This window comes from Ammospiza nelsoni, chromosome 22, assembly GCF_027579445.1.
Source record: "Ammospiza nelsoni isolate bAmmNel1 chromosome 22, bAmmNel1.pri, whole genome shotgun sequence".
Classification (NCBI taxonomy): domain Eukaryota; kingdom Metazoa; phylum Chordata; class Aves; order Passeriformes; family Passerellidae; genus Ammospiza; species Ammospiza nelsoni.
This window is the reverse complement of record NC_080654.1, coordinates 7,255,570-7,495,784: the sequence shown is the minus strand read 5'-3', so window position 1 is coordinate 7,495,784 and position 240,215 is coordinate 7,255,570. Positions and strand designations below refer to the sequence as shown.

Genomic DNA, 240,215 nt, shown 5'->3' with positions numbered 1-240,215 from the left:
GACTGGAGACAACCCCTTCACCCAGTGGGATGGACCTTCTCCTGCAGGTGCAGGAGCATCAGCCACATCAGCAATAAGCAGGAGCGGTGGGCTGGGCTTGCCGTGGCACACAGCTCCTGTGGATCAGGCAGCTCCTGGGATCTCTGAACTGAGCAGGATCTGCACCCTGCACACAGCAGGGCCTGCCCTGCTCCCTGCACCTCCCAGCACGCTCCAGCCTGGGCCTCCCCAACTGCACCTGCCTGAAGGTGACTCCATGGCCCACCTCCACCGAGAGCAGGAGGCCAGGGCACAGAAAACAAGGTGGCAGTGCCAGGAGCACCTGGCTCTGCCCTCAGACCATCCTGCCCAGCTGGGAGGAGAGTTGTCCAGGGCCTTCTGCCTGGAGACTCAAGAAGCCCTGGAGTGCTGCAGGACACTCTCCACCTTTTCAAGCCACCAGCACTACTCCATGGATCCAGCACAGCCCTCCAGGCAGCCCAGGCATATTTTCTAGGGCCACAAGCTCAGGTTTCTTTGCCAGCAGAATCGTCCTGGCCTCCCCCAGAAGAGAGAGGAAAGGCAGAGTGTGCTCCCATGTCACATGATAGAGGGACAGAGAAACAGCTCTGCTTTGTTCTTACACTGTCCTAGAGAGGCCCAGGAGCTGTGCCATCACCTGGCTGCCAGTGCCCAGGGCTGCTCATCACCTGCAGAGGAGGGGTCCTGGCCGTGTTTCCAGCTGCAATCACAGCATCCTGTGCTGGGGACAGAGGCTCTGGGCACAGGATCTCCTTGCTGGTGACCCTGGGAGAGTGGTCTGTCCTCCACAGGAGCATCTCTCTGGCTGAGCTTGCCTGGTGCTGAGCAGTGGCCTCCAGAGATGTGTGGAGCTGGTCCAGGAGGCTGAGCTGGGTGCAGAGCTGCACATGAACGGGGGAGTGGGGCAGGCTGTGGGCTGGGAGTTTCCTTTTGGTGTAAATACAATTTTCTATGGGTTTGGGAGTTGTTTTACTGAAGTAGGATGTTAGGTACACAAAATGGTCTCAAAGCACAGAAGCCTCAGTTGTGGGGCTGATCTCACTGCAAAAAACACCTGCTGGGAGCATGGCTGGGGGTGACAGGAGGGGAGGGACACTGGGGAGGAGCCTCAGTCCCTGCAGGGTCCAGCCTGACCACAGCAGCCTGTCCTTGCCACGGCACAGCAAACCCAGCAGCACTCCAGTGCAGGTGCTGTGGGATGTGGCCTGGGGGCTGCTCCTGCCAGGCCACAGGGGCACAGGGGGTGGGGGGTGGGTTAAAGCCATTTCTCAGCTGCAATAATCCTGGCTAAACCAGCCTGTCCGGGGCTGGCTTGGCTGTCCATGCAGAGCACTTGTGTGCTGATGGATTCTCTGACTATGGTGGGTATTTTACTTCTTCCTATGGAAGCTTTTTGTGAGGGGGACAGATGCAATGTGTTGTTTCATTTGTATTGCACCCTGCATCCTGCACTCAGCCCTGGCACACTCCCTCCCCACAGCCAGCATGTAATGAAGCTCAGCCAAGCCCTGCAGCACAGGGGGCTGGTGCTGGCCCTGTCCTCTCTTCCCAACATTTGGGACTCTGTCATGGACACCTGTGAGAGCAGAGGCCAAAGCAGTGCCACACCTGTGTCCTTGGGGTTTGCTGGGCAGCCCCAGCCAGGTGGGCTGCAGGATCTGAGGCTGGGAGCTGCCAGATGGCCCCTTTGCAGGTGGTTCATGAGTCAGATCCTGCAGTGTGGGGTCCCTGTGCTGCACCTGGCTGTGGGGATGGTGGGGCAGGGTTTCCCTTTTATGTTCAGAGTGTGTGCTTCCCCCTGGACAATAAAAATCCCTCTTTCCGTGATCCATCTCCTTGCCTGTTACTGTCACTGGGCTGCGCAGAGCTGTCACTATTGCAGTGAGGACAGGGGACACCCCAGCTGCTTCAGGGGGACCAGCACCGAGATCTCAGCCAGTCACCACCCCCCTGCTCCAGAAAGCCTCCCACAAGTGAAGGATGCCTCCCTGCTAAGCAGGAGCATCCATGGGATGGGCCTGCAGGGAACAGCCTGGAGGATGTTTGCAGGCTCCCAGAGGGGGTGCTGTGGGCTGGAAGAGGACACCCCAAAACCAGAGTCATCCTATGTAGGAGCATCTCATGCAGGACATGATGCAAGAACAAGGTACCTCATGTGCAAAGGCTGCTCTCAACCTCAGGGGTGTCTTACAGGTTTCCCTAGACTCAGCCTTACCTTCTTCTGGAGATGCAGTTTTTTATTTTTTTAGAAAGAACAAAAATTAACACCAAAAAACCAAACCAGTAAAACCTCAGCTCTCATCTCCTGAAGTCTGAGCTGAAGTATATTGTAGGTCTGCTTGCAAAACTCTTCCTGAAGGTGTTTAGCTGTGCTCCAGCTGCCCTTCAGAGAAGGATTTACCAGCAGATGAGCTGCAGGACAAAGAAAGCCCCATTTTCAGGAAATGCCCTCTAAAAGCAAAAGGGCCCCACAGCGCAGGGTGGGGTTGGCTCTAAAGCTGTCCCTGCCTCCTCTTGTGCTCCCAGCCTTTGCCACACTTCAAGGACAGACAGCGTGACTGTTCACTGCCCCCAGCTCTGCTCCCCAGCCCAGCCATGGGGAAAGGCCAGCCCAGGGCTCTGTCCTGGCCCTGCACACTGCCAGGTTATCCTGCCAGCCCATCCAGAGCTTCCTTCCCCACAGGCCCCCTCCCACTGCTCTCTCTGGTGCCCTTCACAGCAGCACAGGCCCCAGCTGGACAAGCTGCTCCTGCTCAGTGCCCCTGTGCTGAGGCTGAGCTTACAAGTCCTGTGCTCTGCATTCCCCTTCACCTATCCCATTTCTGCATTTACATCTCCCATCACTATTACCCTGACTCTCTCCAGACCCTTCTCCTGTGGCTGCCCCATCCCTGGAAGTGTCCAAGGCCAGGCTGGACAGGGCTTGGAGCAGCCTGGAATTACGGAAGGTGTCCCTCCCTGCCCATGGCACGTGGTGGGGAACAGAGGCTTTCAAGTCCCTTCCAACCCAAACCATTCTCTGATAAATATGGTTAGATGGAATCTCTGAAGGTCACCTCATCCCACCCCTCCAGGTGCCTGTGCAGTGCACACACCTGTGCAGGCTCTGCTCAGAGCCCCATCACATCATGCAGACAGGGGCAGCAGCTGCATCACCCCTTGCTCATGGTCCAGGGCTGCCACTGTGCACAGTGGGACAGCCTGGGCATGCTGGAACTGTTACTGTTCACTGAGGACACACACACATTTCACTGCTGTATCTCAGTTATTAATAAAGCCACTGCCCACATTGTGCAAAACGTGCAAGACTTTCTTACATTCCTTAGAGCAAACCTTTGGAAGGGTGGATGATGCTGGTGCCTGGCTCCTTCCCTGGGCAGGGACACTCAGCCAGGCTGCTGTGCATGGCTTTGTGTGGGGAGGGGCCTGGCCACTACAGCATCACTGCCAAAGCCTGTGAGCATCACCCAGGGCATCACCCTGCTCACAGCCTCAGGAAGGTGAGGCACAGTTGTGTCATTTTTAAAGAAATTGCCAGGGAATTGCCATCCTGGCAAAGGCCCATCACTGGAGACACTTCTCCAGGACACAGAGCCAGGTTTTCAGACCTCCTGCACTCCCATCTGGCCAGGCTGGGGCCAGGATCCTGATGGCTGAGAGAAACTGGCTCAGCAGGAAACCCCGTGGGAAGAGGATCCTGGGGCTGGTCCAGAGGCAAAGTCTTCCATCCAAGGAGAGGTGATGGGCATCCTCTCATATACACCAGCAAATAAACCCCTTCCTGTACCAAAAGGGACCTCAGGATTTTCACACCTACTTAAACGTCCCCCAAGAGGATTTCATCCCATCTTGCACACTGGGAGCTGGTCTCTCCCTGGTCAAACAGCTTTTCTTTCCCACTCACACCAGCACTACCCCAGGCTTTCAGTAACTCCTGTGGGCAGCATTTCCCGGCTGGTTTGTGTGCCATCAGCAGGGAGCTCTGTGAGCCCCGAGTGCCTGGAGGTGGCAGTCTGGCCCTGCTGAGCCCTGCTGAGCCCTGCCCGGCTCTCCCCTCGCTGCCAGCCCCTGTGCAGGGTCAGACGGCTCCGGGGCTGCAGGAACAGATGGTGAACTCGGCTTCGGATTTCCTGGTACGATTCCTGTCTGATCACACACCAGCCTCCTCTGCCAAGAAGGCTGTATTCCCAAACCACCTCCTCTCCTTGCTTTTAGCACAGTCATTTAGCATCACGTCCAAATAAATTACTCAGGATAATTTGATGTAAGATAGAAATATCAGCCCCAGCTGCTGCTTTAACTCTTGGAAGGATTATGGGTCAAGTTCTGCATGGGTTTTGAAGTGTTCTATAGGTCATATCTTGAAAACCACCATAAAGGAACTGAGATTCCATCATAGCTCATCCCAGGATGACAGAAGTGCCTGCTCTGCCACCAGCCCAATGTCTCCCCACCTCAAGCCAGCCAGGCTTGGGGAGAGATGAGCAGGGACTGCAGCCACCCTGACTTCTGCTGCAGGCCTGGAATAGAGCAGAGAGGCAGGTCTCACATCAGGAGAGCGGGTCTCACATCTCAGAGCAGTCCCTGCTGTGACAGGAAGAAGGAAGAAGGCAATGGCCCTTCATCCCCTCTCTCCTGTGGGTGTAACCCGGGACTAAGGAGCCTGGCTGAGCCTGCAGGCACGGGATGCACATCCCAGGCAGCCCCACTGCTCCTGCAGCATCCACTCCTCGGGAGTGCTGGGGCAGCCCCACAGCCCAGCTCCTCAGGCAGCAATGTCCCAGCCCCACGGCCTGGCATGGCAGGGTCTGCTGTGCCTGTGAGCAGGATCCTCATCTCTGCACCCTCAGCACTTTGTTGGGCCCTCTTCTGAACAGGCTGTCTGTTATAAATGATCAAATCGATAGCCAAATTTATGAAAAATTGAACAATTATTTATTTGGTCAATTACAAAAAAAAATAGAATTTCGAGCAACCACCACAATCCAGACAGCGTCGTCCAACAGAGTGATGGCTTCCCCTCAAAGGTTCACACTGAGTGTTTGCAGCTCCAGTTTATATACAGTTTATTCTGCCTGAGGCAAAGATGACCACATTTTTCTATTCACTTCTTTGATTGTAAATCCACTTCCATACAAATGTTGAAATAGACAAAGACGGATCCTGGTCTCCAGACAGAAGTCTAGGTACACAGGGGAAGTTTGCTTTCACATGAAATAAGTTGGTATCAGTCCCTGAGTACTCAGGTGCAATCAGGACGTGTCTGAATCTAGTGAAATTCTTGGGACAATGCAATTTATCACGGGCCAGGAAGGCCCTGATGTTATCTCCCAGGTACAGGAGACAACAATGGTCCAGGAAGGTCCCATTCAGACAGGCCTGATGCTATCCTGAGCTGCCAGGAATTAGTTGCAATCTGAATAGAACTCCGTTCCTGGCTGGGGAGGTTAAAACATAATTTCTACAATATTTTATACCCACACATATCTGTTTATACAGCATGAATTAACATTACATATCACACTGTCAAAATCTCCAGTATCCAGTCAAACAACAAAGCCTCTTCACTTTCCTGGGTGAAAACTCCTGGCAGTTGTGTTTTGGGAAACCCCAGTGCACATCTCCTGCTTGTGATGGTCTGTCTAGAATAGAAGTGCAGATAATCTGCAAGTGCCAGAAAAGCTTCTGGATGCAGAGCAGGAAGTATTTCCCTACATACCATCCTACTCATTTCAGGAAGAAAAAAACAAAAAGCAAGAATTTGTTTACTGAGTTAAAAGGGCAAAGGGGTTGCACACCACATGGGAAATTTGTGGAAAGGGTAAAGGCTTTGGAACTTGTTGATCTTCAATCTCAGCCATGACAAGTTTTCTATTTTGCTAATGCTGAAAAAAGGTGAAATTGTCCCAGCACTCACTGTTGTCTGCCTGACCCCAGAGCCTTTTATTCTTAAAGATTTCTTATTACTCATCATGTCTCTCATTTCCTCCTTGCCTTCCAAACCTCCTCTCACAAGGTTGTCCTGAAAAGTGGTCCTTGCAGGGAGTGGGCAGGGGTGGCACTGAGCAGGTAACAACAGGCAATGTTCAGGTATATTCCTTCCCAAGCACAGAATGGTGCAGAGGATGGGTGAACCAAGGACCCAAAGGAATGGCAGAAGATGTGCTTGGGGAGGTTTAGGCTGGAGATCAGGGCAAGGTTCTTCCCCCAGAGGGTGCAGGCACTGCCCAGGCTCCCCAGGGATGGGCACAGCCCTGCCAGAGCTCCAGGAGCCTTTGGGACAGCACTGTCAGGTACAGGGTGGGATTGCTGGGGTGTCCTGGGCAGGGCCAGGAGCTGAGCTGGATGATCCCCGAGGGTCCCTCCCAACTGAGAATGTTCCATGATTCTGTCATTCCATGATTCTAAGGAGAGGTGAGGGATGTGGTGCAGGCCATGGGGAGCAGTGGCCTTTGTGCCTGGGCAGGAGCTGAGGGAACACAGCAGGACCAAGGCAGTTGGGGTGGATGGGCTTTGGTGGCCAACGGGACGTGAGCCTGGGGACCAGCAGGTGAGACAACACAGGCAGGGATGTCCCAAAGCCACCAGGTGAGCTCACACCTCAGAGCAGAGGTGATGAGAGGGAGAGGCAGGAGATGGCAGAGAGGCAGGAGCAGCAGGATCACAGTCCCTGCCCAGCAGGACTGATGGCATCTCACAGCAGGAACAAGTGAAACCCCATTTAATGCCTGGGTCCTCTAAACCTGTTATCAAAAACGAGGTTCCTCATCACAATTCCTTTATTTCTCTCACATTCAGAGTTGCCAGTGAAGGGTCAGCAGCACTTATGAAATTTTCAATTCTTGCAGGTTTTGAATTTACATGTTTTTTCTGTATCTGAGCTGGAAGAAGATTATGAATAAAAGATTAAAATTGGAGGTCTCCAATCATTTAAGAGCAATGCAATGAGCATTTATTCCAGGAACAAGCAGGAGCCAACCACCACTCCGTGCATACCAAAAATTAGCAGCAAACTTCAAACAGGGCCTAAAGGAAAAGGCTGTGCTCTTTGATGTAACACTGCTGTGGTGTGGGGAGAGGTCCCCACTGCCGGGGAGCTGCAAATCTCTGGGCTCTGCAGGGTCTCAGGAGCAGAGCAGCAGCCTCCTTAACTCCAGACACTTCAGAGGAGACACAAGTCCACCAGCAGCTCCATTGCTGCAGTCCTGTCATTGAGAGGTGGAAACATTGCATGGAAGCGCCTTGCCCAGGGAGTGGAGCTCTTCAGGAGACATGGAGGGATGGGTGGTGGGAACAGGAAGGTGGATAGGACAGATTCAGGTGAAGTAGGATGTGGCTGAGGCAGGAGGAGGAGGAAGGGGAGACAAGGAGCACAGGGAAGTCAAGGTAGGCCTGAGTGGGGCAGTAGATGAAATAAGAGCCCAGGGCAAGCTGTGCCTGGTGTGGAAAAGGGCTTTTCATGAGTAGAGGCAAAAGTTTACTGAGCACAGGCTTTGCAAAGGAAACAAAAGCTCTAGTGAAATCTTTGGTGTCTCTGCTCAGAGAGATGAAAACAGGATGGGACTTGCTGGTGTGTGGCCCCTTCTCTGCCCATGGACACATTTCTGTGCATGTCTCACCAAGAAAACAAACCCCAGCCCTTGCTCCTATCAATACCTGACCTTCCTCCCTGAATCCTTGCTTTTCCAGGTCCTTTCATTTATCAGTGCTCTGGTACTTCAGGGAAGGGGCACAGACACGGTTTGTCATTGCCAGCACAGCCCCTCTCAGGCTCTGACAGGGTAAGGGACATCCAGCCTGAGGGGAGGTGTCAATCTCCTCAGTGCTGTTCCTGCCTCTGTTTCCTGGTGCTTTCTGAGCCAGAAACTGAGCTCTTGCCCCTGCATGCCTCAGCTCCTTTGCCTGCACTGTGTCTGACAGTGATCAACACACACCTGTGCTTGCAGTGGGCTGGGACTGCCTGCTCAGAGAGCCCCAGGGCTGGGCTGCCAGGGTAGAGGAAGCAGAGGAGCTGTAATCAGGAGAGGCTGGCAGGACCCCTGCATGGGACACACAGTGCTGCAGGACAGCCTGACCTGTGACAAGGGACAGCGACCCCATAAACATGATGCAGGCCAGGAGAACCTCGAGGCCCCCGTCACCAGCCCTGCCCCATCCTATGAAATTTCCAGGCAGTGAAACCTCTCTAAGCAGCAGAACCCATCGATAAATGCTGCCCATAAAGCACCTAAATGTCATCACACAGCTTTCTGAGACATTTCCCCACCTTCATCTTTTTCAGCAGCAAGGGCTTGGCCCTTCAGCAGCAGCAGCATCCTGTCCCCCAGCCTGTCCCATGTCCCCTGGGTGCAGCAGGAGGGGTGGCTGTGGGTTTGCCCGAGCTGCAGGAGAGCTGACAGCCTTGGGGCAGCAGTGCCCCCGCAGAGAAACGGTGGCAGGCTCAGCCTGTGTGTGCACATGGCAGAGAAGGAATGGAGCAGGGACTGCAGGCAGAGCCTTGCTGTGCTCTGAGCCTGGAGACACTGTCCTGGAAGAAAGTGACCACGAGACTTCTTGTAGCTCACCTGCTCTGGTTTCCATACCCTTCCCTTGCCCTGTGTTCAGCTGCTCCTGAAAGCCTTCCACCTCCTCTCCTTCAGCTTCCTCACAGCCCACTGAGGGCAGTGGGCAGGGTGGGAAAACATCTGGGGTGCTCAGAGATTCCATGGTACTCACTGGGGATAGGAGAAGGGGGAATGGTTTGAAAATTAAAGAAGGCAGGGTTAGGCAACGTGCCCACTCCTGATATTAGGAATTAGGATGTTAGACATTCTGATAGATACTAGGATGTTAGGACTAGATATTGGGAATAAATTCTCCCCTCTGAGGGTGGGCAGGCCCTGGCACAGGTGCCCAGATCAGCTGTGGCTGTTCCATCCCTGGCAGTGCCCAAGGCCAGGCTGCATGGGGCTGGGAGCAGCCTGGGACAGTGGAAGGTGTCCCTGCCATGGCAGGATCTCTCCCAGTCTCAGACTCTGTTTCACCTCCCTGAGAGTGTCCTGTGAGCAGGGCCGTGCCCAAGGAGGACAGCTGTGACAGGGACAATACCCTGCCTGCAAGAGGATGGCAGCACAGAGCTCCTTCCTGGCAGAAGCACAGTTGCAGCACATTTGAAATTCCCTGCACATGTATTCAGGAGGGGCCTGGGCTGGGGGGAGCTGGGTTTTGTTTTCTCTCTGCAGAGAGCCTGTCAGAGACGCCCCCCTCTGGGAGGACAGGATGGACAGACAGACGTGGCTGGGCTGAGCAATGCTCGGGGTGTGCTTTGGGAGCTCAGGGAGCTTTGATGAGCCCTCCAGAGCTGACAGCTGCCAGCTCCCTGCCCCTGCAAAGCCGTGCCTTCAGTCTGATCCTCTCCCCACCACTGACAAAACCTCATCCTCAGCCTTTACACACCCTCGTTTCCCCTGACATGACAGCTTTGGAACAGGGACTGAGCCCTCCCGCCCACCCTGCCCTTGCTGAGAATCCACAGCTGGATCCTGTTCCATTCCAGAGCTCTGGTGCAGTCTGAAAAAACCTTTATTCTCACAGCCTGTAACTGGGACATCTCATTGTGGCCTTCCAGTACTTAAAGATGGCTTTAAAAAAAGAGGGATTTTAACTTTTTTCATGGGCGGAGAGTGACAGGACAAAGGGGGAAAACTTCAAACTGAAAGAGACTGGGTTTAAATGGCATATTGGGAAAAACTCTTCCCTGTGAGGGTGGGGAGGCCCTGGCACAGGGTGCCCAGAGAAGCTGTGGCTGCCCTGTCCTTGGAAGTGTCCAAGGCCAGGCTGGACAGGGCTGGGAGCACCCTGGGACAGTCCAGGTGTCCCTGTGCACAGCAGGGAGTGGGATGGAATAAGCTTTAAGGTATTTTCCAACCCAAACTTCTCTTTGGTTCTGTGATGCAATGGGGAGGGCCTGTGTTAGGGATCAAGCTGTCGGGGTGAAAAGAAGCAACTCAAGGATGAGCAGCACCAGGCCCAGTTCTCCAGCAGCCTGATGAAACAGCTTTGGAAGACAAGAGCTCTGTACCAGCTGATGCTCTCTAGTCCTGCATCATTTGTTTCAATTTTCCAGGTCCACCACCATGTCTTGTATTCACATCCACCACCATGTCTGTATCCACATTTACTCTTCAAGCCTCTCTACATCCCAGAGCTTTGCAAGGGCTGTTGGGGGGCTTGGGGGACACTGTGGAATTTGGAGCAGTGGAAAGGGTACACTGGTACACAGGGTTGGCACCTAGGGCAGGTTTTCAAGGGCCAGCATCACAGCTGGGGTGACATTCACAGTTTTCAAAGAATGTTCGGTGTCCATGGGAGGCACCTGTGCTGACTGCCCACAGATCCTGCTGTGGCTCTCTCTGCCTGTGTGTTTGTGTGGGTTTGGAAGCTCAAGTGTAGGACATGAGAGCAGACACGTCATGAGTTTACACTCAGTGGGAAGAGGAGGTAGGGAAGGCTCCATCTGGAGAGGCCATGCAGGAAATTGCTGGTATTTTTGTTTGCTTGCACTGAACCCTTCTTCTCCCTGTTGTGGTTTCAGTATCTTCCCTTGGGGCAGAGCTGGGGATGCAAGCCTGTGACAGTGGTCACAAGGGTTGCAGGTGAAGAGAGAGGCAAGAATCTTGACCTCATGTTCAGAAGGCTTGATTTATTATTTTATTATATATATACTACATTATAACTATACTAAAAAGAATAGAAGGAAAAGTTCTCAGAAGGCTGGCTAAGCTAAGAATAGAAAAGAATGATAACAAAGATCTGTGTCCCAGCAGAGAGTGAGAGCAGCTCTGCCGTGAGTGGTCAGTAAATCCAAACATCCACAGGAGACCAATCACGGATCCACCTGTTGCATTCCACAGCAGCAGATAACCATTGTTTACACTTTGTTGCTGAAACTTCTCAGCTTCAACAGGAAAAAATCCTAAGAAAGGATTTTAATGAAAAGATGTCTGTGACACAAGCCTGCAGCTTATGGGGCCAGGACAGGTACACCCTGCCCTGGTCACCCACAGGAGGTTGGGTTTGCCCTCAGGTGAGCCCCTTGCTACATGTGGGGTTGCTGGTTCCCAGTTCCAGCCCCCTCCCTGTGCACAGGTCACAGTGTGGGATGCTGCCTAACACCCCAGACCAGCGGGAGCCTGGAGCCTGGAGGGTTCAATCACCTTTTCAGCCACTACCCCTGAACATTTTAGCATCCTCTGGGGCCCTGGGAGGAGGGTGAGGGATGCCACAGCCTCGTGGCAATCCCTGATGAGCCCCAGCCTCGGTGGCTGCCCCTGCCAGTCCTTCCTTTGCTCTTCCCTCGATGATATCTCCCTGCTCCTGCACAGCTCTGGTACCCCTGACTGGCAAAGTTCCTGCCTCAGTGTCTTCCTGATGTAGGACTGGTCTGATCTGTCTCCCCTGCCTCTGACCCACTGGCACCACAGAGTTGGGGGGAGCTGCCTGGCAGTGCCCTTGGTGCCAAAAGGAGACGTCAGTTTTGGCTGGAAAGCTTTGGGAGCCCAGGAGGTGCCGTCTGGCTGGAAGCAGCTGCAGTCCCAGGGAGACAGCAGTCTTGTGCAGAGGTGCCCAGGTTTTTCCCTGGCACATGTCTGCACTCTACTCTTGGAGCTCACACCCCATATCTGGCCACAGCAAGGAGCCTGGTCGCCCCTGGTGCACAGCTGGAGGGCTCAGGACATACCTTGGGGAGGGCAGGACCCACCAGCTGCCACTGAACTGCAGGAGGATCTCTGCTGCGTTTTGTGCTCCTGACAGAGGCATGGAGTAGGGGTGGAAGTAAGTCAGGGCTGGAAGGGGCTGTGATGGGTTTCTCCTCAAGCCAGCTTTTATGAGCTCTCAGAGAACCCATAACACCTGAAACAGCCCATCTACCCCAAATGGCACAAAGTCAGCAGGATGGCTTCTGAGGTAGTGTTGGAAACAGAAAAAGGTTTAATAAAAGACAAAATAACAAAGCTCTTACAGAGGAAAACTGAGCCAGAGGCAAGGGGCTCTTACTCCTGCTAAAACACCCCACAAAAGCAATTATTTCCTTTGTTCTCTTCCTTTTCTAGTGAATTACCTAAGTGGGACCTTTTGGCCTCTGTCTAATTGGCAGCCCCAGGTCTGAAGTCCCAAAGGTCCTATGAGGTGTCTTTGTACCAAACTGGGAGAGAAACTTCTGGGCTTTTTGCCTTTTTAAGCAGACAAAGAATAATTTAGTCACTCTGTCAACAGGGGGCACGTTCCTACAGTGGTGGGATGGTTGGAATGTCCTGCAGACAACCACGGGCTGTTCTAGGCCAGCACCAGTGATATTTCCACCAGAATCAGCTGCTTCTCCACACAATCTCCATGGCATCCCTGAGCCACTGGAAGGACAGGATATGACAAGAGGAAACAACCTCAGGTTGGGCCATATCCACTTAGGTTGGATATTAGGAATAATTTCTTCCCTGAAAGGGTGGTGAGGCATTGGCACAGGTTTCCCAGGGCAGTGGTGGAGTCAGCATCCTTGGTGGGATTTAAAAGATGTGTGAATGAGGGACCTGGGGACATGATTTAGTGATGGAGTTGCTAGTGCTGGGTTAATGGTTGGACTTGATGGTCTTAGAGGGCTTTTCCAGCCTTAATGATTCTGTAATTCTATGAAAGGCCAAAGCAGAAATACTGCTGGGAGTTGGGAACCTGGCACAGGAAAGGGAAAGGCAGCAGGCTCTCCCAGTGACAGGCTCACCAGCTGCCACCAGCTGCTGTACTGGTCTGGGCACGCTGGGGAGAGGCACCAGGAATGGGCCAAGTGGAGCTAAAATGGGACTTTCCTGTCTTGTTCCTCTGTGCCTTCTGTCAGAGCTCCAAGAGGAGTGGGGATGGCTCCCTGCCCGTTTGTCTGACTTCCAGCTTGTGTTCTTTAATCCTGCTTTATCTCTTCCTGCTCATCAGCCTTCCCTGCATGCCTCCCTCCACCATTCCTGCTGGCAGTTTGCAACCAAGTCCCCCCACAGCTACTCCCTCACAGAAACTGCTCTGCTGCTGCACAGCAGAAACTTTGCAATCAAAGAAACACTAAGGCTGGAAAATCCCTCTAACATCATCGAGTCCAGCCACTAAACCCAGCACTTCCAGGGCCACCACTAAACCCTGTAGCCAAGTGCCACCTTGCCATCTGCAAGGTTTTTGAAAACTTTCAGGGTGGTGACTCCACCACTGTCCTGGGCAGCCTGTGCCAATGCCTGACAGCCCTTTCAGTGAAGGAATTTTCAGTAATATCCAGCCAGAACTTCCCCTGGGAGCACAGGTACCTGGGAGCAGAGCCTGACCCCCACCTGGCTCCAAGCTCCTTTCAAGTACATGCAGAGAGTGCTGAGACCCCCTGAGCCGCCTTTTCTCTGAACTGAGTGCCCGAGCTCCCTCAGCTGTTTCTGTTCAAACCTGTGCTCCAGCCCTTCCCCAGATCCACTGCCCTGCTCTGGATATGCTCCAGCACCTCAGGGCAGCTCCTGCCATGGGCTGAGGCTCCTGCCTGCAGTCTGCCTCTCCAGCCCCCGCAGGGTCCCTGTGCCTGCTGAGGGGATCTGTGCCTCACACCCCACCTCACATCAGCAGGGTGCCCCCCAGTCCCTTCCAGACAAGGGTAAAGCCCCTAAAGAGATGCCTTGGAGGCAAACAGACTTCAGTTATCGCCTGTCATACAGGCTGCCTTCTCCTCACCTCGCTAGCCATGATCTGCTCGGACTTCTTTGGGCTCTCACCCACCTCTAGCAGCACTGAGGAGCAGCTGCCCAAATCCAGGGGCCAGGAGAAACCTGCAGCAGCCACAGACTCCCATTCCATTCACTTGCTTTGCTGACCTGCAGGGCCCAGGACCTGAAATGAGCGAGCACTGTCTCGATCTTACCCAGGACATCAGGGACTGGCTGGCAAGGCCCTCCCACAGCCCCGGCCCACATGAGGCTCAGCCCTGGGCTCCCCTCTCCCCTGGCCACTCCTCATGCTCCTGGGCTCTCCCATGCCAGGCAGGGCTCCCCCGCCTTTTGCACCGTGCTTTCTGCTGCCAAAGCAGAGCAAGGCATGAAATATGAATGAGGCAGCGTGGTCTGTCGCGTGCTGCTGGGCTGGACCCGGATTCAATTAGCCCTGATGTTTCTTTCATGAGGGAGAAGCCTTTTCCTCTCTGGAGCTCTTTTCTGTGAGCTCGGAGCTCAGTCACGGAAGCAGCCGGCTGATTTACCCCCCGCTGCTGCTGCAGGCAGGCCTGTGCTGCCCTGCCCTGCCCTGCCATGCTGTCCCCTGCCATGCTGTCCCCTGCCAGCCCTGCCTGAGCTGGCACCTGCGGGCAGGCCTGCGCTGCCCTGCCCCACCCTGCCATGCTGTCCCCTGCCAGCCCTGCCTGAGCTGGCACCTGTGGGCAGGCCTGTGCTGCCCAGCCATGCCATGCTGTCCCCTGCCATGCTGTCCCCTGCCAGCCCTGTCTGAGCTGGCACTTGCAGGCAGGCCTCTCCTGCCCTGCCCTGCCCTGCCCTGCCATGCTGTCCCTTGCCAGCCCTGCACTGAGCTGGCACCTGCCAGCTCCCTGTCCCTCAGCTGGCATTCCCAGCGCTCCTCCCAGCCAAATGTGGAGGGGTTTTCCGGTGGCTATGCTCGGGAGGAGCTGTGGGCCCCTGCCTGGCGGAGGCTGCAGTTCAAGGTGTGCAATCAGAGACCTCCTGCACCAAGGACAGCTCTTGTTTCTGCTCCAGGGACACGGGGGCAGCTCCCAAACAGGCTGATAAATGCTCTCTCTTCAGTAAGATCCTGATGATTTTCCTAATGACCAGGCCTGGCTCTGGAGAATTCCGCTGGGCTATTTCAGGCAGCTAATTGTACCTAGCAAGGACATTCCTACTGTTCAAATTTTCACTTATCTGGGACAACGTGAGTGCTAGCAGCTTCCCAGAGCTGCTCTGAGGAGCTGAGAGAAGGGGACACAGCAGAGATTGCAGTGCTCCTGTGCCTCTCTCTATCCCTGTGCTTTCCCAGGGTAACCTTGGAGGTGATGTGTACCTTCAGTTCTGAAACTCTGTGCATCCAGCTTGCCTCAGCTTTTCTTGTGCAGGAGCAGCCATTCCTTCCTAGCTCCATCCACACACCTGAGAACATGCCTCATGCATGGCAGGATCTTGGTAGTTCTTCTTCCCAGGCAACCAGCTGCAGGACACATCCAAGGTGCCAGAATACTGCACAAATGTAAATGTTCAAGTCTCCGAAAAAGGATGGGTAATTCTGCAGGTGAGGTGAAAACTCTCCTCTGCCTTTGACCCCCTGAAAGGCACCGGTGCTGTTAATTGTGTGCATGTGTAAAATTTCCAAGGCGGTGCTGGTGAGGGCCAAAAAAACTGCACTGGTGAAGACTTTCAGCTCAAGGGCAGTCTTGATCTAGTTTTGAAGTAGCTGTGCTTTGAGCTGGGGGCTGGACTGTGGATCTCCAGGGAGCCCTTCCAACAAAAATCTTTGGCTGAGTCCTGTTTCACAGACCAAGCACCACAAAGCCCCTGGAGTGTGTGATTTTGCTCTTTCCCTGCTGGAACAATCCAGTCCATCCTCTCTAGGGTTTCTTTGCTCTGGGAAAAGCCCTGGCCTTTCTTACAGGTTGACTCATTGGCCTTCAACAAGTGTCATTCAGAGACTGTCCCTTGGCTCCAGGGATGGTTTTCCAGTCTGCCTGCACATGCTGTGACAAAAGGTGCAGCTCAAGATGTGGCAGTGGCACCTTTAGCAGGGGGCATCATGTCCCCCAGCTCTCCATGCCCTCAGCCAAGGGCACAGGGGTTTCCACGACCTCTTGCCCAGGGGAGGCCATGTGCTGGAGCAGGAACGAGCTCCAGCACGCTACAGGTGCAAGCCAGCGAGCAGGAATAAAGGGAGTTCTGACAGGCTGAGAGCAGAGATGAGCAGCCTGAATGCACTGACCCACTTCTTCCCCCAGTTCCCGCTGCCCCCCTGGCTGGGCTGGGCGGGTTTTAGGAGCATGTCCGCGGTTTGGGGAGCCTGGCGGTGCCCGGGCTGTGCCCTCCGTGCCCGGCAGGTGGGCTGCCTGCGGAGATGCCGCTCGCAGCCCCTTTCCGCTGCTCTGCCACGCCGCGGCCCCGGGGAGCGCCTGACACGCGATTGCTCTCGCACGGGCAGCGCTTTACACGCTATTGCTGCCACAACACAGCGAGCGGCCGGCGGCTGCTCCCACACAGCCCCGCTCGCCCTGCATCCCCCAGGGCTGCTCCTGCTCCGGGCACCTCTGCAGGCAGCGGGGCTGTGCCGGGCAGCGAGCGGCGGCAGAGCAGGGGACGGCGTCTCTGGTGTCGAGATGACCCCGAGGTGATGGAAAATCTCTTCTTCCCAGCCCCAAGACTGAAGAAGAAGACGGGATTCCTTGGCTCTTGTTCTCAAGGTTGTTTATTTTTCCTTATCTATAACATTCCTTCTCTGACCTGCTGACATCAGTCCGGCAGGTCAGTTTGTGGCACGCTGACCGCCCTCAGACCGGTGTTATCTTTTTATACTAAAAACTACGTGTACTTTATTTACAACAACTTCCCAATACCTGTCACCTATGTTAGACAGTTTGTCTCTACTCTAAACCAATCCAGAAGTGCCACCATCACAGCAGAAGATGGGGGACAAGGAAGAGCAGGAGGAAGGACAGGACAGGCCCAAATCCCTCCATCTTGCCTCCTGAACCCCCATTCTAAAGACCCCAAAATTCTACATTTTCACCCTGTGATAAACTTACTATCATTCTATTCAAACCCTTGTGGCTTGTACATCTTCACACAAAGTTGGTCATTTTTTCCATGTGCTAAAATCAAAGGCACAGGTGTTTTTGACTCCATGCCAAGGTCTCTGAGCCCCCTGTCAGGGTCTGGAGTCCTGCAGGGCAGTCAGAGGAATGTCCTGGGTTCTGACAAGCAGGTTCTTCACTCTGCCTCTCATCCCTCACTGCCCACCTGCCCCAGGCCACCGTGAGCTTTCATGTCTTTGCTTCTGCAGCATCTCCTGGACTGGCATCACTGGTGGGAGAAGACTGTCCCAGCCATAGCAATCCCACCTCACCAATATGGTTTAGAGAATCTTTTTCAATTTGAATCTTAGGTCTTGTGGCCAGGCTTTAGGGTCTGTCTGTCTTCTTCCAGTTCCAGCTGACAGTGGCTGGCATTGCTCTGGGCCAAGAACCAGAGCAACTGGGTGCACTGCTCCTGCCCCGGAAGCTGCAGCTCCTCATGGTCCCTAACCCATTCTCTCAGATCCAGCCTCAGGGGTGGCAAAACTCTGTCACACGGTGTTCCTAAATCCAAGGCTATTTTTCCATCTCCTGCACTTCAGTTTGGTGCCATTTACATGCACAGAGGGCTCAGTGTGTGGTTTTTTCTCTATGCATTTGTGGTGCAGTTCATCTGCATGTGCTGGCCATGCACCACACTCAGCCAGGGCTCCCCAGCAAGCTCAATTTGGGGCTTAGAATTCCAGGGAAGAGAGACAGACACCCCTGCAGACGGAGTGAGTGACTCTGCCAGGAAGCCACCTCTCCATGCTACAAGTGCTGGAAGTGAAGGACAGCAGACACATTGGTGAGGCAATACCAGCAGCAGCCACCCAAGCACAGGAGATGCCCCAGCGGTTCCATCTAGGCAGGAAATTCAGGGGTTTGGAATGGGGAGTGTTCTAACCAGAGGGGAAGCACTATCCCATGTGGCTGAGGTTTGTGTACCAAAGGGGAAGGCTGGTGTGTGCAAGGGGGTGACAGGGGGGCACCTTTGGTTACCCGTGTCCAAGCTATCAGAGCAGAGATGTTCACCCTGGGGACATGGAGGACCCCCCCTCTGTGCCCTGCTGTGGTCAGAGGGATGCCTGGCAAGCCCCATACAGGCTGTGGCTGCAGAGCATCCCCCCTCTCCCTCTCCCTCTCCTCTCCTCGGACTCCATCTGCTGTAACAAAAGTGGAATTTCTGCAGCTCGCACCGAGCTCCCGGCGCTGGGGGAACATGCAGCACTGAGCAGGCAGAAACAGGAACAGACAGGGATGAACCGGACTGTGGATGCGTGTGCACCCGGGCACTCTGCAGCACCTGCAGCACCCCCGTGACAGATGAGCATTTTCTGTGCAGGTGCCTGGAGGGTGGGGCAGAGCAGCTGCCTCCCCAGCCCAGGTGCTGACTGGGAGTGTCCCAGCAGGGCCGCAGGGCTGTGGGTGCTGCAGGGCTGTGGGTGCTGCAGGGCTGTGGGTGCTGCATGCACGGTGGAGGCTGCGCTGGAACATGCACAGGGCCGAGCTGCAGGGCTCTAGTTGCAAAAAGCTGCTGTCCCTTTTCCCAGCACCCTTCCTGGGGAAATTAGAGGCCACGAGTCCAGACAGGACACACCTGCTCTTCTGCCCACAGCCCAGGGCTCTGTCCCTCCCTGCCCATGCCCCACATACCCTGCATGTCAGGAGTCTGTCCCCAGTTGTGTTTGCTGCAGAGAGAGGGGGACAGAGCTGGATGTGGCTCTGACACCCCGTCTGTCTCCCTTCTCCCTGCTTCCTGTGGCTGCCTGCTCCTGGCTGCACTAGCAGGGACATGTGGGCAGCTCCTGCCCATTTATGTGTGAGGAAAGAGAAAATCCAGACTGGTGATTTTCTCTGGGGGACTGAGCACAGATCAATCTCACTCTGTGCTCTGAAGCCTAAAGGACACCTTGAAAACTTCTTTTGTCAGGAAAGAAGCTGATTCCTCACTCCCTGAGGCTCCTTGGGGACTTCCCAATAGATTTCCAGCCTCTGAAAGAGCATCTTCCTTATGCCCCCTTCCCCAGGCACTCACTGGCAGTGTAAGCCCATGGCTGCTCCCGAGTCTGAGCAGGGGGTCCCAGGGCTGGGCTGGCAGGCAGGGAGCACCATTGGCATGGATCTGTTTCTTCACTGGGTGATTGCAGTCTCTGCTTTCTGTGGCCCCTGCCCAGGTGAGCTCATAACCCCAGAAGGGGGAGAGTTTCACTCAGGGCCTCCAGGTCCTGGCAGAGGCAGTTGGGTCCTGGGTGCTCATCCCCTCTTTGGCTCCACACCCAGGATGGAGCCCACAGGTGGGTGCAGGAGGGGGGAGAACTTTGCAGATCAGGGCATTGCAGCATCCTGTTAGCTGGGGCAGACCTCCACAAAGATGGATGCAGGAGACTTCCAAGAAACAGGAGTGTCCCTCTCCTCCCTTTCCACTGCAGCAGCTCCCTCCATCCCTTGGCTCCTCCAGCTCCGAAGCCTGGCTGTGTACAGCAGAGTGGGCAGAAATCCCCATGCAGAGGGGCAGCAGAGTGTGGGAGTGGGGGAAGGAGTCAGCAGGCACCTCCCAGCCCCCACAGCCCCTTGGCCTCCCCCTCAGCTGCTTCTGGCAGCCCCAAATTAGGGATGAAAGGTTAACAGGACAAATCTTCATGGAGGTGACAAGCAGCACTTGGACTTCTCCAAAACATCCGTGACAGCTCCTTGCCCCCTACCCTATGGCAAACATAGGTCACCCCAGCCCTTGCTTTGCACCAGGTGGGAGAGCTCACCACAGGCATGGGAATGTCCCCATGTCCCATCAGCTCCAGGCAGGGCCCCTCGCTTTGATACTGTAATTTAGCAACACGAAAACAGTTGCATTCTGAAATTAAACATACAAGGAGCTCTCCTTAAGCTGGGGAAATTATTTCCACATCATTTCAAATTTTCTGCTCTATTAACTTCCCTCTAGTCTGTCATTTTCTTCATTTGTCCCACAGCTCCTGGGGTCCAGCAGAGCCAGCACTAGGCGTGATGCTTACTCCCTTCTCCTCAGGCTAAGTCATGGTGGCTGGCTGGGCTCTCTGGTTCCCTGGAAGCTCAGCTAAGTCCTGGATTTGCAGGCCAGTGCTGCCTTGGGATAAATGGTGCTCCTCTAGCTCAGCATCAGCTCCAGTCCTTCCGAAGGCACAGGGACTTGGCAGTGCCTTGGTGCCTGCCTGCACCTCCAGCAGTGTGTCCCCTCACAGCAGTGTGTCCCCTCACAGCAGTGTGTCCCCTCACAGCAGTGTGCCCCCTCACACTGTGTCCCCTCTGCTTCAGGCTGGAGGGTGCTGAGAGAGCCTGGCCTGGGGTGCCCAGCACTGGCTGTCCCACAGGGATGCTGGCAGTGCTGAGAGCTGCTGCCACCTCCTGTCCTCCCCTAATACTCGGTCTGGTGACACAGAGAGCTGCTGGTGGCAGGGGGATGCAGCCTGCAGGAAGCAATTTTGTTCATAAGATCATGGAGCTGTAAATGTTGGAAAAGCCCTCTAAGATCATCAACTCCAAGCATTCCCCCAGCACTGCTATGTTCTCCATTAAACCATGTCCCCAAGTGCCACATCCACGTGGTCTTTGAACACTTCCAGAGACTGTGGCTCCACCACTGCCCTGGGCAGCCTGTGGCAATACCTGACCAACATTTCAATGAAGAAATTTTCCCAATGTCCTGCCTAAACCTCCCCCGGTGCAACTTCAGTCCATTTCCCCTTGTCCTGTCCCTTGTGATCTTGGAATCCTGCATATTCAACTGGGCACAGGGCAGAGCACCCTGAAAACAAACTCATTTGCCTCAGCCCATCCCAGCTCTGCTCCCAGGGCAGTTGAGGAGCACAGCTCCACACTTTGCCTCTCCCTCAGCCCCGGGGTTCACACACAGCCATTGAACATCCCATGTTTGCTTGACAGTGTGAGCCCTTAAAAATGGCAATCAGTCTGAAAGAGTTTGACTTCAGCTCTTGCATTGCATCCAAGCTCCAGCCCCCAGTGTGGTTTGCAAGATTTTCTTGGCTATCAACCCTGGCTTCTCACCTGTGCCTGCACTCTGGCCCGGGATGGCAGCCTGCAGCAGCCCAGGGCTGGCCCTGTCACCACCACTGGCTGCTCTGGCCATGTCCCAGCTACTTCCAAGGGCTTCTCTGGGGAGTGAGGAGGTCCCAGCTGCTCTGCAAAGCACTGAGGTTTGGGGACTGGAAAAATTCTGGAGGCATTGCAATCAGAGGGTGGTGCTGCAGAGATGTGTATGTGTGGTATCCTGCTAGCATACAGCCAAAATCCTCCTTTTGGGGCACCACATCACCCCAACACCCAGCAAGCACAAGGTAGGAAAGGTGATGTGCTGCTGCAGGAGGGGTTTGCTGTCCTGTGTCACTGACCTGAGTGTGGCAGGGAGATTGTTATTTGTAGCCCATCTTCTTCCTACATATGTTTATATATCCAGCCACTGATGAGCCTGCAGGGGGTGAGCACTGAGGGGATTTCTGGCTATGTTTGGGTGCAGCACTCTGCTCACACCCTACAGAGACCCTTCCAGAGCGGCCCCACAGTCAGAGACAATGGAAGTGCCCCACACATTGACATTTTCATCCCTCTGCCCCACTTCCAAGCTGCTCTGCCCAGGTGATGAAATGATAACTTCTGCTCTTCTACAGCAACGTGCCTTGACCAGCCACTGCAGCACTGACACTGCATCGCCTTTCCATTCACAGCCAGCACTCAGGGATGGGTGTTGACAGGGCTGGGCTTGGCTTCCTCAGCCTGCTGAAGCTGTTGTGTAGAAAGTAAAGGAATGTATTTGTGCTCCTGTCATTATGGGATCAGAGAGTGACCAGTTTCAGCTTTTTTAATTTCAACGAGAGGCTGAATAATACCACACCTGCCCTGCAGCCTCTGTGCTATTAGTGAATGGTACCTGGACAGCAGTGGCCGGGAGAGCCCTCTGCCTTTCCATGGGGTGACACCTGTGTTGGGGCTGAGGGTGGTCATGGGGGATGTTCAGCACATGTAAATCTTCTTCAAAGTTGTTTCCAGGTGCTGTCCTGGAGCTGGTCTCTTCCAAGTGTTGCTCAGAAGAATGTTTTTGGAGACTCCTCCTGAGTGGGAGGAGGGAGGGCAGCCAGAGGAGAGCAGTGAGGCAGAGGTAGCTCAGATGCCTATCCTCAAGTGGCTCTTGCCTCCTGTCAAAGGAACACAACCCCAGAAGGTTGTTCCTGTAACCTGTCCTCAGACTGGTCCGAGGGCTGGACCAGGGCTCCCACCCAGCACCCCCATGACTCACACTCTTAGCAGGACACATGCAGAATTTCATATGCTGGGATGTGGGATAACCATTTCCCACTCCCCAGGGTGTTCTCTGGGCACCTGGCAGCAGGGCTGTCCCTACTCTTTGCCCCTCCACCCCATCTGTCAATGCAGATGTTACACCTGGAGCTGGAGCTGGTGCCAGCCAGGCAGAGTGGCTGGAGCAGAGCTGCTGAGCAGAGGACCTGTGCTCCTCACTGCTCCAGCTCAGCTCAGCTCAGCTCAGTTGCCTATCTTTGATCCCAGTGCCTGGTGTTGCAAGTCCCACCTGCTCCTGGGGCCTGGGGCTGGCTCTCCTGTCCTGTCCCCTCCATGTCCTTGCTCATTCCTGCCAGCTCAGAGCTGCCACTCCTGTCTCTGTGCTCAGATCCTTCCCGCCCTCACTGCTCAAAGTGACTCTTGCAGACCCCTTGTTTCAGCATTGGGGCAGGGGCAGCCTGGGCTCTGCCCTGTCACAGACATCTTTTCATTAAAATCCTTTCTTAGGATTTTTCCTGCTGAACCTGGGAAGTCTCAGCAACAAAATGTAAACAATGGTTATCTGCTGCTGTGGAATGCAACAGGTGGATCCGTGATTGGTCTCCTGTGGATGCTTGGATTTACTGACCACTCACGGCAGAGCTGGGTTTCACTCTCTGCTGAGACACAGAACCTTTGTTATCATTCTTTTCTATTCTTAGCTTAGTTAGCCTTCTGAGAACTTTTCCTTCTATTTCTTTTTAGTATAGTCACAATGTAATATATATGTATCATAAAATAATAAATCAAGCCTTCTGAACATGAGGTCAACATTCTTGTCTCTCTCTCACCCTCAAAACCCTTGTGACCACCGTCACACTGCCCCGTGCTGCAGATGAGCCCGGGATGTTCTTCAGCATCAGGGGCTGCTTTAATCCCCCTCCTCCCCAGTGTTTTTGCATTTCCTTCCCCATGGTGGTCCCTCATTAGCATCCCACTGCTGTCCTCCAGCTGCTCTCCCTGTTTACACCATTTTCAAGACTATGGTAGGACTTTATGAATCATTTATCTTAAGCAGCAATTATTGTACAAACAAGTCATAAATACTATGTCGATCAGCCAGCTCTGAACACCCGAGACAAAGAGAGAGGCATAAACATCACAGAAAATGGACTGAGAGAAGAATTGTCCCAATTACAGGAACCCCCTCATCTTCTCCCCACTCACACAGGCAATTTCAGGGATGCCTAGGGTACCTGGGCTGAGATAGATTCCAAGGATTTTAACCAAGGGCAGAGGGCAGGAACAGTCTGGCTGGAACAGGGCAGCAATAAATAGGCAAAGTGTCCATCCCAGATATTAAGAACTAGGATGTTAGGATAGATATTAGGATATTAGGACTAGATATTGGGAAGAAATTCTCCCCTCTGAGGGTGGGGAGGCCCTGGCACAGGGTGCCCAGAGAAGCTGTGGCTGCCCCAGCCCTGGCAGTGCCCAAGGCCAGGTTGAATGGGGCTTGGGGCAACCTGGGCTAGTGGACAGTGTCCCTGCCATGGCAGGGGGTGGAAAGAGATCAGCTTTAAGGTCCTTTCTAATCCAAACCATTCTGGGATTCTATGATTGGTCCTGTAGCCCAGGGCATGATGTCATGCCATTTAGGAATATTTTATATATTTATATTTAATGCAAATATAATATATTAATATATAGAGCATCTATATTTATACAGATAAGTCCTGGAGGTTTTGCAGGGCACCCCAGGAGAAGGGCCAGCAGATGCTTGAGAGGGTGTCAGGCAGCCTTGTCCTAAACGTCCCCACCTGCCTTCTGCAGTGGTGACTGAGCCTCAGGAGGCTGCCAGACACCTTTGGCTGCCCAGGCTGAGCAGCTCCTGCAGCACCTCCAGGGAGAGGGTTCCTGTGCCTGGATGGGTCCCTGCAGGGGCAAGGGGCATTGGAGACTTGGTAAGTTTCTGGGCAGGATCTGAGGAGGGCAGTGCTCCAGCATGGTGCATTCCAGGGAATCTTGCAAGGAGCAGAAATGCCAAGCTGTGTGTGAAGGAAGGCTTTTATGCAGGAGAGTAAACATCACAACCCTCAACATCTTGTCAGTGGGGAAAACTTCAAAGCTGGAAACAATTCCATCATAGCTGCAAGTCCTGCCAGAATAAATGGTGTTTGCACAATCTCAATTACTGCAGGTACTTTGTGGTATAATATACAAGCTTTCCTGGTGATTTCCACTCCCAGAACCAGTCTGGAAGGCACAGAATACAATATCCAGCATTAACAGACCAGGTTAACCAGATCATAACATCATCCTAGGACATCTGGTGACAACTGTGATGGCATCATAGCTCTGCCCCACCCAGCACCTGCCAGGCACAACCCGATCCAAGCCCTGGGAGAGCACGCTGAGTGCCCTAAAGCATCTCTGGGAGCAGTAAGAGCCGTGTGGGGAAGGTACCCTAAGTCAGGCTAGCTTGGGCTTTGCTGGGAGTTGGACCAGTTGGCATGAGATGGGGTCAGCCCTTAGGACTGATCAGCCTTGCTCTGACCATGCTGAATGAACTAAGGAGTGCATGAAAATCGTAGAATCATAACGTTGTTAAGGTTGGAAGAAGCATTTAAGAACAATTCCTGCCATCAACCCACAACCACCAGCATGCTCACCACTGAACCTCAAGTCTCACATCCACACATTTTTTGAACTCTTGCAGGGATAGTGAAACCACCAGTGCCCTGGGCAGCCTGTTCCAATGCTTCACAACCTTTTCTGTGAAAAAAAAAATCCCTTATATCCAATCTAAACCTCCCTTGGCACAGCTTGAGGCCATTTCCTTTCATCCCGTCCCTTGTTCTCTGGGAGCAGAGCCCAGCCCTCTCTCTCCTGGCTCCAGCCTCCCGGCAGGGAGCTGTAGAGGAGGGGAAGGTCCCTCCCGTGCCTCCTCTCCTCCTGGCTGCGGTGCTGCGGGCGGCTTCGAGCAGGGGGAGCGTCTCCGAGCCAGGCAGGGAGGGAGTGCGGGGCTCTGCCTCCCCTCCGAGGGACAGACGTGGGGCTGGGAGCGGTGAACCCCGGAGAAAGGCTGGCCGGGGCCAGGGGGAAAGGAAGGCCAGCAGGCTGCCGGAGGAGGCTGTCTGTCTCCCTGTCTGTCTGTCTGTCTCTAGTCTGTCTCGGCAGCCCCGGTGCCGTGCGAGCAGCCCCTGCGTGCGAGGGGCGGCTGCGGGGCTTGGGCCGGGCGCGGCCTCAGCGGAGCTGAACGAGGCCTTGTCCCCAGCCCGGCCCCGGCACAGCCTGGCCTCTCTCTCCCTCAGCGGAGCTGAACGCCGCCTTGTCCCCAGCGCGGCCCCGGCACAGCCTGGCCTCTCTCTCCCTCAGCGGAGCTGAACGAGGCCTTGTCCCCAGCGCGGCCCCGGCACAGCCTGGCCTCTCCCTCAGCGGAGCTGAACGAGGCCTTGTCCCCAGCCCGGCCCCGGCACAGCCTGGCCTCTCCCTGCAGCCCCCTCGGGGAGCGGCCCCTCGCAGGGACCTCGCTGAGGCTGAGGATGGGGTTTGCAGCGCTGAGAGTCGCTCAAAAGCTTTTTTAGTGACTCCTTCAAAGCCGGCGTGTGCGAGGCTGGGGTCACCGCGAGGCCGTTCCCCAGCGCTTCTCCGAAAGCTCTTCCCCCAAACACACAGAACTGTTTTCAAACGCATTGAAATGAATCACCTCTACTCCGCAGACAAACTTTTCTCCTCCTCATTCTCCTTTGAAGAGTCTCACAACATGTTGGACTTATCGAGACTAATTTTAGAGAAAAACAGGAAAAAAATATGCAAACTACAAACTCAGGCCCCTGAAGACTAAAGCACTAAGAGCGCTTCTGAGGAGTGCAGATGCAACGAGGCTGCCTTATCTTGGAGTCAGCGCTGAAGTGGAGAGCCACGTAACGAGGGACTATTTCCCATCTGCTGCATAAATCTAAAGTTACTTCAGGCAGAATGAGGAATCAGAAGATACTTCAAAGGCATTTGAGCTATGTATCTGTGTCAAACCGCAGCTCTAAGCACCCTGCGTTGCCCTCCTATTAAAGATGAACTTTTGTACTCTGTTAGACATCTTAAAAAGCATAAAACATAAGTTCATTTGCTTTTCAAGTACTCCCATCCCCACTCCCCGCTCAGCTCCCTTGCAAAACAGAATATTTGCGAACAAACAGCCCCAGTTTTACTGCAGAGGTTTCATCTTTCCTGGCAGCATGGGAGGGGTTGGCTGGTGAGCTGCAGCTTTCCAGCACCAAGGGGAAATGTCAACGTGCTGTCAGTTCACAATGGGACCGGGCACTGCTTCCCACAGACATATCCTCAGCATCCTCTGTGCTGGAGTTGTTGTGCCAGGGGAGATGCAGCTCTGCCCTGTCAGAGATGGGGGAGTTGCACGGGAGGAGAGCAAACAAGACTGACTGTCAAGATAACCCTTTTCCTTGTGGAATTTGTGGCTTTATCAGCATTTTTTTCAGAGTGAGATGAAATGTGAAGGGTTTTCAGCTGTGAAAATTAATTACTTCATTCTAAGCTGGCACTAAGCCCCATGGCCTCGGGTCCTCAGGGGATACCATGGCATCCCCACACAGGTCAGTGACCGTGCTGCTCCACAGGACTCCTCTGCAGGAGATGCTGGCTGGGTGATGGGAAAGGGAGAAGAGCACTAAAGGCCCCTAAGTGGAATCAATTTATGACACTGAAACAAAAAAAAAAAAAGGGCTTTGCTGTTTCCACAATCCCCTGTGTACTTGCCAGCAGCTCAGCTGCCAGGTTTTGGCCTGTTCTTTACAGGGTTTTTCCTGACAGGGCTGTGGGTCTGTTGCTTTAATGAGCCCCAGCCTTGGTACTGATGGGGCAGCAGGGAGCAAGGGTGGTCCCAAAGAGGTGGAGAGGGTGGGTGAGGCAAGGCCAAGCAAAGCCTTCAGAACCTCCAGGGTCTGAAGGGAATATTTATCAGGAGCAGTGGGGAGGAAGAGTATGAGAAGAGAAGGAGAAATTGTTGGGAAGAAAGAGAAGAAGGCATGGGCAGGGCATTGTGCAGCGAGATCAGAGGAGGGCAGCACAGTGGGAGTAATTAGGGATTTGTGATTCAGGTGTGAGACAAAAGGAGGGGAACGTCCACAGGGGTTGGGGGAACAGAGAACAAGGAGAATTCAGAGCCTGGCAGCAGATGGACAGGAGGAGGTGAGTGCAAAGGCAGGAAGGGAACAGCCAGAGGAGCAGCAAAGGAAGACACAGGTACAGCAGACTTGAAAATGGCTGTGACAGTGAATTTCTGCCTTAGAGAAGGTGAAGTGCCTGGCAAAGCCTGCAGAGATGAGATGGGACATTGGAGAAGGCAAACCAGGTGTCTGGGGCACAGCCAGACACAAATATCTCTGTTTAGGAGAGCAGAGAGGCTGAGTGGGGATGGGGTACAGCTGATAGAAAGGATGGGAGCCAGGAGCACAAAAGATACAGGATTTCAAATTAGGAATTAAAGTAACATTCACAACCATGACTTAAAGGACATGGAGCTGCTGCTCATGTGAGTGCACAAAGTCAGAGATGGGGCAGGACTAGGGTGGGTTTTACAGGCCATTGGGGATGCCCAAATTTTGGAGCAGCTCCTGTGCTGCTCTGGCACCTTGTCCTGGCCAGCTCAGGATCTGTGGGCCCAGCAGGGACAGGAAGATTATTGCTGGCCTGTGTCCCAGTGGGTGTGCCCTGGCTCCAGGGAAGATCAGGGTCCAGGAAGAAGGTTCTTGAAGGATCCCTTTCAGCCTGTGAGAAGTTGTCCTGTGCCAGCAGCAGCTCAGCTCAGATCAGACCCGACCCCTCTCATACGGAGCCCTACAAACATCTTTGCCAGTCTGGGATGGTGCCAGTGCACCCCAGTGTCACCTGGAGGGGACCAGAGGCTCCGTGGGTTTGGCAAGTTCCAGCAAACCCAAGGCAGAACAAACCAGCGCTTCTCTCCTGTTAGCAGTTTACAATCCCTTCTCTAATTTTCATTATCTGCAGCAAAGGAGCAATTCAGGGAATCAATTTTCTAGCAAACTCAGTGGCTGGATTTGACTGGACTGCTGCCTGCTCATGGTGTGTGTTTTCCCAGCCCCTTTCCAGCTCATGGTGGGGCCCTGAGCAGGCTATGGCTGCCTGCCCAAGCTGTCCCTCATGCAGCAGTTGAATCCAGGGCCAGCATGGAGCCAACAGGCTCTGCCTGGGCTGGGCTGCTCCTGCACACTGCAGTGGCCACAGCAGCAGAGCTTCTGGCAGGACAGGGACCCCCAGAGCCAGCACCCCACCTCTGGCAAATGCTCCAGAAACACATCCCAATTGCAGCTGACAGCCCTTCAGCATCCCACACCCAGCAGGACTGCACACATCTCCAAAGCATCCCTCTCCCTCAACCTACCTTCCGAGCCCTTCCATCTCTCTTTGTGTACCTGGTCTGCCTCTCCCACCATCCCATCTCTCTCCTTTGGCCCTGTTTCTGTTTAAGAAACCAGTTTTTGGTGCCAAGGCCAGAACTGCCTGTGTTGTTCAGGTCACTGGAGCTGTAGCAAAGTTTCCCTGTTGCTCTCAATATTTTACTTCATGAATTTGCTTTCACCTTGCTACTGGACAGTTTCAAGGTACAATCAGGGAGCTTCGTGTAGCTGCTAGATTCTTTCTGTGTGCCTCTGGTTTGGAGCCTGTTATTGCATTCAGCTTGGGTTTCCTTTCCACCTGAATGGCTTTGTGTCTGGGGCATGGACTCAGAGTCATTTTATCTCCCTGCCAATCATTATTTTGCCTTTCTTTGCAGCTTTTCATATTCCCTTTCAGATCCGAACATTCTCAATAAATTTGTATTGCTGCCTCAGCTTTCAGCATCTCCTTTCATTGTTACAAACACACTACCAAGCCTGGGACTCTGCCAGAATTCCTGGGCCTGGTGGTGAGCTCTCCCATCATGTACCTGGACATCTCAGCCCAGTTCTGGTTTTCTTTCTTTTGAGCTCATTATCAGTCCACAGGGCCGAGCCACGGCCCCTTAGCACAGGAGTCTCTTCTGCAGTACCTTGACACAGAGATCCAAGGACTTGCTGTTGTCCTCATAGTCCTCCACATTCCTTTTCACCCCTTCAAAGATCTCTCCAAGGTCTGAGAGACCTGACTTACTCTACAGAAAATCTCAGGCATTTTCTTAATTCTGTTCCTCAAGGTGTCTGTTGTGTTCCTCGCCGCAGTTCCCCAGTTGTTGGTGTGACACTTAGACCTGCTGGTGATGAGCTCTCCAGGTGGCCACAGAGAAATCAATGTGGTTCAGTGTCACATGTCACCTTCAACACCCCTTTGAGGTTACACATTGGAGCTTGTAGCTGATTTGATTCTTCTCAAATTCTTGTCTGAGTCCCACATAGTCCTGACTGTTCGGGACTTGTCAGGCACATTTTGCTCCAGCACCTCCTCTGACACTTCTCCCAGGCAGTTTGCTGTGTTTATCCCCTGGAAAAGCCCTTGTGGTGAAGGAATCTCCTTGATCAAAGGGTGTTCAGAATATCATGCAAAGGTTTAACTTTATTTTTCTGTGGAGCCATGTGCTCCCACTGTCCTCTACTAGAACGTCACCAAGGAGAGGTGACACTCCTGACTGTGTGATCTCCTAATGTGTGGGGGGAATTGAATTCTTAGCTGCTGAGCTAAGAAGTTGCTCTTTAAAATATTTAATTCCATTAATAATGGTTTGACACTTAATTTGCCCAGGTTTGACAATTTGCCACAATTTTCTTTTCTGCATTTGGACCTTATTTTCCTTTAATTTCTGTGAAACTGGTTCACTTTGCAGTTTAACCATGGTAGATGTTTCAAACCAGCAATGCTGTGATGCAGTGTTTAAAAGAGCATTTCTCCTCCTTAACATACAGCAGTGCAGAAGTTTTACAGATTTTTAAACACTCCTTCCATTTATAGGTTTATAAAGCAGCCTGGTGTTGCCCTAAAAGTGGGGTTTATCATACTGAAAGATAGCAGAGGCAGTTATGGACTAACAACCATGACCAAGACCCCAAAATGGATTTACCTCATTTGAGAGGCTTTTCCATTAATTTGTTTCACTCCAGGCAAATTATATGTGCCTCTCAAATCAGGCTTACTGAAGATCTTAGTCACAAACAATTGGTCTCAAACCTCAGAGATCAAGGGTAGTTGATATCTCTTTTTTCCTCTAATCTAATTTGATTCCCAATAGTCTGTGGCTAATGCGGGCACACAATGCAGCAGACAGAGTGTTTGCAGCAGAGACAGGGACATACAAGGCAGTGTTAAGATCTTACTCACATCATTATCTCCAGCTCCAGTGCTTGGCAGCAGTGCTGGGAGGATTTGGGGAGTGCAGGAGCACAGGGACCTTGGCCTGACACAACCAGGGTCTAGAAAGGAGATCACCATCTCTTAAATATGGAAAGGGATTATCCGATTTCAGAGACAATTCTGTTAGCATATGAAATCTGCATAAACTGCCTGTAACCACGGTGACATGGAAAATTAAGAGATTCACAAATACACAAAGGGGAATGGGTTCCCAAGCAGGGAGAATGGGACCAAGAGGTTTGGGATTAATTCCAAAGCAAAGGGTCAAGGAAGGAGTCAACCTGGTGCTGGAAATGCTGGTCTGCATCACACACAGAATAACAGCATCCCCTGGAGAGGCTCAAAGGGATGGTCCATCACTGCCTGCCAGCATCTCTTTGTCAGTTCCTGCTGGCCACCTGCAGGGCCAGAAACCATCTTTATATTTTTTTTTCTTTCCCCTAACACAGTCTCTTGGTTCACTTCCCTGCCAGAGCACTGAAACAGCTGGAATGATGCACAGGTTAAGATCAGTTAGGCCTGACACATCTGTCATTGTAACTGAGGTCTGGATGAAGCTCCTACAGCCAGAGATGCTGTTATTTTCCCTCAGTACTATAGGTTTTGTACACTTTCTCCTGGGATTAGTTAGAATTTTCCCCAGAGAAATTGCCTGCTGTCAGTTCTCTTCCTTGATACCTGTCAAGCTTTGCAAAAATATCTTCTCTTCCTTAATATTTTACAAGTCCAAGTGCAGTGGATGTGCTTTTGGAGCAAACATTCATGAGGAGTAGCCTGGTCTGATGGAAGGTGTCCCTGCCCATTATAGGGGGGTGGAAGGAGATGATCTCTAAGGTCCCCTCCAACCCAAAGCATTCTGGTGATTGCCATGACTGTGGAGAACTGGCCTTAGCTCAGGTAGTCCAGTCTCTCCTTGACACCTGGTTTCTTGTGTCTTGACCCCTTGTTTTCTTCTGAGAGGGTTGTTTTTGGTGTAGGAACCTCTGAGGGCAAAGGATGACTTTCAGGGGTCTGGATGAAGCAATCAGGGATGAATAGGTGGACAATGAGAGAGGAGAAGTCACATCCACAGGTGGAATAGGGTGGAGCTGCAGCCAGTGTTCTTAGGGACAGTTTCTGCAATCCAGAATGTGGAAGATGTTTAAGGCCTAAAGAAGACAAAAGGTGCCATAGGAGAAGCTGTAGAACTGCAGGACTTGGCTGGACATGCTGAAACTCCAGCCAGCTCCTCCCTGCATCCCACATCTTCTCCCCTGGAGACTGATGGCAGCCAGGGAACTCCTGAACCTTTCTCCTCACACATGGGAGTGGTTCAGGCTTGGAGCTGCAGTGCTGGGAAGGCTCCCAAAGCAGCTTTGTGCCTGCAGAGGCTCCTCTGACAGATGAGTGCTGGGAGGGGGCTGGGGCAGGTCCTTGGTGGTGGTGGAAGGGGAAGGCTGTGTTGAAATTCAATGCAGCACACCTGAGTGCTGCTTCTTAAATTCTCAATTTAGCAGCACCCACGTCCCAGCAGATGATAGGAAAAGCACAGAGAGCCATTCTGCAAGGGGAATATCGATGGGCTGTGGGGACACAGGGCCCTGCATCTGCCCTCCTGCAGGGATTCCCTGTACACCCTGGAACACAGGCCGTTCAAAGCATGGAGAAAGATGAAATCACAGAATTCCAGATGGGTTTGGGTCAGAAGGGACCTTAAAGATCATCTCACTCCAACCTTTTGCCATGGCCAGGGACACTGCAAACCTTACAGCACCCACTGGTACACAAAGGGAAGGAATTCTCCAGCTTCCAAGGAGTGCCTGGCAGTGGAGCAGTGGGACTCAGCACCTGTGGCTGGGCCAGGAAGTCCCACCATCTGTGACTGATGGATAGTGGCTGTGGCACAGCTCTTCTGGAGGCCTGATGTGTTCACCTTCATGGATAAGGCATTATTTTCTCTGAGCAGTGGAATAACTCAATACAAATCCTTACCAAGTGTCCACTCTCAGCAGCAGCTGTCTCCTATGAGAGCCCCAGGGGACACAGGAGGGGCTGGCCACCATGTCAGCACAGGCTGCAGATGTGACTTGCTGCTGTCCTCCCTCACAGCAGAGCATTGCTGAGTATAAAATCAAAAAGAATCACAGAGTCAATAAGGTTGGAAAAGCCCTCTAAGATCGTGTCCAGCATTCATGTGTTCACCAATAAACCATGCCCCCAAGGAGCCACATCTACATGGTTTTTTAACACTTCCAGGGGTGGTGACTCCACCACTGCCCTGGGCAACCTGTGCCAGTGCCTGAAAACCCTTTCTTAGATCCAACCTAAACCTCCCCATGCCCAGCCTGAGGCCGTTCCCTCTCCTCCTGTCCCTGTTCCCTGGGAGTACAGCCCAACCCCCTGGCTGTCCCCTCCTGTCAGGGTTGTGCAGAGCCACAAAGGTCCCTCCTGAGCCTCCTTTGCTCCAGGCTGAGCTCCCTCAACTCTCTCAACGGCTCCTGGTGCTCCAGACCCTTCCCCAGCTCTGTTCCCATCTCTGGACACACTCCAGCAGACAGAGCTTTTGCTAGGAGAGCTGACAGCATCCCAGAAAAGCACCACTTTCCCCAGACAGCAGAAATAGGAAGAGTGTGAGAAATGCTCCAGCCTATAAAGAGGATCCAGAGATGAGCTGGCTCTGGGGACAGGTGGTTCAGTCTGTGTCATGGAGCATGCCAAAGACTGCTGGAGGCTCTCAGAGACCATGTGAGAAACACTCTGGCTCATCTCAGCTTTGTTCACAGTCACAGGCCTTAACAGATGTGTCACACCATTGCCTTCCAGGTGCTTCAAGGTGTTTGTGCCCCAGCACAAACTGCAGAGCCTGAGGGAATGACAAGCAGCCCCACCCTGGGAGAAGTGGAGTGGTCTCTCATGGAACCCATCCTGGAGAGGCCAAACACCCAGGAGGAATGCCATGGCACAGTGAGAGCTGTCCCTCTGCCCTTTTCTGCTCCAGGACACACTGCTCAGCCCATTGCCAAGTCCCCACGGGACTCCAGCAGTCATGGAGGGCCCAGAATCGGCACGAGGACCAGCCTGTCTCGTTTGATTACCAGCAGATGGAGGATGCATGCAAGAGAGAGATAATTAATTAATTGCAACATTCCCAGCCTCCAGACTTTGGTTTCTATTGATCTCAGTTTTATCTGGAGTAATAGAGACAATTAGGAGGGAACACAGCAGCAGAAGTTAATTACCAATGGAATGGAAACTGTGTCTTTCAATTTATTAAAGTTTTATCACACAGCAGCGCTGCTACAGAAGCACAGGCAGAGGCAGCCTGTCTCCCCGTGTCCTCCGTGTCCTGCAGAGCACTCCCTACTCCTGACAATCAATAATAAATTACAAACTCACCCTGCCCTGCGCAGGGCCCTGGCTCCAGGCCGGGTCCCAGGGAGCTGAGCTCCGAGGGGAGCAGCTGGACAGGCTGTGGGGACAAGGCACGGGGACATGGCATGGGGACAAGGCATGGCTGCTCCTGGACAGGCTGCGGGGACAAGGTACAGGGACAAGGCATGGGGACAAGGCACGGGGACAAGGTACAGGGACAAGGCACAGCTGCTCCTGTGCCGAGGCTCCAAGGAAGAAGCCTGGTCTGCAGGCACAGCCTCTTGTGCTGAGACTCCATGGAATTGTTATGAACAACTGACCATGTTTGTTGGCTGTTGGATTATTGGTAGTACCAATATTGTGCATGGGACGTGCCCTGGCTTGTCTGGCCCCTGCAGCTGAACCAAATAGTGGCTACTGTGGTGTTTCACCCCAGAGACGCCTTTGGCCACCTGGATGTTGCAGCTGGGCGTGTGGAGACAAGTCCAGGCATGCTGGGCTCTGGTGGTGCGGGATGGAGCTTCCTCTCGTGGAGGGGCCGCTCCTCAGGTTTACCTCTGGTGGAGAAGCTTTAAGGCAATGGTGAAGGAAAGGAGTCATTTCTGATGGAGGGCTTCAATCCAGAGCTTTTGTTCTGGCCCACAGGCCTCTGAATCCAGCAACTGCTCCAATAGAACTCCCACACTGTGTGCTTGCTCGCTCTTTTACCCAGAGGAGGGGAGGAGGGAAGGGGTAGGGAGCCACCAACCAGGTACAGGTGGGGAGGTTTTAAGGGACAAGGGACACCTGGATGGCCCAAAGCTCCCCAGGGGTAGAGGGCATACTTTGAATCTGCCTAATCACTCAATGCCCTTCTGGAATTCCAGTATTGATGGACAGTGCTCAGCAGGGATCAAAGTGGGGAAAGGAAGGATGATTGACACACCTGGGAAGGAATCTTCAGGGGAGAAACCCAGAGTTCTGGGGTGAACCATGAAATCACACTGCAACACTGGATGTTGATCACCAAGTTGAGTGTGTTGGTTCTGTTGATTACCAATATTGTTAATCACCCAGCAGTCCCTTCCCTTGCCTGTACCATTTTTTTCAGTCGAGTATTGCCTCAGCTGCTTTCCAAGATGGCCTGAGCTATGAAGGAGAGAGAGCAATGTCACTGGTGTATATGTAAATTGAGAGACATCCAGTTCTATTCGAAGGAATAACACCCTAAAAGATGAGCCAACCTGCAGTGTAAGAGACTGAGTGACATGTCTCACTTGGGAACAGTTTTCTTGTTCCATCAGCGTAATTCCAGGTGGTCACTGTAACCCAAGAGAACAGGTCCAGGGTGAGGACTTCAGACCACAACTCTCAAAGGAGTATTCCTAGGCACGCTCGCGAGGATGGAAGCACCAGCTCTGCTACATGGCAAAGCTGTCTGCTTTCTCCTGCGTATCACCCAAGGGAGCAGCGGCGGTGTGCGCGACTCCTCGGGCCCCCACCCAGAGCTGATTTCATAAAGGCTGTAAAAAAGGAGCAGATCTCCTTGCCCTTTACTTCAGAAGGAGCCATCCCTGCAGGCACAACCTCTGTCCCGAGGCTCTGTGAAGGAGCCATCCCTGCGGGCACAGCATCTGTCCCGAGGCTCTGTGAAGGAGCCATCCCTGCAGGCACAGCCCCTGTCCCGAGGCTCTGTGAAGGAGCCCTGCCTGCGGGCACAGCCCCTGTCCCGAGGATGCAGGAATGCAGCCCTGCCTGCGGGCACAGCCTCCGTGCTGGAAGGGAGGGATGCTGCGGGCAGAGGAGGCAGCACAGACAGCTGGGGGGACAGGCCCCTCCTAGAGTGTCACTGCTCAGGGCAGGGTAGAGATGTGCTCCTGGTGCTTCCAGAGCCTCAGGACACATCCCTGTTGCGTCCCGGTTGTGAGAAACAACTGTTGACTTTGAAAATTTAAAAAGGTTTATGAAAACCTTGACAAAAATACAACAAAGGACTACATAAGGAAAAATTCACAGGGCTGGGAGCTGCCCTCGTGCATACCACGTGGCCAGTTCATCTTCTAGCTGGATGCTCAGTCTTTTATACCCCTGGGCGGGGGGGTTGCATCAGCCAGCCCTGGCCCCTCCCAAAGTCTGTCAGGCAGCTCTTTGCCATTTATCAGTGGAACCTGCTTTCTTGTAACTGGATTGGAGGTTAGGTGCTGCCATGCCTCACCCCCTAAGCACCCCCAAGCTTTTCCATTCCCACCTGCCTTATGCAAGGGACACATGTGCAGCCTTCTTTGTACCTCCTAGGCAACCCTGGCTGTCTCATGGCAACAATATGGGGGGAAAGGGAACTATGGGGAGAACAGAGGACATCTAGACTATAGTAACATAACTATACATCACTAAAGCTTTTTTTTAATATTAACACAATAGTTATATTTTAATTGCGAGAGCCAATAATCTCATTATCCATCTATCACACAGTCCTAGGTCCAGACAGCTTTGGACCTGTGGCAGCTATGGTGGGAGTCTGATAGGGTGACTTTGGAGAGAGAGACAAGTATCCAGTCCAGTGGCTGGGAACTAAACACTTGAATAACTGGAAAATAACAAAGTGGGAAGTGAACAAACCACGTGGAGGCCCAGTAGAGAAACCAGCTGCAGCTGGGGGTCCAGGCTCTCGCAGGGGTACACACAGGTTAGGGAGAGGGGCGGTGTTACGGTGGGGTCTGAGGGTAAGGCCCAATAGGAAAGGATTTGGAAAACATTGCAGGGGTACAAGAACCAGTCAAGGGCATCAAGGTTACTGCGAGCAAATCAGCTGGGAGAGAACAGAGAACTTTCTGGTACAAATTTGCCTAAAACAACTGGGGAATGCTGGGACAGACTTCTATGATTTTCAATAGGTCTAAGGGGTTTTGCCATGGCCTTATTTCTCATTCATCTTCATCTTGAGTCAACCCCAACACATACCCCTTCTGGACTTACAGAATCATGGAATTCCAGAATGGTTTGCATTGGAAAGGGACCTTAAATATCATCTCATTCCAACCCACCTTGGCACAGGGACACCTTCCACCAGACCAGGCTACTCAGAGCTGGGCAGGGCTGCAGGAGGAGCCAGAGGGGGTCCTGCTTGTGCCCCTTAGTGCCATCATTCCACTGACCTCCTTCCCTTGGCAGGAGGCTGGGCTGTCAGTCAGGGATCAGGGATGGTCCTCCCTTCCTTCTCTCCCACCTTGCCCTATGCTCCCTTCTTGGTGTCTGGACTCAATGACCTCAGAGGTCTTTTCCAGCCTGAATGATTCTGTGATTCTCCTGCACAGCCTGGCCCAAGTCCAGCTCAGAAATGCCAGCCCACATCCCCTGAGAGACCCTCTGAACCTCTGCAGCTGAGGTCACTGAGCTGGGTCACTCAGAACCTTGGTGAGGGGTTCTCAGAGAGCCCATAACTCAAAGGCAGTTCCTACTGCTATGTGGCCATTGGCAGGGCAGGGCTGCTGTGACAGTCCTCTGTGACTCACTGTCCCCGTGGCACACAGCAGTGAGCATCCCCAGGGCTGGCCTGGGGATTGCAGAGCAGCACCTGGCTCAGAGGCTGAGTTCACTCTGCTCTTTCCACAAATCACAGGAGAAAATTATTTGTTCATTATCACACAGGTCTCTGGAGGTGGTGGCACATGTGATGGGACATAAGGGTTTGGACCCATTTTCTGTAGTACCATGCTATAAAAAGCTGTGCCTCTCCTCATCTCCAAGCCTGTCTGCTGCCTGCTGGAAGTGCTCCCTCCACGCTGCTGTCTCCACAATGTCCTGCCCTTGAGGGCAGCAAAATCCCACGTCTTGTCTCCAGGGCATTAAAGGCAGTGTGCTTAAATTGTTGAGGTCACTTGACTTCTTCATCCTGGAGGAGGCTGAGGTCAGACCTCATTGGGGTCTGCAGCTTCCTCCCAGGGGGAAGTGGAAGGGCAGCTTCACTCTCTGCTCTGGTAGCCAGTGAAATGACCCAGGGAATGGCTGGAGCTGTGTCAGGTTTAGGTTGGAAATCAGGGAAAGGTTCTTGCCCCAGAGGGTGCAGGCACTGCCCAGGCTCCCCAGGGAATGGGCACAGCCCCAAGGCTGCCAGAGCTCCAGGAGTGTTTGGACACTGCTCTCAGGCACAGGATGGGATTGTTGGGGTGTCTGTGCAGGGCCAGGAGTGGGACTGGATGACCCTTGTGAGCTATTCCAGCTCAGGATATTCCATGATTCTTTTAAACGAGTCTCTACTGCTGGTGCAGGAGCAGTAATTAGATTGCTGGTTTGCTCTTGTTTCTCTTTCCAGCCATTCCAAAGACTGTGTTTGCCTTGCACTCCCCTGTAGAGCTGGAGGACAGCCCTCACTGCTGGCTCAGTCCAACTCAACCTGACCCACAAAGCCTTGCCCAAACTGGAGATTTCAGCAGAAAACTCTCTCTTATGTGTCCTTTATGAACACAAGGTTGCTCACATCCTGGATTGGACCCAGTCAGTAACCCCTCTTCTGATGAAAAATGTCTGTTTAATTGCATTTATTTAATTTGGTTCATTTTCTTTAAGATTCTTTTTTGAAGCATAATGTCAAAAGATTTTGACACGACATCACTGACTGCTCCACTGGGGTCACAGGTTTAGGATTCATGGTCCCACTCCTAATGTGAGGTGACACTGCACTGGACTGCAAAGGGAAAGGGCACTCTGGAATGTCTCCTGTCTGATGGCTGAGTGTGCATGCTATTAGAAATCAGGCAGTTGTGGGTCTGACCAGTGCTTGAATAGGATACAGGCTTCAAATCCCTTGTATGGTAGGCACAAGCCAATTAGTCATGCTTAAATACTTGGGAGATTGCTGGAGCCCTGAGCCTCAGTGAGCTGTGAGGCTCAGCCCTGACCTGCTACTGAACTGATTTCAGGGAAGGATGGGAGGAGGTGTTTTCTCAAAGTGAAATGGATGTTCTTGGAGGATATGTGGTTTTAAAACAGTTAGATGCTTGGCAGGTTGACTCCCCAGCCTTGATAAGCCCTGCTCTGGCATTCCCAGGTAAAGCAAAAAATCTACTGTCACAGAGGTTTGCAAAATGTGGCTTTGTGTGGCAGCTCAGCCGGTTTGGATGCTCATACAATCACAAAATCCCAGACTAGTTTGGGGTGGGAAGGACTTTAAAGCTCATCCTGTTCCACCTCTGTCATGGCAGGGACACCTTCCACTGTCCCAGGCTGCTCCAGGGCTCTCCAGCCTGGCCTGGGACACTGCAGGGAGGTGTAATGTGATGCTGTGATGCAGCCTGTAGGAAAGACAGCCAAAGTGGAGGCAGGGCAGAGATAAGGCCACCCAGGCCAAATCCATGCCAGGCTTTGCACCAAATTCCCATCATCTCCACTCCTTCCCAGTGTGGGCCTGGCTGTGTGCCCCAGGTGGGCAGGCCCAGCCTGGGTACCTGTCCCTTACATCCACCTTTGCCAGCCCTTTCCAGGGGAATCTGCTCAGCAGCCTTGTCCCTCCCAGCCCAGCCAGACTGGGGCATCTCTCATTTTCATCACTCTGCACATGCTCCTGCTCACCCACAAGTCCTAAATTCAATCTGATTTCAGTCTGATTACTTTCCCCTCCACTTGAGAGAATTAATTAATATCCGGCTCTGCTCCAGTTTTTTTTCCCCAATCGATAAAAGTAGGAAGGAAAAGGTGGTGTACCTGTCATTAATCATCATTAAATTAGTGACTCCAGAATTAGCTTGCCATGAAAGCTTGTGCAGCAGCAGAGCTGAGCTGTATCCCTGTGCAGAGAGACCTGGAGCTCTGCTCAGCTCAGGCAGCAAGAAATGGGACAGAGAGGAGAGACCTGCACGTGGAGTCACAGAAGGGAAGGGATGCAGGCAGAGGAGGGATCCACCACAGCAAAGCATCTCTGTATGGACAGATGCTTGCAGCTCCAGGTGCCTGAAGGCAGCACTCAGGCCAAGCCAGAGCTTCCCAGTCACTGATCAGTGTCACCCACACCTCCCTGGAGGTGACATCCTGATCCTAAGTGCTGGCTCCAGGCCCAAACAGCCAGATCAATGGTTTCCCTGCACCCAGCACAGCACATGGCCTCCAGCTGCACAGGGAAGATAAAGGGTGAGGAAGGGTTTCCCTGCATGGCCTGCATCCCTCCATCCTTCCAGCCACGGGGATCAAGAGATGCTGTCCCCTGCCCTCACTCCCTGCCCTCACTCCTGCCTCTGTGATCTCCTCTCACCCATCCTGTCCTCTCCCTGCTCTGACCTGGAGCAGGAATTGTAGAATCCCAGACAGGAAGGGATCTTACAGCTTATCCCATTCCACCCCCTGCCTTGGCCAGGGACACCTTCCATAGCCCAGGCTGCTCCCAGCCCCATCCAGCCTGGCCTTGGGCACTGCCAGGGATCCAGGGGCAGCCACAGCTGCTCTGGGCACCCTGTGCCAGGGCCTGCCCACCCTCACAGCCAGGAATTCCTTCCCAATATCCCATCCAGCCCTGCCCTCCGGCAGTGGGAAGCCATTTCCCCTTGTCCTGGCATTCCAGGTCCTTGTCCCCAGTCCCTCTCCAGCTCTCCTGGAGCCCCTTTAGGCCCTGGAAGGGTCTCTGAGGTTTCCTTGGAGCCTTCTCTGTCCAGGTGAACACCCCCAGCTCTCCCAGCCTGGCTCCACAGCAGAGGGACTCCAGCCCCCTGAACATCTTTGTGGCCTTTCTCTGGGCCTTTCTCTTTCTCCAACAGGTCCATATCCTCCTTTTACTGGAGACCCCAGAACCCCCTGAACTGTTATGGTGGCAGCATGTGGAGGAGTAGTGGGATCAGAAGAAGGAGTTCACATCACCTGTGGCAGTGGGTGAGTAGCACACAGAGGTTTATAGAGCAAACAGGTCTGAAGATAAGAGTATCTATATTTACATGGTATGTTTTGTTCCCCTGGGTACATTTTAGTTTCAGGTCCTTGAGCCTCTTCCTGACCACGTTTTGATATCATTCTATGAATGAGTACTTGCTTTGCTCTGGTTGTGCTGTGGATGTAGTGATGGGACAGCTGGGCAGCGGCTCTCACATCACACCTCTGTGGAGCTGCTGTCTGAGTGACACCTCAGGCAATCCCTGGCATCTGCCCGGCTCTGGAGGGTCACTCATGCCTGACCTTCACCAGCCCATCTGCCTGCAGCACCCAGCACAGCACCAGAAACATCCTCTGCTGGACACTGAGAAATCCATCAGCCACATCAAATCTTTCTGGGGCTCAGTCAGACACGTGGACAGGGAGGTCATTCCCCTCTATGGCACCTCTTACTCACACCAGCACCTCATTGCCCTGGTGGCCACACCAACAGCACCTCTGTGAGGTGTGCTGTCCCCTGCCAAAGGCCCTGCTCTCCAGGACACAGCCTGTGTGACAGCTGTGCCCTTGCCTCTGGCCCTGTTAAATGCCTGTTTGTGCAGCTGAGTGCAGCTCTGGCTCTCTGCTGTAGATAATAGATCCCAGCACTGAGCATGCAGCACCAGCTCCCTCCAACAGCCACCGCCCTCACTGCTGCTGTGCCTCCAAGCACTTCATTAGTACCTCAGCAAAGGCCAGGAAAACAAAGCAAATACTCCAGTCATCCTGTGGGAAGGGTTTGTCATCCTTACAGCCCAGCTCTGCTGAGTCCAGAGCATCTCTGTGTGCCCAGTGCTGCAGCTGCCACAGGTCTGAGCCTTTCTGACCAACTCCCCTCCTCTCTGAGACCCCTCTCATGTGGCCCATGCATGTTCCCAAAGCCCTGTGTCTATGGGGCTGCAGGTTTAAACCCCAGTGGAATGCAGGATGTCTCCCACTCCCTCCTCCTTCTCCTCCCTGCCTCAGCTACATCACTCTGGGCTTGGCTGGGATGTGCTGTCCCTTCCCTCTGACAGCTCTGGTGTCACTTAACCCACCCTGCTCCTGCTGGGCACCACCACTTGGGAAAATCTTCCAGATACTCCTCCCTTTTCTGTCACCAGCACTTTTCATGTGCAGTGCTGGTGCTGCTGCTGGCAATGAGGGACTAGGCTGGATCATCCCCAGTGCTGCTGGGGTGATACCCAGGCAAAAAGGGCAAAGCATGGAGCACATGGGAGGTGCCCTCCAAGGCCGGCCTGGAGGGGGTGGGCATGGACACCCTGCTGCTATTATCCAAAATTCCAGTGTCGGGAATCCTGCATCCCTGGGCTGCCATTAAATTTTCTCTCCAAAGTTTTTCCATCAAGACTTGCTGGCAGAGAAGTCAGACATCAGGCAGGAACACAATCTGTAGATCAGCTGCCAAAATACCCGCACCAAACATTTGCAGTGTCATGGACCTATTCCCCTGGGCACATTTTTGTTAAAAATACAAAACCTCTCTCCATTTTGAGTAACAATCCTGGGTGACAAATGCAGAGAACAGTAAGTGGTGTATCTGTGCTTGGGAGTGGGTGCCTGTCCGTGCTGTACCTGCATTTATGGAGTGTTTGTGTGTCTGGGTGCCACAGCTCCTCCCACACCTCCTGTTCCCATCACGTATGTGCAGCCTTCCTGCTGTGCCCTGCACTAGTCCCTCAGTCAGGGCACAAGGGACTGGGCTCAGCACAGGACCAGGACCCATCTGTGCTACCAGGATGCCCTGCTATGGAGTGAGGACCTCCATGCAGCCTCCACAGGATGGGCACCAGACTGGGGGGCACTGGGGTGTTAGATAACCCTTCTTTTATGTGGTGCAATCTCTGAAATGAGAGCTGAAGGAGGCTGTGAATGCTGGAGGAGATGATCTGAGATGTGCTGTGAATATCCATGTCCATGAGCCATCCCTGCCCACAGGGTCACAATGACTCCACCTCTGTGCCCACTAACTGCAAGCTGTGGGATGTGAAGGGCACCATCCCTGCCAGGGTCCTGGTCAAACCAGCACCATTCCACTCAGGCTTTGCAGGCCAAGCCTGGACCTGCACTCACAAAGCTCCCTCCCACCAGCCCCTTGCACCAAGTGGCTAGAGCAGCTGAATTTGCCACAATTGAATGTGTTCTTCCAATGAATGTGAGCATGAATTAATAATGGCACTTTGAAGGCTCTCTCTGTGCTTGCTGCATCCCTCCTGCTGCACTCCCAGCTCAGAGCTGCTGAGGAGCTGCATCCATGCTGATTCATTTTGCACTAATAACAGCCTTCCCCTAAGAGGGATAAACAGCACGCTGAAGTTTCTGCTGGCAAAATAATGCATCTCCAAATGAACTGCTAAAAATGGTTAACAAAAGGCTATTTCCAGCTCCTCCACCCAGCTGGAGCTGGCTCTGCTCTCTGGCTGGTGCTGTCTGCATCTGTCACAGGAGTTACTGGGAGGGAAGGGAGGCAGGGACGGGTGCAAGCAGCAGGTGAGGACGTTTGGGAGAGGCAGAAAAGGGGTGCAGACAGGTGCCTGAGCACAGAGGGGACACAGGCTGGGAGCTGTGTGCAGGTGTCACAGGCACCACCCTCATCCCCCAGCTCCTCCCTGGCCTCTGGTCTATCAGTGCTGCCAAGTCCTGGGTCTGCAAGGAAAGCAAGTCCCAGCAGTGCCTTCCCCAGTGCGGCTGCTCACTCACACAGGGGTCCTTTACTCCTGGCTGACAGAGTGAGCACTTGTCAGACACTTCTCTAATCTCAGGTATGATAAACCTCCTCCCCTGGCTCCCTGACTCCCAGATCTGTCATGTGAGCCAGCTATGCACAAGGAAAGCATTTTGAATGCAGATGATTTATCTGTCCTCAATCTGATCCAAATACACCCCCTGAGCACAATCAGGCATCAACTGCTCGTCCTCCCACTGCCTGGTTCCAGGACACTGTTAGCATTTTGCAGGGATCACAGAATGCAAGACTGGTTTGGGCTTAAGCTCATTCAGTGCCCCCCCCCCCCCCCCCCCCCCGCCCCCTGCCATGGCAGGGACATTTTCCACCATCCCAGGCTGCTCCCAGCCCCATCCAACCTGGCCTTGGGCACTGCCAGGGATCCAGGGGCAGCCACACCCTCACAGCCAGGAATCCCTTCCCAATATCCCATCTGTCCCTGCCCTCTGGCAGTGGGAAGCCATTCTCCCTGGTCCTGTCACTCCATCCCTTGTCCCCCATCCATCTCCAGCACTCTTGGAGCTCCTTTAGGCACAGGAAGGGGCTCTGAGCTCTCCCTTCACTTCTCCAGACTGAACAGTCTGATCCATGATGATCCCATGTTCCTCATGGGACCATCCCATGAAGGATCATTCAGGACTGCGGCCTTCCCACAGGGTTCTGGGGAGTGCACACAGCAGGGCCCCCTGAGAGCACAGGGAAGTTTCATGAACAGTAATGAAAAGGAAGATGTCTGGTTAAGGCAGGCACCTCAGAGTGCTCCCCTGCAGCCTGTGGTCTGGCCAGCGTTCCCTTGGGTGGATGTCACAGTCATGGTCCCATCTGTCCTACCCTGTAGAGACCCTGTACAGCTGGATGAGAAAGCAGCAGGAGGATAAATTTAGATTAAATATTGGAAAGAAATTGTTCCCTGTGAGGGTGGGCAGGCCCTGGCACAGGGTGCCCAGAGCAGCTGTGGCTGCCCCTGGATCCCTGGCAGTGCCCAAGGTCAGGTTGGGCAGGGCTTGGAGCATCCTGGGCCAGTGGAAGGTGTCCCTGCCATGGCAGGGGGGGCACTGGATGAGCCTAAAGTTTCTCTTTAGCCCAAACCAGTCTGGCATTCTGTGACTGTCTGATGGCTCTGCTGAAGATGTGGCTGAGGCACATGGGCACAGCAGAAATGCCACCTCAGAGGTGCCAGAGACACAGCATCCTCAGCAGTGCAGCCCTGTGGGCTTGGAGATGGCCCCTGGAAAACAGATTTGATTAGAAATTAATCAGCATCTAAAGCAAAGTGTGATATTTAATAAAGGGTGAGGAACTGGCTGGGGATCAGACTGTCAGAGCCACAGCCCTGAGGCACAGCACGAGGGAAGGGGCCCCAAACCCACCCTGCCAAATGAAAGGGCTGACAGAAGGTCACAGCTGCTGCTCAGGACACATATGGACCCCAGAGCCACCTGGGAAATGCTGCCACCCTACATGACATCCACAGTCTAGTGTCCCTAAGTCTCCCAGAAATTTAGAAATGCTTTTCAGCATCACCCTGGGGGTGCTGGTAAACCATATGCTCTGCCCCAAACCTATTCCAGCTTCAGATCAGGTCTGAATTAAAAACCATTATTGATTTTGGATTGTCACTCCCAGCTTTTAATGTCTAAACTGGCAGTAGCCTTTTAATAATATTTTTGAGGTTCTTTCTTCACCAGATGAAAAAAAATATACCTATTTTAGGCAGAAACGGAGTATTATGCTTAATGTCATCACTCAGGGAAGTGGAGCTTTAAAAAATACGTTTTTATCATAGTTCCTGAAAGCAAGGGAGCATCCCTTCCTGATTCTTGTCTGAGAGAAGGGAACGGCCAGAGAGGGAACAAGGATTTTGCTGTTGAGGAGCAAGGTCTCAGTGAAAACTCAAGCAGGCAGCACTGCAGTTGTGCAGACAGCTCTGTCTCACCTCAGCTCCAAAACTCAGGGTGGCTGGGGTGCTGAGGGAGCTCAGGGTAGCTGGGATGCTGAGGGAGCTCAGGGTGGCTAGATGCTCAGGGAGCTCAGGGTAGCTGGATGCTGAGGGAGCTCAGGGTGGCTGGATGCTCAGGGAGCTCAGGGTAGCTGTGTGCTGAGGGAGCTCAGGGTAGCTGGGATGCTGAGGGAGCTCAGGGTAGCTGGATGCTCAGGGAGCTCAGGGTAGCTGGGATGCTCAGGGATCTCAGGGTAGCTGGGATGCTCAGGGAGCTCAGGGTAGCTGGGATGCTCAGGGAGCTCAGGGTAGCTGAGGGAGCTCAGGGTAGCTGGATGCTCAGGGAGCTCAGGGTAGCTGGATGCTGAGGGAGCTCAGGGTAGCTGGGATGCTCAGGGAGCTCAGGGTAGCTGGGATGCTCAGGGAGCTCAGGGTAGCTGAGGGAGCTCAGGGTAGCTGGATGCTCAGGGAGCTCAGGGTAGCTGGATGCTCAGGGAGCTCAGGGTAGCTGGATGCTCAGGGAGCTCAGGGTAGCTGGGATGCTCAGGGAGCTCAGGGTAGCTGGGATGCTCAGGGAGCTCAGGGTAGCTGGGATGCTCAGGGAGCTCAGGGTAGCTGAGGGAGCTCAGGTTAGCTGGATGCTCAGGGAGCTCAGGGTAGCTGGATGCTCAGGGAGCTCAGGGTAGCTGAGGGAGCTCAGGGTAGCTGGGATGCTCAGGGAGCTCAGGGTAGCTGAGGGAGCTCAGGGTAGCTGGATGCTCAGGGAGCTCAGGGTAGCTGGGATGCTCAGGGAGCTCAGGGTAGCTGAGGGAGCTCAGGTTAGCTGGATGCTCAGGGAGCTCAGGGTAGCTGGGTGCTGAGGGAGCTCAGGGTAGCTGGATGCTCAGGGAGCTCAGGGTAGCTGGGATGCTGAGGGAGCTCAGGGTGGCTGGATGCTCAGGGAGCTCAGGTTAGCTGGATGCTCAGGGAGCTCAGGTTAGCTGGATGCTCAGGGAGCTCAGGGTAGCTGGATGCTGAGGGAGGCTTTGCGTGTCACGCACGGAGCTGCTGCCATCCCAGAGGAGCGGCAGGATGCTCATCTCCTGGAAGAACAACAGCATGGGCACACTTTCTTGGTCTTCTCTCCAAAAAGATTATTTTTCCTCTCCCTGCCTGTACATCCAGAGATGCAGCACTTTGGGGTCTGCAGCAGGGACACAGCAGTGACAAGTGTAGGTAGTTCCTTCGCTGATTCCCAAGCTCTTATTCACTAAATTGTTGGCTTCGGTATTTTTTGTTAGTGGGAGCACATTAGGCTGGGTCCAGCAGCTGAGGGACGTGAGGCTGCTGCAGCTGCCTGTGCCCAGGGCTATCAGTAGTGAAGCTGAAGATGTGTACAGCACACACCTGTACTGCATGTACACCTCTATAGCTGTGTAAGTGTACACCTGGACACCTGCCTGGCCACTCAGAGCACATGAGCAGCAACAGCACCAACGTGCCTCATCCTGCTGCTCCTGGGGCTGAGCAGGGTGTAGGTCTGACAGAGAGAATAGAAGTACACACACACTTATGTGCAGCACTGATCCCTCCAGCAGCTGGGCTCAGACACCCAGTTTATCCACAAAAAATGCTCTTCCCCCACATCCCACGTGAGGTCTCACACCCCAGGGCAGCAGCATCTTTGGTCCAAAAGGTGACCCTGGGAGCTACTTCCAGTGATGATTTCACACCTCCACACTGGAACAGATGGCTCTGCTGGGACATCTCTGGAAGGGGCCATGGACAAGGTGGTTGTTCCTCAGTGTGGGTCCCCACCCGGCACTGTGTCCCTGTGCCCACCACGACTTCGGGACACTTGGTGGGCTGATGGTTCTCCTTTGGGGAGTATCAGGGTAGCCCCAAGGTAGTGTTTGAGCTCCCCCTCCTGCCATTGTCTCTTCCTGCGCCTTTGTGGATGTGCAAACAAGCCTTTATCACATCCTCTGGTCTCTAAATTGATAGTTATCTCTACCCTAATTCCCCGGGAGATTTGGCAGAGATCCTCCAGCAGGCAGAGAGCAAGTCCAGGGTGCAGCCTCCACGTTCAGACTCAGCAGCAGTTTTTTGGCAATGCAGGAGGGTCCTTCCCCTTTAATTCATGTTTCCATGACCATCTGCACAGTTCCACAGTTCCATGTGTGCATCTGATGGAAAGTCTTCCCTCAGCATCTCAGCACTGGGAAATGCTCCTGGTGCCACCTCAGGTGTGATGGCAATGAAGACTCTTTGTGCCCCCTGAGCTGTCCAAGCCCTGCAGGGATGTGGACGGATCTTTGCAGGGGTCTGAAGTGCAATTTCTTGCCCACTTTGCCCAGTTCTTCCCTCCAGTGGTTTGCAAAGTCTGTTTTCCACCAGCCCTGGCTATTGGCACGCTTTGCTGCAGTGGCTGCACACCCAAAACACAGAGTTTATATTCAGGGGCGTTATCCTGTGTAGAGCAACAATTGTCACTTGTTCATTCTGATCAAGCACTTAAAACCTTCCAGAATGGTGCCCAGCCTGGACAGTGAGGCAGCAGGCAAAGGGACAGGTCCTTGTCCCTGTCCCCACTGTACAGGCAGGGGTGACAAGAAGGGTGACAGAGCCACCATCAATCACAGGGCCTGAGCAGAGGCTTCCGAGTATTTAAATCATTAATTAAGATTAATGAAATGCACTTTGGCAGTTTATTTAAGTGCATGTTTTGAACCTGAAACCTGGTTGTTAATTAGTGAGGGAGACAATTTGAAAGGCTCAGTAAATCCCCTCCTGAGCCCTGGTAAGGCACATCCAGCTCCAAGTGCAAGGATATGGCTCTACCCAGGGGATCCTACATCAGGGCAGCATAGGAGACACTTGAGAACAAACACACATCCCAATAATATGGGCTTTTAGGGAATTAGGGAGCTTCATCCAGCTCAGAACTGAGAATGGGAGGCACAAGCTGTAATCTCCTTGTATCATTGTGGCAAATGAGAGGCTTCATTTGACTTCTCCAAGTAAATTAAACTGAAAAAAATCAGACATTACCGGAAGGATTAGAGCGCCTTAGAGATCTCACTGCCTGGGCCTGAATCCTCATCATGAAGGCTAATGCAACCAAATATGTCCCATTATAGGATAAATCTGACCTGGAAACAAAAATGCAGTCTTTTTGCCATGTGAAATGCCACATGAAGCCCAGCTGTAGGGTCCTGCATGCATCACCTTGTGCTTGGCCTCATGCTGGGACCTCTGTGTCCCCCAGATCAGACCATGGAATCATAGAATCCCAGAATGGAGAGGTTGGAAGGGAGCTTAAAGCTCATCCAGTGCCCCCCCGTGCCATGTCAGGGACACATTCCACTGGCCCAGGCTGCTCCAAGCACCATCTAACCTGGCCTTGGGCACTGCCAGGGATCCAGGGGCAGCCACAGCTGCTCTGGGCACCCTGTGCCAGGGTATCTCCACCCTCACAGGGAAGAATTCCTTCCCAATATCCAGAGGATGCTTCTGTGCTTCCCCTCTTCTCTGGTGGCATACACAGGCCAGATGATCACAGCTATCTTCTGCCACCAGTGCAAACTTCCCTCAGGATCTGCAGAGTGGAGCTGTTTCAGGACTTTGGGCCACCCACTGGGGTGTTTGGAAAAATAGCATTCAGAGTAACCTTCCCCACAGTGCAATTAGCCAGTGACTTGCATCAATTACAGGGAAGTCAGTAATTAATTAGAAGCTGGGATTCTTCATATCCCTCATTGCAGCTCTGAAATTAAAAGTCCAGGTGAAGAATAACTCCAGGCCAGGGAGTCAGTGCTGGGCTGCCACACAATTGCCCCACACAAAGCGTCTGGAGAGGCCTCTGAGGTGCTGATTGATTTGGTTTTGAGTTGGCAGCAAGGACATGGGTTTGACCTCTGCATGCAGGAGAGGACTTGGAGAGGAGTGAATCCTGAGTGGCTCATGCCACTGCAAGTGGAAGTGTCTGTCCAAGCTGGGAAGGTGGTGTGTCCAAGCTGGGAAGGTGGTGTGTCCAAGCTGGGAAGGTGGTGTGTCTGGGTGGGAGGCAGTGGAGGTGGCTGAGGAGGGTGAGCTTCTAACAGAAGCAGAGAGGTTGGGATGTGTCCATGGAGGCAAGGGAGCTGTTGAGCTGATGGAAGTGGTTCAGAGGATGTTGGAAGCGTGTGGGCCACCCCAGGATTGAGGATACAGGTACTGCTGCCCTCTGCTTGGGAGCAAAGCCAGAGAGCCACCAAAATCAGACCTGCTGATGGTCTGTGTTCATCAGACCAGGACCATCAAATCCTGGAATGGCTTGGATTGGAAGCAGCCTTAAAGACCACCTCCTTCCTTCCAGCCCCCTGCCATGGGCTGAGAGTCCCTCCACTCAAGGTGTGTGGCTGTCAGAGCACAGGGACAGGGAGGCACTGTGGCCTCCAGCCTAGGGCAGCCTGAACACCTCCCTGCCTTGGAAGCATCCCTCCAGCTGTGCTCAGCACTGCTGGGGTATTCCCTGGGAGAGCTGAGTGCAGGGCTGGCTGATGGAGCCTGGGGCACATGCTGGGGCCCTGCTGGCCACAGGAAGAGGCAATCAGAGCCTCGGGATCAGCAATCAGCCGCCCTCCACACTGAGCATGCAGACAAGTGAGCCTGGGAGCTCCCATCGATCTGGCAGCCAAGGGCAGGTAGAGGGGAGCTGAGCTGCCAGAAAAGCCCCTGTGCAAAGTGAGCTGGAACAGAAATGAGGTGTAATTGGCTGCAGCCAGCACAGACCTGCAGCTGCCATGACCCAGTTAACACTGATGCTCACCTGCAGGGAACTGCCGCTGCATTTTCAAGGCCTGATGTCAGGGAAAGCAGGTCACAGGATGGAAATAAGTCTGGGAAGGGGGCATGATGCTCCGGCAGCTTTCCAGAACTGTCTGGGCACAGGATGCAGGGAGGATCTGTGCTGGTCATCCCAGCCCAGTGGGGAGGCACAACATTGCTGCAAACCAGTGCCTGATGGTTCCCAGTCCATTGGGATGAGCACATCCCTGCCTGGTGGAGAGATTCCTGATGGTGTCACCATGGCCTAAAGGCCCCAAAGAGTCCAAACTCCACAGAACCAGAACTGAGGCAGCAAAACTCACAGCCCAGAGAGTGGCACCCTGTGCCTCCCCTCCAGTATGGCCATCACATGGGGTTTGAAGGGAATCCCACCACGTCTAGGATGTCTCAGAGCCTCATCTCCTGAACCTGTAGCATAAAACCAAGAGGGAAAGGAAGGACAAGAATTGGGATGTTTTTGTTGTTGTTGTTGCTGCTTTGTAAAAATGGCACTTCAAGCTATTTTTAAACCTTTAGGGGTGTTCAGGAGCTACCATGGACTCTCCTTAAGGGGTGAGCAGGCTCAGGACTCATTGCTGGAGTAGGGAAAGGGTTAGGGTGGGAATCAGCGGGCAACAGGCTGAATGTGAACAAAGCTCAGATGAGCTGAACTGCTGCACTGGGGAGAGTGTGGCCAATTCAAGGGAAATTGTTCATCCTTATGATCAGCAGTGGGAAGACCAACTCGCTGTCAGCCAGGGGTAGGGGAGGGTGAGGTGGGAGCTGATCTCTGCTGCAGCTGCTTGGGAATAATTGCAAGGAAACAGAGCCAAACACATCTGTGATGCCAAATGACATAACTAGGGATGGTGGGCACAGGGGGGACCTGCAGAGATTTGGGATGGACATCAGGAAATGTCTCTTCACCTGTGTGTGGTCCAGCTCTAAGACAGCTCACTGGAGCCATGGTGATCTCTGTCCCTGGGGGGTTCCAGACTCAGGTAGGCAAAGCCACATCCTCCCTGATCTAATGCTGGAATAGTCCTGCCATGAGCAGGGAGGTGGCCATGAACCATTCCCAAAAGCTTTTTGCTTCCTCTGTTTGGCCTTCTTCCCTGTGCAGCACTCTCCCCAGTGCAGCAGTCCAGCTCATCTGAGCTTTGTTCACATTCAGCCTGTTGCCCGCTGATTCCCACCCTAACCCTTTCCCTACTCCAGCAATGAGTCCTGAGCCTGCTCACCCCTTAAGGAGAGTCCATGGTAGCTCCTGAACACCCCTAAAGGTTTAAAAATAGCTTGAAGTGCCATTTTTACAAGGCAACAACAACAACAACAACAACATCCCAATACTTATCCTTCCTTTTCCTCTTGGTTTTATGGAATAGTCGTGCCATGCACCAGGACCCTGAGGTCCTTTCTGCAGCTCTGCTCAGACCCATAGCACACTGCCTGTTGGCCATCACTGCTCTCTGGCAGGACTTTGTTCCAGGTATACCCTGGCGTGGAAGGGTACAGGCTCTTCTCCCCCGATGTTGCAAAGATCCAGGTTGGCTCTCTGATCCCTTCCCAGCTGTGCCCACTGCCTGCAGGAAGGCCTAGGGCACTTTGATCTCTTATTTACATGGTGTGATCTTTCTTACTGACCTTAGGAGGGACAGAATCTCATCCTGGATGCATCGATTGACTTTTGATGGAGGTGGGAAGATGCCAAACATGATCCATGGTGGCAATCAAATAAGTATTCTGTGCTAGAGTCCTGAGGCTCCCTGCAGCCTGTAGTCCTGAAAACACTTTCCCCATGGCTGGGTCTTCTTTGGTCCCCAGCCAGGCCCTGCATTCCCAAAAGCCTTTTGCTTCCTCTGTTTGCCCTTCTCCCCTAGGGAAGGAGCCAGGCCTGCCAGTACATCCCAGCTCTGCAGGGCAGGGACTCCTGCTGCTCACCCTGGGGCTCCTGGCGTGTTGTCAGCACAGCTCAGGGCACCCTGCTCTGATCCCATCTTATTTATGGCACATCCTTCCTGTCTTCTCCCTGCTATTATTGCCTGAAATGCTGTAATTTAGATTCCGGCTGTGTTTGATTGCAAACTCCCCCAATCTACAAATTTCAGTGACAAGCACTAGAGCAGCTCATTTACATGCCAAAGTGATCAATCTGGAACTGCTTGTTACACCAGAGAATAAATAAATAACGGATACATTAAAGAATGGGGAACAATCAGCCAAATTAACCAATAGATGTCGAATAATGACAAGTCCTGACATCCTCAACAGGGAACAAGAGAGAGGGATGGGACCAGCTTTCCCAGCATTGCCCAGGGCTGCTGTGCACTCATCTATCTCCTCTTGTCCCATGAGCCAACAGAGATGTGCATCAATGACAGGAGACAGCCAGCAAGGGCTGGAGCCTGAAATCCTGGCTCTTAAACCGCATACCTGTGTTTCTTCCTGACACCTGCTCTATGCAAGCATCCATCATAGGAATAACTCATCCCCTGGGACAGCAATTAAAAACATTTCAGACACGTGGCAGTGTGCCACACAGTGTGACACAGTGTGACAAGTGCCTCTGCTGCCCGATTTTCACCTGACATCTCATGAAATCCTTCCAGGGCACCATCTTTCTCCACAAGTCCCTGCCAGGACGATGGATCTAGGTGGGAGTCAGTTTCTTCTCCCAGGTAACAAGTGACAGGACAAGAGGAAATATCCTCAAGTTGCACCAGGGGAGGTTCAGGCTGGATCTTAGGGAAAGTTCCTTCACTGAAAGGGCTATCAGGCACTGGCACAACTGCCCAGGGCAGTGGTGGTGTCACCATCCTTGGAGGGATTTAAGAGATATGGATGTGGCTCTTGGGGGCCTGGTTCAGTGATGCACCTGGCATTAACCTGGTGCATTAATATTTGGACTCCAAGATCTTAAAGGGCTTTTTCAAACTTTATGCTCATGTAATTCTCTGATTCTATTTGGGACAGCCCAGCTCAACAGCTGCAACATCCATCTGCCTGGTTATTCAGGCACCATTAAGCCAGCAGCGGCTGCAGAAAGGTGGATGCTGTGAGCTGTCCTCACCTCCCAGTGGGTGCAGGTGGCCGACTGGGATGCTGGTGACTGGCAGCAGAGGGGTGTGCGCTACCTGCCAGCACTGCTGATCTCCACCATCCCTGCCTCCCATTCAGGACAGGTAAGTGCCAGCTGCCTGATTGATTCTCTGGCAGCTCCTGCCTGTCAGCTCGGCACCCCAGGGATGCCCAGCAGGGAAGGCAGCGCAGCAGCATCTCTCCCTGTTGTCTGCTGTCAGCAACTCCTTTGTGCCTGCAGGCACTGGGGATGGGGGGAGGCTGTGCAGGGGTCACTTCCCTTCCTCGAAGGGCTGCAGGGCCGGGGGGCACTGACTTGTCTCACCCGGCACCCCCAGCTGGGAAGGCAGCCAGAGGAGAAGGAGCTGCCCCATGCTGAAAGGAGGAGGGGTGCTTGAGGTAAAAATCATCTGGAGCAGAGTTCCTGGGTGTGCAGTAGTGCCGAGAGGCCATAACAGGTGCTCTAAATCATGTGGATGCTCACCCGAGTGCTCAGGTTCACCAAGTACCAAGGCACCATCCTCTTTGGAGATGATTTTGTGACACCTGGGGGTATATGGAACATCCTCTGGCTAGTCCAGGTAATCTCTGCCTTGCACCTGGCCCCATTCCATGTCGTCTGGGGTCCCCTGATGGTGTCAGCTCCTGCTCCATGCTGCGGGCTGGCTCTGCTGGAGCTGCCCCACAGGCAGAGCCCAGCAGGGCCGTACGGGCCCCGCACCTCCCGCCCCGGCCTGATCGCCCCCGAGCAAACCCCGCTCGTCCCCCCGTCCCAGGGAGCGCCAAACCGCCCCCAGCCCGGGGAAAGGGGCTTTGGGGCCGCTGGGAAGATGGGTTATCCCGGCCCACGAGAGGCCGCGAGGTCCCTGGCAGAGGTGTCCGGGCAGACACTGCAGCCGGACAGGCCGCGGGACGCCGGGCCCACTGCGGCCATCCCGCCGCGCTGAGGGCGGCGCCGGCGGTGGCACCGCGCTGGCCGAGGCAGCAGCGCCATCTCGCGGCGCGTCCCCTCGCTGCGGGCCCGCCACAGCCCCGCTCCCGGCGGCAGGGAACACCCTCAGGATGCCAGGCCGCCACAGCTCCGCTCCCGGCGAGGGAGGGGAACACCCTCAGGGTGCCGAGCCCGCCACAGCCCCGCTCCCGGCGGGAGGGGAACGCCCTTAGGGTGCCGGGCCCGCCACAGCCCCGCTCCCGGCGGGAGGGGAACGCCCTTAGGGTGCCGGGCCCGCCGCAGCCCCGCTCCCGGCGGGAGGGGAACGCCCTTAGGGTGCCGGGCCCGCCGCAGCCCCGCTCCCGGCGGCAGGGAACACCCTCAGGATGCCGGGCACGCCGCAGCCCCGCTCCCGGCGAGGGAGGGGAACACCCTCAGGGTGCCGGGCCCGCCGCAGCCCCGCTCCCGGCGGGAGGGGAACGCCCTTAGGGTGCCGGGCCCGCCGCAGCCCTGCTCCCGGCGGAGAGAGCACCCTCAGGGTGCCGGGCTGGGCCTTCCAGTGCCGGCAGCTGGGCCTGCAGAAGCCTCCGCGATGGCGCCGTGCAGTGTTCGGGCTGGCTCGCCGGCAGCTCTGGAGCCACGGCTGTCGCTGTCAGTGTCTCCCCACTGCCAGAGGGCAGCGTCAGATGGGGTGTTGGGGATAAATCCTTCCCTCTGACGGTGGAGAGGGCCTGGCACAGGTTGCCCAGAGAAGCTGTGGCTGCCCCATCCCTGGAAATGTCCCAGGCCGGGTTGGACATGAAAAGTGTCGTTGCCCGTGTCAGGGGATGGAACAAGATGAGCTTTAAGGTCCCATCTAACCCAAACCAGCCTGGGATGTCTCAGCTGCAGATCCAGAGGAGGAGGAGGAGTAGTTGTTCAGAGGATGGGAGAGGAAGGGTGCCTTGACCACAGGTACTCTGAAAGTCAAGTGAGTGAGACTAAACACTTCTCAGAAATCTCAAGGATCTGTGGGAGGGAACACCTGGACCAACACCAGCTTCCCGGAGATGCTGGAAACCCACAGCCAGCCCCTGTAACTGGGCATTTAAATGGGGTTAAGGGGACAGCAGAAGACAAAGGACACAGAGCATGAGGACACAGCCATCAATCAATGCTGGATGAAATGATGGAGTGCTCTAATTTGGGCTGTATATTAAGAAAGACCAATAGGACAGAAATACAATTACTGTCCAGAAACACCATTTGGCAGAGGTAGATCCTTTCAACTTACCTATCATCTTGTCTTGACATGGTTACAGGTTGAGTTGATAGGTGAACTCTGCTGATAAAATAAAATCACATTTCTTCTGGGCATCTGATTTATTATGGAGCAACATTTTGATTTAAAATGTGTAACATATTGCATTAACCAGACATCTAGTCAATGAATTAAAGACCAACTCAGTGACAGATCTTTGCTGGCAAGGGTCTTTGGACTGAGTTTTGGTCATTGCCTTTTTCAGCTGTTTTGGAAATGATGCAGCACCTCCCTTGGGAATGCAGGAAGCAAAAGGCAGAGAGGATAGGGGGTTTGTCAGCCCCTTGGACTTTGGAGTCACCCTAATCCTAGCTCTGCTTACCATCCTCTTTCCTTGGATATCCTCCCCTGAGCCCCAGCTCCAGGCCAGGGCAGCTGCCACAGGACTCCTGAAAGGATACTCAAGGGAACATGGATGAGAAGCCCCCTCCTCACTGCCCACTGTGTCCCCCATGGGAAGGCCTGGGTGGTCCCCAGGGTCCCAAGGATGTTCACCTGCTACAGTCACTGTGGCATGTCCCATGCCCATGTGATGGGATTTGGGGACTGGTGACATCTTGGGGATCTTTTTCTGCAGAGCTGAATGTGCACCCCTGGACTCATTCCCTGCACTCAGTGATAGGAGGTGCTGGTGTTTCACCTCGAGGCCACACTCAGTTCCTGGGGTTGCCCAAATCTGGTTGGTGCAAGACACAGCTACCCAAAGGGACGTGAGAGCATCATCAGTGCCAGACACCCTCATCTTTTCCCACTCTGCTCTAGACACCAGGTCCCCAAAGCACTGAAGTGAGGGCAGCGGGAAGGAGATCGTTGGACCACAGACTATCCTGAGCTGGAAGAAACCCCCAGAGATCATCAGGCCCACTCCTGGCCCTGCACAGACACTCCAACAATCCCATCCTGAGCCTCAGAGCATTGGCCCAACGCTCCTGGAGCTCTGGCAGCCTTGGGGCCATGACTGTTCCCTGGGGAGCCTGGGCAGTGCCTGCACCCTCTGGGGGAAGAACCTTTCCCTAATATCCAGCCAAAATACTCGAGGCCCAGCTGAGCCACACAGGCACTGATGATACTTTTGCTGGATCCTGCTCCATCCAAGTGCAGTGCCAAGGTGGGCATCTGGAGGGGTCAGCACCCAGCAGCACCATGACAAAGTGACAGACACACTGCCCATCAGCCAGAGCAGAAGCCTCCAAGGGTGATCTCCTGCCCTGAGCATCCCTTGGGTGGCTGTGACACCTGGTACTCCCATCACCTGTCCCCTTCTGCCATCTCAGCAGCCTGTGGGCATCCTCCAGTCATGTTGCTTTGTTCCAAGTCACCACCAGCCCCTGCTGCTGGGCCAGGCTGGGCACCCAGTGGTGCTGCACTCTCCCTGACCAAGCTGTTTCCAGTAAAGCCAGAGTCAAGCATGGAAAGGGGAACAAGTTTCTTTCTCTTAGAGAGAAAGTGAAACTTAATACATCCCTTCTCCAACCAGACAAACTGCAGTGAATGCAAGTTCATCCTTCCCACCCCTCTCTTCTTCCTCCCTACTCCCAGAGAAGAGCTTCCAGCAAACAGAGCTGCTCACACTGCCCTGTCTTCAGCCTCTGCACCAAGGTAATTCACCACAAACAGCTGGGGACACTCATCTCTTCTGCCACCACTTTCCAGTCCTTGCTCCCTGTCCTCCTTTGTTCTTCACTTCCCCCTCCACAAGGGCTTAAAGTAGAAAAACAGGGAGAAGATGACGCAGGGGAAGAGGAACCTGCAGGGATCTGTCCTTACTCTGTGTGATTGTGGACACTGCTGGGTTCTGCAGACTTGTCCCAGGCTGAGAACCTCCGATTTTGGGATAGATCCATGTCCTCTCTCCCAGCTCTGCATGTTGGAGATTTGGATATCATTTGCCCTTTTCCCCTTTCCCCTTTAGCACTGTTGTGTCTTTGCATCCTTTCCTCCCTTGTGCTCTCTATCCCATGGGGCCACTGCCCCACACAGCAGTGCGTCTCCCCCCAAACTGGAATAAACATCCTCTACAGGCATCTGAGGTGCCCCTACCCATGCCCAGGGCATGGAGGAAAGGGTATGTGCCATGCTCCATGTCCTGGGCTTTCCAATCCCATGGGCATGCTAGAGATTTTCAGTGCCATCAGTGATTTCGGATCACACAGCCTCAAAACCCTTCCCTGCATGTGGTGTCCGGTTATCCATGCTGGACAATGCAGTAGATCTGTGGATGCACCTGATGAGGGCACCTGCGTGTCTGTGTGTGTTTGCCTCCATCCCCAATTCATCCCTGTGCTGTAGGAAGCAGGATGCACCCTGGATTCTTGCTGGCAGCCAGCATCCTGGCAGCAGTGCTGGGTATGGCCCTGCTGGAGGACGGAGTCTGTAGGGCACCAGATGGCAAGAATGGCTCCCCTGGAGTCCCTGGCCGTGATGGGAGGCCAGGGCAGAAGGGTGACATGGGAGAGCCAGGTAAGAGGAAGCTGGGGATGTTGGGGGCCTGGGAGCCTCTTGGTCAGAGCATCCCAGGCTGTGGGAGCAGCTCAGGAGATGCCAGATGGGCATGAACTCCTTCTCCTTCCCTCTTCTCCCCAGGGAGAGCAGCACTGAGCTCGAGCATCAAGGGATCCAAAGGGGATGCAGGTGAACCAGGGTATCCTGGCCCACCAGGCATGCGTGGCTCACCTGGCCGGCCAGGCCCTCGGGGGATGCCAGGGCTGCCAGGGCCACCGGGGCAGAAAGGGCAAGCTGGCAATGCTTTGGAGCACCCGCGTCCCGCCTTCTCCGCCTCCAGGCTGGCCCCGCCACGCGCAGGCACCACGGTGGTGTTTGACAGGATCATCACCAACGAGGAGAACTCCTACAGCCCCCAGACTGGGAAGTTCACCTGCAGCATTCCCGGGCTCTACTACTTCAGCTTCCAGGTGGTGTCCAGCGGAGACCTGTGTCTGAGCATCACCAAGAACGGGCAGGGCGTGGTCAGCTTCTGCGACAACAACAGCCGCGGCATCCTGCAGGTGAACTCGGGCAGCAGCGTGCTCAGCCTGGCCAAGGGTGACCACGTGTCCCTGACCACCAACCCTGTCCAGGGCAGCTCCATTTACAGCGGCTCCGAGGCTGACAGCGTCTTCAGCGGGTTCCTGGTGTCCCCAGAGACAGCCTGAGGGACTCCCACAGCATCGTGGGGTGTCTGCCTGCCTGGCTGCTCCCCGCTGGGTGTGTGGGAGGCTTTAGTGCCACAGCACATGGGGATGGTTGCAGGCTGAGCATCCAGAAGTGTTCTGTGCATTCCCAACTGGCCAAGCTGTGAGTCACCACTGCAGTGCTCACCTCCATGCTGAGCCTGCCTGCACTGTCCTGGAGGCTGTGGACTCTCATCCCTCTGTCCTCCTGGGCACTCAAGCTCCACTCTCAGTTGTCACCAGCTGTGGCTCTTTGCTCCTGAGTGGGAAATCACTGCCTGCTGCTGCTTCTGCTCCACTAACCACTGCAAAAGCCTTCCTGGCACTGGGACACATCCTGTCACAACCTCCCCATCAGTATAAATAAATGCTTCTTCTACCACTACACCTTGGGTTTTCTTTTCTACTCATGCATCTTCCCTGAACCATCAATATCCTGGACCCCTTCCCAAGCTGCCAGGGAGAGAAGTGATTCCAGCTTGCCCCTGGCACTGCAAATGCAGAAGGACAGGGAGGAATGGAGTGTCCAATCAGAGCTTACACTTCCAGGGAAGAATAAGAAACATCTGGGACAGGGCTATGTGTGTCCTTCTCTGCTGAGCCCAAGGTTACTGTCCTGCAGGGGAAAACACAGGCAGCAGATCCTGTACCTCACCTGCAGGGTCCCAAGTTGGCACCCAGACTCTCTCAGGAAGGCAGAAGGCAGGGCTCTGTCACCTGCAGGGTGCAACACCCCAGTGAGGGATCTTGGGGTCTCACTGAGTCCCACATCCAGCAGAACCTGGTGGGGCATGGGGAAGGGTGCAGATCAGAAACTCTCAAAGGGAAGCATCTCCCAGTCCTATTTAGGGGTGCAGCATCTTCCATGAGAGCCAGGCAGTGACCTTGCAGCAGCCCCTCAGTGCCACAGGCATCTCCAGCCCACTGGAGCTGGCCTGAGGCTGGCTCTGCTCCCAAGCTGCCCTTCTGCTCAGAAACAAGGGAAGTAAGAGGGAAAGCAGGGGATCTGGGGTGGGCTATTCCCTGCACTGGGGAGTTGTGCAACATCTCTTTGAGCTGTGCCCCACCTCTTTCCTTGCAGCCCTTCCTGTTGCAGTGGCACCAGTACAGGTTTCGCTGGAGAGCCAAGAAAGTGCTGTCTCAGCAGAAAGCATCAGGCAGGAGGATGTGAAATTTGGCTGGGAACAGCTCGGGTTCCGTGTTTACGAGGGCCCTTTACCCTTTCCTAACTCTGTGACTTCCTCTGTGAGGGTGTCGGGGAGCCGCGCCCACCGCGCCTTGCTGGCAGTGAGCACGCGCCCAGCGGGACCGGCAGCCTGGCATCCCTGCCCTGTCCCCACCAGAGGTAAGAGGGGCTGCAGGGTCCCTGTCTCGAGGGTGGGACTGGGGGTCCAGCAGCATGGCACATTGCTGGAGAGGGTGATAATGAGAGGAGGATGTGGAAGAGAGAGGAGGAGGAAGAGAGGATGAAGGCAGAGGCACTGACAGGCTGCGCGCGTGTGATGGACACAGGACGGACCAGCTGATGGACGGATTGATCCTGATGGACAGAGCCAGGACAGTCAGGCTGCTGCTGGAGGAGGAGGGAGGTCAGATGTGTGCAGGGAGTTCCAGCCTCGGTGCAGCACGGGGTGACAGTCTGCAGTGGTGTGTGCATCTCCAGGGTTTGGGGACACTGCACTCAGTGGGCTGGGGGCTGGCCATGGGCTTGGGGCTGGCCAAGGGTACCTCAGACCTCATGGCTCCATCCAGACAGAAAGTCCAACTCACACTGTGTCATCGGGGGCTGCCCTGGGGTTGGAGATGAGCCTGGGGCCCATCTCCACATATCCACCTCCCCACTGTCCTGCAGTGTGTATAGGTGGGACATTGAGGACGCACGCAAGGCATCCAAGTGTTGCTGGTATATCCAGGCTCCTTTTCTCCATGTCCTGCAAGCCACACTGCTGTGACCCCTCACTCCCGCCCTTTCTTTCACTTTCCATGCTACAGAACAGCAAAATGGAGAAGAGATTCTGGGAGCAGCTCTATCTGGCCCTCACCCTCCTCCTCCTGAATGTGGGCTCTGCTGTGACTGTAGAGGACCCTCACAGCTGCTATGGAGCTCCAGGTCTGCCAGGCATGCCGGGTATACCAGGCAGGGATGGCCGGGATGGACGGAAGGGAGCCAAAGGGGAGCCAGGTGAGTGAGCAAAGAGGGAAACCACATGGGCTCTTGCAGGGCTGCACTGAGTCCTCAATGGCTGGTCTGCCTGGGTTTGCAGGATGTGGAGAGCATCCTCTGTAGTCAGGTGGAAGAAGCAACAGCACTCATCTGCCTAAAAGAAGGGGCTAGAGAAGCCTCTCCCCACATCCTGCCATTGACACTGACTCCCTTTCACTGCCCACCATCCCACAGGTATCCCAGCTTCTACAGAGCTAGGGCCCAAGGGCATGAAAGGGTCACCAGGCCCCCCTGGCCCTCCAGGCAAGCCTGGCCCGCCTGGGGCCCCTGGTCCAATGGGAATCCCTGGGGCGGCAGGCCATGCCGGCCCCCCGGGAATGCCAGGCACCTCCATGCAGAAGCTGCAGTCAGCGTTCTCAGTGACCAGGCAGACCAGCCAGTACCCCTTGAAGAACGTCCCCGTGGTTTTCAACAATGTCATCACCAACACCAACCACGACTACAACATTGCCACGGGCAAGTTCACCTGCAGGCTCCCCGGGGTCTACTACTTCGTCTTCCACAGCTCCCACACAGCCAACCTCTGCGTCATCCTGCACAAAAACGAGAGGAGGATGGCCAGCTTCTGCGACCACAAGACCAACACGGTGCAGGTCAGCTCGGGGGGGACGCTGCTCCACCTGGCTGCTGCCGACGAGGTCTGGCTGGGAGTGAATGACTACAACGGCATGGTGGGCATTGCCAACTCTGACAGCATCTTCTCAGGCTTCCTGCTCTTCCCAGACTAGAGGATCAGCAGAGCTCACCCCAGCACCCCAGCGCCTTCTACCTGCCCTGAGCTCACTGCTCGCTGCTGGGCTCCTCCTGCTGCTCCCAGTTTCTCTGCAGGGAGGGCATCAAGCCCAGCAGCCAGACCCCCCTCAGTCTGGGGGCTGAGCCCTGGTAGCTGCTGCACAGGGGGAACAGGAACATCTGCAACATCTGCACCCAGAGTGATGGTGCTGAGCTCCTGGTCCTGCTGGCACTGCCATGTGCATCCCCCCTGCTAACCCCACATTACCTCAGAGGTCTCCCTGTTTTTCCCCTCCCCACCTGGGCTGCCTGAGATTCAGCAGGCTGCAGCAGCCCCTTTGCCATGACCTGGCTGTGGAAAGTGTCAATAAAACCTTCCCCAGTGCACCTGGTGTAGTGTGTTGTTTCCTCCATGTGGTGTGCACAATTGTGCACGTGACATCTGGCCATCTGTGTGGCATCAGCATCAGAGACCACCAAGGCTCACCAGCATCAGAGACCACCCCACCCCCCCCCACACCTGGCTTTGCACAGGGGGTGGGACCCCTGGCTGCTGCAGGAACGGGATGGTTCCTGTGTCCCCACACAGCCCCTATCAAGAGGGCACCAAGACTCATCCAAGCAGGACCCTGATATTCCCCTTTTCTCCAAAGCTCTACAGGGGCACAGACTGCAAAGGAAACCCCAACACCATAGTGGGACATCGCTGGGGTCCCTACCAGGATGGGGCAGGGGAAGCACTCTGGCTTTCCTGAGCCAAACCAAAGGAGCTGGTGGTTGTGGAGGACACAGAGCCCACCAAAACCCAGCAGAGATTTCTCCTGGTGTCACACATTGAAGGGTGGAACAAGGCAGTCTCCTCTCCAAATGTCCTGTACTTCACTTCCACAAGGCCGTAGCCAAAGCAGGGAATGCTTTTCCCACAGGGCAGAATCACTTCCCATGCACAGTATTTAGGAGGGGCACGGACTCAAGGTGATGGATGCTGAGACCCTGCAGCATCCCCTGGGCCTGCAGAATTGGAAGCACGTGGAGCAGCCTGAGGGGTGCTGCCTGAGTGCATGCACATTTCTGCAGCTGTGTTGGGTTACCTTAAACTCATCTGGAGCTCCAAAGAGTATTCCTCATAGGAAACACCCCTGAGCAGGACCCAGAGACCCTGCAGGGCAGAGCTGTGGCTGGAGGGGCTCAGGGTGCTATTTGGGGATGGCTTGTCCTGCTCAGCTGACAACAGCATTTGTGGAGGATGTGAAACTGCCACAGAAAAAGGACAGGAGCTAAAGATAAAAAGGGGATGTGTCCCAGATCCTTTCACAATAGCCCTTGCAGGAAACTTCTGCTTCTCTTCTCGGGCATTTCTGAGCAGGACGCTGGGGTGTCCCGCTCCATCTCCCCACCTGATGAACAGGGCGCTCAAGGTAAGAGCAAGACTGAGCCCAAGGTTCCCCCCGCAGGCAGGAGCACGTGGGGAACCCAACCCTGGCAGGGTGACAGTCACCGGCATTGCTGGCACTTCCCTGTGGCCTGGGGCAGAGAGAAACTGGGGGTGGAGGTGCTGGGCGGGGGTGGTGGAGGTGCTGGTGGGACCCTGACCCCTCCTGCTCCACCTGGAAGAAGGAAAACATAAAAGCAGAGATGGCAGAGTTCCAGAAGGGTTATCAGGGACTGAAAGGTGCATCAGTCTGAAAGGTGCCCTGGGGGTGCTCTCCTGCCCTGAGAAGCTCTTGTCTTCTGATGGCTGGGAGCTTGTGGATCAGTCTTTGTTCCTGCTGCACCCAATTCAGAACGGCTGTGGCTGAAGGATCCAACTCACCAATCTTTTGTCCTGCTGGCACCAGAGCTTCAGCACTGGGAAAATCCACCTGGGATGGGGGAGTTGTGGCTGGGGTGCTGTGATGTCCAGATCCAGCCCCCAAATGCCCAGTGCTTATCCACATGCACCCACACCAGGATCTGGGGGAAGGAGTTGGGCAGGAAGGGCAGGAGGAAGGTCAGACCCCAGGCATGGAAGCCCAGGTAACTGTCCCAAGAGGCTTGTTAGATACAGAAGTGCCTCTGGCATTGAGCAGCTGTGTGGCAGGTCACAAGGGGAGCCGGTGGGATGGAGGAGGGGCTCATTGCCATCTTCAAGGACTGGCAATGTCCCTTAGACATGCTGGTGGAAGGCATGGCCTGTTCCCTTGCAGATGACAAAACTGCTGTGGTTGGGTAAGGGTTTTGCCCTGCAAGTATGGCCCTGAGATGAGATGAGATGAGATGAGATGAGATGAGATGAGATGAGATGAGATGAGATGAGATGGGGAATTTCTCCTGCAAGGCAGCAGCATGGCCATGTTGGACATCAGATCTCTGAGATAACCTGTCCCAAATATTCATGTGGCTGAAGCAGTGGGCACTTGGAAACTGGGGATTTAAGAATGACAAGAGACTGCAAACCCTGCCTTGCCCAAGGGCTATGGTTCTTTGCTCCAGGGCCAGCAGGACAGTGAATTTGGCTCTGCAGTAGGATGTTTTCCCTCCCTGATCGTATTACCCAGACTTGCTTGCAGTCACCATCTTTCAGAGCAGCTCAGAGTGCCTTCCCCAGCCCTCCCACCACCCAGGAAAGCCCCCAACACCATTCCATGCTCCCACAGATGTGGATCATGTGGGCTATGCTGCTCTGCCTGGCTGGAGGGCAGCCTGCCAGTGCCACGCTCTGCAGGACCCATGGCACCATCCCAGGCATCCCAGGATTACCAGGACAGCCTGGCAGCGATGGCAGGGATGGGGAGGATGGCCCAAAGGGTGAGCAAGGTAAGGAAGAGGCTGCAGGTGGGTAAAACACTGTCTTGTGACTGCCAAGAGCAGAGAAACATAGTGCCAGGCACGTGGTCCTGGGAAAGCAACCCATTTCCACCAGTTCTTTGAGGTCTTGTCAGGTGGGGATGATGGAGCACCCCAAGGAACCTGGGGAAGGAGGGGGATGACGGCAAGGTGTGTCCCACCTGCCTGTTGGGCAGGGTCTCCACTGGCCCACACCCAGCACAGGTTTCCTTGCTCGTGCTCCCTCTCTGCAGACAAATGGAGCTTGGCTGTGACCACAATGACTCTTCCTCCTCTTTCCTAGGGCCCTCTGGCCAGAGTGAAGAATGGAGAGGGGAGCGGGGAGTCCCAGGAGCACCGGGACAGCCTGGGAAGGTCGGTCCCATTGGCATGCCAGGTATAGAGGGCTTACCAGGTAACATGGGACCGCCTGGCCCCGTGGGAGAACCTGGTGACTACAAGGTCACCTTCAAGTCCGGGTTCTCGGCTGCCAGGATCATGAGCTCCTACCCGCGCCGGGAGCAGCCCATCCGCTTCGAGCGCGTGCTCACCAACGAGCAGGGCCACTACGAGAACCGCTACGGCCGCTTCACCTGCCGCGTGCCCGGCACCTACTACTTCACCTACCACGTCACCTCCCGTGGCAACCTGTGCCTCAACATCAAAAAGGGCCAGGGTGCCAGCAGGGGCGAGAGGGTGGTCACCTTCTGTGACTACGTGCATAACAGTTTCCAGGTCACCACGGGTGGCGTGGTCCTCAAGATGGCCATGAATGAGTCTGTCTGGCTGGAACCTACAGAGAAGAACTCCGTGGTGGGGCTGGAAGGGTCTGACAGCATCTTCTCTGGCTTCATCATCTTCCCTCAGGCTTAGCCCACTGGAGATGTGTCTGTGGCCAATCTCTGCAGTCCCTGCAGTGCTAAGGACTCCCCTGGAAATTCTTTGCTCCCAAATTGGTGCTTGAAGCACACTGCTGCCATTCTTGCACAATAAATTACAGTTCTATTGGTCCCTTTCTGGATAGGATTTGCCTTTTTCCTCACAAATAATTTTCATACAATCAGGGTACTGGTTCTTGCCCTCTTGGGTGCAGCCCACGCTCATTAGCATCTCATTACTGCCGAGTAGAGCCAGACAAGTCATGCAGTTCCTGCTGCAGACCAGGGCGAGTATCTCTGTCCAGAGCCACCCAAAGGGTCCCAGCCCAGGGTTAGGAAAACATGGAGAGGCAGCTCAGCCTTTAGCAGGGGGCAGGGCAATGACAGAGTGGGAAAATTGGGGCCACTGGGTGCTGGTGGTAGGTGGGGAGCTGCTGGAGGTGGTGCTGTACTGGAGAGTCCTGGCAGTGGCAGGATCTGGGGACACCAACCTCTCTCACACTTTTTTTGGGGGGTGGTGGTAGTGACAGAAGTACCCACAGAAGACTGTCAAAGCTTGTGACAAGGCAGGGTAGGTCAGCGTGGGCCAAAAAACTAGATGCCATGATGGGGGTGGTGTGGAGGACACCCCCCCGACAGCCTCCAAACCCCAGCACAGAACTGTTCTCCACCTCCTGGAGCACAGCCAAGCCCTCCCAATCTGCTCCTTATCCATAGCAGAGCTGTGGACCCAGGAATGATCAGATTAAAGCCGAGGAGCCCGGGGACAGCCCTGGCCCTGGGGCAGGTGACAACCCGTGTGGGTGGGCTGCCTGCAGCCCCCAACCCATCTCGTGGGCCTGCACAGGGGCATTCAGCAATTTTTGTGGGAGTCTGGGATTTGAAAGGGTCTGGATGGAAAGGATGATGATGAAAGGTCTTGTGGAGGTGAGTGTGCCATGGGCAGATTTCATGGAGCGTCACCCCTGAGGTCTCCAGGTTGGTTGTTGTCACAGACATCTTTTGTGAAAAAACCTTTCTTGGGATTTTTCCCCCTTCTGAGAAGCTGTGGCCTCAGCAACAAAGTGTAAACAATGGTTATCTGCTGCTGTGGAATGCAGCAGGTGGATCCGTGATTGGTCTCCTGTGGATGTTTGGATTTACTGACCACTCACGGCAGAGCTGGGTCTCACTCTCTGCTGAGACACAGAACCTTTGTTATCATTCTTTTCTATTCTTAGCTTAGTTAGCCTTCTGAGAACTTTCCTTCTATTTCTTTTAGTACAGTTATAATGTAGTATATATATCATAAAATAATAAATCAAGCCTTCTTAACATGAAGTCAACATTCTCACCTCTCTCTTCATCCTGCAACCCTTGTGACCACTGTCACAGTTTGTGAGTCCGGGCCCCCAGCTCTGGGCTGCTCGGGTGTCAGCGCAGGACAGTGCCCGAGGCTGTTGTGACCGGCTCGGGGGCTCCTGTCTGGGGCCATTTGCCGGCAGGTGGCACTGGAGACTGGCTCAGCCCTCGCCTGGCAGGGACAGCAGCCTCGGGCACAGCTGCGAGCCACGGGCAGCCCCCGCGAGGGCTGGCAGGAGGCGGGGGCAGGATTACCCCGGTCCATTCTTCCCCCTCCTCCTCCTCCTCCTCCTCCTCCTCCTGCTCCTCACCTCGCAGCTTTATCCTTCCTGCAGCAGAATCTGTGCCTTCTGTCCCCCGGGTGCAGCCACGCGTGTCCTCAGGCTCTGCTGCTCTCAGAAGGTCTGAGCACACGTGTTGGGTGTTGTGTTCTGAGGTTCCCCTGTGCCAGAGCACTGGATGGCCTTTACAGTGCAGCCCCCAAACCCAGGTGTTTCACAGCTGGAGATGCAGCATCACAAATAAAACTGAGCTGGGCAAGGCAGGTGGGGGCAAAGAGCAGGTGTTTGACACCCCAAAGAGGGCTGGGAGCGTACACTGCCTGAGCCTCCTGAACCCCCAGCAGGTAGGAGACACTGTACCAAGGAACAGAGGTACACTGGAGGTCAGGGCTGCCATTCCAAGAGCCCTGAAGGCTGGGAAATGAACTGGCAGAAGCCCACTGATATTTGATGGAGACAAATGCAAAGCTCTTTTTCTGGCATGGGACAATCCCATGTCAGAGGACAGGCACTGGCAGCAGAAAACTCTCTAAGAAGGGACCTGGGATGTTGTTAGACACCAAGGTGAAGCTTTCTGCCTTTCCAGGTAATGGATATAATAATTTTTGATTTTTGAAAAGGTGTAAGGACAAAAGCTGGTTATTTTAAAAAGAGATGTCTGACCAGTATGAGCCAAAAGGGTTCTGAGGGCTGGCTGTGCCTGGGGTAAGTCAGAGGGCAGTGCAGGTACCAGCAGCTGTAAGTGCAGCTCACGGTGCTCACACAGCTGGGAAACAGAGGTGCAGAAGGACCTGCTTCCCAAAGATGCAGAGGGAATTGCTGCCCAGAGATGCAGAGGGAATTGCTGCCCACAGGTACAGAGGGAATTGCTTCCCAAAGATGCAGAGGGAATTGCTTCCCAAAGATGCAGAGGGAATTGCTGCCCACAGGTGCAGAGGGAATTGCTGCCCACAGGTGCAGAGGGCATCGTTTCCTCCCATGGGTCTCAGCCAGCACCCGGCAATGCCACCTCTGGCAGTGGCCCCATGAGATGGCAGCTCCCCTGAGGCTGCCACTAGACTCACACTCCCTGGGTATCCAAAATGGATGAGGACAGGGGCCCAGAGGGTGCTGGAGCTGTTGTTGGTCCATACAACACCACCCTTCAGTTCTTCTCAGGCAGCTCAAGGTGGGCAGCACGTATCTGACCCTGTAGGAAGCCCCAAAGCCGCAGCCTGCACCCCCTCAGCTGGAGATGCCCCTTCCTCTGAAGCTGTTACAGCACTCACTGAGGCCAGAGGCAGAGTGTCCTGCACAGGAGCTGGCATTGCTCCCCCTGTGTGCAGCAATCAGTCCCTGCCGAGCCCCGGTGCTGCTCAGGGCACAGAGGAAAACCCAAAAGCTCCTGGGCTGGGTGCTGAGCTGGCAGTCCCACCTGTCCTGCCTGCTGTTCCCAGAGCAGCAGGACCAGCCTAGGCCTGCTCCTGAATCTCCTGCCCTGCTCTTCGCTCTGGGATGCATTATTCCATGGAAACAGGGCAGTCTTGGAACAACACAACATTAACAGGAGAGCTGGAGAGAAACCTGTGTGGGGGCAGGTGCCGTGGTAAGGGTGGGCCAGGGCAGCCCCACGGTCACTGGCACCCAGGAAAGGGCCAATTTGTATATTTAATTAATTCCTTACACCTTCCCCAGGGGTGCCTGAGCCCAGGGCTTCAACCTGGCATGGCTGCATGGGGGAATAAACCTGCAGGGTCTGTCCTCACCCAGGGTGGGCAGAGCTGGCCTGGGGCTCTGGGCACGCTCCTGCTTGTGCTCTGTGTGTGCACACCCAGCCCTGTGTGATCCTCCCTGTCCCTGCACACTCCCTGTGCTCTGTGTGTGCTCCCTGACACGCACGTTCTGCTCCTTGGGGTCAGAACCCCTTTGGGGTTTCCTTTCAAGGCAGCTGCAGTCCCTCCCCAGGGCCCAGCCCCAGCCCTTCCTCACCGGGGTGCTGTGACCCTCCCCGTGGTGTCAGGCCACCCCCAGGTGCCCCCAGGTGCTGAGGCTGGAGCAGGAGGTGTTTCCAGGTGACTTCAGGAGTTTTAGGGATGTCAGCGTTTTGCCAAGAAGCGTGGGGGGCTTTGTTGGTGTTGGAGGCCCCTTGAGCGGGACAAGGAGGGAACCAGGAGCACAGCTGTGGGCAAAGGCACCAGCAGAGTTCTCAGGGAGTTAAAATAAAATCTCCCTGCTCCCAGGCACAGAGCAATAGGGACCAGCAAGAAAATCACATGGAGGATTATCCTGCGTTATCTAACTGGGGGTTTGGAGGTTTTCCCTGTGCCAAAGCTCCAGTCTTGGCATAAGCAGGACTCTGACAGAATCCAGTGTGGAAATGGGTGTGCCTGTCAGCGTTTATGGAGATGAAGCTGGGCTGGAGGAATCAAAGCACAGCCATGCTGTTTGTCAGTGGGATGGTGCTGCAGCAGGCCATTTGTCTCGGTGCAGAGAAGGCTCGAGACTTTCAATATGAGTGTTCAGCAAGCTCTGTTTATTGAAGAGAGCATCAGACACTTATACAGCAAGTAATAAGCTCATGAATATTCTATAATTTACACTGTCTATTAGCTACACTACAACATCAGCTCTTTTTCATTCTTTAAAAGTTACATCTCTCTTTTCTCATATCTCTTTCACTATTTGTTATCATACTCCTGCTAAGCTCAAAGACACACTATCTTGCAAGTGCAAAACTTAGAATTAGCCACAGCCTTATACTTTTCTAATTCTTAGTTACTCTCCCAACAGGATGGAGCCAGGGATGTCAGTGCCATGGTGTGGTCTAACACCACCAGCAAACATGATGGAGATTGCAGAGGTGTTGCTGTGTTTGCACTGAGCCCAGGAGTTCCCAGTACCTGCTATAACCAAGGAAGAGCCCTTCTTACACCACCCTTGTTTGGTTTTGGTCCTTGCTGGCAGGACCAGCCACAGCCAGGCTGCCCGACAGGGCCTCCTGGACCAGCTTCCCATGCCAGCCCCTGCAAACAGCTCCTGTGCCACGTACTGGTGCCACTGCTCCTCAGTGCAGGGAGCTCTGCCCTTCCCTGCAGCTCCCTCCTGAGCAGCCCTGAGTGCTTCCTTCCCTTCAGTTCTGCTGCCAGGCTGTGGCTGCTCTCCACCATCTCCTCTGCCCTTGGGCCGGGTTGTGGAGTGAAATATTGGGGGTTTTTTTTGTGTTCTTCCTTCCCTCCCCTTCTCCGAACCATAATATCAATCAGGAGCCATATGGGAATCCCTGTATGGGTTCAGTGCTGTGCCAAGGTGCTGGAATGCTCTGGGCAGAGGCATTGCTGGGACAGGGCACTGGGTTGCGCCTGCTGGGATGTCACAGGCGTCACAACAGGACACAGCAGCTTTGGTGGACACTGAGGTCACACAGGTGACAGGAGCTTCCTGCTTGGGTCCCCTTGGGTGCACTGGTTCCACTGGAGGGTGATCCCAACCCCAGGGAGACTCCTGGAGAGTTTGATACAGCAGAAACCAGTCTGGGACAGGGAAGGGAGATCAGACATCAGTTCCCACCCCAAATCTCGTTTCAGGGCTGCTGTTAAGTTTGTTCCCCCATCCTCACCCAGGCTTGCGTTTGGATTTGCATGGGAAGGAGCAATTTCTTCTTTTGCCTGGAGCTACACAGCCTGGCTTGTCTTCCACTTAGAGGCGCCCAGGGAATTCCTGCTTTTCCTGGCCCTCTGCAGGGACCGGGAGCCGGGAGGCTCTGCGCTGGCTGGCCACCAAGGAGTTAAATCCCAGCCCTTTTTTCCTGCTCTGCCTCCTTATGAGGAACAGCCTTCGCAGGGCTGCAGAAAGGCTCTTTCTTTCCCCAGCAGATCTCTGGGAATGAAAAGTCTGTGTTCCAGATATTAAATTACTCATAAAATAGTTGGCGTGTCCCCGAGGCGGCTCCGCACCCCCCGGCCCCCGCCGCCGCTCTGACGGGCTGCTGATGTGCATCTGCATGTCACCTCCCGCTACAAGGTCAATCTCTCCAATTTAAAGCAGCAACGTTGGAAAGCAAACCAGATTTCAGCCGGAATTAGCTTCAAATGGAGCATTCAGGGGACTCGTGCTGGGAGGGGAGCAGGAGAGGAAAGAACCGGGGTGGGGTGGGGGCGATCCCGCGGCTGCAGCCCCGAGGGGGAACCCCCCGGAGCCCGGGCTGGATCGAGGGGCTGGGATGGGCTGGGATGGGCTGGGATGGGATGGGATGGGATGGGATGGGATGGGATGGGATGGGATGGGATGGGCTGGGATGGGATGGGATGGGATGGGATGGGATGGGATGGGATGGGATGGGATGGGATGGGATGGTGCCAGGGCTGGACCGGGGGGCAGAGATGCTCCTGGGGCTGGGTCTGGAGGCGTAGGAATGCTACCTGGGGATGAGCCCCGGGAATGAACCCTGGGGATGATTCCCGGGAATGCTGCCTGGGGATGATTCCCGAGAATGCTTCCTGGGAATGAGCCCCGGGAATGCTGCCTGGGGATGAGCCCCGGGAATGAACCCTGGGATGATTCCCGGGAATGCTGCCTGGGGATGCTGCCGGGGATTCCCGATCCCCTGCGGAGAGCGGTGGATGCAGGCGGGGATGGGAGGAAGGGCTCAGTCCCTGCTGTCGCAGCTTTGGCAGCCTCGGCAGGTGCCCCGGGTGTCGGGGACACCCCCGGACAGCCCCCCCCGGGGCCCCGGGCTGGCTGGGGTGCAGGGCAGGGCGGCGGAGCCGAGGTTTCCATGGGGATGTGCGGGATGAGAAGCCGGGCCTGGTTCAGCTCCAGGCACGGATCGCCCGCACGTCGGGGCTCGGCTCCTTCCGCTCCGCTTCCCGCTGCTCCCGCCCCCCCCGCGCCCGGCTCCGAGCGGCAGCGCCCCGCACCGCCCGCGCAGCGGCGGGAGGGATGCGGAGGGGATGCGGAGGGGATGAGGAGGGGATGAGGAAGGGATGAGGAAGGGGATGAGGAGGGGATGAGGAAGGGATGAGGAGGGGATGAGGAGGGGATGAGGAGGGGATGAGGAAGGGATGAGGAGGGGATGAGGAGGGGATGAGGAAGGGGATGCGGAAGGGGATGAGGAGGGGATGAGGAAGGGGATGCGGAAGGGGATGAGGAAGGGTATGAGGAGGGGATGAGGAGGGGATGAAGAGGGGATGCGGAGGGGATGAGTAGGGGATGAAGAAGGAATGAGGAGGGGATGAGGAGGGGATGCAGGACGGAAGGGTGAGACCACAGCCTGGGCCTGCCTGGCCCCGTGCATGTCCTTAACCCCTTGGGGGATGCACGGCAGTGAACTCGGGTTTGTCCCCCAGCCATTCAGACCAGGAGCCATGCGGGATGCTCTGCTGGGCTGAGGATCCTCTGTCACTCCAGGAATGCTCTGATGGCATTGGGATCCTCTGTCACTCTGGGAATGCTCTGCTGGGCTGAGGATCCTCTGTCACCCTGGGAATGCTCTGATGGCATTGGGATCCTCTGTCACTCTGGGAATGCTGTGCCAGGATGGGGATGCTTTGCCATGGTGGGCATCCTCTGCTGTGATGCAGGACTGGGCTCTTGGCAAAATCCCCAAACCAATGCTGGAGTTGTGACAACGCAGGTCTGGGAGAGCCTCGCACAGCCCTGCTCTCCTCTCCAAAGGTTTTCTCCAAGAAAAAGGAAAAAAACTGTTTTTTTATTCCATTACTGGCTCCTGGCAGTATCCAGGAAAAAAGGGGACAAATCAGTGGCATCCCCACACTCTCCCCCAAATGCCTCAGTTTCCCCACAGGGGGAACAGCCCTGCCCTGCTCCATACCCCATCCAGCCTGCCCCGCTGGAGCCGTGTGTGGGCTCCAGCCCTCGGCTGGCTGTACAGGCTGAGAGGCTGAGGTGAGCCTCCAGCCCCAGCCTGTCACAAATGGATCCAAGTGCCTCACCCAAGGTGGGCTCAAGGCTCACTGAATTATCACACAGAGCACAGGCACCAACACAAAACACACCAACACCATGCAGAGCACACACAGCATGCTTCCAGCAGCCAGGGCCAGAGCCATGCACACGGTGGGCAGGCAGTACCAGGGTGGAAAAGGCCAGGATTGCACTCAACAGCCTCACTCTGCCCTGAAATCTCACATTTACATACGGAGGGGAAAAAAAATATCAAGTAAGGCAGCTTGAAGCCCACAGCACAGCAAAGACACTGCCATGTGCAGAAGAAGGGTCCACAGGGAAATGCATGCAGCATGCATGGACACATACCTGGAATTCCCATCTGGTTTGTAAACAAGGAATATCTGTGAGCCCGCTGTCCTGGCTTCCTCAGAAAGAGCAGGGACTGGAGCTCTGGGGTGAGGGCTTGGGTGGCAGCTCCCCAGGAGCTGTGTGGTACTGCCCAGTGCTCCCTTGTGTTCCCATGAAGTGCCAGGAGGGCTTTTGTCTGAACAGCAATGGGTCATTGGTGGCACTTCCAGGGGAGCCAGGAGGGAGCTGGGCAGCCCTGCACACCCCTGAGTGGTGGCTCTTGGGGATGCACCCCTGCCAGGGGCTGCGTGGCCCGATGTCCTCTGCTGTGAGAGGTGGCCCTGTGTCACACATCCAGCCCGGCAGCCTGGGGGTGACCGTGAGGGCTGGGCAGAGTCAGGCTCTGGGAACATGAGGGCTTTGTGCAGAGTTTTGGCTCCTGGAGATCTCGAGGTGATACTTGGGACCAGCAGTGGGAAATCTCCAGCAGCCATGGAGACCTGGCCTCTGCTCCTGTAATGAAAGTGGTGCTGCCACTGCTGTCACCAGCTGCCTGCACGGGAGCTGGGTCCCTCAGGGTGTGGGGGAAGAACGTGGGCCACCCTGGGCACCTCCTCCCTGGAGAAAGGCGAGGATCTGCTGGCCCTCCCCAGCACTGGATGGTCTCCTGGGGTGGGCTGGATGGCCAGGAGTAGATGGATTTCTCCTTTTGACATCCATGTGGATCCACCACAGTTGCTCCAACTCTGTCCCCAGGCTCAGGATGAGTCCAGGCAGTTCTGCCTCAGTCCTTCAGTCTCCCCCTCCATTGCACAGGTCCCTCAGGCAGCTGGAGAGCAAGGAGCTGAAACTATCGGTGTTTGTTCAGACCTGTGTCCTCACTGAGCAGGGAAAGAGAGGAAAGAAAAGCCTTTTTGAAGGAGAAACTAATGCAGGAGAGCTTGGGAAATGTCGTAGCAGGTCTTCCTTCCCAGCTCCAACATGACTGTCCCAAAAGGCCATGGAGGGACATTCCTGGTCTCCAGGCTGAGAGAGGACGATAGACAGCATGACTGAGAAGGAAAAGGTGACCTGAAGGTTATCCAGGAGGTTTGTTCTCCTTCTTTGGACAGGCTTCTCCCTCATCCTATGGCCCACAAAGGATGTGATCTCTCACATTCTGTGTGATTCTGTCTCCATTTTTTCTGCTTTTTCCCCTCATTTTCTTTCACCTCTGATAAAATCCAGTACAGGAACATTGGATGTGCCTGAACATTGTGCACAGGTGACCCCAAGGGCCTCCACCAGAGCACTGGAGCACCCTGAGCCCAGGAAGATGGAAGCACCACCAATTTATTATTAACCCATTTGTGACTCTGGATTCAATGTATTTCATTTTAAAAGTTGTTTGTGTGCTGGGATTTTGCTCAGTTTTTCTCTCCCAGCATTAAAGGTGGGTGGGCTTTTCCTTGATCCTGGTTTTGCTGTGGCATCTCTTTTGTATAGGACTGCTCAGAGGGACTGGAATTACAGTCACAGGAGACAGGGAATGCCCTCCTGGGTTTCCTTCTGCAATTTTCATCCTCCAGCTGCAGACCCAATGGGCTGGGTTCAGCTGCACATCACAATGCTCACAGTGTGGCACAGGCTCTGGGCACAAGCTGTGAGAATCCATGGAGGTTATAGCTGCTCTGCCTCTGTGCAGGACCACCAAAGCCACCTCCTGTGTCTGTATTTCTGATCTCTTTGTCCTGCTGTCAGCACGGTCCTGAAGTTCTCACTCCCTGATGCATCCTCAGGTACATCCTCCCTGCACGCCCTGTGTGCCGAGTCAGAGAATCACCAAATTGTTTGGGTTGGGGCAGAACTTGTTCCATCCCCTGCCATGGGCAGGGACACCTTCTGCCAGACCAGCTCACTCCAAGTGCCATCCCACCCTGCCTTGGACAATCCCAGGGAAGGGGCAGCCACAGCTGCTCTGGTACAGCAGGGATCTGCTGCAGGAGAGGCTGTGCAACAGAGGATTTAGGCTCCGTGGTCCCTTCTGGCTTGGGACAACATCCATCAGCAGTGCATGGTCCAGCAGTGTGGGTGCTCCAGTGTGCAGTGAGCCATAAGAAATGGCTCTGAAATGCTGGAGTGGAGACATTCATGGCCAACCTCTCCAGTGTGTGCCCTCCAGAGTGAGGTTTCCAGTGACTGGTGAGGTGTGGAAGCTCTTCCTGACATCTTAATACCCTTGGGTTAAACAGTGAGCAGCCCAGGCTGTTATTCACCCCCAGCCCCACCACAGGGGAGCCGCCTTGGCTGGGGTGAGATGCCCTGTGAGCATCCCTGGAGCCACATTCTGTGCTTCAGTGTCCCTGCCTGTGCCTGCTGCTGCGAGCGCTGCAAATACTGCCAGGCCTGCCCCGTGTGTCCCACACCTGCCTGGGAGCAGCTGCAGCACGCACGGGGACGTGTTGGAGCAGGGAGAACAGCAGCGTGTGCTGAGCACCTCCATTCCCAGCCGGACACGGCTCCAGGGGCCCTGAACACCCGGGACAGGCCCAGGAGCAGGCAGGTGTCAGGGAGGGCTGGTTGGCATCCCGGGGTTTGCTGCGCCGCTGTTTGTGCCTCGCTCCTCACTGCTGCCATGCAAAGGGCAAAACGCCGCAGCGGGAGGAGCCGCGCTCCAGCCAGGAAAGCGCAGCCGACGTTTTCCTCCTTGCCCGGCTTTACCACTAGATGTCATTGGAAAAGCAGCATTGCAAGCCCTGTTCAGCTCTCCGCGATGGGATTTTGGGGGGTAGCAGCTCCTTCACCCACGGCTGGACGCTAAGCATCTTCCCAGCCTCTTCCTCCGTGCCTTTGTCTGTCTGCAGAGCCTCTGGAAAAACCACGGCCGGGGATTCAGGGTTCAATGGACATTGAAATGCAACTGAAACCTTTTTTCCCAGCGCCGGGCTAAGCCGCCCGCTCGGAGCCTCCCAGGAGGGAGCCGCGCGTCACCCGCGCTCAAAGGGGCGACGCTGTCAGCCGGGACCCGCGGCACCTACGGCAATATGGTCCTCTCAAACGAGTCGGACAAACAAGGCCTTTATAGGCACTTTCTTTTCTTCTGGAGTGCAAGAGAGAGGAGCCGGGGGAGATCTCGGGGGCGTCCCACCGCAGCGGAGCAGCACACAAAGGCTCGCAATGAAAGGGGCACCAGCAAATCCTCTTAGGGGCTTCACTGTGTGCACATTCACATCCCGGCCCCATCTGCCGGGGGGATCCCCGGGAGCGCGGGGGGAGCGCGGCGCTCCCTGCCCCGCCGCCAAAGCAAGCAAAGCGCATTCAGCGAGCGAGAAAGGCGTGAAAAGGAAGAAAGGCCGAGGCAGGGCCGGCAGGGGCGGGGGAATGCGGCTGCCCTAGGGGGATGGGGCAGGGCTGGGGGGCTCTGGGAGTCCCCAACACCCCTGGGGTGAGGTGGGAGCAGAGAGCCTGGTGCTCGAGCAGCAGGGCCGTGCTGGCACCCTGGGCACAGAGCAATCCTCCACGGAGGCTCCTGCACCAGTGGGGACCGACTGGGAACTGCTGGGCTGCAGAAGGATGGAGGAGACCTGGCCAGTGTGCAGCCAATGAGCTCCCAATGGTGCTTGATCCCACACAAGCTGAGCCAAGAAATAGGAACAGAGTTTCTTCCCAAAACAGGGGAATGCCAGGGATGTTTTAGTCTGGGCTGGAGGAAACACCTGTCCCTTCCCGGCAGGAGGTGCTGGCTCAGTAAATAACACACACTGACACCCAGTTCTTGGTGTTGCAGGATGGCAAATGTCCTGTCTCCCATGGGTTTGCCTCTTCTTTTTCCTGCCCTTCCTGCAGCCTTTGTGCATTGGTGAGCACAAGCATGTGTCTAAACCAGGTCAGTCTACACCAGAGATTCTCTCCCTGTTCTCTCCAGTTCAGAGCAGCCAGGCTGAGCTGCTCAGACCTGGTTTAGCAGATCCAAAAGGTTGGGTCAGTGTGGTGACAGTTTTTGGACAGCTGACCCAGAGGAGCTGGGAGCCCAGCCCTGCCTAGTCTCAGACACAGCAAGGACAAAGCCCCAGCAACTTAAGTCCACCCTAACCCACCTGGGGGATGACTGATGTGCTTGTCTGGTGGTGCCAGGGACTTGCACACTGCAGCTCTGTGGGGAGAGTGGGGAGGATGGGATGTTCTCTCTCATTTGGGCGAAGGATGTAATCACTGCAGCCAAGGCAGCTTGTCTCTCCTTCCAGCCTGGAGCAGGTCCAGTACAGGGAGTGGTCCTTCCTCTCCAGTGGCCTGGCTCCAGAAGCCCTTCCAATTCTGCCGTGAGGTGGTTGGGTCATGCACTGGGAGATCATCTCTTTTCTGCAGCTGCCTGGGGGTGGAAGGGAAGGAGGACAAAATGCTGGAGAGGCCAAGAGGTTCACGGTGTGTCCCAGGTCTCTTCAGGAGTGGGGCTGAGCTTGGCATGTGGCTGCTTTGGCCAGTCCCAGCAGGGTTCCCCAGGCTTCCAAGCATGTGGCTGAGGAAGTTGTGCAGGACTGAAGCGGTGGCAGCCAATTCCCACCCGGGGAGCTCCGAAGCAGCTCCCAAGCCATGTGGCTGGGTTGGATAGCAGCAGGCACATCCATTTTCTGGAGGCTGCTGCTCCCTGCTGTGTGCAGAGATGACTCAGGAGCAGGTCAGGTAACTCCTGGTGCCAAGCTGGTGATGAAGGTCAGACAGTGTGTGTGAGGCTCTGCAAGGTGAGACAGTGTGAGACACGAAACAGCGACAGACCCAGGGAGAGGAGGGTGCAGAGGCCACCACGGGCCACCCACGCCAGTCTGCTGAGTGACGCCGTGGGAAGGGCTGCACAGCTCATCACCTGAGCTCCCGGTGACATCTCAGGCTCTGGGACTGCCCACGCAGCCAGCCAGGTGCCAGCTGGCTCCCAGCACAGCCCAGGCCCTTCCAGGTGCGGCAGGAAAGGTCTGTGGGAAGGCTCAGGGCTTTGGCTGCTGCGTGTGACCATCAGATAACTCTGAGCTGTGGCTGGCGTGGCTGCAGTTGGAAGAGCCAGCTGGAGCAGTTCTTGCACAGGCAGGGAACAAGTTGTGTTTGTCCCAGCTGGATATTCCAAAAATTCTGTGAGGTGCGTGGGAGAAAGGAGGGGTGCAAAACATCATCAGTGACTCCACTGGGGATCCAGAATTAGTGCCGGGATCAGGGAGGGAATGTTGAAAAGGCAAATGAGGAACATGTGGAGGACGTGGCACTACCTCACAGTCTCTGACTGACCATTTCTGCTCCAGGCACCTTCTCCCCTGTCCCAGCCACCATGTTCTCCTCAGCAGGGAGGGCTTGTGATGCCCCAAGGAATGCAACAAACGTGCTTGTGAAAATTGCTGGCATGGACTTACTTTCCAATGTATGCAGGTGTCCACATGCATCATGGCCTCGGCTTCCAGGGAAGCCTTCTCACGACAGAGCTGCAGCAGTGTGAAGACTCATGGCCTGGAGGAGGTGCTGGTCAGGCACAGGGGTGCCCAGTGCACTCTGGACAGTGCTCCATGCACCAGGAGATCTTCTCTGACAAGGGCAGTGTGTGGTGCATCAGAGTGAGATACAGCATCTGACATCAACCACTGCCAAGGGAGCTTTCATAGAATCACAGGATGGTTTGGGTTCAATGGGACCCTGATGGTCGTCTTGTTCCATCTTCCCTGCCATGGGCAAGGACACTTTCTACTAGACCAGCTTGCTCCAAGCCCCATCCCACTTCCTGCCCATCACCCATCTAGGAGCACTTGACACCTGGTAAAAAGGGTTCAACACTCATCTGTGCCCTAGGTTGGATTTTTTTGCCTCTGGTGGAAGGCAGCATATGTGATTTTTTCATTTCTATTATTCTGAAGACAGTGCTTTAAGTGTCTTCAGTCCCCACCAAACGCAGACACATTTTGTTGGTCCCGTGGAGCTCATATCCTGTGGCAGGGAGCTTCTGGGCAATCACTCGCTCTGTGAAAGTGGATCCCTAACAAAAAAGACGAGAGATTGCATCAGAACCTCAAACATCCCCTGTCGGAGCCTCTCTGCGAGCAATAAGCAGCGCTGACACTTTGCCGTGTGCGGTTCCAGCAGGCTGTGGGAGGCAGAGCGGGGTGCCAGGTGCTGCGCTGGCTGTCACCCTGGCAGGATCCGGGCGGGATCGAGCTGGGTCCGACCCACGGCGGTGCCTTCAGCCCCTGCCCTGCCCAGCCTCGCTGCAGCCCCTGCCTCGCCCTTCTCTCGCATGTCGCTCCTCGCAGCCGCACGGGTTTCTCCTCTGGCTCTGCTCCCCTTCCCGCAGGCCTGGAGCTGCCGGAGGAGCAGCTGCTGCCCGGAGCTCGGGGCTGGCGGGATGGGCTGCAGGCACGGAGCTCCTGCGCTGCCCAGGGATTCTGTCCCCGCATCCCGGCAGAGCTGGGGTGGCACGGACGGGGAGCCCGGAGCAGGGCACGGCAGAGCTGTAATCGCTGTAATCGCATCCCAGCGGCTTCCACGCTGCCCCCGAGACGGAGTCGCGGCAGCTCCCGGAGGTTTCTGGCACCGGCCGTGTCCCTGTTGGCAGCGCTCCTCCCGCTCCGGGGCCGCTGTTTGCTTATCTAGAGCCATGATTTAACACAGACGCAGGAACTCACACACTCTCTCCCAGTCTCTTTCAAATTACTTTATTGCTTCCTGTCAACCAGCCGAGCATATCCTGTTAATATACAATCCCCAACGAGCCGTTTTCACAGCGTAATCCCCCTCGGGCAGATAACACGGCTCAGCTCCCGCAGGATGCCTGGCTCGGCCTGAGGATGCAGGATTCCAGCGCTGGGCAGGTATTTTCCAGCAAAGTGGGGCTGCTGCCGTTGTTGTTTTTAAAGATAAACTCCAGTGCTGTGAGGGATGCTGGCTTGCTGCCAGTCCTGTGTTATTCCATCCCCTGGTGACCTTGCTCAGCCAGCACCAAGTGCTGTCCCATGCTGGATGGCAGGGAGGGTCCTGGTGCTGGAACCTTTCTCTCAGCTCTCCCATCCCTGCTCCTGAGATCTGTCCTGCTCCAGAGATACATCTTTATCCACCTGCTGCAGTGGAACAGCAATAGAATCCTAGAATCACAAAATCATTAAGATTGGAAAAGACTTCCAAGATCAAGTCCAACTTTTGACTGAATACCATGCCCACTAAACCATACCCATATCCACATCCATACTCATATCCATATCCACATCCACATGCATACCCATATCCACATCCATATCCATACCCATATCCATACCCACATCCATACCCATATCCTTATCCTTATCCATATCCACATCCATATCCATATCCACATCTATATCCATATCCACATCCACATCCATATCCATATCCATATCCATATCCACATCTATACCCACATCCATATCCACATCCATATCCATATCCACATCCATATCCATATCCACATCCATACCCATATCCATATCCACATCCACATCCATATCCACATCCATATCCATATCCACATCCACATCCATATCCATATCCACATCCATACCCATATCCATATCCACATCTATATCCATATCCACATCCATATCCATATCCACATCTATATCCATATCCACATCCATATCCATATCCACATCCACATCCATATCCACATCCACATCCATGTCCATATCCACATCCACATCCATATCCACATCCATATCCACATCCATATCCACATCTATATCCACATCCATATCCACATCCATATCCATATCCACATCCATATCCACATCCATACCCATATCCATATCCACATCCATATCCACATCTATATCCATATCCACATCCACATCCACATCCATATCCACATCCACATCCACATCCATATCCACATCTATATCCACATCCATGTCCATATCCACATCCATATCCATATCCACATCCATATCCACATCCATATCCACATCCACATCCATATCCATACCCATACCCATATCCATACCCACATCCACATGCATATCCATATTGCTCCAGGGACTGCAGGTTGTTCCTTTTGCTGCTGCTGCACAGCCTGTGTCCCAGAGAAGGTCAGTTCAGGAGACCCCCACAAATCCTGGAGGTGGTGGTGGAACATATGTGGGCTCTCTGCTCCAGCCTCCTGCAGTGTCATCAGCACTAGGTCAGGGTGGATGTGGCAGGTCCTGGAAACCCTCTAGGGAATTTCCTGCAACCCCAGGTTTCTTACATTGAGTGAGTGTTGGAGCTGACAGAGTTCTGCCATCTGCCACGAGCTCCTGTGGATGTCTCAGCACCACCTGGAATGTCCAAAGCAGGACACCTGCCATGGGTTGCTGTTCTAGGGAACCTGCTGTGTTTCTCCTACCCGTTTCTCATCCTCCCTGCTCAGTCCCTTGCTAAGACATCTATGTGTCTTGACACTGCATTTGTAGGACATTCCTGCTTCTCTGCCCCAACCTGGTCTCCTCCAGCCTCCTCATGGGCTTGCTCCCTAGCCCTGATGTCCATCTGATGTGCCAGCTGAGCCTGTGTCCACAGCAGAACACGAAGAAAATCCCTTTCAGAGAATATCACTGTGATTTTTTGGTTCTGGGGTGTGGAAGTGTCCTGAAGAGCAGGTCACTGTGGAGCCTGTGCATCCTCTCTGTCCTTGTGCCAGGTAGTCCTGCTGCTCCTGGGCTGCCTGTTCTCCACAGAAGGACAGATGGAGGTGGCTTTGCTGTGGAGGGACGGACACCAGGGCTACTGAGTGTGCGTGCAGCTGGGCTTTTGGGCTGCTCCAAAGGCAAACAAAATGGGCAGATGATGAGTTTGGCTTCAGGATTCACCCTGCTCCCCTCAGCACTGCAGACACTGCAAGGCACAGTAGCTCAGGCCCAGAGAGCATCCCTTCTCCCTGGGAGCAGAGACCTGTGCTGAACCCCCACGGCAGGGTTCACTGCATCTTCTGTGCACATTTCTTCAGCAAATGTTGGGATTTCAGGACTCTCAGGAATGCTCCCACTTGGCCCCTGGTTGCCAGCTAAAAGCCACTGTTGCTGTCTCTCCCTGTCGTCCTCCATTGGCCCAAGGAAAAGGAACGTGTGATGCAGCTGTAGCACGACACATGGCTGTATTTTTGTGGTTCTATTTCCCAGGCTTTCCCTCGCTCCTGCCCTCAGTACAGTTTTATTGTCTGAAGTTGTTCCTGGAAGTTGAGGACAATCTTGGTGCTGGTTGTTGGTTTTACTACCAGCTGGATCCTGCCCTCAAGTACTTGTGATTCTCTCTACACTTAACACCTCATTAGCTGGAACATCCACTTACAGAGCACAGCTTTGCTGTCTGAAAAGAAGGAAAATCCTGTTTGACTCAGACGTTACACAGATCACTTATCTCAGAGACATCTGAACAGCCGGGCTTGGAAATTGAGTCCAAATTAAAAACCAGTTGAGAAGAAGTATCTGTCCTCCCAGGTAAATCAGGGGCTGATTTATTTCCTCCCCATATTCCTGCTGAGCAATGCATTCAGCACAGCTCCAGCCCAACACATCCCTGCCTCCATAAGCCAAGGCTGGAAGGCTCTGTGCCCGCTGTGCTCCCAAGGCTGGAGCACCCATGGGCGCCCCTCAGCTCCCCTCGGAGCTGGCCCTGCTCCCTCTCACAGGGCCCTGTGCCAGCTCCCTCAGCTCCTGCTGGAGTCCCCACCCCAGCACTGGCATAGCAACCCCAGCTCTTGACATTCCCAGCTCTCCAGACAGAGCAAAACACACCTTGAGAAAGAAAAAAGCAAAGTAAAGCCAAATTCAAGACCTCTTGGGTGCATGAATGCAACTGGCAGGGCTGTGCTGGGGGTCCCCATCCTGCACTGGTGCCATTTGATGGCAGGGAGCCCCTGTAGCCCATGGGACAAATCTCTAGCACCCACAATATCTCCCAAGGGGCCAGGAAGGATTTTAACAGAAGAAAGAGGACAGGCTGGGGGGCTGCAGGAGTCCAGGAAAATCTGTACTGATGACTTTCCAGCTATTTTAATTTCCATGGATTTCCCTGTGTGTTCTAAATTCCTGTATCTCCATTCCAAGGACTTTTCCAGGCTGCACTCGGATCCCTGTGAATTCTGTGTCCCCAGCTCTGCTGAGGAGGCCAACAGTTCACCTCCCATCCATGTGAAGAATCATCTCCTTTGATCCCAAACCCCAATCTTTTAGACCCTGGGCCTGGACCTCACACAAGTGTCGTTTGATGGCTTTGGTTTATTCCTGGGAGAAGACAGAGAAGGGAGCAACCTTGTCAGTGTGCAAGTGAAGTTATGGCTGTTTTCCCTATGGCATCACTTATCCTTTGCCACCTCCTTGCTCACCCCTGTTCCTGCAGGACAGGCCGGTGACCTCCCTCTGCTGACTTCTCTCTGCAACCATCTCATATGCAATTAAAATGACAAGGAACTCCCTTGACTCTCCCAGGCTTCCTGCTTTCCTTAAAAAACTTTCGGCAAGGAACTTAAAGGAAAGATTTTGGAACCCCCAGCAGATGCCAGGAGCAGGTGGCACTGACTGTGTGTGCTTGGTCACTCTGGAGGGCTCTGAAGGGTTCTGAAGCAGGATTCCCCTTTGGAGAAGCCCCATGCACTTTCCTCTGGCAGACAGCACTCACCCAGGGGTCTTCAGCTGCCCTCTAATGCATGGAGTTTATGTCTCCCAGGAACTTTTCATATGGCCACCACAGCCCTCCTCAAGGTACCCCATCCCCTCCTGTGCCAGGACAGCATGGTGAGGGCTCAGCCCTGGTGCTGTGCCCCTGGTCCCTTCAGGAGCAGGGACACCTCCATGAGTGCAGGAGGAACCAGCAGTCCCAGGTGCTTATGAGAATCCCCAAAGGAGCACTCCAGGAGAAATTCCACAGGGATCAAGCAGGATGCTGATTCCAGGGCCAACAGGATCCCAGCAGCTGCAAGGACCAAGTCTCGGGGGCAAATCTGCAAAGAGCCTCCTCAATGGGCCACACTGCAGGGCTGGATGAAAGGATGACCTTTGTGACCATCACTGTCCCCTGTGTGTCACCATCATACTTTCTGAAAAGTCCTCTTTGCCCAGGATTCTTCTCCTGGGAAGCTGAGAAGCCTCAGAGAAAAAGGAAAACAATATTACCTCATTTGCTTCTCCTGCGTTTTGCTGCTTTGGAATGTGGTTTGGAGATTGTTTATCCAACAGGCAGTTGTTTGACTGGTTTCATGTGAATTGTTTTGACTTAATGACCAAGCCCAGCCAGCTGTGTCAGGACTCTGGCGAGAGTCACGAGTTTTTCATTGGTGTCTTGTTGAGCCTTTTGTATGTATTCTTTCGGTATTCTTTAGTATAGTTTTAGTATAGCATTCTTTAATATAATAAAATACATATAATAAAATAAGTATAATATAATTAATATAATTAATATAATTAATATAATTAATATAATTAATATAATATAATATAATATAATATAATATAATATAATATAATATATTATCAGCCTTCTAAGAACATGGAGTCAGATTCATCTTTCCTCCCAACTATGGGGGACCCTGAAAATACCCCACCTGTGCCCGGTGTTCCTGGCAGGGAGCAGTGCCACCATCCCTGCCCCATCCTGGCCATGCCAGGGTACCAGCAGGCACCTGGGCACGCTTTGGCTGGCAGGTCCCTCTGCTGCCAGGTCAGCAGCCCCAAGGGCAGCAGGACAGGCTGCTCCAGGGCCAGCTGTGCTCCATCCACGCTGGTTTACTGGGAAGTGCTTCCTCCCACTCCCTGCCACGGCCACGGACAGACACAGAGCAGGTCCTGCTCCTGTGCCATGGCCAGCACTCCTCAAGCCCTGAAGGGATGTGTGTCCCCTGCCTCTGCCCAGCCCCAGAATGACTCCCCAAGCCTCCTCACATTTTGAGTACAAGCCCCTGCCTCTCCCTCCTTGAAGATGTGTCCACTACTGTGGAGAGTTTAGTTCAGGCATGGCTTGAGGAAAAAGGCCATGAAGCCATGCAATTGAGAGAAAAGTAACAGGTAGCTGTGAAGCAGTTCCAAAGCAGTTGCCAGCCTGACTTCTATAAACAATTAGTCTCTCTCAGGCATCATTGTATAAACAATAAGGTTCTCAGGCAGTCTTCCCATAACAAGTGTAACACCCTCTCTGGGAAAAGATGGCACCCTGGGAACAGATATGGAAGTTTTGGGAACCGTTCGTATCACAGTGGGAACACTGGTTTTATTTTGTGTAAACAATCAACGGTATTGTAAAACAAAAGGAGTGGTTAGAGTTTTCTCTGTTAGCCTATCATAAACCTGGATTTTGGAATATGCATGAAGTTCATTAACACTATTATTTAAACTGGCTGATCGATCAATAAACTTGAGTTCGATGCATTATAGGATGGTCGTTCTCCCCTCACTTCAACACACCACCTCCACAGTGCTGATGCATCATTAGTGCTGCCTGTCCCTTCCCACCACGCTCCTGCCTCTGTAGCCCTGAGCTCGATATTCACCACACCCCATCTTCATCCCTCAGATGTCCCTGGGCAAGAGAGCTGGGGGTGTTCAGCCAGGAGAAGAGAAGGCTCCAGGGAGACCACACTGCCACACAGGACCTAAAAGGGGACTGGGGGAAACCTGGAGAGGGACTTTGGACAAGGCACGTCCAGGACAAGGAGGGATGCCTTCACACTGAAATGGTTAAATGGGGATAAATTCTTCCCTGTGAGGGTGTTAAGGACCTGGCACAAGCTGCCCAGAGAAGCTGTGGCTGCCCCATCCCTGGAACTGCCCACAGCCAGGTTTATGGGGCTTGGAGCAACTTGGGACAGTGGAAGATGTCCCAGCCCATGGTAGGGGGTGGAATGGGATGTGGTTTAAGGACTCTTCCAATCCAACACATTCTATAATTCCATGATTCTATGATACCTTGCTGCTAGAGATTATTATTCTCATGAATCTTCAATAAAATAAAAGTTAAGTCAATAATGTCAGAGTCAGGAGCCTGTGCATGCATTTGCTATCACTGCAGGAATTGCTGCAGTTCAGTCCCATTTCAGCCCAGACCTTAATGATATGGATATTCCTAGACCCAAAGGGAGAATGGGAAATGCAAATCACAGAGCACAATCCCAGCTCCTGCTGACTCCTGACCTTTCATCTCCAGACCCTGCCAGGGGGGGTTGGGTTGCCTGCACACAGCTCTGCTTTCTCTGTGCCACCACATCTCCCTCTGGAAATACCTGGAGAGAGGCATGGAGTCACAGATTGTTTGGGCTGGAAGGAATCCTAGAGACCCAGTTCCACCCCCTGCCATGGACAGGGACATCTTCCCCTCAGCGCTCCCCCACTCAGCCTGGCTGTGACACCTGTGTGTTTTCCACCCTCTGCTGTGGAAGGAGATGTGGTTGCCTCCTTCAGGTCTGTCTTTCTGTAGCACCTCAGAGGAGGAAAGAGCAGTTTCACACCAGACCATTGCCTCTGCTCCTGTATTTGCCTGCTCCTAAACCCCTGCTACCTCAGAGCACTGGGGATTTTGCTCAGGAGTGCCTTCACTGTAACACATAATGTTGCATTTTTTCAGTGTCCATAAGCATTTGCAAAGCTCCTGTATTTAACACCAGCACTGACAAAACCCAGGTAGTTTTCTCCCCGGTTTCCCCAGTTTCCTATTAAATGCCATTTCAGCATTCTCAACTTCAAGGATGCCACCCTGTAATTTTGTAGTATTAAACACAGACCTGAGTTTGACTTTTCAGCTTTTCCACTTTCCTTTGAACAACTTTAAAACTGTTTTCTGGAAGACTTCTGGACCTCAGGTTCCCTGCCACAAAATAGCTTGGGTTACATCCTTTTCTTTTACAAACCTTTACAAATGACAGCAATTAAATCGAGCATCCTTTTATGTTGTTACTCCTATCAGTAGGTAATGCCTGGCAGTTTTTCATTACAGGTTATCTGTTGGGCAGATTTATTCTCTAACACTGTTATTTCTGGCTATAACCAAGCACTAAAATGAAAATATTTTCCAGAATACAGACCCCATCTATTGCCAGTGGCTCATGGCTGTAAAGTATTTTGGATTATGTTTCTATATATAACATGAAATTCTAGTGATGGTTTGGTTCCACCTTTTATTTGCTGTATATCTAAATAGCCTTTCAAAAATTTTTTTTTTTTAAACATAGAGTAATAGTTTATATACTTGATTGACACATTTCTCTACATTCTGGAAAAGTAGTCAAAGGTAGGATTTGGTGATCTTGGAGGTCTTTTCCACCCTTAAGGATTATATAAATCTATAAATCAGGAAATCCTTGTTTTTATTTAAAAATAAATAGATCATATATTGTTTTCTTTAAATTTACCTTATTTTAATTTTTCCTTCCTGCCTCTCTATGATCCTGCTTATTTACCAAAACAAATTTTTCAAGAAGACCTGACATCTTTGCAGTCCCCAAGAAGACTCTTTTATGAACTTTATTTTCCCAAGACTTACTTTTAATTCTGAACCTGGGTTCAAATTAGCTGTTGAACAAAATATCCCAAATTTTCTGCTCAATTCTACAGTTCTAAATCTATTTTAAATGCTTCAAAAGTGCCTCTTCTCTTTAATTTGTTCCCATGGCTACCATTCAAAAGTTTCATTCATTTTCTGAGCGGAGAACTCTCCAAATCGTTACTGCAATCTACCAGTTGACTTTTCCTTCTTAATCTAGCAGAAGGCTCTAAACCCTCAGACTACAGACGCTGCAGCAGCAATGGAACAGGGTTACCTTCCACCCCTTGGTGCTGGATGCTGAAATCCTGGAGCTGTTCCGTGCTCTGCTCGTTCTCGGAGCGCAGGAGGATGCTCGGCTGCCCAGTGCCACCCTCTGCCTTCCTCCTCGCTGTTCACCTGGTGCCCGGGGTTCCTGCACACAGAATCCCTCAGGTGCAGGGCTCAGAAACGCCGGAGCAGGGAGCTGAAGGGGAGAGGGAGCCGCTGGTTCCCCCTGCTCAGGTGCCTGCAAGAGGACAAACAGGTTGAGTCAGGTGGGGCTGTCCCGTGTCACGTTTCAGCACGAGCCATCCAGGGCCAGGTAGCCTCGGCAAGCGTGCAGGGATGTAAAAGGTTAATCTTTATTTAACTCTGTGCAGAGAAACCTCCCAAACCTCCCCACAGTGTCCCCGGTGGGGTGGGCAAGGCGGGGGCTGCAGCCAGTGCTGGTGACTGGTGTAACTGGAAAAGGTGCTGCTTTGCTCTGGGATGCTGCAGGAGAGCTCTGAGATCCTGGAAACTGCCGAGTTATGGTGCACATCAGTGGGGATGCTGAGCTGAAAGGTGCTGGGCAGCACCGAAGGCTCAGCCTGGAGCTGGGGTGTAAAACCAAATAAACTATTCTAAATAAACTGTTCTAAATAAATCCTCACAACAGTGAGGAGCCCCTGTTGCTCCCACCCTTCCTCCTGAAGGACCAGACCTGCCTGTGCCCAGCCTGCAGAGCACTCGGGGTGACTGGGAAAGGCAAGGAAGGACAGAGGGAGGCCCTTGGTGGTGACAGGCTGCAATCACAGATATCCATGGGGTTTCTGGCTGTTCACACACCCTTCACAGAGGTTAGAAAAATCCTCTATTGGGAACAGTTCCTCCATCCCTGCTGAGCTGGGGAACATTAAGTAGGTGATAATAAGTGGTCCCTGAGTGGGAGGGCCTGCTCTCCTCTGGAAAGTGCTACTCCAGACAATTTATCATTCAAACAAAGAGGGGAAAAAGGGTTAACAGTGCCCGGCTTCCCCAGCCAGTGGTGGCTTTGGTTATCTGCAGCATGGCTGCAGGGCTACATGGTGCCTGTACATGTTTGGGGATCAGGAGTTAAGTGTTTAAATGATAAGTGATATCTTAAAAACATAAGTTTAGCAATGAATCTTTACCGACAATACAATACTATTAGTTAATAGGCAGAATTAACTCACTGGCCTGGGGCCAAGCCCGTCACAGCCACAGCCAGAACAGCTGAAGCTGCTTTTCACTGGGGTTTTGCTTTTACCGGATTTTCTGCTGCAGGGAGACTCCAATTTCTGTAAAAATATGCTCGTGTTTTCCTCCTCCCAACCTGCCCCTGTAAGCTTGAGGTTCCTTGGAGCCCAAGGGATTCAGCCAGGACATGGAAATCTTTCCTCTTGCATGCAGAGGTGTGACCAAGGCTGTTGATTCAGGACCAAGGGTGCTGATTCTCTGCAGGGCATCTCTCAGTGGCCCTGGATCAGCTCCTGTCTGCTTTTGGTGGGACTTTAGGTGCCAGCATGGGACTCACTCTCCAACTCTCCCATCCCACATAAACCTCCCTCTCCCTCAGCTGGAGCATTGAGAATGACCAAGTAGCTTCCTTGGACCAAAGAAGCATCTCCTGAATCTTTCTGGTAGCTGAGGCTCCTTGGAATCACCAAAGATGACTGCACTGAGCCTTGAGTCTGTGCCTGACAGCTCTGTGTCACCACCTGCTGCTTTCCTTTGTGCCTCCCTTCGCTCCCAGCTGTCACCTGCTGCACCTCTTTAACCTCACAGAGGGTGAGAGGGAGCCGCCTCCTCCAGGTGTGATGAGCCAAGGGTTTCATATGCAAATGACCTTTTTCTTTCTGCATCAGGAATCGAAAATGCAGCATTAAATGTGTCACCATCAAACCTGTTTTAATGTCCCCCTAGATGTCATCTCTCCTGGCTCTGTCAGCCTGGGAACCATCTTTTGATGTAAACCAAAATGTGGGTGCAGCTGGAGCAGTGGTTGTCCCATTTTTGTGACCCCATCAAGGCTGTACCTGATGCTCTCTGCAGCAGGGCTTGAGTGTCCTGTGGCAGCGCTGCCCCAGGGTTACTTGTGGGCAGCAAGGACCAGCGAAACCAGCGTAACTGGACTTCCAAATGGCCACATCCAAGCTGCCTGATGGTGGCCATGTCCATGTGACACAGTTCCAAGGCCACTTGTCACCAGATGGCAGCAAGGAGAGCATCAGCTTGCAGTGTGGCTGAGGAGAGCAGTGAGGATGCACAGTGGGCCAGCCTCCACTGAAGCCACTAAATCTGGTGTAGAGTGAGTGGAAGGTGCAGAGAAGGACATTGGAGGAGGCCTGGAGTCCCTTGTCATGGCATGGTGCTTTGCATGACACTTTGCTGGTCTGCTCAGATACTGAGGCGTGGTGGAGCTTGTGGGATTCAGGTCAGAAGGTGGAGACTGGGAACAGCAAGTGTGTGAGGGTGGCAGTGGAACCTTGGCAAGCCTTCCCATGGATGCCAAAAAATGCAAGTCATGGAAAGCCCTTCCTGGGAGCAGAGTGAAGGTGTGAGGTGGGACCAGTGCTCACAGTTCATGACTGGCTGTGAAGAGCATCTCCAGGGCACAAACCAGACTCCAGGGAGCACGAAAGAGCTTCAAAGTCAGCGCAGCAGCCAGACAAGCCTGTGTAGCCCAAGGTCCATGTCCATCAGCAACAGCCTAAGGGGGAGCTCAAAAGAGAAAAGGTCTCCAGTGAGTGTTCCCTTGGGACAAAATTCTCATTGTGTCTGGCAGTGCAGTCCTGGAGAGCTTCAAGAAAATCCTGAGGGTCTGGGTGGGCACTGGTAAACACACACAGGGCTGCTGCTCTTGGACTCCAGACTTCCATTTTGGAGAACTGATGGATCCTCGGGAACGTGCAGGACACAACAGCCCTGGGATCCAGGAGGACTGAAATGAGGATATGGTGAGTTTGGAAATGGTGATGGGAAATGCTGGCTGCTCCAGAGCAGCAGGGAGTGGGGGAGCCTGGTACAGGGCTGGAATGGTGGGCAACTGCTGGGGATCCTTGGGATTCTTGCCCTGGAGAAGAACACATCTGAAGGAAGAAGAAGCAAGGCCACTGGCTGTCCTGGCCTTCAGCCTCCTTCCTCAATGCAAGAGTGACCCCAAAAGAGCTTCTAAAGATGAAAGCTTCTCCACACATGATGGAGCAGGGCCACAGGGTTCTCGTGTTGGACGTGGGGCCAATGTGGATGAGCAGCAACATCTGCAGTGACAGGAACTCCCAAAGCAAACCAGAGCCTGAGCTGGGGAAGACCATTTGGCTCATGCATGTGGCCAACATCATCATGGAGCTGTGACCTCCACTAACCACTCCTGTGGAATCATTTCCTGTGGTGGGTCAAGGCAGAGAACCCAAGGTGCTCAAGCTGCTGATGCATCAATGGGATACGGAAGAGCACAGTGGAGCCTAGACTGTTTTTTCCATGTCCTTCCATGGGGAGTTGAGGGACAGGAATCCATCCTCGAAGTGCAGTGGGTCTTCAGCTCCTATGAACCTGGCACATCTTGTGCAGAGATCCATGTGCAGGGTGTGACCTCCCTAGGAAGATCTTCCAGGACACAAGTGCTTCCTGCAGGATGCACCTGAACCTTCTGCCCAACCAGCAGACACTGGGACACAGCTATGGCAGGTTCTGCTGGGTACAAGGTGGATACTAGAGAGGCGAGGAGAAGATGTCAGGTGGCAGGGGGCCCTCCTGGGGTAAAGAGTTCTGGCAGCAGCCACGTATCACAGATGCACAGAATGGTTTGGGTTGGAAAGGACCTTAAAGACCATGAGATCCCAACCTCCCTGGCATGCCCTGAAGAGGGTGTGGATCATGAGGTGCCCACAGGGCAGATGTGGTTCCCAGGCATCGGGGGAGTTGGGGCCTGTTGAGCGCTGCGATGCAGAATTGGAGCTGGGTCTCACCTGGCACCTTCTAGGAAGGTCCTGCTTGGCCCCAGCAGTGTCAGTGGGGATTGTAACCAAGTCACAGCTGCTCCACGTGGGAAGTGGGGGATTCCTGTTCTCTCCTGGCTGGCTGCGGGGGGATGGTGGAGGAGAAGGGTGCGGGGGCTCAGGGCTGCCCACAACAAGCCTCGGATTTACCAACTCCTTGGATTTTTGTTTCTTTCTTTATATCCTGCTGTACGCGTCCCCTTCTGCAGAGGGGAATCTCCTCACGGCCCCGGCCCCGGCTCCGCCGGGCAGCTGCGGGGGCTCAGCCCCGGGGGGAGATGCCCGGCCCGAGGCCGCGGGCGGCGCGCAGGGCGCGGCGGCGGGGGCATCCCCCGGGACCCCCCGCCCCTCCGCCCCCTCGCCGGTGCCGGCGGCGCAGCGAGCCCCGGCGAGGCGGATTTGGGCTGAAATCACGGCTTTCTCTGGATGATCGACAGCTCCGGGAGAAACCATCGGCGGGCCGGGGGGAGCCGCCGCCCGCTCGCCGCCCGCCGCCCCCCGCCCGCCGCCGGCCCCGCCGCGCCCCCCCCCGCACGGCCCCCCCCCACGGCCCCCTCAGGCCGCCCCCGCCGGCAGCGCGGCCCGGGCGGGGCGGGGCGGGGCGGGCGGCGCGGGGCGTCCCCCGCGCGGCGGCGGTGGCTCGGCCCGGCCGCGGCGGCGGGGCCGGCGGAGCGCTCCGTGCCCGCGGCCGTGCCCGCGCCGGCGGCGGCCCCAGCGAGGGGCTCTGCGCTCTGCGCTCTGCGCTCCGCCGCCTCCATGGAGCGCCGGCCGCGCCGCCTCTGATGCCCGGCCCGGCGCGCACCATGGGGCCGCTGTGGTTCTGCTGCCTGCCCCTCGCCCTCCTGCCCCTGCTCGCCGCCGTGGAAGGTAAGGGGGGCGCACGGGGGGCGGGGGCCCTGCGGGTAGGGCGAGCCCCCTCCGGGTTTTCCTCGTTTTTTGGGGGGTGGCACTTTGCCCCCTGCCCCCCTCCCCGCCGCACGCCCTTCGGAGGGGAGGCGAAGTTTGGGGAAGTGCTACCCCGGCTGGAGGTGTCGCCGCCGGAGCCCGGTGTGTCGTGTGTGCCCCCCCCGCGCCCCCAGACCCTCCCGATCGCTGGCCGCCCTTCTCCCCGCCATCCCTCCGCCGGAGTGGGCATCCCTGGGTACCGCGGCGGGTCCCCCGGGGATGCCCGGGATTCGCCGCCCCGTGCCCGCTGCTGCTCTCGGCAGAGTCTTTGGGGTGCCCCTCCGCCAGGCCTTACCGGCGTTCTGGAACTGGTGGCCGGCTCCCCGTTGGCGCCGTGGCGTTCCCGGCGTCCCCAGGAGGAGCCGAGCTCCCCGCCGAGGTCCCCGGTGCTCAGACAAAGCAGAGTGAGGCGGCAGGTGGGGAGCTCCAGGGCTGGGTGTGCGGGGACGCGCTGGGTGGGAGCCCCACGATGGGGTCTGTGCAGGGGGAGACTCGTTCTCCTGTCCCCAGCCATCCCAGCCATTCTTGCCTGCTCCCACCCGCCCGCTGCATGGACACCCTGGCAAGTGCCAGAGAACTGGGTTGGGCAGGGGCGAGGGCCAAGTGTCAGGCCAAAAACCGGCTGGTCCTGGAGCGGCGTGGTCCGAGGATGCCCGTCCATTGTGGAAGGGTCGTGTTGGAGGAGCTGGGTGGCTCCGCTGTCCCTCCGGCTCCGTTGGGCTGGTGGGCAGGCTGGGTGGCCATGCTGGCCCTGTGTGTGCCGGGCGGTGGGAGCCGCTCGGACGGTGTTTGTCTGGAACATGGATGAGGCACCATTTATTAAGTTGGAGTTTTGGGAGATGACTCATGGGTTGGCCAGCTATACATCGTGATATTTACAATATGGGAGCTTGGCATAAATAGGACTATTTACGTTGCAGCGGAGAGCGCTCGCCAGCTCTGCTATTCAAATGAGCCCAGCATGGTTTTAATTATGGGGGGGAGGGTTGGGGTGAGGAGCGTGTTTGTGAGAGCATACGTGTCCATGCAGGACGTCTGGCCCCATCCGCTGGTGGCCTTGACACTTCCAACGGGCTCTGGGCTCGGCCAGCGGGGCCCATGCACACTTGACCATGACAAGCTGATGCTGCCAACTATGGCATGCTGGTTGCCTTGGGCACGGATGGGGTGACACCTCCACCCCAGCCTGCTCCTGCTGCTGCCCAGGAGGTGCTGCCGGCCGGTGCTGTGGGTCGGGGGCTGGCATCCGGGGCTCCCGCGCGGGTTTGTGGAACGTGAGTGACTGTCCCACCATCATGGCAGGAGCGGCAGGCGCTGGATGCATGAGTGCCAAGGGATGGGGAGCATATCTAGGGATGAGGGGCTGGCCAGTGCAGGTGGGGTGTTTCACCCGCCCGAGATGATCGCTCTGAGGTGCGCTCCTCCATGAATGGGGACGCTCTCAGGGAGATGGTCAGTGCGCTTCCAGCGGCCATTCCCAGCCGCGGCTGACTGTGTTGGTTTGGCTTTGGCATGGTCCCCCTGTGCCCCTGATGTTGCCTCTTGCCCTGTGTGCATCACTGGGCTGTGATGGTCACTCTCAGGGGTGGTGTGGGCAGCCAGATCCCTAATCTAGCCTTCCAGGAAAGGGCTTCTGGAGAACTGGCAAGGTGAAAACGTGTGGGATGCAGCTCCTTGGGCGTGCCTCTGCTCCTTCCTTTATGGAACTGCCTCTTCTCACCGCTTCCGAAGTGCCTGGTTGTGGTGTCCACCTGCACCTCTGAATGCTCTGGATCCCTTCGGTGTGGACAGATGGACCCAACAGTAGCTTCTGGCCATGGAGGTGGTGGCTGGACCCACCATGTTCCTGCGGCTGCAGGGAACCTCCACGGTGGCGATGTCCTCCATCACTAGCCCCAGCATATTCCAGGGCCAAAATGGGGGCAGAAAGGCTTGTTCAGGGGAAAACTACGATTCTGGAGGATCCTGCCTCTTGAGTCCTGTTTTCGGCTTTGTCACAGAGCATTTTGGTACTGCTGGTAATTTCACTTGTCTCCTCTGTGCCTCAGTTTTCCTAATTACAAGGCGTAAAATAATCCAAGCATCTTTCCCAAGGGAGCCGCGAGGTTTTGTTAATGAACATGACAAAGTGCTTTGGGATCCGTGGTTGAAAGCACAGCCTTAGTCAGTGCGGCTGTGTGTGGGGTGTTTATTTATCTACATGCTTTATATTTCTCTGTGCGCTATATATTCACTTGCATTTAACAAACCTTAATTAGAAACAAAGCCGATAGGGAAGGAAATATAAACAGGAGTGTGCATGGAAATTGGAAGTTGATTGCTCACTGGCCAGCAGAACGCATGGTTCGGGCTCGGAGGGAAGGCTGTTTGGTTAAAACCGGCTCTGTTAAAAGGAAATGTAAAAAGAACGTGAAACATAAATCAGTATGGAAAACAGGGAGGTGGATGACAACATACATAAAGCAGAGGTTAGGAATTGCCTATAGTTGTGAAGGCGGTTGGAAGGTAATGTGTCTGCAGCTGAGAAAGTTCAGGCTTCTCAAAGGAAAGTTTTTTGTGTGTTTTTCAAAAAAAAAAAAAAAAAAAAAACAAAACCCAAACCAGAAAGTCAAGAACAAAGGAGTCCTGGAAGGGTCTGGATACCCACCCCAGTTGGTAACGCCGCTATCGCTGACGGCCCCGCTTTGTATTCCTGCTGCGTAGGCTGCGCGCCGATCGCGGGGCTGACGCTCCCGAGGTATTTTGGGGGGAGCTGGGAAGGACACGGAGGTATTTTAAAATCAACAGCCTGGCTAACTCACGTGCAAGGAGGGAAAACCAACCCGATGGTGCTCCTCACCCCAGTGGAGTTAACTTTTCACAAACCTTGTGGTGCTGGCAAGCTTCCCGAGGACTGGAGGAGAGCCAGCCCTGTGCCAAAAATGCAGAAGGAGACACGAGATGGCCCTGCTATCAGTGAGGGTGTGGGCAGCATGGAGCCAGCAGCACGGAGGCAGCAACAGGCTCCAATGGGCGATGGAGAATTGCCCGGCACGAGTTTTGCTGGGAAACAGATCACGGGTGAGGGGACTCGATTTTGAGCAACAACTGTGCTGAGCAATCCTAGTCCTGAGCCCAGTTTTGGGTTTGGAGAGGGATGCTGGGGCAGGAGGGCTGTATCCACTCCTGGGGTGGGCATTCCCAGGGCATGCTGTGGCTGAGGTGCTGGACATGGACATGCCTGCCCATTGTCCAAGCAAACTGGAGACAGGACTTCAGTGCTTCTGCATATTCAATAGTGAATTATAGTATATGTAATATTTACAGCACTCTCAGACACATGGTGGGATTGTTGGGGGGGTCCTATGCAGGACCAGGATTTGGATTGGATGATCCTTGTGGGTCCCTTCCAATTTGGGATACTCTGTGATTCTGTAATATACAGTATATTTAATTTCACTTATGCTGTAATATATTGTAATGTTAAAACATAGTCTCTGCTCCTGTTCTCATGGTGAGAACCTCCACATGGGGTGCGGGGAGATGCCAGGGACACAGGGCTGGTTTGAGCCTTTGTGTATCCATTTTTTTGGGTCTCCATAGAGGAAGACTTGAGCCACCCCTTCAGGGTTACAGAGCATTGCTGTGACCTTGGTGCTCCATGGAGGTGGATGTTCAGGTGTGCCAGAAGCATGGGAGCTGCAGGAGCCTCCCAGCAAGCCTGGCATGCTCTGGAGAGATGCAGCAGAGCAGCAGGTCCAGGGAGAAACACAGAATCTGTCAAGGGCTGATCCTTCCTGCAAGCTTGAGCTCCAGATCTGCAAACACTCTCCTAAGAACGGGAGGGGAGCAAATGTTTTGGGACAAGTGGGACTGAGGAGCAGAGCAGAGCCTGTGGTTTTGGCCTGGCCCTGTGCCATCCGTCTCCCTCCTGCTGCTTTCGCCTCCCCTCCATTTCCTGGGTTAATTTTTGACAAGGCACATTCCTTGCACCCACCTGCCCTTTGCATTATAGGGGCAGCAAAAGGGAAAGCTCCTTTTGGAGACCAAATAAATCAGTGCCTCATTTAAACATCCATGTTGCTGCCCTTACTACTCTGTTCTGTGGCTTTTCCAGGCGGGAGCAGCAGTCCTCTCAGTACCTGCTGACTTCCGGCTTCTCTGGGTGACAAAAGCAAAGGGAGGAGATGCTGTAGGGGACAAGGGTTCGGGGTTGGTGTGGCCACTGGTGTGCCCCCGCTCCTCTGTCACCCCACAGAGGGTGTGAAGGGGACACAGCTGTGCCTTGGGGATGCTGTGAGGGGTTTGGGGCTGTCCCCAGGGATGGGAGCAGCCGTCCCCTTGGAGACGGGCTAAGGACCTGCCTGCACTAGTCAGGGCCCTTTGTGTGCACATACCTGAGCTGCTGGAAAGAGGGGTGGGCACTCAGGAAACTGCCCGAGGAGCTGGGTAAATAGTGGGGGCTGTGACAGCTCCTGTGTGCTTTGGGGCGAGGGATGAACGAGAGCCTGACCCTCCACTCCTGCCCCAAAATGTGCCTGCTCCCTGCACACCAGCCCTGCTGGGATAGGAGTGAGGGTGGCTCTGCCTGGGAGTGGGGCTCCATCCTGCCACAATCCCATTTTTACCAAGGAAGAGCCCCGTCAGCTCCCACCCTGGTTTGTAATCCCTCCCATACCTGGATCTGGTTTATAGAGAGACCAGGGCGAAGCACAGCTGCCAGTTGGATCTCGTTGGGATGAGGGTGCAGGGAGATGCTCAGAGGCAAAAGTTCAGCCGTTAGATAAGGGAAAGGATGGGGCCTCCTGTGATAAGGGGCTGAGTGCAGCATGGGCTGGGCGCAGGGAGGGAGGGCAGGGGGAGCTCCCAGGGCTCTGCCCGCCTTAGCCAGGGATGGGGGAGCTCTGGGAATGCTGAAGGTGGGCAGGGACCCCTTGGAGGCCAGGTGACAGCAGGAGGGAGGCTGTGAGGAAGGAGAGGTGCCTGGAGATGTTGTGCAGGCATGTATTGTTAATGCCTTTATATCAATGTCAGATGTTCGAGGAACCTGCTGGATGGATGGCAGGTTGTGCCAGGGTGCAGACACGGATGGCTGTGCAGGGCGTGCCAGCCCCCTGAGATAATCAGGATGAGGGAAAGGAGTAAGTGAGGATCATGCTGGTTGCCCCTCCCTGAATTTCCTTGCTTGGGATGAAGAGAGCACTATCAGGTCTGACAGGAAGTGTGGCACCGACTGCCAAGCATTAAAGAAAGATGGAGCAGGCCATGAGGGCAGAAAACACAACTGTAATTGGGGCTGGTCTGTGCCTCCCTAAATGTCACATTCAGAAATGATGGTTTTAGTGGCTGAGAACAGTTGTGGTTCTTTGGAGAGCTCACAGGAGGATGAACTCTGGATTTAAACGTGAGCAACCACACACGACATCAGATCTTCCAATGGGCATGAGGAGGGGCTGGGGAGCTCCTCAAGTTGGTGAAGCTTTCTCAGTTGATCCAATAAATATCTTCCTTCCACATTACCTCTCTCAGAGTCGGACCATGGCATCCATAAAGCAACCAGCACTTAAAAACACCACATAGTAATGGTGTCTGAGTAAAGCAAAGTGAAGGAGTTGACTGAAGGGAGAAGCTAAAATAGGAAAATACTTGCCCATGATGTAGGAAATTAAATTAAACCTCAGAATAAATCCATGCAGCCCACTTAACATGAGCTTCCTAAAAATAACCAAAAACCAACCAAACCTGATTAAATGGCAAATTGGAGGAGATCATTGGAAGTAAAAAAATGTTCTTCATAAAGTGAAAGGGGTATCTAAAAGGAGAAAATAAAAAAATCAGAAATTGTTGTCTGGTGAATGTGAAGCCATATAAGGCAGGCTGAAAGGAGTTTGAAAAATAACTTGAGAGCAGAAATTGTTTATCCCCCAACTTTCCCCTCAACAAATGGGTATTGGGAAATTAAATGTGCAGGATGGAGCCCTTGGCGTGGAGGGGGATGACTTCAGTGTCACCCCAAGTGGCCAAAGGGGCTCCTGCCAAGGGGCTTTGCTTCCCAGGGCAGGGCTGGGAGACTGTTCTGAGGTGATGGCAGGAGAACCCGTATTTTACAATAAGTCAATAAAATGAATATTTGAGCCAGAGTAAATGGGACGAGCATCCTTTAAGAAGATCTCCCTGGGTGATCCAGGAGACTCCAGAGCAGTAATTTTAGAGGAAGGGCTCTCTTATGGATTAAAATGTGCTTTAAGAAGGGGAAACAAAGAGTCAGTTTTCCCACTGGACGGGGTCAGCGTGAGGCTTGCGCTGGTGATGTATTCATAAAGTAGAGAGGGGTGGGAATGGGAAGGCAAAGAGTGTTTGCAGATTATACAAAATTATTCAGGATGATAAAAACAACAGTTGTCTTGAAAATATTGCAAAAGGCTCTCATGACTCTGGATAGGCGGGCTATAAAGTGGCAGATTAAATGTAGTCAGGGATGAATGAAAAGGGATTCACATGGAAAAAATTACCCTAAACCCATGCATGCACAGTGGCAGTCTTTAAATTACTTATTAGCATTTTGAGAAAGAGATCTTAAAGTCATTGTGGATGGCTCTTTGAAAGCATCAGCTCCGACCTGGGAAAGACTGGGAAAGGGAGTGAAGATGCTTGTGCAGGAGAAGTGCAGGGGAGAGGGGCTGGGGGAAGGATGCGGCTTGGGGAGGGAGGGAGGGGGCACAGAGGTGCACTGCTCTGTGGGAGGTGTAAAGAAGAGGGTGATGAAAGGGTGGTGATCCTTTATTTTGTATTTTTCCCCTCTCTCTGGAGTTCTCAAGCAGAGGGTTTCACAGCAGGAGCATTGGAGGGTGGAGGCAGGGCAGGGTGCAGTCCAGCCCTCCCCCGTGCTGGGTACCCTGGATTCTGGTGTGCTCTCTGAGCATCCTGGTGCACTGCAGGAGGTGGGATGGAGACCAGCAATCCCTTTGGCTCAGCCTCCGTGGCAGGTGTGGTGTTTGAAAGGAAACAGGGGAAGGTGCCTTCTCTGGGCTCCCACACTGGATGTCCAGGCTTGGTGGGGTCCCGCCGGCCCCCTGCTCCCAGTCTGGCTTCCAGGATCATCTGCAGCTTCCAAGGCAAAGTGCTGGGGAGGTCCACATTGCTCTGGGTGCTCATGGCCTCGAGCCCTCTGTGTCTGGGGACACCTTTAACCTTCCACAGGCTCTTGATTTTGGCCAGATGGCCATGGAAGGTCCTTTGGAAAATGCCTGTTGGTGCTTGCCTTTGCCTTCCTGGGAGTTTCAGAGGCCAAGAGCATCTGGTTGGAAGTGGGGAGGAGAGGAGCTTCCCTGAGCCCTGGCTTCACCTTGGGGGCTGGTGGCTGGGTTAGGGGAGGTGCTTGGGCCCTTACCCAGCAGCTGTGAGGGTTGGGGGGGACAAATGTGGCTGAGATGTGAACCTCCCTGGGGCAGAGGGGACACCTGGAGCTGTGTGAGTGTCCCTGGGGACACCTGGAGCTGTGTGAGTGTCCCTGGGCAGAGGGACAGCTGGAGCTGTGTGAGTGTCCCTGGGGACACCTGGAGCTGTGTGAGTGTCCCTGGGCACAGGGGACACCTGGAGCTGTGTGAGTGTCCCTGGGCACAGGGGACACCTGGAGCTGCCGTGGGCTGGTGCTCCCAGGGCCAGACACAGGGAACAATGGTTTTGGCTGCTGGGCTCCTGGGTAGCCTGTGGCTGGCTCCAGGCCCCCAGCCCAGGAGAGGAGGGGCAGGCAGAAGGTCTGGGATCCCCTGTGCTCCCAGCCAGGCTTTGGGGACACGGGGACACCCAGCTGCTGCAGGCTGAAGGACAGGCTGTGCCCCTGGTGATGCACAGCTGGTGATGCAGCTCCCCAGCCATGCCCAGCTGGGCTCTGTCTGTCCAGCAGCAGGCTGAGCTGAGTGCTGCTCCATGGGAGGTGTCATCCCAGCTCCCCAAATATGTCCCCAAAGTGTGTGGAGCCCTGCTGGAGCCTGGTGAGCTCTGCTTGCGTGTCCCTGTCATGGCTTGGAGGGACCTGTGTTGGGAGGCTTCTGCAGCGCTGCTCTGCTCAGCAGCAGAGGAGAGGAGAACCAGGGAGGGTGAGGAGGGTCAGAGAGGAGGCTGGATTCTCCAGATCTTCTGCCAGGACCCTCTGTGAGCCTGAACAACCTCAGAAGAGGGACACAAGAGAGAGAGAAGGCATCTCCATCGTGTGTAGTCCTCATGCACAGGTTGTGGGTTAGAAGCACTGTGATGAGACAGTGCAGGTTCTGCCTATTCCAGAGTCTCTCAGGGCAGGGAGGACTGATTGGAGCACTCTGCATTGGAGCAGGGGACAGGGAGTCTCTGGTTGCTCCTTGCTCTCTAGAGGAGATCCTGCTCCTTGAGCCTCTCAGGAGGCCACTAGTTCCCTCAAAGTGGCCACTGAATGTACACTCTTTGGGCTGCTTAAGGCTGGAGGGTGGGACAGGATGTGTCTGAGGACAAACCAGGCAGGAATGGGCTGTTGAGGTGCCTTCAGGTGTGTGGCCATGGCAGGGACTCCTGGATGGAGCTGGCATCATCATTCCCTGCTGTTGGCTGCCATCACTTGCTGATCATCATCCCCAGATGATGCCTCTGTGAGTTTGGCTTCAAGCCTTTCTCACGAGATCCATCTTTCGTGAAAGCTTTGCCTTGGCAGTAGACTTCTGGGTGGGAATGATGCCCCAGGAGGGGGGCTTGGTCCTGGAATCAGAATCATTGGCTGGTTTGGGTTGGAAGGGACCTTGGAGCTCATCCAGTTCCACTTCTGCCATGGCAGGGACACCTTCCTCTAGTCCAGGTTACTCCAAGCCCTCTCCAACCTGGTCTTGGACACTGCCAGGGATGAGGCAGCCACAGCTGCTCTGGGCACCCTGTGCCAGGGCCCCAGCATCGTCTCAGAGAGGGATGTTCCTGATATTCAGTCTGTCCCTGCCCTGTGTCAGTGGGAAGCCATTCCTCATTGTTCTATCCCTCTATTCCTTGACCAAAGTCCTTCTCCAGCTCTCTTGGAGCCCCTTCAGGCACTGGAAGGCTGCAATGAAATCACCATGGAATGATGAAATGTGTCCAAAGCACCTGTTTGTGGTATTGAGGAGCTGGGAGTGCTCTGCTCTGACAAATCCCTGTGCAGCTGGTTTGGGGTGAGGTGTGGCAGAAAGTCTGCTGAGGATCAGGGCTGGGCCACCCAAAGGGGCTGGGTGCTGTGGAGGGGAGGCCCAAGAAGCCCTGGGCCATCCCCAGGAGGTTTGTGCTGGCCAGGCAGCCCCAGGCAGTGCACAGCTGGGCTGGGGCACGTGAGGGTCACCTCTCCCCGTGCCGAGGTTACGATTGCGTTCCCTGATTTGCTTTGCTCTAATCCCGTTTCCAGGCTCCAGCACTGCGACTCAGAAACCTTTATGGGCAGCCTCACTTCATAAATCTTGGCCTTGTTTTACTTTTAAGCCTGTCTGGTATCAGAGGATAAAGCCAGCAGGAGAAATGCGTGCCCTGGGGGCAGCGTGGATGGAGTGAAACAAGATGTCCAGGCTTGATAGAGCCTGCAGGGATGGGGGCTGGCCAGGCTGCAGGGCAGGGACTTAACTTGGGAAAGCATTTCCTGTGGATCTCTGCTGAGGGATCTCTCCTGCAGGATCCCAGTGCCTCCAAGGCTGCTTGCAGAGTGCCTCTGCAGGTGTCTGAGCACTGGTTCTCTGCCTCCAGCCTTTGTATGCACCTTGTGACACCTTTGTGGTAAATGGGAGCAGGCCTGTGGCTGTGTGGGCATTGCTCTGGGAGGGAGAGCGAGCTGGGGATGTTATATTTTCATTGCCTGGCGAGCAATTCCAATATTTTCATTGCCTGGATGTGGGGAATGGCTGATGGCAGGGTATTGATCAGCCAGTGCTGAGAGGTGGGATAGAGGTGCCAGCTCCCCCAAGCTGGCTGCTGGCACTGAGGGCTTGGATCAGGCAGAGCAGAGCAGCCCCACCAGGGATGGTTTCCAGCCATGGAAATAGCTGCAAATGCATGCATGGGCAAATGCATGGATGGGCAAATGCATTCCCCAGGCAGAGCCTGGAGCTGCCCTGTCCATGCCTTGTCCACTCCCTGGAAGTGCTTAAGGCCAAGCTGGACAGGACTTGGAGCAGTCTGGTCTGGTGAAAGGTGTCCTTGCGCATGGCAAGGGTCGAATGGAGATGGTTTTTAAGGTCCTTTCCAGCCCAGACCATGGTGTGATTTGATGAAGCTTGGAGGTAGCCCCACTCGTGCCTGCCCTGCAGGGGATGGAGAGTCCCACAGGCTCTGGAAGGGTAAAGTCAGGCTGGCTGTGCTGCTGTGTGGGAATCCCTTGTCACAGACTCACAGGAGGGCAGTGGGGCTGCCCTGGGCTGGAGGGGACAGACTGCCCAGCACCTCCAGGACTCGTCCCCATCCCCTGTCACCTTTGGTGAACCTCTGAGAGCCTGGCCAGCTGCAGAGCGGTGGGGAGCAGGGCAGGCACAAGGAAGGTGCTAATTAGGATGTTGGCAGCATTAGCAGGGGTTGGTGTCTGGCTGGTGGGAGGTGTTGAAGAGGCAGCGTGGGCTCTGCTCCGCGTCACACTCGGTACAAAGCTCAGGCCAGTAGGCTGCTCACAAGTCTGCAGGGGGACAAGGCCAGCTCAGGGCTGAGGGAGCCATCCAGGGGCAGGTGGGTGCTGCTTGGAGCCCACGTGGGGCAGCTGGGTGAGAGTCTGATGTGGCTTTGTCCTGGGGCTGCTGGGAGCATCCCCAGTGATGGGGAGCTGCTTCCTTCATGTGGCTGTGCTGCTGCCACAGAGGCAGCCCTGATACACCTGCTTTTAACCTCCTTCTGGCTCCTCACCTTTCTTTTTCCATGGCTGTAAGTGAAATAGAGAGTAGAGGAGCTGCTCACATTGCTTTTGGAGTTTTTTTTTTTTAATCTGATGTCAAACTTATGCCATCACATTGAATAGCTGCCATGAGATTTTGCTGTGACTGACACCTGTTCTGGCTTCAGAGCAGCAGCTTTTGATTCAAACAAATCCTCTGGAAATGCTGAGTTTATGTCAGCTGCTCCCATGTCTTGCCTGCTCCCTGTTCCCAGCTTTGGCTGAACGTGGCATCACTCAGGAGGTTGCTGGTGCTCTGAGCAGTGGCTCGGGGGATCTCTGGAGCTCCACTGGTTTATGGTTTGTGGGACAGGCAGAAGTGCAGGCACATGCAGATGAGGTATTGCCAGGCCGGTCCCTCTGGGCTGCTGGGCAGGTGGCTGTCCCCATGTGGCAGGACATGGCTCCTGGGTGTGCCCATGGCAGGAAAACGGGCACAAGCCCAAAGCTGAGCCGGCCAGCTCGACCGTTGCGGCGTTCCCTTTCATCCCGGCTGTTCCGGGAGCCCATCCTTCCTTATCTGGGGGGTTGGGGGTGAAGTTCAATCTTTCCAAGCTGGGTCCCACAGTGCTGCTTTGCTTCTCCCAGTTTCTGTTGGTTCCTGCATAATAAAAGGTGGGGCTGCAGGGAGGGGAGCTGAATTTTGGACTGAGAGGTGAGGGATGTGTCAGGGGACACTGCCAGGGGCTGTGGTGGGTTTGGGAGTAGCACATTTGGGACCAGCAGGAGGGACCAGTGGAGCCCAGATGTCCCTGTGGTGTCTTGGATGGGATGGCAGGGGCTGCCCATTGGGTTTTGTGCTGGGGGAGACCAAGCAGGTCACCCTCCAGCAGAAACCTTGCCCTGTAATTTGGGTGGCCTAAATATGACCTGAGCTCCTGCTTGTGGGTGCTGGGCCCTTGGAAAGCTGACCTGGTGGTTTACTGTGTTTGGGAGGTCCTCAGTGTGTGGGCTACATAGAGAAAAGGGAAAAAAAGGGATTTGTGAGGTCAGCCCTGGGTGTGTCATCCACCAGTGGCCAGGGGGGTGGAGAAGGGCTCAGCCCTCCATGAGTCTCCTGGGGATGCCAGCAGGTCGTGGAGCTGTGGTGACATGCCCACCCCATGTGTAACCATCAAGGTGCCCCTTTCCTTGGTGGCATGTTGGGGTCTGTGCTGGGAGAGGAGCCCTGTGAGTGCGCAGGCTCAGGTGATGCACCTGAACATGCTCTGAAATCTCCTTCCCTTTGGTGGCAGGAATGTGCTATACATTTGCCCAGGACTAAAATAAAACTGCTGCCCTAGTCCCATCTGAGAGAAAAAGCCTGGGGAGAACACATTCCTCTCCTGGCTGCTGTGGTGGGGGTGCTCAGTGAGGCCTTCTGAGGTGCTGGAGGTTTTTGTTCAGTGCAGAAGTCACTGGTTGTGCTTGGCCTGCTCCAGGGCTGTCACTCCTGAGAGGGCTGTGGGCTGACGTGGGTGGTGAGAGCCCACCTAGGGTGGGAGTGTGGTGGCCATGAGGGAGACGATGCATGGGGGTGAGCAGACAAACTGATGGATGAGTCAACAGACCCAAAAAATAGAATTAAAAAAAGGCAAACCTGGCTTCTCTTCCAATTCTATAAAAGTAAAATGAAACAGACTTCATGCTCACATTGTCTGAAGAAATCCCATCCACCAGCAGCGTTGGGGAGACCCTGCTGGTCCAGCATCAAGCGATCACTCTCTGATGATGCACATCCCCTGTGCTGTCCTCATCAATGTGTTACAGCTCTGCCCTTGCTCCAGACCCCCAAGCTCTTCCCCTTTCAGCTGAGAAGAGGGTCTGGAGCAGGGCCTGGCTTTGCTACACCTGCCTGTCCTGCAGCACAGTTGGTGTCACCCTGTGCCAAGCCTGGGCTGGGATTTCCCACCCTTCCAATCTCCCCACCTGCCACTCTTTGTTTCCCTCTCAGACAGTTAAATTTGCACACCCTTCCCATGGTTTGGCCTGGTGGGTTTGGTTTCCTGGGTCAATGTCTGCTGGAACGTTTGGATGTCCTCTCCCAGGGAGGACTTTGCCCGTGCTGGGTACTGCAATCTCAGCTACAGCCATGGAGCTGGTAGAGACAGTGGGTGATCCACAACTTGGAACATCTCAGTTTAGTGAGGCTGGCTCAAAATCAAGTGTTTTAACAAAGCAGGAAATGTTGCTGTGGGATTTCTCCAGTGTTTTAGGAGGCTGGTGGAGGGCTCTGTGCTCATGCTGGGGCTGCTTCTGGGAGAGGAAGACATTGAAGCTTACTGCTGGGAGCATGGTTTTGTTGCATCTCCTGCACCCAAACCAAGTCCTGCAGGAGTGGTTACCCTTTGGCCTGCTCTGGGCTGCAGCCAGAGTAAATATTCACTGGAGATGTTTTGTTTTGGTGTCTCAGGCTCACGAGGCCAGTGGAGGTGCGAGCAGGGATCCCCAAAGCGGGGCTTGCCAGCCTTTAATACTTGGAGTACTTGTGCTGCCTGTTTGCAGGGCTCTGCTGGGGATGAGACATGGCTGGTCTCCATGGTTTTATGTGGCATGGGACTGTGCCAGCACACAGCTGAGCCCTCACAGAGCAGCATAAAAAATGTTGTAGTTGGGATTAGGTTACCCATCCTTCCTATAAAAGACTCTATAAACAGTCCATCAAGCCCCAGCATTCCTGTGTTGGCTGTGAGGTCCTTCACACTTAATGGCTCTGACATTTGCTTTGACTAAACCTTTTTTGGGGGGAGGCAGTGATATAAAGCAGCCCCCAAAGAATGGGGTTTTGCTTGCTTTAGTGGGGGAGCCCAACTGGGCTGGCTTGGCAGAGGCAGTGTTGGATGTCAGAGGATCTGGCTGGGCTGGGGAGGCTGCCCTGAGGCAGTGACAGCAGCAGCTCCTCCCTCCCCATCACTGAGGGCTTTCTCTGCGGGGATTTGCTCTTTGCTGGGGTGTCTGAGAATTTTCCCTTATCTTGGGGCAAGCAAGGACCTGGAGCTCCCTCTCCCATCTCCCAGCACACCTCAGACTGTCTTGTCTCTGCTGTAGCTGAGTAATGCTCCAGAGTTAAAGCTTCCCAGTCCAGCTCCCCAGTCCTTCTGAAAAACCTAAAGCTCAGTCTGGGGACCAAGTGGTCTCTTTGTAGCTTCAGGTGTGCTCCCACCTTCACCTTCTCACCATGCCCTTCATGTGTGATGCCAGCCATGGAAGTTTAACAGCATCCATGGGACTTTCTTGATGTGCTTTTGAGTTTTGTTCATCCTTTGGGGAGCCAAAGGGGCAGGGAATGGATGGATACCCAGGTGGGAGACTTAGGTGGTGCTGAAGGTGTTCCTTATGCTGGTTGCTGCACTGTTGGGGCAGGTGTGCACACCTTGGTCATTCCTTGGGGCTGGTGATGTGTGGGTTAATGTAGATAGAGGCTCCTGCCTGGGACAGTCATGTCTCTCCTGGGAACCTTAAAGCCAGAGTTGTGCTCCTGCTCTCCCAGCAGTGTGGGGAAGGAAGAGCCCTGACCCTGCTGGCTGCCAGGAGGTGCCAGCTGTGGTGGCAGTGCTGTGGGTGACACCTGCCTGCCTGGAAAGGGACTGAAGCCACAGGGCTGTTGGTGCACAGCGAGCGTCTGTGGGGTGGGCACGGCATCCGTGCTGTGGTGCCAGAGCTGGGCACGAGGGGCTGTCCCTGATCACTGCCACCATGTCACTGGCACCATCTGGAGCTTTTCCTGCCTGCCTGGTGCTTACATCTGTTGAGCCGCACCAGCTCCAGGGCAGTTGCTGGAGGAGATCAGGCTTTCCAGTGCTTTTCACTGCTGAGTTTAATTCATTTTAAGGTTTTTACGCCCCTAAATTTTCTTTGAAGATGATTTGAACAATTTAATCGCTATCACAAAAATGGGATTTCTAATGTAAGCTGGAAGCAACCCCCCCCTCAGAATCTTGCTGAGGGCAGTTCAGCTCACCTGCCTGGCTGGTCTTGATCAGCAGCCTGTCCTCAGAGGCCCTTTTCTCTCTGTTGCTGTCTGGAGAAAATTAACAACTGCATTAAAGTGGGAGCATTATTTTTTCATATGGTGAATGCCAAAGAAGGTGAATCCCATATCCTTCACTTGAGATTGCTCTGCAAGGGCATTACCCACCTGAGCAGTGGGTTCCTTCATCCCTCTCCAGCATGCTTACTGAGGCAGAAATGAATCCAGGGCTGGTTCCTGTGGAGCCCACAGAGGTCCAGCACTGGGAACTCTTGCTTGGAATGGGCCACCTAATCAGTTCTTACCACCTTTTGTAGCATGTTTTTTGATCTGGAGTGCAGGCAGTAGCTGGCACAGTGGCTCTGTTCCCCAGGCTGCCCTCACATCTCCTGATTCCAGCACTCAGACACTCCCCTGCCTCGTACATAGCTCCTCTCACCAATCAGACTTGTAATCTCAGTGAAGAATGAAATCAGATTTGTTTGACAAGACCTGTTTCTTGTAGAAGTATGTTGACTGGTGCTAATTATACTCCTGTTCTTTAATTCTTTATGATTGGAATTACATCAGCTTTTTCATTATTTCCCCAGAAGTGATTTCAAACCGAGCGAGACCTTGAGTGCCTGCCATTCCCTCACGTTGTAATCCTGGTGCATCCAGCAGACGTGATCCCTCTGCTCTGAGATGCCCTGCATTAGTGTCTTCAAGGACTTCCCAGCTTTCTTCTTCTCCAGGCATCCCCTCATGGGCTCTTGCTTCTTAATCTTTGGAGTCTCTTGGGTCTGTCACTGTGAAACGTGTTGGATTTTCTTCGTTCTCTCTCTTTTGTCGTGCTTTAACCCCAGCTGGCAGCTCATCCCCACACAGATACAGTACACAGATAGCATTGCTTGCTGCCCAGGGCAGTGGTGTAGTCGCCATGCCTGGAAGTGCTCAAAGGCCTGTGCATGTGGCACTTGGGGACGTGGGTTAGTGGGGAACTCGGCAGTGCTGGATTAGTGGTTGGAGCCAATGATCTTGGAGGGCTTTTCCAACCCTGGCTTAGGGTTTCTGATCTGATTTTCTGATCCCTTAGTCTATGGGCCATCCCTGTAAAGTTTCCATAAAATGTCCACAATTGTCCAGAAAATGTCCACTGAGTTTGTGAGGTCTGTGACTTCGTGCTCTGTCTGTTGTGATGGTCATTCAGACAGGAGAGGTGACAGAGGCAATGCTGGTACTCTCTGGAAACAGTGCTGGAAAGAGCTACCCAGGTTTATTCCACTGCCCAGTTACTCCTGCAAACTTTGACCAGTACAGAAACCAGGCTGTGATGTTTTCTTGTGGTTTTCTCCCAGTTTGATAGTGGCTCGTCCCAGAATTTGATTTTTCATGTCTGTTGTGGAAGTGTCACACAGGAATTTGATGTGGTCATGGTTTCTTGGGCTTGTTTATGGAAGTGTCATCACTGAAATGGCCAGAAATGAAGATAAACGATGGCTGGAGCTTCTCCCACCTCCACAAGGCCACTGTCTGCGGAGAAAACAGCTGAGTTGTTTGGGCACCATGTGGCCCCGTTGCATCTGCTCCAAAGTCCCAGTTATTTGCTAAATGCTTGCAAACGTGTGTGATTTGTAAGGAATTGCAGCCAGACGTTCCCTGGCTCGTTGGTTATGTATGAGCTCAGGAATCCTGGGTACACTGGGGAGGAAGCAGCCCTGTCCTCTGGAGGGCTGTGGAATAACATCCCACTTTCCTAATAAAGACACGAGCTGGCTGACCATGGCCACCCTTCACACACCAGGAACTGCAGTGGGGGAAGCTCTGGCTGTGCCTAGAGTAAAAAAAACCTGTTAATCACACTGGGAGTGGAGCAGGGCTCGAGTCAGTGACAGCACCTCCAGCCCTGGGCTGTCTCAATGCTTTTCTCCATGTTTCTATCAATTTTAACATTTTTACTTAGGGTTTTTTCTATGTGCTGAAAAGAACATCATCATAACTTTTTCTTGTCTTCAGACGTGGGTTTTCCAGAGGTTTCTTTTATTCACTTCCTGCCAGTCACAATAAAATATGTGCTGGATTGTGCTTATTCTCCTTCTGTTTCTTATGCATTGCCTTTTGTGTGTGGTTGCCACAAACACTTTGTTCCTCTGAGGCTGGTTTTGGTTGAAGTTGCTGTTTTCTGAAATTGCCTATATATATATATATATATATATATATATAAAATAGTTTAAACTTTTGTTGCAGAATCATAGAATGGTTTGGCTTGGAAGGGACCTTAAAGATCTAGTCCCAAACCCCTCTGGTTCCCATTTGTACTTTTGCTCCTGTTTCCTGGTTGACTCTGATTGTAAATTTGATGAGCTTTTGGAAACTGATACATTTGGATGAACAGGCAAAGCCGTTTCAGGTTTGGCCTGTTCTCCCTTTGGCCCACACACATTGAGGTCATCAGTGCTGAGGCAGCTCCTGCTTCCAGTCCAGTGATTCAGCCCCCATTCTGTGTCATTAGGAGGTCCAGAATTGGAGACCTCGGGGTCTTTGATGCACTCTGTGCATTAAAATTATGTAACGCGCCTGTCCTCACCGCTGGCAGGGTGTGACCCAGTGGAGCAGTGACAGATATTGACAGGTACCAGGGTCTCCAGGCAGGGCAGAGGCACAAAAGTGGTGTGAGAGCTGGGTCACGGGCGCTGTGTCATCACGTGTTGGCTTTCCAGCACATGTGTCACTGCACGTCGTGACAGGCATGTCCTGAGCAGGTCTGTGATTGATCTTGGTGCAGTGGGGGCTCAGCTGAACCTCTGTGAATTGAGGGGTCTGCTCCAGCATCCTCTCCTGCTGAACTTCCCAATTCATGGAATCACAGAATCACTGAGGTTGGAAAAGCCCTCCAGATCACCAGGCTCAATCACTGACACAGCTCTGCCATGTTCACCCCTAACCCACGTGCCCTAGTGCCATGTCCACGTGGTTTTTGAACACTTCTGGGGTGGTGACTCCAACACTGCCCTGGGCAGCCTGTGCCAATGTGTGATCAACCTTTCCATAAAGAAATTTTCTCAATACCCAACCTGACCCCCCCCCCAAGCACAGCTTGAGGCCATTCCCTTCCATCCTGTCCCTGTTCCCTGGAGCACAGCCTGACCCCCCCCCCCGGCTGTCCCCTCCTGTCAGGAGCTGTGCAGAGCCACAAGGGCCCCCTGAGCCTCCTTTGCTCCAGGCTGAGCCCCTGCCCAGCTCCCTCAGCTGCTCCAGGCCTGCAGTGTGGAGCAGTCCCAGCTGATGGATTGATGTGCCAGTGATGGCGTGGGTGGATCCCATCCTTTGCAGGGAGCTGCAGGACACGTGGTGTGGGGAGGGGGCAGTGCAGCCTGTGGCACCTTGGGTCAGGCATGCTGGTCACCCTGCACTCAGCTCTCCTGGCTCTCACCGTCCTCCTCCTCGGGAGCCCTGCCCAGATTTCCTGCTGAAATGCAGAGGGTGAGGCGCAGTGTCAGGTGAGCTAACAGGATGTTTTAGGACTGAGGAAAGACCGCTGATGGTGGAATTGAGAGGACATGCAATGACCTTTGTCAGCAGGAGTCGTGTCCTGCTGGAGAAGGACCCGCTGCCCTGGCAAAACCAGCCTTCACCTGTGAAGGTGGCACCTGCCTGACATTTGCAGGTGTCTCTTGGTTTTGGGCTGTGCAAGCCCTGCTGTCTCAATGCATTGCTGCTGTTTAAGGAGGGAGAGTCCTTTTGGCACCACTGGAGGGTGGCTGAGCTTCTGGAATTTGGGGATGGAATGCCAAGGCACAGACTGGATTGTATCCCTGAGCCTGGTGTCAGTCCAGGGAGCCCCTGCCTCCCTCCTGCCTTGCTGGCTTAATGCATCTGCTGGGTTTTTGCTCCAAAACACAATAAAGAGGAAGCAATGCTGGTTTTTCCCCCACCAAAGTTCTGATACTCAGCAGATGAACATCCTGGATTAGGCTGAGGTGTTGTTAGTGGGTTGTGGGAGCTCCTGCATCCTCAGGGGCTCGTGTGGAGATGTGTAGGAATGATGTTCCCAGGCCTTCCTGGGGGCAGAATATAGAGCTGCAGTTGTAGTTCCATTGCCAGAAAAAGGGAGCTCTGGGTGTTTGAATGAGATTGTGCCTGGGATCATTATGTAGCAGTGATTGGGGGTCCTGCTGTGTCTCACCTTCTACAAGAGCAAGATTTATCAGCTCCATCTGTGATCAGAGCAGATGTCCAGCTCTGCTGCCCTGTCCCCAAGGTCCCCCTGTCCCCAAGGTCCCCCTGCCCCAGCTGTAGCAGTGATCAAGGTGATGTGGATTTGGGAAACCAATTCCTAGATACCCCCAGTGCTGGAGATCCCCCAGGTCCCTGGTGGCCAGACTCAGGGCTGGACAGCCTTCCTGGGGAAGCAATGTCCTAAATGATCAGTTAACATCCAACTTGGACATCCCAAGTCACGATTTTTATTTTAAAACGGTCTCTCGTGGGTCAGTATGTCCACCCTGGAGTGACTTGCTGTTCTCATTTTATGGGATGAGTCACTGTTCTTGTTTTATGGGATGAGATCCCTTCTACGTAGCTGAGTGTGGGTGAGGGCTGTGTTTTCCCTTCATTACTTCCAGCTTTTTCCTTTATGAAATTGCATCTCTCTGGGAATGGCCACGTTCAGGGTTTAAACCATGATTTTGGTTTTCATTCTACCCCAGGTGCTGATGGTACACAAATAATTTTGCCTGATGGTGCCAATCCCATTTGACCATGGATCCCCATTGCCCCAGGGATCCTGTCCCCAAATGCTGGGGAAAGAAGCACCTGGGAGGAGGTGGGAAAGGAGCCAATCCATAGGTTTATTTGTCTGTAAGGCATGGCTCACAACCCTTCTGTGTGCACGAACTGGAGATGTCTGCACACATCCAGAATGCTGCTCTGATCACTGGAAGCATCAGAGATTCTGTTCACAAGGGCATGGGGTGACAGGACAAGGGGGAATGGCTTCCCATTGCCAGAAGGAAGGTTTAGGTTGGATATTGGGAAGAAATTCTTCATTGCGAATGTGGGGAGGCCCTGGCACAGGGTGCCCAGAGCAGCTGTGGCTGCCCCTGGATCCCTGGCAGTGCCCAAGGCCAGGCTGGATGGGGCTGGGAGCACCCTGGCACAGTGGGAGGTGTCCCTGCCATGGCAGGGGGGGTGGAACAGGATGAGCTTTAAAGTTCCTCCTAACCCAAATGATTTTGGGAATCTGTGATTCTTTTTCCTTGGAGCAGTGCAAGGAAATCCTATCCAGCTTCCAAAATCTCCTGACTCAGATGAGGGTGATTATTTGCAGGTAGCAGAGCTGCCTCCTCCCACATTCCAAAGCATCTCCCACACGGAGGATGCAGCTGTGGATGATGCCCAGGTGTGGGAGCAGGTCCATCCCGGATCTGGGAATGCTCCCCCATCCCTGCTCCCACCTGCTCCCTCCCCTCCGGCTGCAGCAGGGGCTTTAACAGCCGTTTCCTTGTGAAATCAGAGGGATTGCAGGCTGTGAAATACAAATGATTCGTACTAAAGGCTGTGTAATGGATTCCACTTGCAGCCTTTGGTGACTGTGTGTTTCTGATAAAAGTCTCTGGAGTGAGGGGGGCTCCCAGCTGGCAGGGTCAGGGTGCTGGGGAGGCAGGGCCAGCCTGCCTGGTGCCCACCAGGCTCTTGGGCACCTGGGCTGTCCCCTGTGAGGTGGAGCTCTGGAAACCCACAGGCTTGTGAACCAAGGGGAAAAATAAATTCACAGAAATGCTCTCCAAGGGGGGCTGTGCTTTCTCTGTGCTGCCAGTGGAGATGTGGGGTTCACAGCATCATGGAATTTCCTGAGCTGGAAGGGACCCACAAGAACATTGAGTACAACTCCTGGCCCTGCTTAGGACACCCCAGCAATTCCCAGCCTGTGCCTGGAGCTCTGGCAGCCTTGGGGCAGTGTCCATTCCCTGGGGAGCTTGGTCAGTGCCCCAAAACGCTCTGGGGGAAGAACCTTTTCCTGACACCCAACCTACACCTCCCTGACACACCTCAGGCATTCCCTCGGGTTCAGATGTGGGGTTTGTGGGAGCAGGGCAGCAGCAGGACATGTTCTGCATCATTGTGGGACACAGCAACAGGACATGTTCTGCATCATTGTGGGACACCCAGCTGCCCTGAGGATACAGCTGCAGCTCAGGCTGGCTCTAGGAAGGGGATTCCATGGAGATCCTGTGGGATGCACAGGGCTGGAGAAAAGCACGTGGGCAGCCCCTGGTGCTTTCAAACCAGGGAACAGATGAGTCACCAGCCCAAGAGCTGTTGCAGAGGTAACCAGGGGATTCACACCTTTAATGTGCAGTTCCACAGCATTAGGAGTTAGGAGGGGTTCCCACCGTGCTCCAGCAGGAGATGGATTTACAGGTGTGTCCTGGAGGGGCTTAAAATTGGCTGGTCAGAGGAAAATACTCCAAGTGGGAGATTCCCATCTGCAGCAAGTGCCAGTGTTGGGAGAGCAGTAAAGGCTCAGGGATGGCTTGGTTACACCTGAGGGAATTTGGCCCTCAGGGAACAGAAGTGGGTCTGAGGATGGCCACACTGTCTCTGGGAGCACAGTGTGGTCCTCGACTATGGGGCATAACCATGGCAACCAGGAGATCTGTGGCTCTGAAAACACCTTGGAAATGGGATTCTCCTGGAGTGAAAGAGCTGATCAGGTCCTTGACTGGTGAGCCAGGACATCCCTGCATCCTCTGTCCTTGTGATACTGAGGCCAGCCTTGGGGGCCTCTGGATCTGCTTCTGGTGTCCACAGCCAAAGGAGAATGAAAATAAAAATAAACCAGTTTAATGATCATGATTCAAGATGTGGAATCCTGCCCGTTGTTGGCCTTGTTCAGGAGGCTGAGGAGTGTCTGCTGGTAGCAGCCTGGAGGAAGGACTATTAATGGGGAAGCTCTGTTTAATTAGACAGGGCAGGACTCTGTGGCTTAGGAAGCTGGACTAATTCAGCCTGGTAGAGGAGCTTATTTTTAATAACGTGTCTAATTAACTGTACAGCAGATCACCCAGGGGTGGAGTTGATTCACTATTGCTCAAATCTGTAGATCAAAGGTGCCTGATTTCTCAAAAACTGGTTTTGACCCCCGGGGCTCTTCCTTCTGGCTAATGCTCCTCCATCTCCAGCCATCCCAGGCACGTTCTCTGCCATGGGCAGGGACACCTTCCACCAGACCAGGGTGCTCCAAGCCCTGTCCAACCTGGCCTTGAACACTTCAAGTGGAAGGCTGGAGATACCTGGACACCAGCTGCTGATCTGGGTTATCCTTCTGTCATCTTCCAACCACATGGATCCTGGCCACTGTGGAGTCACTGGCACCTGCCCTGTGCTGCTCCTGGTCCCTCCCCATGGGCACAAACTGGGGCTGGGGCTTTCCATGATGGGAATTTCAACAGCAGGATTGGCTGCTTCCTTCTGAAAATTCCCCGTGGCCTGAATAACCACGGGGAAATCCTTGGCAGGGCTGGAGCAGCTGTTTCCCCTCACCCCTGTGACCCTGGGATCCATGGAGCTGGGAACTGGCCTTTGTCCCCCTGTCCCTGTGGCTGCTGCTGGCCAGGACAGACAGACGTGCTGCCAGCAACTCCTGGCCACAGGGCTTTGGGAGCTGCTGCCCTGCCTGGCTGGGTCAGTGCCTGCTGCTTCCCTGCCTGGGGCACAAAGCTCTTTAGTTCATGTGTGTCTGGGGGTGCTCAGGGTGCTGTTTAAAGCTCTTTAGTTCATGTGTGTCTGGGGGTGCTCAGGGTGCTGTTTAAAGCTCTAGTTCATGTGTGTCTGGGGGTGCTCAGGGTGCTGTTTAAAGCTCTAGTTCATGTGTGTCTGGGGGTGCTCAGGGTGCTGTTTTTCAGGCTCTGATGTTTCTCTGCTCTGCAGGCAGCAGGAACACCTTGGTTTTGGGGGGGCTGGCTAAAGCAAGTGCTTCCCTCAGCACTGAGTGGGAGTTTGCCAGCCTTGTGCCATCGCTGTAGGGAATGCTGGGGGGGCTCTGCTTGCAGGCAGCACCTGCTCAGCTCCATCCCAGGGCTCCCTCACACCACCCACCTGGCTGGTGGTGGCAGAGCTCCTTGGGTGTCCCCTCCTGTCACCTGTGTTTCTGTAGTGCAACGTTTTGCTTTGGGAGCTTTGTCACAAGAGTGACCTTGAGCCAAATCCATGGTATCTGCAGGCAAAAAGGTCACCAGGGATGGAAGGCACCAGAGGTCTGATGGTCTGGTTTGACACCCTCCCAGCTGCTCTGTGCTGGAGGCCAGCTGGCTGTGCAGAGCATCCCAGCTGGCTCCTGCAGGGCTTTGCCCCAGCCCCCTCCTCTCCCATCACTGCAAGGCTCTTTCCCAGGCTCAGGTGCAGGGCTGTGCTCCCTGCACACCATCCCTGGGGACATCATGGCATGGGGACAGTGTGGAGCTGAGCTTGGCACTGCCATGTTGTGATACAGGGAGTGTTAAAATGTGTGCTCTGCTGGGAGTGGGACAGCTTAAAGGCTTCACCAAGTTCCTTGAATCAGAGAATCCCAGAATGATTTGGAGTGGATGGAATATTAAAGCTCATCTCATTCCACTCCCTTGCCATGGGAAGGGACACCAGAACTGCATTAAGAGTTAATTATTTTCTCTGAGCAAAGTAAACAAAGGCTCAGCCAAGGGATTTTTCTCCATCTATAAATCCTGGGCAGTGTGAGAGGGTGGAGGGGGCCAGCAGCCCCGAGCATCCCACTGGCCCTGGCGCCTCTGTTCTCCAGGCAGGGTAAATCAGGAGGCAGGGAGGAGTGCTGCATCGTCCCCTGCAGGAGGGAGGGTGCTGCTCATGGATCAAGGACGTGTTTTGCACCCATGGACATGTTTTCCACTGCCCAGGCTGCTGCAGTGCCATGGGCTGCAGACACAGAGTCCCTGAATGGTTTGGATTGGGAGGGACCTTAAAGCTCATCCAGTCCCCCCCCTGCCCTGGGCAGGGACACCTTCCACTGTCCCAGGGTGCTCCAAGCCCTGTCCACTCCTGTCCTCCAGTGGCCTTGGGCACTGCCAGGGATCCAGGGGCAGCCACAGCTGCTCTGGGCACCCTGTGCCAGGGCCTGCCCACCCTCACAGGGAACAATTCCTTCTCAATATCTACTTAAATCAATATTTCTGGCAGGGCTGGGCCTGGCTGGCACCCCCTTGTCTGCCTGCCAAGCACATGGGCTTTGGGGAGCCTGGGGCTGTGTTATGGCACCTCCTGTAGGCCTGGCAGCACTGGCAGCCCCAGGCTGGGCTCACCCTGTCAGCGCCCTGCCCTGGCACAGGTGAGCAGAGGGTCACATCTGGGCTGTGGTGACACTGCAGCTTCTGGGTTTTGCTTGGCACTGGTGACTCATCAATGTTTTTGGGATGTGCTGGGGTGCCAGTGATGCCCACACAGGGAGCTGAGTGCAGCCTCCTGCTCTGCCTGGTCTTGAGTACCTAGGCTGCACATTATTCCTGCCCCAAATGCCCTGTGCATCCCTGTGCTCCTGGCCACCAGCGCTGGCTCAGCAGCAGCAGGACCTGGGGGTGCTCTCAGGGGCTCCATGTCCTAGGAGCAGGGGAGAGGATGGAGGTGCTGAGGTGCCAGAGGACTGAGTCTGGTGCTGGGAGATGGGAGAAGAGCAGTTTTATTGCTCCCTGAGATTGCTTTTATTGCTCCCTGAGATTTGGGTGCATCCCTGGGTACTCAAGCGCATCCCCCAGGTCACAGCCTCTCCCTGAGCAGGGGATGGGGCATCAGCCCTGCAGAGATCCCTTCCATCACACTTGTGGGGTTCAGGGATCACTGGGAGTGCAGCAGCAAGGGGAGGATAAACTTGCTGCTCCCTCACGTGTTTTCCTCCTGCAGACATTGATTTATAAAGGCTGTTTCATGCTGAGTAGGGAATCTGGGGGATGGGGCATTCACTGCACAGCACTTTTCACCTGATTTCCCATGTGAAGGCTGATGTCAGGTAATGTCTTGGTCACCCTGTAAAGTAAATTTTGGAAGTGTGGTACTTTTATGAGGCTCAGGCAACAAACACTAAATTCTGTAAAGCTGTTAGAGGTTTTCTGGGAACCCTGTGCATCCTCAGAAGATGCAGGGATGCTCTGTCTTGGCAGAGTGGGGAGGGAGCAGTGATACAACTGGAGCATCCTCCCAGGGTCCCCAGGATGCATCCCTGCAGAGAGCACTGGGGGTTTGGGGTGCCAGGGAGAGGCTGCAGACACAGCCTGGCTCAAGGGCACGTCACAGCAGGAGCTGCAGGTGCTGGTGTGTCCCTGGGCACAGGCAGTGTCAGCTCCTGTGCTGGTATTTCAGTGTCCTGTGCTGGCAGTGCCCAGTGGTGTGGTGGTGCCAAGGGCACGGGGTGCTCCAGGCTCAGTGATCCACAGCCTGATCCAGGGGCACTGCCAGGGGCTCTGTGCCTCAGTTGCACTGGCAGCCTCTGCAGAGGAGCAGTCTCTGCTCCTGGCACAGGGGTGGCATTTACCCACAGTGAGAAAGGCAGTGACACAGGGACCTTCTCCACCGAGGAATGAACGAGGGACAGACAGTGGCCCTGCTCTGTCCTTCCCCACCTCGGCTCCTGCCGCAGGACACTCCTGATGGCCTGGCCTTGCTATCCTGTGTCTGTGCTATTGGGGGTGGCCCCATCCACGCAGAGGAGCCGCAGGTTCATGGCTGCATCTGGTACCTCTGCTGCCTCATCCTCAGAGCTTGTTCAGGGTGGGGGGTCCATTGCTGCACCTCCAAAGCACTGGAGATGCAGAGCAGGGAGGTTCCAGTGCAGCCTGAACCACCTGGATTTTGGCCTGCAGAGCTCTCAGCCCTGGATCTGCCCTCCCTGATGCTCCTTCTGCTGTCCTGTATCCTGGCTAATGCCTTGGTCATCTCTCTGGTTTCACCTGCCAGTGTTTTGGCTGAGCTGTCTGGGTCACTGCTGTGGCTTTCACAGAGCTGTTGGGCTGTTTCTCCTGCCAGGATTTGGTGATCATTCCTGGGGGACCAGGATGGATTCTGCAGCAGGGCTTGTAGAGCCACCATGGCCTCTCTGCAGGCAGCACTTGGTGCTTTAGGACCCTCCTGCTCCAGGAAGGGTTTGCTGAGCAGCTGGATGTGTCCACATCCCTTGGCAGCGAGTCCTTGAGGCCCTGGGACTCCATCCCCGAGCTCTCCCAGAGCCCCAGCTGCCCCAGGTTTGTGCTGGGGATGGGGCTGAACCCAGAGCCCTGAGCTCCTTCCCACCAGCCCTGTGGGCTGCTACAAAGCCATTCCCCATCCTGGGAGTGCCCTGTCCCTGCTTGGTGCCTGGCACCAGCTGTTGGAAGGGGGGAGAGGGCAGCTCTTGGTCCAGGGCTGTCCTTGCCCCGCAGGTCTGCAGGGCTCTGCTGACCACCCCACAATGCTGCTGGAGAGCAAATGGTTGTTCTGGGGCTGATGTGATCAGGAAACAGCTCCAGAAGGGCTGTCCTGACCCCACCACCTCACAGCCCTCGCTCCTGGCTGGGGCAGGGTGGGCAGCAGCAGGGGGGTGCTGCCAGCCAGGGGTCTCAGGTGGGTCTGTCTCTGGGCATCTCCTGGGTACTGCAGGTCCCTGGAGCTGCCACAGCTGCTCATCCTTCCTGGCTGTGCCCTTGTTTTGGTTGGGGTGTCTGTGTTTGCTGCCTTCACCCTCGAGCATCCCCATGACTTGTCTTCCCACCGCTTTGGTTGTGTTTGATTTTGGTGTATTTAAAATTTCAGTCTTTTCCCTCCTTTCTGTCTCCTGGCAGTTAGTTTTTTCATTGATACATCCTTTTGCAACTGTCTGCATCTTAAAGCTGCTAATTCGCTGCTGCCAACTTCCCCTGGGTTTAATTTATACAATATGTTTATTTTTACTGCAATTTTTTCCTTTTATTCCAAGCCAAGATAATTTTGAACTCAAGACGCCTTCTTTTATGATCGCAGATTTATGAGATTTTGGCAAAGCCGCCATAAGCTGTAATTACTCTTCATTGTTTTTGTTTACATTTCCCCCCTGATCAATTTTTGCTAATAATCCCTTTCAACTTGTGGAAATTGCCCTTTTTCCACCTCCGGGTGTGTTTCTTTTGATGCATGCAGAAATCCCTTCCCAGAGCCGTGGAACCGGCTCAGGGCTGTCTGTACCTGCACGAGAGCTCCTCCTCTGAGCTTTGCTCACATCCATTGTTCTCCCAGGGGAATGAGGCTCCACAGGCCCTGGGCTCTCCAGGACTCCATCCCAGCGGCAGCCTGGACCCCGTGTGGCCTCTCCTGCAGCTCCCAGAGCTGCACAGCTGCTCCACAAGCTGCTGCCACCTTGGCCAGGCTGGCCTGCAGAGCTGCAGCTGTATCCCAGAGGGGACATTCCCCACTCCTGGGGACGTTCCCCACTCATGTGCAACCCTGGTCCCCCGGCTCCTTGCTGCAGCCCCTGGTGGTGATGGCAGAGGGGCTTCTCTCTCCTTGTGGTCCCACAGCCCATCTCCTGCCTGCTCCAGAGCTGCTGATGGATGGATGGATGGATGGATGGATGGATGGATGGATGGATGGATGATGGATGGATGGATGGATGGATGGATGGATGGATGGATGGATGATGGATGGATGGATGGATGGATGATGGATGGATGGATGGATGGATGGATGGATGGATGGATGGATGATGGATGGATGGATGGATGATGGATGGATGGGTGGATGGATGATGGATGGATGATGGATGATGGATGGATGGATGGATGGATGGATGGATGGATGATGGATGGATGGGTGGATGGATGGATGGATGGATGGATGGATGGATGGATGGATGGATGGATGATGGATGGATGGATGGATGATGGATGGATGGATGGGTGGATGGATGGATGGATGGATGGGAGGGATGGGTGCAGCACATCCCTTGCACAAGCAGGACCACCAGCACAGTGACACCCACCAGTAGAGCATCCCTCAGTTCAAGCCACTGCTTTTGAGGGTGAATGAGTGTGTAAGAGGAGAGGAGGGAAGCCCTGCCCATGGTGAGGTGTTGAAGATGGGGTTTTCCCAAGGAAGGAAACATTTGCCTCTGACTAAAAATTCCCACCAGCTGCATCTGCTGGCTCCTCTGGTGCTTCATCTGCCTTGGTGGGGTTGGAGGGGATGCCAAGTTTGCATTCCTAGCAAACCCCTGGAGATAGAAAAGTGGGGAGATGCTTTGGCTTGGGAGGGACTGGAGGGAAGCCCAGCTCCTTGAAGGAGTTTTGGACTTTCCTGCATCTCTCCTGGAGGGAAGCTAACTCCAGCCAGGAGCCTGAGCTGAAGCCCCCTCTGCCCAGAGGATCCCTTCCATGCCTGACAAAAGGCAGCAGCTCCTCCCAGACCATTCCTGCTTGGAACTGCCAACTAGAAGCACATTTCCAACTTGTCAGTAGCAACAGGCAGAAGTAGGAGTGTCAGGTGGATCCAGAGAGCCAGTGTGTGTGACAGAGGGCATCCTTGCTCACCCCATGCTCGGGTTTGGGGGTGTGCACAAGGGGGCTTGGCTCTGCGTGGCACCAGCAGTGCCAGAGGGGCAGGAGCATGCACAGGCTGTGGTGTTTGGGTTCCTGGGTTAATGTGGCACGAGCCCAGAGGTGTTTGCTGGGAACCCTGATGCTGGGTCCCTGGTGCCTGTGGCACTGCCTGTCCCTGCCTGTCCCTGCACTGCCACCCCCTCCCCACAGCCATGCTGGGCTCTGACACGCTCTCCTTGCAGGGTGCCTGGGGTCAGGGGCGTTTGGAGCAGCTGGCTGGGCTGCAGGCAGGGGCTGGCTCCAGCTGTGGGACAGCAGTGCTGGCAGCAGCTGTGGGCATCCCTCTGCTCTGGGGTGCCTGCTGCTGCTCTGCAGAGACCTGGCCACAGGGGAAGTTGCCCAGGTTAATCTGAGAAGCTTGGCTGCACCAGGGACTCATCCTGCTCTTTAATTCTTCTTCTCTGGCCCCTGGTGCTGCTTCCCCCCTCTGGTGGCTCTGGGTGGCCCGGGCAGGGCTGTGGGGCACAGCTGTGTCACTGCAGGGCGGTGGGGCTGTGGCTGCAGCTCTGGCTGCTTGGAGATAACATCTTTCCCTGTAAATGTTATTATCCTGTATATGTTTGGGCCAGGGAGAGAGAGGGGTCACCATCTGTGTTTTCCAATAAAAGCAAATTAAAATTGAAGCCCATTAAGGGTAGCTCAGTTGGGATTCTGAGCAGGACTCTGGAGCCTGCTGGGAGCGAGTTGCTTGCAGCCTGTGCCACCAAGCAGGATGACAAAACCTCATTTAGTATCAGCAGTGCTGGGAGGTGGCACTGGCTGTGCTCCCTGTCCCCACTGTGGGTGGGGGTGGCCCCGAGGAAAAGAGAGACAGAGCTGGCCACAAAGCCATGCCCTGGGTTTGTGTCACCCCAAGCCATGCCCTGGGTTTGTGTCACCCCTCTGGTCCCCTGCGTGCTCTTCACGTCAGATGATGGGCAGGGCTTGGTGAGGAAAGGGATGATGTTGTCCAAGAGCCAAACATTTGCTCCTTACCCAGGGATGCTCTGCAGCCTCCAGGCTGCATCCCAGCTCTCCTGAGGCCACCTGTGCCTGGGAGCACAGGGCAGTGGCTCTGGGAATACAGGATGCTGTGTCCAGGATACAGGAGAGTGGCTGTGGGTGCCAAAGGGGGCTGGGCAGTGCTGCACCCTGGGCATTGCACCCTGTCCCAGTGGCTGCAGGGCACAGTGGTGGGAGCAGGTCATTGTGTTATACAGCTGCTCTTTGGCAGGATGCCGCAGCCAGGAGCTGCACATGGCACCTGCTCCTGCACACCAGTGACAGTGGCTGTGTTTGGGCATAGTGGTGACACCAGTGTCCATCCCCCACGGGGTGGCTGTGCCACACTCAGCTGGACCAGAGCACTGAGTAGTGGCTGATGGTTCCTTTGGGGCTGGGGCACCTTTAGAAGGAACTTCTGGGCATGGGACTCCAATCCCAGAGCACCCCTGTATCCATCCCCAGGAGAGGAATAGAGGCCTGGAGGCTCTCAGAAGGAACATGGGCCTGTTCCATCCTCTTGGAAAAAGGCTTACTGGGGAATTCAGTCTCTGCTGGGCCTGGATGAGACTGGATGCCACAGTTTACCCTGGGACTCCCTCCCTCAGGGTATCTCCCAGCCCATGGGCTCAGTGCCACCACGGAGAGCCAGCAGCAGTGACAGTAGCAGTGGCTGTTAAACGCCTTCAGCTGTGTCTCCTCTGTGTGGCTCCTGCATTCCCAGCAGCAGCAGGAGGGCCTCTGCCTGCTGCCATTTGGCATCTGCGTTGTCTCCTCCCAGCAGCCTGCCCTTGCCTGAACTCAGACCACCTACAGGTCCCAGCTCCTTTTGGGACAGATGCTGCCAGTGGGTCCCTGGTGCTGCTGGAGCAGCTTCCCAGAGAGCTCTGCTGGGCTTTTCCTGCTTCTGCTGACCTGTGGAGCAGCTGGTGTGGGGAAACTGGGACAGACAGGATGAATCTGCACCTATGAGTGGAATAATGTGGCAGCTGGATGGAGAGTGGTTCTGCCTCACATCCAGCCTCTCCTGCTTCTTCAGCAGGGGCTGAGAGGTCACAAAATCAGAATTCCCTTCTGAAACCTGGAGCTCTCATTCTCCTGGCAGGCAGGCAGGTGAGAGGGACAATGCTGGGTGGGTCACTGAGTGCTTGGAAAGCAGGACACGTGCTGGGGTGGCCTGCAGGACCCCATGGGCTGTTGAGTTTGGCTTCTCCTTGCTTTGAGCTTTCCAGCAGTGCAGCACCCTGCAGGGCAGTGCTTGCACAGCCAGGCCTTCACAGTGAGAGGAGGAGCTGGGAAGAGGGTCTGGAAGCTGCTGGATTTGGGCTGTGGCTGTGCTCAGCCCTGGCTCCTGGCTCACCCTGTGGCATTACCATGCCCCATGGCCAGGGGCAGCTCTGCCCCAAGCCCAGCTTTCTGTATTTTCTGGTCTAGCAAGGCTGGGAGCTAAAGACCAGTGGTTTCCTTCTGCACAGCAATGTCAGCCCTGGGTTTGGTTCCCTGAGAATGGTCCAGACAAGGTGTGGGCAATCAGAGTGAGGGAGGGATTTTGGTGGGAATGGGAAAGCATAGCCCAGCTCATGGCATTTCCCTCGTGGAAATGCAGGGGGAGTTCCTCCTGGGATTGCTGCAATGCTGTGCCCGTGGCAGGGCATTGGGGCCATCCCCTTGTTTGACACCAGTCCTGAACCCTAGTGTCACCCAGTAACTGGGTGAGAGTGACCCAGCAGGTTCTGCTGAGCCCCACCAGCTTCCATCCCCTGCTCCCCTGCTGCCTCTGGGGCTGGCTCCTGCCTCACAGGGCTTGCAGGAGCTGTGACTGATGTCCTAGGGAGCTGAGGAGCCAGGAAGGCTCCATGACTCTCCCAGGCTGAGGACATCTTACCCCTGTCAGTGCTGTGTGGTGTCTCTGGGGTCAGCTCTCGCTGCTCCATGGACTGTCAGCCTGGATCCTGCTTGGCAGGTCAGAGATGGAGATGATGGACATCATCCTAATCATTAGGTCTGAGTCTGGCTGGACCTACTTTTTTTTTACAGGTGTGTCCTGGAGGGGCTTAAAATTGGCTGGTCAGAGGAAAATACTCCAAGTGGGTTATTTTTCCTTCCTTTTCCAGGGAAGGGCACTGAATGACCAGGTACTCAGTGCTGGCTTCCCAGCACCAGGAGCACCGGCATGACTGGCTGTGCCTGACCTCGGGGTGCCCTTTGGGGGGAGTGGGGCGTGTTGGGGTCCCCATCCCAGCTCAGTCAGCCTCCTCTTCTCTCTCCCCATCAATCTCTGTCCCCCTTGGGGTGTGAGTGGATCCCTGAGTGCAGCATCCCAAGGATCCTGTGCCCTGCTCACAATGCAGGGAGCTGTTCCCGCGCCAGGGCTCGGCCGGGGGGTGTTGGGTTTCAGCTCGTTCCGCTGGCCCCCGGCCAGGCAAAGCAAAGCTCGGGGCTGCAGGGAAGGGCCACTGGCTTTGCTCGGCCCCTCTCAGCTCACGCTGGCAAAAATATCATGATCAGGCTCCAGTAAAGCACAGGAGGCAGAGAGGGGCCTTTCAGCGTGGGGAAGGGCAGAGATCTGTGCTGAGGGCTCCTGGGGCAGGGACAGACGGGTTTCTCATTAGCCACCCCCTGCCCGGGGATGTGGGGGCTGTGCCTGAGGCCAGGGTGGGTACAGGTTCCTGATGCACATGTTCCTGCATGGAGGAGCTCATCCTGTGGTGTCTCCAGTGCAGATCCTGGTCTTGCTCCCCTTGCCTGGGCTCTAACACTGTGTGTCCCTCCAGCCTGGAGCTGATGAGTGTTTTAGGTGGGTTCCAGGTCAACTAAGGGACATGGTGACAAGGAATGACCTCCCACTGTCTCTGCCTTAGGATGACTTTGCTCCCAGCCCATCAGAGTGAGCTGGAAGCTTCTTGCCTGCTTTGCACATGCAGCACTGGCCACAGCTGATGTGGTTATGGGTTCATGAGAAGCTTGCTCACTGTGTTGATAATGTTGGACCAGGATTCCAATCCTGGCAAGTGTCCTACCCTGAGAGAGGAGCTTTCGTGAGGAGTGAAAGGGGAAGGGAAAAAGTTGTGGGTGGAAAAATGAGGGTGGAGGCTCCAGCTATCTGTGGGGCTATTTATTTGCCCAGCTGTTTCTTTATCTGCATGAGCTTGGAGCCTGTGAATGTGAAGCATTTGCCAGGACTTCTGAGAAGCTCAGGTCCAGATACTCCAAATTGGTCTGAATTGGCAAAACTCCATGCAAGTTATTTTTCCGGATGGAGAGGAGCGTGTCTGCAACATGCACAGCTCCTCTGTTAATCCTTCCACCTCCAGACTGTGCCCCTGTCCCTTGGTCCTGCTACCCTCCATCCCCACTCCTGGCCAGCCCGTCCTGCTGCCACCAGGACCTAGCATGATCCCAGACTTGTCCTCCCCTCCCAGTTCTGTCCAGATGGGAAAAGCTGCTGCAGCTGAGAACCCCTCACTCATCTCACTTGTGGCTGAGCAGCAGGAAGACCATGTGGAAGCACAGGAACCCCCACCCAGCATTGTCACAGCAGATCCTCTGCATGACACTGTCTTAGCGTGGCTTGGAGCACCTGGCAGTGGTGGGGTGGGGGTGATGGTGTGGCTGGAGATGCCAAGTGTCCCTCCAGAGCCATGGTGTGCCCTCAGAGCAGGCAGCAGTGCTGGGGACAGCCCCCAGTGCTGGGGGAAGCTGCTCAGAGCAAACATCTCCATAGTGAGAGGCACGGGCACTGGTCCCCGGGTGTCCCGTGGGGAGCAGCACAGTTCCCTGTGGGAAGTGGGCCAGAGCTGTGTCTGCTGGTGTGGAGCAGCTGCAGATTTATTTAGAATGCTGTGGGCAGCATGTGGAGCTGCAGATAAACACACAAGAGGGGAGAACAGAAGCACCAACACTGAGGAGACGCTGCTGTGCAGGGAGGGCTGCGCTGAGCTGCAGCTATCGCAGCCACCAGCGGTGGGCCAGGGGCCAGGCTCCCCCCCCTGCCACTCCCACATGGCTTTGCTCCATGTCCTGGGTGCCTCGGGGACCTCCATGAGGCTGCCAAGGCATCAGCCTCTCACCCTGTTGTCTGGTGCTGCCAAACCAACAGGATGGCACCGTGAAAGTGTCTGTGACAGTGAGTGAAGTTGCCAAGGCGGTGGTCAAGGCATTAACAGCTGGCCTTGGGGTTGGCCATGGTGGAATTGGTCTGTGTTTTTTGTCCCCAGCACAGGAGCTGGTCCTGTATGTGCCCCTGTGCTTGTATGAGCATGGGGCAGCCCCAGGCAGGAGCAGGGAAGCTGCTGGGGGCGGTGTGGCTGTGGCACCATGGTCACCCTGGGCACAGAAGTGGCAGGGCCAGGGCAGCCCGGTGGATCTGCAGGTGGAGGAGCTGCCTCAGTGGATGGTGGGTTCACATGCCTTGGGGCTTATCACACTTTGTGTGGAGCTCACACCTGCGGCAGAACTTTGTCCAAATGATGTCTCTGGGCCTGGAGTCACCTGTCACTCAGAAGTGTCCATGAGCATCCGGAACAGGTTGCCCAGAGAGGTTGCCCAGACTCCCCATCCCTGGCAGTGTCCAAGGCCAGGTTGGACAGGGCTTGGAGCAAGCTGGGATAGTGGCAGGTGTCCCAGTGGCAGGGGGTGGAATGAGCTGAGCTTTAAGGTCCCATTCAAACCAAACTCCTCTGGGATTCTGTGATTCATCCAAGATCCTCACAGAGCTGCTGATGTCATTGCAAAGCCTCTCCTGGTGATTTTTGAGCAGTCTTGGGATTTCAAAGAGGTCCCAGCTGACTGGAAGTCAGCGAACATTGTCCTAATTTTCAAGAAGGGCTAGAAGGAGGACCCTAGAGACTACAGCCTGTCGGTTTCACTTCATTGCCTGGTAAAATCAAGGGAGAGCATTATTCTGAGAAGTATTGAAAAACACCTGGAGGACAATGTAGGCATTGGTCACAGCCAGCATGGCTTCATGAGGGAAAGCCCTGCTTATCAAGCCTGATTTCCTTCTCTGACTGGGTAAACCCACCTGGTTGATCAAGGGAAGCCAGGTGATGGAATCTTTACTGATTTCAGCAAAGCTTTTGATACTGTCTATCACAGGATCCTTCTGGACAACCTGCCCAGCCCCCAGCCAGATAAACACATCATGTAATGGGTGAGAAACTGGGGGTCAGGCACAACAGGTGACAGTGACTGGGGTGACATCAGACTGGTGACCTGTCACTGCAGGGCTTTGTCATTGCCCTGCATTCTTCAGCATCCAATGACTTGGACACAGGACTGGAAGGAATATGAGGCAAGTTCACAGAGGATACGAAACCGGGAAGAGCTGTTGCCTCCCTCAAAGGCAGGGAGGCCCTGCAGAGAGACCTGAACAAAACAGAGGCTGGGCCATCACCAACCATGTGAAGTTCAACAAGAGAAAGTGCCAGATTCTTTACTGGGGATGGGGCAGCCCTGGGTGTGTGGGTGGAGCAGGCAACAAGAGGCTGGAGAGCAGCTGCAGGAAGGGACCTGGGGTCCTGGTCAATGGATCTGAGTCAGCAGTGCCCTGGCAGCCAGGAGGGCCACCCGTGTCCTGGGGGACATCAGGGAGAGCATGGCCAGCCAGGCAAGGGAGGGAATTGTCCTGCTGTGCTCTGCACTGGGACAGCCTCACCTCAGGTGCTGGAGCAGATTTGGGCACCACAAAGTAAGAAAGATAACTATTAGAGTGTGTCCAAAGGAGGGCCATGGCAATGGTGGAGGGCCTTGAGCAGAAGCTGTGTAAGGAGCTGCTGAGGGCACTTGGTCTGTTCAGCCTGGAGGAGACTGGAAGAGACCTCATTGTGCTCTGCAACATCCTCCTGAAGGGCAGCAGAGAAGCAGGTACCAATCTCTTCACTCTGGTGAGCAGTGATAGGACTTGAGGAAATGTCTGGAGCTGAGTCAGAGGAGGTTTAGGCTGTATATTAGAGGAAGGTTTTTCAGCCAGAGGTTGGTTGGGCACTGAACAGGCTCCCCAGGACAGTGGTCACAAGCCTGTCTGAGTTCAGGGAGTGTTTTGACAGCACCCTGAGACAGGCTGGGGGTGTTGGGGTTCCCTGTACAAGGCCAGGAGTTGGATTCCATGATCTTTGTGTGTCCCTTCCAGCTCAGCCTATTCTATGATTCTATAATTCTAGGTTGGACAGGGCCTGGAGCTGCGTGGGACAGTGGAAGGTGCCCCTGCCCATGCAGCTGGATGAGTTTTAAGGTCCCTCCCAAACCATTCTGTGGTTTCACGGTTCTGATTCACATCCCCTTGTGCTGACCCTGCAGGGTCACTGTGCTTCATGGGGACCAGTAATTCCCAATTTTCTATAATTCAGGTGCTTTCTGCTCAGTGTAACCCCATCTCCAAAAGGATTTCAGCCTGGGCAGCAGCTTGGTGCAAAAACTGCCCCAGAAGGGGCACATTGGGGTGTTGGAGCTGTGTGTGATGGGGACCACAGCCCTGGGACCCCCTGCACTGTGAAAGGTGATAGACAGGAGTCTCAAACAGGAACCAGGTTTAGGGAGGAAGAAGAAGGAAGCTGAGCTAATTTAGCTGTCTTGGAGATGGATCATTTGCCACCCGTGAGCACCACAAGAGAGAAGGATTTTGGACTGCAGAGTCTTTGTAAAAGGAAAAGGAAATCCAATAGCTGGCAGCGAAATGGTGTAAATCCAGACTAAAATTAATGGAATATCTGGTGTTTTTTATGGGAAGATAATTTGCCATTGGAAAAACTTGCTTAAAACCTGCAAATTTCTTCTCCTCCTTCTCTCTGGGCCAGCCAGAGTGGATGCAGAGCTCCAAGGGGATCCTTCAGCTGAGGATGAGGAGGTGGGAGCAGTGGTGTACTGAGCACGACATTTCCACTGCACCGAGTTTTCATTAAATAAAAGGCTTTTAAAAATGCAAAATGCTTCAAAATATGAACTGTGTTTGGGGAAATTTTTGTAATGACTTAGAATATATCTTGTTTTCCATTTTAGTCATTGCTATTAATGTACTTACTATCCACCACTGTCATTGATAGTTAAGATAAAGTAACAAATTAAGGGGGTTTTTTAAGCTTCTTGCTAGCACTGTGTGAAAAATGCTGTTTTCATTTCAGATCAAACGCCACTGGTGTTTTAATGAAAAAGCAAGATCCTCTGATAAAGTAAACACTATTATTGGCCTATGTAAACAAATACTCAGTTTAAAAAGAAATTTTGTAAATTTGACCCACAACATTTCGGGATTAGCTGTTTTCCAGAACTCTTCTTAGTGGGAAAAATTGAAAAGAGCTACTTTTTGCTTTTTACTCTTGGAATAAAACCAAATTTCGAAATCCTGGTTTCCTGTGAACTGGAAACCGCTGGCTGGAACCAGGAGTAATGAACAAGCCACAGTCTGAGGAGGATTTACTGCCAGGAGTAGGTGCAGGGAGCACAGTGCTGCCCAGGCACTTTTTGGGGTGCCAGTGGGAACAGGAGGTCACATGCATGGAGCAGTTTCACCTCTGCATCCAGGCCTGGCTCTTCAGTGATGGATCTGCTCAAGGCTGAGCTTTTCTTCCTTTGTTTTTGTTCAATGGAGTGAAAGTGGAGAAGGTGGAGATGCTCCTGGGGGGTTTGTGGCAGTGTGCTTGTTTTTCTGGTGGGGAGAAGCACAGCAGAAGGACATGGTTACACCCATAGCTCTCCATTCCCATTCTGGGACCACCCTTGGCAGTGTCCAGAGCCAGGTTGGATGGAGCTTGTAGCAGCCTGGGATAGTGGGACGTGTCCCTGCCCATGGCAGGAGGGTGGGACTGGATGGTCTTGAAGGTCCCTCCCAACCCCAACCATTCTGGGACTCCTGGTGTGTATGGGATGCACACTTGCCAGCATCCCTGCAACTGCACTTGGCATCCCCAGGGCAAGTGCTGAAATCAGGGGCAGATTCCCATTGTCCCTGCAGGGCAGAGGGACAGAATTTCCCCTCTGGGCATGACCATGGTCTCAGCACAGAGTCACTGGCCATGTGCTGCCCTGTGCAGTGTGTCCCACCACCCTCCCCTCATGTCCAGCCTCGGTGTTTTGAGGCCTTTGGGCAGAATTTCTAAACTGCATTTCCTAAACTCAGGAATATTGTCCTATTTTCTTAAACTGTCAGCTTTGGGTGTGGTGCAGAAAAATCCCTGTATTGCCATGAGCATGTGGCTGCAGACCTGGAGGAACAGAGAGTTACCCAGACTCTGGAAGCCACTCATGGAAGTGTCCAAAAAAGACTTTTGAGCACTCCCTGGGGAGTGTTAAAGAAGTGAGTAGATGTGGTTATTAGACACATGGTTTGGTGCAGAGCATGGCAGTGCTGCAGTAATGGTTGCACTCCGTGATGTTAGCTGGCTTTTTGAGCCATGATTCCAAGTGTCTGTCCCATTGATTTCTGATGGGGCTGGCTGGCACCCTCACCTGCTCATGTTGGCCCAGATATTGGGGTGCCATAACCTGAGCAGCCCCCAGTGCCATCAGTGGAGTTAAACCAACCTACAGCTATTGGGGATGAAAAGAGCTCCAGTGTTGGAGCGTCGTGAGCTGCAGGAAGGGTGAGGAGGCTTTGCTGTTGCCTGGCTTAGCAGGATTGTCTGTGCTGGTTGGTGGTAGCATCACCTGACCTATTTCAACCCAAATCATCTGGAAAACCAGCTTTAACAGTGGTTTAATTTTTTAGTACTTTTAAGTCCTAAAAGTGCTGTTCCTCCCCACATTCTACTGCATCTCAGAGGATTCTCCCTACTGTGCAAAGTGCTGAGAAAAAAAATATCCTGCTTTTGGCAAAGGAAACTAGAAGGTGATGGAGGATCCCTGCTCAGGCTGCTCCCCATCTGCAGCGGTAGAACTGGGCTGGGGGTACCTGGATTTGGGATTGAGAGGAGGAAAACCCAGCTTGGCTGATGGATGGAAGAGTCCCCATTCATAACAGGAGACATTGCCTGGGCTGGGCACCTTGAGGTCCCACCTCAAATCCTGGGGTCACTTGTGGGTCCCTAATGAAAATCTAAGACATGGAGGGGCTGGAGCGTGTCCAGGGAAGGGAATGGAGCTGGGAAAGGGGCTGGAGCACCAGGAGCAGCTGAGGGAGCTGGGAAGGGGCTCAGCCTGGAGCAAAGGAGGCCAGGAGGGACCTTGTGGCTCTGCACAGCTCCTGACAGGAGGGGACAGCCAGGGGTTGAACTGTGCTCCCAAGGAGCAGGAGACAGAACAAGAGGAAACAGCCTCAAGCTGTGCCAGGGGAGGTTTAGATTGGATATCAGGGAAAGTTCTTTCATGGGAAGGATGGTCAGGCATTGGCCCAGGGCAGTGGTGAAATCACCATCCCTGGAGATGGTAAAAATGTGTGGATGTGGCACTTGTGAACAAGTGGTTCACAAGTGGTTAATGATGGTTTAATGATGAACATTGTTTGGTGCTGGGTTGATGGTTGCGCGTGATGATCTCGGAGGTCAGTTCCAACCCTAAACATTTTTTGATTCCAAGATTCTGCATGGGGGCCAGGGAGCAGCGGGCAGTGGGTGGGGAGCAGTTGGGTGGAAGGAGCAGTGCCTGGGTCCCCTGGCTGAGATGTGGCCAAAGGGCTCAGTGTGGGGTGAGCTCCAGCCCTGCAGCCCTGGGCTAGCTCCTCTCCACCTTTTTCCCTGTCTCCATCTTCATCAGCAGCCAGTGACTCCTTGTTTCCCTTCCTTCCACAGAGACACTGATGGACTCCACCACGGCGACAGCAGAGCTGGGCTGGACAGTGCATCCTCCCTCAGGGGTAAGGCACCACCTGACAGGGACCTGCAGCTGCTCTGGGGTCTCTTCTGCACATGAATGTGGCAGGCTTGGCCCAAGAAAAGTCAGGCACTGATGCAAAGTGCCTTGGCCATGTGGAAAGAGCATAGTTGAGGTTTCCAGTAGTTTTCTAGGAGATGATACTCCAAAAAATACCCCAGTGTTGGTGGGATGTAGTTCCAACCCATGGTGCTATAGGAATCACAGTCTCCATGGAGCTGGCATGCAGCCACCTAAAAATGAGGAGAGGAAGAAAAAATATGCCAAGGCCACCATCATTTGTCCCCGGTGTCTCAGTTGTTATTCCATTGCCTGTCACTTGTAGCAGGATGAGGGCATTAGGCTCAGGTCCTGAGAGGACTGGCATCCCACAGAGAGATGTTTGCTGGCTCAGCAGAACTACCTGTCTTCTTTACCAGGGCCAGGTGTACCCTGAAACATGTTCAAAGACCACCCTGAAGAAACTCCTATAAAGAAGAGCTTGGGCAAGGCAGTGCATCAGGTTCATCCCCCAGAGGGTGCAGGCACTGCCCAGGCTCCCAGGGAATGGGCACAGCCCCAGAAGCACTTGGGCAATGCTCCCAGGGATGCACAGGGTGGGATTGCTAGGGTGTCTGGGCAGGGCCAGGAGTGGGACTCAATGATTCCTGTGGGTCCCTCCCACCTCAGAGCATTCTGTGACTCTGTGATTTCTGCACCCTTCTGCTCACGGGAGAAACCCAGAGTGGAGCCACCTCTGTGTCCCACCTGGGGCATCAAGGTGCTTCAGAGCATCCTGCCCACCTCTGGCTGTGGTAACCAGCAGCAGCTACAGTGTCCCAACCCCCCAGACCTGCCCCCTTGCACCTGAGTGGCTCAATCCAGCCTGGCCAAAGCCTGGAGATGCTTCCATGCCCGTGCATGGCAGTGGTGGCTCGGACTCCATCCTGCCTTCCATCCACCCTCTGCAGGGGCTGGATGAAGACGTTTCTGTGGCCCTCACCCCCAGGCTGACAGCATGCCCCCGGTCTGAGCCGACTTGGCAGGAGAAAAGAGCGAGCCCAGAGCAGCCTTGTCTGGGAGATTAAACCGAGCCGCGCAGCGTGGCCGCGGTGCCGCGCCAGGCACGGGCGCTGCCCGTCACCATGAGAAAGGGCAGAGCTGCCCGGCCCCGCCAGTGCCCGCCGAGGGGGATGACGGGCACACAATGCAGGGGAGAAGAGGTCAAGTCTCTTTCTCTCGTGGCCCAGCCTTTCTTGTTTGCGGTGTTTCCATATGTGAAGCACGCCCTGCTCCCGCTCCCCAGCGCGGCCGTAATGAGGCCGGGGCCTGCTGGAAGCCTCTCCCCGGTTATTGTGCTGCTGCCTTCCTTTGAGCTCCCGGCATGTTAATTAGAGAGCCAAGAGAAAGGGAGAGGCTTCTAATTAAGCGTCGAGGAAGCGCAGGGGCTGGTGCACGGGGGTGACTTTCTCTCCCATCTGGGAAAAGGGAAGTCTGGAGCCAGCCACTCGCTGTGGCAGGGATGTGGGGGATGCTGGGGGTGCCGAGCCCGGCCCCCAGGGTGCTCCCAGGTCCCCCATCAGGGTGGAGATGCCCATCTGGACAGTGCCATGCAGTCCCAGGGGTTGGTGGGATCGCCTCCTGTCTCCACCTGTGAGCAGGGCCCTGAGGGGGGATATGGGCACATCATGTCCTGCTCTGGGTTCATCGTGGGTGACAATTCTGCAGCGCCTTCATGGCCTCATGTCCACGGGCAGGACAAGGCAGTGCGTCCCACTCAGAGGTGGCTGGTCAGGTTGGACGCAACCAGCATCACCTGGAAGACAGAAGCTGCCGTGTGCTCCTTTTTGGGGATTATTACAGACCCCAAAGCCCAAACAGTTGCTTTATGTCTGGCTCTGAAACTCTTGTGCCATTCATATAGGTCCCCAAGCCCTGCCTCTGGCATCTGCTGTGGATCCCAAGGCCTGGAGACCCTCATTCCACTATGTGCTGCTCCTGCCTGACCAAGGCTGAACTCTCTGGGCTCGTGTCCTTACCCTCCCTGGGGGCTGGGCAGATGTGGGTGGGGGTCCCTTGGTCTTGGTAGCTGCCAGGGTGGGTGTCTGGAGTGGTCCAGGTGAGGGAGAGCCACATCAGAGGCAGGGCAAGGGAAGGAATTGCTTCCACATGCCTTGTCCTTGATTCCCCCACTCCCCTCCCAACCAGTGCCCTGAAAAGCAGGGAGATCCTGCAATTTTCCACTAACACACCAAATTTATTTCTGGAAAACAAAGCAAATGCTCCGGCTGTGTTTTGCGAGGATGCTCCTCTTGTCCCCCAGCCCTGGCAGCAGATTTACAGCTACTGCCAATCTGAAGTGGTTGGAGCTGTTGGGGATCTTCCTTGACAGCCTTCTGTTGGGCTGTGAGCCTTCATGTGCTAGGAGCAATCTGTCTCCCATCTCCTGAGCCTCTTTCCCCAGTCCTGGGTGCCCTTGTGAGGCCATTTACAACCTGAGGGGCTGGGGATGCTCTGCTCCTGCAGGATTTTCCCTGGATTTGGTCCTGGCACTGGTGCTGGATCTGGGCTGTGCTGCTGCCCTGCCCTGGGTGTTGTGATCCTGCATCCTGGGCAGGGTTGTGCTTGGGGTGTAACATCCATGGGAAACAGCTCGGCTTCCACTTGAGCAGGTTTCTGAACAAATTCAGAAGGAGCAGTTCCAGCTGGATGGGACTGTGTCACATGCCAGCAGGATTCTGGTCCCTGTTGCCAGCATCACACAGGTGCCCTGGGTGGGGATGGGACTGCAGGGAGATGCTCTGCACTCTGGCAGGGGCTGGGCAGGAGGAGATGCTCTCTGAGCTGAGGATTCTCCTCCCACGAAGACCCTTCCCTGTTGGTGCTCCCCTCAGAGGAGCAGTGGCCAGTTACAGGCTGCAGCTCATGCCCTGCATCCCCCTCTGAAATGTCCCCATCCTACACAGAATGGAGACAACAAGAACTGGAGGATTTGGGAAAAAAACAGCCTGGGAAAAGGTCAGAGAGCTGGAGAAGGCCAGATGATGTCACAGCAGCCCTGAGCTCTGTGGGGACCCAAGGGGACAGCAGGAGCTCTGTCAAGGGGGTTTAGACTGGATGTTAGGAAAGGTTCTTGCCCCAGAGGGTGCAGGCACTGCCCAGGCTCCCCAGGGAGTGGGCACAGCCCCAAGGCTGCCAGAGCTCCAGGAGTGTTTGGACACCACTCTCAAGCACAGGATGGGATTGTTGGGGTGACTGTACAGGGCCATGAGGTTGACTTGATGATCCTTGTGGGTCCATTCCAGCTCAGGATGTTCTCTGTAACTCTAAAGAGCTTCCTCCAGAGCTGGCAGAGTCAGTCAGCTGGGGAGAGCTGGGCAGAGCTTCCCATGGGGAAATCTGTCAGCTCTGAGCTGTCTTGCTGAGAAGGATGTGGCTGTCATGGCACAGCTCATAGGCATGTCTGCATCCCAGAGGTCCAGTTCAGGACAGCTGGGGTTGGGACCTGAGCACACCTGCTGGAGGAGCCCCAAAGCATTTGACTGGCAAAGGGGCAGGGATGAGGGCTCCAGTGGGACTTACCCAGCACCTCCCTTTTTGCAAACATGGCAAGATTGGCCATGGTCCCATCCTGCCCCTGGGAAGAGGCCCTGGCTGCAGCCAGGCAGGTGGTTTTATGGCTTATGAGGAAGCAGGTCCTGTTGCCATGTCTGTAACCATAGTGGACTGGTGGCAATCCCTGTGTTCCTTTGCCAGAGGCACAGCAGTGCAGCACAGCCATGGGCACAGTCCCTAAAAGCCATTTCTGCAGAATAGTGGCCTTGCTGTCCCTCCAGGAGCAGAGAGGCTTGACCCTGAATGCAGGTGTGGAGCATGGTGCTAGGGCCAGCAAGGTGGCCTGAGGGGCCCCTTTGTCTGCACAGTGTGGGGCCTGTCTGGGGCACAGGGTGGGTCAAACCCTGCCCAGGCAGGTACAGGGCACCTGCAGGGGGTGCTGGGAGGAGGTGCTGGGCACTCTGGGACCGCCTGTGGGATGGGGTGGGCACAGAGAGGGGCAGCTGGGGCTGGCAGAGCCTACGTGGCACATCGTGGGGATGGGAGGAGGTGAGCAGGGTGGGGAGCCCCCCTTCAGAGCAGCCCCTGACTCTGTATGTGTGTCCTGCCCACAGTGGGAAGAGGTGAGTGGGTACGATGAGAACATGAACACCATCCGCACCTACCAGGTGTGCAACGTCTTTGAGTCCAGCCAGAACAACTGGCTCCGCACCAAGTACATCCGCAGGCGAGGAGCACACCGCATCCACGTGGAGATGAAATTCTCTGTCCGGGACTGCAGCAGCATCCCAAATGTCCCAGGCTCCTGTAAGGAGACTTTTAACCTCTACTATTTCGAGTCAGACTTGGACTCGGCCACCAAGACTTTTCCTAACTGGATGGAGAATCCTTGGATGAAGGTGGACACGATCGCTGCTGACGAGAGCTTCTCACAGGTGGACTTAGGTGGACGGGTGATGAAGATCAACACCGAGGTGCGCAGTTTTGGGCCCGTCTCCAAGAACGGTTTCTACCTGGCCTTCCAGGACTATGGGGGCTGCATGTCCCTGATTGCCGTCCGTGTCTTCTACCGCAAATGTCCCCGTGTGATCCAGAACGGGGCCGTCTTCCAGGAGACCCTGTCGGGAGCAGAGAGCACCTCGCTGGTGGCAGCCAGGGGCACGTGCATTGCCAATGCAGAGGAGGTGGACGTGCCCATCAAGCTGTACTGCAACGGTGACGGCGAGTGGCTGGTGCCCATTGGCCGCTGCATGTGCCGCGCCGGCTACGAGTCCGTGGAGAACGGGACCGTCTGCAGAGGTAACCACGGGCTCTGCTCTGCTGGGGGTTTGCATCTGGGATCTGCATGAACCCGAGGGGGGGAGCTCCTTGGGCAGGGGCGGCAGAGGGGCAGTGTGGAGGCTGACTCCTTCCACAGCTGCTCACTTCCTGCCCCAGGCTCATCCGTCCATTGCTGAGGTTGTCCATGACCTCTGGGTCCCCAGAGCCACTGGGTTCAGGGCTGGCACCTGTTGCTGGTGCCTCTCCAGGTTTTGGAGGATCACATGTGTGGTGCGTGTCACCAATCTGCAATTGCATCCCAAAATACTGGGGCTGTTATGCTGTTGGTTGAGGGGGGTGGGAATGCAGGGTCCCAAAAGGGTGCAGTGGGAGGGAGCAAGTTGTCTACAGTGTTTTCCTGGTGAGGTGCAAATGGCCCAGGGCAGGACATGGTCATGGCCTGTTCAGAGCTGCCTGGCCCCTGTGCTCTTCAACAGCCAGAGGTTTCCTGCTCTATAAATGTTCTGCCTCTGTAGATGTTCTCCTCCCCCACAGATATTCAGAGCAGACTCCGTGAGTGCCTGCTGAGCTCAGCTGAGCACCTTGGAGCCAGCCTGGTCCCAGGCCAGCAAGAGGCTCAGCACCCCCTCCCTGAGCTGATGTCTGTGCCCTGTCCAGTCATACATGGGCTTGGGAAGGTTCAGAAAGGAGCTCCTGGGGTTGCTGGGAGGGAGGTGGGGACCCCAGAGCTGTGTGATGGGCACCTGCAGCTGTGCCGTGCACGGAGCAAACCACAGAGTTTGGCAAACAGGATCTTTTTCCCCTGTCCTGGCTGAACCTCCAAATCCCTCTGTGGTTCTGATAGCATTGGCGCACTCCAAGCAGAGCCAGGGCTTCTGAGATCCATCACAGACACGTTGGTGGCCACTGCAGAGCCAAGGGAGGAGCTGTGTCTCCTTTCTTCTGCCTGTGAAGGGTTGGCCAGGGAGAACCAAAGCGTGGGGAAGGCGATGGTAGTGGGAGACAGACACACTGGAGAGGGGAATGGACAATCTGATTGTGCTCAGTAGGGACTGCAGGCTGTATGGTCTCCTTGGAGAGGGCTGCATGTCTGCTGCTGGTGGCTGGGCTGCTCATGCACCAAAATTCAGGTCCTGGTGTGCTGTGGGAATCATTTAATATCCATTATTTCAGCTACTCCATGCTTAGCCACTGAACGCCTCTTCCCACCGAGCTCGGGCAGATCAAGTGTCTTACAGCCTTAGCAGGGATTGGGGATGGGGGCAGCAAGGAAGCGCTGCTGGAAACTGAGCCCGGCTAATCCCTGCCTCGAAGGGCAGACGGGGCTTTTACAACTCCCAAGTGGAGCATCCGTAGCAACACCAGAGAGCCCCAGTGATTCATGGCAGCCTTTCCGTCTCAGCCTGTTTGTTCCCGGAGCAGACCCAGCCCTGCACGGTGCTTTGCTCTGGAGCAGCCGGGGTTTCTCGGGGAGCCCCCCAGTGCCACTGCGGGCCCAGCCGAGGGACAGTCCCCTCACAGGGACCGCTCCTGCAGAGCCTGTGCCGCAGGGCTGGGGGAGCAGAGCCGGCAGGAGCGGGGGCCGAGGCGGGGGAAGGAGGGAGAGGCCGATCCCCTCTTTGTCTGGGCTGCAGCAGCAGCAGCAGCAGGATTTTGGGAGGTCCGGTACCTCGGCAGCTGTTCCTGCAGCCGGTGCTGGCGAGCGCCGGCCCCGCGCTCCCCGCCCTCATTAATCACGCGGTGGCCGCCAGCCCATCCTCTCCATGGGGCAGCTGGCTCGGGGCTGCCTCCCCTTCCCCTTCCCCTTCCCCTTCCCCTTCCCCTTCCCCTTCCCCTTCCCCTTCCCCTTCCCCTTCCCCTTCCCCTTCCCCTTCCCCTTCCCCTTCCCCTTCCCCTTCCCCTTCCCCTTCCCCTTCCCCTCCCTCTTCACCTTCCTCTTTCCCTTTCCTTCCCCTTCCTATTCCTTTCTCCCCCTCTTCTTTTGTTTCCCTTTCCCTTCAGTCTTTGCCTTTGCCTTCCCCGTTCCTTCTTTCCCTTGCCCTTCTCACGTGGGGTGCAGTCAGGACTGGATGGCACCCCAGGATTGTGCCCCTCCATTTTTTCCTGGCACCCCCCAGAAGAGGGGTGGGGACTGGGAGGAGAGCCAGACACAGAGTTTGCAGGCCAGCCATGGAATCCCCGTCCTCTCCCCTCCCAGCCCTCCCAGTGAGCCGCACAAAGGGCTGGGAAGGGGCTGCTCGGCCAGCTCTGCTCGGCAAGGACCTGCGGGATGTGTCCCTGTGGGTTGTGTCCCTGTGGGATGTGTCCTTTTGGGATGTGTCCATGCGGGATGTTTACTTTTGGGATGTGTCCCTGTGGGTTGTGTCCCTGTGGGTTGTGTCCCTGTGGGATGTGTCCTTTTGGGATGTGTCCATGCGGGATGTTTCCTTTTGGGATGTGTCCCTGTGGGTTGTGTCCCTGTGGGATGTGTCCATGCGGGATGTTTCCTTTTGGGATGTGTCCCTGTGGGTTGTGTCCCTGTGGGTTGTGTCCCTGTGGGATGTGTCCATGCGGGATGTGTCCTTTTGGGATGTGTCCCTGTGGGTTGTGTCCCTGTGGGTTGTGTCCTTGCGGGACGTGTCTCTGTGGGATGTCACCCGGCGGGATGTGTCCTTTTGGGATGTCTCTGCAGGATGTGTCCCTGTGGGATGTGTCCTTTTGGGACATGTCCCTGCATCCCCACCCTCCTCCCGCCGGGTCCCTGCCCTGCTCCCTGCAGAGGCAGCGGCGGAGCCGCCTGGCTTGGGGGACTCCCTCCTACATGTGGCTGGCAGGTTTGCTCCTGTTTCCAGGGGTGGGAGGGAATCTGGGCCCCTTTCCAGAAGCAAAACAATAGCAAATCTGAGCTGGCTTTGGGGGTGAGGTTCTCTCACACACTCAGGCGCCCAAACAGGACGTGGCAGGGAGCATGGGGGGCCAGGTCCTGCTCCACAAAGGGTCCAGGTGGAGAAGGGCATCCCAAGGAATGGACAACCCCTGTGTGCAGCTGGAAGGAGTTGCTCATTTTCTCTGCTGGGTTTTTCATCTGGCTAATAGCACGGCAGCCTGCTCGCGGCAGTGTGCACAAGGGATATTTATGGAGGAAGTTCATGCATCTAACAGCTTAAGCTCTTCTAAGCTCGCAGCCCCAGCACAAAAGGATTTGGGGGCAGTTAACAATTCAGTGTGGTTAAGAGATTTTCATTTGCCTGGGCTGGCCTGCCGCTCCTGCAGGCCCTGCGAGGGGCTGGCTGCTGCTCCTCGCTGCGAGGGGCTGCACACAGCCCAGCCCCGTCCTCCCCGCTTCACCTTCTGCTCCCTGCCTGCTTTTCTCTCTCCATCTCCCTGTTCTTTGTCTGCGCCTCCCCCTCCTCTCCCCTCCCCTCCCTCCCATGCAGCACATCGAGCGTTTCTCCCTCTGCCTCCCGTGCCCATTGGCTCCGCTCAGGCACGGCGGGGGCAGAGCCATTGTGTGCCCTTGGGCTGGCTGGACAGAGCATGGACACTGCCTGCACGGCTGTGCTGCTCAGGGACAGGGCATGGACACTGCCTGCACGGCTGTGCTGCTCAGGGACAGAGCATGGACACTGCCTGCACGGCTGTGGGGATCAGGGACAGAGCATGGACACTGCCTGCACGGCTGTGGGGATCAGGGACAGAGCATGGACACTGCCTGCACGGCTGTGCTGCTCAGGGACAGAGCATGGACACTGCCTGCACGGCTGTGGGGATCAGGGACAGCAGCTGATGGCTGCTGCTCCCAGCCCTTCATCCCTTCTGCCTCCTCTCCATCACAGCAGGGCATCTCTGGTCCCTGTCTTCTCTTTGTTGTGCTGCTACAGCAGTGACCACCGGGAGTCCTGGTCTTGCTGGGGTGACAAGGGATGGTTTTGCCCTGCTGGTGGTGACACTCTCTGGCTGTCAGAGACATCTGGTGTCATCCCTTGGGGTCACAGGCCTTTCTGAGGAGGAGAGGAGCTGCTGAGCTGATGGGAAGAGGAGAAACCAAGCCAGATTCAGGCTGGCAGCTGTCTTCTCCTTGGCTCTCTTCTCTGTTCTCTGCCCCTCTACTCTGCTTTTGTGAGACCCTCCTGCAATGCTGCCTCCAGCTTTGGGGTCCCCAGCATTAGCAGGATGTGGAGCTGCTGGAGTGAGTCCAGAGGAGGCCACAGAGATGTTATGAGGGCTGGAGCCCCTCTGCTCTGCAGCCAAGGCTGGGAGAGCTGGGGGTGTTCACCTGGAGAAGGCTCCAGGGAGAGCTCAAAGCCCCTGGCAGTGCCTGAAGGGGTCCAGGAGAGCTGGAAAGGGATTGGGGACAGGGGATGGAGGGACTGGACACAGGGAATGGCTTCAAATGGACAGAGGGCAGGAACAGATGGGTTATTTGGAAGGCATTTCTGGCTGTGAGGCTGGTGAGGCCCTAGCACAGGTGCCCAGAGCAGCTGGGGATGCCCCTGGATCCCTGGCAGTGCCCAAGGCCAGGCTGGATGGGCCTTGGAGCAACCTGGGACAGTGGGAGGTGTCCCTGTCCATGACAGGGATGGGACTGGATGAGCTTTAAGGTCCCTTCAACTGAAACCATTCTGGGATTCTCTGATTTTGCAGCTTAAGATGGAGCTGGCCCTCTCCTGAGGGGAGCCCCAGGGCTCAGCAGGGCCCCCTTCTCTGCCATGAGTTTGGTGCCCAGGGCAGCAGATCTGCCACCACCCCACCCTGTGTGGGTGATGTGGGCTCAGGTGTGACAAGCACATGTGACAAGGACCCTGAGCCATCGCTCCAGCACAGAGGGTGGGAAGCAGCCAAGCTGTACTTGGGATTTGGAGGGGGCCAAGTATGTGCTGAGGGCTGAGAGCAGCTTCCTGATGTGCTGGAGCAGGGCCTGTCCGAGCTGTGTCACAGCCACAGCCCATGAGGACGTGATGTTTTCCTGATAAAGGCTATTTATGGCTCTGGGCCTGTTTCGGGTCTGGGCCTCCTCTGATAGTGCTGGACCCAGCCAGTAAATTGTGAGGCTCATGGGGTAATCGAGTTCTTCCAGGAAGCATTCCTGGTTGAACTGGAGCAGACACAGCCAATTGTTCTGGAAATGTTTCCAGAGACAGAGAACTGCCCGTTAAATGCTTCCAGAGGCTGTCCCTGCTTTCTTACTCTGCTGGGCCTGGCACTCAGAGAGCTCCATCCATGGCCACACCTCTGTGCTCTCTCTGCCTGTTTGAGGGTAATCTTTGGCCCCTGCTCCTCTGGTAAGGTTTTCAGCCAACTTTTTTGGCTCTCCCCAGCCCTTGGCACCGCTTTAGCCTTTCCCTTGGCAGATGCAGTTCCCCACATACAGGCTGCTCATGGCAGTCAGCTGCATGCCAGAGGGGATGCTGAGATTCCCTCTGCCTGCATCCCCCTTTGTTTAACCACTTTGGCAATGGCATTTCTCTGGGTGCTTTTGGAGGATCCTTGTCCTTTCTTGTTGGACTGGGAGAACTGGGGCTGCATCCTTATCCCTGTAGGTGTGATTTGACACGTTTGCACTGAAATGTACATTCCTTGCCTATGCCCATTTCCCCAGGGACTGCTGTATCAGGAACCCATCATTCTCGGTATTTACCACTCCACAGCTTCCACGTCAACAGCTAACTTTATTGGGAACACTTTGGGCTTTCTCCTGGGTCATTGATAAAAATGTTAAACAGCCCAGAGGCACGAACCACATTTGTTGGCTGCAGCAGGAGCAGCCCCGCTCGGATCTCCGGCCGCGCCGGGTCTGCCTGCCAAGTTTTAATTCATCGAGGATGTCCCATGGTGTCGGTGGAGCCACTGATTTCAGAATCAAAATATCCCTGTGTTAGCCAGGGAAAGGCTCTGCAGAGGTTTGGGTGGGTGACATTAATGCCATTACCCCCCCAGTCAATCTTGTAATTGCATCAAAAACCCCTACAAGGCTAATTTGCCTTAATCTGTTTTCCCTGAGTGCACACAGGTTGGCACTACTATCCCTGCCTTCCTTTAATCCCTCACTGACCCAGTCCTGGGGCTGTCACAGCCTTATTTGACTGGTACTGATGTTGCAACCCTAAAATAGCCACAACTGCCTCATTTAGCAAATAGCTTCTTCCTCCATCTCAGAAACATCCTGCTGCCTCACGGCGTGTGGAAAGTGAGCATGAGTGTGCCCCAGCCCATCACCTGCACCCCCTTAGGTAGGTGCTGCCCTGACAGGCTGATTTAGCAATGTTTAACTTTAGTGGCTGCTATTTAACATCTTGAGTTACTGCTGGAATGGAAAGTATTCCACCATCATCCTCAAAGATGATTACATCACCTGGCTCCTTCCCAAGTACAAAACAGGAATTTGTCTGCCTTTTCTGCAGGCTTGTTGACAATTTGAATGCTCCCAGCCGGCCGAGGCTCGGTGGCATTGTTGGATTCTGCTTTTGGGGCTTCTCCCTCTCCTCCCTCTCTGTCTGGGAAGCAAGAATACAGGGGCTTTCTTTCCATGGCTTTGATTCTTCTTGCTGACCTCTCCATGTTGTGAGTCCAATTAGGGCTGTGGTGGAGGCTGCAGCTGCTCACTGGGAGCCACTCCACACCTGCCTGCTGCTTGTCCTGTGCACATTCCTGTTGGAGTTTGGGCTTTGGCAGGTTGGAACAGGACCCGGGGGAGCTTGGCAGAGCAAGGGGGTGTCAGGCAGGGGGGTTGAGGCATTGATTTGCTGGTGGTGTGAAGCCCCAAGAGATGCTGATCTCACAGGGAGGGTCACACATGGTCCAGGAGTGAGGCAAATGATGTGCTACCAGAGGAGGGAGATGGACCACTCACCTGGAATAGGAAATGCAGCTTCTGAGGAACTGCACCTTCCTGGGAAGCAAAGGAAATGAGAGTTCCTTTCTCATTTTGCTTTCAAGACAAGGAATGGACTGAGACCCTCCACAGAAGTATTTTCTCTGCAGAGAAAGGGAGGAGATGAGGTTTCTGAGGACATGAGAGTGGATTTGGAGCGGCAGGAGGTTGCAGAGCTCTCCCAGCTGTGCTGTGATGGTGCAGGAAAGACCTCAGCAGGATGCACGAGGTGATCTGGGAGCAGCCCATGGGAGCCCAGAAGGGAACAGCCTCTTCTCATTTATCACTGTGGGCAGGTCAGAAATCCCTTGGGCTGGAGGGAAGGATGAAGGTCTCAGGTCCAGCAGAGCCCTGAGGGAAACGATGGCCATTCCTCAGAGAAATGATGGAGTTTTGCATTCCCACTGTCTGCCTCAGCTGCTGCTGCCCGGAGCCTTTGCCCCAGCCCCTCCACCCTCTGCTCAAGGTCTCACAGTGGTTTGGGTCAGAAGGGACCTTGAAGATCCCACAGAGCTGTGGGATGGGCTCTGCCCCCCTTCCCCTCCTGGGATGGGCTGCTCCCTCCATCCCCCTGTGCTGGGATCAGCGAGGGATGTGGGGAGGGAGGGCAGTGAGAGCAGAGCTGGGGCTGCTGTCCCCTCTGTCCCTCTGGGGCACAGGGACACCCAGTGACACGTGGAGCTGATGTGTACCCAGGAGAAAATCTCCCCCTGATTTATTTTTACAGATGAAACAGCATTTTGGATCAAACACCACATTCCTGGTGCTGCTACACCCATGTGAGCAGGGAATAGCAGCTCTGGCAGCATCGTGTGCTGGTGCTGTGGGAGAGCAGCATTTATTCATTTATTCCTCTCTCCTTCCTTGGCCTCCCTTTCCCCCCTCCCCCCTTTTTTGGTTTTTTTCTTTTTTTTTTTTTTTCCCTGAGAAAAGTGGTAAACATTAATAGGAGCTGGAATGAATAGCTGGGATTCAGGCCCAGGATTCCAGGATTTTAACTCATTATTGCCATAAAATGAAGGGAATGTAGTTTTTTGCCATTAGTTTTTTTCCTTTGATTGATTGAAAGCTCTCAGACATCTTGGGGGGGAAGGAGGATTTTTCCTTGAACTCCTCACAGTGCTGGATTTTTATGGGGCAAGAGGAGAATATTCTTCATCATATGTAACTTGAGGAAGATTGGAGAAAATACTGCTTTTGAGGATTTTTTTCTTTTTCATTTGAAATTTTTCAGCAAGCTGGGCCAAAGCCAAGAGATTGTGTTGTACATTTAATTTTGGGAAATACCCTCCGACATTCTCTGCACTGATTTAAAGTTTTTCTGATGTCAGATGAGTCAGATGTGCTCAGTTAGAGCATAGCTCTTTGATTTTAGCCACACTAGGTAAAAACCTTACAGAGAATTTAATCTATAAACCATGATTAGCTTAATTAGCTCCAAGGAAACTTGTTATTGTTCCCCTTATGCCTTAGAAACATAATCTGTCACTGGGAAGTGCACAGAAAAGTCCCCATAAAGGTTGGGAAATTGAATCAAAGTGTTCATAGCTCATACAATGGCTCTGTTAACACAGACCAAACTTCAAGCAAGGTTTAATTAGGTTTGGCCAAGGAAAATACGCTTTCACTGTCATGATCTGAAGGAGACCTTAAGTTTGGTGATGCTGCTCTGTGATGCCCAGTCCTTGTGTGGGTGGTTGGAACTTCAACACCTCCTGCCCTCCCCTCCAGACCCTTCCCATCCTTGAGGACCTTCTGTGGATGCTCCCCAAGAGCTTAAACAGAAGAGGCTCTGGACCACATCCTGTGCAGGAGTTTTCCTCCCACAGGGCAGCAGCCCCTGCCCACCTGGCTTGAATGCTTCTGCTGGTAGGGGGAAAAGTGGCTGGAGGACCAGGGAAGCTGTAGTTTGTAGGATGGCAGGTCCTAGATGGAAAATGGGGAATAGCATGAGCAGGAAAGTGGAAGTCATTGGGTCTGGAAAGCAGCCTGGGAGGGGGAGGCAGGAAAAGGTTGTGGTCTGGCACCCAAAAGGGGACCTGTGTGAACACATTGTGACAACCTGTGAAGCCTTTCCAGGTTTCTGCAGCAAGATTCTTCAAAATCTGAGATATCTTCTTCTCCTCAGCATGTTGAAATGACACCTGCCAAGGAGTCTCGAGTCCTTAGAGGTAACCCAGAGATTTTGGCTCTGCTCCTTGTGTCAGAAACCAGAGAGACCGTAGCAGAAACTGATGTTTTCACTTGGCCAGGGGGAGTTTTGATGCTTGAGTGTGTGGTTCTGCCCCCCAGGCACTTGGACAGGCCCCCAGCTCCATGAGGGGCTGTGGGTACCACAGTGATGCTGCAGCAGCAGCCAGGGATGGGCATCGCTGCACCCTGAGGTGAGGGCCCCTTGGACACCCACAGGCTGGAAATAACCCCCATGACCAAATGCCAACTGCATTTGCAGGGAATATCCTCAGGATTTGGGCACTGACAGTTTTCATCAATGACAGCCTCCTCCTTTTAGAGTCTGTTGGCACTTTCAGGCTATTGGCACTTCTGGAGCTCACAGAGACCTTGTGTTCAAACCATTGTTAAGGCTGAAACCACAGCCAGCAATTTCCTTCCAAAACATTGTGATCCCCAGAGTCCTGTGGTTGTTACACCCGCAGCTGGACAGGAACAGGAGCAGAGTGAACAATAAATAAATGATCATGTGAGAAAGGGCTCATCATTCAAACACCAAAATGCCCAAACCCTCCACGTTTGTCACAGTTGCAGTGCAGCCTGAGGTGGGGCCCGTGGAGCAGGCTAACACTCTTGCTTTGCTCCCCATGGCATTTCTCCCAGCCTGGATGGCTTTGGAAAAGATTGTGGTGGCTTCTGAAGTGGCTGCAGGAGCAGCAGGGAGCACAGTCCATGGGATCTGCCCCAGATCTGCCTTTTTGTGGCCCAGGCTCTCCAGGGGGAGGCAGGAAGGGGCTGTGCAGCATCAGGGCCATGCTGGGCAGCAGGGAGTGGTTTCCATCCCTCTGTTCCTCTTTGTGCCCTCAGGACAGCCCTTCCTGGGCAGGGGGTCTGCATCCCCTGGGACATGCAGGATGGATGGATGGATGGATGGATGGATGGATGATGGATGATGGATGGATGGATGGATGGATGGATGGATGATGGATGGATGGATGGATGGATGGATGATGGATGATGGATGGATGGATGGATGGATGGATGGATGGATGGATGGATGATGGATGGATGGATGGATGGATGATGGATGGATGATGGATGGATGGATGGATGATGGATGGATGGATGGATGGATGATGGATGGATGATGGATGGATGGATGGATGATGGATGGATGATGGATGGATGGATGGATGGATGGATGGATGGATGGATGGATGGATGGATGATGGATGATGGATGGATGATGGATGGATGGATGGATGGATGGATGGATGGATGGATGGATGGGTGGATGATGGATGGATGGATGGATGGATGGATGGATGGATGGATGGATGGGTGGATGGATGGATGGATGGATGATGGATGGATGATGGATGGATGGATGGATGGATGGATGGATGGATGGATGGATGGAGACAGGGGCTGCAGGCATTGGCCCCAAGTGCCCACGTGTGTGGAACAGGCAGGATAAAGGACATTGCTGGCCATCAGACCACTAACCTGGAATTTCTGAGGGGTTGGTCTCCCTCCTGAGACATTTCAATGGAAACCAGCTGTTTTTCCTGAGCCTTTCTCTGCCCCTTTCCCTCCCCTTCCTTTCACCTTGTCCCTCATCTCATGTCCTGGTGATAGCTCTGCAGTGTCTGTCCATATTGCTGTCACCACAGAGGATCCCAGAGGATTATTTTGGCAGATTCCCTGTTCACTCCCACCTAGATGGTTTGGGATCCTACAGAACCACCTTTGGCTCTCAGAGATCTCAAGGAAGGAGGATGAGGAGGTGATTCCTCAGGCTGCCCAGGCAGTGGATGCTGGAGCTCCCTCGTGCCAGCATCACCCAGAGGGTTCCCAGAGCTGGGTGACGGCTCAGGAGGGTTTATCCCAGTGGGTGAACCCTCTGCTGTAGGCCTTTCCTTGCAGCACGGTGAGCAAAATGAATTCTGAGCCTTTCAGTGCATCTGTGCAGCCTCATTCATAAAACAGAATAAGGAAAAGGGGGAAAACAGGAATGGAAGAATTTGGGGAATGACTCATTCACAGAGAAGCTTCTCATTCCCCTTTCCCTGCAGTGCACCCCAGTGATGGATTAAAGGCTGCCTTCCTTTGCCCTTGTAGGGCTGTTTGTCCTGGGGTGGGGACAGTGAGCACTGCCCAGGTACCATCACCTGCCTCAGGTGGTGTTTTACTCTCAGTTTACACCCTGGGAGTGAACCTGTGGCACCAACTGAGGAATAAGAGATGAGGGAGGTGTTGTAGGAAAAGTAATCTCCAGGTTTTCTCCAGTTTGCTTTTCCACCCAGGCAAATCCCAGCCTCAGGACCTTCCTGGAGCATGTCCAGGGACAGGAATAGAGCTGGGAAAGGTCTGGAGCATGAGTCTGATTAGGAGTGGCTGAGGGAGCTGGGAAGGGGCTCAGCCTGGAGAAAAGGGGGCTCAGGGGGGCCCTTGTGGCTCTGCACAACCCTGACAGGAGGGGACAGCCAGGGGAGGTCGGGCTCTGCTCCCAGAGAATGAAGAACAGGACAAGAGGAAACAGCCTCAGGCTGTGCCAGGGCAGATTTAGTTGGGTTTTGGGAAATTTCTTTATGGAAAGGGTGGTCAGGCATTGGCACAGGCTGCCCAGGGCAGTTGTGGAGCTCCCATCCCTAGGGGTGTTTAAACAACAGCTGGATGTGGCACTTGGGGACATGTTTGGTGGTGATCTGGCAGAGCTGGGTTAATGACTGGGCTCGGGGATCTTGGAGGGCTTTTCCAGCCACAGGGATTCTATAAAAGGGAATGGCAGGAGGCTCTGCTTCACCCTCAGTCAGTGCTTGGTGTTCCTGCTTTCCAAAGGGGATTATGAAGCAGGAGAGGAATGTCACTCTGCCTGGTGCTCACTCACGTTGTCACCATGTGGAGGGCTAATCTGGAAACAGAGTGACAAATCTGAGCGTGTGGATCTTCATGATACCCTATAATTAGAACTGGTCTTTTTTTTTTTTTTTTTCCTTCTTCTTGAAAGTTTTGCTGTCTGGCACAGATGGAGGTGATCCCAGTTTGCTTTTGTGTCTCTTGAATTAGAGCGTGGGTGCTCTTTCCAGGATTTCCCAGGCAAAAATATTCACATGGGGACCTGCCCAACAGGCAGGGTGTGTCCTCTGGGATGTGATTTTGGGAGTATTTGGCTCTCTGCACCTTTGCAGGGGCTGTGGTAGGGATTTATCCTTGTCCGAGGGCTGCTTTCCAGCACTTCCAGGTGCAAGGCAGACATGGAGTGGGTGAGGGCACGGCATGAAGGGGACACGTGGGACGACACTTGGAGCAGAGTGTGCAGAGCTGAGCAAAGGATTCAGACCTCTGCTTCAAACCCAGGTGCAGGTTTGCTGCTCAGTCCTGCCTAAAGAGTCCTGGGGTGGTTTGGGTTGAAGGGACCTTCAACAACCTCATCCAGTGCTCCCCCTGCCATGGGAAGGGGCTCCTTGCCTTGGTAATCTCCAGCACATCTTCCCCTGTCCCAGGTGATCTCTAACACACCTCCCCTGTCCCAGGTGATCTCTAACACACCTCCCCTGTCCCAGGTGATCTCTAACACACCCTCCCCTGTCCCAGGTGATCTCTAACACACCTTCCCTGTCCCAGGTGATCTCTAACACACCTTCCCTGTCCCAGGTGATCTCTAACACACCTCCCCTATCCCAGGTGATCTCTAACACACCTTCCCCTGTCCCAGGTGATCTCTAACACACCTTCCCTGTCCCAGGTGATCTCTAACACACCTTCCCTGTCCCAGGTGATCTCTAACACACCTTCCCTGTCCCAGGTGATCTCTAACACACCTTCCCCTGTCCCAGGTGATCTCTAACACACCTTCCCCTGTCCCAGATAATCTCTAACACACCCTCCCCTATCCCAGATAATCTCTAACACACCTTCCCCTGTTTTAGGTAATCTCCAACACACCTTCCCCTGTCCCAGGTTGCTCCAAGCTCCATCCAGCCTGGCCTTGGACACTTGCAGGGATGGGGCAGTGCAGCTTCTGTGGGCAGACAAGAAGAGAGGCAGTGCTGTTTCTCTGGCAGCAGAATCCCTCCCTCCCTCCCAGCTTTCCTGGCCCCAGGGCTCAGTGGGGCTGTGGGGGAGCTCAGGAGGGGTTGCCAAGCCAGGGGTGGGGGAGCAGGACACATGGGACCACCAAAGCTGCACCAGAGCGACTGTTTCATGCATTTTGGGGGTGCCCCCCCCCATGATGGGGTTTCCATGGAAACCAGAGTAGTGATTTCCTGCATGCTGATGAGCTGGAAAGCCAAAAGCAAAGGTAGGAGGGAGGAAGCAGAGGATGGTGGGCAACAGGCCCTGCCTGGGGATGGAGGAGAGGAGGCAAGGAGGACATTTTGCTACCCTGAGCTTCAGGGAGATGTTGTGATCCCCCTGGTGCTCAGAGCATGGCTGGGAGCGAGGGCTGGCCCTGCAAAGGGCTTTGTGGGGGCAGCATCTGTGTTGGGGGGGTCTGGTGGGTGTCAGCTCAGGCTGTGGAGCCCAACCTGAGCTTGCAAGGATGCAGCACCGTGAGAGAGCTCCATGGCAGCCCAGGGAGCTCACTAATAAGCAGGATTCATTAATTAGCCCAGGAGGAGCAGCAGCAGCAGCACTCTTGGTGTCTGGTCTGTGGCCTGGCTGTGTGCACTGGGGGGGACCAGGGCAGGCCAGGACAGGGCTGAGAGTCCAGCGGGGCTGAGGTGGCACCCCTGGACACAGACACGTGCAGCCAGGTCCCCCAGGAGGGTGGGATGCCTCAGGCAGCTGCTGGGTCTCCACACGGGCACATCTGGCCCACATCTGGTGCAAGGCACAAGGTTTGCAGGGGTCCCAGGTATTAAATGCTGCTGGCTGCCTGCATCCTCCTTGGCTGCCTGTGCCCTCCTCTCGTGCCCTGCAGGTGTGTGGCACTGCCCTGGCACTGCTGCAGTGCAGCCCAGGGTGAGGTGCCCCTGTCCCCACTGTCACCGCTGCCTTTGAACCCCGGCCGGGTTGCGGCTGCGGCGGCACCGAGTGCTGGAGCTGCTAGCAGACTGGAAATGTCTTTTGTCAAAGCTTGAGATGCCTCCAACCTCCTTTAATTAAAGACAATTACTGCTTTCAGCCCCTCTTCACAGCTCAGCTGGGTTGTTTGCAAACACACAGCTGCGGGAGGCTTTGTGCCCCTCTCCCAGTCCCGCTTCCCTGGAGACGCACAGAGGTTTCTTTATGATCAGCCTGAGGCTGGCGAGCAGCGAGGAGAGGAGGGGGTGTCCCGGCCTCCTGGGGCGGCTCGTGGTGCAGCCTGGAGCAGCCCTGCCTGCTCCTGTCCAGCTTTCTGTGCCAAACCTCCGTCTGCTGGACGGCGGCTCTGCCAGAGGCGTGGAGGGATTGGGGGGAGTGGAATGGACGTGGCTGGGCTGCCGAGGAGGAGCCTCTTGCCCGGCTGCAGAGCGGAGCCACAGCTCTCAATGCAGGCTTTTAACAGCTCTGCTGGATTAGCCATGACTGGGTTAGTATGACTGGGTTATTCATGACTGGGTTAGCCATGACTGGCTTAGCCATGGCTGGGTTAGCCGTGACTGGGTTAGCCGTGACTGAGTTAGTCGTGACTGAGTTAGTCATGACTGGGTTAGCATGACCGGGTTAGCATGACTGGGTTAGCCATGACTGGGTTAGCCATGACTGGGTTAGCCATGACTGGGTTAGCCATGACTGGTTTAGCATGACTGGGTTAGCGTGACTGGGTTAGCCAGGACTGGGTTAGCCATGACCGGGTTAGCTTGACTGAGTTAGCCGTGACTGAGTTAGTCATGACTGGGTTAGCCATGACCAGGTTAGCATGACTGGGTTAGCCATGACTGAGTTAGCCATGACTGGGTTAGCCATGACTGGTTTAGCATGACTGGGTTAGCGTGACTGGGTTAGCCATGACTGGGTTAGCCATGACCGGGTTAGCATGACTGAGTTAGCCGTGACTGAGTTAGTCATGACTGGGTTAGCCATCACTGGGTTAGCCATGACTGGTTTAGCGTGACTGGATTAGCCATGACTGGGTTAGCATGACTGGGTTAGCCATGACCAGGTTAGCCATGACCGGATTAGCCATGACCAGGTTAGCATGACTGGGTTAGCCATGACTGGGTTAGCCATGACCGGATTAGCATGACTGGGTTAGCATGACTGGGTTAGCCATGACTGAGTTAGCGTGACTGGATTAGCCATGACCAGGTTAGCATGACTGGGTTAGCCATGACCAGGTTAGCATGACTGGGTTAGCCATGACTGGGTTAGCCATGACCAGGTTAGCATGACTGGGTTAGCCATGACCGGGTTAGCCATGACTGGTTTAGCGTGACTGGGTTAGCCATGACCAGGTTAGCGTGACTGGATTAGCCATGACTGGGTTAGCCATGACTGGGTTAGCCATGACTGGGTGAGCATGACTGGGTTAGCCATGACTGGGTTAGCATGACTGGGTTAGCCATGACCGGGTTAGCGTGACTGGATTAGCCATGACCAGGTTAGCATGACTGGGTTAGCATGACTGGGTTAACCATGACTGGGTTAGCCATGACCGGGTTAGCCATGACTGGGTTAGCATGACTGGGTTAGCGTGACTGGATTAGCCATGACTGGGTTAGCGTGACTGGGTTAGCCATGACTGGGTTAGCGTGACTGGATTAGCCATGACCAGGTTAGCATGACTGGGTTAGCATGACTGGGTTAGCCATGACTGGGTTAGCCATGACTGGGTTAGCGTGACTGGGTTAGCCATGACTGGGTTAGCGTGACTGGATTAGCCATGACTGGGTTAGCGTGACTGGGTTAGCCATGACTGGGTTAGCCATGACTGGGTTAGCCATGGCTGGGTTAGCATGACTGGGTTAGCCATGACTGGGTTAGCCATGACTGGGTTAGCCATGGCTGGGTTAGCATGACTGGGTTAGCCATGACTGGGTTAGCATGACTGGGTTAGCCATGACCGGGTTAGCGTGACTGGATTAGCCATGACCAGGTTAGCATGACTGGGTTAGCATGACTGGGTTAACCATGACTCTGCACGGCCTTCCTGCAGGAGATGCGTGGCCAACCCAAATCTGGGCTTCCTCACCCCAAACACGCTTGGGTAAAAACAGTCTGAATCCCCTGTAAGCAATAACCCCCTTTCTGGGTTTGAATAACTCAGAGGCAGCCAAAGGGAGCTCGAGCAAACTTTCCAAAGCAGTCAGGGCTGGCGGGAGAACAAGCAGCATCACTGCAGCCCTCTGGGATGCCGTTTCCAAAAATACGAGCACGGCGCGTGAGGCTGTCTGGAGCCCCGAGCTGCCAAGGCCGTGCCTTCTCCCTTTCCAGGTGCTAATGGTGTCCTCGGGGAGGGACAGGGAGCGGGGAGGCCTCTGCCTGCCTTGGAAGCGTTTGGTTGTTAAATGTGAATGGTAAGTGCTCAGCCTTGGGGCTCAGGGGAGCCAAGATCCTTTTTGAGCCTCTAACAGCCTGACACTGCTCTGTCTTCTCAAATTCATTCTGCAGCTCCGAGTCCCTGGAGAGCACTAATCACTGGGCTGAGCATGAAGGGAAACATACCCCTCAAATGGGAAGCCCAGAAGCTCTTTCCCCTTAAACAGCCTCTCTGTGGACATCTTTGATCTGTTTTGGGGTGGTTTCTTATTCCACAGAAGGCTCTGGCAGGCCAGCAGAGGACTGGAGCCTCCTAGGACAGGTTTAAGTGTTTGTGCAGGTTTGGATGTGTTCAGCACAGGGGTGGGTGGGCAGGGTCAGGCATTCAGTGCAGGGGCGAGGACCAGGCCTCCAGAGATCTGCTGCTGCGGTCATGTCTGAGATGCTGAGGTGACAGCGACACGATCCATGGTCCATAGTGTGACACCACAGGATGCTGAGGGCCACAGTCTGCTCCTCAGTGTGACATCAGGGGAAACTGGGGTTCCATGGACAGAGTTCATGGCTCATAGTGGGACATGAAATGCTGGGGTCTCAGGAGCACAGTCCATGGTTCATCAGGGAATGCTGGTGGTCTGGGGATATAGGCTGCACTCCATAGTGTGACATCATGGGATGCTGGGGTTCCAGGAACAGAGCCCAGGCTCCTCAGTGCAGTTTCCCCAGTGCTGAGGGTCCTGCTGCTCTCCTGGGAGATGGCATCTCTCCCTTGCTCTGCAGTCTCTGCTTGGCAGCCCCTTCACATTCAGTTCCAGGTGTTGGCACTGTTGATGTGGCTCACCAGGAGCTGTGTGTGGGGTGGAGTGTGGACATCCACCAGCTTGTGTCTCCTGGGAAGCTGCTGGCTGCAGCTCTTGGCAGCTGGAGGTCCCAACAAGGTCTGGGCAGAGCCAGAAACATCCAGGAGGTGTCCAAGGGAGAGGTCCCCATGTGTTGGGCAGGACAATGTGTGAGGGATAAACTAGCCCTTTCCAGGAGCACCGTGGTGTTGGTTGCTCTGCAGAGCTCTGTACTGGCCAGGCAGTAGAGAAATAAGGGGTGGATGAGTGATGATTCCTCCTGTCCCCTGCTGTGCTGTTCATATTTCCAGTGCCCAGGGTGCCTGTGGCAGTAAGTTATGCAATTTAATTATGCACCATGTTAAAAAATATGTCCTTGCACACTGTATGAAATTGCAAGCAATCTATTCCCATTCATGTCCCCCATATTCCTGATGGCTTTATATCCCTCCCTGAGTGGCCTCTTTTCACGTGGAAGCTCTGAGTTGATTGACTCTCCATATGGAGGCTGCTCTGTGTCCCTGATCATTTTTATCAGCTCCCTCCTGCCCTTGTCTCGGGGTGCTGCCACTGCCACACGTCCGAGCCGTGGCTCCATGCCTGGCTGAATGACATTCCTGCTCTGCACTGGGCTCCTTTCTTCGTCATTCCTTACATTTTCTCTTTTTTTTTGATGATGGATGAGCTTTGCACTGATGTTTTCAGAGCATTATCTCTAGTGCTGCCGAGATCCCCTCCCTGCATGTTAATAGCTAATTTAGTGCCCATCATTGTGTTTGTATAATTAGGGCTCTTTTCCCCCAAGTGCATTCGTTTCCTTTTGTCACTGCTGAATTTCATTTGCCAGTGTTCTTCACCTGGAGATCTCCCTGTCAGTGGCAGTGAGTGCAGGCAGGCAGGCCTGGCTGATGTGGGGACACACCAGGGGCTGTCCTGTGTCACTTGTCACCCTGGGGTGCTCAGGGCAGCCCCTTGTTCAGCACCACCAGCACTGACATCCTTGGCATCCTTGGGGTGCCATCCATGCTGTGTGCAGTGGGGTCGCCCTTGGTGGGGCTGATGGGTGCCATGGGACAGGAGGGGACTGAGGGGACACTCAGCACAGTTACAGCTTCCCCACAAGGGCAGAGGGGAGGCCGACACTGACAGGACCTGAGGGAATGGCTGGAGCTGTGTCAGGGTTAGGTTGAATATCAGGGCAAGGTTCTTCCCCCAGAGGGTGCAGGCACTGCCCAGGCTCCCCAGGGAATGGGCACAGCTCTGCCAGAGCTCCAGGAGTGTTTGGACAGCACTGTCAGGTACAGGGTGGGATTGTTGGAGTGTGTGCAGGGCCAGGAGTGGGACTGGATGATCCTTGTGTGTCCATTCCAGCTCAGGATATTCTGTGATTTTCAGGCTGGATGTGGATTTTTGGATGGTTTGTCCTCTATTCCAGATCTCAGTGCTCTTGGGCTGCCAGAGGCCTTTATCTCGTGTCTCAGGAGCTCCTTCCCAACTCCTGAGCAGCAGGGTTGGATCATGTGCTGTGTGGAATGGTGGAGGGATGTGGCTTGAACTGCTGCTGCTTTGGCTGGAGCTGGGCCCAAGCTGATTTCAGTGCAGGGGAGGGAACCTGGGGAAGGAAGCCCAAGAAGGGATCTCAGCACAGCCACAGCTCTGTGTGGGGCTGTGAAAAAAGGAAGGAGCCAGGCCCTCGCTGGTGGTGCCAGGTCCTGTAGGAAGAAATAGCAGCCACAAGATGCAGCTTGAGAGGCTCAGGATGGCCTTTGGAAAAGCAAAGAAGTTCCTAGAGATGTTGAACATCACCATCCTCAGGGATTTCCAAGGCTCGGCTGCAGACAGCTGCCCTGAGCTCTTAGGACCGAGCCTTTCTGTGAGCTGGAGAGTGGCCTGGAGACCCCAGATGTGCCTTCCCACCATCCCTGCTGGGCTGCCATGGGTGCTTCTGTGCCAGGACCATGATGCCAACGTGACCCGAGCACCACCTCTGCCCTGGAGGTAGAGTGAGCCCTGGTGGGGTGCTGGGGCCAGGATGAGCTCTTGGGATTGCTCCTCAAGTAAAAAGTGGAGAAATGAGGGGGAAAAAACCCCAAATTGTGCCAGGGGAGGTTCACATTGGATATAAGAAAGAATTCATCACTGATAGGGTTGTCAAACAAGGAGAGGCTTCCCAAGGCAGTCACTGCTGGTGTGGCACCTGGGGACATGGTTTAAGTGGTGGACATAGCAGTGCTGTGTTGGACTCAGTGACCTCAGAGGACTTCTCCAACCTGAACTATTCTGTGATTCTCAATATGATCTTTAGGTGCATGAGGGGACAGAGTAGCCCAGCATGGGTCAGCAGCACCCAGACCTGCTGTAACTGTAGAGAGTGGAAAATCCCTGCTAATAAAACAGTGAGCAGCAAGTGAGGAAGTTTGGGAGGTCATGCCAAGCTGCATTTCAGATGAAGAATTTAAATGCAAAATTTGCCTGTCCTGTAGCCTGAGGTCAGAAAAATGCCTCGAGGTGAGCAGAAATGTCTCGAGGTGAGCAGAAATGCCTTCAGGTGAGCAGAAATGCCTCCAGGTGAGCAGAAATGCCTCCAGGTGAGCAGAGCACCCTGCTCTGCAAGGTTCAAGTGGGATATGAAAAATAAACTTGGAGGATGCTGCAGGGAAAGACAAATGTGGTTCCAAGAGCCATGGAAAATGCTCTTCCATTGGGGACTGAAAAGCTCAGTAGCTCAGTGACTTCCCATAATGAAGATTAGGTGAGATGATTACCAAGAGGAAAGCCCAGCCTCTAAAGGGCTTTTGATCTGCCAAAGGAAGGGATAACAAGAGCTGGTAGGGTTAAACTGAAGCTAAACAAATTAAAAAATTAGACATGTGTTTCTAAGTGATTAACCACTAGAGCAAGCTAATGAGATGAGGGAGCTCTCCACGTTCTGGAGCATGTCAGACAAGATGGTTCATTGCTGGGAGCTGGGCTTTAGCTGGGGAGCAGCCATGGGGGTATCAAAGAGCACCTGGATGAGGGGCAGGACCCTGAACCCCAAATCTGTGCCAGGCTGGGGAGGGCCCAGTCCCAGAGGTGCTGAGGAGACCCAGCTGTGCCTGTGAGAGCAGTGTCCTCTGTGCCAGCCCTGGTCCTGCTGGCAGCACCCACTGAGAGACCTCTGTGCAGCCAGAGCCCTTCCCACGCCTCCCCATCCCACCAACAGCACAGGCACCGGGCTGCCCAGCTGCTGCTACTGCTGGGGGAGGAGGGAGGTGTGCATGGGCAGGTGTGCCAGCCTTGGCAGCAGTGGTGCCAGGGTGGAGACTCCCCCCTCCACTGCCTGCTGGGCTGCAGGGGGGCCCCAGCACAGCATCCTTTGGATCATGGACTGCTTTGGCTTGGAAGGGACCTTAAAGCTCATCTCGTTCCTTGCTCTGGTGCCATCTGCAATGCACACCCAGAGCAGCATCCCAGGACAGCCCTTGCTTCTCCCACCCTGCTGCTGCCTCCCTGCCCTCGCTCCACCAGCCCCAGCACAATTCCCCTCTGCTGGATGGGACACCTGGCAGGGTGGGATGGGACAGAGCCCCAGGTGCCTCCTGTCACTGCTGTCACCGGTGCTGGCCCTGCCCTCCAGGGCGGTGACAGCCCAGCCTGGCAGGGTGAGCTCTGCTCCCTGAGCCGTCCTGCTGCAGGGAAAATCTGGGCTGATTGGCCTTCATTAACCAGATCAGCTGCTTTAATCTGCTGAAAGGGAGAGCTGCTCAGTCCCTGAGAGCACCGAGCAGGGATGGATAGATAATGGATGGATGGATGGATGGATGGATGGATGGATGGATGGATGGATGGATGGATGGATGGATGATGGATGGATGGGAGATGGATGGATGGATGGATGGATGGATGGATGGATGGATGGATGGATGGATGGATGGATGATGGATGGATGGGAGATGGATGGATGGGAGATGGATGGATGGATGGGTGGATGGATGATGGATGGATGGATGATGGATGGATGGATGGATGGATGGATGGATGGATGGATGGATGGATGGATGATGGATGGATGGATGGATGGATGGATGGATGATGGATGGATGATGGATGGATGATGGATGGATGGGAGATGGATGGATGGATGGATGGATGATGGATGGATGGGAGATGGATGGATGGATGGATGGATGGATGGATGGATGGATGGATGGATGGATGGATGATGGATGGATGGATGGATGGATGGATGGATGGATGGGAGATGGATGGATGGATGGATGGATGGATGGATGGATGGATGGATGATGGATGGATGGGAGATGGATGGATGATGGATGGATGGATGGATGGATGATGGATGGATGGATGGATGGATGGATGGATGGATGGATGGGTGGATGGATGGATGGATGGATGATGGATGGAGGGATGATGGATGGATGATGGATGGAGGGATGATGGATGGATAATGGATGGATGGATGGATGGGTGATGGATGGATGGATGGATGGATGGATGGATGGATGGATGGATGGATGATGGATGGATGGATGGATGGATGGATGATGGATGGATGGATGGATGGATGGATGGATGATGGATGGAGGGATGATGGATGGATAATGGATGGATGGATGGATGGATGGATGATGGATGGATGGATGGATGGATGGATGGATGGATGATGGATGATGGATGGATGGATGGATGGATGGATGGATGGATGGATGGACGGATGGATGATGGATGGATGGGTGGATGGATGGATGGATGGATGATGGATGGATGGATGGATGGATAGATGATGGATGGATGGATGGATGGATGGATGGATGGATGGATGATTGGATGATGGATGGATGGGGGATGGATGGATGGATGGATGGATGGATGGATGGATGGATGGATGGATGGATGTCAGTGGGAGTAGGGTGGAGGCAGCAGGAGCCTCTGCCTGCTGCTCTCACTGCTTCCCCTTGCAGGGACAGATTTACCCCTTCTCCTCCCACCCTTTTCCCACCCTTTCCTTTGTGCAGATGAAAAGCATTTGAGGGATTATGCTGTTCCAGTGCTGTCCCCCCATGGATTCCCTCCATGGATAGATCCCGAGCCTGAGTGTTTGACCACCCTCAGCTTTTCTGCATCAGACAAAGAGCTGTGGGGTAATGGGTCAAATCCTTCCCTTGTTGGGTCAATTATTTCAATCTCCCCACCAAAAAAATGCCCTTTCTTGCCCAGGCAGGTGTGTGGTCAGCAGGGTGGTGCCCTCAAGGCAGAGGGTCTGGCAGGGCAGCACAGGTGCTGCACACACAGGAAATGTTCCCCAGCTGGGCAGGGCCCCATGCCAGGACCAGGAGCTCTGAGCTTTAGGTCTGTCCCCAAATGGGGACAGTGTGCTCATCACCACTTCACAACCCACTGGTGCACCAAGTGTGCTCCATCCTGGAGGATGAAGACTGCTCTCTACTTCTATCTCCAGACAGAAATCACCTCTCCAGATAAAAATCACCTCTCCTGTATGTTTCATTGCTGCTCCCCTGTTTCCCCTCCAGAGAGGTGGAGCAGGATTGCCCCCAGTCCACTTTGGGTAATGGAATACCCTAGAAGGATATGAATTCCTGCCCATCAAAAGTGAAGGCTGCAGTTTCCAAAGTGGGAATATGGTTAAAAAGAAAAGCCTGGAACAATGTGAATGTTTCTAGGGGTTGAGATTTTTTTTTCCTTTGTGCCATCTGTGGTTTTTCTGGAGGAAGCCAGGGATGAATGGAAGGTGTTCCTGCCCATGGCAGGGGAGTTGGAATGAGATGATCTTTAAGGTTCCTTCCAACCCAACCCATCCTGTGTTTGCTATGGCTTTAAGGGACACAAGGAGTCAGGGGCAAAGCTGGGATGCAAAAGCCAAATCCCAGCCCTGAGCTCTAACCCTTCACTCTCTGCCCCCTCTCTGCATCACTACTTTTCATTTCTTGGTGCACTCCAGCTCTTTTTTTGCACAAGGAGAAAAGGATCATGCAAATGATTTGCCCCAAGGGATTCCTGGAAGCTGTTTAAGCCAGCAAATGCTGCCTTCTCCCCAGCTGTGCCAGGCAACTCCATGTGCTCATGAATTTCCCCTCCCCTAAGTGCAGGAAGGGGCTGACAGATGTTAACACACGATCAGTGTCTCAGGAGAGAGGAATTAAAGCCACACTGGACCCTTCGAAGACACACATTAGTGTCAGAAATTTCTAATCAATCAGCTGGGAGCCTCCTGGGGTCAGAAGCCTCTTTGAAATTCAAATGGAGAATGGCTCCTAATGGGTTTTATTTTGATTGCTATAAATTGATTAGCGTTAAGATAAACAAGTTTTGTTTCTTTCTGAAAGCTCTAAATACGCTCTGGGGGAGGAGGAGCAGTGGAGTCTGATTGCTTCCCCTTAGGACATCCCCTCTTGGCTCCCACCCACCACAGCTTGCACAGCCACAGGAGACACCTTTTTGCTCCAGAGCTGGCTAAAAGGCAGAACCACAGCATGCTTTGGGTTGGAAGGGACCTTAAATCTCATCTTGTTCCCCTCACTGCCATGGCAGGGACACCCTCCAGCAGCCAGGGGTGCTGATGTTGGGGTCATCATCCAAAGAGTTTCTGGTGGTGCTGGAGTAGGATACAGGTTAGAGCAGGTGTGAGCACCCTCCTGTTTTCCACGGTGAGATGGGAAGGTGTAGCTTGGTTCTGGGTGTGTGGTGGGGAATGTGGCTGTATTTGAGGGATGTGCAAGGTTTGGGGGCTGGTACAGCCCAGCAGCTGGAATATCTTTGGGAGATGCTCCATTGCAGCTGCATTTCCTCTGGGTGACAGCTCAGCACTCAGCACTGTGGCTGTCACCGGGCACAGGAGCACTCTTGTGTCCCCATGACCCTGCTGGGGCTGTGGGACAGCCAGGCCCTGGGGCTAGGGTGACACCAGGCAGCCAGGGAGCTCACGGGGGGCTGAAGTCAGCAGTGGGGTGCAGTGGGGTGCATGGTACCCATGGCCCATGCTGCACTGTGAGAGGGAGCAGGCTGAGAGCTCCTGGTGAGCTCCCTGGGCCCCCTCTGTGATCCTGCAGCCCTGTGTGAGCTCCCATCAGCCTCTGGTATCCCTACAACCTGTGTGTTACCCCTACACCTGTGAGTTACCCCTACAACCTGTGAGTTACCCCTACACCCTGTGTGTTACCCCTACAGTCTGTGTGTGTTACCCCTACAACCTGTGTGTGTTATCCCTACAGCCTGTGAGTTACCCCTACAACCTGTGTGTATCCATACAGCCTGTGTGTGTTATCCCTACACCCTGTGTGTGTTACCCCTACAACCTGTGTGTGTTATCCCTACACCCTGTGTGTGTTACCCCTACACCCTGTGTGTGTATCCCTACACCCTGTGTGTGTTATCCCTACACCCTGTGTGTGTATCCCTACACCCTGTGTGTGTTATCCCTACACCCTGTGTGTGTTATCCCTACACCCTGTGTGTGTTACCCCTACAACCTGTGTGTGTTATCCCTACACCCTGTGTGTGTTACCCCTACAACCTGTGTGTGTATCCCTACACCCTGTGTGTGTATCCCTACAGCCTCTGCTCTCTGTACCCCTGTGTGTTATCCCTACAGTGTGTGTTTCTCATAAGCTGTCTGTGCTTCCTGCTACCCCTGTGTGTGCCCCATAGAGCCCTGCTGTGCCCATAGAGCCCTGCTGTGCCCATAGAGCCCTGCTGTGCCCCATAGAGCCCTGCTGTGCCCCATAGAGCCCTGCTGTGCCCATAGAAACCTGCTGTGCCCATAGAGCCCTGCTGTGCCCCATAGAGCCCTGCTGTGCCCCATACAGCCCTGCTGTGCCCCATAGAGCCCTGCTGTGCCCCATAGACCCCTGCTGTGCCCATAGAGCCCTGCTGTGCCCCATACAGCCCTGCTGTGCCCCATAGAGCCCTGCTGTGCCCATAGAGCCCTACTGTGACTCCATACAGCCCTGCTGTGCCCCATAGAGCCCTGCTGTGCCCATAGAAACCTGCTGTGCCCATAGAGCCCTGCTGTGCCCCATACAGCCCTGCTGTGCCCCATACAGCCCTGCTGTGCCCCATAGAGCCCTGCTGTGCCCATAGAGCCCTGCTGTGCCCCATACAGCCCTGCTGTGCCCCATACAGTCACCATGTGGGCTCTCTACAACCATGTAGGGAGCTCCTACAACCACTTGTTGAGTTCCTACAACTGTGAGTGGAGTTCCTACAACCATGTGTAGAGTCCTTACAACCATGTGTGGAGCTCCTACAACCATGTGTAGAGTTCTTACAGGTGTGTGGAGTTCCTACAACCACGTGTAGAGTTCTTACAATCGTGTGTAGAGTTCCTACAACCATGTGTAGAATTCCTACAGCTGTGAGTGGAGTTCCTACAACCATGTGTATTGTTCTTACAACTGTGAGTGGAGTTCCTACAGCCATGTGTAGAGTCCTTACAACTGTGTGTGGAGCTCCTACAACCGTGTGTAGAGTTCTTACCACCATATATGGAGTTCCTACAACCATGTGTAGAGTTCCTACAACCATGAGTGGAGTTCCTACAACCCTGTGTAGAGTTCCTAGAGCCGTGTGTAGAGTTCTTACAGTGTGTGGAGTTCCTACAACCATGTATAGAGTTCCTACAACCATGTGTAGAGTTCTTACAGGTGTGTGGAGTTCCTACAGCCATGTGTAGGGTTCTCACAGCTGTGTGTGGTTCCTCCAACCGTGTGTAGAGTTCTCACAGCTGTGTGTGGTTCCTACAAGCACGTGTGCAGTTCCTGCAGCGTGTGCTCTCTCCTCCCTGTGCTCTTTGTGTCCCCTGGAGCCCTGTGCCTGCTCAGCCCCGGTGCTGTGGCTCCTGCTGTGCCCCACACGTGCCCTGTGTTCTCCCAGTTGTTCCTGTAGCCCTCCCTGGAGCTCCAGCTGAGCTCCCTGAGTGTGGTCCCCACCAAGGATCTCTGCGGTTTTCCAGTTTCCTTCAGCTTTCTCTTTATGTCTCAACTGTGGCCACGATGGGATGGGATCATATCTAGAGAAGGGAATGGAATGGGGAAGGGGCTGGAGCACCAGGAGCAGCTGAGGGAGCTGGGAAGGGGCTCAGCCTGGAGCAAAGGAGGCTCAGGAGGGACCTCCCTGACAGGAGGGGACAGCCGGGGGGTCAAGCTCTGCTCCCAGGGAACATTTCCCAGAAGGAGAGGAGAGGAGATGGCCTCAGACTGCTCTGGGGGAAATTCAGGATGGGTATTGGAAAAATTCCTTCTTGATAAGGGTAATCATGCGTTGGCACAGGCTGCCCAGGGCAGTGGTGGAGTCACCACCCCTGGAAGTGCTCAAAAACCACGTGGATGTGGCACCTGGGGACATGGGGACAGGGGTTGGTGTGAACATGGCAGATCCAGGCTGACAGCTGGACTCAATGACCTTAGAGGGCTTTTCCAACCTGAACAGTTCCACAGTTCTGTCTCCTTTTCAGGGTGTAGGATGAGGAGAAACAAGGTCTGTCCATCTTGTGGAGGTCAGTGGGTGCCAGTTTTAGGGACTGCTGTGGGTGGGTGCTGGGCACCACCGTGTTCCCTGACAGTGGCACGGGGATGGTGTCCATGAGGGCCATGGCCAGTGCTCACAGGAGTGTCCTGCTGTGCATGGGGGTGTGGGGGGCACCCCTGGCCATGGGGCACAGCCTGGGGACAGCACATGGGTGGCCGTGTCTCTGTGCTGGCTGGTGGTGGGGTGACACTGTTGGTGGTGGTGAGAGTCTCAGTGATGTGGGGTGCCAGTGTTGATGGTGGTGAGGGTCTCTGTAGGTGGTGGTGGGGGTCTCAGTGGCGTGGGGTCTTTCTGTTGATGGTGGTGGGGTCTCTCTGTTCATGGTGGTGAGGGTCTCTGTTGGTGGTGGTGGGGTCTCAGTGGTGTGGGGTGACACTGTTGGTGGTGGTGAGGGTCTCTGTTGGTGGTGGTGGGGTCTCAGTGGTGTGGGGTGCCAGTGTTCATGGTGGTGGGGGTCTCTGTTGGTGGTGGTGGGGTCTCAGTGGTGTGGGGTGCCAGTGTTGATGGTGGTGAGGGTCTCTGTTGGTGGTGGTGGGGGTCTCAGTGGCGTGGGGTCTCTCTGTTCATGGTGGTGGGGGTCTCTGTTGGTGGTGGTGGGGATCACAGTGGTGTGGGATGACACTGTTGGTGGTGGTGGGGTCTCAGTGGTGTGGGGTGCCAGTGTTCATGGTGGTGGGGGTCTCTGTTGGTGGTGGTGGGGTCTCAGTGGTGTGGGGTGACACTGACAGTGTCCCTGCAGGGTGGTGACAAGGCAGGACGTGCCCCTGGAGGAGGTGACCGAGTGATCCCATGTGCTCTGCTGCACGTGAAGCCCAGGAGATCAGCAGTTCATATTTCTGTACTGAACAGGGAGCTGACATTAATGAACAGCTAATTAACATCACAGGGCTTGATGGTTGCAGTGTCAGCGTCCCTAATTAGTCTCGCACTAATCTGCTTTAATTAACTGTCCCTGTCGTGGTTTTAATTTAATTTTCAGCTCTAGACCAGCGAGAGCAGTCCTGGGAGCATTTGGGTTCCAGTACCATGGCCCTGCTCGTGCTGGGATGGGCTGGGGGGCAGTGGTGGCCAGCACAGGGCCCTGCTGCCCCCCAGGGATGAGCAGTGCCCAGGGCACAGCCCCAGCCCAGCCTGGGCCCCAGCCAGGCTCTGGGGGCTGCATGGGGCTGGGGGACACCAGGAGCTGCCTGCAGCCCTGTGCTGTGCTGCTCTGTGCATGCAGCCTGCTCTGAGGGGTGTGATCCCTGCTCTGGGCACAGGGAGGGGCAGGGACAGCTGTGCCTGCTTGGATTTGCTTCTCATTGCCTGGAGGGACCAGTCAGAGAATCCCAGAGTGGTTTGGGTTGGGAGGGACCTTAAAGCCCAACCTATTCCATCCCCTGCCGTGGGCAGGGACACCTTCCTGATCCAAACCTCATTTGAACAGCTCCAGGGAAGGTGAATCCACCACTGCCCAGGGCAGCCTGGCCCAGTACCCTTTCCATGAAGAAATTTTTCCCAATCTCCAATCTAAACCTTCCTTGGCATGACCTGATGCCATTTCCCCTTGTCCCATCACTTGTTACTGGGAGAAGAGTCCAGCCCCTGCCTTACAACCACTCCTTACAAGCAGTTGTGGGAGCAGTGAGGTCCTCCCCTACTAATGAGGCAATTCCTTGTTAACATCCCTGCACTGCAGCACGTTCCTGCTGGGATGAAGGATGAGGATGTGTCAGGTTGGCAGTTCCAGGGGTTTGCACTCTGCTGGGGAGGATTCCAGCAGGAGAGGGCTGGGATGTGCATCCCCTGCTCCAGTCCCACATCCTTCATCAGTCACAGCTCCAACCTTCCCAAACAGCAGTGCCTCCCCACGGGCCCTTCTCGGGCCTGGGTTAATCTGTGTGAGCAAGTGGGGCCTTGCAATGGAGCTGGCACTTGGCAGCGTCCCAGGGAGCTGTGCAGGGCTGGGCTGGGCTGGCCCAGCTGGATTAGGGGGGCTCTGCCATCTGTCCTGCTCGCAGCCCTGCCTGGAACTGCTCCAGGAGCCTCGTGCTTTGAAGAAAACCCTTCTCCAACCACAGCCCCTCTTCCAAATATCCCAGCTGCTCCAGTGAGGCAGAGTGGCTGCCATCCCCTGCTCCTCTCTGCCTTCCCTGCTCCTCTCTGCCTTCCCTGCTCCTCTGCCTCCTCCCCTGCTCCTCTGCCTCCTTCCCTGCTTCTCTCTGCCATCCCTGCTCCTCTCTGCCTTCCCTGCTTCTCTCTGCCTTCCCTGCTCCTCTCTGCCATCCCTGCTCCTCTCTGCCATCCCTGCTCCTCTGCCTCCTCCCCTGCTCCTCTCTGCCTTCCCCTTTCCTCTGCAGACCGAGCAAATCCTGGGTGAGCCCCAGACGTGCCATGGGCTCTGGGAGTGGCTGACCTGGGGGAAATGCAGTGAAGTCCCTGGAGAACTGCTGGGACCCTTCTTAGCCAAGTGAGCTTGATGCTTGGGCAGTGTGAGGGTTCAGAAGCCCAAACCTCTCTGTGCTCTCACATGGCTGCAGAGGGAAGTTGTTGGTTGTGCCTGTGCAAGTTCTCACATCACATCCAGGCCTGACCCAGGATGGTGGGCACTCTCTGCCTTCAAAGGATCCCAAAATGGTTTGGGTAGGAAAGGACCTTAAAGCTCATCCCATTCCACCCCTGCCATGGCAGGGACACCTTCCACTGTCCCAGGCTGCTCCCAGCCCCATCCAGCCTGGCCTTGGGCACTGCCAGGGATCCAGGGGCAGCCACAGCTGCTCTGGGCACCCTGTGCCAGGGCCTGCCCACCCTCACAGGGAACAATTCCTGCCCAATATCCCATCCAGCCCTGCCCTGTGACAGTAGAAAGCCATTCCCTGTGTCCTGTCCTTACATCCCCTGTCCCCAGTCCCTCTCCAGCTCTCCTGGAGCCCCTTTAGGCCCTGGCAGGGGCTCTGAGCTTTCCCTGGAGCCTTCTCCTCTCCAGGTGAGCATCCCCAGCTCTCCCAGCCTGGCTCCAGAGCAGAGGGGCTGCAGCCCTTGGAGCATCACTCCAGAAGCTCCACATCCTTCTAATGCTGAGGACTCCAGAGGCAGAATTTAGTGGTGTCTCAGCAGAGCAGAGCAGAGGGTCCTCTCCATCTGAGATCCATTGCTGCAGCTCCATGCTGGGCTCTCACACTCACCCTGGTCTCTGCAGCCCCCTCTCTGTTTCCCATCCTGCTTTCTCTGTGGCACACAATGCCAACACCAGGTTGTGTAAAACACGACTGGGAGGATGCTCTGAGTGTCTGAGTCCACCCTGCAGAGCCAAACAACACCAAGCAAATGTATCAGGGGACTTCACTTCAAGTCACTTGTTCTACTTTTCACCCCTGGCAGTGGTGCCATCACCTTGGCCAGGAGAGCTGAGCACCTCCTGCCCTTGGACATCCCTGGGCATGGAGTGATCCCTGTGTCTGCTTCCCCTGGGCATGGAGTGATCCCTGTGTCTGCTTCCCCTGGGCATGGAGTGGTCCCTGTGTCTGCTTCCCCTGGGCATGGAGTGGTCCCTGTGTCTGCTTCCCCTGCCCTTGGAGATCCCTGGGCATGGAATGGTCCTTATGTCTGCTTCCCCTTGGAGATCCCTGGACATGGAGTGATCCCTGTGTGTGCTTCCCCTGGGCATGGTGTGGTCCCTGTGTCTGCTTCCCCTGGGCATGGTGTGGTCCCTGTGTCTGCTTCCCCTGGGCATGGTGTGGTCCCTGTGTCTGCTTCCCCAGAGTGGCCTCACAAGGCTGGGCTGCATCAGCACCAGCAGCCACACCACGGAGTTTCCTTGGCTGAGCCTTAAAGCTCTTGGGTCCCAGTTATCTAATCCTGCTCTGGGAGCCCAGAGCTGATATTCCTCCTACTTCAGGAGGAATGGAAAATTTTAGGCAAGTGTTGGTTATGAAAGAATCCCTCTCCATGCACACACCATGTGATTAAATATCCCTTTCCTTCTGTGGCACAGTGGATGATTTTCCCATATTTTGGGGATAGGACCATCTCTTGACTTTGGCTTCATTTTTCTTGTGTTCTTGATTTCCATCTTGTTGCTGTGAATCTTAAGGGCTCTGTTCTTTCCACTGCTTTTACCAACTGCTGTATTTTTTGCTGACTAATTTAAAGCCACTGCTACCAGTTCATGACTTTTTAAGATGCATTTTTACTCCTTCACTGTCATTTTTGCTTCAGAATTAATTTTTATTGTAAAATTATGAATTGCCTTTTTCCTGGGGGCAGCAGCAACTTTATTTGAGGCTATTTTGGTTATTATTCACAGAGGTTCATTTGTACTGTCTGTCCTTGATGGCCTTGCTGGCATCTCTGGGAACCTGTTCTGTGCTGGGCCTGGCAGCAGGGAGAGCCCTGGAAATCTGGGGAGCAGGGAAGAGCCTGATTTACAGAGTTACTGTGATTTACAGAGTTGTAAATGCACAGAGGCAGGGTGAGTTCAGCTTTCCCACAGCTGGCACCAGCCAGCATCTCCCAACCTTCTCTGAGCAGCCTCACATCTTTGGCAGCTCAAGTTCCTTGCACTGCCTTCTAGTGGGAGTAGGAAAGTCTGGGAGTTTGGAAGTATGAAATCTGGTGGAAGAAAGCTTTCAGATGTGGAAGGTGCATTTTGATGGATGCAGGCAAAACCCACCCAAATAATGGGAATTATGAGCTGTTGAAAATTGCCTCTTCCCATCTGTTTTCTGGCATGCTTGGCTCTCAGATCCCTCCATTAAGCACTGCTCCTGATGGATTTGGAGAGATAATTATTTGCTGATGTTTTTCCCTCATCAGAGCATCCTTTAAGAGAAAGTTATCAGTGGAATGGGGGCCTGGGGACCGAGGGCTCAGCCTCCTCCCTCTGATGTTGATCCCTCACAGCCCTCAGTGCTGCACGAGCTCTACAGCCCAATGACACATGGAGTGCACAGGGAATGCAGACAGTGGGAATTGCTCCTGGGTGTTTGTTCAGCCATGAATTGTGGCACTCATTACACTCATGCAACACAGGGAGGCTTTATAAAAGATTTCCTGGGAAATAATGTCTAAAATGCCCGCTTTAGCTTTCCTTAGTGCACGTCCCTGGCACAGGGTGATCCTGACATGGCCATGCTGGTGCTTCTCAGGAGCAGGATGGTTCAAGCTGTTCTTTGGGATGAGTTGCAGGTGACAGTGGTTTCCTCAGGCTTCATTGTACAGCCCCACCTCTTATTTCCTGCTTTCTGTCAAAAATTCATGTGCTGATTACAGGGATTTGTCTTCCTTCCATGGACTTCCTTGGTCAAGGGGTTGGAGCACAGGCCTCATGAGGAGAGGCTGAGGGAGCTGGGCAGGGGCTCAGCCTGGAGCAAAGGAGGCTCAGGGGGCCCTTGTGGCTCTGCACAGCTCCTGACAGGAGGGGACAGCCCAGGGGTCGGGCTGTGCTCCAGGGAACAGGGACAGGACAAGGGGAAATGGCCTCAAGTTGTGCCAAGGGAGGTTGACATTGGATGTTAGGGAAAATTTCTTCTCAGAAAGGGTGATCAGAAGTTGGCACAGGATGCCCAGGGTAGTGGTGGAATCACCAATCCCTGGAATTGTTCAGTTGTTGATCTGTGGATGTGGCCCTTAGTGGTGGCCCTGGCAGTGCTGGGTTGACACTTGGACTCGAGGATCTCAGGAGGCTTTTCCAGCCTTACTGATCCCAGCCATGAGGGGCCTGTTTCAGTGCAGCCCCAGCTTTTTGGGCAGACCAGGTGCCTGCAGACACAGAGATTTTGGGTAACCCTTGCAGTTCTCTTTGCAGGAACAAGCACAGTGTTCCAGTTTGGGCTCAGTGCCGATGGAGCTGCTGCAGCTCAGGTTGCTGGGGAAGCCCTGCAAACGTCTGAGCAGCACAAGTGAGGCTGTTGGGACGTGAGGGAATCGAGGTGGCAGGGCCAGATGGAGCTGTGGAGCAGAGCTGCAGTCTCTGCAGTCCCTGAGCCCTGGTGGTGACAGCACCGAGGGCTCCGCTCTGGGGAAGGGACCTCTCTCCAACTGGGATTGCTTTAGCAAAGGGAAAAGGGAATTTATTCCCAATCTGCCCCTACAAACAATTCCTGGACCTTGAGAAGTGGAAGCTCAGTTGGTTGTAGGCAGCTGGAGTGCCAGAAAAGCAGCTCAGTTCCCAGGGAGGGGCTGTGACCACCTCTGAGGATGTGGATCCCTGTGTGCTGGTCCCTCCTCCCTCATGGTGAAAAATGTTCTTGTGTCAAGCTGGAATTTTCCATGTGCCAGCTGGAGTCTTGCCCTCCTTCTGAGGTCTGGCTCCACCTTCCTTTCACCCTGCAGGCAGCAGCAAGGTCTCTCCTTGCCTTCTCTTTTCCAGGCTCACATCCATGCTCAGCCTCTCCCTGCCCACCATGTGCTCCAGCAGCCTGGAGCCTTCCCTGGATCCTTCCTTGTACTGGGGAGCCCAGACTGGAGCAGCTCTTCATTGCCAGTGCACTTGGGAGCTTTTGTTTGAGGAAGGTTGGCTCTCCTTGGGTTTTGCCTTTCAAAGGTCTCCTTCAGGGCGTTTTGGGAAGCACAGGTGGGCAGTGTGTGCCCTCCCCAGCTGCCTTCCCACAGCTTCTCTGCTTACTGCAGGCCAGCAAGGAAAGGTTCTGTGAGCTCCCCCAGTGACTTCACTCACCATAATGCCCATTTTTAATCACTCTTCTACCAGTTCCACTCAGCACCAAGGGCTGACACAGAGCAGTGCTGTCATCTGGAAAGTGGCTGCTGGCACGAAACCAACTGGCACTTTGAACTTGTCCCAACTGGGTGCTAAGGAGCATTAAAATGTGCTGATTGAACGTGCCCACTTCCATTCCAAGGGTTCCTGGCCATCCCCAGCTCCACCTGGAAAGCTGCTGGTGGCCTGGGAAGGGCACCTGGAGGGGTGTGCAGGGCAGTGCTGGAGATGAGGAGGGGAGTGTGGGGTGTGAGGGCTGCGGGTGCTGTGTCAGAACTCAGCACATCCCTCTGGGTGTCCAGAGTTGCCAGGACCCCCCCGGCGGGCTCAGAGACCCTGGCACACAGCCCAGAGCACCTGGGGATGTGATTGTGACCCCTGGAGCAAGTTGCCAGCTTTGTATGAGGACCTGCAAGTCAGACAAGTTTGAATAGTGTGATAACAAAATGATCACAGGGTGAAAATGTAGATTTTAACATTTTTGGTATGGGGGTTATGGGGACAAGATGGAGGAACTTGGGCGTGTCCAGCCTTTCTTCTTCTTCTTCTTGTTCTCCATTTTCTGCAGTGATGTTGGCACTTTGGGATTGGTTTAGAGTAGAAGTGCACTGTCTAACACAGGTGATGGGTATTGGGAATTAAGTGTAAATATGTTATACATAGTTTGTAGTATAAAAGGACAACACCACCCTGGAGGTGGTCAGAGTGCCTGTGGCTGCCCTGCTGGGCAGATCTCAGCTGGACAGAAAGAAAATTTTATAGATAAGAATTAAGAAACAACTTCAAGACCAAAAACTGAAGAGCTCTGACACGTTCTTCAGTCACGTGGGCCAAAACAGAGACACCCTGCACATCTCGGGACAGCAATCAACAACCAAAACCCCAGAGGGATGGAGGAAGCCAAGGCAGAGCAGCTTGGGAATAGTGCCAATGGCTGCACCCTGGATTGGGGCTGTTGGGTCAGCTGGGGATTCCTTCAGACACCCCATCTCAGGCTCTGGAACTGCTCCTCCAACATCTGAGACAGGGGAGGGCAGGCGAGACAGCCACAAGCAGTGAGCAGCCCCAACTACAAACAGTGAGCAGCCCCAGATGCAAGCAGTGAGCAGCTCCAGGTACAAGCAGTGAGCAGCCCCAGCCACAAGCAGTGAGCAGCCCCAGATGCAAGCAGTGAGCAGCTACAAGCAGTGAGCAGCCCCAGATGCAAACAGTGAGCAGCCACAAGCAGTGAGCAGCTACAAGCAGTGAGCAGCCCCAGCCACAAGCAGTGAGCAGCCCCAGAGGCACTGGGGGTACCTGGGGTGGAGGCACAGATGTGTCCTGCTCTGCTCCTGCCTCTGCTCACTCCTGGCAGTGTGCCTGGTCCGTGCCAGCCTGTCTCTGCTCCTGGGGCTCTGTGCTGTCCCCAGCAGCCCCACAGTGCTGGGGGTGTCACTCCACACTGGCCCAGCACCAGCAGGGCTGGGCACACGCGAGGGGCTCTTGTCCAGGAAAAGTTCCCTTTTTGCTTTCCTGTTTCCTTCAGGATTAAAGTCACTCTCCTTGGGCTGGAACCAGGGAATGTTTGTCAAGTTTACGAGGGCTTTTAGAGAGGCTTTTAGAAAGAACATCCTATCCCTTCTTTTATAGGGCTGAGATAAGATTATCTTTGTTTTAACACCAATTAAAGCAGGAAGGGTTTATAGGATTAGGGGGTTTCCATCAGTGTGACTTTGATGTCACCACTTGCCTGCTTGGTTTGTTCCTTTCCCTGGTTAAATCCCTGGGAAGTGTTCCTGGGATGGTTAACGTGGCCTCCCTCCCCAGGCACAGCTCTCCCAGGCAGAAGCTTTGGGAAACAATTAAACAAGACCAAACAAAGTAACAAAATATGAAGGTCCTAAATTCTTCAGGGGACCTCTTGGAGAAAGCTGGCTCAGAATAGTCACTGTGGGAGTCTGCAGTTCTTCAGTGTTTACATCAAGAGAAAGGATGGGCTGCTGGCCCGAGCAGCATGTTTAAAATAAAAATATAAAGCTGTAGACTCCCAGAATGGTTTGGGTTGGAAGGGACCTTAAAGCTCATCCCATTCCACCCCTGCCATGGCAGGGACACCTGGACACCTCCCACTGTTCCAGGCTGCTCCCAGCCCCGTCCAGCCTGGCCTTGGACACCTCCATGGATCCAAGGGCAGCCGCAGCTGCTCTGGGCACCCTGTGCCAGGGCCTGCCCACCCATCTAACCCTGCTCTCTGGCAGCTCTCTGAAGCCATTCCCTGTGTCCTGCCCCTCCATCCCCTGTCCCCAGTCCCTCTCCAGCTCTCCTGGAGCCCCTTCAGGCCCCAGAAGGGGCTCTGAGCTCTCCCTGGAGCCTTCTCTTCTCCAGGTGAATCCCCCCAGCTCTCCCAGCCTGGCTCTGGAGGGGCTCCAGCTCTCAGAGCTTCTCTTTGGCGTTCTCTGGACTCACCCCAGCAGCTGCAAGTCCTTCCTGTGATGAAAGCAGTGCCCCAGTGCTCCCCTGCTCCATGCAGGTCACCCCAGGGCTCCCAGCAATGCTGCTGTCCAGCCCCTGGAGCTCTGCTTCCTTCTGTGTGTGCCAAGGCACCCAGACAAGGTTTGGAGGCTGGCACTGTGCAGGCTCCTGCTGCCCCCATGCCTGGCACTGGGGCTGCTCCTGGGCAGCCTCACCTGGCATTCCTGGGCTGGGAATGTCCTGCTTCAGGAGAGCACTGAGCTGCTGAGCTTGGCCTTGGGGCAGCTGCATCCTGAGCTGCTCTTCAGGTGTCTGCACGAGACAGGAGCTTGCAGGCATCTGCTGCCCCCAGCACTGTGCTCCTGGGCTCTGCACTCACTCCCTGCTTTCAGCCTCCCTGGAGGCCTCTGGAGGTGTGCAGAGAGCTGAGCTGCTGGGCTGCAGCCACCCCTGGGCTGCAGCAGAGGATGGGCACACAGATCCATTCTCCCTGGGACAGAACCAGAGAATCAGGAAATCATTAAGGTTGGAAAAGCTCTCTAGGACTGAATCCAGCCATTAACCCAGCACTAACCCTGTCCCCAGCTGCACACTCATGTGTTTTTAGAGCACTTCCAAGGAAGGTGACTGCACCACTGCACTGGGCAGCCTGTGCCAATACCTGACCATATTTTCCATGACAAAATTTTCCTTAATATTCAATCCAAACCTCCTCTGGTACAATTTGAAGCTGTTTCCTCATGTTCTTTTGCTTTATTCCTGGGAGAGGAGACTGACCCCAAACAGGGACAGGGAAGTCCTCTCCCCTTGTGTGTGGATGGCCCTGACAGGATAAATGCTGGGTTATGGTCTTCTCCATCTGTACTCTGAGGATATTGGCAACATCCCAGTCCCACATGCTCAGGCAGGGACAGAAAACTTCACATTTTTCTTTAAGAACTGTGACAGGCTGGGGAGGCTGAACCAGGCTGACTGAGGGCAGGTAAGAAATTCCAGGCATTTCTCTGTGACAGGGAATCCCATCAGCTCTGATGGATGTGCCCTCCCCCAGCAGGACTGGGGCCTCCAGGTGTGCTGCCCACAGGTGTGCTGGGCTCACCAGATGCCTGAACTCGGGAGCAGTGCTGGAAGGGAGTGACCTTGTGAACCCTGGGAACTGCAGGGGGGGATTTGCTGGGAAGCCCCTGGTACAAAGCCTGTTCCAGGTGAGAGCTCAGCTCTGCTGCTGGAACACAGCACTGGGAGAGAGCTGCCAGGGCTGGGATCAGGCTCCTCCTGCCAGGGCTGGGGATGCTCTCAGGAGGGCAGGGACTGCACCTGCCTGGATCTGGTGTGCCATGAGCACTATTGGTTTGTCCCATGGTGTCCACAGGCTGCATCCTTGATCCTTGGGCCTTGGCCTGGGTCTGTGGAGCTTTGGGCCGAGGACAGTCTGCCCAGAGGTCAGGGTGTGTTTGCCCCTTGCAATCTCAGGAGTTTTGCTGTTAAATGATGCCCCAGATGTGCAGGGTGTCTCTGCTTCGGTCCGTGCGTGCGAAGAATGAGTCAGAGCTCTTCAGTTTTTGGTCTTGTAGTTGTTTATTAATTTTTATCTATAAAATTTTCCTCCTGCCCACCCGAGTTCTGCTCAGCAGGGCAGCCAAAGGTACTCTGACCACCCCTGGGACGATATAGAAACTACATATAGCATATTTACACTTAATTCCCAATACCCATCACCTGTGTTAGACAGTGAGCTTCTATTCTAAACCAATCCCAAAGTGCCAACATCACTGCAAAAATGGAGAACAAGAAGAAGAAGAAGAAGAAAGACTAGACACACCCAAGTCCCTCCATCTTGTCCCCAAAACCCCATTCCAAAAATCCCAAAATTTACCTTTTGACCCTGTGATAATTTCGTTATTATACTGTTTAAACTTCTGTGACTTTCAGGTCCTCATACAAAGCTGGCAACTTGCTCCAGGGGTCATAATCAAATCCCCAGGTGTTCTGGGCTGTGTGCCAGGGTCTCTGAGCCCCCCGGGGGGGGCCCTCAGTAACTCTGGACACCCAGAGGGATGTGCTGAGTTCTGAATTTGTAAGACCTTCCAATGTGGTCTGTTTTGGGGAGCTCCCAGAGCAGGGCATCACTCTGCCCTGCCCTGTCCTCTCCAAAGCTCTGTGACACCCCTGAGGACAGCACTAAGGTCTTGTCCCAGCCCCACACTGTCCCAGCACTGCCCCTCTGCCTGGGGACCGAGGCACACAGGAGATGGTGCTGAGAGCAAGGTGTGAGCTCCTAAAGTGCCATGAGCTGTGCACAGGCAGGGCACATGTGGGAGTCTTGGCAGGGCGCTTTGAGGGAGTTGTGTCTGCGGGAGCCTGGGATGGAGCTGGGGGCAGCTGGGGTGGCTGGTGGGGAGCATTGCTGCAGGGAATGTGGGGTTTGGAGTGCTGGCACCTCCAGCTGTGAGGCCAGAGCAGCAGTGGGCAGGTGATGGGACAGGGGATCTCCTGGGGCTGCTGGTGAGGTGCAGGGTGTTGGCCCAGTCAGTTGGCCCAGTGTCTGTGGGCCAGGAGGATGCTACACAGCTTGTCCTGTCTTGCTTCCATTCCCATCCCATGGAGAATGATGAGGTTAAACAGGAACATTTGCATTGGGACCATTCCCTTTATTGACAATTCTGTAATCCACATGCTGGAGGTTCCCCTCCAGTTAATCTCATTTAACCCTGTTTTCCCTCCTGTATTTTCCTCTCCTGCTCTCCAAATGCTGTCAGAGCTGTTGGCAGTGACAGCACCTGGCAGTGGCATTAATTGCTTATCTGAGGATGAGGTAACAGAGCAGGCTGCTAATTGAATTTATCCCTGAGGAAGCAGCAGGACCCATGTGGCCCCTGGCACCTGCAGGTCCCAGCTCCTCACTCCTTCCCAGCTGCAGGATCCAGGGTGTCACCACTGCCTCCCAAGGCCCAGCTGAGTCCCCTTCCCTGCAGCCCTGTGCAGCCTGGGGACATGGGGGGGGTGGGAGTGGATCCAAAGGCTCTGTGGCTGCTTTGGCTTGTCCAAAGGCTCCCTCTCATTGAGAGCACAAACCCCATCAGCTGAGGGACAGGGGACGGGAACAAGCAGAGGAGGGAAAATTTACAAGTGAGACAAAGTGATTGCTGTTTGGATGCAGGATTGAAAACAAGGGTCAAGGTGCAAGGGACAGAATGGAGCAGAATATGGGAAAAGTGACAATGTCATTGCAGCAGCCACCTCATCTTCCAAGCAGGGTATGGTTGATGAAAGGAAAAGGGGGAAATTCAGAGCTGGTTAGACATAATAGTTCTGCACAGAACATCATAAATGGCTTTAAACTGGAGCAGAGTAGAGTTAGATGGGATGTTGGGAAGGAATTCTTCCCTGTGAGGGTGGGCAGGCCCTGGCACAGGGTGCCCATAGGAGCTGTGGCTGCCCCATCCATGTCAGTGTCCAAGGCCAGGTTGGACAGGGCTTGGAGCAGCCTGGGACAGTGGAAGGTGATTGAACCTGAGATGAGCTTTAATGTCCCTTTGAACCCAAACCCTCCTGCCTTTCCATGATTCCATGAAATGCCCCACACACCATGGAGAGCAGAGAGCCAGAAGTGCTGTCAGGGAGGGTCTGGGGTCTCATGTCCAATGTCCATTTGCACTGGGGGTGCCCCCAGCATGAGCTCAAGGCAGCCATGCAATTGGGCTCAATCTACCCCAAAGATGGAGCTCTACCACCCCTCTCCCAGGTCAGCACCATCTTTTGGAGATGTAGCTTTTCATAACAGCCTGTCTGAACCTGTGGTCCTTGTCCTGTGTGGCAGAGTCTGGCACCCTGAGAAGTGTCTGAGCCTATCTTCAGCAGGTGCAGTTAGATCCCCCCTTACCCCAGTATCCCCAGATCCCCCCTTACCCCATCCAGCTCTTCCCACCTCTCCCATGCCCTGTTCCCTAGGGTGACCCTCTTGGTGACTCTCCACTGGACTCTCCTGCTCCTCCATATCACCCCTGAACCGGGCAACCCTAGCCTAACCATGGCAGCATCCCCAGTGCCTGGCAAGGGAGGGGAAAACACCTCCCCCAGTGTCCTGGCCATGCTCCTCCTGGCTCGGCCCAGGGCATTGTTTTCCTCCTCCTCCTTAAGAGCCTCTCTGTGGGACTCATTTTATGTGGGGTCAGAGTGGGAGCAGCACTGTGCTGTGGGGCCAAGGCACCCCCCTAGGGTTTGTAGGGGGATGAGGTGGCAGCAGGGAGGGCTGTGGGGCCAGGACCCCAAGAGCATGGAGGAGGAATCCCAAAAGCATGGAGAGGGACCCCACAGCCCCAGAGGAGGCAGGACGTGGCCGGGGGAGCCGCCCTGGGTCCTGCAGCAGCAGCAGGGAAGCTGCAGAGCCAGCCCCCAGCCCCGGCCCCCAGGGAGAGAGGAGCCAGGGGGAGATAAGGCTGGGGATTTAAGGCTCCTGGCAGATCCTGACAGCCAGGGCTGCCTGGCTTCCATCAGCCTTTAAAAATGCCTCTCTGGAGTTCAGGGATCCTTGCTGCCAGCAGAAACAGGGCCAGGCAGAGGGGCTGAGAAGAATCCTTCCTCCCTCAGAGCCCTCAGCATGGGCTGAAGGTGCCATTTTAGGAACTTTTATTGCAGGAGGGAGCTGCTTGCTCAGAGCTGTTTCCAGGAGGGGCCTGGGGTGGACTCTGAAGGCCAGGGCAGTTTGGGATGCAGGAGAGCCTGGCTGGAGCCTGCCCAGCTCACGCTGGATTAATTAAACACTTGGTTAGAGAGAGGCAGTGAGACACGAAGGAGCAGGGAACCCCTGTGTGGCCCCTCCTGCACGTTTGGCCAAAAGCTTTCCCTGAGCTTTGGGATGCCTTTCCCTGCTGAACTGCCCTGGGACAGGAGGGCTGGAAGCTTGGTGCCAGCAGCAGAGGTGGCCTTGCCTCCCACATCCTGGTGTGGTTCTCTGCAGGAGGGCAGGATCCTCTGTGGGTCCTTCCCATGGCAATTCCTTCCCTTCAGGAGCTGGACACAATAATCCTTGTGCGTCTCTTTGTGCCTTCCCAGGGCAGGATCCTCAGTGGGGCCTTCCCATGGCATTCCCTTCCCTTCAGGAGCTGGACACAGTGATCCTTGTGGGTCTACTCCAGCTCAGTGTATTCTGTGATTCCCAAAGCACATGGCTTCCCAGGCACAAGCAGCTTTCCATGCCCTGGGAGGGAGTGAGTGAGAAACAAGGAGCCCCAGTGTTGCTCAGCACCCCAGCCAGTGCTCCAGGCTGCCTCCAGGGCTGCACCCCAGCTGCCATGGGGCTGTGAAGGGTGACTGTGAGCCCTGTTAGCCCCATTACTGCTGCAGTGATGGGGCCAGAGCCACTGGCACCGAAATCACCCTCCAGGGATGAAGGATGCTCGGATAAAGTAGAAATTTATGTGCTTCCACTCTTTCATTTCCCTCTTGGCAAGCAGGAATTCCTATGGATGTCCTTGCTGCAAGCCTCAGGAAAAGCAGCAATGTCCCAAAGCTGCTGTTACCTCCCAGGGCAGAAAGCTGGGGTGTCCTCATGTCTGTGTCAGGCTGGACATGAGGAAAAGGTTCCTCCCCCAGAGGGTGCTGGCACTGCCCAGGCTCCCCAGGGATGGGCACAGCCCCGAGGCTGCCACAGCAGCATTTGCTCAAGGCTCTCAGGGAGGCACAGGATGGGATTGGTGGGGTGTCTGTGCAGGGCCAGGAGCTGGGCTGGAGGATCCCTGTGGGTCCCTCCCAGCTCAGGATATTCCATGATTCTGTGATGCTTTCCAGAACATGATGAGAACGTTCTCATTGTTCAGGCAGGAGGGGTTTTAGCCCCTGTGTGAAGGTTTCACTTTTGATTTGGTGTTTATTCTGGAAACAAGAAATTTCTGGAAACAAGGGTAAATTCCTAAAGAAAAACTGTTTTCTCACCCAAGGGAAGACCTGGAGGGAGCAGAACAATTTTGAAGACAATGTTCATTTATTTTACTTCTGGAGATTGTCATTACTGTAGAAAAATAAATCAATAGAAAAAAGGACTTTGCATCAAATTTCAGTGATTTTCCTGTCTTTACACATGATTTCAGAACATTTAGCTTTGGAGAAGTTCTGATTTTTTCGGGATTATTTTACCCATGTGGGACCTGCTGCTGGGGAGGAAGGGACTTGCCCAAACTCCTGGCTGTGTTTTGGTGGCTCTGCAAAGAGTTTCAGTGTCCCAGCTCGGCATTTTTGAGGCACAACCACTGAGCCTCAGTTTTTATCCCTGTCCAGCCATTGACCTGTGCCAGGGCCAGTGTGGGGAATGTTTTTATCCCTTGGAGCAGTCACTACATCCACAGCCTGGGCACTTTTTGGATGTCTCTCTGTCTTGATGCAGAAGAAGCATTATAGGAAAGTATCTATTTTTAAAATAAACCTCAGGAAGGTGAAAGAGGCCCCTGTCTGAAACTATCCTTGCTGGAATGATCCTGCATTTCACCTGGGCTGTCAGATGAGAGCAATTTTATCTCTTGGTCTTTTGTGTGTCTCAAATATTGGTATTAGTGCAGGAAGCCTGTTATCATGTCCCCATTGCTTCTGGGGAATGCAGAACTGCCCAGCCATCACCTCTCCCAACAGCTTAACACCCTCTGAGATGGGCTGGTCCCGAGGGAAGGGGGTCAGGAATGGAATGGAGCAGGTGAGGGATCGATGGAAAGACCCAGGAACGTGAGGAGGATCCTGGTTCTCAACAGCTCCTTTGACCATGAGAGGAAGGAGGGACAGTGCCAGCAGGAGGGCTGATGGAATTTCTCTGTAGAGCTTTTCTCATTGGAAACTCAGGCTAATTCTGGAGAAAAGGAGATGGCAACTGAAGAAAAAATCCAACCTTCTTTTTTTCCTTTTTTCCCAGATAAGAAATAGCTACTTCTTAGCAATGGCTCTTGCTGACAGCAACCCCAGTGAATGTTTGTCCCAGGCTGTTTTCTGGTCTGCCTCATTCCTGGGAGCCTTGGCAGGTGACTGAAGGAAAAGTTTGTTAAACTTGTTTCAGCACAGGAACCACCTGCCTCCCCCCAGGCTCTTCAGGCTGTGTAAGAATTAACAGGAACAGAAAGTCACAACAGGAGTAACCTCAGAGGAACGGTCTGAGCTGAGCCGTTCCTTGGGCACTGGTGATCCGGGGCTTGGACGGGACTTTGTGGTGTTGAAAGCTTTTATCCATGAGTGCTGAATCTGTTAGTGCTGGGTCACAGTGTGGTCCAGCCTTCACCACTGTCTGCTGTGGGCACCACACACCCCTGTGCCCCCCTCACCCACCCTGTGGGGCTGGACACACGTGGGGTTGAGTGGCTGCTGCTTGAGGAGCATCTTCCTCACCTGTGAGGGGCTCAGAGCCTGGAGGGAGAGCCCAGCCCTCTGCTACTGCTCAGCAGAACCAACAGTTTATTTGTAATATTGAGTCATAAAATCATTAAGGTTGGGAATGTCCCCTAGGATCATCAGCCCAGCACTGCCATGTGGTCCCCAGGTGCCACATCTACAATGTCATGAAAACAAAACTCTGTGGGGAGTTGCAAAAGGACCCTGTGAGACAGTGTGACTAGGGAGTGAGAAGGCAATTGGAGTTCAAAAGAATTGAGGTGATACAAATGGGAGAAAACAACCCCAGGTTCATGGGATGGTGCAATCACAGAATGGTTTGGGTTTGGAGCTGCCTTAAAGACCATCTGCCATGGGGCATCTTTGGTAGACCAGTTCACACACACCTGTAGAGATGAGCTGGGAGCTGGCCCAATGTCCCTCACAACTCAGATCCTGGGGCTTTCACAGTCACTGGTTAAAAAATAATGTGGGCATTGCCGAAAAAAGAGAATAAAACAGTGAATGGTGTTATGCAGTGTGGGGCACGACAGAGATTTGGACAACTCTAGAAGTTGTGGACAAGGCAGATGGTGATTGAGTGTCCATCAGCTATGGAAATGTGGGATGGCATCAAGGATGGCAGCTTGGCTTGGAAGCAGAGAGCAGCAGTTTCTTCCTGCAGTGTGTGGTTACAGCACAGGGCTCTTTAGGGGTAAAATAGGTGCAGGACATCTGCAGGGAATAAAAAACTGAGTGGGTAACATGGAGAAACACTGACATGGGGTATTGAGTGCAAGGAGCTGCATCTCAGAAGGGAGCGGGGAAGTGTTATGGGCAACACATGCACCTGGTTCATGCCCTGCTCCTTGGGTGTTCCTGGAATCATGGAATATCCTGACTTGGATGAGACCCACAGGGATCAAATCCAACCCTTGACCCTGCACAGATCCCCCAACAATCCCACCCTGTGTGTCCCTGCAGCAGTGTCCAAATGCTCCTGGAGCTCTGGCAGCCTCAGGGCTGTGCCCATTCCCTGGGAACCTGGGCAGTGGCAGCACCCTCTGGGGAAGAGCCTTTCCTCATATCCAGCCTAAACCTCTCTGACAGTCGCTGTTGGGGGAGGATTCTGGTGTCCATGGTCTGACCTGGTACTGACATCTTATGTAGCAGTGGCTGAAAATTCCCTCTGCACTCCTACAGTCCCTGTTCTGCAGAATAGAATCTGTTCTGTGCTTGGGGAACAGGGACAGAGGTGTCTATGTGGGGACCCACCTCTGCAGGTGCCTCCTCAGGGCCTTCCCAACAGCTGCACCTTCTCTGTGGTGCCCACCTGCAGTTGTCAGGATTTCCTTTGCACTCTGCAGAGCCCCAGGGATGGTTTGGGCAGCTCCAGGCGTCCCCCCAGCCCCCTTCTCACTGCTCACCACTGCTCTCTTCTCTTCCAGGCTGTCCCTCAGGAACATTCAAGGCCAGCCAGGGGGATGAAGGGTGCGTCCACTGCCCCATCAACAGCCGGACAACCTCGGAGGGGGCCACAAACTGCGTGTGCCGGAATGGATATTACCGGGCAGATGCCGACCCCGTGGACATGCCGTGCACCAGTATGTGGGGCTGGGCAGCTGGGAGGGACCATGTGGTGGGGAAAGGACATGGCACTCAGTCAGAGCACTGAGGGATGCTTGACAAGGTGTCTGTCCCAGTGGGGTTTTGGGGGCACTACACAAACTAACTGGTAAATTTTGCCCGGACTTTCACACAATCAAATTAGCGTGGGGTAAGAGGACTGGTTTCATTCCCCCTCTTTGCTTTGGATGTCCAGCTTGCTGCACACACCCCTGACACCAAGAGAAGTAGGGATTTATTAAGAGGCCTCAGATAGATCCACCTTGGGCAGCACAACCCAAAACGGCCACAGAAATGGATGACAGATCACGGGGTTTCACACTTTTATATGTTTTGGTCCATTTGCATATTGGAGCTAATTGTCCAATCACAGCTTTAGCCCATGCAGTCCCATCCTTGTTTTTTCTCTTCAGCCCACATTGGTTATGCTTTTGAGTCTGAGATCTGGATCATTTGTCCTTGGTCCCCAGCTAGACCAGGAACTGTTTTATCTACCTACTCTGTGAAGAGAGCTCACCATCCCCTAATATGAAGCCTAGACTTACACACTAAAGCAGAATAGAATCTGAAAAATGTAAAAGCGAAAACCTGAGGCATCAGGGGTGGGCAGGGTCCCTGGGCAGTGCTGGCTGAACCCCTGTGGGCTGGGAGCCCTTGTGGGCTGAGCCCCTGTGGGCTGGGAGCCCTTGTGGGCTGAGCCCCTGTTGGCTGGGAGCCCTTGTGGGCTGAACCCCCGTGGGCTGAACCCCTGTGGGCTGGGAGCCCCTGTGGGCTGAACCCCTGTGGGCTGGGAGTCCCTCTGGGCTGGGAGCCCCTGTGGGCTGGGAGCCCCTGTGGGCTGAACCCCCGTGGGCTGGGCCCCTGTGGGCTGGGAGTCCCTCTGGGCTGGGAGCCCCTGTGGGCTCGGCTCACAGAGCCTGCTCAGGGATGGGGAGGAGGAGGGCTGCAGCTGCTCACACCTTCCTGTGTGCTCCCTTTCTTTGCAGCCATCCCGTCCGCCCCGCAGGCCGTGATCTCCAGCGTGAACGAGACGTCGCTGATGCTGGAGTGGAGCCCCCCGCGGGACTCGGGGGGCCGCGAGGACCTGGTGTACAACATCATCTGCAAGAGCTGCGGGGCCGGCCGCGGGGCCTGCACGCGCTGCGGGGACAACGTGCAGTTCGCCCCGCGCCAGCTGGGCCTCACCGAGCCCCGCATCTACATCAGCGACCTGCTGGCCCACACCCAGTACACCTTCGAGATCCAGGCCGTCAACGGCGTCACCGACCAGAGCCCCTTCTCCCCGCAGTTCGCCTCTGTGAACATCACCACCAACCAGGCCGGTAAGGCCCTGTGCCCCTCCCTCACAGCTCCCACAGCAGGGTGGGCTGGCATGGGGGAATGCCCTGTGAAGGCTGAGCTAGAACACAGAGCTAAAGAATAGAGGAGGCATTTATGAAGTGGTCTCAAATAGATCCACCTTGGGCAGCACAACCCAAAATGGCCACAAAAATGTTTGACTGGTCACAGAATCTCACACTTTTATATGTTTTGGTCCATTTGCATCTTGGAGCTAATTGTCAGCTTTAGCCCATGAAGTCCATCCTTCTTGTTTTCTCTCTTCAGCCCACATAATTTATGCTCTTGTGCCTGAGATCTGAATCAGCTGCCCTTGGGTCCCCAGCTAGAGCAGGAATACCTGTGAAGAGAGCTCACCATCCCCTAATATGAAGCCCAAACTTACACATTAAAGCAGAATAGAATCTGAAAAATATAAAAGCTAAAACCTGAGGTATCAGGAATGGGCAGGGTCCCTGGGCAGTGCTGGCTGGGTCCCTGTGGGCTGGAAGGGGACAAGAGTGGGGTGAAGTGTTGCTTATTCCATAGTGTTGGTGGTGATGAGTGCCTGGCAATTCCTGAGTGAATCCCAAGCCCTGGGTGTCAAAATATCCCTTATTTCAGTGAAAAGCTGCAGCGTGCCCCCAAGGCAGAGCTGCTTCTCCAGAGTCGCCTGGTGAAGCAGCTGAAGCACAGAGCTGGGAGGGTTTCAGTGGGGTCTCCAGCTCTGTGCAGGGTGGGTTTGCTGGGGGAGGGATGGTCAGAGTGGCTGGTAGTGCTGCTCCCAGGAGGGTCCCCCTGGCAGCTGTGCTGGTGGCAGGAGCCCCACGGAGCTGCTGGCCAGGGCTGCCTTCCCAGCCCACCTGGAGCCATCTGGAGCTGGGCACAGCCTGGGGCTCGGCTGAGTGGGATTGAGGTGGAAGGATGCCAGTGAGGCACAGCCCTGCTGGGGAGCAGGAGAGATTCTGGTTCCTCTGAAGTGCCCTGGACACTTCCTGACCCCCAGGGCTGAATTTGGCAGCCGTGGGTGAATCACCTGGAGGCCATGGTGTGTCCTGGCTGCCAGGGGTGATGCGTGGGGTGAAACAGCAGAAGGGCAGGTGGGCATCACTTGGGCATCACTTCCAGAGCCTGAGGACAGAGGGAACGTGCAGAAATGTCTGGAGTAATTATTATGGTGCCCTCTGATGTGGAGTTAGTTTGGGAGTGGGGCCAGGGTGTTTTTGAAGCCCTGGAGGCAGGTCTGACACAGGCTGAGCCATGGTTTGGCTCCAAGCAGAGACAGGCTGCCCCAAGGAGGGGGGAATGGGTCTGGATGACCAGCTTCCTTTATCTGATGGAGATGGGGTGGCTGAAATGCTGCCTGGAGCTGGGAAGGGGCTCTGCACCCTCCCACCGTGGTCCTGTACTATGGATTAATCATTTGATGCTCATATTTCATACTTGCATTTCTCTGCTGTGCTTGAACCTTCATGGATCACCCGTGGCTGCTCCCACCTGAGCAGAACCAGCGAGCTGAGTCGAAGGCAAATCCTTTTCAGTCCCCTGCATCCTCCTCCTTGTGTTTCCCTGGTTTGACACTCCTTTATTATCAGGGCTCACACTTCTCAGCCTGTGTGATGTCTCTCCTAATGTATCTATTCATTAGCACTAAACACTAACTGTCTGCTTGCTAATTCCTCTGTAATTAGAGGCTCTGGATTCTTCTGCTTACACTCGCACCGGCACTGCCTGGCAGCCTTGATGTAGATCATTAGCAGTTGGTAACAGAAGCTGCAGACACAAAGGCAGAGCTGGGACAGGAGAATGGGGGGTGCTGGGGGAGAGGAGAGGGAGCAGAGGGAGGATGAGCCTCCCTCTGCCTTGGCTCTGGATGGAGGAGCCAGCTGGGGCTGCATTGTTGGATGTGTGATGGGGTTGTGCTCCTGCCACAGCTGGACAAAGCAAAGTGCCCACCACCCCTCGGGGTCCTGCAGCCCTGCAGGAAGCAAGGAAAACCCCCCTGGTTCCCCAAGGGACACAGGGTGTGTGCTGGGGACCCTCTGTGATGCAGGACTGAGGAGAGATGCCCCATCACCAGCAGCATCCACAACCTTCAGGTGTCACTAGTTCTTCAGCACCCACATTTTATAAGGGCATGGAGTGCCAGGACAAGGGAGGATGGCTCCCCCTGCCAGAGGACAGGGTTGGATGGAATATGGGGAAGGAATTCTTCCCTGGGAGGGTGAGGAGGCCCTGGCACAGGGTGCCCAGAGAAGCTGTAGTTGTCCCATACCTGGAATTGCCCAAAACCAGGTTGGATGTGGCTTGGAGCGCCCTGGGATAGTAGAAGCTGTCCCAGCCCATGGCAAGGAGTGATGAGCTTTTATATCCCTTGCAGTCCAAACCATTCTGGGATCCCAGGAGAAATCTCCTGTGAGAGTAAGGAAACACCCCCTCTAGAGCAGCCAGAGGGAGGGAAGGTCCTGAGTGTGCCCAGGTGGGTGGCACATGCTGGGTGATGGTTGGGTGGCCATCATCCCATGGCCATGACCCCTTCCAGCTAACTGGATGCCCATGAACATGATCCTCCTGCCTTCCTGGGCAATGCCTTCTGGCACCTCTGAGCCCAGGCTGGCTTTTCTCTCTGCTCTTCTCAGCAGGCTCTCCTCGACCTCCAGCTCCACCTGTGCATCTGCAGCTCACCTGCACTGCTGCTCCTCACACCCTGCAGCTGAGCAGTACCTCATCCCCAAAGCCCAGCATCCCTTCAGGAGAAAAATCCAGAACTATCCATGTGCTCAGTCCTGTCTGCAGGGACCATGACAGAGCCTGGGTGCCACCAAAAGTCCTTTCCCAGCCATTCCTCAACAAATGATCTGTGCCAGGAGGGTGTCAGAGAGCCGTGCCAGCATCCCAAGGGGTCAAGGAGCTGAGCTCAGGGCTCTGGATAACAACACTTGACTGATTGAGAGCCTTGCCAGGCACCAGCTCTTGCTGGCAGCCCCTGACTACAAATTTGTGGCCTTTCCTTGGGGACTGCTGGGGATGGGGAGAGTCTTGGTGCTGTGAGGGCTGGCAGGCTCTGTCCACACCATGGACAGGCTGAGTGCCCTGGGAAAGCTGAAGGAAAGGGCTCCATGGTCAGGAATGAGTTAATAGCAGTGGGAAGGGCACTTGTTGGTAACTGGCTGCTGTGACCTGAGGAGGGAGGAAGAAGCCTTGGGCTCTGGAGTATCCAGAGAGAAATTCAAGACCTCCCAGTGGTGGGGGTAAGAGAGCATCCAGGCTCTTGGGAATGTGTCCCTTTTGTGAGCAACTCTTGTCAGAGGGGATAAGGAGGGAGGATTAGTGCTGGTGTCAGAGGCTCTTGGCTGCAAACAGAGCCACAGAGAGCCATAAAGGGCCCTTACAGAGGGAATACAAGGACTGTGTGTGAAGGAAACCAATCCATTGTCCTGATAAACCCATCAGGATGATTTCTCCCCCTCTACAGATCCAGAAAAGTTGTTATGATTATTTTCATTATTATTCTGGGTGGCATTTTCCAGCAGTATGTCATGACATGGTGATACGGGTTAGTGGACAAAGTGGCATTCAGTCAAAGGTTGGGCTTGATGATCTTGGAGGTTTTTCCCAACCTTCCATGATTCTCCAGGTCTCTTGGCCAGGAAGATGTGCAGCTCACAGCCCTGCCCCAGGTGCATGCCAGGCATCAGCAGGGTTTGAATTTCAGTGGCTGGCACAGCCCAGGTGGGGTCCCAGCCCTGCAGGGTCTTTTGGGGAGGGCTGTCCCCACAGGCCTTGGAGGAGCCTATGAGCTCAAGGACAGGTGGCCACCATCCAAAGTGAGGACATGGGCCATGGCCCTGCTCTGCTGGGGTCTCCTAGCACTGGACTGAGCCCAGCCTGATCCTGCTACAAACCTTGAGGAGTTCATCCATGAGCGATGGAGCACGGGTGAGACACATCCCAGGCTGTGCAGAAAGGAAGGGTTTCCCCCTCACCTTCAATCAAAACAATTCCCTTGCAGCCACAGCCCTGGAGCTCTGCTGGCAGAGGCAGCAGGGCCATGGAGAGGTTGGGGATCAGGTGAGGTGAAGGGGTGGGGTGGGCAGGACCAGACCTTCTCAGCAGCCATCCCAGCCCGCTGTTTGCTTGTCACATCAGTGATGCTGCTGGCTAGACAGGGACAGGAGGCTTGTACTGCCTGGGGCACAGGGAGCCTTGCTTTTATCTTCTCACTTTCAGTGTGTGTCAGAGGATGTGTCTGGCTCCCTGCTTGTGAGGGAGGCACAGGAGAGCCTGTGCTGCTCTGGACACGAGCAGGAGCAGTGGCTCCTCCTGTTCTCTCTCGTGCTGCTCGGCTGGGCCCTGCTGCAGCCAGGAGTTAGTGTCTGTGAAACCAAACCTGGGAAAGTGCAGAAATTACCTCAAAGGGCTGGAATGAGCTTTCCAGAGCTTCAAAGCTCTGAGTATTTGTTTATCATAGAATCCCAGAATGGTTTGGGTTGGAAGGGACTTCAAAGATTACCCAGTCCCACCTCCTGCCATGGGCAGCGACACCTTCCACTTGCACAGGTTGCTCCAAGCCCCATCCAAGCTGACCTTGAACTTCAACAAGATTTTGACACTCCACTTTCCTGTTTCTTCCAGAATAAAAGGCAGGAAGTTGTAACATCTGAGTATCTCAGGTTCCTCATCCAACTTCCCACTTACAGCATGGCTGCTGCCAGCAGTTGTTGGTTATCTCCAAAGGCAGAACTCTCCCCATGTCCCACTGACTTGTCCCACATCTGCACCGCCCTCCTGGGGAGGGAACTTCTTCCAATGGCCAACCTGACCCTCCCAAGCTATGATTTATGGCCATTGCTCTTCATTTGACTAAGTTTCCAAGGTTCTAGCCCAGAGATGTTTTAGATCAGCCTGAATACCAGTTCAAATCCCAGAATCCCAGAATGTGGTTTGTGCTGGAGGGACCTTAAAGCTCAGGTCATTCTACCCCCTCTCATGGGCAGGGACATCTTCCACTAGACCAGGCCGCTCCAAGCCCTGTCCAGCCTGGCCTGGGACACTTCTAGGGATGGGAATTTTCCTCCAATTCAGTCCTGGCTTTAGCTAAAACACCTTTCAGGAAGAGAATTAGTCTTGAGCCATCAAGGACAGGCAGCCCAGCAGCTCCTTGTACATGAGCCTGTGTAGATTGCTGCTTTTTTTCCCAATGAAATCACTGCTTTTCTAAGGAAATACAGGACACCAGTCTGTATTTCTGTGTCTGTCAGGACACCAGTAAAACATTTGATTTGGGGAACTGCAAGCTGGAAGTGGTTCTGTGCAGTCTGTCCAGGAACTGCAGAAATGGGAGACCACAATGACCCGAGTGGGGAAGCCTCAGCTGAGCTGAGGTGACTGAGGTCCATGAGAAGCACCTTCATACTTCTTGATGTTTCAAGACCTGGTAGGATACTTCTTGTGCAGAAAACTGACACAAAAATGAGAAAAGCAGAAATTTCCTGAGCTTTGGAGCCATCTCACACATGGAGGAGCCAGGACAAAGCCTGTTTCTCTGTGTGACAGAGCAAGCTGGAGGATCTGCTGGGCTGCTGTCCTGAGGTCACTTAAATCCCAGGTTTCATCTTTTGGAGACTTCCCTGGTTGTGTTTCTCTGACAATTCAGCCTGTTCCCATGCTCCAAACCTCCTGAAACCTTGACATCCTCATGGCTGCTTCTCTTACCCTGTTAAGATCCAGACCTTACCTTCCATGGACCTGTGTAACCATCCTGGTTCCATCATCTATCTCCTCTCCCTCTTCCATTTACCCACAGCTCCCATCTTCACCCTGATGGCCACCAAAACATGATGTGGCTTTGCTTTTGCTGCCCTCCTCCCCTCTCTTGTTGCCCCAGCCTGTTGCCTTCACTGCATCCCCCAGCCTGCAGCAGCTGGCAGTGAGTGCCCAGGAGGGACCCTGCCGTGCCCAAATCCCTTCTCCTGTGCCACTGGAGACCATCTGCAGCAGATGGCAGGAGCTTTGTCAGCTGCTGGCTCTTCAGGAGCCTCTTCCCTCTCCTGTGGTGGGCAGTTGGGGGATGTTGGCAGAGCAGGGGATGGGCTGCACTGCTGGAGCTTCCCGAGCAGATGCCCTTCCCTGCCCACCTCCATCTCTGTGGGCTCCTCCTCCTGCTGACTCCCAGCCTTCCCTGTTGCATAAGTTACACCATGAGTTTGAGGATCGTTTTTCCCTCACCTGCCTGGGGCTTCAGAAACCTATTGCAGTGCATCTGGATCTGACTTTGGTCAGAAACAACAGTCTGTCCATGATGGATGTGGTGGAAAGTCCCTTCTGCTGAACCAGGGGCTCCCTCAGTGTGCCCCCATCCCTGCTCTGTGCTGTGCTGGGAGCTGATGGGAAGGCTCCAGGGCTCTCCTTTTCTCCTGTGTTGCAGATGGCTGATTTATGTCTCCTGCTGCCCTTGGCAAACACAGCCCTGGGGCAGTGCCCTGGGGCAGCTGGGGAAGCTGGCAGTCGTTCCAAAGGGGTTACTGCAACTTCCTGGCTGGGTGTCCTCCAGTCCTTTTTGGGGTCCCTGTGGGAAGGGCTGAGTCTGTGTGTGCCCCTGTGCAAGCAGGGAGATGCTCAAGTGCCTGGCCCTCCACAGGCTGCTCCATGGCCATCCCTGCACTGGCAGGGTGCAGGAGGCAGCTGCACCTCTGGGGCTGGGCAGGGAATGCTCTTCCCAAGAGAAAATGGGATTTCCAGAACTTTCCCCCACACAGGAAACCTGCTGGAGTTTGCCAATGCAAGAGAGCAAGGGAAAAGGTTCAGTCACAAATTAACAAGACTTAGTGATGCTGCAAGGGCTGGAGCCCCTCCAGAGCCAGGCTGGGAGAGCTGGGGGTGCTCACCTGGATAAGAGAAGGCTCCAGGGAGAGCTCAGAGCCCCTGCCAGAGCCTAAAGGGGCTCCAGGAGAGCTGGAGAGGGACTGGGGACAAGGGATGGAGGGACAGGACACAGGGAATGGCTCCCACTGCCAGAGGGCAGGGCTGGATGGGATATTGGGAAGGGATTCCTGGCTGTGAGGGTGGGCAGGCCCTGGCACAGGGTGCCCAGAGCAGCTGTGGCTGCCCCTGGATCCCTGGCAGTGCCCAAGGCCAGGCTGGATGGGGCTGGGAGCAGCCTGGGACAGTGGAAGGTGTCCCTGCCATGGCAGGGGTGGAAAGGTCCCTTCCAAGCTGGACCATTCTGTGATTGCATGGATGCTCTGCAGCAGACATGTCTTTCAAGGACTATAGCTCTAAGCTTTCTATGTTTGAAATTTTGAAGTCAGGTTGTTCCTAAGGGCAGTTATCATTGCAATTAATGCAATTAATAACAGCAATTAATGGGCACTTTTTGGGAAAGTATATTTTTATGGAAAATCTGGGGGGCAGGTTGGAGGAGGGGGGGTCTGGCTCCCTCTGTGTTCCTGCTTCCCTGCAGCTTTTGCTGGGGACATGCCATGATCTGGAGCAGATGAGTTTTCCACGTGCAGAGGGGTCCAGGAGGTGGGGACACCCTTGGTACCTTGTGACCCCAAAGCTGCTCTGGCAGCAGTGTGGGGGGTGCCAGGAGCCTCTGGAGCAGCTCCTCTGTGTGGGAACAAAGCCCTGCAGGCCGGGTGACACATACAAATGGGACTGCAAACCCCCCTGAACAAAGAGCTCAAACACAGCCAAAGCCTCGGCTGCCTGGGCCAAGTCCTGGGCTTGTGGCATTAGCAACTGCTCTAAAGGCTGTAATCTACACCAAAGCCTGCCTTGATTTGAGTGGGGCTGCAGCCAGGACCAGCTTTGGGCTGCTTTGCCATGTTTTTAAGATTTTCCAGCGTTTGTAGTTCCAGACTCAAGGAGCTGCAGGCTGGGCCCACTGGGAAGTTTTCCAGACACTTGACACAGCGTGGGTACCTCTCTGATGGGGCCACCTTGCCAAGAACCTCGGAACAAAAACCTCACACACTGTGAAACACCAATTTTCCAGAGCTCCAGCGAGTCCAGGAATATCCCAGACCTGAGAATTTTTACTCCTTTAAGGGCAAATGTCGCTTATTAAAGAGTCCCCAGTGCTGCCATTCCTTGCTTTCCTCAGCTTCTGCTGGAGAGAATTGGCTCCAAAAGTGTGTGGCTCCTGAACATGGCATCACAGGGGCAGAACTGGGAAAGGAACTGGGGGGACAAATGTTGTAATAGTCCAGGAATAATGAACCCTTTCAGCAGGAGGGCCACAGACACACAAGTGCTGGTGGAGGGGCTTCTGGAGGTCTCCAGCCTAACCTCCCATGCAAAGCAGGGTCACCATGGAGGGCAGGTGAAGAATCCTCCCTTCTTCCCTTCCTCATCCAGGTATTCCTCACTGTGGTGCATTCAGTGCTCGTGCTGGAGGAAGGCATCTGAGTTCAAATGCATTCTCCAGGAGGGCCCATGGTCTGTGATGCTTAAATGGCCAGAGGGAGTTTTACCCAGAAAAGCAAAAAATGAGGGAGGTTTTAACCAGAGAAACCGATTTTCAGTTCAGTAACTGGATGGGTTTGGACTCTGAGCTGAACAGGAGCACAAAAACCAGGGTCCTTGGGGTCAGTGGTGGCACCTGGAGTGGGGACAGTTGGACCATTGTACAGTGACAGTCTGTACTGTCCCACCTGCTGGGGACTGTGTGGGCCTGGGGTGCCGTGGGGCAAGGAGGGAGAGCTGCAGGTGAGACAGTGGTGAGAGACATCCAGGTCTCTGGGAATGAATGTGGGCTCAGTTGTCCTGTCTGTCCCCTCTGCCCATGGTGGACAAACAGTGCTCACCCCCACCCCTGTGCCTTGCACAGAGGCCCTGTGTGCTCCTGCCACTGCAAACACAGTTCTCCAGACTGCTGGAGCCTGGATCCCCAGCCCTGAGGATTGAAGGTCAGGACAGCCCTTGCTCTGTGACTGATCACAGCAGTGTCCTGGCTGCTGCACAGCATCACCTCCAGCCTCACTGCACGGGGTGTGGGAACACTGTCCTGGGGAATGCCCTGCTCTGGACCCACAGGGGATGCTCTGGACCCACAGGGGATGCTCTGGACCCTCAGGGAATGCTCTGGACCCACAGGGGATGCTCTGGACCCACAGGGAATGCTCTGGACCCTCAGGGAATGCTCTGGACCCACAGGGGATGCTCTGGACCCACAGGGGATGCTCTGGACCCACAGGGGATGCTCTGGACCCTCAGGGAATGCTCTGGACCCACAGGGGATGCTCTGGACCCACAGGGAATGCTCTGGACCCTCAGGGAATGCTCTGGACCCTCAGGGAATGCTCTGGACCCACAGGGGATGCTCTGGACCCACAGGGAATCCTGCTCCCCACATGTTGGAGCTGCCTGGGTCCCCCACTCAGACTGAGTCCCTGGGTGAAGGCAGTGAGGGGAAAGCTTGCCCCCTTCCCCCAAGGCTTTCCAAGTCTCCCCCTTTGCACAGTGGCAGGACAGTCACAGGCATCCCCTGCCAGATGCTCTGACAGAAATTCTGCCCTGACAGAGCCTTCTCCCCCACATCTCCCCACTCCCTGGCCTGTCCCGTGGCCTCTGGACTGGCTGGTGCCTTGCAGCATCATGGTGCATTTCCCTGCCACTCTGTCTTCAGCCGGGGGTCAGGCAGTTAATCCTGACCCCGATCACAGCCGCTGCTGCACGGGGTAATTGAAAATGCCAGAATTCCCTGCTGACCTTCCTATAATAAAAGCAGTTCCCCCCATCCAGTAACCTGACACTCCAGGGACCGAGATCTGTCAGGAGGGCTCCGAGGAGATGCTGGAAAGCTCCCAGCTGTTCACCTCCTCTTTTCCCCTGGGTGATTTCAAAGTGTTGCCAGGGAGAGGCCACGGGCTGGGCTGGCTTTGCTCTCTCTGAGTCGTGAGTGTTTTCCAGAGCAAATGTTGACTCTGTCTGACATGACATGGGTTAGTGGAATTAAAGTGATCAGAGATAGGGGGTTTGCTGCCTGTAACCTGATTCTCCCAGCTAAGCCAGCAGAGGAATGGATGCTTTGATTTTACCGGGATCTCTACAGCGCTGCCCCACTAGGCAGGAGTAGGGGCTCAGCCTTGGGACTGGCAGGTGAAGGGGGGCTGGCTGCAGACTGGGGGGAAGATTGCATGGGTCTAAATGGGTCTAAAGATGATGAAAGAGAAGCTGTGGAGAGATCCTCGTGTCCCCCCTGCAGGCTGGAGCCACACAGTCCCACCAGACACTCCCAGGAGATGCTGCCAGCAGAGTCTGAGCCCCTGGGCTGCTCCCTGCAGTGCTGCCCTGGCTGCTGGCAGGGTCTTTTCCCATTTTATTCCCTTTACAGCAGTGCTCCAGCTTCCCAGCCTGCACACTGTGACCTTCCAGGTCACAGCAGCACCAAAGCTGCAAAGTGGCCCTGGAGTGCCATGGACATCTGTGTAGCTGGATGTGGGCTTGGTTTATTTGAGCCAGACATCCTAAAAAACACTGGCAGTGATGGTGGCCCAAGAGTCAGGACCTGACACAGAAAATTGGCCTCTGCTATCAAAGTCTATTAGACAAGGATGCCCTGATGGGTCCTTTGGGATGGGATGAGCCAGAATACACTGAATCATAAAATCACAGAATCCCAGACTGGGTTGTGTTGAACAGGACCTTGAAGATCATTTTATTCTACCCCCTCCCATGGGCAGGGACACCTTCCACTATCCCAGGCTGCTCCAAGCCCATCCAGCCTGGCCTTAGACTCTTCCAGGGGTGAGGCAGATAGAGGTGGGATAGGAGGGAGGTGAGCTCAGGATGTTGAAAAAGCAGGGCTGGGAGAAAGGAATAGATCCCAGATGGAAGCTCTTGTTGAATAAAAGAGAAATATGTCCTAGGAGATGTCCAGGGGCTCCTGGAACTGCTCAGAGTTGTGGTGTTGTGGGGATGGGTTAGAGAGACAAACACATGAGCTGCCTAAGAACCCTCAAATCAACTCAGAGACATAGAAGCAAAGAGAAAAATGGGCCTATTTCTTTCTCATTGCCCCAAAACAATTCTTCATTGTGTGATGCCCTCCTGCTGCTTTTTGTCAGCTTTCTCCTAATGAATTTCCCTGGGCTTTAGAGACAATTACATGAACTTTGGATGCATCGAGGATCTCTCACCCCACTCCCAGCAGAACTGGGATGATAGGAAATGCAGGAACAGCCTACTCCCCTCCCTGAGCTGGGGGCACAGCCAAAAATACCCAGTGGAAGTGCCCAGGGGAGAGGGAAGAGCAGCTCTGCAGGGCTGAGCTGAGGCAGGGAAGTGTCACCTTGGACACACTCAGGAATATCAAACCTCAGCAAGGAGATGGATGCTGGGTACTGAACTCAGTTTTGAGGTTTATGTTTGAAAAGGAGATTAACAAAAAATTAGAAAAGATAGAGGAGGAAGTTATCAGGCTGATAAATGTGTGAAGTGCTCAGGAAACTACTTGGAAAACAGAAAGGAATCACAGAATCATTGTCTGATTTGTGCTGCAAAGGACCTTAAAGATCTTCCAGTTCCAACACTCCATGGACAAAAAGGAAATATTTTCACTGTCTTTCAGCTTGTCCATGATGACAATGTTCTTTTTCTAGACTACTCCTCCATTTAGTTACAAAACCCAGAAAAGTTCCTGCAGTTGGAAACTGAAGTCCATACATCTTAATGTGAAAATAAAAGGTGCATTTTAAAAGAGAGCCTGAGGGAAACCTCCCCAGGGGCCTAGTGGGCTCAGCATCATCTGAAGTCCTCAAAGGAAGCAGGGGGTGTGTCTGTAGCATACTCAGGGGGTCAAACACAAGTGTTTTAGCTATTTTTAGCTCTGCCTGGGTTTGTGCAGGTGTTCAGACCTGGGTGTTATGGAACTTTCCCAATTCTCTGCTAAATTGCTCTGTTCTTGTGCTGTCTCATCATGCTGCTCTGGGTTTGGTGTGACCTTCTTCAGCTTTTCCTGTGATTAAAAAGTGATTGTTTCTCCTGGAAAACTCACATTTTGTTCCTTTCTGTTTTCTTCCATTTCCCTTTTTCCCTTAAAACTTTTCACCATTTCCAGCAAGTCCCAAAGAAGCAAATATTTGTATGAAACTCAGATTCTGGCTATGCCAAGCCTGAGGCTTCATGGTGTAACCAACACCCCCCTTTGTCCCTGCAGGAGATCAGGCAAATCCTTACTTACAGATCCCAAAGCCTCTTGTGGAGGATCAGTGCAGGTTAAGCTGCCTTTGTGTGATGGATCTGTGCCACCTGGGGTTTGGTTTCCCTTAGCTGAGGGAGCCTTGAGGTGCTGCTCTGGAGCCATGGAGGTGTTATCCTCATGTCACAGCATCCTCAGAGAGCAGCTCTGCCACAGGGGAGCCTGGACATGCTTTCAGTCAAAGATGTAAAGCTGTAAAGAGAGATGTGCCTGGATGGGATCTTAAGCAAAAGCTCTTTAAAAAAAAAAAAAAAAAGGAAGCTCTTTCATAAAAGTGGCTTCAGCTTCATAATCAGGGCCCAGACCATCACTTGTGATCTCTTACCTTTTCTTATTTTTTTTTTTTTCTCCTTTAGAAGACATATTTTAAATTCTGGATGTGCCTCAGACACAGTGCCTGGGAGACAGGACATGTGGGGCTCGTTTACAGGGATGTGGCAGAGAAGGAATGTGTTTTATGACCAAAAATTGGGATTTTATCTAGAGCTAATCAGAAAGGCTAAGGGGTGCTGATACAGAGGGGCTACTGAGGGGAGCCCCATTCTTGGAGGTTTAAAGATTCACCTAATACAGTTTCCCTTCCTTGGTGTGGTCATGGGCCAGAAGCTCTGGGAGTCCCATCCCAGCAGCATTGCTGGGATTTGGTGCTCTAGGGAATGGAAAGGAGCAGTGGAAGAGGAGGGCTCAGTCCTGTCAGCCTTCACAGCTCTTCTCTGCTCCGTGTGCAGGCACCTGGGCCTCTTGGGTCATCCCTTTCCTCAGCACAGTCTGTGGAATGGAATGGAACATAGAATATTTCAAATGGAAACACCTACAATGATCATCTGGTCCAGCTGCTTCACCTAGACATGGATAATGAACATGGAGAGAGATCAGAGCAGCACAGCCTGGGCTGTGTCTGTCCTGCTGGTACTGACTCCACACCATGGCTCTGGGACCAAGCCAAGAGCACAGCATGCATTCCCTTGGCTGTTACCCTTTTGTTAGATGAGAGCATCAGGATGTGTCAGCCCCACCCTGACACGGGCCAGACCCACCTCGTGGTACCAGAGGCATTGGCCTCTGTGAGGCTGAAGCTGCTACACTGATTCTGGGGAGGTCAGAACCAGCCTGGTGGCTTTGGTGCTTCCCTTGCCAAACCCCACTGGGACCAGACATTTCCTCCCCAGTGGGTATTTGAGCCTTCCTGGGAGACAGTCAGTCAAGCAGGACTTGAGATCCCAGTTGTTCCTTAAGGATGCCTTCATGGAAAATGTGGTGTGTAGTGGGATTTGAGACCTGCCTGATTATGTGTACCTTGTGGCATTGAGCCAGCCTGGTTTGAAAGGACAATGTCTTCAGGTGTCTTCAAATCCCAGAATGATTTGGGTTGGAAGGGACCTTAAAGCCCATCCCATTCCACCCCTGCCATGGCAGGGACACCTTCCACTGTCCCAGGCTGCTCCCAGCCCCATCCAGCCTGGCCTTGGGCACTGCCAGGGATCCAGGGGCAGCCACAGCTGCTCTGGGCACCCTGTGCCAGGGCCTGCCCACCCTCACAGCCAGGAATCCCTTCCCAATATCCCATCCAGCCCTGCCCTCTGGCAGTGGGAGCCATTCCCTGTGTCCTATCCCTCCATCCCCTGTCCCCAGTCCCTCTCCAGCTCTCCTGGAGCCCCTTCAGGCCCTGGCAGGGGCTCTGAGCTCTCCCTGGAGCCTTCTCCTCTCCAGGCTGAACCTCCCCAGCTCTCCCAGCCTGGCTCCAGCACAGAGGGGCTCCAGCCCTTAGAGCATCTCCATAGCCTCCTCTGGACTTGCTCCAACTCCTCCACATCCTTTCTGTGCTGGGACCCCAGGGCTGGAGGCAGAATTGCAAGGGGGTCTCTCCAGAGGCGAGCAGAGGAGCAGAATCCCCTCCCCGGAGCTGGTGCCCACGCTGTGGGATCAGCCCAGATGGTGTTCTGCCAGCCCAGCCCTGGCAAAGCTCAGGGGTGATCCCTGCAGGGAGGTGATGGCCATGCAGCTCTGCTGGCAACACCTGAGCATAGGGGGACCTCCTGAACCCCATCCTTCCCAAGTGTTTGCAGTTCCTGAGCCCAGGCAGTGCTCTGTGTGTGCTGCAGAGCTGCCAGCACCCCCACACTGATCCTGCAGAGCTGCCCCAGCCACAGAACTCTGCTCTGCTCCCTGGGTTGAGATAAACTGCCAAATGCCCGGCCTGGGCAGGGGTCTGGCTGTGAGCAGCGTTGTGTGGCCATGCAGGGCTCAGGGTGGTGACCACAGAAGCATCCCTGGCATCCCTCCCGTGGGGTCACTGTGTGGGGCACGTTGGCTTTGTACATCAGTGGATTTTCATCAAGCTTGTTTTACACTCCACTGGTGGCTTCAGTGTGGTTTATTTCTCCAGCAATTCAAGGAAGCCACAGCACTGCACTGTGAGGAGTCTGAGGCCATCCCTGATCAAGAGGATGCAGAAAGTGCCTTTCAAGGACTGCAGTGGTTGGGTTTGCCTCAGTGCCCCATGCTGATAATGCCAAGGGTGTGGGTTTGATCCCTGTATGGACCATTCACTTCAGAGATGGACTCAGTGATCTTTGTGGATCCTTTCCAACTCAAAATATTCTGTGAAATCTGTGCAGTCAAATAACATTGAGGTTAAGGGATTCAGTGAGGAGCAGTGTTTCCATCAGCTGTGGAATGAAGGCAGGTCTGTTTGTTTTTTGCACTTTTGGGACACACCTACCCCTGGATACCCCATCGGGATAAATCCACCTCTGTTCACACCTTCATGGTGACAGCACAGGGAGATCAAGGCTCTGAGAGTGGGGACTCTCCATATCTGATCTCCTCTGTGTGTCACAGGGCACAGTCAGCTGCCTGGGCATCGTGTCAGAATCCAGCTGAAGCTGTTCCTGCTGACTGGACCTGGGAAAGTCACTCTGAGTCTGGCTGGCTCCTCTAAACTGGTTTCAAGCTCACATATCCAGTGCCAGCCCATCCCTGATTCATGGGCCTGGGAGCCTCTCTGTGCACCCCAGGCCCTCACCTGGCATAAAGGGTGTGACAAAGGACCATGTTTTGTGGCACTGCAGAGTTAGCAAAAAGTCCAGGAGAGGGATTGATTGTTTCCATCTGCTCAGCAGTCTCAGGGCCACACCTGGGCTCCTTCATCTTCTGGGGCTCCCAGTATCACACTCCTGGACAAACTGGAGCAGGTCCAGCAGGACAAGGAGGTTACCCTGAGGCTGGGGCTGGAGCATCCAAGGTGAGGGCAGCTGAGGGCTAGGTCTGATCAGCCTGGAGAGGAGGAGGCTGAGGGGCATCAAGGGGGAGAATGGTGGCAACATCCACAAGGCACAACCAGCAAAATCCCAGTGGAATGTGAGGGAAAGTTTCTGCCCCTAAGAGCAAGGCAGCTGGGGGCTGCTGCTCAGAGCCTGTGGAAGCCCCATCCATGGGGATCAGACTCACTAGGTCTTATCTGGACACAGTCCTGAGAAAAATGATGTGATTTTGAAATTAGTCTGCCAGCCCGTGGGACCAGAAACCTCCAGAGGTCACTTCTGAGCTGGGCCTTGCTGTGGTTTCATTGCTGTGCACTCCCCTGGTGTCCTGATAAGAGCAGCAGTTACTGAGGACATGCACTGGGGACGTTCCTGCTCTTCCAGAGCCCTCCCTTGCCCCAGGTGCAGGAAAGGCTCTGAGGTTGCTGTAGTCATTCATCTCCCCTGCCTCCTCCCACCATGCAGCACATTTGCCTCATTAAGCTCCTTCCATGAGCCCCACCTCATCCATTTGGGTCTTTTGCTGAGCCAAACCAGAGCAGGTTCACCAGGTACCAGCAGCACATGAGTCACACACGTCCTGCTGTAGCTGTTGTCTGGTACATCTCCCTCAGGAGAGGCAGGAGATGCCCTGGAGAGGTCCTGTGCTCCCAGGCTGGGGTGCAGTGCATGGAACTGGAAGAACATCCCAGAGACTTCACTCCTACCAGGAGGAACCTGGAGCTGAGGAGCTTCTCCAGCTGCAAGGCCACTGAACCTGTGCCTGAATCACGGGATGTTGCCACATCCTGGTGTTGTGGTGGGACAGCTCTGGCTGTACATGGCCCCTGTCCTGGAAAAGCCCAGTGTGTAATGTGGGATCAGCTCCCAGAGCAGCTGTCACAGACACTGTGGACTGTGTGCTTCCCTCAGTCCAGTGCCATCCCTGCCACACGGCATCCGCAGCACAGTCACATCTTCCTCCTGAGCCTGGTCTCCAGAGACAGAGATGTTTGTCTTGAAAATTGCAGATGTCCTACAGAATCTGTTTGAACAAGGAAGCAGTGAGCTCTGGCAAGAGCTGACAGGCTCCAGAAACATTACCTGTGTTTTATCTTCACACAGCGTGAGAAACTCTTCCCAGGAGTTTGGAAAGATGTGGCCTGAAGCAGTGGGATGAGGGTGTCAAGCTGGGAGGGGAGCAGAGCCACAGAGTGAGGGGAGGGCTGAGGTGACACAGAGGGTTTCAGACTGTTGGGTAATGGGGCTTTGCTCAAGCAGAAATGGATGGAAGGAGTGGCCTCAGGATCTGTTGAAATCATGGTGTGGTTTGGGTTGGAAGGGTCTTTAAAGATTATCTCATCCCCTGCCATAGGCAGGGACACCTTCCATCAGACCAGGTTGCTCCAAGCCCCATCCAGCCTGGCCGGGACACTTCCAGGGATGAAGTTCTCTGCTGTCCTTCTAGTTTTGTTCTCCTCGACAAAACTGGAGCTCAACAACACTGCTGAGGCTAATCCACATCACACCTTCCTTCAGGAGTGGGGTAACCTAGGCAGGTGAAGGAAAGTGGTGCAGCAGTGTGGTACAGGTCTTGTGTTTGCCAAACCCAGCCCCTTGGCACCCAGACACTGAGCATCCTGGGAACTGTGGTGCTGAGTCAGAAAAGCAGCAGGGAAGAGGCAGAGGTGGACCAGAAAAATGGCTTTTGTTGGTGTGTTGGAGAGGAGTTGCTCAGTGGAAATTTATTGTGATGTGCAGGAACATGCTGGGGCCATGCTTGTCCAAGCACCGTGGTCCTACCACTGCAGTCCCAGCTGGCACAGCTCCTGTCACTACCCCTGATGCCAACGGGAGCCAGCCTAGAGATGGGTGAGAGGTGCCTTCCTCTGGGTGCTGCTCCTCCAGGCTGTTTCTCAGAGCTGCCAAATGAGTTGTTATTCCATGAAATATTGTAAGGGTTGGACTTGGGAAAAGCCCATCTGAGTGCAAACCACTCTGCATCCATTTGGCCTGGCATGCAAGTGATGGGAAAACTTTCAAGCTACCACTCTCCAGTCCTCTCCTAGCCCTGAGGCTTCTTCTGTGCCCTACAGCTGTTGCAGTGGTGAGCCTGTGCTGGCAGCTGTGCCAGGGCTAACGCTGACTGCAGCTCGAGCTCTCTCTCCAGGGCTGGGCTGGCACTAGGGCAGGTCTGGGGTAGCCCTGCACTGAGGAGGATGTGCTGTCAGTGCCAGCAGCAGGCTGGGCACGGGGAGGGCTCCTCTCACCGCTCTGGGATGGGGGAGAGGAGCCAGTGCAGGCAGCTGTGGGTGTCAGCCCTGCAGCAGGGGTGGGGGTGTTGGCTGCTCTGCTGTCAGCACCTGGAATCAGAGAATATCCCTACAGGGGTCATCGAGTCCCACTCCTGGCCCTGCACAGACACCCCAACAATCCCACTTGTGCATTCCTGAGAGCGTTGTCTGAGCGCTCCTGGAGCTCTGGCAGCCTTGGGGCCGTGCCCATTCCCTGGGGAGCCTGGGCAGTGCCTGCACCCTCTGGGGGAAGAACTTTTCCCTGATCTCCAGCCTAAACCCCCCTGGCAGAGCTCCAGCCGTTCCCTGGGAGCTGTCCCTGCTCACAGAGTAGAGATGGGAGCTGCCCTCAGGAGAAGCTGCAGGCTCCGAGGAGTTTCCTGCCCCTCAGGACTGAGGCAGCCCCGACTGTTGGCTCACCCTGCTCCCCAGCCCGCCGGGCCAGGGCCGCTCAGGCTTTCCCAGGGCGCCCGCAGCTCCCCGCTCCAGTCCCTTCCCTGCGGGCCTGCCAGCTCAGCTCCGGTCCCTGCCCGTGGGGCTGCCAGCCCAGCTCCCCGCTCCGGTCCCTGCCTGTGGGGCTGCCAGCCCAGCTCCCCGCTCCGGTCCCTGCCTGTGGGGCTGCCAGCCCAGCTCCCCGCTCCGGTCCCTGCCCGTGGGGCTGCCAGCCCAGCTCCCCGCTCCGGTCCCTGCATGTGGGGCTGCCAGCCCAGCTCCCCGCTCCGGTCCCTTCCCTGTGGGCCTGCCAGCCCAGCTCCCCGCTCCGGTCCCTTCCCTGTGGGCCTGTCAGCCCAGCTCCTCGCTCCGGTCCCTGCCTGTGGGGCTGCCAGCCCAGCTCCCGGGGCGGCTTTCCCGGCCGAGGGTCCCGGCAGCGGGAGCGGCCCGGGTGTGTGAGGGCCGGCAGGGAGAGCGGCCCGGGTGTGTGAGGGTCGGCGGGGCCCTTTGTGCTCGCTGCGAGGAGCGGGGCCGGGCCGGGCTGCTCTCCATTGTCTGCGTGTCAGGTCAGCTTTGTGCTGCCTGCTCAGCGCTGGATGCGCCTCCCGTGATTGGCATGTGCAGCGTGCAGCCCCAGCCGGCCCGAGCCTTGGGAAGCTGCTCTGAGCGAATGGAAACGTAAAAACCACCCATTTCCCCATGGCAGGAGTGCATGCTGTGGGGCTGGTGGGGCTCTTTGCAGGAGTGCATGCTGTGGGGCTGGTGGGGCTCTTTGCGGTAGAACAGTGCTGTGCCTGCTCCAACCTGGGCTCCTTTTGCCACTTTCCTGCTTGAGGCACTGTCCTACATGTTTTCTAACTACCAGTTCAGCAGAACCATTTTTTCCTCTCCTCACTGCTCTCTACAAACAGCAAAATCCAGGATCCCCTGACCTCTGCACAGCTCTCCCAGTGCAGGAGGTGAATTCCAAAGCTCCAAACAACAATAACTGTCCTGCCCACCTCCTGCAGGGTGAGGGTCCTACCTGTGCAGGTGTCTGACTGTCTGTCCCCCCTTTCTCTCTTGCAGCCCCTTCTGCCGTGTCCATCATGCACCAGGTGAGCCGCACCGTGGACAGCATCACCCTGTCCTGGTCCCAGCCCGACCAGCCCAACGGAGTCATCCTGGACTATGAGCTGCAGTACTACGAGAAGGTACTGAGGGACCTGCACAGGGGTCACCCACAGCTTTTGGGGAGAGGAGGGGGGCAGACTTTATTTAAGGGCATACAGTGGTTGTTAAGTAGGAATCTTCTCTTGCTGCATTCGGTCACATGGGTGACAGTGGCCATCTATCCTTGGGGTCCAGTGATGGTTCCAGTGGTCCAAGTGTAGAAATTCCACTGGCCATTCAGGAGCTTCTCCTGTCACCTCCACAGAACTGGTGGCAAGTGGACCCATTGCAGGGAGAGCAGGGTACTCTGGGTCCAGGGTCTATTTTTTCCTTTTTGTGTACTGTGGCATCAGAAGGAAATGGGAATGACAGGGAAAATCCAGTCACAGGTTGGCGTACACTCAGTGGGTGTCCAGTCCTGGAGATTTTCTGGAGCGCTGTCCATGGGTGCATCTACCCCAAAGGTGAGTTTGGCATCCCTGCAGCATCCTGAGCCCAGATGTTGCACAGGGAGAAGGTGTCCCATGCTCCCATGGAGGGCTCATGCTGCACTATGGAGTCAGTGTGAAGGGCTCAGGCAGCTCTGGCCCTGTATCCCTGAGGAACCTGCTCCTTCCATAAGCTCCCTGTCCAGGCAGACAGAGGAATTTCATGTGGACTGTGCCAGGGTGTCCATCCCACCAGTGGCTGCTCAGACACCTGAGGACCATGTGGAGGTTGGTCCCAGGACCTGCCAGGCTGAACTTCATCTGTGCAGCCCAGGGGAGATGGGGAGCAGGAGACTTCTCCTTCCAGGAATCTGCCCCCTTGCACAAGAGCTTATAAACTATACATTATAAATTGCAAACTAACTAATTAAAAAGCTTTATGATTAAATGGAACTGAAAATATTTTTCCCAGCAGTTGCCGGAAGAAATGATTAATCCCCCCCACTGCCTGCCTGTGACCTATTTTCTCATCACCAAGAGCCAGAGGGAGAATGGGGAGGAGGGGGGGCTCCTTTGTAAGCTGTTAAATAGGTCCTGACCTATATTGCATAAATCACAGCCATTTATTTTGACCCTTGGAAATTATCCCAGAATACGTGGCAGGATGGATGAGGAGATAACAAGACAGATCTGGGAAGCAAGAGGGGTCCTTTCCCTGGGGACCCTCAATGTAGAGGCAGAAGATCTCAGGGAGTACATTCTCCTCCTCTTACTTTATCTTAATCTCTCACTCTCTTTCTTTCTTCCCTCTCCTCTGTTTTCTGAGGAAGGCTGTAAATAAAGGGAATTTTTGTTTAAAAAACAGTGATGCTGGTGGCCAGTCTTTGCAGGCAGCCACATCTGCCTGTCCCATTGTCAGAGTCAGGGCACAGCCTGTCCCTGATGATGGGGACAAGTGGCCCCACTCTCAGTCAGGGCTGTTCATGGAGCACTAAGCCTGGCACAGAGGGCACAGCTGGGCTCAGGTTCTCCCTGTCCTGGTTTCAGAGAACCATGGAAGCATCCCAGAATGGTTTGGGTTGGAAGGGACCTTAAAGCTCATCCAGTGCCACCCCCTGCCATGGGCAGGGACGCCTTCCACCCATCCTGGCCTTGGGCACTGCCAGGGATCCAGGGGCAGCCCCAGCTTCTCTGGGCATCCTGTGCCAGGGCTTTGGCCTTGCTGTGCTTCTCTCCTGCTTCCCATCAATCCAGCAGTTGGATGTGGTGTGTGACACACTCCAGGTGTGTTCCCACTGCACTGCCAGGCTGTGCAGAGGTGATTTCCTTACAAATATTTAATTACAAACTGTCCCATATGCTTCTGAATGCTCAGCAAAGATCTCTAGAGCTGGTTAAGTTTTTTCTGGTTGAATTTTTTTTCCCCCAGTAGAAAATTATATTTTATTTTCATGCGAACAGCTCAAATGAAGAATAGCACCATACACACTGTGTATCAAAAGCACCTTGACTCTTCATTTTTAATGGATTCTCTTCTATATACAGACATTAAATTAAAAAAATAGAAGAATTTATTTAGTGTTGACAGAAAAGCACTGTTCACAGCACCTGAAACAAAGGTGTATTTTTGTTTCCCTTTCACAGATTATTTATAGCACTGCTATTTTTAGATACCATTAAAAATGCCTGTACAAAGGCATTATGAGTTTTTTTCACGTGGAGTTGGAGCAAATCCGTGCAGATTGTTGCACAAACACTGCCTGACGTGGCTGCTCTCTGTAGCCCTCACTTTAATGTGTTGTTTTTTCACTTCCAAGAGGTACCTGCCAGTGTTTGTCTTATTTAAAAAGTCTGTGTTGTCTTCATTTAGAAAGGGTGTAGCAGTTTTCATCCAAAGTTGCCAAACTCATCCTGGAGTGTGGGAACTGGAGACCCACTGCAGTCAGACACAGCAAAGAACAATTAGCCCTCCTCATTATGCAAAATGATTTGGTTTGATGATGCTCAAAGTCACCCATTCTGTAATTGTTTGAAGACATACAGCCCAATTTGGTCACCAGTGCAAGACGTTAGAGGCAAAGGAGCCCTTTGATGTCTCCAGCCAGTGCTGGAGTAGGGGCATGGGCTGGCTGGGACATGAAGGGTGGGGGAGAGGACCTGTGAAGGTGGATGTGGAAGTGGAGGTAGAAGCAGAGCTCTCCTGGTGCCCAGGAGCTTCTGGTCAGAGCCCAGCACCCCAGGACAGGATGTCCCCAGGGCTTGGCCCACAGATGCTGGAGGTGCTGCTGCCAGGCTGACTCAGGGGACATCCCTGCCCATGTCAGGGGGTTGGAAAAAGATGGTCTGTAAGGTCCCTTCCAACCCAATCCTGGGTTTCTGTGATTGTCTGACTCTTCAGAGTCTGTCCTGCAGTGCAGGACACCACAATCCCCGAGCCTGGAGCCAAAGCTGCTGCCTGGTGTTTCTCATCTCTCCTGAGGTGGGGCTGCCCCTTCAGCCAGTGCTGCCCAAACTCTTGGAGGGGTCTCTGTCCCAAGAAAATTGGGAGTTCAAGGACATGGAGAGGAAACCCTGCCAGGGAGCCCTGGCATAGCCTGCCTGCAGTCCCAGTCCCTGCCCAGGGCCACACTGGGACTGGGCACTATCCAGGACTGGGTTGGGACAGGCGTTCAAACACTCAGATGATAATTAAAGTTGGAAAAGCCCTCCAAGATCAGTCAGCCCAACCTTCACCAAGCTACGTTGCCAAGTGCAGCATCTCGTTTTTTGAGCACTTCCAGGCATGGGGACTCCACCACTGCCCTGGGCAGCCTGTGCCAATGCCTGAAAACTCTTTTAATGAAGAAATGTTTCCTCATATCTAGCTTGCACTTCCCTTGGCACAACTTGAGGCCATTTCTCCTTGTCCCACTTGATGGGATACCTGGCTGGGGGCACAAATCTTCTTGGGCTGCCCCCACAAGGGGTGGATCCCTATGAGAGTCCAGGTGCTGGGGATGCCAGGGTGGCTGGCAGGGCCGTGCTCCCACACGTGGGCATCCCGAACTGCAGCTGTGTGATGGTTTGGCACCAGGCCCTGGTGTCCTGCTGTGTTTGCCCCCAGGGCCATGGCAGATGTCACTGTGCAGGCTCATAGGAACTCTGCCAAATTCTGTCAGTTGACATTTTTTTCTTGGCTTTTTCACTTTCAATTTTCTTTTTTTTTAAATGCGACTTTTTAGAAGCAATTTTTGTAAATCCTTTGGGTGTCTCGCAGCCTACCCATGTTTCAAGAGACTCTTTCTTTATTGATCAGAGTTTGGTTTTTGCTTCAGTTTGGCTCGTGGGAGGGAGAATCAGATAAAGACTCAAAATCAAACCAGTGTGTTATTTTGAATTAGAATGTCCAAACTCAAAAGAATATCAGCAGGGGAAAAGCCCCCAAACACCACAAACGTCTGCTTGGACTTGGGCTTTCAATCACCTGGGATGCACTTGGCTAGTGGAGCCCAGAGAGGTGAAAGGGAGAAGTGTTTGAGGTGAATGTGCAGGTTCTGGAGAGGTGATGCCAAGGAGGAAGAACAGGTTTGATAAGGGAGGGTGGAGAGGTGTAAATGGTTTTTCCTTGTGGTCTGGGTTTATAGGAGAGCACATCACAAGCACACCTTCCTCAGCCAGGCAGACAGCAATTTCCCATGCATCAACCACCTTGTAGGCTTGGCCATTACATTCCATTTAAAGTCCTCCAGGAGCAGGGATAAGGTTCTCCAAAAGAGGTGGACAAATGATTTTTAAACAACTGTGTTGTTAGTGCCCTCCAAGGGCCTGGGAGGATTCATCCAAGCCCTTGAGCTCTAAAACTGTAAACATTTCCTGACCTATTTCTCTCCTCAACCACCTGGGAAAGGTCCAAGGGAGTGCTGAGCCTGATCAGACAAACGAGGCCATGGGTTTTCTGTGTGCTCATCTTTCCTTGGGGTGTATGTATCTGAACTTGAGCTTTTCACTGCCATCAGTCTAATTACCAGAGACCCCAGTGACAATCAGGAACCTTCAGCACCAAGTCCAGATGCATAAAACAGATACTGTAGTTTTTAGAAGGGAAAAGTGTTCCTGAACAGTGTTAATAGTGGAGATCTCCCAGGTGTTTCACAGAATCATAGGATGGCTGGGCTGGAAGGGACTCAAAGCCCATCTCATTCCACCCTTGCCATGGCAGGGACAGCTCCCACTGTCCCAGGCTGCTCCAAGCCCCATCCAGCCTGGCCTTGGGCACTGCCAGGGATCCAGGGGCAGCCACAGCTGCTCTGGACACCCTGTGCCAGAGCTTCATCACAGAGAGAAATTTCTCCCCTATATCTCATCTAGCCCTGCTCTCTTTCAGCCTAAAGCCATTCCCCCTTGTCATATTCCTCCATGCCCCTACATGTAACACAGAGCTCCCCTGCACTCCCTGCCATCAGCATCTCCACTCCTTGGGTTTGGCCACACACTTGAAGAAACACATTCCTGACAGACCCCTCTCTTACCACCAACCACACCAAAGCACTGCCCAACTAACAGCTTGAGACACAAAATTCACTCCATTCAAGGCCAGCTTGGATGGTGTGGGGAGGCCCTGGCACAGGCTGCACAAAGAAGCTGTGGTTGCCCCTGGATCCCTGGAAGTGTCCAAGGTCAGGTTGGACACTTTGTCTAGTAGAGGGTGTCCCTGCCTGTGGCAGGGGGTGGAACTGGATGAACTTTAAGTTCCCCTTCCAACTGAAGCTGTTCCATGATTCTATGACCACAAAATCCCTGACAGGAAGGTACAGCCAGGTGGGTGTCAGTCTCTTCCTCTGGGGAAAAAGCAACAGGACAAGAGGACATAGTCTCAAGGTGTGCCAGGGGTGGTTCAGGTTGGACAGCAGGAAGAATTTCTTCATGGAAGGGGTGCTCAGACATTAGAAGGGGCTGCCCAAGGAGGTTGTGGAACCCCCACGTCAGAGGTGTCCAGGAAATACTGGACATGGCACTCACTGCTCTGGGCTGGTGACAGGTGGGCATCAATCAAAGGTTGGACTTGATGATTTTGAAGGAATTTTCTGACCTTAATGATTCTGTGGGATCTTCCTTCTGCCTGATTGCCCCTTCATTACCCTCTGTCCATCAGCACTTTATTGCAGAAGTTGGTTAGAGGTGCTTTCTCTTTTCTGCAAGTTTCACACTGATCTCTTGTTCCCATGGGAAAAGCAGAAATGTCTCCATGCATCTATCTCCATCTCCATGTCATTTCAGAGCTGGGACAGAGGTCAGTCCCTTGGTCACACCCTCAGTCACACTTAGGGAGTTCCCCAAACCTCATGTCTCACTTTCTGCCAGTCCCTGTCAGAGTCTCACAAGGTGACCTCTCCTCACTGAGGGTGCAGGGGTGTCCTGTGCAGTGACTTGAAGTCAGGGACTCTCTGGGAACTTGCCAGCTCAGATTTTGAGCTGCCACTGCTCTGTTGCATCTGGTGATCTGCCAGGGCAGCCAGGATGGATGAGCACCTTCAGTGTCACTACAGCCACTGGATTCCAAAATCTGTGCCTGCACCTCCTTTTCTCAGTGCTTGCTCACAGCTGGGCTTTCCTAAGAGCTCTTTGTTTTCCAGAAGCATTGTGCTGTTGGCATTGCTGTTTTGCTCTGACTTTTGGGACTTCATGGCAGCCAGGCTCCCAGCTACTGTCTCTGGCCATGTTCAGGACCCTCTGTCATCATCCTCTGTTGACTCCATGTCCTTGGGGGACAGAGACTATCTGTTCCCTTGTGTGAGGAAATCCTGTCCATCCAGTCCTCAGCTAGAAAACTGGAGACAAGGGGCAGAACAAAAGTTATGTTGCAGTCTCATTATCACTTTGAAATGTGCTCTTGGGGTCCCCAGCCTTGGAAACTTGGCCATGGCCCCTGGAGAAGCAGGCTCTGGGCAGTGGGGTGCAAGCAGAACTTCTCTTGAGGTCCAAAACCCAGAGTTCAGGTGGGCTTTACCTCCTGGCAAAGGGAGATGGGAGTTGGGGAAGAGCAGGTGGACTGTGCTGAGGCTGGCTAAGGCACAGCAGGAGGGGTAGAGGGAGGAGGAAAGTGCTAAGAGAAAAGCACAGAAGAGGGAAGAAGTTCCCACCTTACAGTCTCCATTGACCTCAAGGCTTAGAGAAGCAACATGAGTTTCGTAGCTCCTGTCTTCTCTAGAGCCCTTCCTGAGAGGTGGTGAATAGCTCAGGGATATCCATACTCACATCCCTGAGTCTGTGTCTCCCTGACAGGAGGAAGCACCTCTTTGTTCAGACCCTGGTGGTCTCTCCACCCTGGTCTCCTGCCCTTCCTCCTTCCAGAAGCACAATGCCTGATTCTGGACTGGTTCTTCTGATGATGGATTTGTTTTTTCTTGGCAGGATCTGAGTGAGTTGAACTCGACCACAGTGAAGAGCCCCACCAACACTGTGGCAGTGCAGAACCTCAAGGCTGGCACCATCTACGTGTTCCAGGTGCGGGCGCGCACCGTGGCCGGCTACGGCCGCTACAGTGGGAAGATGTATTTCCAGACCATGACTGAAGGTGAGTCTGCAGCTGCTCTGTAAAGGTGACTCAGGGTCTAGAGAGATGTGAAGATAGACAAGCAGCCAGTCCCCTTGCTGTCAGTCCCTTTAAGGGTGTGTTGAGAAACCACATTCAAGACCCAGAGAGAGGCCTGGTGCTTGTTCCATGCAGGGAAGGCCCCAGTTTCTGCCCAGCCTTTCTGTTGTGGGGATATGTCTGCTCAGCTGGATGTAGAGGAAGCAAAATTTATGTTTTCTACCTGCACAGCTGCTGATGACAAACACAGAGCCATGTCTTACTTTTCTAAATTTGTGCTGCTAAATAAAACAGACCAAGCCAGTTTTCAGGCCCTGGTGCCAAGGACAAGGCACAGCACACGTCCACAGGACTAAACCTTCCTCCCGAAAGGAATAGCTCCATCCACCCTTCCTTCTGGGACACATCCCACAGCCAGAGGGGAGTCCCGGCTGTCCAAGACCAAAGCCATACCAGGAATCAAACATGGCCCGTGCTCAGGGCTCTGACCTCAATGACCTGGTGGGGGATGGCACAGTAACCTGTTCCCTTTGCCCTGTGCCAGCCGAGTACCAGACCAGCGTGCAGGAGAAGCTGCCGCTCATCATCGGCTCCTCGGCGGCGGGGCTGGTGTTCCTCATCGCCGTGGTGGTCATCGGCATCGTGTGCAGCAGGTAGGGCAGCCTGAGGCACCCAGGGCGGGGCACTGGGGACAGGGCATGGCAGGGAGGGGACACAGGTGTCCCCACAGCGCAGCCCCAGCCCCGAGGGGCCCATGCTGTGCTCAGGTCTCCCTTCCCTTCCAGAAGACGGGGCTTCGAGCGGGCTGACTCGGAGTACACGGACAAGCTGCAGCACTACACCAGTGGCCACAGTACGTACCGGGGGCCCCCCCCGGCCCTGGGGGGCCGCTCGCTGCTCGGTTCGTGCTCCTGTTCACTCGGGGCTTGGGGAGGGCTCTGGGCAGGGTGGGCGTGTGTGTGTGGGCAGGGCAGCTCCAGATCCCTCCTGCCCCTGATCCCTGCCCTGCTCTCAGCTCTGCACGCTGTCAGGTGCCTGGGCGTGTCCTCCAGACCTCGGTGACAACCAACACCCCCTGAAGCATCACTGTCTTCTGTGCTGCAGTGTCTGCCACCACAGCATGTCTTGCTTCTCCAGCTCCTGAGCTTTGCCCATCTCCTGGGCAGCAGTGACACCCCTCCCTGACCTGTCCCTGTCCCCCTGCAGGAACCCACAGACCTTAGCCAGAGCCCATCCCAGTGCTCCCAGATTCCCAGTAGATAGGAGATATATCTATGTTTAGGTATATAATACAATACCTAACATGCCCTCTCTTGTAGCCTCCCTCTTCCAACATCCCTGTGCAAGGCACTCCCTCACATCCAGCTTTCCTGCTCAGCCTCACTGCACACCCTGCCTCACCCCAGTGCATCCTTCTTCCCCCATCCCTGGAAGTGTCCAGGGCCAGGTTGGACAGGGCTTGGAGCAACCTGGGATAGTGGCAGGTGTCCCTGCCCATGGCAGGGGGGGGAAGAGATGAGGTCATTTAAGATTCCTTTCAACCCAAACCATTCCATGATTCTATGATTAACCCCTGCCTTCATATCCCTGAAATTCCTTTCTCCCCCCTCACTGAAGACCTGTTGCTCTAATTTTGCTTTATTCCAATCTCAGTTGTGATTTTCCTCGTGTTCTACTTGCAGCTTCAGGATTTCTACCCTTTTAATACCTTATTCCTGTACAAATCCAGGCCTTGCTCAAAGCCTGGAAAACACCAGCAGTGTTTCCACTCAGGACTCACTGTTGCTCCATCTTTTACCTGGGAAACATGTCCCAAAAGGCAGAGCTGCAGCCCTGTGGCCCAGCAGCCTGTGCTGGCTGCCTCGCTATCACTTACCAGGAAAAACGACACTTTTCAGGAGACATTATGTAAATGTAGCTCTCAGTTGTTTGTCAGTCTGGGCTGCAAACACACATTCACACATTCTCCCCAGGCCTGGTGTGGGATGTGACAGCTCCAGGCTGGGATGGGTTTAATCACTGTGCCTGCACCACTTGGAACAGGCCTGGTGCCCCAGGATGCAGCAGAGCTGATACAGCCTGGCTGCCTTTTAGCCCCTTCCTCACCCAACACACCTGGCCAGGGCTCAGTCCCTGCTCAGTCCCCAGCAGTGATTGCTGTGCAGACACTGCAGCAAATTGCCAAGGCCCAGGGAGCCTGTGAACCGTGCAGAATCCCCTGAATACAACCAGCATCCTGGAGCTGGAGTCAGTCTGGTGCTCTGTGGGGCTCCTTATTTAGGGAACTGTGAGCTCTGCTCTCCAAATAGCCCATGTTGGAGTGAGCCAGGGGCCAGAAGATGAGTACACAAAGGGGAGAAGCACAGGTGAGGGCTGTCCCACAGTGCAGGTGGCTGGGGTGTGGCAGCAGCAGTCCAGCCTCACCAGGTCCCATGGCGTGTCACTGTGTCCCCTGCTGGGCCTAGCAAGAGGAACCTGTCTTTTGTGATTTTCCTAGGGTATCCCACTACTTCTCTTGGGGCTCCCAAGAGCAAACCCAGCCTTGGGCAGGAGTGCCAGTCAGGAGAACAGGGCAGACTGGACTGTCCCTTCTGCTTGCACAGCTCCTGGAAGGGTCACAGATCCCATGGAGGAGTCTGCAGTTTTTAGTCCAGCCTCATGATGTGGCTCCTTACTGCTCCAACAATGACCTGTGGGCCAGTGTTCATGAAAATCAGTTTTAACAGTCTTGTGAAACATGGATCTGCATGTTGTTTCTCAAACTGTTTCTCTCTGTCTGCTTCGTGCCTTGTTTATGCAACTTGCTGAGGTAAAAGACTGTCACTCAAACTGTTTTCTCTTTGCCTTGATGCCAACCATTCCAGTTGCATCCATCTGTCTGACTCTCTCCCTCACCTTTCTGCAGTGACTCCGGGGATGAAGATTTATATCGATCCTTTCACCTACGAAGATCCCAATGAGGCTGTCAGGGAATTTGCAAAAGAAATCGATATCTCTTGTGTCAAAATTGAGCAGGTGATTGGGGCAGGTAGGTGACCTGGGAGTGGCTGGCTGGCCCTCAGCAGCACAGGCTCCTTCATGGTGCCAGCATTTGGGAGGGTTTAGCCTGATGCCACTAGGACTGATGCCACTAAGACCTTACTTAGCCCCAGGCTGCACTAAAGGAGCAGGGGAGTCCAGTGCAGGAGAATCAAGACCATCAGTTCCCATGAGCCCACAGGCAGTGCTCCTCATGGATGAGTGCAGCTGGAGGGGTGGAGAGGGAGGGAACGTGGGTCAGGGGGTGGGTGCTCAGCTCAGGGATAAGGGGTGGGTGCTCAGATCAGGGGCAGGGGTGGGTGCTCAGCTCAGGGTCTGAGGGTGGGTGCTCAGCTCAGGATCTGGGATGGGTGCTTGGCTCAGGGTCTGGGGTGGGTGCTCAGCTCAGGGACAGGGATGGGTGCTCAGCTCAGGATCTGGGATGGGTGCTCAGCTCAGGGTCTGAGGGTGGGTGCTCAGCTCAGGATCAGGGAGTGGGTGCTCAGCACAGGGACAGGGGTGGGTGCTTGGCTCAGGGTCTGAGGGTGGGTGCTCAGCTCAGGATCTGGGATGGGTGCTCAGCTCAGGGTCTGGGGGTGGGTGCTCAGCTCAGGATCAGGGATGGGTGCTCAGCTCAGGGGCAGGGGTGGGTGCTCAGCTCAGGGTCTGGGGGTGGGCGCTCAGCTCAGGGACAGGGGTGGGTGCTAGGCTCAGGATCAGGGATGGGTGCTTGGCTCAGGGTCTGGGGTGGGCGCTCAGCTCAGAGTCTGGGGTGAGTGCTCAGCTCAGGATCAGGGATGGGTGCTTGGTTCAGGATCAGGGGTGGGTGCTTTGCTCAGGTCAGGGGATGGATGCTCAGCTCAGGGGCAGGGGTGGGTGCTCAGCTCAGGATCAGGGATGGGTGCTTGGCTCAGGGTCTGGGGTGGGTGCTCAGCTCAGGATCAGGGATGGGTGCTTGGTTCAGGATCAGGGGTGGGTGCTCAGCTCAGGATCAGGGATGGGTGCTTGGCTCAGGATCAGGGGTGGGTGCTTTGCTCAGGTCAGGGGATGGATGCTCAGCTCAGGGACAGGGATGGATGCTCGGCTCAGGGACAGACAGGGCAGACACAGCTGGGGCCAAGGGTCCCTCAGGGGCATAGCAGAGGTGGAGAAGGCTCATAGGCCTTACTTGTGTTCACAGGGGAGTTTGGTGAGGTGTGCAGTGGGCATCTCAAGCTTCCAGGCAAAAGGGAGATCTTTGTGGCCATCAAGACCCTCAAGTCTGGCTACACGGAGAAGCAGAGACGGGACTTCCTGAGTGAGGCCAGCATCATGGGGCAGTTCGACCACCCCAACGTCATCCACCTGGAGGGGGTGGTCACCAAGAGCTCTCCAGTCATGATCATCACTGAGTTCATGGAGAATGGCTCACTGGACTCCTTCCTGCGGGTATGAGATCTGGCAGTGTGCAGCTTTAGAGGCTGTGCTAGCACAGAGGGGATTTGGGGGGAAGGTTCCCTTTGCAGTGGCCTTCCCAGCCTGCCCTTCCCTGTCACTGGGGCAGCTGCTGCATTGTGCAGAGGTCTGTGCAGAGAGCTGGGGGTGACAGCACCAGGGCTGTCATTTCTTATGTGTCTGTCCACTCATCCCAGCGAGAGGCTGTGCCTGCCTGCCCACAGGTGCACGTCCAGACCGAACCATGGACACATGGACACCCGTGGAGGGACAGTCTAACACAGCTTTAACCCAGCAGGACCTCACCTCCAGCTGCTCTGTCTAAATAGTTTTAGTTCTGGGTTTGAAGTGGGTAATTGACTCTGTTGAAGGGAAGTAACCTGGTCAATGGGAATAGATTGTCCCTTCTGAGCTCTGCTGTGCAGGGTGGGTGCATTTTGAGGTGACAGCAGCTGCCGTAGTGGTGCCCTTGGGATGTGTGAGGTGACTCCCAACCCCTGTGAGCTCTGCACTCCCCACCCTCCCTGGGAGGGAATGTACTCATGGCTTATCCTGCCATGGGTGTGGAAAGAGGCTCCTGGCTTTTCCCTGGGCTGTGAATCCGCTCCTGTGACCCGTGTCCGTGTGTCCCTCAGCAAAACGACGGGCAGTTCACGGTGATCCAGCTGGTGGGGATGCTGCGGGGCATCGCCGCGGGCATGAAGTACCTGGCGGACATGAACTACGTGCACCGGGACCTGGCTGCCCGCAACATCCTGGTCAACAGCAACCTGGTGTGCAAGGTGTCTGACTTCGGCCTCTCCCGCTTCCTGGAGGACGACACCTCCGACCCCACCTACACCAGTGCTCTGGTAATGCTGCTCCTCAGCCAGGGAGGGCCAGGGGTGCAGGAAGGAGTGGGAGAGGGAAGGAGGGACCTCCCCCTGACAGCAGGGAGCACTTTTCCAGGGTGTCAGCAGTGGAAACGTCCCAGATGAGAAAGAGCAGTGAAATAAACTGAAGAAGATTTTCCCTTGCAAGATCCTGTCATTCCTGTCATTCCTGTTGAGCCTTCCTCCGAACATGTCTGCAAACACACACGTGTCCCTGAAGAGCCCTTGGTTGGGATCATGCTCTGCACCTCCCCATATGATCCACCTGGGATCCTTTGAGATGTGATCTGCCCTGACAGATTTGTTGCCAGGGCAGCAAGTCTGAGTTTCTTACCATCATTGTCCAGTCATGCTGCCCTGCTGCCCTTCCTCATGTCATCTCACTGGCTCAGCCCCAAGAAGGATAGACTGAAAGTGTAGGAAGTGTGGGTGGGTGCCAGATACTAGATACTGATCTTCCAGAGAGTATCCAATTTAAACAGAAAAACACTCCTAAAAGTGACTTCATGTTCATGTAACAACTTCCCAGGAACACCTTGGTGCCGTAGACACAAGTGCCACCAAGAACTTGTGGCTCATGTCAGGCTGCAGAAGGTGCCCCAGGACCAGAGGATTATTTGGTTTTGCTCAGGGAGAGCTCAGCCAGGAGTTCTCATAAACACCACACAGAAATGCTCTGCACGGTGCATCAGGATCAATGCCCACGTCAGGAATCCTTGGAAATCAGTGTTGATAGGGCTGGGGCATGACCTGTAGGAAATCACCTCTCCTGGGTCTTTTCAAGCTGGCAGTGATGAGATGTCTGGCATAGCTCTTAGTAAATTTTATCAGTAGCTAAATACCTAACAAACACCTAAAAATGTGTGGGTTTATTCTCATCCGTGTAGCTTCAGACATCAACTCAGCCATCAATGGTTTTTGCAAACACTAATAACATTTATTTTTCATATATCCCTTACAGCCAATTAAATTTCCCTTTGTTAACTAAATACATGGTGTTTACTGCTGTTCTCTATCCCCGGTGTTATGCCTGTAGCTTTTCTCTCTAATAATAAATTCATCATCCCTGATTTATTCTCCTTAAACTGTAGGCACTGTAGCAGGATATTTATTATCCCTAATGACAGATTATGTGCACCTACTGTATCAGAAGTATCTTCCTCTGCAAAATGGTTTTTGTCATCATTCTCCCAGTGACCCTGTGTCCATGGGTGAGCAGAAGTCACAAGTTCTGGCCTGGGAGGTTCATGGTGGACCTTAGGAAAGTCTTTGGAGTGGTGAAGCTCCAGGTCAGACCCCACGGTCAGTTCCCACAAGAATCCTCCAAAGTCAAGTTTCTACTTCAGGACTTCTTTTTAGCCATTTTTAAAATCCACTGCTTGCCAGGAGTTCTGTCAGGAGTCTGCCTGATGGAGAGGACATCCTGTTTCGTATGGATTGCTTTGTCTTCCCCTTTTGTGGAAAACAATATTTTGTCTGAGTTTTGTGGCTGTGAAAAGATTAAGAAACATTATCTTTTTTCATTATTCTGGCATGAACTGGGGCTGAGTCTTATGAAGTCCTGAGAGACCCTTAATAAGACATGGCAGTTGTTCATTGACAAAATATAATGTTTTTTAATCTTCCCACAGCCACAAAACACAGATACTTCTGCTTATTTTTTCAGCACAGGGGAAGATTTTCCCTTCAGAAGGTCCCTTGAGTGAATGGCTCAAGTCCAAAGCCCCTGGTAGAAAATCAGGAGGCAGGAAGGGCTTAAGCAGAGCCTTCAATCCCTGTGTCCCCATTTGTGTGTGCTACTCCTGTGCTTAACTCCTCAGAGGGAGTGGAGAATCTGATTGCTCCAAGCTGGATGACAGAGACCCCAGTGCCCACCCAGACTTATCCCATTTCCCACCAGTGACCCCCCTGCCCATGCTGAAGGATCAGAACCTGCTGGATCAGGTGTAGATCTGCAGACAGACTGGGACACCAGGACTCAGGCCAGAAATGGTCTCTTGCTGACTTCAAAGAGTGGAAGCTGTAGATGGCTGAAGAGGAAGGTGTTCTAATTCCCTTTATTCTGCTCTGCATGTAGCCAAGTGACAGCAAAAGGATAGAGGGAGATCAGTTTGGTTTTTTACATTCCTGGCCATTCACTTTCTGCCGAAGACCCTCTTAGCACTTGGGCATTTTGCCGTGCAGGAGCAGGAGGCAGGGGAAGGAGCTGGCCTTGGTTAAGGTGGTGACAGGAAGGCTGAGTGACCTTCAGGGCAGTAATGAAGAGACAGAGCCAAACTCTTTGCAGTGGCACCAGATGATGCAATAAAGGGGTCATAGACAAAAACATGGCTGGGGACGTTCAAGGTGAGCAACAGGAAAAGCTCCTTCCTCAGTAGGGTGTTGGGACAGGTCACCAAATGGGGAGAATCATCATCATCTTGAAGGCTTCCAGCGTGGCTGGACAATCCACATCCACCCTGAGGGACAGACAGTCCTGTGCTTCCTTCCTTCTGGGATTTTACTAGAATATCCCAGGGAAATATCGTGGACACTGCTATTTTTATTTTGCATCTGCTCTCTCTGTTACCATGCTGTTTTTGCCCTGCAGGGTGGGAAGATCCCGATCCGATGGACGGCACCTGAGGCCATCCAGTACCGAAAGTTCACCTCAGCCAGTGACGTGTGGAGCTATGGAATTGTCATGTGGGAGGTGATGTCCTATGGAGAGCGGCCCTACTGGGACATGACCAACCAGGATGTGAGTTCTTGGGGAACCAGGGGCAGGAACACTGCAGTGGGGAGCATTGCAAGGCCAAAGCATGTCCACAGCCTGTCCCAGCCTGTGGCATGTCCAGAGCCTTCTCTGTTGTGGCAGATGTATGCAAGGTCAACACCTTTGGAAGCAATAATGGGAATAATTTTGGGATTTATTCTGGCCCCGTGGTGCTGCTGTGGCAGAGATTGAGGATGGCACAGCACCCACTGCACAGGGTTAAGGGGAGCACCCCAGGGGTGTTGGCAGGTGCTGAGGAAGGGAAGGAGCAGGTGGATGAAAAAGGAGATGTTCCTGAGCTGAGAGCCTGTGGAGCAGAGCTTCATCTGCTGGGATCACAGACACTCCAGGAAAGTCTGTTAAAAAGCCACGCAATGGCTTGGGTTGGAAGAGACCTTTAAAGATCATCTCCTTCCAACCCTCTGCCATGGTTAAGGACATCTGCTAGATGGTCATTAAATCTCCCATGGGAAGCTTGCACTGTGGTCTGTTAAGAACCACAAGTAACTTAGACACAGCTAGAAAGCAAAAGCATAAGGTACTTCATAACATGCTCAGTTTTAAATATTTCATTCCTCTGCTCTAATTCAGGTCAAACAGTTACATGCACTCCTTGCTCCAGGGATGTTTTTCCTGCAAGGATGGCCCCTGGCTGCAGTCCCTGCCCTCAGCACAGAATGCCATTTCCATGCTCCCTGGTCGTCTTGGTGTGGTACCTGGGGCTCAAAGCCCATCTGGCCAGTGGCATTGAGTGCTGTGAGGATGCTGCACCTGCATGTGTGTGTCAGAAGGCCACTTTTAACTCTGTCTCTCAGAACAGCTGCCCTTCCTCACATCATGAATACTCAGGATGTAACACCAAGGTCCTGGGTGGACCTAGGGAATGCAGAAAGCTTGTCCTGGCTCTTGCAGTATCTGCCTGGCTTCCAGTGTGTCTCAGAGCAGCTCTGGGGAGTCCCTTGGAAGCTTTCAGACATGCACTTCTTCTCCACCATGCTGTGGGCTCCTAAGGTCTTGCCTTACAGGGAGAGAGTGAGAGCCAAGCTCCCTGTCCCTCCTCTCTCCTCCCTGACTCCTGTCCCTGCTCCTGTCAGACCTTTTCCATCTCAATAGATCTCCATCTGTGCCACATCAGGTTTCTCCAGAGTGGGGATATTTCCTCCCTAATGCCTGGTGGGAAATTTATTAATGTGAATTCCTAAGTCTGGAGCAGGGGGATGATGCTTTAGAACTTTTGGCTGTTCACAGCCTCTGCTACACCAGGAAAATGTTTCCATCAGTTCTTGGAGGTAGAGGGATGGGACTTAGGGGTCTGCCTTTCTCACCAAGGACAATTCCCTTCCTGCTAAGCCATTGTTGTCACCTTAGTTTCAAGCATGTCCTGCACCAGATGTTTTGTACCTTTCCTGTCCCTTGTCCTTCTCTGGGAGCTCTTCCCTTGGAGGTTTCCCCTGCCACGGCTGCACTGCTGCGGCAGCACCACTCACTGTGCTGGGGATGGCAGAGCTGTGCCTGTCCCTGGCACCTCCTGCTGCCCTGGGGATGGCAGAGCTCTGCCTGTCCCCTGACACCTCCTGCCCCCCTGGGGATGGCAGAGCTGTGCCTGTCCCTGGCACTGCTTACTGTGCTGTGGATGGCAGAGCTGTGCCTGTCCCTGGCACCACTTGCTGTGCTGGGGATGGCAGAACTGTGCCTGTCCCTAGAACTGCTCACTGCCCTGGGGATGGCAAAGCTGTGCCTGTCCCTGGCACTGCTCACTGTGCTGTGGATGGCACAGCTCTGCCATCCCGGGCACCTCCTGCTGCGCGTCGCTGTCCCCAGCCCCTGCTCCCTTTCCGTGCCGCAGGACACGGTGCCCCAAAGCTGTCACCACTTAAGCACAGCTGGTCCTGCTGTGGAGGAGCGTGGCGGATATTGAGGGCAGATTACCCTCCTGACCCTGGGGTGTGAGCGCCTGGGGTGGCGGCTGGGGAGGACATGGAGAGAGCTGGGGCTGCCTCTGCATGAGGCTGATGGCAGCAGGACTCGCTGGGAACAGAGAGGAGTGCTTGGTGCCCACCCTGTGCCTCCCCTGGCATTGGCCGGGGCAGACCTGAATCCACAGAGCTGGGCTGGGGCTCAGCAGCCCTTGGGAGGTTCCCTGAGCTGCACAAAGCACATCAGTAGCCATGGAATCCTTGAGGCTGGAAAAGGCTCTGAGATCATTGGGTCCAGCCATCAAGGTAGCTGTGTTCACCCTAAACATGTCCCCAAGTGCCACATCCACACACCTTTTGAAGCCTTCCAGGGATGGTGACTCCATTTCCCTGCACAGCCTGTTTCAATGCTTGACAACCCTTTCCCTCCTGTCAAATCCAAACTTTCCCTGGTACAACTTTAGGCCATTTACTCTAGTCCTGCTATTTGTTTTCTGGGAGAAGAGACCAGCACTCCCCAGCTCCACCCTCCTGTCACTGATTTGTAAAGGAGTTACCTCTGGTCGGACCTTCACAGGCCCCATGGGGCCACCACCATGTTCAGCCAGGGCAGCAGAACTGGGGGAGGGCTCTTCCATCTGGCAAATTTTGGCAGCAGCAGTGCCAGCCCCGTGTCTCAGGTCAGCCTGCCCAGCACCTTGGCCACACACAGCAGTGCCTGCAGCACGTCCCAGTCCATTCTCTGCCTGGAGCCACAGGCCACCTCAAGCCCTGCCAGATGCCCATCTCACACTCTGGATTGTTTGGCATGGATCAGCCACCAGCTCTTCCCTGCTTCTCTCCCGTTCCCATTCCCAGTATCCTTAATTTTCTCTGTGTAGCCTCCCTACTCAACAATGTGCCCACCAGCACGAGTATGTCTAGACTTCCCCAGGATGGGGGCACAGCCCTAGGGAATCCCACCAGGAAGATCTCTCTTTGGAATTGTGCAAGACATGGCTGGACAAAGCCATGGCAGCCTTGATCCCATGGTGAGAATAGCATGGAGGCATGGAGGTTCTTCCTCAGGATCCCTGAGGGAGGTTCTGGCACTCTTCCTTCCCTTGTCCATCATTCCCATGGAGACTTTGTAAATTTGAGATCTGCTCCTGATTTCTGCAGTACCCTCAGTTCTGGTTTTTGTCCTTCTGGGTTTTGTTGCCATGCACGCGCCCATCTCTGGTGTTCAAGGCTCCTTCTGCTCATCCTTCAGTGCCTGTGCTGTGCATGGCCAAGGAGGCAGGAGAATCCTGCCTGTGCATGCCCCTGTCAGAGGAACAGATATTCCTGGAAGAAGTGGAGCAGCTTCATCCTCGTTTGTCACCCAGGAGAGGATTGAGGGCTGCAGACTGGCAGAGTGGCAGGGAGGTGGAGTTCCCCTTGAAGAAGATTCTCCAGCCCTTGTTCTATTCCAGAAGATCCTCCAGCCCTTGCTCAAGCCCTTATGGACATTGCAAGACCAGACTTTTTCCCAGACTCTGTGGAGCAGTAAGGATTGACCAAAGCCTTTTTGGATGTGCCTGGAGGTGCAATGTAGCTTTGGCAAGGTGTGCTGCAGCTCTTCTGTGCACACTGCAATGAGTTCTCCTTGGCTGGCTGTGCTGGCTGGGGTCTGAGTCCTCCCTGTGCTGTTTTGCACTTGCACAGGCCTGCAGAATGATCCAGCAGTTTCTGCTGACTGAGCCACCCACGCCTGGCACAGCCCTGTCACCTGGACGAGCTGGTTTGTGTCAGGAGCACAAAACGCCACTGGGGGATGGAAAACACAGAAACAGGCTCCCTGTCTGTAACTCACCCCCTTCTTTGGATGAAGATGTTTTCCCAGCAAGCTGTTGTGCTGTGTCCAAGGAAAGCATGATCCCATCTCTGACTGCCCTGCCTGCAGCTGTGGGATCACACATCCTGTCAGGACAACAGGGGTGCTCCTTTCCCCAGATCAGGAGACTGCTCCTGACAATCAGCCACCCAGGCTGGAGGGCTGAGCAAAAATGGGAAGGCAGCAGTGAGCACAGGCTGCAGGATCAGTCATGTCGGTCACCCTCAGGGTCCAAGAAAAGGCACATTATGAATTAAATAGGTTTTATCACAGCTGTACTGATGCCTCTGTCTCTTCCTGCAGGTGATAAATGCCATTGAGCAGGACTATCGGCTGCCACCACCCATGGACTGCCCAAATGCCCTTCACCAGCTGATGCTGGACTGCTGGCAGAAGGATCGGAACCACAGGCCAAAATTTGGGCAAATTGTCAACACCTTGGATAAAATGATCCGAAATCCAAACAGCCTGAAAGCCATGGCACCTCTCTCCTCTGGGTATGTGTCTCTGTCCTTTGGCTCCTCTGAACAGGTCTGGTGTCCTCTGGGTCCTGGTGGCACCATTCCTGCACCTCTCAGGAGCTACTTTAGAGCTTGGCCTGTGTTTGATCCTGTATAGGGAGAGCATTAAAAGATCCTAGAATCACACAGTTTGGGGTAGAAGAGACCTTAAAGCCCACCTCATTCAACCCCTGCCATGGGCAGGCTCAGCTTCCACTATCCCAGGTTGCTGCAAGCCCCATCCAAGCTGGCCTTGGACCCTTGGGGCGTGAACAGGAATACAGATGTCAAGGTTCCTCTCCTTGGGCAGCTCTGGTGGGCTCTTGGACAGTGCACTCTGCACACAGAGGAGCACCTTGGTTTCATGTACATGGGGGTGCTGGGGTGGTGGGATTGTTCTGGTATCCCAGTCCCACTGCATTGGGAGCAGATAAAGCCCCTGACGCAATGTGGAGTTTCCCTGGGCTGGGTAGGTTGCACCAGCTTGTGGGAAGCACTGCCCCTGTACAAGAATGATCTTTCTCCCCGTGAGCAGCCAGGATTCAAAGCTGCATCCCATCATCTCTGATGGCTCCTGCCTCTGCTGCAGGAACTGATCCAGAAGGGCTTCCCTGATGCTCTGCACAGTCCTTCCCTGGCAGAACATTGATTTCTGGGTGGAATTCCACACTACAGGGCAGTGTCTGCACTGTGAGTGATGCTGATGCTGTGCCTCAGCTGCTGGAGGGTCAGGAACAGTTGTGCTTGGCTGTCACTGCCCATTTCTGTGTTTCAGGATGAACCTCCCCCTCCTTGACCGCACAATCCCGGATTACACCAGCTTCAACACTGTGGATGAATGGCTGGATGCCATCAAGATGAGCCAGTACAAGGAGAGCTTTGCCAGTGCTGGTTTCACCACCTTTGATGTAGTATCTCAGATGACTGTAGAGTAAGTGCCCAGGCTTTGAGTCCCAAAGCACAAGGAAAAGTCCCAGCAGTTTTGCAACAATTGGTATTGAATTAGATTTTATTTTCATATGATGTAGTTATATTTTTATAGAATTGTTGTTTTGTGGAACCACTTCTAATCTATTCAGTCTCCAGACCATGTGTCTGTCACTCTGCACCTGCAGAATTCCTCTCCCCACTACCACTCTGTGGAAATGAACACCCCTGCCAAGGGTGTCCAAACCCCTTCATGGGACAAACTGAGATTTCAGGCTGGCATCAGACAATTCTCCAGAGCACCTCTGACCTCTGCACTCCTCTTGGATGGCTGATGTATTGATGGAGACAAGCATGGTGCAAAGTCCTGCTTAAGAAAGGCAGAATTACTGAGTGGTTACAGTTGAAAGGAACCACTGGAGGTCATCCAGTCCAACCTTCCTGCTCAGCTTCTAGAGCTCCTCATTCAGGATTACTTCTGTGGAAAGAGATTTCACACCCTCTCTGGGAAGTCTGTTCCACCCCGACAGTAAAGAAGTTCTTCCTCATATTCTGGTGGATCTTCCTGGGTATTCATTTTTTCCCATTGCCTCTCCTCCTGTTGCTCTGCCACATGGAGCAGAGCCTGGCTCCAGCCTCCAGCACATCTCCTCACACACCTCGATAAGATCCCCTTGTGGGGAGTGGTTTCATTCTGTGCTGCATCCACTAAAATGTCCTGCATCTACAGAAGTTATCCTGCAGTGACAATTGACAAGTGACAATCAGCACCTGATCCTTAGCAAGTTCTTCAGAGAAATCAGACAGCTGAAATCCCACTTCTGGAGGGTTTTGAAATCCCTTGGGGCTGGCTGGGACTTTGATGCCTCTGCTGAAAGATTTGTGGCTGGCTGCAGGTATCTCTAGAAGCCCTCAGAAAGGGCCAAGCATTAGAGCCATCTGTAAGGGCTGCAATGTCTCTGAGCCTGGTGGCCAGGGAGGTTTTTGGATTTGTGCTTAAATCCAAATGCTTAGATCTACCAGTGAGTCAGAATCCATTCACTCAAACAGCCACTGTGACTTTCTCTGACTTTTTGTTCTTGTTTGCTGCTGGGAAGTTCCCATGGCAGTTCTGACTGTTTGGGGACATCTGTGGTGCAATCTCAAGGCCCTGGGGATGATTTTGTCACAGTATTGGCTGGGTTTATACAACAGAAAGAGAGTCCACAAAATCTGAAGGGTAGGGAAGAACTTTGATCAAACAGAGGTATCAGACCACAACCCACCCCTGCCTGGGTCCTGCTCTTTGCAATATCTGACAGCAGGCAGGATGCAGACAGTCCAGCTATGCTGGCTGTTCTTTCACAGACATCCTCAGTGTCCCTTAAATGCCAATTCTCCCACTCCCTCACCATGTCCCTCAAGTCCTCTCCAAGAGACTTCACCACAATTCCAAGGGCATCCTCAGCTCATGTCCCACTGATTTTGGCAAACTTCCATTCCACATTGCTCACCTGCTTGGCTGAATGTACAATAGAGAGGACAGTCCTTTTTCCTTGGAAAATTGTGGTGTAACAGGACTTGACACCCCTCCCTGATGTTCTCTGGCCTTTGCAGAAGCTGATAGGAATGTCAGTGGAGCTGCTGGTTTATCCAGATTTGGAGAGCCAGCAAAGTGTGAATGTTTCCTGAAAACTGACTCAGTTCCCCAAATCCACATGGTCTCAACACTGACCTCACTGGTTTGTCTGCAGGCTGGGACACCTGGGACACCCAATTATCTTTCAAGAGTCACAGAACCATTTGAGTTGGAAGGGACCTTAAAGCTCCTCTTAAAGCCATGGCTTTAAGACACTTTCCAGTGTCCCAGCTTGCTCCAAACCCCATCCAGCCTGGCCTTGGGCACTTCCAGGGAAGGGCCAGCCACAGCTTCTCTGGGCAACCTGAGACAGGGCCTCACCACCCTCTGAGCAAAGAATTCCTACCCAATATCCAATCAAATATTTAATGTCCAGGGCAGAAGGCTTGGAATCACTGGGCTGTGCAGAGCTACAGTCTTATTCTGGTTTACAGACATGAGTGAAGAATTTTTTCCACCCTTTGGAGCTGTCCTTTACCCTTCTTTGCCCAATAACCTCCACTCTAAACATGACAAAGATTTTGCCACTCTTCCCCTTAAATGTCTGTTCCTAGCACTCAAGGACAAAAGGCACCTGAAATTCCTTCAAGTCAGGTTTGGGTCATGTAGCCTCCCATCCCCTGATGGGAAGAAGAAGATCTGAAGATTTCATGACTGAGGTTTATTTGCCAAGGGGGAGATGAGAGCAAACTCAGCTGGAGACACAGACAGGACCAATTTAGTGCCACACTCATGCTCTCGGCATGACTTTGATTTCTCTCAGATGTCCAAATCTATAAAAAATAGAAGCTGTCCAAAAATGAGATCACCATGATTTAACAAAAGGATAAGTGCAAAAATTGATCACTTCATGGTCTTATCAGCTCAAAGGAAAAGCATCAAGAACAGCATCATCTGCATATGGGGGTCAGATCTACACTAAGGAGGGGCAGCACATCCCTGTCCTGTGTCTCCAGGGCTAGAAAAAAACAGGTTAGTGTGTCACAAAATGAGAGAAAATCCAAAATGCAAAACAGTAGATGGGTAAAAAATTTAAGACAAATTGACTCACAAGCAGAGAGCAGAGCCTGTGGCATTTCGTTTCACACTCTGTTGAAGTTCAGGACTCTGAGGGTGCTGCAGATAGGTAGAAAGTGCAAAGATGGGACAATAAGCAGGAAAAAGTGAAAGAGTAGAGATTTCACAAGGTTTGCATCTGTTTGTTGCGTTCATGAAAGAAATCTGTGGATACTTCAGCTCTCTAAATACCATTCTCATGGACTCATAGAGTCAGGGAATCATAGAATCACAGAATTCCAGAATGGTTTAGGTTGAAAGGGACCTTAAAAATAATTTTAAATACCATCTATGATCTTGTTCTGCTTTGAGAAAATACCTCCTGATATTTGTTTTTGTTTCCTTTCCTCTCAAAGGGACATTCTGCGAGTCGGGGTCACTTTAGCAGGACACCAGAAGAAAATTTTGAACAGTATCCAGGTGATGAGAGCACAGATGAACCAAATCCAGTCTGTGGAGGTTTGATGGCTGCCTGTCCTCCCACTCCTCCTCCTCGAGGCCCTGCTCCCCTTTGCCCCTGTGTGTCCAAGCTCCAGTTCCTGAGTGTTCTGCATGGACCTGAGACAGGCAGCTGCTCTGAGGATCACGGCAGCAGGAGGGAATACCCTGTCCTCAACAATGAGAAGTTGCCAAGAGCTTCTAGAATTTAAGCAATGGAAAAAGGGAACAAAAAAAAAAAAAAGACAACTATTTTGAAAAAAAACAAACAAACTACAAAATATTTTTAAATAATAATAAAGCAATTGCATTCTTGAAAAGGGCTCCAAGACCAATGGGAGTCTCCAAAGGAAGAGAAAAGAGCAGCTTCATGTTTCCTCTTGCACAAGGCTGCTGCAGCTGGACCCAGGCACCTCTGGAGCAGTGGGACTTCTCCAGGAAGAGGAATGCAAGGAAAGGCCACGAGAAGCACATCTCTTCCTCCCATGGCTCTGGGAATGCTGTGAGCCAGGCCCTTCCCCAGAGCCCCTGTGAGCAGATCAGAGGGGGAGAGCTGAAGCTCTTTGGTGCTGTGAAACCAAGTGCATCTCAGAAACTGATGGACTCCTTCAAAAGCTGAAGACTTTTTTTTTTTAAAAAAACAAAACAAAACAAAACCACAACAAATAAACTAAGACTAGAGGAGGCTGTTTCCAACAAATGAGAAGGAATCTGTAACGCCTGGGGGGGTGGGGATGGGGAAAACCAATCCTTTTTACATCTCTTATTTTCTCTTGTCATGGAACAGTTTTGTGAGTGACAGTTTCCTAAGGGTCCGTCCATCCACCCTCCAATGGCATCGTGTCTCATACATATCATTGCTCAAGACTTTAGTGATATCCTTTCTAGATGCCAATGATCTTTTCCCAGAAGACTTCCCAAGTACAGTATGTAGTAGTTTTTGATTACAAATGCTGACGTGTACCTTTATTTTTCAGTTGTCACTGTTGGGAGATTTGTCCTTTTACATTGTTTTGTTAACATCAGTTTGTGAGTTTGGGGTTGGAAATTTTCGGTTGGTTGGGGGTTTGGTTTTTTTTAATGAAAAAGAAATGACATCTCCAAGCATCATATCATCCAAGAACTTAAATCCCTTCCCTGTGGAAGGAAAAATTGCAGCTTATTGACCATATGCCAGGAGAAAAAGGTTTTTTATATGCACATTTCCTCCCGTTTGCTTATTTGTCTTTCCAACTGGTCGTGGCACGACAGATGTTTGTGGCTCTTGGGGTTCCAGGTGTTTGCCAAAGTGAAATGGCCACCAGCTCAACTCGGGGGTGAGCAGCATCACAGGGGGCTTGGGAGGGAAGTGTGGGAGGGTGGAGGGGTTTTGTGAGGGAATGATGACTCCACAGGTGGCTTTAGAGCCCTTTGGAAGTGTCTGGCTGCTGAGGAAGATATTGGATTGGTGCATGGGAAAGGCAGGGCAAGCCCAGCCCTCTCAGAGGAGCTCGTGGCACAGCATTTCGGAGAGGGGATTGTGTTATGTCCATGTGGGGATGGGTCCCTGCAGGTGCCAGGCTGTGCAGGTGGGCTCTGTGCCTTGGGGACCCTGTCCCTTACTTGGGTGATGCAGCTTCAGGCTCAGCCCCTCACGTCACAGAGAGCCTGGGACAGAAAAACCTCCAATCCCTGCTCTCCAGAGGCAAAATGCTGTGGGTGAAGTTGAACAATCAATGAATGGGTTTGTAAATAACAAAAAAAATTCCTTAGTTACTGACCAGGTCTTTGGGGTGTGTGAATGCCACCAGCTGAGTGCAGGGAGGTGCAGATGAGAATGGGGTTGTTCTCTGTGCCCAACACCACCGTGCATCCTTTGAAGCATTCCACACATGGCATTTTCCCACCCATCTCCTGGCCATGGCCTCAGGACTGGTGTTCACAGCCCTTGTCTGCCATGGCCATGTGGTTCCTGGGCTCCTCCTCTTGTTTTTGGCAGCAGTGAGTGTTGAAGGCACGTTCACTGGGAGCTGCCTGGCTGTGTTTTCCAGGAGATGTATCCAAGAGGAAGTATGTCTGCTGTGGATGAAAATCCCAAGCTGTCTAGACCTCTGTGGCCAGACATCATCTCCCCAGACTGCTTGTAAAATATGAGGCCCTTTATTAAATACTTCTAGCATTTTCTGCTGCCAGAGCAGATCCAACACCAGAGCCCTTGTGAGTGGCATCAGAGCAGTCCCTGCAAGTGAGACTTCTCTCCTGAGCTCTTGCCTTGCCCCAGGGTTAGGTGCTCCAACCCAGGGGCTTTTCAGTTGTCCCTCCAGCCCCTGTTAATCCAAAATCTCTAGTGCAGTGTTGTGTTGATGTTTGCATCCAGGCCAGCCCTGGCTTTGCAGCTCTGGGCTTGCCTGTGGTGATGGGAACCTGGCAGGAGGTGTGTGCTGGGTGCCAGGGTCCTGTCCTGAGCTCAGTGCCCACAGGGCAGCCCCTGGCACAGCCCCAGCATCTCCCTGCATGGCTGGCAGGTGGCACAGAGTGGCGTGGAGAGAGGGGCAGTGGGCTGTAGGCATGGGCTGTGCAGGGGGTACCTGGAGGGGCAGCTCTGCCCCAAATCCAGCCTGGTTTAGCCTGTGTATCCAAAGGGATGCACTTGCTCCTGGTCAGGTGATGGGCTCAGCTTTGAAAGGACATAAAAAATCACTGGAGTTGACTAAACCACAGGAAGTGTTTGCAGAGGGCACACAGGGAAACCAGGAGCTCCCAGGTGTGCCCAGTCCCAGTGTGGTGTGGGAGCCTCCCCTGGTGTCTGCGGCTGCTGTGCTTTGACAAGGAGCAGTTGTCCCTGCCCCAAAGGCATGTGAAGCTCTCTGATGGCAGTGCAGGGTGAGGGCAGGATGGTGCTGTGCCAGTGTCCAGCACAGCCAGGAGTGACCTCGTGCCCCAGAGCTCTGCCAGGAGAGCTCTGCCCACAAAACCCACCAGCAGATTCCTGTGGGGCAGCCGTGTGCAAGGAGCACGTGGTGCTCCTCACTTGTCCTCCCCAGACAATTCCTGACCGTTTTCTGCCACCCCCTCCACTCCTGCAGACACCAAGGAGGAGCAATGCCCAGGCAGCATCCCTGCAGAGCCGCCCAGGCCTTGGAAGGGCACTTCAGGTCTTCTTCACTTGGAGACATTTTGTCTCAATGCACTGAATCTCCTCGCTGGCTGCTTCAGACACATCTACCTGCCAGACCCAGCCCACTGTGAAGGACAGGTCCCAGTGCCACAGCCCCAGAGCTGTGGCAGCCATCTGCAGGACAAAGCACATCCTTGTCTCTTCTTCTGACCAAAAATCACGTGGTGGTGGTGGTGGTGGTACTAAAAGTAACACCTTCCCATCTGTGTGTACCAGACACAGCTGTGACATCTGTGTTTGGCTGTGTAGGACTAATGGAGAGCTGGGCTAAAACAGGCATGGTCCAGAAAACACTGCAGTTTTCTGCATCCTTCAGCTCTCCTGGGAGCACAAGGAACCGAGTTCCTGTCAAGTGCTGTGGTTGTAAACGCCTCTGGCACATGCTGCAGAGTGAGGGCAGAGCACTGGAGTGACAATGACATTTTTATTTCATGGGTCTCCAATGTACTGCTACCAAATGGGAGTCTGATGGAAAACTGGGCACGTTCCAAGGGGAAAAGGCATTTGCTAACATTGACACTGTGAAATGCTGTTGTGCATGTGCATGTGTGCATGTGTGGGTACGTAACAAAAATCATCACATGGAGATTTTCAGGCAGCTTGTTGCAATTTTCACATTTCCCCTGTACCTTTCAAGCTACCTCCCAGCCCTTCCCTTCTCCCCTTCCCATTTCCTGCTGAGGATCAGCCTGTGGATGGCATTCAGTGGGAATGCTGAGCAGCTTGGAAGTTCTCAGTTGGTTGGACAGTGATAAGTTCAAATCTTGCAGAGCATCACAGGGCAGGGCAGAGAAAGCAAAGCATATGTGGACAGTAAGAAATTAAAATATGTTTTATGGTTCATTTCCAGCTGTTGCCACCAGCCCATTTGCTGGAGTTACAGCCCAGGGCTGTGAAGGAGAGAGGAAAAACAGCCCTGTAAGACACAGCAGTGCCATGAGGAGTCACTTGCCCTAGTGGCTGTAGGGACACAAAACAGGGCACTGTGAGCTGCACATTCCCTCCCTAAAGGATCTGCTCTCCTCCCCAGCAAACCCTCAGAACTGCCTTTCATGAATTAGTGGGGATTTGTGCTTTTCAGCAGCTAAAGAGCTTCTCCTCTCCATAGCATCCTCACTGCCGAGCAGCAGCTCCCAAAGGCAGCAACCCGTGTTGGGGCTTCCATTGCCCCAGATAAACGTGGCTGTCCCAGGGCTCCCCACTGCTGCAGGCTTCCTGTAGTGCTCTGATCCCAGGTGGGCTGGGACCCATCCCATGGCCCCACTGCAGTTGGACAGCAGGGTCAGCTCATGGGGAGGGAGAGGCACGTGCAGGGCAGGGACACAGCAGAGCTTCATCCCTGTGAGCTCTGCCTTGCCAGATGAGCCCACAGGGACTGCTGGCTCCTGTCACCCTTCCCCAACCCAGGATCCTGCTCTGTGCCCTGGCTGGTGAGCCCTACCCAGAGCAGCTCCCTCCTGGCCTGAGCTGAGGGACTTTCATCAGCAACAGCCTCTGGCTGCACTGCAGGGCTTTTCCCACACTCCCTGGAGCTGTCCTTGGAATTTGGGTTGAAGGAAAGGTTCTTTCCCAGGAATCCTCACCCAGGCTGTGGATTAGCAGTGGCCTGTAGAGAGAACCTCTTGGAGGGTTTGAGCAGCTGAGGAAACTTCTTGTTATATTTGCCAGGCTGATTTATATAAACCCTGGAGTCAGGGCTTGAACTCTGCTGCATCGTTAACAGTTGTATCCTCTGATGACGCAATAAATCTGGGACTGCCTTGGATGTACAACAGAGTCCTGGAAGTGTCACTGCTGTCTGCTTTGGTTTAGTGGAGTTTATTGTTTTAATGTAAATCATCTTCTTTCCTGCATGTCTAACTCGAGGCTGATTTAATGTAGGTCTTTTTCCATCCTCAAAAATGTTACATATTTGCAAGTTCTTCACATACAGGATTCGACTTTTTTTATCTACAGTCACGTTTTGGCTTTTTTTATTGAAACTTGTTCAGGATGTCTTTGCTTCTTGTAATTCTTTGCCCTTCCTAGGACACAACCTTGGCCTGTGTTTGCTTCCATATGTGTTCCAATCTTCCACTGCTCTCCTAGAAAACTCCCTGCACTCTCCAAATATTTCCTGGAATTTACCTCCTTGCTGTCCCTGTGTAAACTCCTGCCAACTCCACTGACAAATGTTATTTGCAGAAATTTGGGACTGGAAGCAAGAAGTCCTCTCTCCCCACAAATCTTTTCCTGAATCTGCATTCCTGCTGTCTTAAAACCTATTCAGCAGTATCTCTCCCTTTTTTTCTCCTTTTAAAATTCCGCAAGAAATTCCTCTGTGAGCTCTGCGGGAGTGCAGCAGCAGTGCCACTGTGTCTCCCTGTCTGATTCCTTGGGCCATCCCAGTGCCCCATTGCCAGCCCTGCAAACAAACCACACTCAGCCTTGTGTGCCTCATTTTTTATCAGGAACTGTTTTGCCTTCATGAAAAAAAGAACAACAAACACTTGGTTGATCCATTTCCAGATCTTTTGTTCCAGTAAACTTCAGGAATTCTTCACTTGCCTCAACTGTAGCTTCAACTTCTACCTCTGGGGTCGGTCTGGAGCTCTTACACAGATGTCCTGCCATATCCTTTGGTTATTCCAACTAAGTCTGGGAGGGAAAGAGTAAATTTTGTCTCTAAGAGCCCAGCAGCTGTGTTATGAAAAACCAATGGAAGGGGTTCAAGGAGGAGTCGTGCCCATGGCAGGGAGTTGGAACAAGATGATCTTTAAGGTCCTTTCCAACCCAAACCACCCCAGGATTCCAGAAGGACTGGGAGAAGTGTGTTACTCTACCTGAGGATGAAGCTGGCACTCAGATCCCCTTTTCCCCAAATTGCCTTTGGTCTGCATTTCCAGCTCACTGACTCCAGGCTGGGTGGGCTGGGTTGGGAGATGGAGGTTGATAAAATCACCAGTCTGGGACAGATGGTGTGGCAAACCCACAGCCTGGCTTGGCCTTTGCTGGTGGAGAATAAATGTGAAATCTCTGATTGCCATCAAATATTGGCATTCAGGAGCCTTCACACAAGGTCACGAGCCAGTGAATTTTTGATGTGCTGGCTCTGCAAATGCTGGAGATGCTTTTGTTCTCTTCCACTCAAAAGGGATACACAGAAATACACAGATACAAAGAAATAAATATACGGATTGGTGCAATAAATATACAGATAGGTGCAGCCAGATCAGGGCTTCTGTAACAGCCAGAAGTCTGTGCGAGGTATAAAAGATAAATAGATTTTGATTCTTGGTTCTGGCAGAGGTAAACCCCAATGATTAAAATTTCATGCCCTTAAATCAGGAAAGATGTGAGAGAGGTGAGAAAGCAGCAGTCACTGTTTCTGACAGTAACAGCTCGAAGGCAGGGGAAGCAGAATATTCCTTGGCACAGAGCACAGTGGTTGGAGGGTGGAACTCATGGCTGGAACGTGGATGGATTGATAGGAAAAGGAGAGGTGACTTTAAGCTAAAGGACGATAAGTTTAGATTGGATTTTAGGAAGAAATTCTTCCCTGTGAGAGAGGGGAGACCCCAGCACAGACTGCCCAGAGCAGCTGTGGTTGCCCCTGGATCCCTGACAGTGTCCCAGGCCAGGTTGGATGGGGCTAAGAACACCCTGGGGCAGTGGAAGGTGTCCCTGCCTATGGCAGGGGATGGGAATGGTGAGCTTTGAGGTCCTTTCCAACCCAAAACATTCTGGGATCCAAAAGGTGACTGGACAAACTTTTAAAAGATTGATCTTGACACAAAAATACCTCTTCCAGTTTCTCTGGGTCATGGATGCCTGGGGGCACAGGGTGTATAACAGGATTCCTGCAGAAATTCTTTTATTTGATTGTAATCTTGGGACTGACACATTCTACATCTCTTAAAAGCCCAAACACTCCATCAAGCATCATTGATTTTCCATTTTCACTCTTTCTGGGGAAGGATTTCTGTGTGGAGCCAGAGGGCTTCTCGTGTCAGAGGAAACCACTTCTTCCTCCTCCCAATTTCTTGTGTATCCCAGGGCATCCCTGGGGCTCAGGGGTGCAGTGGGACATCAGTGCCTCAAACAACTGGAAAAGCACAAAAAAGAGAGATTGACTGAGTGATCCATCATGTGGTGGACGTGGAAGCTCTCAGTGGAAGTATTCTTACCTCAAACCTTCTTTCCTGACCCAGAGAACCTTAAGGAGTGCTGGGTACGGCCTGTCCTTCCCTTCCTCTGCTCCAGAGAGGTTTCTGAGATTTGTCCCTCTGCATCGCTGGCTCAGCCTTGTGACCTGCTGGCTGGGTGGCAAGCTGACCATGAGTCCAAATGGATGTGTCAGAGCTTCCTCAAGGGTTAAAATGCAGGAAAGGAGACTGAGACAAGCTTCTAAAATGGGCAAAAAGCTCTTGGTGCAATGGAGGAACTCAGGGCTGGGCTGGAGGAGTGCAGGGAAATCCCAGAGGGGCCCCAGAGCAGACAGTGAGTGTTGAGGGCTCCAGGACAAGATCCAGGCAGGGATAAGTGCAAGGTTTGGTTTGGAGTGCTGGCCCAACTCTGAAGATGAATTTGTTCTTTATGTCCTGGGGACAGTTTAGATGCAGACATTCAAGCCCTTCGTTGCTTGGTCTGCCACGAGTGAAAAGGTCTTTGGCACGGGCAGGGATTTCTGTCCCTCTGCAGAGCAGCCCAGGAATGTGGGAGATGGGCCAAGCTGGAGCTGGAGGGTCCCTGGCTGCATTCCTGGCCCTTGCAGACCCTTGTGAGCTGTAGGGAACCAGGGAAGGGACAGGTTGGTGCATCAGTGCTTCCTTCTTGGCCCCACCCGGGCTCTGGTCTCCAGGAGGAAGGGATGGGTTTATGAGCTCTCTGATGGTTCTTTTTTCCTCTGAACTCCCAGCTTCTGTGTCTGGGATCCCAGGAGCATTGGGATCATAAGAAAATCCCAACTTTTAGTGAAATACAGTCCAGCTCTCATGTGAGGTGGCCAAGGTTCAGGGCTGTGGGTTTCATGTTGGCCATTCTCTGAAGTACAGAGAAATAAAGTTCAGATTGCAGGAGTTCCCAAAATCCTCTGGGGTTCTGGAGTGAGGGCTTGGTCAGGGTGAGGCTGGGTCCCTTGTGTCTGTAGGAGCACTGACCATCCATCCCCAAGCTCCAGAGTTTTCTTTCAAGCTGTTCAACGGTGGAGGCAAGTGAAACAGCCCAGCTCCCCCTGGCCAGAGGGACAGGCACCTGTGGTCATTCCTGTCCCATCCAACAGTGGGATCTGAGCAGGGAAAGGCCTGGTTTGAGCAGGGGAGGAAGGAAAGCCTCCTTGGAGGGTGAGAGAGTTGGAGACACTGAGCAGGAACTGCAGTCTGTGGATGCCCTGCCAAGGAGAGCAGTCCCTGTGGGTGCCACCCTGGATCACCCAGGTTCTCCTGCCTGAGTCCTGGCTTTGCTTCTCCCCTCTTCAGATGATCCTCCAAGACCCCACATCACAGCACATCCCCTGCCATCCTGCTGGAGCTGGAGGGGGAGAAATCAAGGATCAGAGATGGGGGCTTGCATCTGCTGCTTCTTTAGTGGATCTGCAGCCCCTGCACTGGAGGTTTCTGTTGGGTGCCCTCCTCCAGTGAATTCTCCATTCACTTTTCAACCTGTGACTCTTGCACCCTTTTCTTTGTCACTGCTTGTCCTCCACCTTCAGCTCTCTCTCTGCTGCTTGTCTGCCCTCTGTCCTCTCCCCAGTATGGAAGGGCTCCATGGTTTGTTCAGGTTTGGCCAAGGCCAGGGATTCTCTTCCTTGGAGCTGGCCCAGCACATCTCTGCAGGGAACCTCTGCTTAGTTACATCTCTCCCCATTAAAAATCCCCCTTTGCCTCCCTTTCTTTCTGGAAACATCCACCTCACATCACAGATCTTCCTGGGTAAAGCAGCAGAAAGCTGTGTGAGAGCAGGTTTGGTGTGTCAGGATCCCTGGGACATCCAGGGGAAAGGCTCCAGCCCTGCCTCAGGAGAAGGGGCACATCCATCAGTGTTAGAACACAACTTGTACTTCCAGAATTGCTTTGGAAGAGCTTTGCTGACCTTGTGTCCCTCCCTGCCATGCTCTTTGGATTGATGGGAGCTCAGTGTACCCAGGGAGTGCTTTGAGGCCCTGGTTTAAGTCTGGGGAGCCTGGGGGTGTTCCAGCCCCTGAAGCCAGAGCTGAGGAGTCACAGTTCTTGCTGGATAAATGAGCCTGGTGCTTCCAAACATGTCCCAAATAAAGGCATGACCCTTCTCATTTCCCCAAGCCGTGGTCTGAGAGCATTGGGGAGCAGGAAACAGGAGTTTGGGAGCTCAGAGATCTCCTCTCAGGATGAGCTGGGCACAGGTACCCAAACCTCTTCCTGTGCCAACATCTACCCACGGGCTTCTGAGGAGCTGAAGAGCCAAGGTGGCTGTCCATGCTCCCATTCCAAAGGACTCCTTGCAGAGATCTTTTCCTGGCTCAGATACCAAATCCCAGGAAGGTCCCAGAGGGAAGGGAGGGGTGGCAGTGAGGTGACAGTGAGGCGCTGGGGGAGATGGGGCAGGGAATTCTCTTGTCCATCAGGGCATTGTCTCCTGTGACCTGCCCATGGGATCCTCCCACAGAACACGATGTGGCAGCATCTGCTGGAAACGTCCCTCCCTGGAAGGTTCTGGGGAGCTGCTGATGGCACAGGGAGGGTTTGCAGGGAGAGGAGCCTTTGCCAGGCTCTGGAAGGAGCTGCAGAGTGGGAAATGGGTGAGTCCTGCAGCCACCCAAAGAGCAGGGTGCCAGCACTGTGTCCTGTCCTCCCCTGCCACCAGGGCCAGCGTCCATCAGCCGGGTGTCCCCAGCCCTGGCCTCCTGCTCTCTCCGCGTGTTGGCCGTGACCCTGAGGACAACAGAACACTTTTCATGACAGTATTTGTATTTTTTTTTAATTGTGAATGGGGAGATCATGTGCAGGTCCTTGTTACACAGGGATGTGTCTTCCATTCAGCCCAGGGCTTCCCTGGCTTTGTCAGATGTCTTTCGATGTAACGGAGAAGAAATAAATAAATAAATAAATCAGATGTATTTATAAAGGAAACAGAAACCTGCTGCTCCAATGCCTTTGTAGGAGTATTTTTAACAAGACATTTTTTCAAAATAAATGTGAATTGTAAAGTTTGAAGCATTTGCTTGTGGCTTTCCTTTCTAGGTGCTTTATCCAACTTTTCCCCTTCCCAATAATCCTGCTTGGGTGTAAATATGAAGGTAAAGAAACAAGAGAGATGTTGATTACTTAAAAAGGAGAAAACATGCCCAGAACTTGTCTAGTGCCTGGTAAATGACTGCAAGATAAACAGATACCATTGTTACCCCACTTAAACCATTTAATCTGAATAATTAACCCTCAAGTGTAGCAATAAATTACCCACTCTCTTTGTCACTGACTTGTTCTTTAGTTAAAACGCACTGCAAATTTATATGTGTACATGTTTGAGTATTTTAGCTTAGATCTTCAGTGATGATCTTCCTTTTCTTCATTATTCATGGAGGTATCAATGCCCAATGGATTGACAAGCAATTTTAAAGAGGAGAAGGAAATTCAAGGCATTTCAGTGTCTAAGCAACCAACCCCCAGCTTGAACTCCATGTGGGGAGTAAATCACAGCTGTTTTCATGGGAATCTTGATCCCTTGACAATTCTGTGGGTAAAAAAACCCAAAAACAAAAACAAAAAAAAAGACCAAACCAAACAAACAAAAAAAGGAAAATCTCTTATATAAGGGATTATTGTAGATCAGGATCCTTGAAAGGATCAAGTCTTATGGAAATTAATTTTATTTTATTAAATATTTTATATATATTCCATTTATTATTTTTATATTTTACTTATTATTTTATTCATTATTGAATTTTTATTTTAATTACTATCTGCAAACTCTTCTCTGCAGTGATCTTTCAACCCTGAAAGAGCCCCCATCAAGAGAACAAGGTGTAGCTCAGATGATTGATATAAATAATGCAGTGAACAGTCTGCACAGACCATTGGCTGTCATAATCCAACATTCAGCTGCAATAAAGAGTTTGACTCATAAGAAGAGAACATCAATAATTTAGTTTATAGTCACAGATCCGTGTGTCTGGTTCTATCACCCTCCTACTTCTTTTCCAAAGGAAAAAGGAATTTCTGCATGGATCTGTCAGGAGAAGCTTGGGTTGGATTTTGCAATTGAGGCAAATATTTCTGCACAGCTGGAGCTGGGGCTCCTCCTGCATCTTTGGGCCAGGCCCTGAACGTGCCAGCTGTGATCTCTGCTCAGGACCAGCCCACACAGCCCTGAAGTGGCAGCAGGGAGAAGGATGGGCAGCCCTGGAGTGAAACCAGTGAGCCCAGTAAGGGTTTCCTTTGGTTGTGCACAGCCCCACTCCGGGCACCTCACCGCTGGTGCAGCTGGGCAGGGCAGAGGATTTTCCTTTCTCATGGGCTCCTGGAAAGGCCCTGAAGGTGTCTGGGCAGGGAGGGAGCCTTATTTCCTGCAGGGACAGGAGCCCTGGTGAGCAGCAAGGGGCACAGGGAGCAGGAGCTGGGGACACAGGAGCCCTGAGAGGGACCGGGTGGTTCTGAGCTGTGGGAAATGGCCGCAGCTGCTGTTTGCCCCCCTGACTCTGACCCTGAGCCTGCAAGCAGAGCAAGCACAGAGGAGGGCCTGGGAAGGCACCAAAGGCATTCATTGCCTTAAATTGAATTAAAGCTCACCTCCCACCCTACTGGCCACTTCAGTTTATGAGGGAACAGTGTTGTCTTCATCTGGGGTAAGACCTGATGTCTGCTGGAAACCTACTGAGCCGATGATGGGGTCAGGATCAGCTCTGGGCACACCTGAAATGCTTCCCAAGGAAGCCACACATCCAGCAATGGTGGTGCCATAGGGGCAGGCAGATCCTCCTGGCTCTCCTGGTGGACCTGGAGCCCTCCCAGCTCCCTGTTTCTCCTCCCAGCCCTACCTGAGCCCTGGTCACTCCCTCTGCCAGGTGCCTCTGTGATGTCCAGTGCTGTGAGGCCACGCACCCCTTCCTCCATCTGCACTGAGCAGGGAAAGAACCTGCAAACAGTTCAGGGAGGCTCCCGAGCCCAGAACCATTCGGCAAACCTGGCAGAGGTGACACTTGGCAGGGTATTCTGGGAGGGGAACACTTGTATCAAAGCTGGTAATAAAAACAGAGCAATGGATCTTTCATATCTGGCACAGAGATCAAGGAGTGTTTAGACAAAGTCCTTGGGCACCGGGTGGGATCACTGGGTTGTCCTGTGCAGGGTCAGAAGCTGGGCTCTGTGATCCTTGAAGGTCCCTCCCAGCTCTGAAGGTTCCATGATTCTGTGGTTCTGGGACACTGGGCAGGGGATTTGCTGCTGTCCAAATGTGAAACTGCTCTTGCCTGGCTGTTTCCAGACTGCTTCCTTTCTCTCAGAGCAAACCATTAAAAAAGGAATCTCAGCTGGATGGGTCTGGTGTAAAATCTTAAACTTCCAGGCTGTAAGCTTCTCCTTTCCTGTTCCAGGAAGGGAAGGTGACAGCACAGTGCTGTTCTGGCCCCTGCCATCCATTCCCCCAGTCACAGATCTGCTTTTATAAGAGCCAATAGCAGCTCCAAATCCCCCCCAAGCTTCTCTGCTGCACCCCAGGAAGGCACAGCAGTCAGTGCTGAGCAGTTGAGAATTGCCTCCCATCACACTGATGCAAGTCAGGCAGAACTCAGTGGGAATGGGTGGAAAAACACTGAGAGGAAACTGCTGTGTAATCAGAATCTATCCTGGGAGTGTGGGGCTGCAATTTCCAGAAGTCACAGAGACCCAAAGAGTGAATTTGAAGGGGATCCAGCTCTAGGTCTCAGCAATCCCTGCTTGAGACCCCCGTGTGAGGTCAGGCCCCAAGGGCTGAGTCATGAGCCCCAAAACTGCAGTTCAAGAACCCAGATTTCTGCCCCAGGAGAGCCTTGGTTCGCCAGAGCTCCAGCCAGTACAAAGCCACTGCTGGGGTCACTTCTACCTCTCACAGCCAAGCCCACCCTGAGGGTCAGCCTGCAGCCTGGGGTGGTTTTCCTGTGCTCCTGGCAGAGTTCCTATTCCTTTCCCTGGGATCAGGGGATGAGTTTGCTCTCACCTGCCAGACCAGCAGTGAACCCTCCAGTCCTGGGACGTGTGCTGAGACGTGGAATCGCCAATAACCATGGAACCACAGAGTGCCAGACTGGTTTGGGTTGGAAGAGACCCTAAAGCCCATCTTGTTCCACCCCTGCCATGGGCAGGACACCTTCCAGGCTGTTCCAAGCCCTGTCCAGCCTGGCCTTGGGCACTGGGGCAGCCTGGGCACCTCTCTCAGTCCTTTCCCAGCTCCACAGCTCCCTGGAAAGATCCCAGAAATGCTCCTGGTGGGTTTCCCAGGCCCCCTGTGCCCCAGCTGCTGTGGCTGATGCTCTGTGACATCAATTCAAGCTTTTCACAGCCTCATTCAGGGTCCTCTCAGTGCAAAGGGAAGTGTGGGAGATCAGTTCCCTTTCGGAGCCCTTGGTTCTGAAGTTACACCAATAGCTGCAGTTCTGGGTAGCACAAACGATTTCTCCCTTGCTGTAGATGCATCATCCTGACTGAATATTTTATGTTTTCATACCCATTTCACTCCTGTGGGTTTGTATGGAATATTTCTCTCTGATTTCATGTCAGCAATCCCTTAATTTACTGCTGAAAGTAACGATTCCTGTGTTGTTTGGCCGATAAATATCCTTTCTGCTGTGTTTGTGTCTTACACTGCCTTAGACTCTGCATAAAATTTTAATTTCTCTTTGCTTAGCTCTGGGTTTGCTTTCTCCTTCAGCACAATGCAGTGAAGCCTTTGTAGCTCTGCTCGTTCACAGAGCATTGATGTTGACTTCCCATGCAATTTCCTGCTTGTTTGTGTTCCTCTGCCTGTTTCTTTCCTTATCTGGTGCTAGACAGAGCTGTAAAAAAAATATGTCAGCCTTTTTGGAATGTGCTGGTGTCATAAATGTATAAAATCTGATATTTTGAGGCACTGCTTCTATTGTGCTTTCTTTCCTTGGCTTTTTCTGGTCTGCAGCCTCCTGTATAATAGTTGATTTTCCAATTATTATTAGATACAAGGCATTTTTCTTAAGGCAGTTTACCATTGTCTGCAGTGTTCCTTCTTTGCATATTTATCTCCCCTCTTGTATATTTTCTTATTTGCTTTTCAGAGTTTTGACACTTTTTTTTGCCGCATAGGATCCCATTATGGTTTGGGTGAGAAGGGACCTTAAAGCCCATCC

At 54.1% G+C, this 240,215-nt stretch overlaps 4 protein-coding genes across 6 annotated transcripts; all 4 read left to right on the top strand.

Annotated features, from left to right (window-relative positions):
* Positions 1 to 56,985: 56,985 nt before the first annotated feature.
* On the top strand, positions 56,986 to 59,000 carry C1QA (complement C1q A chain). Its single transcript, XM_059487527.1, has 3 exons — positions 56,986 to 57,044; positions 57,735 to 57,905; positions 58,029 to 59,000. The coding sequence occupies exons 2-3, from the start codon at positions 57,743 to 57,745 to the stop codon at positions 58,595 to 58,597; spliced, it is 732 nt and encodes a 243-aa protein (XP_059343510.1). The 5' UTR covers positions 56,986 to 57,044; positions 57,735 to 57,742; the 3' UTR covers positions 58,598 to 59,000.
* Positions 59,001 to 59,772: 772 nt separating this feature from the next.
* On the top strand, positions 59,773 to 61,958 carry C1QC (complement C1q C chain). Of its 2 annotated transcripts, XM_059487461.1 has the most exons (3): positions 59,773 to 59,960; positions 60,608 to 60,797; positions 61,014 to 61,958. In XM_059487461.1, exons 2-3 carry the CDS (start codon positions 60,617 to 60,619, stop codon positions 61,565 to 61,567), a joined length of 735 nt encoding a protein of 244 aa, XP_059343444.1. In that variant the 5' UTR covers positions 59,773 to 59,960; positions 60,608 to 60,616; the 3' UTR covers positions 61,568 to 61,958. The 2 variants fall into 2 exon arrangements, with proteins under 2 accessions (XP_059343444.1, XP_059343443.1); XM_059487460.1 differs by lacking the exon at positions 59,773 to 59,960 and having other exon boundaries at positions 60,599 to 60,797.
* A 934-nt stretch (positions 61,959 to 62,892) lies between these two features.
* C1QB (complement C1q B chain) lies at positions 62,893 to 65,397 on the top strand. The gene is made up of 3 exons (XM_059487400.1): positions 62,893 to 62,989; positions 64,208 to 64,367; positions 64,681 to 65,397. Exons 1-3 carry the CDS (start codon positions 62,972 to 62,974, stop codon positions 65,247 to 65,249), a joined length of 747 nt encoding a protein of 248 aa, XP_059343383.1. The 5' UTR covers positions 62,893 to 62,971; the 3' UTR covers positions 65,250 to 65,397.
* Positions 65,398 to 92,561: 27,164 nt separating this feature from the next.
* On the top strand, positions 92,562 to 226,051 carry EPHB2 (EPH receptor B2). Of its 2 annotated transcripts, none has more exons than XM_059487315.1 (16): positions 92,562 to 92,702; positions 131,892 to 131,956; positions 136,122 to 136,806; positions 181,543 to 181,698; positions 182,707 to 183,042; positions 202,279 to 202,403; positions 209,181 to 209,343; positions 209,906 to 210,014; positions 210,150 to 210,214; positions 212,267 to 212,389; positions 213,560 to 213,807; positions 214,449 to 214,664; positions 217,276 to 217,425; positions 221,515 to 221,708; positions 222,487 to 222,642; positions 225,669 to 226,051. In XM_059487315.1, the coding sequence occupies exons 1-16, from the start codon at positions 92,618 to 92,620 to the stop codon at positions 225,775 to 225,777; spliced, it is 2,985 nt and encodes a 994-aa protein (XP_059343298.1). In that variant the 5' UTR covers positions 92,562 to 92,617; the 3' UTR covers positions 225,778 to 226,051. The 2 variants fall into 2 exon arrangements, with proteins under 2 accessions (XP_059343298.1, XP_059343297.1); XM_059487314.1 differs by having other exon boundaries at positions 210,147 to 210,214.
* Positions 226,052 to 240,215: the final 14,164 nt, after the last annotated feature.

Coding starts and splice junctions, on each gene's coding strand:
- C1QA (XM_059487527.1), top strand. CDS start 57,743: ATGCACCCTGGATTCTTGCTGGCAGCCAGCATCCTGGCAGCAGTGCTG. Junction 57,906..58,028: donor GGGTGACATGGGAGAGCCAG/GTAAGAGGAAGC, acceptor TCTTCTCCCCAG/GGAGAGCAGCACTGAGCTCG.
- C1QC (XM_059487460.1), top strand. CDS start 60,599: ATGCTACAGAACAGCAAAATGGAGAAGAGATTCTGGGAGCAGCTCTAT. Junction 60,798..61,013: donor GGGAGCCAAAGGGGAGCCAG/GTGAGTGAGCAA, acceptor ACCATCCCACAG/GTATCCCAGCTTCTACAGAG.
- C1QB (XM_059487400.1), top strand. Junction 64,368..64,680: donor TGGCCCAAAGGGTGAGCAAG/GTAAGGAAGAGG, acceptor CCTCTTTCCTAG/GGCCCTCTGGCCAGAGTGAA.
- EPHB2 (XM_059487314.1), top strand. CDS start 92,618: ATGCCCGGCCCGGCGCGCACCATGGGGCCGCTGTGGTTCTGCTGCCTG. Junction 209,344..209,905: donor TTTCCAGACCATGACTGAAG/GTGAGTCTGCAG, acceptor GCCCTGTGCCAG/CCGAGTACCAGACCAGCGTG. Junction 221,709..222,486: donor ATGGCACCTCTCTCCTCTGG/GTATGTGTCTCT, acceptor TCTGTGTTTCAG/GATGAACCTCCCCCTCCTTG.